The sequence below is a fragment of the Passer montanus genome, unplaced genomic scaffold (genome assembly GCF_014805655.1).
Source record: "Passer montanus isolate IOZ18808 unplaced genomic scaffold, ASM1480565v1 scaffold13, whole genome shotgun sequence".
Taxonomy (NCBI): domain Eukaryota; kingdom Metazoa; phylum Chordata; class Aves; order Passeriformes; family Passeridae; genus Passer; species Passer montanus.
The window spans coordinates 4,952,602-5,238,607 of NW_024359832.1; the positions used below are offsets into that span (position 1 = coordinate 4,952,602).

At 38.0% G+C, this 286,006-nt stretch overlaps 4 protein-coding genes and 2 long non-coding RNA genes across 10 annotated transcripts in view; 4 read left to right on the forward strand and 2 right to left on the reverse strand.

The window, feature by feature from the left end:
* Nucleotides 1–26,379: 26,379 nt before the first annotated feature.
* GRXCR1 (glutaredoxin and cysteine rich domain containing 1) lies at nt 26,380–65,334 on the reverse strand. The gene is made up of 6 exons (XM_039699064.1): nt 64,939–65,334; nt 62,192–62,205; nt 45,321–45,325; nt 36,345–36,568; nt 28,649–28,714; nt 26,380–26,578 (listed from the first exon to the last, which is right to left on the reverse strand). The coding sequence occupies exons 1-6, from the start codon at nt 65,332–65,334 to the stop codon at nt 26,399–26,401; spliced, it is 885 nt and encodes a 294-aa protein (XP_039554998.1). The 3' UTR covers nt 26,380–26,398.
* Nucleotides 65,335–126,362: 61,028 nt separating this feature from the next.
* Nucleotides 126,363–222,701, forward strand: ATP8A1 (ATPase phospholipid transporting 8A1). 5 transcript variants are annotated; one of them, XM_039698853.1, is made up of 37 exons: nt 126,363–126,559; nt 134,147–134,261; nt 135,472–135,571; nt 136,270–136,368; nt 139,306–139,351; nt 143,422–143,462; nt 144,279–144,352; nt 148,434–148,503; nt 149,108–149,235; nt 152,374–152,485; nt 153,308–153,473; nt 155,704–155,831; nt 158,602–158,679; nt 161,078–161,166; nt 161,697–161,741; nt 164,303–164,375; nt 166,367–166,472; nt 167,686–167,768; nt 167,953–168,002; nt 172,733–172,802; nt 173,808–173,892; nt 177,387–177,526; nt 179,355–179,493; nt 180,675–180,739; nt 182,199–182,371; nt 184,950–185,133; nt 185,243–185,353; nt 191,881–191,955; nt 192,072–192,194; nt 194,664–194,742; nt 198,117–198,178; nt 201,312–201,368; nt 201,822–201,929; nt 212,452–212,540; nt 212,970–213,062; nt 217,823–217,914; nt 218,253–222,701. In XM_039698853.1, the coding sequence occupies exons 1-37, from the start codon at nt 126,511–126,513 to the stop codon at nt 218,348–218,350; spliced, it is 3,495 nt and encodes a 1,164-aa protein (XP_039554787.1). In that variant the 5' UTR covers nt 126,363–126,510; the 3' UTR covers nt 218,351–222,701. The 5 variants fall into 5 exon arrangements, with proteins under 5 accessions (XP_039554787.1, XP_039554786.1, XP_039554788.1 ...); XM_039698852.1 differs by lacking the exon at nt 144,279–144,352 and adding an exon at nt 146,916–146,989; XM_039698854.1 differs by lacking the exon at nt 161,697–161,741.
* On the forward strand, nt 126,566–129,275 carry LOC120497406. Its single transcript, XR_005626494.1, has 2 exons — nt 126,566–127,087; nt 128,755–129,275. It is a non-coding gene; the product is annotated as an uncharacterized LOC120497406 (long non-coding RNA).
* A 3,372-nt stretch (nt 222,702–226,073) lies between the features above and the next one.
* On the reverse strand, nt 226,074–229,326 carry SHISA3 (shisa family member 3). The gene is made up of 2 exons (XM_039698961.1): nt 228,965–229,326; nt 226,074–228,122 (listed from the first exon to the last, which is right to left on the reverse strand). The coding sequence occupies exons 1-2, from the start codon at nt 229,257–229,259 to the stop codon at nt 227,671–227,673; spliced, it is 747 nt and encodes a 248-aa protein (XP_039554895.1). The 5' UTR covers nt 229,260–229,326; the 3' UTR covers nt 226,074–227,670.
* A 45,046-nt stretch (nt 229,327–274,372) lies between these two features.
* LOC120497488 lies at nt 274,373–278,549 on the forward strand. The gene is made up of 3 exons (XR_005626517.1): nt 274,373–274,777; nt 277,596–277,687; nt 278,448–278,549. It is a non-coding gene; the product is annotated as an uncharacterized LOC120497488 (long non-coding RNA).
* A 6,865-nt stretch (nt 278,550–285,414) lies between these two features.
* BEND4 (BEN domain containing 4) overlaps nt 285,415–286,006 on the forward strand; it is a 28,033-nt gene continuing 27,441 nt past the window's right edge. The window contains 2 exon segments of the mRNA XM_039699116.1: nt 285,415–285,733; nt 285,736–285,840. Coding sequence (XP_039555050.1) covers nt 285,469–285,733; nt 285,736–285,840 — 370 coding nt within the window. The 5' untranslated portion in view covers nt 285,415–285,468.

Consider the following 286,006-nt stretch of genomic DNA (forward strand, 5'->3'; position numbering starts at 1 on the left):
ACCTCATTTGGTTTTTACCATGTTTTGGGGAGTATTTTGAACCTCAGCATTTGTAATCCTGTGAGACCCCACTTTGCTCCTCTGGGATTAGGGTGGGTAGTAACAGCTAGATCCCAGAATACCCAGGACAGAGAAACATTTCCATTGTAACAATCAATTTCTTTCATTTAAAATTGTTGGAGTGTCTATTATTAGAAGACCTAAATAAGAGTAGATTCCTCATTAAAGAACCTAAACTATTTCAGCAGCTAAATCTCTTGCTTCCTCTGTCCCATTCCACACCTCCAGCATAAAGCTTTTAGAAAGGCCTCTCCAGTTACTGTGAATCTGTTCCTGGTATTTTACAGAACTATTTAAGAGCTCATTCATCACTGTGACTGTTCATGAACTTGTGTGCAGGAATAATTCAAAGGCATGATGTTCTAAGTTTTGCTCAATAATCAATTGATGTTCTCTAGGCATGGCCAATGCAATATCAAAGCTCTTTCCTTTCATGTATCCACTTCAGCCTCCAATCCTTGATGAGTGCATTACCAATACTGTCAAGAAGATAAGATTTCTTTGCCAGCACAGAATTCAGATCTCTTCTCTAGGTAGTCAGTCTTTACCAGTTGTTCCAAAAAACATTTCTACTTCCCTTTGCAGTAGATTTACAGCTTTTTTCTTTACTCTGATTGCTGCCAAGATCCTGACAGAAATCATTTATTAGCAAATTCTGCAATTCCTACATTAGTCCTTGTACAGCTCTGCCTTCCAAGTGCTGTTGTTAGCAATATATATATATGACCCCTTTTCTTTTAATGTTGTTTTTCTGCATACATCAGTTTTAGTGGGTCACATGGGTTTAAAACTGAGGCATCAGTAAGAAAATTATACTTCATTGCAGTAGTCCCATCAGTACTTAGTTTCATACTAATAAAGAACCAAAAGTACTTTTCATTTTAGTAAGTATTACCACTGCAAAAATAATATTGTAAGCTGCTTATTTAAGTGTTCCACTGGTAATACCTGGGATACTAGCAACTCCCAAGAGTAAATGTGGAGTCTTTTTGTCTCCAGGACCCTGAATCACTTTCTGGGAGTTTCTATAAAGACAGTGTTTTTGTTGTTAAGCTGTACATCACTTTGGCTTAACAACACAGAGAAGTTAGAGTGCTGTGAATTAGGGAGGGTGTGAATTCTGAGTTTCTTAATTCCACCTCCTTATCTGCTCATCACAAAGGTTAACTTTATGCTCAGAAGGACAGTAAGAGAGAGAGAGAAGCAGACATCTCTGTCATACATACGGCAGTCTCCTACTTTTATGCTCTCCTAAATAAACTTATCTTTTTTTATCCTGTAAGTGGTAGAAGGAGTCTGGGCCCCACGAGTATTCTCCCTAGAACATGTACAATTAATTCCAAAATAAATTATGGAAGAATTTGTCTCACAGATAATGATAAGAGGCAGAGCAGGTGAGTGGGAAAGGTATCACATCATTTGAAGGGTAAGCTGATCTCCCCAGATTCTGTAGTTAGGAGGGGAGAGAGAAGTTTCTGTAGAGTGGAAATCACAACATGTCTAACTTACATGCTCTGAGACTGTCTGTTCAGGAGGCTCTCCATTGGAAGTGCACAGGCCTGGGAGCAGCTGCAGCGTGAGATGGATGGTTATAGGGAGAATGCCCTCACCTGGAGCCAGTGCAGAGTAAATCACGGGCTGTAAATTCAGTCTCTAATTTATTGGGAAGCAGCTTTCCAAAGGACAAGTCATCCATAGCCGAAAAGGAAACAGTGCACCTGTAAACATGACAATGCTGCGATGTTAAACCAAACTTTTATGCTACACTTTTCATCCACTAATTTTAAGGAATTCACAAAAACAGATGAACACAAGTACTGTTTTAGAAACCAAGACAACACGTGGTACAAACACTAGTTATTCAGAAATTCTGTTGGAAACCTGGTACAACCCTCAAATCTCTGGGTTTCCAGCCAGGATTTATTGTCATTATTCAGCTGACTTATTGTAACAAGGAAAACTTAGCAACACTTTACAGCATTGACTCCTTTAGAGGAAATGACATTACAAATGTAATTAGGGATGGATGTATGCTCTACATAACAAGTACACATGAAAACCCAGAGGAGATTCTGATATATGATTAATTTCTCTGCCTACATTTTTATACTACATTGCTGGTATCTCAGAGGAGTAATCACTAGTAAGGGGTCAGGACTGGCCAATTTATGGAAAAAAGTTTTGAAATACTAAAAATGCGAACTTGCACAGGACAATCTCTTAAGGATAACTTAATTCCAATTAGAATTTCAGAATCTAACCAATGAGATTTCAAAACCCAAACCAAAAATTTAAAAATTTGCATGCAAACACCATAGCTCATTTGGTTGCTACAGCAGGCAACTTAGAGTAAAATAAAAGTGTCCTTTCCATATCAGACATGCATATAACAAATTAATACCTTACTTTATACCCACTGAAACTTTGTTCAAGATTTCAGTAGCCTATGGAGTCACTAAAGTGCTGAAGCTGAAGACCTAAATAGGCAGGAAGGAGCGAAGAGTGGAGCAATAAAACCTTTCTTTCCATCAGTTGCTTGTCAGTGCTATGCTGCTGTAACAATGACCAATGATGGCTTTGAAACTTTCACACACTGCTCTTACAATGTGCTACAATAAATCACAATGTAGGAACTGTAGAACTGCAGAGAAGGTACAATGTGATAGCACTGACACCATATATTAACTTCTGAAATAGCATATGACTCTCCTCTTATCAGGATGCCACCAGCATTTGCATACTCTCCTGTTGGAAAGTTAATGTCACAAAGAGAAAATCCTGGAGTTTCCTGAACTGTTTTGCTTTCTTGCCTTCCTTCCCTTTCCCAGACTGAAAGTGTGGATATGCATGTTGAATCCCAAGTCTCTCAGGTGCTCTTCTCATGGCAGGACCACTCCAAAAATTGGCTAAGAACTCCGAGCATTTTCTTTTCCCTGCTGTTAGCCTCTAGCACTGCATTGAAGCGGGGTTTGTGAGAAGCTCCCACCCTCTGTGCTTGCTAGTACATCAAATGAAAACCACTGACCTTGAAAACTGAACCCGGCAAAATTGTCAAAGTACAGGAAGTTCTGCTGATCTCTTTATGTCCCACAAAAGCACCCCTCAGTGTAGGTTATGCCTTCTGCATGTGCCAGACACAGCTCCACAGCTCTGCAAGGACTACAGGCACTCCAGACGTGCACACTATATCCAAGAGCCTGTCCTTTCCTTCCTTGTGACCTTCAGCTATGGGCCTTTGTGCAATAAAAACTCCTGTTGCAAGAAGAGCTCTGCAGGAGAGGCCCTGTTAACTAAGCTTGGAGGCCAAAAGGAGAAAACCTTCGTCTGAAAGGGAACTGTTGATGTGGTCCCACTGCAATCAGTACCCTGACTGCTGGGAAGGCTGGAAGTATCTCTGGAGCTAAGAGGCATAGACTGGAAATTAATGGTTTAAAAATGGAGAAGAATAGGCTTCATTTTTACTAAATGTCAGGCATCTCACGACCACTTTGCTGGGAAGATGGGTGTTTCCAGCATCTCCCTGCTTTAAAATCTCAGTGTCAGTGACTGCACAAGGCTCTTGTTAGAGAAAAGAGCTGAAGTACATTCTTCAGGTCAGTACAAGCTTGAATTAAGTGATAGCAGTTCCACAGACACATCTTCTTTCTTACTGTGGTTCAGTATGACTAACATATAGTTATGTTTACATCCCATAAGACATAAACAATTTGCCACAGGTTTTCTGAATACTTTATTTTATAGCACTTTATGAACGCAGTATATTACTGTGTGAGAGTAACTGAAAAAACAGCAAGATATCATAAAAGAATTTGGACACAAATGCAATAATTATTATTCTTCTCAATTTATTTTCCACATTATGGCACATCACTAGTTTCTGAATCACTAAGCTGCCCTCCTCTTATCTCCCAGCACTTGATAAATGATAGGTAATTCCCTCTTATGCTTGCTACTTTTCTGCTAAGCCAAAAGAAAATCTTCACCCCTGACCCTGACATATCCCCAGCCACAGTTCTATAAATGATTCTGCTCATCCTTTTCCACATTGAGCACAGGTGTCAAAGATTGGAAGCACACTAGCTCCATCTGCTGAAACTTCTTCTGCAGAGCTTTACACAGATAGCCAGGTTAAATAAGAGATTTATTCTCATCGTCCAGCTGATATAGAGAGATGAGTACTAAAGGAGATAAGATTGCAATGATGGTTCCTTTGTCAAAGTTGACTCAATAAAAACATAATATATTAATTGTCTCAAGATCTACTTTGTAGGAATGCAGTCTTTCAAGTGAGAATAAACAGCTTCATTACAAATAGTAATCACTAGTCTTTTAATTTCTTGATTTTGCTCTCCTCCCTTTATGTCAACACTCCTATAATTACTATGCATTTTTTTTAACCAGATTTAAAAGATTTTAATCATGAAAGTAACCTTTATGTTGTGATCATGTAGGGACAGGCTGAATTAAACTTTGATTCAGAAGATTGTTTCTTTTCTATGTAAAATGGGTTTCATGTTAAAATTATAACTTTTCTTGTTATTTATGAAAAATTTGTAAACCAACTGTAAAGAAAAAGTGATAATTTTTCACCTCTTATGCCCACCAGAGAAAATTATCTGAAGTACCCTTAGGATGAGGATTCTGCATAAAAATCACTAAAACCTCTATTTTTGCAGTTATATCAAGAAAAAATGAGGGGGAGGAACCACAAGAAAACACATAAAAATATAAAAAAGTAAACACAACAAAATAAAAAATTTCTTCTTAGGAGATCTCAGGTTGGTATGTAGCCAGTAATTAATGCGACACCGAATCCAGTTCAAGAACTAGAGCACCAGAGAGGAGGCAAACATTTTTCTTACTGATAAGTCCTTACAGTTTGCAGAAATCCTAAACAATAATCATTCCCTACTTTAAAGTAAACTTTGAAAGACCAGACAAAAACCCTGGATCATTTAAATCCTAAAGAAAGGCTTTCATGAGTCAACTGGAAGATACCTCAGCGAGGTAAAACAACCCTACTGACATATTGTTTTCACATGCCATTGTTAATGAAACAAGATCTGTGGTAGCCTTTCTGTGAAGAAGACCCCAAGATCCAGCTGAAGTATGGGAAAACTTAGAGCTGTCAAGAACAGGAGATTACTGGGCAGTGCAAATCAGTCCTGTGGTGTGGGTGTTCTGTACTCAGTCCTGGCTGGCTTCTGCCCACAAGGGCAGCAAGGAGGATGAAAAGGACTATAGACCTACAGTGGGGAGGAAAAAAAGTGACAACCACAAAGGCAAAGGAAACAGCACATACACAAAAACTGAATAGCAAAGTTTTGTATTATTTCTGAGCAATACACCCTTAACCACACTTTTGATGCAGATTTCCAAAGCTTTAGCCTTGCTAAGGTACATGAAGGGCTTTGTTCTGGCATCATTTCACTAGTGTGTCTGTGCACTCACAGAGGTTATTAATATTAAACACACCCCACACGTAGGATTGGCTTATTAGCTCCTACTGTACTTACACAGGCTTCTAATTATCAAGATCTGTGCTTAGTGTTTTTTCTGTTAGCTGGGAGGATTGTGTCCCACAAGAGGAGATGAGAAACTTCTTTCTGTGCTTGATCTTCTCCACCAAGTTTTAAGTAGCTGTTTGTAATTTTTAAATTTTTTTTAAAGTGTGTTCTACTGGAGTGTTTGCTATTCTGTGAAGAAAAGTCCAGAAGAAACTTCTTACAGATATTGAGTTTACTATCTCTGGGACTACATGCATACTTGTCACAGCGCAGGTGTTAATCTGGTGGAAAATCTAGGGCATTCAGTTACACAGTTACTTAGCATATTTTACTTAGCCATTGTGCTAATTCTAATACCAAGCAAGCTGTATGTAGGGTGGTGGTGAAGCTTCTCAGTAACCTCTGGGTGTTTCCTTTCATGAATATCTATTTAAGATAGAGCAAGATTTCACACAGTGGGAGAGGCAGCCACTCCTGAAAATCCAATGTGGGTCCCTTAAGCTGCAGTTGAGGAAAAGGGACAGAACACAAAAGGAAACTAAAAATACTATCTATCAGACATGTAAAAACACAGTAAGTGCTTTAACTATTCCTTCTACAACTGGACCTTTCTAAGGTTCACATGTGACATTCAAAGTATCTCCCATCTTTCATGATTTCAAAGGTGACAACAGTCTCACATCATTACTAAAGGGACTGATTTCACCCAGAAATGGTTTCTGAGCTGTAAGAAATATCCCAAATGTAATTACTCTGCCATATTCCACAGCCTGCAGAGGTTACATCTGTCCCACACACCAGCAGGACAACAAGTGAGGGTGACAAAGTAGTTTTGTTCCTTTGTCACTTATGGGAAGATGCACATGGGTTTAGCAGCTCTCAGCAGCAAGCCCTTTTTTGGGGCTTCCCCCCTTTTGGGGGAAATGGCCTTTCTGTGTCAGATTGTGAATAGGTACCTAATGAGTTAAATCAGCATTTTGGGCTTGGCAGCACCTTTGCTGGGAAATAAGTGGCTGAAGTTAAATATATTTAAGAACAAAACCTTTGTTAAATAAAAGTTTGTGATACACAAAGAAAAGAGAAAATTTTAAAAAAAATTAAAAAAAGAAAGAGAGAAAGGGAAAGGAGAGAAATTAGAGCATTATGTAATCTCTGTTAAGAGAAGCGATTTATTTTGTTTCTGCCTCTGCTTGTTTTTGACAGTGTTCAAGCTATATGTAGGTTACCAGGTGTAATGGGTTTGTTTGGTCTGCTTATTTAAGAACAAGAACAAGCTTTTTTTAAGAACAAGATTTTTGTCAGATAAAAATAAACCTATACAAGCATTGTGGTCCAGTTGTTCATTTTATGTTTTACCTTGAGCATTCTTTTATGTTTCTCTATTGTGCACATTTATATCTTAGGCCCTACCATGCATTTGTGTGGCCTTTATGTACTTAAAGTTTTCTGTATTATTGGTAGAATTTTTTCAGTAATGATATTTACAGACATAGCTTTTTAGGGAAGGGCAGGCAAGCTCTAACCAGTCTGCCTCTGTCTCTCCATCCTCATTATGACTAATATGTAAAAATTCTGCTGGAAATAAAATTATTTTGCTTTTCTTATAATATTGTTAAATAACAAAAAAAAACACATAAAACCGGGTCTGTTTTAAGACTCATATTTTCAAAATGGAGGAAAATCTTATTCAGAAGACTGCTTGGATCAACATTGAAGTCAAGGAGCAGTTTGGATAGTGTAGGAAATCAGTACCTGACAAATACATGTAGAACGGGAAAAAAGACATGGAATCAATAAAGCTTACAAGCAATCAATTTGCTGCAAATGAATAATCACAGCTAAGATCTTGATGAAAAAAAGAAATTTCACATCTATACTAAGGAGAACTAAGGTTTCTGAAAAGGAGTTTAAAATAATAATAAGGAAAAAAAAAAGCTAGAAACTTTAAAAAAGACAGCATAGTCAGTCAGGACATGGAAGGGCAAATGTATTTGCAAGGAATCTGGTTTTTTTTCTTTAATGTTTCTATTTTTCCTTGTGGTAGTATTTTCTGCTTCTACTTGAAGCATCATAGAATGTTTTTGTCCATTAACAACTAAAATGTTTACCATAATGAATAGATAAGTAAAACCATGGAAAAAAAAAATTTAAAAAAGAAAAATAGCTGAATAGCTTAGCAGGATGAGTGAACTAAATAGTATTTTAATAAATATGAAAATAAATATCTGAGCAAGGTTTTATTATTAGAAACCAAGAGCAGGCTTCAAAGAAATTAAGGACCTGGTACATACCCCTAATAAAAAAACAACTCCACATAAGAACTCATGTGATGCAGCACTAAGAAGAGCTGGCAGTCACTTGGTACTTAAATTAGAAATAGGTGTATGAGAAATGAATTTATTTTTATCTATGCCAAGACTGACATTAATATTACGAAACTGTGTATAGTTTAAATGTCTGCATAGTAAAAAGGTAGCTAGGAAATCTCTAGATGAAAGAAACATAAATGATTTAAAGGCTGGAGAAATTGCCTTGCAGTGAGAGTTGGAGAGGCCAATCTGTTCAGCCAAAGAAGAGGGGCTTGAGAAGTGGTTTGATTACAGCTTGCAAGTGCCTTCACAGTAATAAATTATGTATTAAGAAGATATTTAATATGGGGGGTCATAATAAGAACATATGGACAGAAAGTAATGCCAGACACTTCTGGCAAGATACTTTTCCAGCAATGAAGATGATTAATCATTATAGGGGATCTTAAGGGAAATGGTGAATTTTTAATTGTTTTATGTCTTTGTATGAAGATTAAATGTCTCTCCTAGAGATATAAATTTGTTAAATGCAACCTGTTTGGTGTCAGGTAGGTGAAAGAAAATTATTCAAGGTTCTGTAATATCTCTAAATCCTTGAGATCTATACACTAGGACAAGACCTGTGCAATGTCTCTAAGGCACAGAGTTCTTTCTGTATTGCAAATGTAACTGTTTTCTACCCTGAAACCTACATGGAAGTGTTTGGCTATACTTATCCTTCTTTGGGGAAGTCCAAGAACACCCAGTGATGATAACAGCTCATAACAGTATCAACGTAAGACTTTGTGCCACCTTTTTCATTTGTGATTCTCTAACTCTCCTTGTTTATCATAACAGAACAAGTTTTATTAGTTATTACGTACAAACTTTCAGTTTAGAGTTTTAGTAAGCCTTGAACATCAACAGATGGAGATAGATCATAAAAAATTAAATATCTTCATAGCTAGTTACATAAATTTTATGAAGAGTTAGGAATGCTCCCTTGTAACAGGCATGTTTGTGCTTTTTGTGTGTGTATGTGTGTTTCTTTATTTCATGGTGGAGGCCTGCTCTGGGTTTGCTGCAAATACCAAGAACTATTCTCCCTCAAGACCTCTGTATACTGAGGATGAAGAAGTTATCACTATTCATTTGTGTACTCAAGTCATCCAAACTGGCAGTATCTTGACTGATTGTGAGTTTATAATCAATCTTCAAATGCTGACCTTCACATCTTGTTACCATGGACTAAAGGTAATAAAATTCATTTCCTGCATGGATCCTGTGTTAGTGCACAATGTTCTTTAAAACCCTACAGTGAGTTTCATGAGAAGTATCTTCACAGTATCTTTGGCAATGCACAAGCTTACACAGACAAGAAATGCTGGTGGTTGAGCTCAATATAAGGTAATTGATACCAATTAAAGCAGTCAACTTACTTCAGAGCACCACTAGCAAAAATTCAAGTACGTGACTTGGAGAAAGGAAGGAGAAAACTAGAAGACTGTTTCTCTGACAATATGAGGAAGACTATAAACCTTCTACTGCCACATTTGTTCTTTAATTGATGCAATGTTCAACCCATTTCCATCCATGTGAAAGAGGCAGAATATCCAGGCCAGCTTGCAAAGGGCAGAGTGCCTCTGATATCTTCCCTGGACTCTGTGAAGAATTAAAAAATCTTCTACATATGGACTGGCCTGCAGTATATCCGATTTTGGTTGAGGTAAGTGGAACAGGAGAGTCTGGGGAAGAAAAGTAAACAGATTCATCTGGATGAGAGGATTAAGGCTCTGAAAATACTGGTCATAAAGCTGTACAGCTAAAGAAAAAGTGTGTTTTGGAAATGGCTTTGAGAATGGGAGATTGAGTCAGGTATAAAGATATGTGCTTCCCAGAAAAAGGGACAAAAAGTCCAGAGTGTGTAATTGTGAAAGGAAAACATTAGAGTGCTCAGGAGATGTGAGACATTGTGAATATACAGAACAGCCCCTTTTTAAAGGTTTGCTAGTATGAAATGCTGGTGCTGTGGCTCAGTTAACTGAAAAAGACGACTTTTTATTTTTCCTTGCATGCATAAAACAAGAAAGTAGCTGCTTGGGGGAAAACCAGCACATTCCTACTTCTGCCTGCTGCAAGCAAAGATTCAATGGCTAATTGGGCTTCCGAGGATGTGAAACACACCAGTGGGAAATTACACTATGACAATCATGCTGCAGGAACACAGCCAGCTCTGAAACATCTGTCTTTTCCCAAATTTCGCCAAAGCCAATTAAATTCCCTCATAAGCAGCTGGTCCCAATGTGACCACACACTGACTCCATCAATGCATGCTGACCTTTTTGTGCTGGGGCACGGCAGTTTTCATTTCCACCCCTCTCACACAACTTGCACAGCAATATCAGTCCTGCTCATGTGGAGTTCCTTCACTGAAACGCCATTGCCTCCAGTGTAACACCAAAGCCGTGCTCAGATTGTCTTCAGTCTTCCTTTGTGCTTTACTGTGTGATCCAGATAACTTACTGTGCACAGCCAAAACCACCTGGTTCTTCCCTGTGTGAGTTACAGTTGTTCTATTGCTGTCAGCGTCCCCAGGAAAATGTTTGATAGGAAGCACTTTCCTGGTGCTCAGCGCCAGCAAGGCCTTGGTTTTAAAATCAGTTCTGGGCACATGCACCCTTCTACTCACAAAAACAAGGGCTGAACTGACTGACCAAACCCCAATTAACACCATTTTCACTTCAGGTAACTTTCTGTGACTTTTTGGTGGATTTCTGCTGGTTAAGGTCACTTGCCCTTTGACTTGTTGTCTTTTCAAAGGCAGGTAAAAATCATTTGCAAAGGTGCTGCTGGTCATTTTATTTCCTAGAAGACAGCAAAATAGTCAGTATAATGGCTCTGTTGTCTTTCTGCTCCCATGCATCAATCAATTAAGATCACACAGTACAGAAAGTCTCATAGCATGGCAATATTCAATAAGGTCATAGTTGATGAAGTTGTTAACAAAAATGCAAGTGAATTTAGTCTGGCAAGGAATGAAGCTGTTTAAGGCAAAATGTCCTCAATTCATCCCTTAGGATCAGCAGGTTTGAAACCCAACAGGTTTGCTTTACTCAATGGTGTTTCAGTGGGAATTACAGGAGCCCAGTATGCCCAGTACTTTTTGTCTTTGAAGGGCTGTGCCTGGTCAGAGCAGAGTTTGGTGGTGAAGGGAGGAAAAAAAAGGAACATAAGTAACAGCGCTGATTTGAAATTATGGACAGAAACAACTTTTTCCTCCATATAGGAGAGACTAAAGTCATTGAATGCACCAATCTGATCAATTACTATTAAAACATTTATCTGATATGAATTTTTCTTCGTTGCCAAATGAAAACTGCAGCAGCAGGGTTTGTTTTTACAGGGGGAAAATAAAAATTATCATAAATATGTTATTCCATACAAGCACATTTTATTTTACCTTTTCATCTGTGGTCCATAATATCACCGGTGATGAATATATTTTCACGCTTTCTCTGTTTACAATAATTATTTTTTAAAGAGAGACAGTTCTACCTTGCTAACTTCCTACATAAACTCATCAACTTCTTTATAATCTACCACATCTTCCCAGAATACAGAGATGCCCCATGAGGATAAAATTTTAGTTCGGTTCTGTTTTCAGAGTCAAGTCTGGAGGCAAAATAATCTGTGTCTTACCATGTCATGATCAGTCATTTTTACTGGACTCTTAGAGACCACAGAAAAATTATAAGCTCATATAAATATAACATTATTTGTAAATATTCTGGTTATTTATTGCATTATCTCCAGTAAATATATTTAACATCAATTTTAAGGGATGATTCAGTGCCCTAAAGAGCATGCACTCTAAATATGAGAATGATGATGTATATCAAAGCATTAAAGGGAAGGCTTCAAGAGGCCCATATGGTTGCTCATGCTGTAATTTTTTTTGCTTATATCTGTATTCATACTTATAAATGCTATACCAATAGTATATCTGTTCATATATATATTTATGTACTTATCTATAATTAATATAACCATGTCCTACTTAAGATACCATGAGACATGATTTCATTTTGGAAAAAATTATATGCATATATTTGCAGTTGTCCAAACACCATAGATTCAGTCTTACATTTTCAAACCTGTTTACATCATCCAAATAATCATGAGCATTAAAAATTTATTTTAGTTCATTTTTGCTAGCCTAAATGCAGTAATATTTTCATGGGTCAGAAGAGAAAACACCACAACAACAATTTAGTTGTTTGTTTCTCTGGTTTGGAAAAGCTTGACTCACTGAAGAAGACTATTTCTTTGAAGCAGTCTCTTTTAAGCTATGATTTAAAAACACCAGAGAAAAAGAAGTAGTTCCCTTTTGAGTTTATTCATTATTTATCCCTTTAATCTCAGTCAAAGGTGCCTCTCTTTCTGTGTAACTGCTTGTGAATGAAGGTCCTCAGCTACTGCTGATGCTCACCAGATTTCTCCTTGTCCAGTGGTAATGTTGTCTGGATTGTCTCAGTGTAATATATTTCTTGTGAAAAAGATCAGTCCTTTTCCACAGGCAGCTAAATATTCTTGGGACAACATAAAACCACTGCTCCAGAGCTGTAGGCTTTGTCCTCCACTTTTAACCTTATGGTGTTCTGAAGATTTTTGGGGACAACATATTCTCTTTCTTATTCAAACAGAAATTGTTTCTCTTATATTGTTACTGTGCCTTTTTTCCTTATGATTCATTTTTGATCAAAGTGACACAAGCTTTCTAAGTAACAGAATAGGGAAGCAGGGAATTGTGCTGCCAGCGGAGAAAGCAGCAGGCAAGTAAACAGATCTTTCCCTCTTACATCATGGTACACAGATTTAGCCCTCAAGAAGCAAGAGCAGCTTTGGGAAAAGCAATGACAATTTTTCCATCACAATAAAAGAGAGTTTGAAGATAAGCTTACAGAGCTGAATTGCCTGGGACAGAAACTACTGGGAGTGCAGAAAACACTCTTAAACAACCAGCAAGTTCAGCCAGTTTCCTGCAGATGTTTTGCTCTTGTGCAAAACATCTTTGCTTTTTTTTTATTGTCAGAAAAGACAAAAATATGACAAAAGTGTACTGTAACACTGTGTAAGAACACATCCATGGTATCACGAGGTGTCTCAGTGTGACCACAATTTTGCCCAACATGTGAACAATATAGTCATTAAGAAGCTTTCTAACCATTTTAAATTGCTTCTGGTATCTGCAAAACTCCTGACAATAAAATGCTTTCAGGAAAGAAGATCAGTGATAATACACAACATTTCCCACATGGACATCTACCTACTCTGCTGGGTTCTCATTTACAGCAATATTAGGAAGAACATTTTCCTCTGCTGTCCTCCAGGTGCTGTTTTCATCAAACTTGTGGTATCACTGCTTTCTTGTATATTGTTGGCAATATTTCTTCTAATCCCTGTGGTTCACTGCCAGCACTACAAACCATGTATTTCTTACTTTCACAAATGGCAGTCCTGAAGTGAAAGTTTCTAGCACAAACCATACAAAGGAGTTTTTGACTCCGTCTCCACCTACACACAACTTTGTGCTTTTCAAGTGAGGAAAATCAAACATGAGGCGCTCATAAGAAATGGTGCAGATTTAAAAGAGGCATTAATCTCCATCCTGCCAAAGACAGGTTCTTTCCTACCTTTTCTCCACCTTAATAATTGAGGACAGTAATAAGAAAGCAAAGGGGAGCACTTCAGTTCTCTTACGTCCTCACTTTGGACTTTTCTGAAAGGGGCTTGGAAAAATCCTTCAAGATGTGCTCAAGCTAAAGATACTCAACAGCTCTGCCAATAAGCCTGGATTTGCCAAAAGACTAAAGTGAGAAGGGAAGGGCAACTTTGAGCTTTTAGAATTTATTAGAGGGGGGCTTATTATTTTTCACTTTCTTCAAGCCTCTAAACTTACATGATATATCCCAAATAATCATTTTAGTTCTGAAATGAAATCTCATCTTTTGTAATTAGGATACGATCTCCTTTTTATTGTGAGCAACCAATCAAGTGTATTGTCCTACTAGTAAATCCTATTTTTTGTAATTTTTTTTAGTTCAAGAGGATAAAAAGTAGACTTTGCTTGTAATACCTACTTATTTCACTATGTTTCAAGGATTTAGCAAATGACAAATTATTCATTTTCATTCCATGATTCTTACTGTGTTATCCCTGAGGATGGCAAACTAGCCAAATCCCCAGTATATTGTGAAACATTATTTTTGATTTCTAGGTCTGTAATAAATGTGTGCCAAAGCTGACAAGGTACCTTAAAAATTGAGACCAGTGTTAGTTTGTTGGGGTTTTTTGACAGTCAATATTTTATTTGCCCTACACAGACATCATGACTCGCTGACATAATGGCTCCAATGTGTGTCGTATTGCAGAGGCTACATAGTTCCCCTGTGTCATATTTCAGATTGATATACTGGGTAAAGTAACAGGCCAGAGCCTGCTGTAAATTCAGGTGCTATGGCCATGTGAGACAAGAGGTGTGAAAGATTTAAGCAGAAAGTATTTTCTTCCAAGAAAATACATATAAATATTTCGGGACAAGGATGCAAGGATTATTTGCATAGCTTTGGCATATGAGCTATGGTGCTGGGTCACCAGGAGCCCTCTCAAAGGGGATTTCTTCTGCTGCATCATTAAAATTCAGACAGCTCATCCAACTTGTGATCTCTTGTGATATATGATATGCACTTAAATCATGAGCTTAGAGCAGCTGAAATTAGAGAGAGCAACCCCTTAGATAAAGAGAGGTGGAACCAGCATCTACTTTTCATCAGGAACTTAAAATCCAAAGGAAATCATCATCTCTACAAACCAGGGATGGTTTCACTTCCTGTTCAGTCCTGCTCATCATACTTCTCATTTGCAGCAATCTCCATCTTACTTATGCGTATAGTTACATCATTTAGTGTGATTAGAGACATGCAGTGACAACCTTTGGCTAATCATTCTTCCTCAAAGATATCTCTACCTTCCCTAGAATCAAATAACACTTCTGGCCCTTTGGTTGTAATGCCAGTTACTTTAGGATTGTTTTAAAAGTCTTTCAACATCACTTGTGCTGTGCCAGAATATCTGTTGCATTTAATCCAGAAGAAGTGATCTTTGCATGATTACTGTGTGCAAGTTTGTTCCAGCAATATTTTTCAGGATTCCATGACCTTTCCCCATGAAGTAAAAATAGACCAACAAATTACTATCTCCAGATCAAATAACTTTGAAGGCATCTAGGCAACATTTCTGCCCAGTCTGTTTTATCTACAGCTATTACTAAGGTCTCAAATCCTTTCTCTTGTTAAAGAGCTCAGTGCTGCTGAAAATCTATTCTAAAACTGTATTTCCAAGTTTAGTTGCTGTAGATCTCCTATAGTAATACAAAGTTTGCAGCAGAAGGTACAGTGCTAAAAAATAGAAACTTGCTAGAAACTCAATAAAAGGCTGCATGGCATAACTTAAAGAAAATACAGTATCATGTATCCTATTTTTTTCCCATTACAAGTCTGGCAGTCTCTGTCTATTCTGGTTTGCCTAACAGACTACTTCTAGTTTAGGGCTACTCTACTCAATCCTTTCCTCCCCAGAAAAAGAAACTATGCATAAATTAAGTTATATTAAGGAGAAAGGAGATGGCTTCTGGTGTAGCTATTATGAATTTCTTTGCACTGGATGGTGATTTGTTCCAATATTTTAGGACAGAAAGACAAAACTAACCAAACAGCAACACCATATTTCTCAGCAAGAATATTCACAGTTAATATTAGAATGCAACTCCATTGTTTTTTATTACAGGCAACAAGACCACTGTGTCACCAAAGATGTGACTTTTTAGTGCAGTTGCACATCAAAGCTACTAAAATGCCTTTTTGGAGAATGCTCTTAGTTTCAATGAGCATTTCACATGATCACTGACTCTCAACTGAGGCAGCAATTTCCATTTGTTATAAGGTTGTGATAAATTTAATCAGGTTAATTTTCCCTGTTATTGAAAAAATGAATTCATTCTAATGGAAAGAAAAAAAAATTCATTCTCATTTACACAAGGAGACTGTGATGCCAATAATGCTTTGCACCAAAAGAACCTTTCACTGTTCAAACCATTAGGAATTTAACTGTTCTTTATGTAACTTTAATACAGGACACAAAAATTTTGCTTATATAATTATCTTAGGTGGATTACTGACACCATAGAAATTAGAAACAAATCAAGGTTACCTAAAGAAAACTGGTCAAAAAGCCAAAGCCAAAGCCAACTTCACTGTGTACTTCAGAGGGACACTATTCAGAGCAGCAAGATTGATTTAGATTGTCTCATAGTTGCCTTCCAGAACAAAAACCAACAAATTAGAGAAAATTTCATAATTTCGTATAATTCCCAATCCAAGGAATAATGAATCTGAGCCATTCTGCCCCAGCATAGACCAGAACAGCACTTCTTTGTGTGTTCTCTCAAAAAAGGCAAACACAGGTCTCCGTGAAAAACTCAAGGTTCTTTGTCATAAAAGAAAGAAAATTAGTGAAGAATATCCATAACATAAAGAAAACCTAAGAACCTGGCAGACACAGTAAAATGTAGCAAGGATCCTTCCAGAACTCTAGAGAGGAAGGTGTGAGGTCAGTGTAAAACACTGTTAGGTTGTGCCACTGAGAACATAGCGGGAGAGAAAGCATTCAGTTTGTTATTGAAATGAGATACATATAAGCAAGAGAAAAGAAAACTGTGAAGAACCTTGTGCAGTGACTAAAAGCCTGGAAAACTACCAGATAAATGTATGGAAAATATTTGAAATTGCATGATTTTTATTACTATGAAATGACTGATGTGAACTTATGCATTTGTGGGGAGACTTTTATTTGTGGTTATTTTAGAACTATGTTAAAAAAACTGAATATACAGCTTATGTTTCTTCTGGGCAAGCTTTTTTTTTTTTCTTAAATTTTACCTAACAGGTTAAATTTCACTAATTTAGGAGCTCAATTGGTATAGTCTCTTTCATCTGAAAGAATTGGCATTTAAACATTTCTAGATTGGCTGCTATTGGAGAGCACTAGAGGTACCTGGCAGAACATGGGACCTTGTGAGAAGGATCGTCCTACAGATGCATGTACTCCAGGATAAATCACTCTGACTGTTCTTACAGCTTATCAAGTAACTACAAGACATCTTTTACTTAGTATATATAAACACTGCTACTGATTAAATATAGATTTTTGTATAGGTAAAATGCTCCTCTGCACATTTCTTTCTGAATTGAAGTGGTTACTGAGAAAAAGGAACTGGAAACATACAAGCTCTCATTCTAAACAGAATACTGCAGATTGCATTTAATTTTCTCTTTATTTTCAGGTGTGAAGTTGTTTCTTATTTGAAGCTCTTTCATGAGCCGTAGGTCTATACACACCTACTAGTAGGAATGGCTAAGCTTAAAATAGATGGTATAAAGTAAAATGCTAAAAGAAGATACTTCAAAATTGTAACAAAATCAGGGTAATCATGTTTGGATTGGGTAACGTGATAGGTAGTTGTGTTTATTTTGTGAAACACAGAAACCTTACCCAAGACCTACCATGTGTTCCTAGTTATGGCACAGATTTTGGCCAATTCACAGAGACACATTAGGAGAGGTGCCAGTATCTGCTACAGCATCCAAAACTCACTCACAGTGGGCTGCACAAGGCATGGTTGCATTTAGGGCATGACACAATACCCAAAAAAAACACCTCACCTCTGACGAAATACTGCAGTCTTTCCCCAAGTCCCACACAGGACTAAAAGTGCTAATGGGGAATGTGAAGTAGTCTGCTCCAGTAGAGTCTAGAGCAACTCGGAAGTGTTGTGCCAGGAACAGGTTCTTCCACTCTGGGACCACTTCTGAGAATTTTGCAATAATAATGAGAAGGGCATGTGGCATTGTGAGAGCAGCAAAACAAATTGCTGAGTCAAATGACAGAAACATTCAACTCCTTTTCTGCATAAAAAAAGGAATAAAAATGAGGCTTTATTTTTCTAAGTTTTGGGTTTAAGTTTAATACTTAGGCCATAGCTGATGTCACTTGTGGTAAATATAATGGTTTCACTTATTCATAATCTTCCTTCAAATGTAAGCAAACATATGAGCAGATTGCACATATAACAAGTTCTAGGACAAAAGTGCAGGAGAGTAGGAAGCTAAAATGTAGTTAGTTAATAAATCTGTATTTGGTTGTTTTCATTTAATAGCAAAATGCATAAACTATTTCAACCCTGAAAGGTGGTAGATATTTTTCTTTCAACTAGATAAAGTATCCAGCTAATGTATGTGTCATCATTAAGTTCCTTCTCTTGCAATTTTTTCTGTAAAAAATTAATTAATGTAATAGTTGTCCTTCACAGATTAGATGCATTTCCTAGTATTTGGTCAATAGAAAAAGTACTGAAAAACATCTCAGGTTTCTGTGTGAAATGACAAAACATTGGCAGTCAGTCTCAATTGCAACTTACAGGAGAAAAAAGTCTATAACAAGGGCAATGCTCAAAATTTTTAAATTTTCCAAAAAACTGTGGCAGCCTTTATTATTATGAAATGTAAATCTCTGCTTCTACAGACATAGTCCAATCCTTTTGCACTATCACAAAAAAACCCACTCAGAAAGTAATGGCTGAAGATATTAATAGTTATTTCATGTCACAGAATCAAATGCTGATAAAGACAAATATTGCCAAACTTCCTACTAGCATGTCACTGTGGACATTTATCCCTAATAAGCAATGATGACATGGAGAACCTGCTGCTGTTAGGAACAAATTTATGACAAAATTATAATTTTTCATGTACTTTGCAACACATTTGATTTTTATACACAATTAGATTTTTAAAGTTAAAGCAGATTTTATATCTATGTTTAAGTTTTAATTATTTCTAGGTATCTAATAACATCAATAGAGGAAGGAAAGAAGGAAAGTTAGAAGCTTAGGTTCTCAGGTATAAAGTTTTTGGGAAAAACTTTATATTTAAGGAAGATAAATACTTCAAAGAATTTTTTTTTAGGTGTAGAAGATTTAGTGTATTCCAATTTCTGCCTGATAGAATCTACATGAATTCGGGCATCCATAAAAATTGTTTTTATCTGGAGATTTAGACTCTGTGCCTCAGAGGCAAGCTGGGATGTTAAAAAAGGTAAGTTAAATCTGATTTACTATTCAGAATTGTTGTGCTGGTCTTCTCTGTTTATGAAATATTTTCAGATTCACAGCCAAGTAGCCCTCTATCAGTTTGTATTTATTACTTTCATTGTCAATATGAAATGCCACGTTAGGAAAAAAGTGCTTCAGGGATTTAGTATAACTTGAAAAAAGCAAATCTCAAGTTAAGCTGAAACAATACTGTCTGCTTTGGCTTTATGCTGTTTCCTTTTAGGTGTATTGGATGAAGACTGTTGGTTACAGTAAGTTAACAGCCCCCTGAGGTGGCCCTCAGGAGATCTGAAGGACACAGGTGACACCAGCTGAGGATTTAGGAGAGAAGGGTAGGAAAAACAACCTCTATTAAGCAGGACAGATAAACAGTTTGAAGGAGAGGGGATGCAGCGAGTGACCTGGGATCAAATTCTAAAACCAAGTTATGGCATAGCAAGGTGTTGTGGACCATAATTCATATTACCGCAAAGACAGAAGACAGAAAATGTTCAAGAGAGGACAATAGGATTTGTGAATAGGCCCTGAGGCTATAAATCATACTGTAAGCAGATATACGAAGTCGTCTGAAGGCAAGCATAAAGTGTGGCATGACAAATTTGGCATTATTGAACATTAGATGCACTGCAAAAAGTATAAGCTGCAATAGGAAAGACTTATTGCCATCATAGACCTGATAAAGGAGTGGGGAATAAATGTGGAAAAACATTCCAGGGTTTTCAAACCATATTGCTCATGAAGTATGTCTTACAAGATTAGATTTGGTGGCTGTAAAGAAAGGAGATGTTTTAATTGTTAACTTTTCTTTGATAGAGGATGTGCACATTTAGTTAAGAACACAAGAAAAGACAGGGAAATTTAGGATCATTATGTTCCAAACTGGCAAAAGAACATGGGATGAGGAAAAAGGCAGCACAGCACCACCTGTCTCAGAGCACTGTGTGCACTGTTGGGGATATCACAAGAGTACAGCATCAAATAGCAAGGAGCCCTCACTGGGAAACTCTGCATCCCACAGAAAACACATTAATGCATCTCTCTAAAACACTGAGGAAGAGGATTACAGACTAAAGTTTCTGATAGGTTTGTCTGCTAATCTTGCTTTGGTTATTCTGGCATTTTCTGAGTAAGAGTCTAAGTAATGGAGACAATAATAATAATACTATTCTACTTATGTTTAAAATTTAGTCCTGATGCTTAATGATGTTCTAGGAAATTTTACTCAGTGATTATGTTGGAAAGGAAAACTTACTAGCATCAGCTATTACCATCAAGCTCTAATGAGAGGCAGCATGATTTTCTTATAACGTTAAAAGCAACAATTGCAATATCACAAATATAAGAGTAATGATGATGACTGTTAATTATCTTTGTGCTTATACTTTAAAAAATAAATTTTTACTGAGTCCTTTATTTTGTTGGCTGAAATATTGATCTGATGTTCACTCTGTCTGGTTGGATCCCTGAGGGGGTATAAAGCATTCATTACCTGTGCAGCTCTACTGATGCACAAGAATTAAATATATCATCCCACAGGTTTGGAGGATTTCTGCTGGAGTACAACAATCCTGTCCTACTGTATCCTAGTCCCATATGCAATATGATGAGGAAAGTTATTGTGCAAATGAAGTTGGAGGGCAAAACAGTGTATGGATGTTCTTCAAAGCCTCAGATATTGGCTCAAATAGGGGCAGAGTTCTAAAATAATAGTATAATGTTGGTACTGGGAGTTAGGTCAGAGAATATTCACATTTAGATGATGTTTTGTGTACTTGTCATCCTCACTCATTTATAATTTACCTGACTTGAAATCAGAGAGAAATTTGCCCATATCTGACAGACAAGAATGCATCCACTAGATTAAATATTTACAAAGTAAAATAGCCACTTTTAAGTGGTAAGTTGATGAGTGCTCACATTTGTATGGTTATGCTTGATGAATTTTTATTGATCATTATTTGCCTGCTTTGAACAGATCACAATCAATAATGAAAATAACAACTTGTAGTCAACTCTTCTGACTAGTCATATAACTGTTGCTTGTTTTGTGTTGTCACAACAGGCTTTTCTCCAGATCAAAATATAACTGTCAGCAGCCAAAAGGCATTACCCTGCAGCATACTTCTTTTATATAAACTTCAAAATTTCAGGCCACTAAAAGAAAATTATTTTTGTTGAAATAAACTTCTGATTATTGGGACAGAGAAGAGTCTTTTAAATAAAGCTTTGTTTGCAATAAGAGTTTTTTCCATCAGTAGAAAAATATGAGACCTCAAAGAGAAAAGAGCAGTATATGTCTTATTGCAGTGTGGTTTTTCTTGAATGGAAAACTTATTGGTTTTCAGAAACCTTTTAACTCATTTGAAACCAATTTTTCAAAGTAGAGCTGATAAGCTAGAAGAAGCTTAAACTGAAAGTGCTTTTTCACAGTCATTTCCTTCTAAAGCAATTATTTCCTGATTCACTGTCCCTAAGCAAATTAATGCTAGAAGAAATTGGATTAAACAAAGATTTAGTTCAAATAATTTTTACTTTTCAAGTTATTGTTGGATTACAATGTCCTTTACTATCATCTCTAAATTATTTAAAGTAAGCTAAGCAATCTTAATTCTCCTTACTAAATTATTTAAGGCATAAATATTTCCTGTTGAATGCTTTTGTGGTCAAATAATATATCTCAAGCTAAGAGAATAAAATTCATTTTAATGCATTTATACAATGGCAATAGCTAGGAACAATACCTGAAGTGTCTTCCATTAGATAGTCACTCGTGAAAATTGTGGAACTCATGTCAGTAAGAGTCATTCCTTATTTTCATTAATAAAACTCCAAAATTCTTAAGGAATTCTTTTTACTTTTTTCACAGGACTCTAAAGTCAAAAGCAGAAAGCTTTCTTACAATGCATGCTTTCTTACAGGTGAATTTACTTGTCTTATTTCAAGACGTATCAGATCCTTTTCATTCATTATTATGAGTTCACAAGCATAGGTGAAATAGACCACAGAGTGAGGGAACATCTTGGAGGGCTTCAAGACACCACATTCTTACTTTTAAAGGGGAATTTGTACTATACAGTATACATTTATACTGTGAAGCATTAATTACATAATTTTATATTTCACTGCGCTTCACTTGTAAAGGCTACAACCAGCTGACCATGAATTTAAATCAGTAGGATGGTTCCCATTGATTTGACAGGACCATGACTGATGTCAGAAAATTTCAGAATTAAGTGTGGAGGTCAGTAATAGCTATGCCTGATGTAGTTTTTAGCTCCAAATAAAAGGCTAAGCTTATTTTTGCACACATAAGACAGTCTGTCTGTTTAAGGTATCTTTAGAAAGAATATACCATGGAAACAGAGCTTGAATGGAAATCCACTCCCAGATGCATTGTCTCTTATTAAAATGCCCACATTTTTTCCCCACAAAAGTAACATCCATTGGTATGTTAAAAGAGCAGATTACTCCCCAACAGAAAAAAAATCAAGTGCAAAATTAAATAAAATTTACAATCCCTACTCTTTTAGTGCAAGTGAGAAGATAATTACTCTGAAATAACCCATTGTAAAGAAAGAAAACAGGAGGAGGATGAACACCACACTTTATGTGGTCCTCACTATTTAGAGTAAAAGAAAAATCTCTTACTCTCTGCTCTGTCACAGCATATGTCACAGTTAAGACAGCCACAACACATAGAGCCTCATCATACAATGACAGAAAGCTTTAACTCGTACAGAGCAGAAGGCTTCAAGCAGCTGCCTTTCCTTAGCCCAACCTTTTATCCCCCTCATTGTTCACACACTGCACCTGTGTGCCCTCTGCTCCCTTTGGTGGTTGGTCAGTGCCCCTGGGCACTCCATGGCTCACTGCTGTCAGTGCTGCTCACCTGCTGCTCACAGCTGCACCCACTGGGGGTGAGGCTCAGCCACAGCCCCACTGCCAATTACCACAAACTGTGTTCCTACACTGCTCCTATGACAGCAAATCTCTCTAGGGAGTAAAAAACAGTCTTATGCTCAGATATGTAGTCCACTGGAAAGAGTGCTTCAAGTTCCTGGATTGAAGACTCCAAACTATTCTCTTAAGTTCATAAAGACTTTTGCAAAGAAACAGCCCAAGGATTACCTTGCTCTCTCATACTAGCTCTCATATAGGCCAATATGTTGAGCTGTCAGGCAGAGAACATTTACTTGGATCCTTACTTCAGCCTTGCCATGAGGGCCAGAAACAAGAGAGGCAGAGCTGGATGCATTTAGAAATATAAAATTTCCTGTACAAAGATGCAGTTGGATGAGTCTTATTTGTTAGAGCAGAGGAGATGGCTGCTAGCTCCTTGGAAATAAAGATGCACTACTGGTGTAAATCAGAACAGACTTGCATACCTCATTTTATTAAAAGCTATATTGCTAGCTGCCTGATGAATCTCTTATACTAGAAACCATCATATCTCTCAACTGGCTCCTGGGCTTGCCTTTGTAATGCTGTCATTCTGCCCCACTTAGTGTTTCTAGGATGGCTGGAGAGATCTGAGAAGCCAGACCCAAACCCTAGCAGAGATTGTAAACAACACAGTAAAAAATATCTCCTAAAAAAAAAAAAAATAAAGAACTTTTGTTTTTCACACAGGCTTGTACAAGAAAAATATAGCTGGAGAGAATAAGCTAGCAATTCAGTTGATGAGAGAGGAGAGAAAAAATCCTTTTCTAGTCCATTGACAAATACTCAGTGCCTGCAGAATGCTATGTTTGTCAACATTAGGTGTCCTTTGTCTCTCATAAAGATCCTTGGGGGGAAAAAAAAGATTCTGCAATACTTGAAATTTTGCTTGCATAATTTTTTCCTTCTAAAGAGAAAACTAAGGATGTTTTGCCTTATCTTTGCTCATTGGCATTAGGTGCCTGTGAAGGGTGAGAGTCTTGGCTAGGACAGTCTCTCTAGATTTCTTTGACAGACCCTGGAGATAAATCAGGAAAGAAATGGGCTTTAGTGCATTTGTTTCTCTCTGAAAGGGAAGTAATTTCTGATTGCCTGAATGGCAAGAAAATCAGCTTCAAACCCTTTTTCCAGGTCAATGAAGAAATTTTGTTTTCAGTAAAACTGAAAATATTTAGCATATTTTCTCAATTCATAGTAATTTGGTCATACGGTGGGTGAATGGTGATATGAACCATCCCATCAAGCAATATGTCCTCTCAGGGGTGAGGGCTGTGGAATTACAGTATCACAAATGCACTGACATTTTCTTCACTAGTAATTTCCCTCAAGAATGTATTTGAGTATGCCATCTTGAGTTCAGTATTCACTACTGTGAATGTTCTCACTCTCCAGATCCATAACAAGTTAAAAACTAAGAAAGTTTGTTTTCATGCATCAGAAATGATGACTTTCTAATCATCAGTATTCTGCTTTATGCTGCCTTTCATTCTGTATCATACCTGTCTGAACTGCAATATTAGCCAGAAATAGATGGCTCGTATGACTATTAAATAAAAAAAGGAATAATGTATTTTCTTTCTTCTCTTCCTACCCATGCTGTAAAAAAGTAAGCACATCTGCAATTCAGAATTTTATAGCTGGGCTGCTGCTAAGAATCATGGATGGCCTTTGTATAAAATTTAGTCTCTCTCATGTCATGCTGAAGATCCAGATGCTCCCTCTGAGCATTAAGGTAGAATCTGTAGGAGCGGTAGGATTGTACAAGCACTTTCAAGCCTGCACATTCAACATGCAATAGAATATAAATCCCTTAGATTCAAATGTTCAAAGAGATAAGTAAGTTCAACTTTTCCAACTCTTCAGCACCAGCTACCACCTCTAGACACAGCAAGTGGAAGGGAGGTGGAGGAAAGATGGCTGTCTGATGATTCAGTGAGGAAAGTAAGGCTTCAGAAAAACAAAGGTCTTCAGAGGGTTTGGGTTTTTTTGCAAGCCGTGTTTTGTGCTGCTGTGGCTATCCTGGTTTATACCACAGCTGTGCTGTGCTCAAAAAAGAATACCTGAGTTTTTCATCACAGAGAAATTAAGGAAGATTATATGGGAAAGAGGGAAGGGAAATGGGGTACCCAACCAGAGTAAACAACATCTAGTAAAGCAAATTGCACCTACCTTAACCCCAGTCAGCACAACTTTACAAATAATGAGTGAAGAAGCATAAATTGCATGGCTCAATACTTGCTAATGCAGCTTGGGCAGGGTGAATGACTACCAGAGAAGCCTTTTCTAGCCAACACCAATCTCAGCAAGGTGCTTCCTACTACTTGTGCCAGTACAGACTGGCAGCAGGAACATGAGACAGATGTGCAGTGTCAGAATGAGCAATTGGTTGATGCTAAAGTTATCCTGTTAAAAAGTATTCTGTGGAAATGCATGAATGGTTATGCACTTCCAAACTGGAATGTATTCAGTGTGGAGAGCTCACAGTCCATTGAGACTAATTGATAACTAATTCTCTTGGGCTTGTGTTGGGGAAACCCACTAAAATTGGCAAAGGTTTTTACAGTACTGGAGTTGTCTGGCCATAGACCTGGGCCCTCCCGGGGAACAGATGCCCTGAAACAATCATGCCAGGCTAGTCATCAAACCTCAACAACTACTAAGCTCAAAAAAACCTGAAATCTCATCCTCAATTACTTTATATGCAATTTATAAAGTTGTCAGGTGTTCTCACTGAATCATTATAAGATCTACTGTGACATATAGAATCATAAAGCTCTGTGATACTACCACAGTTATGAACACCTACTACATTAAATGTTTACTTAACTTTGTCTAACAACAATAATTTTGTAACAAAGAGAAAGCAATACTAAAAGAGAAAGTTGATTCATGTTTCTATTCTTCTGTTGCCTCATAGAATTCTAGACAGAATTCAGCCCTAGTGGCTTTTCAGGGAAGTGCTGTGTGGAACAGTCTTGGACAAGTCCACATTACAAAATCTTTATTCTCACTGAATTTGAAAACAGCACTGCTCAATAATTTGAAGTTTAAGCTTCATTTTGCTGTAATTTTGAGTGCATTACTCAAAAACACATATGACTGCTGATGATTCCATATAGAAAAAGAAAGAATTAATATATGTGATAAGTTTTCCAGACTACAAATCCCTCTACAAGGAAACTAGAAAGATGTATTTTAGAGTTCATTATATGGTCAACAGTTAAAGATTAAAAAGCTCAAATGCTCAAACCAGAAGTATACAACAAATGGATTTTTATTGACTGTTTTGGATAAATTGATTAATAAAAAAAAAAAAAAGCATATTACAAACTGGTGCAGTACCATAAAATTTGTTTGAACGTGTGGAGATGCCATTTTTAGCCTGCACAGCTCCTGCAGCGCTGGAGCCCATTCTCATTGCAAGCAGTGCACTTGAGGGCTTTGAAGGAGTCCGTAAAGCAGTTCCGGAACACGGACATCTTGCTCCCATGGCACGCTGAGCACGGCAGGAAACCAAAGCCCCCGCAAGAGCGGCACTCTTCAGGATGCTGGACTCTCTGCTCAAAGAACGAAAGAAAGACAAAAATGTTATCTCATCAACCACCATAAGGTCTAGGACAATGAGGACTCCAGGACAAGTAAAAATACATGTCCTGGATCCCATTTTGGGCAAGACCCACCACCCCATCCCATGGCGAACCACCATGGAAGAGCAGTAAGTCTTCCTTTTCCTTTGGCCAGATCCACATGCAATGTGAGAGAGGCTCACTGCTGGTTCATTGGTCACTTAATACCTCCATCTAATACCTGCATTTATACTTGCCAAAATAGCAGGCTGAAGGATAGCTTGAATGCATTACTGGGATGTTGTTTAGGTCTAGATTAAATCTAGGACGTATTGCAATGCTTGAATCCAAACTCCAGGCAGTTTATGCTGATGTTATGTTCTCTATGCTGTACATTAAGACATTATGACTTTCAGCATTTGCATGCTCATGCTGAACACATGATACCTATTACAGTTAAAGCTGATGATATCAAAAAGCCATTCATAGCTTCTGACAAGCAGTAGTCAAGGAAATAAGTGGTGTATTCAAACTTATGGATGTAGAATGCTGAAGCTTTAAGAGTAAAGAAGAAAGATCATCAATGTCCAAGAGTTATACCCAGAGAAAATTTCTTCAAAGAAGGTTTGAGGCCTCTCAATTGTCCCGATTCCCAAGTAAAACAATAAATTTACTCTATTTTTTTATTAGATTAAAGACAGCGGTGCATAGAAAAAGAGATTTAAAAGACACTTTAAAGTTTCACTTGCTGAAAATTTGGCTAATTTATTTAACAATTTCCTTAAAGTTCAAATCAGAGAAAGGAAAGGTATGCCACTTTGGGTACTTACCACCACATCTTTTAGCACTGCACTGCTGAGTGAGGACTTTGCAGATTTATTCACAAAGAGCAAAAATCCATACAATTCCTGCTACTATTAGTCTGAGGAATTATGTACACTAAAAATTAGTGACAAATTATTACCAGAGCACAGTAAAATACCCACAGAAAATGTAGTACCTGGAGCACCATCAAGAAAAATGATAATATCTTTGCAAATCCATTAATAATAGCATTCACCTATTGAAAACTCAGATGAACATGGAAGAAGCATTTTTTTCTTTTTGTTCTGTAGCTCATAAACTTGCTCTTCTTCTTCACAAGGCAAACAGGTCCTATTACTATTAGCTCTTCCAGGAAATATTTAATCTAAAATTAACTTTCTTTTTATCTTAGTTGTGCTCCCTCTTTTTTATTTTTTTTTGGTGATTGTTTACTTTATAGAACATTATTGCAAATAATCTCAAAATTTTAGGAGAATAATATTTTTAATCTTTACATTCATTAGTGCTTGTTGGTCTTTTAAATATATAGATACCTTTAGATGTAGTTAAGAGAACTAAAAAAAGCTACAAAAACAAAGCAAAATTGCTTTAGCTCAGCTTTTTGAGCAATGGCCATCTCAGCTTTTCGAGCAATGGCCATTTCCTCCTTGAACAGATGGCAGTTTGTGGAACCACTTTTAGCATCTCCAGCAATGAAGAAAACAGACTGCCCCTTGAAACTGTAGTAAACCCATTTTTGAGGAACAAAATAAATGAGTGGAAAAAACACCAAAACCAACAAAACACACCCAAAAAACCCACCAAAAGGCAGTGAAGTAGTGGTTGTATTCAGTGAGAAGTTATCAGTTTCCTATAGTCTGACATTGTTGGTCCTATATATGTACTTTTTTGACCCAAGATTAGGACACACATTTGGCATGGTAATAACATTTTATGGCCTCCACCCCAAAGCAGGGTGTAGAAAAAGAGTAAAACAAAAAACAAACAAACAAACAAACAAAAAATAAACAACAACAACAAAAAAAAAGCATTTGGGTTCATCAGTTTATGGTAGAAGAAAAGGAAGTGGTAAAAAAGAAAATCTACTCAATTACAATTATTAAATGTGAAAAAACAACAACAAAAAAAAATTGGGTTCATCAGTTTATAGTAGAAGGAAGTGGTAAAAAAGAAAATCTACTCAATTACAATTAGTAAATGTATATTCCCTATATTTATTTGCAGAAATACAATTACCTCAATTTTAGTTAAGAGATCCTGCAGTTCCCCAGATTCATTCATTAGTAAAATTTTCTCAGCACCCTATTAGGAAAAGAAGATGAAAAATGTCAGGCATTTTACCATGCAACAACCAGAGATGATTAGAAGATTTGGACTTGAAATTTTAAACAGGCTGAGGACAAATTTGTCTCACATTAATTATATTGCAATTAGGTCAACCTTAGTAAAGCTAGAAGGAGAGGAGAATCTAATCACAGGTCTGATAGTAATGCCTGAAGTTCGTTAGCAATGTGACGTATCACATTGCCTTTTCTGTAAAAAGTGACACGGCTTGGAAATTCTGATTGTTTTCCCCTTATTTTACAGGGTATATTTCCTGACAGAATAAAAAATATTCCTAGCTATTATGTCAAAAAATTACAATTTTATAAATATACAACACATGAGAGAATGCAGCAAAATGAGAAGAGGAGATTGTATTTCAAATATTCTGGCAGCTGAGCATTGAATTAAGACATAATGTGCCTAATGAATGACAAAAGGAGAAAAAGCCTAATGAAAATACTCTAACAACATTAAAGTTAGGACAACAGTACTAATAATTTAGTAACAGTAATAATAATTTAGTCTGACTGCATTAAGCCTCTTAGGGTTTCTGTGTCCTGAGCCAAAGCTCTACTGAAGCGTTGGGGATTTTTTTTCCTCCTGAAAGTAAATGCTAAGAGACCTGCAGACAAAATTAAAGTGTTAGGGAGGATATGGAACTCTTTCTTCTCTTCTCTTTTAATTAGATAACTACATTTGAACACCTATACTTCACTTAGGGAATGAATTTCATTGAATATTAAATATTGTTAAATACTTGCAGACACTTTTAACCAGAAACCAACAAAAGGTGGGGAAACTGAGACACAGATACACAGGTCTTACTTGCTGCCGGGGCAATTGGCCACATCTTCACCCCATGGTGAGTTCATTTTGTAGTGCTGCCCCAGTTTGTTGCTCCCTGCATTTCCAAATTGTTAAATTTTGTCTTTGAGTTTTCTTCCAGCCTTAACTAGAAGGTGTGGGGGACACTGGCACAGGGCTGAGGTGCAGGGGGATGCTGGCACACATGGCTCAGAAATGCCATTAGTTTGAGATGGCATGGTCAGCCCCAGCTCCTCACCAGCACCTCTCCTGGTCTCTGGGAGGTACAGGAAAAGCTGCTGGTGAGCACAGGGAATACATGTGTGACTCTAATGCACCTCCAGGTGTCCAGCCGTTCACAGAACCTTGCTGGGGACTACTGAGGCTACAAGTGTGCAGCCCAAAAGGTATCTAAAGGCAACCAAATCTTTCAAAGCCCTTTTTATGACACCCTCCTAAAGGTTATTTTCCCTAGAGAAAGTCTTTTTGTTTAAGTTTGTATAAAACAGCAGCACTTTTGACTCTGTTTGATGATTTTAGTTTAAAAGGAAAATGTTTATATTTTAGTGGATGTAGAAAGCCACGTTTTCAGTGGACACTACTTTTACAGTGTTATACTTTCAAAGAGAGATATTTTAAAAAAAATATGTTTCACACAAGGTAATTAGTTGCAGTTAATTAGTCACAGAAGATGAGAGGGGATTGATGAGCTAGCCTTATTGTGGTGACTCTTCTACCGAAATCCACTACAGATCATGGGCATTGACTGCACCAGCCCATGATCTGAGAGGAGCAGGCAATGGGAGCAATTGGCACAACGTGGCCAAGGCAGCCCATGGATTTTTAGCTTGGGGTTTGAATGCACTGCAGCAGCTTAACAGGGGATTGATGAGCTAGCCTTATTGTGCTGACTCTTCTACCGAAATCCATTACAGATCATGGGCATTGAGTGCACCAGCCCCAACACGTGCATGAGGCTGTTTGTGTCCCCACTAGAGCAGGTTTTAGCAGTCTCTTGGCCCCTTTCATGCCTGTCCTCTCATCTTTGCTTTCACACAGAGGAGCAGGCAATGGGAGCAATTGGCACAACGTGGCCAAGGCAGCCCATGGATTTTTAGCTTGGGGTTTGAATGCACTGCAGCAGCTTAAGACAAAGCTTGTGCTGCTCATCTGAAGTAGAGACAGTAAGGATTTGCAATTTTATTACTGATGGTATTTCAGCACCCCAAATTCCTTAAGCTGGACAAGCATCAATTTGCCCCCTTCAGGAAAAGCTCTCTTCTCTGTTGCCACAGGGAAAAGCATTACTGTGACTTCTGCCCTATGTTTCTGTGATATTGTATAAAGCTAATTGGCTTTTACAACACAGTAATTAAAAGTTTGACAGGTTTCCCATTATAGACTTATATTTTAAGGGATTTATATTTCTGATGACATTCAGTCAGTCAGCTGTGTTTCTCACAAAGTAGAAAGCTATGGTTTTTAAATTAAAACCCAAACATCAGAATGGCTATCAACGTTTTTAAGTGCCACTCTATCTTCTCTGATTAATGGCTGCCCCAAGTGAAATATAAGCAAAAGTCTATAGAGGTTAACCTTCCTTCCCTCTAGATCTTTGAGTCTTAACACATGGAATCCACAACTAATAAAGTAATTAACATAGCTGTTTAGTCTAATAGGTGCTTTCTGACCAGAAAGTGATGCCTTTCTTTTTCTTCCTAGGCTGTGCTCAGTCCACAATTAGTCAGAAAGGTATGTGAATCCTTAAATAGTCTGTCCCTCCAGAGAGTAACATAAGGAGTATGAGGGACAATAGGCATAATCTTCAGTGAGAAGCAAGTTTTCAGGTTTTTTACCCTTTTTTTTATTATTATTTCAAAGCAGAAGCCTGTGAATCCTTTATCTACTAATTTTGCTGAATCTCTCTTTGCTGAATATTGCTGGAGGTGTCCAGGGGTCATAGCCAGATATTCCATTGGCAAGGAAATGCCACAAACTTGGCTAAATCTTTCAGCATTTTTAATTAATAAAATTATTTTCTTAATTTTCCCTTGAGGACATCCAGAAATTAAATATTAAATTCCCATTAACTTTAGAACCAGGACAAAGTCCACTAAGTTTTCTACTCCCCATCTCTGTCTGGTCAACAAACCTGCCTGTTGCCACCTATCTTGGATATAAACCATTACCATCTCCACAATGTAATTCTTCATCAAGGAATAAACACAGATATATGGCTCTGCATTTGGCTTTACTACAACACCTGCAGGTTTTGGGAAGTAGCCTCTCTTCCACATCATTCCTTATATACTGAGAACAATTAGCAGGGCCCCTCACCATCCCTCTTGTGGACACATTTGCAGTGCAGATAAATTGCCTATTTCCTATTTTGCTAAGCACATGAGCAAGGTCTCCTGTTAAGGCAGCAGGAATGCACTCACACCCTTCACCATCACTGACCACGTTCTTCACTGGGATGTTCCAAGGAGCTGGGCTATGTCCTGTCTTTACCCACAGCTCACGCTCCCTTCTGCCCACAACACCACACCTCTCACTGCCAGGGACCCCTTGGCAGCAGGGACACAGAGGGTACAAATAACTGCCTGGAAATCTGCCCATAAACTGAGAAAATTGGCACTGCAATATAGTACCAGCACCAGAAAGTCTGGATTTGGTATGCAAAGGGTGGGAAATATTGATGTGTAAAAAGCAATTGAACCCTATGTTTCCCGACATGTTAAACTGCAAAATGGAGGAAACAAGGGGGAAAAGGCTAGGTGACTGAATGCAATAATTAAATAAAAGGTTACTGACACATAGCCATTCATATCTTCCCATCAGGTGAACACCAGAAGAATATATTTAACAAAACACAGAGAACAATTAAATACGTACGGACTGGAAATCAGCTAAAGGAAACTGTTAATTCCTGTTTCACAAAAAAAAAAATTATACACATGTATTTTCTTAAAGTCAGTTACAAAAATCCTCATTATTCTTTGGAAAGAATCATAACCAAAGTTTCAAATAAAATAGTATTACTATAAATCTCATGCTGCTTTGGATTCATTCTAGCTGGGAAAGCTAAACAGGAGATATTTTCTTCAGCAAAAACAGTCTTAAATTTACGTATCTGATAAAACCAAGGAAGTATGTATGGCAAGTGAACGCTGGAATTCAATCACATATTTCCAGTGGAAAAAAAATGCATGTATTTTTAAAATATTATGCTGTGAGTTAAGATATTTACAAAGAACTACTTATTTGCCTGTTTTATTTGCATCCCTTTTCCAGGTATATGGCTCTTTGCATAACATAAACATTGAACTATTCTGAATGTGTTTATAAGAGTAAATGAATGCTCTAAGAATAAATAAATTATTCTTTTCTGTGTAGCTTTCTGTTTTCTGGAAGTAGTTTTTTATTCTGCATTGGTATCCCAGCAGATGGCATAATTCCATTTCAGATGGAGGCAACCTCAGGTGAAAAGGGATTAGATCAGCCAGTAAAGAGCATGCAGCAGAAAGAAACAGCAATTTCCTGACAGACTGATATTTAGACAGTGTGTGTCAAGAAATACAATGGTTCAATCCTGAAAAAAAAGAGAAGATTAAAAGCCTGCTGTACTGCAGCACCCAGTACTTTCTTTGACAGGGGCTAAATATGATTTTTTTTATTGCTTCTGCCCAAGTCATGGATTTGTTTCATTGTCCCTGTGCAGGCAATGATAAATTCCACAGCACTGTGAATATTTATCCCCACAGCCTGCAATGCTCAAACAACTTTGTCTGTGCTTCTGAATAGCTTGGGTACAATATACTCTATCAGATGTACATATGTTGGATTTTGGTGCTTTTGCTACCTTTATCTCATTAAGATTGGTCTTTTCCCTTTCAAAACTGTTCACGTTTTATTTCAGGCTTGGGGTTTTTTCTAGTTATGACTCATTGAAAGCTGCATAGCTCAATATAGATTCTCCTTTGTACTGCTCCATGCAATCTCCTTATCTCCTTCAGGGAGGGATTTCTCGGGAAACAAATACTCAAAATGAAAACAAAAGAAAAAAAAGAGGAAAATATTGCATGATTTATTTACTGACACACGAGGCTTTGGGATTTCTGTGTTTCATTTGCACATCAGAAGTTAATTATTATAAAAAGCATTATAGAAATATCCATGTTTCCAATGAGACCAAATTCTGTAATTAGTTCTCGATTGCATTTTAATGAAAGACAAGCCTGGCACAGGTTCCAGCCAACATCCAGCCTTTGGGCTCACGATGCACTGTCTTCTCAAGGTGAATTGACAGACCAGGGGGGAAATGCTTCATTGCCAAACCTTTTCAACACACACCCCTCCTTATTTCTCTAAATGAATGAATTTCAGATTCTCTTGTAAAGACATATTAAGACAGAGAAATAACTGCCTTAAAATAGTGGGGCTTGCCACATTTACCAAACAGAATGAGGGAACACAGGTCCCTTGAGCCTGTCCAAGTGTCAGGTTCGTCCTGGGGCTCTCCTTCCCACAGAGCACTGCCATGTGAGCCCTGCTCACACTGAACTTGTTTTTCTCATCATGCTGAAGCACATCTCCTCTCAGTTAAAGTACACCAGAGTGGTGCTGCAGCAAGCAGCAGTGCCTCCCATGATGATAATTAGCAGAGAGCGTGGAGGGCACAAACCTCATGCAGGAGGAGTGGTGAAGCACATGCTCCCATGAGCTCTCTGTGCACAGAGGAGCTGTCTCATGCATTGTCCCCTGCCTGCAAAGCTGCTTTTCCACAAATAATGTCACTCTTAAATGGCATAACTTTAATCAATTCAATCTTAAACTAAAGTTTTTTTCCAGCTAACTACAGTGTACCTCATCTAGTTAAGGAAAAAAAGTAAAAAAGAGAAATGAAAAGAAGCAGGAAATAAACCCCATATCTGGGGGTTTTCCTTGTTTTTAGCAGCCCAATGCTTTAAGTTTTCTTGTGTTAAACAATGTAAGTGTAGTTTCCCTGCTGCAATAAATGTGTCTAGATCAGAGCACTAAACTATTTCATTTTTCTTTAGCTGTAGGAGGTAGATCTGTCTCTTCCATAGTAACCTATCTTCCTAATTCACTTGCCTTCTTTTCTGCACCTCTCTAAAGAATCTCATAGAGTACTTAGAGAGTTTTAATGAGATTTTATTGGGTTTCACACTGTCACTCCTCTTCTAGAAAACAAGTTTCTCATAATCTTTGAAAACAAACAAACAAACAAACAAAAAATCCCCCAACTGGCAGTGACTTAACGGGCCATCCATCATACCAAAATGACCATATCCTGGCATTTCCTCCAGTTAAGCAAATAATTTATTTAATCAGTTTCAGTATCTCATCTGAATTCTTTTGACAAATTGGTCATATGTGGACTGAGATTTTCTTGGAGTCAACCATAACTCACTGCTTACACTTTTAACATAATTAGATTAACAATTCTTCATCTGAATCCTGTTGAATTTTAAACTGCTCTTGAATGTAACACTTTTTCTCATGGCTGCCTGGAAAACTCTCCAAACCAGAGTTTTGATAAAAGTGTATTCTACAGTGAAGTAAAAATCACTGTCTGCTAATATCCTGCACACAGTTGGTTTTACAGCTGCTCTAATGGTCTGCCAAGGCTTTTGACTGCAAATGCATTTGTTATAATGCTCAGGGAAGCCTAACTCATGCAGAACACATGGAAGTCTTGGAAGGGATGGGGAAAAGAGGAGGAAGTGTTCATACAGCCCCAGTATTTATTATCCCTGATTGTTGGTTACACTGCATTTTGTTACTTAAATGTTTTGTGAAAATGAAAGCTTTAAGTGATGCACAGTAACCTCACTGTGTTTAAATATAGTTTGCCTTCACAAATCACAGTCTCACAGTTGGTGCTAATTGCTAGCTTTTCACCACTCAAGACAAATACCTTCTCTGAGTTTTCAAACCATTTTCTTTGTGCCACTTTCCAGAATCTTTTTTTTTATTATTTTTTTTTTTCTGTTTATGAGAAATACATTTCAAATATACAGGTTCAGTGAAAAGATAATTTCAATTTTCTTTGTGCCACTTTCTAGAATCTTTTTTTATTATTTTTTTTTTCTGTTTATGAGAAATACATTTCAAATATACAGGTTCAATGAGAAGGTGATTTTGAACATCAGTAGGCTTCTAGACCTAGAGTACTAGTGTACAAACGGGGATTTTCCATTTGGAGTTTATGTCTTACAGTAGGAGAGTGTTGGGCCCTTCTTCTCTCTTCTATAGTTAGACTTTTTTAAAAGTAAGTATTAATCAATTTTGTATCTAAAATATGTTCAGTTGATTACGGATCCTGATACAGACTACATCATCTAAAATTCAATGTATATTTAACGTCTGACACGCCACATTGTTAGTCTCTTATTCAACACAGATATTAATAGATGACAGGTTTATGCTACGTGTATCCATCTTCCTGGGTCAATCATACATACAGGTTCTCATAAGGAAAAAAAAATCAGTTTCTCTAGATTTTCATGGTTTCAACTACAAAAAGATATTTTTTTAAGAAGCAGATGATATTTAGATGTATTATTGCCTCTTACTGCCTGGTTATCTTTTGCATCTTCACATCAAACTTATCAGTGAGGATCTGCGCAGTGCATTATACAAAAAGATTTCTGTGTTAGCTTGTTACCATCACTGCAGCACTGTAGGCAATTTTCTAAAAAGCCTGCTTCTCACTCATCAAGATTTTCATCTGCTCCTCCCATCTGTAAAATAAAATAAAGGTTCATGCTTTACTTACCCCAAGATAATGGCCATCAATAAACACAACAGGGAGTGAGGGAACTTCGCAGACACTTCTGCATCTTTCATCTAGTTCTTTTCCATAATCACTGTTCAGAGCAATGTTTTTTTCTTCGAACTTAACTCTGTGATTTTGAAATATCTTTCTAACCAGTTCACATCTTTCAAAAGTGTTTCTCACCACACGAAGACTGGTGGTATAAATTACTATGCGGCCAAACTCTGGGACTGTTGAGACCTGGAAAAAAAATAGTTCCTATTACATTAACCAAAGGGTGAATATCTTCCAAGTATTGAGTAAATTTATTTAAAATATTATTTTAAAAAATAAAATCAACATCATACAAACACAATCCAACATTCAACTTTTATTCAAATGTGAAGATGGAGTAGGAAGAAGGAAGTTCTTGAAAACAGCAATTTAAGGCAATTTAAGTTTTTTAACTAAGGTGCAACTTGACTTTTTTGGAATGTCTTAGAGATGATAAGCCAACATATATTTTCAAGAAACAGATATATTTTGGATCCTGATGGACTTCCAAATAAATTGACCCTGTTCTGCTGATGTCTGATTCTGTTAACACAGTCACTTGTGTTTTCCCAAACAGAGTTTGGCAGTACCTAGACTAAGACTAAACTTGCTAGCTTAGATGTTATTGACAATCTGCTTCAAGACAGGAGCCTAAGCTAAGCCTTAGCATGTCCATGACCAAAGATTAACTTAGAATACTTTAGGTCTCCATGCTGAGCTAGATTGTGACTGCAGAAGGTACAGATGTATCCCTAATTTTTGATTTAGCTCCTAACAAATTACTTTGACATCCAAACAAGAGCAAAAAATATATTTTGTGTGTATTCAATGTCCAGTCAAAAACCTACTGCATCTAGCTGGAAAAAAGTTTCACACTACAATTCAGATTTTATTTTTTACCCCACTTTTCAATATGTAAAAGTTTATGCTGTTTCTTTCCTTTCTAGGATGACATCAACTAGATAGTGTAAATACTACAGGGATTAATTTCCCCAAGAGAGTATGACAGATTTTCAAGAAGCTTGAGAATCATTCTTCTAAATAAAGATGTTATGCTCAAATATATAACTAAAATCCCAGCTTTTTTAAAGGGTGGTAATGCATTTCCAATCTTTCCAAATTATCCATTGTATTCAGCAAATTATATTTAATTATTTCATTAGTATTCCATGAGTCAAAACACAAGTTAGACAATAAAAAGAAGGATACCTCTACTATACTGTAGCACTGTATGGAAAATGAATCTTGATGGGTGAATAGATAATTTTTTACCTATCTCAGGAATTAACTATAAAAACATAGTTGTTAAATTGGGCAGATGCCATTGCAGATTTTGTGATAAAACCAATGATGATTTAACTTACTACTTGAATACCAAAACAAATCCTTGAAAAACTACATTCTGCTTAGAGAGGTGTTTACAAGCTTTCTCATATAGTAAAGTGTTCTCAGGAAAAATATTTGCATTTCACAGACCACTTACACAACACTGGATGTGTAATTGCCAACAAATGTAGGCACAGCTTTCATGTCCCATTCAGGAAATGAACCATGTTGTGATAGGTCAATATTTTTTCTCTTAGAATGGATGTCAGAAATTCAGTTTTAATAACAAGTTTTATAAAAATGGGCTACTTTCTGCAGCCCATTTTCTAGGTTGAAAATCTGTTACACTGCTACTGCAGTATGATTCTCCTCCAGCATATTGTTCACACATTCCAAGTGAGAGAATTAACTCATTCTCTCCATAAAAGACAAGTACTCTACATAAATACTGAAAAATATTTTAGTAACCACATATGGGTTGCTTGAAGGAAGAGGAGTTTGTTGTTTTCATAAGCAACCAAAAGTTCTTAAAATCTTACTTAAATAGAAAATTTCACGTATTCCTCATTTCTTCCTCTTTGGAGTGACATTTTGAAGTGTGAAACTATTCAACAGGAGGGAAGCTCTTGAGCCTCCATAGCTCTAATCTCTAATGCTGCCTGTTCCCAGACACCAGAGGCTGGCAGTGTAGGTACAGACAGTCATTATCTAGTGAAGCATCAGGACTGTGGTGTCCCTACAGCATACAAATAAGCAGCTGAAGAGATGGAAAAATGGAAAGTGGTAAAGTGATCTGGAAAGATATCAAGTGGAAGGGGGGTACAAAGAGTCACTTTTATGTTTATTCCTTTCTTTTTTCCTAATGTGGCAGTGAAGAAGTACCATTGTTTGCCCTGCAAAGAAGTATCAAGAACATTGATTAAACAATTCTTCAGGGAAACCCTTGTTTTCTGTGCTACAAATGTACACAACTTGTCCTTGCAGGGACTTTTGCCTTGGAAAATGGCAAAAATGGAAAATATCCTTCTTGCCACCTTTCTGAAAACCACAATGGTAATGAAAAACAGAAGGGTTATAATCTATACTAATTCTTATTTTTCTAAGCACTATAGAAGCTGAAAACTGTCATATTTAATTACCAGAATACACACTTGAAGTAAACCAGTAAACACTGTGCTTTTCCTTCCTAGGCTGGAACTGTGTCAAAACCATAATAAATAACAAGAAACGTAAACAAATTAAAAGAAAGACACTTTCAAAAATGAACTTTTACAATATTACTTTGCAAATTTGAAATTCAAATCACCTCATGTAACTCACAAATGCCCATAAAATTCTAGGTGAAATTAAACAGAAGGCTATTCTCTGGTTAATGGGCATGACAAAACTTTAATAAAGCTGTGGAAGTTGGACAGATGAATATACCAAATGATTTGGAGGAACTTATTTGCACTACTAGCAACTTATTTGCACTTCTTGTAGGTGGAATTCTCATTGAAGCAAGAAGCTTATGATCCCTAAGCTTTCTCTCTATTTTTCATATATTTGTAGATTTTTAAATAGCTAATGCATGGCTGTAGCTCCAGTACTTTTCCTACTCTTTTCCCCTAGATATTAGAACAATAAGCTAACCTTGCAATACATTCCTGAAATGCTGTTGACTCTTATTGTCAGGAAGATGGCCTACAAGAAGAATATTTTGTTTTCCAATCGGAATCTGCATCATAACAAGAAGTGGGGCAAAGAAGCCCTTGGATCAACTCCAAGGAGTTGACCCAGGGCTGGGTTACTGGGGCAACTGAATCTCCTATTGGGCATATGAATCAGATATCCCAATTAATCAACCTTGCAAAAATTGTAGAAATCCAGCCAGGTGTGCCCATCACCACTGGGACACCTGGAAGCTTCCAAATAAAGGTTTGCTTTTTATTTTACTATTCTAATACTGTTTCAAGGCTATTTCTCTTTTAATTACAAGCAACACTTATGGATACCATTTCACCTAAGGTGGCAACTACTGTGTCATATCCTGAAAAATCCTGTGCACATGGGCCAGGGTTGTGCTTCAGGGAAAGTGTATGCCTGTACGGAAAGATTGCCAAGGAAGAGATTTAAGTTTTCAGGAGGAAATAAAGTTGCTTTAGTAGTAGTCCTCTACATCATTTACAGCTTTTAGTTTAGCAGCCCAATGTTACCATATCCCCAAGAGTCTAAAAGCACATTCTGCTTTACTGCCTCAGCCTGAAGAGCTTTCATTTTCCTTGGAAGCACCAAGTAGCCAGCAACAGCAGCAGCATGACCTGCATCACTTCACAGCAGAGCTGCCACTTCCAGCCTAAGAAACAGCTGCCCTTTTCTTCTGTCTAGAGAGAAAAAGTAATTGCTTCAACAGTTCAATCCTGTTCACGATTGAACATGAAAAAACCACAATAGTACTTACTTTGTGCCTGACTCAGTCTTTTCCCAGACTTCTATACCAGGGCAATCAGGGCTTTTGAAAATCATTGAATCATAGCATCTTTGAAAGGTTTGGGTTGTAAGGAACCTTAAGGATTACCTACTTCCAACACCTCTGCCAGGAGCAGGGACACCTCCCACCAGACCAGTTTGTGCAAAGCCCTGTCCTGATGTACAGCTGGGGGAAATCCATCCCTCTGCCATCCCACTGGCATCCATCTGACATGGTTGACTAAATATAATCCTTAACTGGGCAAATCTTGAGGGATGTCATCCATGAGGCTAAATTTGTGAGCTCATTATCAAGTGGCACCACAAAAGTAAGGAAGAAATTGCTGATGAAAAAGAGAAGGCTTCATAGAGCAAGCAGGTGAGGAAAAAAATGAAGGTATTCTGGGGACTAAAAAAGGCTGAAAACACAGAACTAAAACCAGATGACAAACCAAAATCTAAAATGTCAGGACACTGAGATGGCAAGAGCAGTAGACGCTAAATGTAGAAATAAAAATATTAAAAATTTGACCAAAAAAATAAACAGACAATAAAACAACACAAAGTAAATGATAAAACAGCACAAAGTAAGTCATAAAACAAAGAGAAGGTCACTGAAATCCTCAACCTTTTTTAAAATAAATCCCAGTAGTTAATGTAACTGTACAACAAATACATGACAGAATATGTGAATCTCCCAAGTTGTTTAAAAATTTTGGAGTGTCTTTTTAAAAAAACTGGTTTATATTTCTAGAGCTTCAAAAATATGAAATATTTGAGAATCATACTCCTAAAACTTGTGTTTGAGAATTTACCTTTTCCCTATAACAGTTGCCTCAATAATAATAAGACTTCTCAGTAGCTCTGAAAAAACAGTACAATAGTCGGATGTTTCCATGGTGCTTCTGGAAGGCAAATAAATGCCATTCATCTCTCATGAATATTTTTGGGTTCAGACTTTCCCCACTATATCTTAGCCCTGATTTTTGGGTCTGGCTGCAACTGAAGCAGCAGCAAAAGTGTCCATGTTTTTCTATTGGTCTCATAGTTACCTTGGCCCTGACCAGTCCTGCCAGTCTGAGCAGATATTTCTCTTCTCTTTGGGAGGGGAATTTATAAAATTAATAATTGAATAGCAATACCAAATTAATTCTTCAGCATATTTGCCATGAATAACTCCTAAACACTATAGATTTTATTTAATATATTTTACAGCATTTTTGTCTGTTTGGTGACTTTGAGTGGTTTTTTATCTTTGGACCAAAACCCTTAACATGGATATTTTTGCAGCATGACTAATAGCTATTAGTGGTCCAAGCCAATGCTTTTCTCCTTGTAGTGTAAGTACTACTGCTATCCCTTGGGGCATAAAGTGATTGCTCCTAAAACAGCGGTGAAATTTGCTTTTTGAAAACCTTTGTATATGACCATGTCTGCCAACATTTAAACAGACAAGTCCATCAGTGAAAGGAACATTGTACTCATGATGTTAGCCTCATTTTTATTTGGTTGCAGATGAAAAACATGAGAGCAACACTACCAAAGTATTCGTTCAATTTTTTTAATCCTCTCTCTAGAAAGAAAATATAAACATGTGGTTTAACCTCATTGGTTGAAAAGGACGGCTACATACATAGATCATTAATTTCAATAGAAGCATCACCCACAAATTTACATTTGATTCTTTTAAAGAACAAAATAACAAATGAAAAAAAATAGCTGGTACTTTGATAAAAGCTGAAATACTTTATCACTTACGACATTTTTAAAGGTTTTTACTATGTTCAGGTATAACACTCAACATGTTATTTATGCAGTACTGAGTTGCTTGTGTGACCTAAATCAAGGGCTGATATACCCTTCTCTGTCTCACAATATCATCTTTCAACATCTCAGAGCGTTCTGCTGAATTATGCACCCCTTGGCTCTGTAATTAGATACTATCAGACTGGCAGAAGTATCTGCTTCACTAAGTAGGCTGAGGAAGGAATCTAGAGCACATTACAAAGCTTGTGCCAGAGATGCTTCAGTGAGTAAATGCAACACTCATGATCCAACAAAAATGTTGAGCAGAAGAAAACGAGTTATACATACATATACATACATGCATATTTTGTATGTATGCTTGCATATTTAAAATCTTTGAATTAAGCTGCTTACTTCATAATTGGCATTACATCACTTATAGCTTGAATTTGTATCAGTAACAGAGTGGCAAGAAGAATTGTGATTTAACAATAAACTGATCACAATCTGGTTTGAACTTTCTGGTTTTATTTTACACTCAGAAAATGAAGGGAAGCAAATAGCTATGAGTTTCTTGTTGAAGAAGTTCTGCAGGAAAAGAAGCAACAAAATTTAAGCATTTAATTTCTGCAATATTGAAAAGCTAACTTTTGCAGTTTAAAAGACTTCTAAAATACATACTAAAAGTAGTGAATACTTTCTGAAAGATAATTTGAAAGTCAAAAGCTATGACCAAAATGTTTCAATTTTTTTCTATGTGATACTCCATGAGAACATACATGTTTTCAAACATGTATAGCATTTTATGAAAAACATACTTTTCATCAATCGCTGTTTATATGAAAACATGCAACATTTGAATGAGATGGCTGAAGATTGAAGGGCTATATTAAAGTAAAAATCACAATATTTGCCATCATAACCACACAGACCAATGCTAATGGTGCTTTGAACCAGTCCATTCTGTTTGTTGGTTGCCTAGTTCAAATTAAAGTTTTAATGCCATTTTTCAGGAAAAATTGATTTGCTGGTCAGAAGACCTCTTCCAACACACAGACTTCATCTACCAAAGTAAAGTGTTTTTCTTTGGCAAGTAAGATTTGTTTACACATACTGAAGCTGTTGCAAGCAGTCCCCAACCAAGGTGTGAATTCTTCATATGAAACCACATTCCTTTCCACTTCACTGTTTGCAGTCCAGCCCTTTATGGGGTCTCACACAGCAAAGCAGAGTGCACATGTAAATTTGAATCTACACTGTCTCTTAAGTACTTTAATGCATTAAGGCTGCAGTCCAGTTTGCATTGCCTTCAAGGACCCAGCTCTATATCAATATTTAGTAAAATTCAGAACTTTATTAAATTCAGGAAACCATGCATATTACAAAAGCTCAAGAGAATTAAGTATGATTTCTGCAACACAGCGCTCGAACACTCAAGTGAAAGCATGTACCGGCCTTCTCTTAAAATAATGCTATACTTTTCCTTATGCAGTTTTGGCAGTTATAGGGACTATAAACGTAGGACTTGCCAGCTTTGACCCCTTAGGGCAGTGGAATGATATCACCAGTAGCCATCCTCATGACTACCAGCAAGCTGGGAAGGTCCACAGATACCAATCTACAAGTGAGGCCATCAAGAGCTGCACTCCTAAACAAGGTAGCTAGAGAGTCTGGGACATTCCCAAGAATATACTAGGTTGGCTTTCTCAAAAAAAAGGGGTCACATCACTTTTCTCAGCTTTTAAAATAGCACAAATACTTGTGTGGGTTTTGTCGGGCTGTGTGCTGTAACTCACCTCACCCACAAACAGCAGCCTCAGGAACACATCAGTTTCCAAAAGCTGTGTAGGAGCCCATGCTCCTCCTCCTGTTGTAAAAAGGACATGAAAGATGTCTTTTGTTCCTGTTTGCATTTCATAGGGCTAGATAATTCTGAGGGCTGGGCATAGTTACAGGGAAGGGCTGTGATCCAGCAACAGCTTGAATTCTTTGGTTTTCTAACTCCTGGGCTATTCTTGTCTCTCTTATCTACAAACACAAGATATTCTTCTGATTGTAAAATAGCACAGTTTTACCTCCTGAAGGCTGACATCCTCAAAATTGTTCAGCTGTAGTGTAAAATAGATACAGACTGCAATTATACCTCAGATATTGGTACAACATATTTATATATGTTTGTAACTAATTTGTACTTTTCAGACTGTACCTCAATGTTGGGGATGTCAGAGGAAGATATTTATACTGTTCCTTTTATCCTAAAATCACTTGGCAGTATACTAAAATATGAAAAACCAAAAGGAAGTGTTTCCATCTTCTGACATCATGTGTATTTGTGTTGTTACCCTTTCTGTTCCTCAAATAGTACAATATAACATCATATCTCTTTTCCTGCCACTGCAGGCTTTTCCACATATCTTCATCACAGACTGCTTTTCAGGGGATATCAAAGTGTTTTCATTTCAAAGCAGAAAAAATACTTATAATACCAGAGCAAAGGAGTACAGGGCATGACCTGGCCTCTCCCTGCTCTTTGTAGTGCTCCAGCTATCGGCAGGCTCAGAAGGTACAAAGACTACAGCTGAGCTCACCCTCAGTGTCCTTGCTGCTGCTCATCCAGCACACACTCACACCGCCAGGTTACAGCCTGCTCCCAGGTGACCTGAGCTCTGATAAGAGCATGTTATCTCCCCAGAGCTCATGGTCTCTGCTAGACCCTGTTGGCTCTGCCTCAGAGTCTCTAGAGTCACACCGTGTGATACACGTCGAGCTCTGACTCTGGGCTAAAAGCAGCTCCCGTTCAGCAGGGCACAGCAATTCTGAGCAGTCAGCCAGGGCAAAATTTATTTCAAATAAATGAAAAATATCTTCAAATTAGTTGAAAGATGATCACTATCTGTCCACATCTAATTGGATTTTATTTATCAAGAGCTGAAAGTTCTATCAGTAATTTCTTATTAATGTATTAATGCAATTCAGAGTATGATAGGACAAAATTAAACATTTGAAAATCAGAAGCAAATGTGATTAACTCTAACCTAGTCTACACTTTTCCTGGGAAGAAATACTGTAATATAATGCTTATTTCTCTTTTGCTTGCTCAGTCTTTATTTCTCTCTCACCTCATATTTTCCAATTTGACATCTCCCAGAAATTCTTCACAAATAAAATAAAGAGAGGGCCTCTGGGAAGACCCTTGGAAATGTTCCTGTGGTTGGTTAGAGAGAAGAAGCATTTCTTTGCTCTGCAAGGACACTCCTTACACAGACTGAAGGGGAAGAGGCAAGAGCTACTGAAAATAGTTTTGTTCTCAGCAGTTTACATGAGACACTAGAAGCCAAAACAAGGAGGGGCCAACAGCCACCTTTCACATTGTGCAGTTCTTTGAACCATTCCTGTATTCAGCAGAAGCCAGACAAGATGAACCTAGACTGTCCTGTGACATTTGTATGAAGCCCCTATAGGTAGAGCCTTCTGTGTAAGCCTACCCCTTAACTGTTGCAGAGATCTGTGTAATTCAGTGTACTAGCGTAAATCTGTAATTCAGTTTACTAGTGTACTAGTCATTACTAGTGTAATTCAATTTACTAGTGTCCTCTTCCTCTCACATTAGCCTTATAAAGGCACCAAGAAAAACACTATACTATGGAGCACAAAACAAATATCAGTACAATATTAGAGCCAGCCTCAAGGTCCAATGGCTAATCTTTTTGCTTGTAAAAAGGTAGACTGCCAATAACCTTGAAATTTCCACTACTAAAGAAAATCATAGAATTGTAAAACGGTTTGAGTCGGAAGTAGACCTTGAAGTCTACCCTCATATTATGGGCAGGGACACCTTCCACTAAACCAGGTCAAAGCCCCACCCAGCCTGGCCTTGAACATTTCCAGGGATGGGGCATCTACAACTTTTCTAGGCAACCTGTTCACCACCGCCAAAAGTAGGAATTTCTTCCTAATATCTAACCTAGACCTACTCTCCTTCTATTGGAAGTTATTCCCCATAATCCTATCATTACATCTTTATGACTGTTGCATCAGAAAAAATTCAACACAAAATTCAGCATAGTACAATTTTCTTAACAGCATTAACATGAGAAAATTATTTCAGAAAATTTTCATCAACCATCACAAACACCAGGCAAAAATAGCATGCAATAATTTTCTGAGGACAGACAGGTTCAGTTCCTTGCTATTTACAGCATGAACCATGAAACATTAAGGCAGCAGTCAGAAAATATCTAAGCCAAGTTTCAGCAAGGCTAAAATATGATAACGTTCTCTTTCATTTTCAACGTGTGCTGTGGGATCTCATGCCAAAATAGACACCTGAAATCTTGTATACATCCTTTCAGCCTCATTATGATCTCTCCCACAAAATATGTTCCTGTAGCCAAATATTTCCTGGATTAAGTAGCACTTCAAATCAGGAATTGGCTGTTGTCCCATTGCTTTGGTTCCTTTGAGTTTATCAATCATTGTAAACTATGGAAAGAATTACCCTAGGATGATTATTTTATATCTATTTGTTTGGCTAACAACACACATACATTTCAAGGCCTCTAACCAGTTCTAATTGGTAAACAAGGTTCAGCCTTGTAAAAGTAAATGTGACAGAGAGAATGCTCTGTCTTTCACAAGGCATTCTCTAAATAGAGTGAAATAGCAATATTTCCTAGAATACATGAGGTAAAGGGAATGTATTTGTCATTAAGGAGGTTGACTGGAGGCATATTTCATAAAATTAGTTTCTACCTCTTGAAGCAGAGCTCTGAGTACACATTAGTGACTATTCACCTGGATAAAGTTCCATGGGAGTTAGTGGTGGATGCATTTTACCAAATACAGTGGTTTCTTGTCAGGTGAGCAAAATGGGCTCAGACCACATGAGAAGTACACTTGCTTTGTCTGACATTGATCTTCATTTTCACTGAGAGCTTGAGTATTTCTCAGCCTTCAGTGACAGGCCCATAGCACATTCTTTCCTTGTTTTTTCATCTGTTAGTTTAGTAACTGTATTTTGTCATCTCTGAAACAAACTCACTGGGAAAGGAGAGAGTAAAGTTAGTTGCTGCTTGATGCTGTTGATCAAAGAGCCTGTTCTTATATTATCCTCTTCTTCTTTCATCAGTTCATTTAGGAGTAACAAGATTTTCTATCTAAGAGATAAGGTGCTGGGATTACTTTACTTATAAATACAGTACTTTCAAAATGGCCCCTTTGAGATAGAAAACAACACCAGACCATAAAACTTTGTATTTCCATCAAAACAAACTCAGTTTTTCAGTGGGAAAATGCTGCTGTTTCTGATAAGTGCTTTTTGCTTTTCATGGTTGTTTTACAGTATATTTAATATGAACGTGCTTAATATTTACCTTAACCTATACAAAACATGACACTGCCCAGAGAAGTTGTGAATATGGGACTCTGGGCAACCTTGTTCAGCATGCGGCATCCCTGCCCATGGGAAGGGGGTTGGAACGAGATAATAAGGTAACTTCCAATGCCAACCATTCTATGATTCTGTGATTCCACATTGTGCAAACTCCAGTCAGCACCTGTCCTAAAAATGAACTCTCTTTGGCACTGGCTTATGCCATATTTCCCCTCTGTGCCTACTCTGTATTGCAAGGCTGATTGTAGTGTGCTGTAACCTGGCATCCAACCAGGGAAACATTTGTTTTCCACAGGTGCAGGGCTAGTAGAAGATTTATAAGCTAGTGTTCCTGATGTTTGATTATCTGCTGTGTTTGATAAATGGCTTTCAGCTGAACAATCTGAGTGGCAATATAAACATTTTTTCTTTGTTTGATGTAATCATTGGATCAGGAAATTGAAACCCATACTTCTGCACAATTGTGTAACAGTGTTATAGGATATATTAGCCCTATGATTTTCTTCTTGGGTCTTTGCATAAAATAAATACTGATTGGAAGTGTTTATTAAATTTTATTACCACATCTTAAGAACTAGACTGTGCCGATCAGGTACAGATGAAGAGTGAAATTCAGGAAAATTAAATTGTAAAAACAGCAGAAATTTTGCAAAAGTTCAAATTACCTTGTGGTCAGAATGGAATTTCTGGTGAAAATTACACTACAGTTTGTTCTTTTAGCTAAAAAAGTTACAAAGAAAATTCACCATAAGATGCAGTTAAAATAAACTTATTTTTAAGCTGTAATCAAAAGAATGAACAAAAGGATTAAACTCGGTGTTGGTCACCAGCAAGCGTGGTTGAAGTACTGTGCTAAAAAAACCTCCTACATACCACCATTCATCTGTCATTGCCAAAACGTCTGAATTCAAGTTGTAATTGAAAACTCGTGTTTCCCTCATCCCTTTTTCTTTCTTTACTTCAAAGATCTGACCAGATTGCTGAGAAAGCTTCCCTTTCCCCCCCAGAAAGCCTGATTGCTCTTCATCTCTCTTCTATGTCAAAGTCATTAATTTTTAAATAACTTTTAAAATGAACACTCAATTTTGCCAGGCCTCCAGGAGTGATTTTAGTTCCTCTTACACTGCCAGCATGTGGAACCCTTTTTTCTGCTGCCTCTCACTTTTGGCTCCATTCTCTTAAGACAAAGTACTTCAGTGCCACAGTTGAGGTTTCTGACAGCTATTAAGGAACTGATTTAGGTGAGGGCCTTACATTTTCACGAGATTTACATAAGGTCAAAATTACAAGCCTGTGCTCGGTTGGGCTGTGGGGGTGACTGGGAGCTGATTTCCATGGTGCCAGCTCAGAAGTGGATGGCACCTCCTTGTTATGTTTCAATACGTAGGACTGAGTAAGGGATCAACCAAAATGGGACAGAAGCCCACCAGGGGCCTCACACCACTAAGCAGAAAGATGTGTCCAGATGGAACCTGGGCATTTGTGGTGAGCACAGCTTCCTGGTTTCTGCACAGCTATACTCACTGCAAGCATCACAAATACCTTGCCCTTTTGTATGAAGATCATCACCATGCATTGCCATGGAGCATGTACCATGCCATCATTTCAGATGAACTCTGCCCTTCTGGCATGTTCTGTTGGTCACAGTTTATGTATGAAATGTGTTGAATTCAAAGTATTTCTTCCCTCGCTGATAGTTTGGTGAGGAATTCTCTGAATCCAAGCTAACACATTTACCTAATCATATTAACAATGAAAATGCAGAGAACTTAAAATTATTTCAATCTCTCCACAGCCAACACATCAGCTTCTCAGGCTCATAAACAATATTACTAAAACCAGAATCACAGCTATTCCATTTCCCTCCAAGATATTGCTATGAATGCAGATACCAGAGAGCTTTCTCCAGCATCTCACAGGCAATCTCAGTTTTCTCCACAAGCATTTATCTCCTAAATTCCCTATACAATATCCATGTTCCTATTTTATTTCCCTCCAGCCAATTCCCTCTATTCACAGTCACAGACCTTGTGTAATTACCACTCAAGATTTTCTGAAAACTAATTACTTTAACTCAGTATCTACAACTCAGCCAGCATCATTTGCCATGACCTTGGTTTCCACTAGTTCTGGCTCTTGGTTAACTTTATCTTTTCAATTATGTCTACAGAATAACAAGGGGAGGGGAGGACCTTTGCTTATTAAAACACACCTATTGTCTTTTACCCATTAAATCCAATATCTACTCATCGTTTTCTATCTCATCTCCTGTACTGCTTGATGAAAGTGAATTCCTTTAAAAATCATCAGACACAAAATTTAAAAAAGTTGTGAAGTACTTGATTACAGGTAAATAATTTTCAATAAGATTCACACCCAGTCCAAAGAAACCTGCTATGAAGCATTGCATATCAGTGGTCAAACTGGAAGTTTCCTCTTCTGCAAGAAGAATATTATTTCTGCCAGATATGGCTGATGTTGTGACAAGATTGCACACAGTTGTGATGTCTACACAAATATTATGCTGTTGCATGAATCCTGTGAGCATTTGGAGATATGTTAATTTAGAACTAAATTTTGGCTTTCATTGCACATTAGACACATTTTGGCTATAGTAACATGTATGATCTGTGTGAAACTAAGGAGACACAGCTTTTAAATTATCCCAGGGAGGGTTTATGACTTTGTTACATCAGTGAGAAAGGACAAGGAAAGAGCTGAATTTCTGCTTTGATTATTTTCAGCTTTTTATCTGCAGACAGTTTACTGAAGACTTAGCTCACTGAACAGCAGCATAACAGTTCATGCAATGTGCCTCAAACATAAATAAGATACAGGCATTCTAAAATGTTTGGAAATTGGGAAGTCAAACTAAATGTGAAAGTAGAAATCATTCACAGTTTATCATTCCTATATGTTTTTTGTGGCTACTAACAGACAGCACATAGTTAGAGAACAGGCAAACTGGAAGGTCACTGTTATTTCAGTACAAGCAGAAACTAATCAATGTAAAAGAGGGGGAAAAAGTCTACAGCATGTCACCTAAGGAAATGCTCCTATCAGTAAATTAAAAATGTATGGCTTGAGCTGCATAGCATCTGCCTACCTGAAGCTGTGCCTGTAAAGAGTGTGCAAGACCAGAGAACTGAAACAATGGATCCCAGATGGGTCATGAGAAGAATGTTAGTATTAATTACACAATTCTAAAAAAAAAATACAGTCCCCAGAAATCTGAGAATGTCTCCGTTCTTAGAATATTTGTCCTAGATTACATAATTTAATTTCCTACTATCTAACAGTTATGTGTTACCACTTGGTGATAACAGTTATATGTAGGAATATGAAAATAATTATTATTCAATGACTAATCAGTGTTTATTTCACTTCTATATTTTATCACTAGTAACAGGAATAAATACAGAGTGAAATGAAAATTGAACTTGGATAAAATGGAACTTTTACTCTAGTTTAAAAAACATTGTTCAGTTTTGGTTGGGTTGTTGTTTTTTTTTTTCTTCTGGGCCTGTCTGTTTTGTGGTTCTACTCAAAACAAGAGGGGTTGGAAATAAAAGGAGGGAGCATGTAGGTCCACAAATGCTCTGTTTAGTACTTCATGTTTGGTCACCTGACTGAAAAGGACTTTTAAACACCTCTAGACTTGCTTATGTTTGGATGTATGTATGAAATATTTGAATAAATGACTAGTTATTTTTGTGGCATAGTTATTTTCCATACTGTAAGTTGATATTTTAAATTACTTTGGGGATTTGTCTCTAACAATATGAGTAAGATTTTTCAAATATGTTTACTTCTCTTGGGAGGGAATGTTTAATCCTACTACCTACTTAGACTTTGGTGGTAATTCTGCTGTTTACTCATGTACCATTTCCCACAATGACACTCTGAATTGTTAAAAAAAGGAACACAATACATTTGCCTGAAAGAGCAGTTTTGGAGCTCAAATCCTATTTTCCTCTGTCATGAGCAGCTTTTCATTTTGCTTGTTATTTATCACACTTTTCTAGGTGTTTGAACCTATATTGTGTATTTGGGGACAATCACTGGCCACCTCATACTCTCTCTGAGAATATTCTGTGAGTAAGGATGGCTTTATTCAGAAGTGAACTAGAACTTGCTGAGGATAGACAGATGAAGATGAAAGTGTTTGATATCTCAGATCATGTGGAAAAGTTAGCAAACAGCATGGTTCGGAGTGAGTCCTGGTTTGTGAACCCTGACCCCATCTGCCTGTAAGCACTGCTGCTCCACTCCGTAGAACATTTCATACTGCAGAGAAACAGACTTGTGTGATCAGCAGCAAATGGCTGTCGTGAAAAATGCAATGTCTGCTCTGGACCATTTATTTTTAACTTGGCAGTATCTTTGGAATACCCTGTATAGTGTTTTCTGGCAGGCCGATGAAATTCAAGAACAAGAAGATTTTCTATCCCTTCCCTCTTTCTCTTTGCTCCTCTCTTTCACTAATTCCTAACTCATTATTTCTAAAATAGACTTAGACTGCTGTAGAGACTGATAAATGCTAATAATAACATAATAGTAGCACATACACACAGGGATCTCTGACTCATATTACATTTAAACATTTCTAGGTGCAGTTCATGCATGAAGTGATCTCCTTTATAATTCCCAGATTTCAGTTAGTTTGGTTAATTAACAGGCATTAGAGGTCAATGAAAACTGTAGTCTAGTCTGCTGAGCTTCTTACCAATGCCATTCATCATATTTCTGAGTGGAGAATAAAACAGTTAGCTGGTGAGATCCTGCTCATGATATGACATGGCTCTGCCTTCTTTTGTCAGCTATGCTTTGTGTGGTAGGTGGGCCTACTTACTTACTTTCAGTATACCAGACTATCTTAGGAAACAACACAATAGTCTATTACTTCTTTATATTTGCAGCAGTGTTGCAACTGATTTTCATAGTGCTAGAGAGAATCAGCAAGTAAAAACTGGTATTCAGGAAAGCCCTAATCAGTCAGACTTAGCTAATTTTAATTGAAAAATTGCATTTTAATTGAAAAATAAAATAATTTTAATTGAAAATTAAAATTGCATTTTAATTGAAAAATATTTCAGATTTTCAGGGATTAATTATAGCCTAGAGTCAGTCTGTCACATAGAACTGTTCACTCAAAAACAACTGAAGAAGGTAATAGCATAAATGAAATAAAGTGTTATTCTCAACTGCAATCATCAGCAGAGAAAACTCAAAAATTGCTATCATTCTTCACAGTTTACCTTCATAAGGAATAAAACAAGAGAAAAGGGTTAAACAAATTCTGGTTTTGATTTGGGATACACCCTGGAATTTTCATCAGTGTGTATCCCAAATCAGACAGACAACAAGCTTTCAGCAAACTACAAGATTTCTGTCAAATATTATTATACCTCTTACTGTATTCCTACAAACAGAAGCTGAAATGACACGCACTGAAATCCTGAAACTCCCAGGGAATGGTGAGCAAACCAGGGAAACCACCACTCTCCCTCAGTTTTCAGTTCCAAACACCTGACATATTATGTACTTTTACTTTCTTGACACTTTATACAGCTTGAAGTCTAGCTGAAAATGTTACCCATGTGGGTGGAGATAAAAACAGGCTATTGTGTAAAGGTTGGAGTTGTCATTTGCACTACACTAAAGTTAAGGAAAAGGACAACCATTTCTCAGGTGGACACAGAGCATTGTCTCACCTGGGGTCACAAAGCCCTCTGGAACTGGTAATGAATTCTGCACAGGTCTGTGAACCAGGCAGAGATCAAAGTTATGGTGTGATTAGTGCACCAAAGTGCTGATTCACTCCTTAGCTCTCAGAGAGCCCTATCACTCAATACATGGAAGTGATGCAAAGGGATATCTTGTAGTTATAGCACTCCTTTGTCCTGCACTAGCACTGAGTGATGAACGACCTTGTTTCCCCACTATATTACTTAACTTAATTGGAACTACGCTCTCAGCTATCTCATTACTTAATAATACCTAGAAATTTGGTACCTTCATCTTCAAACCCTGAGTAGTTAATTATTACTTATATACTCAATATCCATTTTTAAAATTAAAGATCTGTCTACATTGCACACTTTAAGTGCTTCAGTTCCTTTTTTAAGCAATAGATTTTCAAAAAAGGCAGAGTGCTCAAGATTGTTATGCAGATACAACTCCTCGACAGCATACATAAACCAGCTCTGCCCTAGAATAGCCTGTACTGTGGCTGGTCTTGATGTATGAAAGGGGACAGATGACTCATCCACCAGTTCTTTATAAGTAAAATACAAGACAACTTCATGAAGCAGAATTACAGACTTCATTGCTGGAAAGACTCTAAGGTGTAAGCTTTTGTTTTGTTTTGTTTTTTAACCATATAGGTATAATGTCTGAAAATCAGAATGTAGCAGGTTGTATGCTTTATACCAGCTCCTAAACCTGTTGATCAAAAGAACTACCAAGTTAGTTATTCTGTATATATTACATCTGCAACTGGACTAATGTTTTACCAAGGCCAGTGCAAGCAGCTTTACGTTCTAGTCTGATTCAGGATTTTGCTCAGAGATGTGTATTTTTTTAAATGAAATATTCATATAATCATACTTTTCATATAATAATGTTCTTACAATGGGGATAGAATCTATATCATGTTATAGAGTTAAATGTGTTCTGTTCCAGGAACAAGACTACAAATGAAGAAGCTGAGATTATTAAATCATCTGTCTGCTTTTCTTTTCTAATAACATTTCAATGGCTTCTTTGCATAGATAATAATTAAATACTGTGCAGCAAGAAAAATCAATAACCTTTATTCTAATTTCATATCATGTCTTCAAACATGAAACTCCATACTTGATTGCATTTCTGCCAGCTGAATAACCTTCTTTTAAAATTACAATTGAGACAGCACAAAAAACAGGTCAGAAAATTCACTAGGCTGTTCTGTTTTGAAACCTTTTGACTTTATTTATTGTGTCTTTCCACAAGCTGCTGGAGTAGCTGATGATGAAACCACCTAACTGAAGGAACTACATGATTCAAGTCTGCTCCCAGTCAGCAGCAGCCAAAAAAAAAAAAAAGCCACCAAACAACCTATAGTATTAATGTATTAATTATCAGCATTCAGTTGTAAATATTGGCCAGGGAAACTGTCCTTCCACCCCACAATCTTCCACATGAGGATGCAAAATAATATCATCCACCAAGCAGACAGGTTTGCAAAAGGCTTGACCACCCAGCAGATACAACAACAGCTGCCATGGCAATATCTTCTAGATTTAAAGTAATCTGTTTCCTGAACAAGTCCTTTACAAATGGAGCTTTTTAAATCCTTATGACAGTTTGAACTTGAAGGCTCTGAGTAGGTGCTTATATTTTTGAATCATTGTGGCATTTGAAAGAACAACCAGATTTACCCACTGCATGTGAGTGAATCTGATTGAAAGCATCATAGAATCATAGAGTCCATGGGCAGGATAATTTCAGCTAGACCAGGTTACTCAGAGTCACATCCAGCCTGGCCTTGACCACTTCCAGGGGACAAGCATCCACAACTTTCTTGGACAAGATGTTCTAATGCCTCACTACCCATACAGTAAAGAATCTTTTCCTAATATCTAATCTAAATCTACTGTCTTTGAATTAGAAGAACTCCATTCCCCCTTCTCTGTCATTACTTGCTCTTGTAAAGAGTCTTCCTCATCTTTTCTCTAAGCTCCTTTCAGGTACAGGAAGTCCACAATTAGATTACTCCAAAGCTGTCTCTTTTCTGGGCTGAACAAACCAAATTCTCTCAACCTTTCCTCATAAGAGAATCTGATCAACTTGGTTGCCCTCCTCTGGACTTGCTCCAACAGGACAATTTCCCTCCTGAGTTGAGAATCCCCAAGCTGAATGCAGCATTGCAGGTGGGGTCTCACCAGAGACCTCATCAGCCAACACCTGGAAAGAAAAGCTCTCAAAGTATAGTGTGGCAGGTGGAAAGAAGCAATAATGCTTAAAGCTCTCATTTTTCACTGTGTCTATCAGTCTGCCTCTTAGATTCTCCACTTGAACAACAAGGAAATGTTTCATAGTTGCCTGCAGGGCTAGGAGGGAGAGTGCTTTGCATTTGGATGTAGTAAACAAATAGCAAGACATGAGCGGCTGGGCAGGAAAATATTGCATTTTCTTTAAAAAGCTGTAAGTTCTTTAGAAAATAAGTTCCTTCTTTGTTACAGAATTTTCAAAGAGAAATTTTCTTAAATAACAATGTATGTCTCCTTAAAATTCCTAACAGTTTTAAAGATTGTTAGATGATTAGCAATCAGTAGTATTCAAAACAAGGGTGAATGCCAAAGAAACTGTTCTTTGCCTTTGTACCAGCATTGGCTGATTTGTCAGAGCAGTTCATAACACTGCATGGTGTTATAAATGTGTGCAAATATTGGCCAGAAAGACTTTTTATATTTCTTTTTGAGAAATGGAGGAAGAATGAGTCTGTGTGGTTTTACTGCAATACAGAAGACATGCTCGTCTGACATTGATGGATGATGTCCCTAGATAAAGTTCCAAAGCAAAATGGTACTAAGGTTGTTAAAATGCTTTCCACAATTCCTACTAGCAATGAATGATGTTTTTTTCTGTCTTCTTTCTTGCCATGCGTGAAATGAGTCTCTACCTCAGTGACTCCAGCTGCTCATCTGTGACCATTTCTGTTGCTTTCTCTGATGGAGGCTATAAAGAGTCGTGCTGTGGCAGCCTCCCCACAATATAACTACTGCATCAAGCAAAACCACAAGATTGCCTGTTTGGATTGGGAGCTGCAACTTTACAGCTTCTTTTCAAAATCAACAGGCTGGGGATGCTGTCCTATTATTCCTCTTACAAGCTTTGGAAAAATTCATTGAGGTTTAATTTTCATGTTTTGTACTACCTTGCAATGGATGTTGCAGCAATTAGAAAAGTTTTCTTGCATGAAAGCCATACCTTTTTCCCTCTGGTTGCAAATTCCATTCTAAAGAATGTTTTATTATATTTCAGCTACAAAATTATGATGCCACCAAACATTACAGTTACAGGCTAAAGTCCCAGCCAAGAAAAAAAAATTGTATTTTTGACCATTTATTTCTGTCAAGCTGTTAATCATGTACCTTGTTTTGGTGCAGTATGTAATAAACTGTAGATAAATATCCAAACTGAGTAGATAAATATCACAGCAAGCTGTAGACAGACTGGAGCAGTCTAGCAACACCTGTGGCACATTTACATTTATATCTTCTAGATTAGTGTATTTGCAAATCCTAGTTCAGAACTGAAACAGTTTTGAGATCTGTACACTAAATAATGGGATTTTAATGCACTTAACATGTTAGATTTTTTTTTAAGTTTTAGTAAAGGGATTTTATCTTCATTATTGATTCTTATTTTTATTATTACCATATTTTTACAATTGCACAGCTGTGCACTTTGGTGACAAATTGGCCCAATGTAGCCAAATATTTGCTTTCATGTTTGCAAAGTTATAAGATATTAACCTAAGACATTCAAGTGTAGGGAGAACTCCAAAATATTTGGTTGCAGATTAATTTATTTGTACACAAAATTGTGGGTCAATTACCAAGTATGAGGCTAGGAATTAAGCATATAGGCAATTTATTTCATCTTTATGTGTTCTACAAAATGTATTTGCTGTGTTGAAGGCATGCAAAGGTTCAGGGTCAATGAACTAGCAGGCAGCTAGTACCATGTCAAAGAAAAGTGAATAGCCCCAAATTTTCTTAACAGTCTTCATTATAAGAATACTTCAAAACACATTTTCTCCTTATTTTCCTGCTGAGTTACAAAGTTGAGCTTCACAGATAGCAAAAGACAAGAGTTATTGCTACTAATTAATGATTATGGCTAATCAGTTAATCTTTTTTATCTCTGTTTTAATAGGCCAATTCAGGGGGAAAAAATCTACTCTTAGAATATGTAGAAAGTAATTCTGCACTAGCATCCTAAGATATTTTTGATAGGCTGCTTGTGTAACATGACCCTTTTTCAAGTTAGTTTGAAGTAAGATGAAGCATTTTCCATGTTAATTCAAAAGCTGAGCACCTTATTGAGCAGTCCCACAAAGGGCCATTATGCAAGAGTCCCAGAGCAGTACATAGGATCAGACCCAGTGCCCGTCTGGTATTCCAGGTCATCTACCAGACATATAATTAAAAGTAAGAGTCTGGAAAGCATTTATGGCAATTCCTACTAATACTGTTTCATTTTATAACTATTTTCAGCTCAGAATATTTCCAGAGGCCAATATGACTTAGGAATCCCACTTAGTACCACCAGGAAGCTTTTTCTTCCATTTGGCAGTTGCATTCATTCTTTCAAAAAGAAAGCAAATCTAATTTTAGATTTAAAGAGAGAGGATGAAACAAGGTAGCAGAACCTAATTATTTGCAGTCTCTCATGTCTTGAATACCTGATTCAGTCTCCTCTCTATCTCTTTTCTAACAAGCAAGTAACTGGCTACAAGTTTTTTCTAGGATACTTCCACTTTCTAGGATACTTCTGCAATACTGTGATCACTATTGTGCTAAGGAAGGAAGGAAAGTCAAGCATGATGATGAAGAACACAGAACTCTTTGGTATGGCAGGTTGAGAACCAGCACTCCTGTGTTCTACTCCACAACTCCAACAACTTATTCTCACTATCTCATGACTGTCTGTTTCAAAGTACATGTCTCACTACTGCCTTCTGCAGATGCAATTTGTAACAAAGCAGCATCTCCTTATGTGCAGTTTGTATAGGAGCTGATCCACCAGGAATGCTCATGGAGCACCTACTGCATGAAGCCATGTAGCTGGGACAGGCAATGGAACCCTCATTTTATGGATCCCATAGGACACAAGTAGGAAGTAACTGTCAGGTGCTGTCAATCCTGACATACTGAGGCACAAGCATTAGTGAAATTTTCAATAAGGAACAGCTTTTAGTGCCTTTGAAGCTAGATGGGACCAAGGAAGATTTGGAGAATTAGTTTTGGAGCTTGATGTCTGAGTCCTTCCTCAGAGGCATTTTTTTTTTGAATGGGTTTTTTGAATCTGTAATAAAGTCTTGATTCACTCTAGTGCTACATATTCTGTGTATGCATATTTACTGCAGTAACACCACTCCTTCCTTGCTATGCTCTTTCCCATGCAATGGACAAGGCCAGCATCTCAAGAGCACTGACCTCATTTATGGGTCCTTTACAAGGATCAAGACTCATCAGGGCAAGAATAATTTTGAGGCCATGCAGTGCACTGGAGCGTTAGACAGATGTCCAGTACATGCTGGACAGACTGTCAGCAGTAAAACCTATACTTTTTTTTACTCAGTTATTGATTCAGTCTTTAAAAAGTGATATACTTAACCATAGTTTTGTTGGTAAGCCATCCAATGTTGAGTGTGTTCAGAAGTTAAGACCTCTCCTATCTACACTTTCTGAAAATGAGACAGACGAGTCTTTGAGTCTTTTTTAACTCAAAACTTGTGTATCACTTTCAGAGGTTTATATAGTTAAAAATCTATTTACTGATCCTATCAAGTACATGTCAAATATATCTTTCAAGTCTAACAGAAGCAAATCCTAAAATGTACTGAATAGTCTAGTAATAGACTTATCTGACCTCAGTGCTTTGCAACTGATTTTTCCAACATGTGAACAATAAAATCCAATATCTTAAGTACTGACCAAATGCAGGTTCCAGTTAAAAGATCACAGACCTGACTATCTTCCTTTTTAATTCAGTGTGTCTGTTCAGACATCCACTCTAGAAACCACTTCTAATAACTGTGACATGATCAACAGCATCAGCAGAATCAGTATCCAATGCAGTTTGGTCACAGATCAAAGCCCTTCTGAAAGTACAAAGCAAGTGATGAACCAACTCTGTGCCCATTCAAGTAGTGATCTAGTTGTCTTTCTAACTCTGAATTTTCTGTAACAAGCAAAAACCTGCTTTTCATAATCACTTGGTCCTCCACATTATTACAATTTTTCCTGTTCTCCAGTGGATTTCAGTGCAACACTGTTCAATAATTAGTTTTTCAGACTTACTAGGAAAATACACTGGAAGTTTGTAGTTCAGATACCTGCAGCTCACTGGTATTTATCTCTATCCATATAAGAGACATTACTACATCAAACGCTCTTTACAAGCAATGCATTGTTTTCTTTTGTAAGCTATGTCCATTTGGGAGTCAGAGCAGTGTATATGGAGGAGAATATGAAGGCAAAGGTCAGGAGAGTTTTTGCAATCTTTGTCCAGTCCTAGAAGAGGATTTTGAATTCAAATAGTCCAGTGGTTTCTGGAGTGTCAGCACTGACCACCAGTTGATCAGCGAGAAAGAGACTTCTCTTTATCAAGAGAAGTCTCTTCAAGTCTTATCAAGACTTCTCCAATGAAAGTGCAGATCTCTATTTCTCATGTCCCCAGACTTTTGGGGATTGTGTGATATATGCTCCAGAGGCTGCAGCGGTATACAACATGCCACCCACCCTAAAAACCTCTGCTTTTACTACTACACAAGAACCTTTCCTTAATATCACTTTGCAGCCTCTGACTTCTTTGGAAGATGCTTGGTTTTTCTGCTGTATTTCACTTTATTTAGTCTGTGGTACTAGCTAGCCCTCTCAGTTTGTAAACTCTGCATGTCCTGCTGGATATTCACTTTTCCAGGTCACCTACAAGTAAAGAAAGATGAAAGTGCTCTTAACCACCCCAAAAGCTCTCCTCTTAACAAACTTCCATGTGATTCTTTATTCTTTCCCACCTTTCTCTCTAAACATTAATAAGCTCATTCTTCATCAGGCTGAATAGTCACTTGCACTTCACAACTTTACATGTGAGTTCTACCTGAGGAACTGTGCTGGGAAATTTTGTGAGGACTGTGTGCATTATGTCTGACTCCTCACCCGTATCCTCTCTGACGCAACGCTCACAAAGACATTCATCGGGTTTGTTAACCAGACCTGCCCTTTTGCAATAGATGTCAGGAAGCCCTGCCTGAGAATGAGTTCTGTGGCTAATTTAGCAGAACCTGACCTTTCAGAAGAGGCTGGAAGGCCAGTGGAGTGTGCAATTATGGGAATGGAGGAAAAATAACCATGCTGAAACATGGAAAATGAGGAGAGACCTGTGTAAAACCTTTGGCTGAGCTACATTAAATTGCACATTGGGATGGAAACCCAGTTTGGCATAAAATGATCGCTGCACTACCTAGTAATATATTAGACAACCTAAGGATTTTTACTCTATGTGGCTCAGCCATAGCCGTTGGAATGGCTTAATCATAAAAATTGGTTGTGAAGAGAATTATATTTATTTCAAAGAAAAAAGAACTATTTCTCTACTGCTTTTTACAGAGGGTTACAGGAAATATTCATATCCATTTGTATTTAAACAATATTGTAATATTTGAATACAGAATTTTTTGGTAGTATACTGAAATAAAACTACAATTACTTCAGATATGCACAGAAGGGGCTTATGCTTCTGACACAATTGGCAAGTCATGTCCCCAGCTTCAGAGCTGCCAATGCTGTCAGCTTTAGAGTCTCAGCAGGGGAAAATTGATACTGAGGTGCATGAACAGGGAGAGTGGGAGCTCCAGCTCCCTCCTGCTTTTCAGGATTTTCAGTAGTGTGTATTTCTCACAAATAAACCGTTCCCAGCTGTCTGCTGCCTGTATTTCCAGCATTGTGGGAGGCTCTCCCCAGGCCCGGATTTGGTGCTAGTGGAGGCTGGGTGACACATGTGACTGTCCCTGCCTGCCACAGATGACCAGCAGTGACCTCCCTCCCACCTTCCCGACCCAGAGTGGTTGTTATGTCAGCACCCATCACCACCCCACCCACCACTGCCTCACCCTGCCAGGATGTGGTTGCCATGTCAACAGTCTGTTTGTGGCATCCACCCCAAGGAGGAAAAGGCTGGAGGTGTTGCCATGGAAACCATGCTGTCCGGAAGCATCAATAGAGCTGGTCTCTTCCCCACCTTTCTTCCCCCAGAATATCCTGCCTTGAAGCTGAGGCAAGCCCTGGACGTGTCCTGCTCTGTCCCACATCCCTTCCCCACGGATGTGTTGCCCCCAGCTCCCACAGCTGCTCCCACTCACCTGGCAGCAGCTTCACATGGGGATGACCTGGTGTGCAAGGGTGACCTAGAGGGAGACCTTTCCTCTAGGACCTCACAGCACTGGAGCAGCTCCCATCTGGGGACACAGACATTCTGGGGACACAGAGTAATGTGAAGCACTCAGCTTCCCTGAGAACAGTGGAAATGAGAGGTCATGGATTGAACGGGTGGGGGAAGTGCTGAGTGCGTGACTGTGGGAAGATGTAGCAGGGGACACACATCTAGATATACATTCTCAGACCAGGCTTGTGTCATATTGCAACAACAACCAAAAAGACCTTTTCATCTGAAAATGCTTCCTGCCTTACATCACTGTCTCAAAATTGAAAAAAGCTCCAGAAGGTGTGATTTTTTTTCAGATAAGTTTGTTGTGGGAAGAAAGTGTCTGAACCAATTCTGCAGAAAGCTGTAGTAAGAAAGTGTGAAAAAAATATTCACAAATCCAAACATTTCCATAGAGCATTAAAATACACAAGTGCTTTCAGCACAGGTATTGAACAGAAATCAAAATCAAAGATCTTGACTGCACAACATAATGAAGGCCAGTTAATGAGTCCCTGCTTATCCCTAGAATAACTGAACAAAGTTATTTGCTTTAAAGGATCTCTCCTCTATCACAGGGAGCCTCTAGGGATTTGGAGAAATTGTATATTAAAGGAGTTTTCAGATAATCTGAAAAATCAGAATGCTGATATTGCAGAAAAAAATCCACACCCTAGTTTCAGGGTCACAGGACACCCACACACACTCAGTATTTGGCTTCTCACATGCACATTTTAGTTAGGCAGTGGTGTAGTAAATACTAAATAAGAAGCAGTTGCATACAAAAATTTATCAGTGCTTAGAATACAAGATTGCCAAGAGTTCATGTGCATACTCTGAGATTAAAAATACTGACTTGACACTAACGCTGAGAGTGTACAATGTATTCACCTCATAGAGTTCCTGCTGTTGAATCATCCAAGGGGCAGAGATGGACTCTCCTCAGGGAGGGGCACTCTCCTATTAACTGCTGTTATACATTTGCTGCAGCATATCTAAGAGAAACATGTAGCTGGAGATGACCTCACATAATCAAGGGGGTAACTTAGAAAATGCCCAGATAGAGAGATTTTGTGTTGTACCTGCTAACAAAGACATCTTCCTCTCTTACTAAGTCTTTGAAACAAGAACTCTTGTTCTCTAACTGGTATTACAGCTCAATTAATTGTCTGGAACATGCTTACAGAAAACTAGAAATCATCCTCTAATCTCATTCTAAAGGCCATTATTTCATTTGTAATTGGATGGATTTCAATCATACTTCTCATTAGGATCAAGCAGTTTCAAATCCATCTCAAAGCTAAACTTTGTGCTTTGTTCTCCCTGTGCTCAGCATGTGGCATACAAAATGGGCTCAGAGTATGACATAAAAGATAAATAAATGACCATAAATGAGACCATAAATGACAAACCATCATTCTTTTTCACTAGACTTAGGGCTTTATCTCTGGGCAAATCTGAATTTGTGTAGAAACCTCAAATCATTGTCCTCTCTATATTGTTGTATATATGTCTTAATGTAAGTATATACTGTTTTTTCTGGGCATCACTCATCTAGACCTGCCTAGGAAGAAGCTTCTCTGTTCCACATGTATTTTCCTCATTCAGTTTGAAAACCTGCCTTTTCTTTTGGACTTCACAATGCCTGTAGCAGAGTTCTTCATTGCAATTACCTGCTGTATGAAAAACTATTTTCATCTGATAATTTAATTTTTCCCCTTTCTTCCACAGTAAAATATTGTCAATTAAAAAATCCTTACCACCTTTTAAACTAAAGGTTTTAATGAAGGAATTCTGTGGCAGACTTGGATACATGTACTTTTCTGAAGCTATAAGAGGGATATTCCTCCTTTCAAGATAATACTTTCTTCTGGCAAAACACCTCTTGAAAATAGCACTGGTCCTACCATTAACTCTGCTAGGAATACGAGTTTTGCAATCAAAGTACATTGATCTCAGTCCATGGGCCTTTCCTGAAGAACTTCCAATCTAAAACTGGGGATAGAAAAAGCAATAAGGCAGGGACACTAATTAGGGTGCATATGTCTTCAAATGGGTCTGTTTATTTAGTTGATTCAATTTCTTAGCTTAGTGTTATGTTACTGATTTAGTACAAGACAACTTTTAGAAGGAATGAGGCTAGTGGGATGAAATTGGGTACTGTGTAGTGAAATAACATGGAACAATGGAATTGAAGTTGGAGAAGAACCCAAACATGGCTCAGTTAATACTTACTAATTCAAATCTACCTTTAAAAAGTGAGTTTGTTGCAAATTTTATCAGAATAAGGAATTAAAGACAAACTCTTCCATGAGCAGCTTGAAAGAAGGCAAATCACCTGAGTGCTATGTGATGTGATGTAAAGAACAGAAATGAACATGAAATTCTTCTCTGAAACTTCAACTTCTACAGGAACATTCATATTGACAAAAAGACTGTTAATTGAGGTACAACACAGAGAATAAATTAGTATCCAGAAGCAAGAGAATGCTAATCTATTGACATTTATTAATGTAATATGAAATTACCTCATTTCAAAGTAATTTCAAAATGCAAAAAGAGTCATTATTAATATCAAATTCCCCATTATTTAAAACTGCACAAAAAGTTGTAAAATAATGCCCTGAAACCATAACAAGATAATTTAATTGAAAAGTACAATTCTGGATTTTAAGAACTTCAGAAACAGTCTGGTTGCACACTTGTTTCTGTCTGTTGTGAATATTAATGATTGAAAGGCTTGAATAGCATATAGAGATAAATTATATATATGAGATAAATATTTTAAAAGTTTTATCTTGATTTTTCTGAAGGCCTCTGTTTCTCTGACTAAGGCATTAGTGTGGCATGGACTGTTTCAAATACAGATATTCTGCTCCTTCTACAAAATAGATAGAAAACAGACATTAATAAAAGAGAACTCTGACTAAGATTTCATTCCCCTGAAATTTTCATGTGGGAAAATCATCATTGCTGCCACCTTGTACCTAGTTTGACCTACTTTGCAGATTAAACAGAATGGAATTTGCAAGTATACATATTTACATGTAGGGGACAGAAGATAACATCGTAAACTCATTAGAATTAATATAGTAGGAGTGGAAACATGACACGTCCCTGTACAGGAGACCTGCATAGATCTCCAGCAAAGCCCCAGTTAAATCCTCTGATACATTTCTTTCCTCATCCAGACATGGGAAGCACAACATACATATTTCTACTCTGCAAATATTAGGTCAATTTTGAAAAGCAAAGTTCACAGCCAATATGGAGTGTGGAGCTGTTTGATACTAGAAGGACTAATGAGCCCCTCTTGTGCAAGTGGATAGCAATGGGAATGAGACAGAATATTGAGAAATCCTAGATGAGAGAGTTTGAACAAAGGGAAGAATAATGTGTGGAGTTAAAAGGGACAGAGAGAGAGCTTACAGCCAGCAGATCTGCACCACCTACCTGAAACACTTTTGCCAAATTGTCAAACAGAGCTTGACCAGCGCTGACTTTGTGCTTGACTCCCCTGACTGTGCCATTTTTGCTGAGGATGTTGACTCGCTTTGTACCAAACCCCTTCTCTTTGGTGGCTCTGACTAAGATGAGCAAGTCGTCCTGCTCGTTATCATTCTCATCGCACTCGGACCCTACGTGTCCGTTCTGCTGCCCGTCCAGCTCGCTCAGCCGGCTGGTCTGGTCAGTCTCGGAGCTGCTGGCATACTCGGAGTCCAGCGAGTCGGCGGCCTCGCCGTCGGCATACACCTCCTTCAGCACCCGCCCGCTGTGCGAGGACGCGACGCGGAACCGAACCTTCCTCAGCAGCCTCTCGCTGTCCGCCTTCACCTCGCCCTTAAACATCGCCTCTTCCACTGACAGCAGCAGTTTGCATTGTTCCAGCGTGGTCCCCATCGCATTTGCCAGTTTGTCACACTTAACAACAATATCGGCGCTGTTTTCTGCTGACAGGGGTTCTCATATTAAACTAAAGAGGGTTCCCAAGAAGCCACTGCCGTTCTGCAGTTAATAATGGATGCATTTGTGCTATGGTTACCTTTAAACTAAAACCTGTAAAGTGATCTCATTAATTAAATATTAAAAAGACATTGTGTACTTTTTAGCACTAAGGAAGAAAGCAAGAAAGAGAGGAATTATATGCATTGATTAAAAGGGAAGGGAAGGGAAGGGAAGGGAAGGCATTTGGACAATGCTCTCAGGCCCAAGATGTGACCTTTGGGGCGTCCTGCACAGGGGCAGGAGTTGGACTTTGATGATCCTTATAAGTCCCTTTCAATTAATAACATTCTCTGATTCTGTGATTCTGTAATACACCAAATAACAGCAATTACACAAGTTTATATGAAAGCAGTTTGATTTGCTAAAAAGCACAAAGAGGAAGAGTTTATCACAGGATATACAAAGTCCAAACTGTTTATGTTCATTGCACCTGGAAGAAAAATGAAAAAAATTCAGCACCTAAATCAATGATGAGTACATTTCTTTCATCAAAACACTTGACTTCCCTACCAGTCAAACCTCATTCATCAAAGTCTGCTTTTTTACACAACCTTACAGAGATTTGGCAGGGAGCTGCCACTTGATGGTTTTCAGTGCTGACCTTTCCACAGACTGGCAGAGCAGTGGAGAAGCAATTAGTCAGAATTTGTTGCACATTTATTTAATAGCACAATGTTATTAAATAAAGCTAGCACCACACAGCAACCACAGCGTATGTTCTGCTTTGTCAGGGACTGGGCAAGGGAATCTGAACAAGGAGTAGGAGAAAGCTAATTAATTGAGGTAACAGGGATCAACAATAAGAAGTAGGGTAACATGGATTCATCCACAGGGAATCACATTGCCCTATCCTAGCAAATCACAAGTAGTGGTTGCCACAGTGTTCAGCACCCAGCTCTAGATGTAAAAATAACCAACCCACACTTGAGGTTTCTAGCTATTTCTACTCAATATCATGTAGTAGCACCTTAAACCTCCAAGCTGCTTCTGAATTTGCATGATGATTCCTACTTACAGTGCTATTTCTGTGTTTTCTTCATTTAAAGAAAAATGCAGCACTGAGACCTCAATCCCCTTCTCACTTTCCTGACAAACATTCCCTGGACACTCTCTACAGCTCCATTTTCTCTCCAGACTCATGAATACTGAATTGCTTCCTGAAGGCTGTGACCCCGCAAGAGGTGTAGGCATGAAATGAGTCCCTGGATGGTCAGCCAACCCAGAATGGTAATGCCTGCACTCACAAGCAGCTGCAGAGCTTCAAGCATCTGGTCAAGATTTTAAAAATGCAGGTTCAGATCTTTCAACAATTATGTGGAGGTTATTTTGACTTTATTTAGAATAAGAGGCATGAAAATACTGCTCTTCAGCCCAAATAAAATCATGATTTTTCAAGGCTGAAATCTAAAATTACTTATTTCCCATCCACAAAATGGAAACACAATGATTAGTGGCATTTCATAGCACTCGTGTTTGCCACACTTCTTTCTACATAAGATGATTCACTGTATTATTAACTACTATAACTAATGCAGAAAAAATAGGTAAAAATAATATGTTACAAGAGTTAAAATACATTGTTACTTATCTTTCAAAGAGAAACACCTAGTATCAAAGTCTGTACTAATATTGAATACAGTTATAAGAATATTTGTGAAATTCTTTTGAGGAGGAGGATGCTGAATCACACTGACTGTGTCATAGCCACTTGCCCACAGGAGTTTTGACAAGAAATATATTTCATTGTTACTAAAATATGACTCAGAACAAGGAACATTCTGTAGAAGAATAAATAGTTCAAAGTATCTTTTATGGAATTATCCAAACAGGGCTGCAAGATGCTTGGAGAAATTACTTAGCCTGGTACCTATGCTGAAGTTAACTGTATCATAGTATTTCCATGATTATCTGAGTGGCTTGGAAACTACTCTTGCAGTAATTAACTTTGTTCATATTCATTTTTATTTAAACAATACAAACCAACTGTCTTTCAATTAATTGCCACACATTTTAAAAATCTGAGCCTCTATAACACACATATTTCGCACAAAAATGTTGTAATATTTTTATCTTCTCCAGTTGACACTATATATCCTTTAACAGAAACCATTTTACTGCTGTTGCAAGCAATGAGTAAACTTGTATTGTCTGGAACACAAACAACTTGATGCTACCTGAGTGACTTAGAAAGTTAATGTAGCATTGAATAAATGCAGAATTAATCAGTACCACATTTTAAAAACACTCCAAATACTGTTTGCATCTTGTACTCTGTTGGTAGGAAATTAGCTCATTGTTTAGTTTCATGGCAATTCCATTATCCATTGGGAAATATTTTTATGTCTGGCTATGACAGATAAGAAACTGTATGCACAATTTTCTCTGCAAAAAAAAAAATTAAGCAAAATGGAGTGTACCTCTTGACAGAAGCATTTACATGTGTAAGATTTCATCCTGGTGTTCCAGCTGTGGACCTTCTGTGAGCAAATTTGTGACTTTGGGGCTAAGTGCACATATCTAGTAGTAAACAGATTGAGGCTCTAAACAGGTTGTGTATGTGACATAAGATATTTGAGAGTTCAAAAACCTGAGATGCACATATTTGTACCATCTGCCTGGGTGTATGTTCTCAGCAACAACAGAAAAGATAAAACTTGGCTAAGCATCCCTGTTCCTCCTGTAGACTAAAACTGTATTAAATGCCTAAACTCACTCCATTTGCACAATTTGATGCTGCACTCTGCCAACTCTTTTATGTCTGTTTATCATTTTTAGCTTTCCTACACATATTTCTGTTCATTCAAAGGCTTATCTCATTTAATGAGCAGTATCTGTTAAAAACTCTGGGGTTTTGCAGTAGGGAGATATTCCTTGTCCGTAATTATTACTCTTCCTGAATCATTTGGCTATTGCTAGATTTTGTTTCTGCTTAGTTTGGTTCTAATGTTCTGCCACTGATTAATTTGAGGACAGGGGTTCCAACAACCATAAAGTCAAAGCACACAGGAAATAAAGTGTCCAGAGAGATCTCGCCTGAATAGAGAAACACTGTAAAAAAAAGAGCAAACACTTGTAAATAAGCTATTTCATCCATTCCTTTTTATGTGACTGTTTCATTTCAGAAGGAACTGGACCAACACATTACCCTGATACTGTGATGACTGTCAATAAAATCCACAGATTTATCATGTTTAATATACCACTAAGTTGAAAGAAACAAAGAAGATGATGCTTCTGCTAGTTGTTGACTTCTACTGCTTCTGCTTGACATGGAACTAAATACCAGTACTAGATGAAGGCCAGGGGACAGATGCTGTACTTGGCAAACTGAAAGACAAACATCTAGTCTGAGATTGACATCTGAGAATTCATGCTCCATGAAAGAAAGTACCTGCAGAAGCAACTCATTGCATCTTTCATCCATGACAAAGTAGGGAAGTCTAGATAATAAACTTAGTCTCAATATTTACCTTTTAAATCACTCATATTAGGTCAAGGGAGGCAAAGCCTTTAATACTTCTGTAATGAAAAATTAAGCTAAAGTAGCAATCACATTATGCCAAGTGAGATCATTATAGATGTACCAGGAAGGAAAAAAAAAAGGAAGAGTATAGAAGGAAACTGTAATCTCATTCATAATTCTGATGTATTTTCTTATTTTATTTAATATATCAGTAAATCTTGCTGTCAGAGTTCATCATACATATACATAGTTCAATTTCTACAGCTTACACAAGTAAAGAATCTCCCCTAGGTGTTCCATTTCACTAAGTTTGGAGCACTACCAGCTTCAACTATGGGAAGAACCACAAATCAATAACATTAAACTGTAGCAAAATGTTCCAAAGAGATCTAGACATGTATTAAGAAGCTAAGATTGTTTGCACTTTGCTGAAGTGTAGAGTGTGCTGTTTGAAATTACTATAAAAAAATCTACCTTGTGACGTTCCCATAGATCAGAGAATAAAAGATATTAAAAAATAATAGAATTTCTGGCATTCAAATAGCAGAAAAATGGAACCTGAATCATGAAATGAGAGTTCAGGAGATAATATGTCAAAAAAAAAAAAAAGGGCTGAAATCAGCAACTGCCTGCTTCATTTCTGACCATGTGACCATTCTAATAGACCAGTTTACCCTGTGACAAAGCATTATATACTGTGTTTTGATGCACAGTGTGTGCAGGGCCATTCTGTGTGATGTATTTGCAGGTTACTAAGTATATATAACCAATCTGTAGGCTGACTTGATACCAACCACACTGGTGTCATTCATCATTAGACAGATGGTATGAACACAGTGACATGTCTTGTGATGCTAATTTTTTTTTTTCACCCTACAAAGGACTGTTTGCAACTGTCTCCAATTTTATTTCACTGGCAGTAATCAGAATCATATTCTGTAGTCTCTAATTCTTAATAGAAAATTAGCATAGTAAACATCAGGACACAGATATTCAAAAGACCTGGATTTCCCTCCTGTTGGTGGGGAGCAGGTGTTTTGGTTTGTAAAAGCATGTATGGTAAGCTGAGTTTGTTAATTTTGCTACAAGTAATTAAAGTTTGTGAACAACATGCCTTATGCCTTAGAGATTACAAAAGCAGATAATTAGAACTGTAAATGCTAACTAAACTGTTTCTATCTGATACAGATTTAGTGCATTTCCCACTTGTTCAGAGAAGGAATATTCCTATTTGCTAAGCCAGCAAAACATCTGTCTACTTTTCTACAGGTCCAGAATCACTTTTTGATTGTAGTAAAGTTCATGAGGACAGTCAGAGCACATTCAGGTCCCCATCAGGGAACTCTTGCATCTGGCAATTGTTTGTCAGGTGGAGCAGCTGCTAAATGGAAATAATACAGACAAGAACAAACCAAACATATTGTTGCTATTGTAATGCCTGATTATTCATATGTAAGTGCTTTACACTCTCATTTCATTTTATTTGTAGATTTCATTTAAATTCTGTTTAACAATTGTTAGACAGAATGTCAAGGGTTTTGTGCCTTTATTTCTGTTTGCATTAGTGAATGGGGTGCAATTTTTGTTCAATTTGTATAATGAAGGAATTAAATGAATGAGGAAATCAAGACTTCTCTCTAGGCCATGCACACAAGTACACAAGGACTTAGAGACACAGGGAAACTTTCTGCTATCCTTTTAGCTAGGGTGAGCAGAAAGCACCAATTTCCAAAATCTTTAGAGATGAATGCTCTACATTGCATTTGGAAATGCAATCAGTTGGTATCCTGAAGTTGAAATTCACAGCCATTCACAGCCACAGTACATTCATTTCTATATTTCCCTCAGTAAGTTTTCATAGAATTCAAGCTGCTGAGCTAAACACAGAAGCAGCAGTGCGTTAAAAGATTCTGTCTTTACGTGATACTTCCAGATTTAATTTGCTTATTTACTCTGGACAAAGTAAAAGGTCAACTCTTAAATATGTTATATTTTATCTAAGTCATGCAAGGCAAAGAAGAGGTGGGTCTGGAGGGTCTGGAAAACACTTATAGCCTACTAACAATAGTAGTAAGAATAGTGGCTGGAAATTTTGATCGATGTCAGATAGCTAATAACAAGCATTATTTTTTATTACTTCCCTTACCCAGATGGTATAAAAATTCATGGTTTGTAGCTCTTTCTTTTACTAGTCATGTAAGTAGTCACCATAAGAGATGTGTAAATGTTAGCTGTTTCTCCAGAAGCTCTAGCCTACAGCTAGATGCCAAACTAGTTTTTGGTGGACACAAATTTTACAGTCTAGATTGGAACTGAATTCCTATGCTGATCTCCATTAAGAGCTCTGTTATTTCTCTGTGGTGGAAGCTTTGTGGGGGGCTCCCAAGACAAGTGGAGAGACGAGAATCTGGACTCCATGTTTCAAAAGGCTGGTTTACTATATTATGATATATATTATATTAAAATGATACATTAAAACTATACTAAAAGAATAGAGAGAAAAGGATCCATCAGAAGGCTAAAAAGAACAAGAATAGAATGTGATAACAAAGAGGTTGTGACTCTCAGAGTCCGATGCAGCTGCATCTGTGATTGGCTCCTAATCAGAAGCAACCAATATGCAATAATCACAGATGCACCTGTTGCACTCCACAGCAGCAGATAATTACTGTTTACATCTCTTTCCTGAGGCTCCTCTGGTCCTCAGGAGGGAAAAATCCTAGCAAAGGATTTTTCATAAAATATCATGGTGACATTTCTCCTGTGTTCTATTTGAACAGGAAAAAAATAATAACAGAAAAATATTTCCATTAGAGCAGCAATTTGTAGGGGAAAGAAAAACTTTGTTGTGAAAAAAATTGTTGTGTAGATAAGAAGCATCTGGGAGAAAAAACCTCAATTCAGCAGAGAACAAAAAATGCATGTCATAAGCTAGACTCAGCTCCTTCACGTGATGCATGGGCAAGATATTAAAACAGACATTTAGTTCCACCCACCCAAGTAACACCACCAGTTTCTGGGGCCACATATGCAAACAAGACATCCTACTTGGGGGTAGGATTAAGTACAGAGAGAGAATATCTCCACCAATTCACCTCCTTAGTGACAAGCAAGTCTCAGGGAAGGAGATCTGGATGCCAGAATCCAGCACAGAACACATCTGAGGGTCAGCTAAAGGTTTGCTGGGCTGTGGAGCAACCACTGAAAAAAAAAATATGTTGTTTTCTGTCTGATGGTTCCAATGGCTCTGCTTGATCCCTGCTGAGCTTGGATTCACTGTCATCTACACTGGAAACTATAGGTAAGGCTGTGTTGAGAAAGAAAAAAAATGAGGTTAGAAGACAATAGCAGAGCAAAATATTTGTACACAGTCCTTGTAAGTTCTGCTTAAATTTCCTAAATGTGAAAGTATCTTCCTGTATTTTTTGCTTGAAATCTGACCTAAAATCTGATACCACTTCTCCATCACATGTCCCAATCCAAATACCAAAGCTTTGGAAGAAGAATGTACTACAGGAAGCCCTGATTCACTGGAAAGAATATCCCCTCCTGTAGCCATAATGCATTTATCATTGTTTCAATGACTAAGGAACAGTCAGGAACTTTAAACAGAGATGCTCTCTTTGCTTGTAAAGAAAAATGACTAATGACAATTTTCAAGGTTCGTTTTCAAGTATTGCAATTAATCCTTCTTCAAACAAAGCAAACAAACATGGAAAAAGTCAGCATGAAAGTTTCAGAGAGACATTTCCATTCTCAGAGCTCCACATGAATCAGTTTCAGCAGCAGTAGCAGAGATTCCTTAACCCTGTCCTGAAATTCCTCATACATCTACTTCTGCTAGCTCCCGCCAGAGATAGAGGCCATCTTTCTGCGTTTGGCTGGTTGAAAAATATAAATAAGACAAGTATAAGGAATAAAAGGACCTGGCATTCTGTTACATTGAAAAGAACTAACAGTCTAGTGAAATTCAGTTTAGTCCTGCTCTTTCTCATGTGATTCATAACCATTTATTAAGTACCACAAGTACACTTTCCAGGTTTGCCATGTTTACGGATAGCTTGTCTGAGTAGTGTCATCTAAATAAAATTTCAAATTCTGTCAAACTTCTGTCATCTTGTGACTCATAAATATATCACATGTCAATACATCTCATAAATATATAGCACATATCAGGCACAAAATCCTTATAGCTCTTTTTATAAGATAGGTATGTTAGGCCTACATGTTTCTTTCAGCATTTTGGACAAAGTCCAAGTAGATCATTGAATGCTGCACTGTTAAATTTTGAAGGTGGTAATCTTCCCCACACACATTGTTTTGTTCTGTTAAACAGCTTCTGAGTCCTATTGCTGAGCTCTAAACTTCATTGTTGAGTAGCCTTATATAACTATATGTCTCAAATATTCCTTGGATGCAGGAAAAGTTTAATTATACAGTTTTAATTTAATTAGAGAAACTGAGTTATATTACTTATAGAGAAATTAAAAGGACTTATAAATACTGTGATTAGGCTTATGTTTTATTAAATTTTATTCTTAGGTTATAGAAATGTTTTGGATTGGTTTATATCCAAACAGATTTTTTGGATGGGCAAAAGTTATTTTGGGGCTCTCACGTTGAGGGAATCAATGCAAACAACATGTAAACAGCCCTTTTTTGGGTCAGATTTATTCTTTTGTGGTAGTTACTGCTTTCAGACTTGGAGACTGGACTGTTAATGTTTAATGACTCAAACAATCAACCATTTAACAACTCAGATGCAGAGGGAGTGCACACCTTGGCTGGAGGCTGCAGCTGATTTTGAACAGGGTAAGGGAAAAGTGTAGCAAGAGGCAAAGCCTATGAGGTGGGATAGTGCTTTTCATCATGCCAGTGTACTCCTTTACATAATGAGTGAAAACTCCCATAGATAGATAGATAGATAGATAGATAGATAGATACATACATACATACATACATACATATATACATACATACAAACATATATGCATACATACACACAAACATATATGCATACATACACATGTACTGTGTGAAAACTCCCCTTCAGGAAAGTGCGAGGACATTCATGCATAGCCCAAAGTATTCATCCCTGCTGATCTGCCAAAATGGGCAACAACTGACTTAGTTTCACTGATGGGAGAGGTGGCTGTAATGTTTTAGAAGGTGTCCTAAATCACCAAAGGCTCCTGAAGCCTCCCGTGATCCAAAGTAACATCCAGTGTGAAACTCCCCACCTCAGGGGATGTACCTGGGCATTCCCACCTGAACCTGAGTGAATATAAACACAGAGGACTCTGTGTTTCTTCAGCTTCCCCCACCCCATCAAGACAGAGACCAGCATTTTGACAATACTGAGATAACTCACCACTAAGACCAGAAGAAGGGGACAAACAGGACAGGATCCTGTTTCTTTCTCCTTCTCCCTCTCTACCTCACATTTACTGTTAAATTAAAATCCATGTTATTGACTTTAGTATATGGTCTCATTTGCACCTTAATTTGGGCAGAGACATCCCTCTAATAATTTAAATAACTACTTCTTAACAAGATGGAAAATTCTGCTGCTGAGCATGCAAATATCTACCATGGCCCTCAATCTGACTTGAAGCACATATCTTGCAAGCCTCCCTCAAGCATTCCACTATGTACTACTTCTGACATTTTTTTTGAGCCAAAAACCAGACTACTAGTCATTTATGGGTTTCATGGGAGAAAAAAATACATTCAGTGCTTTCTTCTTATCATTTTCTTCTCCCCAGAAGACCACATCATTATTGTGATAGTAGACAGCAGATACTCTAGCAATAATAATATATAATAATATAGTTTAAGTCTCATTTCATACCCAAAAATAAAAGTGATGAAAATAAGATAAAGGACTTTCATTTATTTCTATTGTTACTAGCAGATGTCACCTCTAGTGTTCTTGCTGCAGGTTTCTTTCATTCAAATCTTGATAAATCTCTATATATTTTTTCTACGTCTTCAGTTTTTTCAGCTGAGACAAGAAAAAATTTTGTGAAGTTCAGTTTTTTCCAAATGCTGTTGTTGAACATGACATCACACTGACTCTTATATAAAGAAGATGATTTGCATACAGCATGATTCCCCATAGAGCCATCAGCTTATAAGAAATGTCATCCAATCCCTGAATTGCTATGCTGTTTTTAATTTAAGGTGGATATCAATTTTTGTGACAGAAATATTTCTGTATATACAAATATATTCAATCCTAGATGGTATTTTATACAGCCTTCAGGATATCAGAAACATAGCAACCTTCTCTTATGTGCCTCTGGGGAGATTTTAATAGCCACAAATTCCCAAAGGTAAATCATTATGACACCTGGAGGCAGGAGAACCATCCATGGACACAGAAAAGGTGAGACTGGTTTGACTTTTCCACCTGAAAGTGAAGTGTAACTGAGTCTAGAGGCAAACAGAGGAAGACCAGATAGAGGGTATTGGTCTGTTCAGTGGCTGAGGTAATTGCAGGAGGGATGAATCATTAAGTCACTTAGGCTCTGTTTTCTCAGCAAAAAAATGGGGAATCACCTCAGTCTGAATCAGAGAAACCCTTACTGTGAGCGGGGAAACAATGTCAGGGAATGCAAATGCTTGTTTGAACTGACTGATGAAACCACTCTGAAGCTGGGTGAAATCACTGCCTTATACCAACAGAAATTCAGAGCCTAGTCAGTGCAAATGAGCAGCCTGGGCAGTGATTCACCCACTGGCACAGGGATGTCAGGTTCTGTCAGAGCCAGGCTCTGGGTGACGCTGGCACACAGCAGCCCCAGGCAGGGGCAGGGGGCTGCAGAGGCACCGCAGTGGGGGAGAGAGGCCCTTTTCTGTCTGCCAGCAGAGAAACAGGTATTTTTTGATCTAGAGGAAGGAAAAGCTTGGAAGGACAGATTAAGTTTTTTTTCTTCTGGCACTGATTGTTTCAAAACCATTGGGAACAAATGATATAATGAGAGGCAGCTTTTCCCCTACACTTGAGTGCACTGTTGCTGTCATAAATCTAGTTATTTATGATTCCAATTTGCAGACACTTCCCTGGGCCATTCATTTGCTATTTAAAAAAAGAGATGACAAACATTGTCCAAAATGATATGCACATACCATAGCACTGGGGAAAAACTTAAAATATGAAGCTTTCCCCCTTAGCTACTCTTAATCTCTTTAGAGACTGCTCTTTAGAAGCAGGAAACACCGATGCACTGACTGAGTACCCAGCACTCTGATATTTAAACACTGTTTAATGGGTTGATTTGTACAATATAATGAATCATATCTCTTCAGTCATATAGTCTTTTGTAGTTGTTATTATTATTATTGTTACTACTACTATTATTATTTCAGTCTCACCAAGTATAGCCGCCATACTCCACTCTTGTTTTCTTTTCATTGCAGCTTGGATTTTGAGCACTCTGGCTGAGTTAATTCAATTTACAGGCTCATTAACCAGACTGCAAATTGAAGAGGAAGACAGTGTATCTCCATAGGAATGCTCAGTGTCAGAATGGTCTCTGAGTCTTAAAATCTCAGGAGCTTCTGGTGCAGCATCAGTCTGATTTCTTATACTTGCAACCAGAAATAGGACCCAATAGGTGAAAAAAGTGGCAAAGAAACTGAAAAAAAAAATGTAATTATTTTTCCTCCACTAAATACAAGGTTCTCGTTTTCTCTATAGGCATCCTGGTCAAATCTTCATAAAAAAAAGATTGACTTGCCAAAAAGACATGTATGCTAAATCTCTCCTTTTTTTCAGACATATCTTAAAGCTGTTTCAAAGCAAAACAAATCATTTTTCTCTCTCTGAATCATTGTATTTCTAGCTCTACCTTAATTTGTCACTGCTGAGAGCCAGTGACAGCATTCAATGCTGTTTCCTGAAGGTTTGTCTGAGAACTGTATCCTGAGCCTGTCTGTACAAGCTTTTTCAATGCAGCCAGCCCCACAGCATTATTCTGATCACATTGCTATTCCACCGTTTAGTTATGAGATTCTTTCTGTGACTGTCATATTCCTTCATTTATAAATGGCTTTCTGGTTAGAATACCTTTTGGAGAGGCTTTTTGTTTTGTATTGAATTGTTTTGGTTTATTAGTTTTACTCTGTTAACTTGCTATTTCTTATTTCTTTGCTCCATGAAGCTGAATTATATCAGTTCCCAAATCATTCAGCCTTCAGCAGAACATACATATAAAAATGACTATTTCTTTTGTCATGTGTATTCATCAGAGACAAATTCAAATGCACACTCTCATTTTACTGGGTTTTTATATTTTAAGTAAGTATTCTCAAAGGCACACAATTTCAAACCAAATTTTTATGAGGTTTTGTGGCAGTCCTAATTCTAAGTAAGCTTAGCAGGAACTCAAACTGCCTCCTTACCCACCCCCCCCCCCCCCCCCCCCCCCCCTAATGTTGAGCTCAAGATATTGACTGAGCTGCAGCACATTTAATTTTAAAGTTTACCCTTAGTCTCCAGTTAACCACACACACCTCAAACAAACCCTGTTCACAGGCAGTGGCCTTTATGCCTGGCAGTTAAATGCCTGGTGACTAAATGTCACCTCTTTAAATGCAAAAGCTATTTCATTGTCCAGAACTGTCCCTGGAACACTGAGCAGCATAATGACTCGTGATGAAATAGGCACCTGAGATGTCTGATACTGCAGTGAATTTTCATGGACATGCTCTGTCACTAGAATGCCTTTACTGTGGTCTCCAAAGGCATTTATTGGATCCAAAAATCTCCTTTCACTGGGAGTTCAATTCCAGGACAAGTAATTTGTAAGATTTACCCTCACAAATCTTTCTGTATCTTACACTTTGAGGGAGAGTTTTTCATTTTTCTGCAGCAGGCTTTGTTTATTTCAACAAAAATAAGCCAGATGAAAGCAAAATCAACTGGGCAGGCAAAGACTCCTTTTCAAAAAGTGAAACATTTTGGTGGTTTATCTATAGTGCAGAGATCAGATTTAAGGGTGACCCACTGACTGACACAAATTAATCTTAGTTATCAGTGGCACTTCCTAAATGTTCAAAACTACTGAGTCACGTCCCCTAAAATCTGAAGACTGGGTAAATATTGTGCAATTTTAAAACGTGCATATTTCTTTTCTCTTTGATCTTGAACTCATTTGTTATTTTCAAACCTTTCCTTGCAAACACATGGAGAACCATGACATTTTTTCAGAGAAGCTAAGATCTCCATGCAATCATTTTATTTCAGCAGTTATACAGTTGCCCATGACCATGTCCAGTCAGGTTTTGAGTAATGGCATTTTCAATCTTGTGCTGAAGACCACCAGTCATTGCGATACAACAAAATTGCAAGAATTGCCAAAGCTACTATCTTAGGGCGAGTTGCAAAAGGGTGCATACAGCATATTGCATCTCTCTTGGACCTCTTTCATACAGTCTATTGTGTAAGGATAGGCCAGCAAAAGATATAGCCATTAGCTCATACAGCAAAAGTTATTCCCTTCAGTGAGATCTCAACACTTGGCATCTAATCCACCTGCTTACATGGATTTCTACAGTCAGTTCTTGCCAGGTCCACATTACCACAGTGGATGAGTACCTAACCTTTTACTAAAATTTTAGAATATCTTCACAATGTGCAAAAGCATTCATCAGCTATCCACAATGTTTAATCAGGGAACAGCTGGATAGCAAGTTGCCACCCCTCGCTGTGGGAGGGCTCCAGACGTGGAGGGACCTCAGGGGTGAAGTTCTTTACCGAAGATGGATACAAAACTATAGTTCACATGTCCTTAATTGTCCCACCTGGCATTTTAGTGATAGCATTTTAATATTTAATTACAGCTCAGGTCAACATAGACCTTTCTCAGAGGGATGCTGTGATTGCCTACTACAGGGCTAAGGGAGACTTGTGAAGGTTGTGTGAATCCAGTAGTCATGCCAGAATCTAATGGAGGAAGCACTCTGATCTTTGAAGTAGACATAGATTCTGTGCCATTTCCCAGGCCCTCAGTGATACTCAGGCACTTCAGTTTTCCTGGACAGACCTAAATCTCATAACAGGAGATGGAGTTTCTGAGCAGCTCAAATACTACACAGTAACTGTGGTACTGTATGGCATTTACCTGAACTGGCCCACTATTAGTGCTCAGATGGCTGGACCAGTCTTTCTTGATGAAAAAGTTGAACTCTAGACCATCTGTCAAATTTTATTTTTGTTGTTTCAGTCCCTCTTCATTTCAGAAATGTCACAAGCACCCAGTAAGGCACAGGGTTAAAGCCTCATTGAGTCAAGAGAGGGTCAAGTGCTTGAAGTGGGGGCTTTTTTGTGCCCTCTCCCTTCAGCAGCTTGACAGTGGAGGGCAACACAGAGTACAGCGGGGAATCAAGTTATAATTTGCATGAGAAAATGGGATAAAGTTCCTGTCAGAAACACTGACAGGAACTAAGGGCATGGTTCTTCAGTTTTGGAATCTCAGCTACAGTTTTAACAATGTATTTGCCTAAAGATTTTTTTTTTAAATACTGCTTTTTAAAAAAATACTATTTGTCAAATCTGGAGGGAAAAAAACCTCACAGAATGCCTTTCCAAGCTTTTATGAGCTCTGTATCACCATTATTTGTTCATGTAATATTGATTTCTTTCCTGATAGACAAGGATGTCAATTTTTATACACCTTATGCCCCCAGTTATACAAGGAATGCTTTAATCAAACACTGTATCTGAACACCTTATAAATTTTTTGGCACTTTTGACACTACATATATTTCTGTTTCTTAGGGCTTATTACCTATCATTTGATATCATTCAGGCCTAAAAAATGGTTCATTCTGGGATAAAAGTCAGCATATATTGTGATGATATAACTTACAAGAATATTATGATTGTATTACTGAAAATACATGTGTGCTGCAAAATGCTGCTTTACATAAATAATTTATTTGAATAAACATGAAGTTTAAATCCTAGTTTTGGTTTTATGTGACTATGGCTGGAGTAGATGTACATACATGCACATCCACTGGAATGAAATGCATGAATGTGTCTTGTTATTTTCCTTTTTGCAAGGAAACTAAGATTGTTTCCTCTCTGCTAATGCATTGTTGCAGTGCTTACTTCATAAGACTACACTAGCCAGCACATGAGATGACAGATTTCAAGAGCTAATAGGTTTCCTTGGTGCACAGTAATTGAATTTGGTGCCATCAGCTGGAGTCAAGAGTCTCACTTCACCTTACAGTAAATTAAAAATGCTGATGTTCTTTCATTTTAACAAACACATATTGATGTATTTCACATGTATATCACAACCTCTTTCCCAAGTGTTGTTCAATACAACAAACTATTTGCATGTGTGTTTCAGTGTCAAATTTGAAGTCTTTCTACCTCCCTTCCTCTGTCCAAACTTCTCTCAGCTTGAAACATTTTTCTCTAACTTTCAGGCATTATTAACAAGAAAATAAAGCAGAGTGAGAAAGACAGTAATTGGTATAATAATTTCCATTAGTTTCATATAGAAGCATTTTTATTAGAAGCATTTTATATGGAAAATTCTCTGAAAGCCTTTTAATCAAATTCAAAAATCCTGGCAAATGAAGTAGTCAAGAAAAGCAGAAAAAAAATGCATATTAAGCAAAGTTTTCACAGTCCTTTTTTTCTCTACTGCTGTGATCTGCCTCCCTACCACTCGAGCCTTGCCACTTTGCCTCTTTCTTTCTGATCTCTTTTGTTGATCCTTCCTTGGAATCTCTACACTACTTTTTACAGTAAAATAAAATTATTGTTTAGAATGTCTAGCTTGTAAACTTTCAGCAATATACATACTAATTTTCAGAAAGTCCTGATTTATCAGCTATATAAAAGAAATGCATAGTTCCTCTGACTGGAACAAGATAGATCACAGCCAAGTCATTTCCCACCAAATTTTCAAACTATGCAACTAATCAATAGTTGGTGTAATGCAAGAAGTGATTTCATACCTCTCTGGGTCCTGTAATAAAATAGTTTTATTACACCAGAATTATATGTATTATCCTCAAACTAACTGTAGAGCTTCATGTGCTGTCCTGGGAAACATACATATTCCTATTGAATTGGCCAATACTTTAACAGTGGTTTTTTTTACAGTTTGACCTAAGAAAGTTATCTGTCTTCAGCATTCCTAAGAACCTAGTATTTTAAGAGGAAAAGTGTAGTATTTCATTTGATCTGGGTATTTCAATTATTGTTTCCTTTGTTGAAATCAAGAACAAAACAAAAGTTATGCAGGAATAAGAAATTAAATTACATTTACAAATGTAGCTTGAAGTGAGGCAATGATTGCAATGGCCATTGATTAAACTAATTTCTTGTTTAAATATTCAAACAATCTGACAAGGCAGAGAGTAATTTTGTACTTGAAGTCCAATACTGCAAAGTAAGAGTTGATATTTACATCTTTGCTGGTTTACATATGTTCTCCTTTGGACACTGCTACTTTATGGATCTAACTCACACTCTCTAAAATGCAGGATTGAAATAAATAATATTGAAATAATGATTAAGCATTTACTATTTAGCAATACACTGCTAAGTAACTGCCTAATAATATAATTAAATAATAGGCATATCACTATTACTGATTTAGCTGCATAATTTTGAATAATTATTGCATACAATTTTAAAGCTATCATCACTTACGTATGGCTGCACTTTACCACACTCCACAACAAGACTTTCAGACAAAAACATGATGGAAATCTCTGTGGGTTTTCTAGGAGAGCTCTCTCCAGCACCCCAGAAGATGGGCCAAGATCTCAGTTTACAAGTCAGCTTCACTGTTTGTAGACAGCTTTGTCCTGGCATCAGAAGGTTGACCCCCTCCTGTGTTCCTTACCTGATATCACTCCCTATTCCAATTTACTCTATTTCCAGAACCACCTTTTTGCCACTATTGCATCTCCTTTCCTTTGACCAAACTCTTCCTTGTGAGCCAGAGGTGGACCAGATTTTTGCTTGAAGGCATATCTGCCCCCTCTTCACCTTTGAGTGACCTATCTTGTAATCCCCCAGAGAGTGTAGGATCCTTCCTCTTGGTGCTAGAAGTTACCAGCTTCCATCCTTTCACTTCTCCAGAGGTTGCACTTACCTTAGGACTAGGTGTGGACACTGTGCACCCTTTTATCTCCTCTTACCTCATCCTCACCTGACAGCAGCAGGCACCCTTAAGTCTCTCAGAGGTTTCACAGCCATTATCATCGATCCTGGATCTTCTCCCAAGAAAGCCCAGAAGCTCCCTAAGCAGAACTTCCACATCTGCAGCTGCCTCTGTTGGCTGTGCTCGTGAGAGTCCCCATAGCAGGAACCACTGAAACCCTGCAGAGTAGCTAAAAGAACACAGAGTCCCAACAGCTTGGACCAGCTCAGAGAAAACCAAGCCCCATGAAGCTTTGTAAAAGTGAAATATCAGTTAGATAACTGGAAGTATCTGGAAAAACCTAAGCAATCTCTGTATAGCTCTCAATGCTGTTATGTTTTTCTATGGCTGTTTTCCTAGACCAACCAAACTGTAAATCTGAATTTAAACTCTGAAGATATACTAAATATACTAAATTAAAAGGCTGTTTCTTTTGGACATGTGTTTGCAATCCTATGATACTGGTAACAGAAGTAGGGGACAAAAGGCTTTCCCCAGAGCCTGACTATTTATTGCATTGACCTGATGCTTCAGGTTATACACAATGACATTATGGACAGCCAGAAATTTTGGACTATGGCATGTGTCACTCTGACACCATCCCAAAGACCTCCTTGTGACCTTATATTTTGTTGCATCCCTTGATGGCAAAGTTATAGTTTGATACTTACTACATGTGCAGGCCTGGAGCTCAACGATCTGCCTCTCAGGTTGTATAATGGAAGGTTTTGCAGACACCAAATTAAACTGTGATCACTGAAAGATTAAAGCTGTCATGAGATCAGACATATACCTTCAAAAAATCTTGTCTGTAAGACTGAGCAGCCTCAAATGTCAATGCCCTTAAGCTTTGTAATGCTTTTGATTCCCAATGACTGCATGCGCAGTGCTGTGTGGAGCACTCCACAGGCTTGCAGTCCAAGTGATGCTCATCTGCATTGCTGTAGTGCAGCATGTCCTCATGGTCTGAAAAGCTTTTAGGCTAAATGGAAAGCCTGGGAATGGACTGTGCTTAAAGTGTCTCTTAGAGCTTACTTGCCCTGTAGACAGGATAAAGTACCTTTCTACCTGACCTATTCTTGGCATAGATGTGACAGACAATACTGAAGCTGCAGGTATAGTGCAGATGGAACATTTCAAGTCAAGATGTCCAGCAGCAGAGTTTTCTTACATGATATTTTTTCCTGTTCATTCATTAGAATATTTGCACAGATGGGAGAAATTTAAACAATATAGTCTGAAGAATGTAAATATGCTTAGGGCAAACACAAACCTGTGGAGACCTATAAAGGGAAATCACTACATTCTCAGCCTCCATTTTATTCATGTTTTGTTTACTATACAAACATGGAGAGGCAGAGGTGATGAGGCATTTGCTCAGGAATTATTCAGCACCATCTGGCATCTTGAGGTAATTAGTCTCCACTGTATCTCCTTCGGAAACCATAGCAACTCTACAATAACTTAATTGTGTTCTCTGATGATGGCAAAATAAATAATAAGTGTCACTGCTATAATATACTAATTAATACATTTTCAACTGCCCAGCTGCTGTATACAAATGTCCTGACCATTATGGGTTTCTTTACTATGGTAAAAGTGTTCACAAAACAGAAAAAGAAAAGTATTCAAAAAGAGCATAATTTTGCATGACCTCACTCCAAGATAAATTCAAGGAGGAAATGGTACATGATTTAATTGATTAAGTATTGCAGGAATCAGTCAGTCAGTAAACATGGTATATGGGAAATACATCAGCTTTGTCAAACAAATCTAATTGCATTTCTTAAGAGCCTAAGCTTTGATGATTAAAAATAACTAAGCAGATGTAATCCACACAGCTCTATAAGGTACTTGATGTACTGCAACATGACAAAATATGACTAGACATCAGTATTACACAGTATCAATAAGGTGCATATTAAAAAGATCAAGAAAGGGCTAACAAATGAGCAAGGGGGCATGACTGGGTTTGTGTGGAAGCCAAACCTCAAAATTACAGATCAGCTTTGCAAAATGTAGTCTTTTACATGTAGAAACAATGAATACAACCTATTCAGCCAAAACATATGAATCAGAAAAGTAGTGAATCTGAAAAATATCTCTGAGTAACACTAGATTCAGAAATTCATCTAGATTTTTGGGAAATGAATTCAGGCTAGTGGATCCAGTAGCAATAAACCTGGTGTTAGAATATGGTTAACAAAGTTCAGGTGCATGCTTGTATGCATTGCATGCTTGTTTCCAATGCAGGCAAGAGTGAAAGAAATTATTCATGATTGGAGAAAATACTCAAGCAGAAAAATGTGGCCATGCTGCAGCTCTGGCCATGGCACTAGCCAGTGTTTGTTTTCAAGCTAGCAGTGGGAAGTCATACAACTGCAGCAGCACAGTGCAAACGTGCCCAGATGAAAGACAAGGGTTATTTGCTCCATATGTCAACTCCTCCTCGATTGCTTCCAAATCCTGTGCTCGTCCTGCAGCATAAGGCTGCCCTACAGACTGAGCATGGGCTAGCTTGCTCAAAACTAGCCCAGGGATCTCTAACCAGGCCCAGTGTCATGTTATTTAGACATGACAGTTTTGTGTCCAGCTCCATTAAGGCACCATGAAATATGGGAAACTGAAGCCAAATGCATATTAATGTTCTAAAACCAAGTTGAATACTTTTCAAGATCACCCAAATTACTGGGCTTAGTCCAGAAAATAGTAGTAATATAATAGCCTATGATATAAAGAGGATGTGACAAGAAATGAACACATGGACCCAACCAATGAGCACTGACCTATGATTTAAAAAAAATACACAGTCACCTCATTCCCAGACTGGGTTTACCACCATTACACTGTCACATTGTGAAAAAAACAGCAGGGTGATCCTCCAGTCCTGGAACAGCACAAAATTTGGAAATATTGTGTTTTCATTAAGACTCAATTCAACTAGTCAGATAAAATCAGATATTTGTCAGTATAAATGAAATTCCTTAATAAAGGAAATTTCTAGAGGAAAAAAAAGTGGAATTTATCCAACTGAATGTTACTTTACTGAGAGTTAACTGAGTGACATTGTCATGCATTCAGAACGTCAACACCGAGGTCTCCTTAGTGACAATGGTATTCATTTAATTTCACAGGGTTTGGACAAGGAGTAATAGGTGAAATTTGAAAGGTAAATTTAGGTTAGATATGAGGAGGAAATTCTTTACTGTGAAGATGATGAAGCACTAGAACAGGTTGCCCAGGGAGGCTGCTGACATTCCAACCCTGGCCATGTTCAAGGACATGTTGGATAAGCCCTTGAGCTTCCTGGTCTAGTGGGAGGTGTCCCTGTCCATGGTGGCAGATGGGGCTGGGGCTGGATGTTCTTTAAGGTCCTGCCCAACCCCTTAACATTCTATGAATTCTATGATTAGGTAAAACACTGGTATAAAACAGTATTTATCCCCCAGGCCTGTTGGTCATGTTGGCTTTGACCCACCTTCCTTTCCTAACACAGATATGACTGTGTTGATTTTCCAGCTCCTTAAGAAGGAACGTACACAGTGAAATCCAGCGCAGGTAAATACACTTGTGTTCAAAGTGGTAACTGAAATATTTCATAATCATATTATTGCAATACTCAGCCCCATCCTAGCTTAGGCCAAAACTGTACCTTGATCCCTCACAACACACCTAGCTTGTTTTATGGCAGTATAAATTGTGAGTTATGAGTAGTTGTAGAACAAAGGTACTGAAGATAATATTGCATACAGTAAAAACAGAACAAAACAAAAAAGTGGATAATTATAGGTTAAAATATATTGATACACTAGGGAAAAGAAGTTGTCAAGAATATACACACGACTTTCAAAAAGAGCAAATAATCACAAGACAATTGTGAATTATGATTATAATATTCATCATGACTCATATTTGACTCATGGTAAGTGAAATCAATTTCAGTCACAGGCATAAGCACACAATACTTTTTCTGTGTGAAGAGTTGTTTTGACTGGTTATTAGCTCTGCCTCAGGCGACCATTCCCAAATACCTAGGGAGAACAAAATCCCACATGATCAAATTCTGCTGAACTCAGCCCCATTCCAGCGCACAGAAAGAAACACGGAAATGATTATGCAGTTTCTTCCCTTTCTCTGGCAGCCAACTCCTCCCTTAGAGACAGATCACACCATCTTCTCAGGCTGAATCTGGTCTCAGTAGAGGGGAGCGGTGCTGAGGCTTCCCGGGCTGCCCTCCCGGCGCGGTGCAGTGTCCGCAGCCCGCCGCACGAGGGTTCGCATCCCAGCGAGCGCAATTCCCGGGACAGCTCCAGCCACCCGCACGAGGGTTCGCATCCCAGGGAGCGCAATTCCCGGGACAGCTCCAGCCACCCGCACGAGGGTTCGCATCCCAGGGAGCGCAATTCCCGGGACAGCTCCAGCCACCCGCACGAGGGTTCGCATCCCAGGGAGCGCACATTCTCGGGGCCGCTCCAGCCCCCCGCTAAAAGGAACATGCTGTAGACCTGTGCAACTGAAGCAGAATTCAATATTGTATGCGGTTTTTTTCCTAAGTCTCTTACACGAGCTTCATTGTTCATTTTCAGATATACGGGGAGTTAAGCATAAAAATAACAGTAACTGTTGTCTATCTAATGTGTGGAGTGGGAGGAAAAGAGGGACTTTGAAACAATTTCAGAATTAATAATGGTGTGCTACTCTAAGCACTGCTATTTTATACTAACTTCACCGAAAACTTGGAAATTGTTTAAATGTTTTCCTTAGATGAACAAAGCTAACTGCACAAAGTATCATATGTTCTTTTCAGAACAAGGGAAGGGGGTTGATCCATTCCCCCTCCTTTCCTCTCCTTTCCCAAGTCTCTCCTTTTCTTCCTCCATCCCCACATTACTGTGACATGCATTTTCATGTGACAGTAACTCTTACCTTCACATCCCAGTAGCACTAAGCTTATAGGCAGTGATCTAGCAATCACCATCACAGCCAGCTGGAGCTTTGTCCTTAGAAGACATTTATGGATATGTGCCAGAGACATAACATTAGTTCCAGATGAAACCCAGCCTGAACAGTCAATGGATCTCACCCCTAATATAAGTCTAAGTGAGATACTTCAGCAGCTTGACTTGACAGCCATCATCAATCTCAATGCAGAAAGCAGTTCAGATCATTTACTGCTTAGACAGGTTAAGATCTTTCTCCATGATTCTAGTTAATCCACAGAATCACTCAGGTAAACTTAGCTTCATTTCTAAGAATAGATGGAGAGATGCTGGTTTTCCTGCCTCAGATGTTGTAACATCAAAAAGGAAAAATGTTCTGGGCTGACTAAGGTAGTGGTGCTCTAACAAATTCAACATCTCATCTGGATGTGCAAGAAAAGTGTGCAACACCAGGAATTTTCATGGCTTTCACTATGAGGATTCTCACACTCCATGAAACAGCCTTGGCTCTCCAGCTCCCTCAAAGAGCCTGCTACCCTTGCTGTCATCCTCCTGCCTCCCACAAGAGAACATCTGCTAGCATGAGTTAATGCCATTTAGCAATACCTGACATTCTCTATCTTCCTGGAAAGTTTCAGCCTGACACCCCAGGCAGTCTGCAGAGGTCTGCCTGAGGACAGAGCTGTCACTTACCTGCTCCCATTCTCCCAGGTCTCAGTCCTGCATTCTGCTTCCTGGAGTCCTGCCACAGCCTCCCTAGGAACAGAGCAACTGTCACAGCCTCCTTGGGCAGCAGCATGTCCTCACCCCAGGCTCCTCCTGAGGGGCTGCTCTGGGCTGTGCAATCTGCTGCACTGCCTTGATCAGTGTTAGTATTGGATTAGGGTTAGGGTTAGGGTTACGCCTAGGGTTAGGGTTTTGAAAACCACAAAGCCCAGAGATCCAGGCACACTGCAGCTGCAAAAGGCATGCCAAGGGGAACACAAAACTGCCAAAATGTTCCTCCCTCCACAGCTTTTTCCTTGGAGCCAGCCTTAGCCCAAGGCTACTTTTACAGCCTTGGGTTAGTGTTAGGGTTAACCCTAGGGTTAGGGTTACGCCTAGGGTTAGGGTTTTGAAAACCACAAAGCCCAGAGATCTAGGCACACTGCAGCTGCAAAAGGCATGCCAAAGGGAACACAAAACTGCCAAAATGTTGTCCCCTCCACAGCTTTTTCCTTGGAGCAATAGGAAAATTCTTCCATACCACATTTCTGGGCTTCTTTCAAATCTTTATTTTTCCTAGACTAAAATCACAAGCAATTTCCACAGCCTCATTAGGCAAGGTATTTCACAAAACACTGACAACCTACATGATATGATTATTGCAATAATGAGGTCTTTCATCGGGCAAGTCTATGAATAATTACTTCTAATTAAGTAACTCACAGATGCTGTAAACCATTCATCAGTGTTCCAGTCCTGCATTACAGACTGCAATATTTTTTCTGTTAGTGTAAATGCTGAGCAAGAAAGTGTAATCAATGAAAACATTATTAAAGATTTGTGTCTCTGCTAGGAAACAAATTGAATTTTTTTTCTTGGTTTTGTTTTCCTTATTTGCTCTTGCAGTATTGTAGTTGTCCTTGGCCAATGACTCATTCTGACTGCTGCACTATTTGAAAAACAGGAGTGAAGCAATAAGTACAATAGGAAGAATAAGGAGAAGAAGAAGAAAGATGGGCTACATACAGAAAGTCATTGACTTTCTCTATTAAGAAAACAGGAAATCTTTTCAGAAAGTTCTGAGCCAAAGATAATAGACACAAAAAGCTTATTTTAGACAGTTTTACAATCTGTGGACTATTGTTACACCTACCACATATAACTGAACCTTTCAGATTTATAAAGTTGGTATCTTATGTCTTATTCTGGGACCAGATACCCCTAAACTGTTTAGGGCATATCTGATAGCAAAATCATTGTAACAAATATGGTTGTGATTACATGTAGAACCATAATACAAGAAATGATAAACATTAGCATAGAATTCATAGTAACTGAAAGACTGAATACTCATATATAAATAGACAAAGTTCTTCTTGGACCCAAGTGCTCACACACTGCACAAGAAAGAGAACCAGAGCACACAAAGGATTCTGGCAACATTACAGGCAAGAAAATGCATGGACAAGCGGTGACTGGATCATTATTTATTTGTCAAATGCTGAGCAATAAGACAATCTGGCTTAAAAATTTAGGAGATAAAATGCTGTTAAAGGTTTTGCAGTGGACTTGTGAATTTTTGTGTTTTCAACTTTTACTTTTCTTTTTTTCCCCGGAAAGAGAATTTTTATCTTGTTAATAATACCAGAAAGTTGTATATGGAATAACCCCAAGAAAGAAATCTTTGTTGAGATTCTCCAAATATATGTTGAGATGCCATATAAAGCCATAAGAGACAGAAACTTCTGTGGTAGCTTAGATATTTAGAATTCAATTAAGAATCTGGGCCTTAATATGCTTGGGATATGAGATAATAAAAGCAGGTCTTCACTGCTACATCCACAGTGAGCAAAATGGAAAAAATGTAAGTATACTCTACATACTATATTTCTTAGAGAAAAATCATAATTAGAAAAGGCAATACCAGCAAAGGTAAGAAGTAGTTATTAAAATGCATCAACAATATTAAGGATCATTCAAAAGGATCGAAGTTCACAACTTTGTGAAGAAAAATATAAAAATCAATTGTTTGCCCAGAAACAAAAACAAACAAACAAAAAACTGGTAATGCAACCATAGTAGTATTTCCTGGAAAAGTTCATATTTTTAATGAGGTTTTGAAATTTTATGATAACAACAATTATAAATATAGGATTTTGAGTAGACGCCTACCAAGAAACCAGAACTTAAAAAAGGGAAGAGACATAAAACAAATAACAAAAATTAAAATTAAAAAAAACAAACAAAAACAAAAAGATAGAGTAAACAGAAGTCTCAGACTTTATGACAATATTCCTCCAACAATATATCCGCCTATTTTGTACTTTGACAGCATTCCAGTACCCACTGCCATAGGAGATCCTGAACACCCCACATTATTTTTTTCCCTCCTATGAACTGACAGAACCATAGCTGTTTATCTGAAGCAGAAACTAAATACCTCAACAGTATGCAAGTGCCTACTTGCTCAGAACGTGCAGCACAAGCATAATGTTGGTCATTGTGGGAGTCCCTCCAACTCTAAGAAAACAAATCATAATTGTATCTGTCTTTGTAGAATAAAGGCTGCAAGTTGCCATTGATGTAGAAGAAAAAAACACTTATATGGCAGGTGGAAGAAATGATAAATTGTACCCCACAGCTTTCAGACATGATTGCAAGAAATATTGCACATTTCTTTCCTTCCTTTTCCTTGAGTATCTTTGCCATCTGTAGTCATACACAAACACCAACTTGGAGACAGGTTTTTAGTTTCAAATACATTCACACATCTCTGAAGCTATCAGTCATCTGCAATGCCTGGGCATAGCTCAAGGTGGAACACAGGATATGAGACTGAGATAGTTCTCATAGGATATGAGGCTGAGACCCACATGAGACTACAGCTCTCACTGCTGAAAGAGACACAGAGGAAGGTCTAGCAGACAAATGAATAAAAACTTCTCTGTATCCACAGTTACAAAAATAAGGTGTTTAACAGTTGAACTAATGGAGACACAATGCTGAGCAGCAGTCACCCATGGCACAGTCTCCTCCTTTTTTAACAGTAAGAAGGACCCCCACTTCTGGCAAGCAAACCCCATTACCACAAGGTCTGGGAGTCATTTCTAATGCAAAGCTCTCTGGCAATATTAATGTGATCGTCAGTGTTCCATTGACAGAGCTGGCATAATGGAAACTGGTGTACAGAGGCTGCCTCTGGTTTTATAAGCAAGACCTTTATAGGCTGCAAAGGTTGTAATTATTTTCAAAAATTTTTACTATGTGTCCTTCAGTATTTATTCAGCTCCATAAGTCCACAAGTGACTGAGTATCTTTTCTGGGTTTAATTCATATTCTAGGTATTGAAACAGCCAACCTAAAGTTAAAAATCTGTCTCTAAGTGACAAGTTCTAAATCCCATCCTCAGGCAAACAATGATTAGTAATTCCTGTTTACCACTTTCACATTTTCAGCCAGTCAAATGTAATGAAAACTGCAGAAGCAGGCTATTTGTTGTAAATCCCAGTATGGCAAATACATCAACACCACTGTAAAAAATAAATAACTCAATGCTACTTTTACTTAACCAAGTTTTCAAGCACATCATGCATGATTTTTTTACCTTAATCTTTTAAGTCCTCCAGAGATTAAAATAATATTTTAGGATACTTGCAGTCAGGAAAAAGAAATACAGTGGTAACACACATGAGAAAATGTTTCATTCCTTCTGCAGTCAAATTTACAGCATAATAATAGAGTAGATTTTGAATGCTCAAGTTCAAAAATGAATGCATTTCAGATGCACTGAGAATAGGGCCTCCATTATCTTTATTGTATAATAGCAGCTAGATTATCTTTATTGTATAAGAGCAAAAGCCATTCTATAAAACGAGTCCAGGTATTTACAACATAAATTTATAACTCACTCTTCTTTATACTAGAGCATTATTATACCTCCCAAGTGTTTCTATACTGAAAGAGTGGCTACTTCCTTGCAAAGTGAAATTGATTTAGTATTTCATAAAAGAGAACAAAAAATCAATTTTTTGAAGCTGCTTTTTTTAAAACCTTATAAGGTATGTATCAAGTCAAGGGACCAGAAGCCCTTCTCATCTGATATTCAGGCTCAAGCAGTGACCAATAATGGAAGCCTAGGATGTCCCTCTTTACTTTTCAAATTCCCACAAAATCTGAAAAAAAAAATTAGAGGTTAAGAATTTATTTCACTGCATTCCTAACTGCTATGACTAAATGCATCTAGTTTTAAACTACAGTTATGAATTTTTTTCTGCAAATCATCCATTTATAGTAAATATCCCCCATTAATTATGTTATCCAAAACCACAAAATGTTTTAATATAATGAATGTAAAGCTAGCTGTGTTAGTCTCTTACTACATTACCTTTTTCATATTTATGAAAAAACTTATCAAAGACCAGATTATATGGGGTGTATATGGAATAATTCTGCCTGTCTATACAAAGTGCTCTGTGTCATTTACTCACCCTTAAAAGAACCCACAGAAATTTCAGATTTCTATTTATGGGACTTTTAACACAATGCAGATGCCTGTTTCTCATATACATCATAAGATTTCTGTGTATGTCCAACTTAAATCTACTTCTACCATATCTCCAGCTAAAACTTCAGTACAAAATTGACACTTGAAAATAAGGTAATACCCTAAGGTTGCCCAACAGGACAGCAAACAATCTTAGGTTATTTCTAGACAAGTGACAGAAGCAAATTTTTCAGGGTGGTGGGTTTTTTTTTTAGTTTTGGGGGTTGGGGGGGGGTGGTTGTTCTTTGTTTGGGTGTTTTTTTAATTCAAAGTAGAGTTCTAAGTAAAGTCCTTTGAATTCTTCAAAATGGACTCATTTGGCTTCTACTGAGAATAAGATGAAGATGTAAGAAACAGCAGCTGCTTGGAGATGAGAGCATTAAGACATGCTGTACATCTCCCACCTGAGTGGTTTTCTTAAAGTTGTTGATTTAACCACAATAAAAATGAAAGCATAACAACAATGATTTGAAGAAAAGAATGATTTGTACAAGGGTCACTTGGTCATGTCCACAAGGATGCAGTGATTGCTATACCATTTCTTGGTACATAATTTAAGTTTGAAAACTAGTTAAACAGAAATTGTATTTTTAAAAAAATACTTGCACTGTGACCTCAAACAGAATGCAATTTTGATTTGATTTTAAATGTATGATATCTGTAGTGTCTGATATCCTTTCATTCTTGTAGTGAGACTTTAGTGCCTGAAATCACTGCTTATATTCCCTCTACTGAAGTGAAAATAAGCAATGTGAAGAGGGAAGTGATGCTTGCCTGTTGAACTACAAGTTATTTGCAAGAAACTGTTCACAGAAAAAGAGGATCTCCCACACGGAAGCTCAAAGTGAAAGGTAATCCTCCATCTGGAATGCTTATTTGATCTTGTTCTCCTGTCACTGTTTGGAGGGTGTTCTGGAGATGAATATTGAGTTCAAAATTAATTGGGACAATGATAATTTTTTCAAGCCCTTGATGTAAAGCTTCTGCTTGCCACCAAATTAATGACAATATTTTATGGTAATAATCAAAGTAAGCAAGGACAACTCAAAGACCCACATTTAGACAAAAGATTACTTCTCACAGTAATAACTCACCAGGTCCTTAACCACTGCTTCCCCCAGCAAGCACTATAGAGAGGGATCTACAGAGTTTTCTCCAAGTATAGGAGGAAGTCCTCCTAGTCAGGACTTTCTAGTCATTCAACTTATTGTCCCTACTGCTGCTCTTCCTCTGGTCATTGAACTACAAAAACTCGTTTTCAAAGAGTTAATCTAAGTCCTTAAGTTTAGAGTGGGGCACATTGCAACACTGCAACAACAGCCTCTTGCAGCTTATATATATATTTAATCTCTTTTTTATATCAGGTACTCCATGAAAGATTAATAGTGCTTTGAGACTGGCTTTGTTTTCTTTACCAACAGCTTTATTGCTCATTTTCCACTTAAGCACTGTATTCAGCCTCCTGTTAGAAGCTCAAGGGAAGGGAAATGCCACATTAAAGATCAACTTGTTCAGACACAATGATCTATCTAGACACCAGAACTGGCCATAGGCTGTGTATATATTGAATTTTGGTAGGATCGCACAACTTTCTGCCAGTTCCCAGGCTCAGTGATGCTCCTCCACCCACCCCGGTTGCATCTTCATTGAAGATGCCTCAGGTGTTTCCATACCATACTTTTGCAAGGAGACACACAAGGTTTGCCTTCTCTTGTTCACGCTGTCCTGCACACATTTTTGGCATGACAGACACCTGCTAAGCCAGGGCTGAGGTCCTACCAGAACAAAATGAAAGCCTATCCTTGGATTTTCAGTTGCCTCATGGCTTCAAGACCCTGCCTTTTAGGCTACCAAAGTAAAAGACCTGTACAAGCAGAGGTCTCATGCAAGACATGGCACTACATGAACACATTGGCTACTCTAGAAAGCATTTCAGTTAACTTTTACTCACTAAGGTAAGTGTCCTACAGCAGTGAATAATGCCAGCAGTACTGTTTATAACTTTCCCTTTAAAACATGGCTGTTCTGCTCATAGGTGTGCCAGGAAATATTGTCCATGAAGGCCCCCTATTTGTTCTAAAAATCCACATACACAAGGGAAAAAGAAAGTATAGCAAGGAGCAGGAACAACATAGAAATGGACAGAGACATGCTTTAGGATAAGGCAGGCTTTTTAAGATCACATCATCTGGCACTTGCACCTTGTAAAGATTTGTTAATATGTCTCTTATGAAAGCTGAAAATTGCAAGGATGTCTTGCCATTCTAATCAGCTCTAATTAAGTAATCTCTATCCTCCTTCAGATTTGAAAGCCATGGTAAATAAATACCACCAGGGTAGGTGGTATGAAAATCCTGCTTGTTATTTTTTATGGACAGTCATTTGTATTTTAATGCTACATGGAGAATAAGAGAATAATTTATGAAATACACCAGAGGACAGATGCCTATTAGACCCTTAAACTTAGATCTGCTGTTGCCATCAATAACCATTCACCAGTTCACCAGTTCTGTTCTCTATTTTAAAAGTATTAATCTGATGTTTTAACTAAATGACCAACTTCACTAAATCCCTTTCCAGTTCCAGTTTTCACTTGACATTCATTTCACAGGGCATGTCTCAGCATTACAAGTCAGGGACATTTCCTTCACTGAATTACCTGTCTCACTGAAAGCTGCTGCTTTAAAACCTGAAGGGATTGTTGCCATCCAGCTCTCACTTCCTCTCAGCAGCCCTTCAGTTCCATGGGGCTCCCTGCTTGGACACAGGACACACTTGTCATTCCTCACGCAGGGCATCATTTGCAGGGATTGAGAGACACAGACCATGCTATGCAAGCACGGCCAGTTTATTACACCAGTCACCAGTATTTATAGTTCTCTAAGTTCCATACAAAACTTTCTACTTGGACCCCTTTGCCCCTGTTTCCATAGCAACACAATCTTTTCAGGTTATTAAGTCCCTGTTACATTCTTGTGCCAGCGATGTCCTTGTTACATCTTCTCTCATCAGAGTGGTCAGAGTGACCAGACATGATGTCTTCACTTTTGTTCTTGCCTTGAGTTTATCTCTCCCACGGCTTCCACTGTACCAGGGCTAAGAGGTCAGCAGTGCCACCCAGCTCAGCTTCTGTAGCTGTCTGATGTTTCAAACTCCCCCTCTTTTTATAAAAACAGTAAAAGGTCACCACCATAAAATACCAGTTTTGCTTCAGGCCAAATAAGCACCATGCCTGTCTCTAGCCTTACTTTCACTACTACCATCTTCTTAGAGCACTTCACTAACTACCTCACTTCAGTGCCTTCCTGACTGTCTCCTTGCAGCTCAGCTGGGGTAATCCAGTGTCACCTTCTGTTGGACCTCAAGGCTGATTTTGATATCATCACTTGCCCTTCTTCACTATCTACAAACATGCTGGAAGAAAACTGTAAAAGTCTAACTATTGCACACAAGATACAAGCTGTAAAGAGCACCAACAAACAGAAACAATACTTTAAAAACAAAACAAAACAGTTGGATATTCTGCAAGAATATGTTTTTGTCTTGAAGTGAAAAAGAGAAACAGCAGGTTTCTCTCATGTTTTTCAATTGCTCATCTTTATATCTTTACCTAGTAGGAGATTGCCTTAGAGTGGGAATTAAAGTCATTCTCCATATGATTTCATCCCCTGTTACAACATTGTTTTGGTGGTTTCATGAGCAGTGGATCTTCTCAGTCTTGCCATGTTTACAGATCCATGTCTTGTCTTTCCTCATCCCTGTGGCTTTTTCAAACCAGCATCAGCTCTGCCATTTTATGATAAACATTCTTTCTTTTCTTAGACTTTCACATCAGCAGATCTCATCTCAGGCCAACAAGAGAGAAACTGCCCAATAGAAAAGACTAGTCAAGGGTGAAATGGGTGTAGCAAAGAGATCAACTAAGACTACAAAAATTATTAATCAAAATAAGGCACATTAAGGAGAAAATTGTTCAGATTAAGGGAAATAAGGAAAAAAAATGTAAAGAGAGTAAAAAAACCAAATAACCAAAAAAGAGAAAACTCAGCACCAAAGTTAAAACAGACAATGGGAATCAACTTGCATCCCCAAAAGCTCATACACATATGCTAACATGATTCCTCTGGGAACATCTTGGGAATTGTGTGAGAAAAATATTTTACTGTACAAAGATCTCAAGATGACAGCAGGTCAGTGGCAAAACCACAAGGATAATTTGCTCAGAGGGTGACAAGTCCTAGAAAAACAAGTGAGATAATCCCTTCTTATTCAGAGAAACAAAGCTTATGATTCACTGTATGAAATATAAAACCAGTGGGTCAGAGCTCAACATTAAATCATCTATCTGTAAGTACTATGCCAACAAATGGAAAAGCAGACCAGAGGAAAGAAGATAATGAATTATACATAAGCATTTCTGTGAAATTATAAGCATTTTTAAAAAGTAAGCATAGGAATGAATGTGCAAGCAGCCTGGTGTAACTGAAGCCCTGCCTATTACTCCTCCATGTCCCCAGGGCTTGTGCAGAGACTGGAGACCAGCTCTTAGGAAGAGACATGCTGCACCATGGAAGAGTAAATGCGAGCAGGAAATTGATTGGAAGAATCCATGAAACACCCCCACTTTTCTTCCCCGTAGCCAGTATCCTGCTAGTGCATTACTGAAATCTTCAAAAGGCAGGATTTTGGAACTTACATATATATATTTACACATACCAAGAGCATACATATATTTAATTATCTTGCAAACTATTGCCATTACCAAACAAAACCATGGAGCACAGAGTTACCCAGGCAGTGGAGATTGTGACAAATTTGAAATCAGTGGGAGGTCTGTTCAAAGAGGTACTTAAAGTAACAGAGGTGGAAGAGAAAGATTTGTAGGAGCTGGTGTGCCCAGGTAAGTATGCAATTTCAATTACCTAAGTTCAGGGACGTTTTCTCCCTTGAAACAATACCCTTTTGTTTGCTTCTGTGTTCCTACATAGCACATACCTAATGTGTCTTACTTTAATGCATCTTTCAGAAATGGCCAGAAATGGCCTATGTATACTGGGCAAAGAAAGCAAAGTGACTCCCTACTAGAAATGACACAAAAAACATGGGAACTGGAGCCACAAATATTACAAAAAGAATACATGCCCTGCAGGTGCATGGGCTTTCACCATGAAACACAGTATTTTTATGGGAATCTCTTCTCTTTCATGTGAACACGTCCTGCTGAGAGTTACAGATGTTGTATTACATACGCTACAGTATAAAGGACATACAAGATCAATATCTCCTGTGTAAATTATGCATATTTTTGGTTAGACTTTAATCTGTTCCATTTAAGTTTGTGACTCATTTCTTATGTGTAGCTGAGATTTAAGGATCTACATTTAAGTTAAAGACTGTGAAGTTACAATATTTTGACAAATCAAAATGGTTAGTGTTCAAAGTCTTCTACTTCAATAGCACATAGACTTTTAATATGTTAAAATTAGTTACCAAGTATTATTAGAAATTAGTCAGTGGTTTTAATTAACTAGTCTTTTCCTCATTAAACAAAAAGAGAGAAATTTGAACAGAAATTTACATCAAATAAGAAACTCTCTAAAACCCTTACTGTATGTTTCATTCTCAATCAACTTCTTGAAAATTTCAGCCTGATGACCTGGATTGAACTCTCCACAGCAGATCTTCCAGCCACACCTACATTCCCATAGCAGTATGTGCCTCTTTTTCTCACTGTCTCAGAACTGGCCAACATTTGGCAATTCCGCCCCAAATATGAACTATCTGAGGTGTTTATTCTTATGATCATATGGATGTAAACAGACGTACCCTATAATTTCTCTCCTGTAATGCTGTCTCCAAGCCAGAATAATGGTCCTAGTATCCATATTATGCTAGATTACTGTTCCTGGGGTGACACACATAGTTATGGCACAGACTTATGGCTTATTCCCAGTATCTAAAAACCCACAGACAGTCTACCCCCAAGTAGGATTGCAGATACTGGTTTCCAAAACAGTTTATTTCCATGACAGTAAGAAGTGGGGGTGATAGAGACAGGTCAACAAACTACCTATTTGTGAGCAAGCTGAGCCTTCTGGAAGACTAGGCTTTGGAAACCCTAACTCTACCACATCAGAAAAAGGAGTGCAACCTCCCAGCTGCATGTTCCTGTGTGGATTCCAAGAGGCTTGTGGAAAAAAAGACTTCAGTGACAGCTGATATGATCAGTAAACACCAGTCCAGCAAGTATTCACCATGTAAGAAAAACCCCAGCCACCAGCTTACACCTGCATCTGGCGACAGGATATGGCTGGGTTGCATGGCAGTTTCTGCATGGAGTCCAGGAAGCTGTGAAGTGCTGATTGTTTTATTTTCTCATCTATACAGCTTTGCAAAAGACTTCCAGATATGCAAGGCAAAGATATTGTCTCCAGTTTTGACCCCACTCTCTATGTGCTTAAAGGTGCTGGAAAATTGCTAAACCTACAATGCAGGAGTTGCAAAGTCAGGAGATGCAGATGCTGGTCCAGCAGAGAAGGGAGCTGACTCAGCAGGCCTGGCACCAGTAACAGAGAGATTAGATTAATCTAGAGCCAGAAGGGGGAAATAGCTCTTTCTCAGCAGCCACCCTGCAACAGTGATTTCTGGTTTATGAGCCCTCAGGGAGAGCTGGATGGAGAGCAGCTGTGAGAGCTATTTGTCAGGAGTATTCAGTCTGATCCTGAGCCTTCCCTTACTTTGTGCCATTTACAGTGAAAGCTAAATGACATAAATTCTGGGTATACCTAGGTGTCTTGGGGGAAATGGGGCTGGAGTGACCTCTCTGGCAAATCTGTCACCTCTCAGGTTCCAAGAGAGAGCCTGAATTACATTGGAAACTCCTCTAGGGCAGGTGAGTGAGCAGGATTCAGCTGAGCATCCTGCAGTTGCTGGGATTTGGCACACTAAGGTTCTCAAGGTATAGTCCTAAACATTCCTGGGAGGTGCTGAGGTTAATGGTGGATGCGTGATTCTTCTGATGGGAAAAGGAGGCACCTTTTTATGTGTTTTTATGTCTTGCAAAAAATAAGGCTTTTCTTAGATATGTCTTCATCAAGGCATCACCAGCTTGGATGGCAGGCTCAGCTCCTCCTCAGAGGCCACTCTGCATCCCAACCCACTATGAGCACCTTTCCATGAACACCCAATACATTTGGGCTTTACCAATTCTAAGAATGGCACCAGACAGTCAGAGCTGCCTCATATGGCAAGTATTTGTCAAAACTATGTTCTATGTAGGACTTCAGACAAGTCAGCACTTAAAGCATGGAAAAAACAAGAATTAATTAATTTAAAGATTTTTCCAAAATATCTGTTCATGCAGTACACAACAGGACATAACGTGACAGGACACTGTGAGGGCAAGAGATTTTTGCTTCCACAGACAGTCTACACATGGATATTGAAAAGAGTAGATGCAGACAGTCTTAGGAAACAAACTAAGAGAACTCTCACCACTGCACAGAAGTCTGCATAGTAGATCAGAGAAGTGAAATTATTAGGATGTAACAGGATCTCCAGAGGGATGCCTGCATCTAAGGAGATACCTATAGCACTGTCTTCCCTGAATATAGTGAGATGTCTTGCAGATCTTTGTCTTGTACCTCCAGTGGCTGCCTAGAGACATCACTTACAGCTTTTTTTCTCATGCCTTCAAAAAACCCACACAAAGTTTCTCTCAGGCAGCCAGAGAAACCCTTGTAATCGTGACCACAGAGGCTGGTATGCAAAACATCTCAAGTTAAAATTATGCTGTAGAACATTACTTCATAGTCTAGACTTATCACTTCTGCAACAATTTAATTGAGGTTACATAAGCTACATAAAGCTCTTCACTATAAGAAGATAAGCCTTACCAGAGTTTTGTAATAAAGCATAATAGCATATACTGATGGGTGGGAAAAAAACCAAAAACATTTAGTTTCCATAGCAATAGGAAAATTGTGACTAGTTTTCAAGGCCTTTGCTTTCTTTCTTTTATTGTTATTGCTGGTTGTAAAATATCTGACGGAACATCAGCTAAAGTGCCTCTACTCTAGAAGATACAAGAATCCATCATTCAAATTACATCATCCATCAAAGATTGGTTTCCAGGAGTCCAGCACAGTGTTACTTGAAAAATTTAAGCAGTCCACAGGTGGGAACGGACATATAGAGCAAGAAGAGCAAAGCAAATGCCAATCTTCATCCAACCAGCAGCAGTGAAACAATAATATTAGATTGCCAGCTAAATATCATCTTTAAATTGAAATGTTCTCAGGACTCATTTTATTGTACAGATCAATTGCACAGAGTCTCCTCCAGACAATGTTATAAAAAGTCCACCTTGAAATTTATCTGAGACTCTTTCAGCTAAGCCTGTTCTGTGTTTGCTGAAATTGGCATGGGACCTTTCACCCCCTGTGTACTGATATGCAAGGAAGATTGATCAGGGGCCAGGCAGCCCAGGAAAGGTGAAGGGACACAGCTGCAGAAGAGCATCTCCCACTGTCTCCACCAAGCAGGGAAGCCTTACTCTTATTCTCCCTTTAGGACTCTGGCATCAGTCCAGCTGTTGTATGAAATTGGTAAGTTCCTGAGACTTCTGTTGCTACCTGGCCTCTCTGAGAGCTGTTTTGGGGTCTGCCAGCCTTAGGTCACTGGGAAAGGTTTATGGAGCCCCAGGTCATTTCTAGATAGTCCCAATCATCTTTCAGGATGTTCTTATGAACATGCAACCTATGTGAAGAACAGTGGTAGTATAAGACAAGACCAGCTGTAGTTCTCATTGTTGCAACTATTGTTACATCCTTTAACTGCATTTGGATTTTGTGATGGAACTGGTTTCCATCTCCCTTCACCACTGTCAAACAGTGAAGGGTAAAAAGCACTCATTCTTACAGCAATGCACTACTTAGTTTTACATTCTTATGTAAACTTAGTACATTTAATCTACTTTGTCTGACATGACAAAGACTCACATGGGTGGTAGAGGGCAAGATGGCAGTTCTGCTTCAGTCTCAAGTCCATAAGTATAATTTTCCTCAGTACTTTGTAGGAGGGAAAAAGCTGTTCCAGGATAAAACTCCCCTCTAAAGAGGAAGAAAGGCTGAGCTGGTACAATGGAGTCGATTAAAATTTGTATTTGTTTGATTAAAATGTTCAAGAGATTATTTGCCACTTGGTCTGTAAAGACGGGCACTTTTACTTAAAACTTGGCCATGACAATTTATGTGATTAAACTCTGAAATACTTGTGTAATACATTTGGAAGAATTTGTGTACCACTCAAATATTAGAATTTTCTTTTTGGTTTAAACTAAAAGGATAGTAATTTTTTTCATATCAGATACTGATAAATTTTAGGTTACATTACATCAGTATTTTCAAAGACTAAGCTTTTGCAAGTCATTGGTATGAGTTTTTTCTTGTCTTCTTGGGAATTGTCTGTCTTTCTCTACTTTCATTTAAGCATTTTACATTGGTTCTTTGGCTGTTTGAAATGGCACATAATTACACTACTGTCTAAGACCCAGCAGAACACTCAATCACTTCCTAATGCATGAGTGTTACAGGTTTACTAGAGGGTAATAAAAAATCCAAAAATATCACCTGGCAAATTGTTTAATAATACTCATGCATTCATTATGCTACATCCTGCCACAGATGCTGATAAAATGGAACACAGATGAATAGCTGTAGGCAACTTGCAGAGAAAAACTTCAACCCCTTGTTCAAGCCTTCCTGTCCTCGGAGTTTGCCCTGTGAGCACAGGGTGCACTGGAGAGCTGGATATACACAGCAGTAGACAAAGCTGGTAATATCACCTATTGTCAGTCTGCTGACATTTTCATTGAAAGACCCTGTTTTGGTTGTCTGCCTAACTATTTGGACTAAAATGTTCTATGCCAGGTTCTCTGCCTGAGGCTGAGTTTTATTGGAAGCATTGCAGGGAAAAAAATACTCTGCTGTGTCAGAAAGCAGAGTCGGAGGAGGGGAATGAGTTGCTTTTTCCACATTACCAAAACAGTCTAATTAACTAAACTGGAATCTGCTTTACCACTGTTCTCAGCCCTTGCAAGGTGTTGCAGCTGATCAAGTGGCTGGGTCTGTGTCACTATGGAACAAAAACACCTGGATGACAAAAATTGCTGTGGAACAGATGTGTGAGTAAAACAGGTTTCAGATCTCCATTTTTGTTTCAGTGAGACTATTCCCAGCCAGAAAAAGAGGCTAGTTCTAACCATTTAGAGAAATTAGTATCTCACAGTGGAGAAGGAGGACACAGTATTGGGATGAGACAGAAAGGATATGCACTTGAGGGAGGAAAGGAGAAAGGGAGAAAGAGAGGGAGAAGGCAAAGGGGAGGTGAATAACCCAGCCTTGGGCTTGCATGAGACAGCAGTCTCTATTTCAGACCCTGATGGAGGCAGACATCACCAGGTTCCCTATCCTTTCCCTGCTAGCAGAAGTTTATATTCTCCTCAAGTTATCTCACCCATTGATGGAGATTTGTGTATTGGAACAAAAATACAAAACAATATTGATACTGTTGATTGACCCTGCCATGTTAATATAGTCAATATGATTCCTCTATAGCAGCATTGGTTTCCTCAGTTCTTGGAGTGGTTAGATCTAAAAAATATGCAGGAAAAAAACCATAAAGATAAATTGCAAAGTCAGATATATAAAATTACATTAAAGACTGATTCTGTATTTCTCATCACATGCTACATGGGACTGATCCATTTAATTTCTCACAGCAGCTGGCTGCCAAATTCTGCTTACATGCTTGGAGCAGAGACAAACAGGACTAATGGTCTACAATGGGCTGAGGGAAAGAGCCTGGGCATTTCTCAGCTTGCCTGACCCTTGCTCCCTCTCAAAAGTGTGGAGAGAATTGTTTTTGCATCTATGATTTAAAACCAAACAGTTGGTAAAATCCCTGTTAAATTCATGTGTATATATAATTTACCATTTGTCTTAATTCCAAATCTCCATTCTAAGCTCTTTCAATAAAGAACAAATTTCTTTGGACAGACTTTTTTTATTTCTACTTCCCTACTTATCAGTGCAGCAGGCAGTGAATGCTGGAGTCCTCTCTCCCACCTTCCTTTCTTTCACCCTCCTTCACATGGAGGATGTATTTACAAATCGTGTTTTACAGGAGACTTCCAGACTCTAAACAACCATAAGCAATGCAATGAATCACAAGCAGAGACATAATGCATACACAGGAAGCTACTGAAATCACTCAAAAAAGCAACTGAAAAAATAAGCATCTTCTGTGGTGGTGTTGGAAGTGATGGAGAGGCAGGAAATGCTCATTTCTGAACCTGTTCTTTCTGAGTTCTTTGAGGAATTGCAAGGAAAACACCTAGCAATTGTACCTTCCACGTGATGTTTTTCACCAAATGAAGGATGCTAGCCAGAGACTAACCACTTCATCAGGTGTCAGGCTCAATGTGCTCTTCCCCAGCTCTCAAGGAAATGGGCTCTGCAGTCACACTGGTTAGGGGGAATTTTTAAAAAGGCTTATTTTTAGTGATAGACATTTGAATCGCTCAGACTGCTGGCAGTTCAGAGGCCAGCAGCCAGCCCTCAGGCCGAGCACAGCAGGTGGGGACTCTGAGGTGACACAGTGCTGGGCAGCACGAAGGAGCCAGATGGCTGCCTCAAAGCCCAGCTCTGGGGGAGCTGCCTCAGGAGAGGAGCAGCCACTGCTTCAGTACCAGGGACGAGGACTGGGGGAGGGGAAAGAGCACTCTCAGAGCATGGACCAGCCTGCCTGCTCCTGTTCCCTTTCATTACATAGATAATCAGATTCGAAGTCAAAAGCAGTTGTGTTGGATATTTTTATTTCATAACCCGCCCCAAATTGTAGATTTCATGATAGCCTGAAGAGATGAAATTTAACAAATCAAACAGGAATGTCCTTTTAGGCAGTATTAGTTTCAGCTGTGTATGCATCTTTGCATCTTTGGGACCCACTCCACCCATTCCTGCAGCTCCTCACGGGCAGCCAGACCTGCTCTACTGAAGTGCAGTGTCATTTGCTCAGTGCAGCCTGTGAGGTGACTCAGGTCTAGTATGCTCATCAAAAACAACATGAATACATTAATAGGACACAGATTTCAGGCATATCAACAATTACCTGGAGCACAGTACAAGTCTTGACAGAAATTATGTCCCCACGCATTAAAAAGATTGAGAGCTAAAAATCAGTTAATGGTAAAATGGAAAAATATAAAAGAATACCACAAATAAAACCCATCTCTGCTGTGGGCATATTTCTCTTTAGAGCAGAGATCATTTCCAGAAGCTGCAGGAGGAAATAATTGTGAGTCTGCCAGACAATCTGTGACACAAAAGCCTGGAGTGGAATGATAACCAGAGAAAAGCACTTTATTCCCTTTACGTGATATATTTGTTTTCCCATCAGAAACCACAGAGCCATGATAAGCTGATGTTAGAATTCTGCAGCTCTTTCCCTATGATGGATAGTTAAGGAATAGAATATAGCTGTATTAAAAACTTGTGGTGGTGAAGATTAGCCATCCCTGTCCAGGAAGGGCTCTTTTTAACACACAGGGAGCATCTCTTGGGTGCGAGACAGTAAATGGCACACACAGGTTTTGCAGTAGACTAGTGTAGGAAGGTGAGCAATTCTGGTAACTAAGAAAGGGCTTCATGGAGCTTATTGCTATTCTGGGGCTGCAGTTGTTTTCTAGTTTTATAGGAACATTTCTTCCTCTAATGCAATTTCCAGCAGTTTCCCTGCAAACAGCTCATTTCCTTGAGCCATGGGTGAGAGAGACATTTCTGACCTAAAAACAATATCTGACCTAAAAACATCTCAGAAGAGCATGGGGAAGTGAATTGGGAAAGGTATTTTTTTGTAGAAAATGGTCTAATCAATCTTTCTTTCTTTCCATGATGTGTATGAGTGTCTTCCAGACATTGAAAACCCACAGAAAAAGACAGCCCTCAATGAAGCAACACACAGCAGAAGGTGCTGCTCTGAAGTGTTACTGCATGCTTAGCAGAAGCAGAGAAGTGGTTTATCATGTAATGCAGCACATAAAGCTCTCATTTGAATTAGCCATATAAGTGACAAATAGGGTTAGCAGCCCAAATGAACCCAGAGAAATTTGAGCAGAATTTAATTAATTACTTAAATCAATAATGAAATTACCTATGTTAATCTTTCAAAAACAGTCATTAATTTTTTCCTAAGCTCAATCAGTACATGGATAAACCGGCTAAGTCAAAACAACATTTTTTTTCTTGAAGTTCTTACCACAGAGATTTTCAAGCTGCAGTGAACTAGCTAGTGAGATATTAATTCCTTTTTCTTTTAGCTAAGCATAAGGGGATACAGCAGAGGAAAAGTGAGATGGAAATTAATATGTGTGTATCAGTGTAAGTAAACTGAGCAATTTCAATCTCCCCCTCCCCCTAAATAAATTTTAAGTAAACACAAGGATTTATTTTTTTTTCTAATGCTATTGCACCTAATTCGATCTTGTGGTTATTAAGGGAATGCACTCAATTGCAAATAAAAGAAAAGTCATTCACTTGAGTCTGGAAATAGAAGAGATTTGAAGTTTCTTTGAATGTAGTCCACTCTTTGAAATTGCAAAACTTCTTTCTATGTGAATAATCTTTGTCAGTACTGAATTAATTGTATCCATATTAATATGGGTAGACACCATAAATTCACTTTGAAAGTCAGTGACCAGATTTTTTCTGTGCAGCTACTGAATATAAATACCACAAAGCATTTTTTTTCTTTTCCCACTCCTTTTTTTAGCATATATATTACAGAAAATTTTAGAGGGGGAATAAAATCTCTATTAACATTTTCCCTATCTCCAAAGTAGTGCACACTACATAAGAGGTCTGTTTGACACTTTTGCAAACACTTAAGTAGCATTACAATGTAATATCCTCCTCATTGTCATTTTTTGGTATACAGCTTTTACCAACAGTAAAAGTACTCTTTTATTTTGTCCATCAAGGAGTTCACAACTCTTCACAGTACTCTTTTATTTTGTCCATCAAGGAGTTCACAACTCTTCACAGTACTCTTTTATTTTGTCCATCAAGGAGTTCACAACCCTCAGTGTTCAAGGATGCTGGGTTTGCACAATTCCCAGTGTGCCATTTGCTCTGAGCTGTGCCAGGAAGTTTGTACTCAATGCTGAAGCTCAATTCTTTAGGATACATTCTGAGAAATTCTTCTCTTCAAAGGATTTTGGGGGAAAAGACCACCAAAATTTATGACTAACTTCTCAAAAGACATTCATAACTGAAACTGAAGAGTTAAATCTTTCACTAAGCTACCTCCTGTGCATGTTTATGAACACCAGCAGAGCAAAAGGACCCTGCCTTGCACAGCCTCCACGTTAAACAAGCATGGCTAGAAATTGCAGAAGCTGATTTGTCAAGAAGCAAACTCAGTTTACAGCAATGCAGTTGTTCGATCTGCTGCAGACTAACAGAATATTTGACTGAGATCAGGTTTCCAGAGTACAGCAAATGCAGACCTGTAGACCTGGCTCATCAGAAAGTCTTGGAATTGTTTATATCTCATAGTTTTTTCATATTACTTCTGTTGATCTAGTAAACATAAGAAAAAGAAAAAGCGTGATGATTTAAAGTAGACAGCTTTCTGTTATTGATTAATCTATTTAGACACCTAAAGGAGTTTACATTCTGAAGATGCAAAAATTCCCAGACCTGGGTTTTTTGTAGACCCCTGAAAACACAGGTTGCCTCTGTATGGTTAGAGGTATAGAAATAAACTGAGGCAAAAGTGAAAATGTAAGTTATAAGTTAAACAGCACACTATAAACATGGAGCTATGTTTAAAGGTCTGAAATCAATTGTTTACAGTCTAGAATAATCTTTAGTCTAAAACCAGACAATTAACCGGGAAATAAAAATCTTATCAATCTAGAGCAGTTCTTATCATTGCACATTACCTTATCAAAATTCCTTCACAGTGACACTCATTGACTGGTACAATTTCTTTTCACTTGGCATGCAGGGTACTCAGTTTTCCTCTGGGAAAAATGAGCTGTAGCTCTGTGCTGCCAAACACAAATGAAGAATTGCTATCCTAAACAGCTAAAATAGACAACAATCTAACTGAAGGAAAGCATGCCACCTCCTCTGCTCAGGTGTTCCTGCCAGGTTTCATGAAGGGCCACACTTTAAATGTGGGTCAGGTCATGGGTGGTTCTTTACCCTGCTCTTTGCCTGGATCAAACCCTCTCCCTACACTCAAAGCCATAACAGTGCTTTATTAATCATAAATCATAAATTCTCCTTCCAGACAAATACAGGAGGAGAAACACTAAGAGTATCCTAAATCTTTACTTTACTGTTACTTTTTTGATACACAAAGGTAAAACAAAGTGAGGTTTTAACAGCAGCCACTCTGAAAAAGTACACACATATTTACATGAAACAGTGGAGTAATTCTCCAGGAAGGAAAAGTTATATCTGATTAATGAAATTAAGGTTAGTATGGTGATGACACTGCTATAATACAATAACATATAACACAGCCTTTGCACTAACACAAGGCTTGCTAGATTCTATCCCTCCCTTCCCCTGTTATGGGAAGCTTTGTTTCATATTTAATCTTTTCCCCACAAATCAGATCTACAGGTATGAAGTTCACAGTGTGTGTGAGTAAAACAACTGCATAAAACTAAACAATATTAGGCCTAAGATTGCATGCTGACTGTAAATGGGGAGAAAAGAGGCAGCTGGAGTACCATAGACAGTAACAGAAGACTGACCACAGACTCATTTTAGTCTGCTTTCCTGCAGTGTGGAGTGCAGTCCCTGTGTCATACTGGCTGGGGAGCTGACAGATGAGAAAAGCACTAAGGGGCATTATTGTCTCTCCCATCATCCTGTCTTTAATGATCACACATTCAAACCAGTAATCTGTGGTGGTGCATGATGTGCGATGGCACAGAATTGCTTCAAGTAATGTGGGTAATGTCTGACATAGAGGGAATAGCTTAGATCAGTGTTTAAAATTTAATTTCCTAGACATTTCAAATTATTCTTCACTTAACACTAATTTAATATTTAGATATAAGTCTCCTGAGGGAAGGGGAGAGGGAGGAAGTGTGACTGTGATGCCAGTGACTGGGTGGTTAGAATGAAACAGCTAATCTAGAAAGTCAAAGCAATATAAAAGAATTTATAGCAAATGTTCTTATTGGCTTGAGTGGAAAAATTACACAGATGATTCTAGTGTTTTGAAATACAATTGTTGAATTGAATGTCATAAACCTTATTGCTGGCTCAGAAGACAGAGGGGTATCATTCTGCACCCAAGCTGTATAATCCTAAATTTCTTAGCTACTGAGATCCCACTCCTAGAACATCATGCCTCTGTTCTTACTACTTTGTAGCAAAACCAGGAGGCAAACAGCAGAGAAAAGGCTCTTCTAAAAAAAAGAAAAAAGAGGGGCACAAACCCAAAAATTCTTCCAGTCTTTCTAGATATTTTTGCAACAGAGATTTATTGTCTCCTCAAGAACCAATTGAAGCAGAGTGCCATCTTCCAGATGTAAAGAACTACTTAAATGAACCAGCATATATTTAAATTATTTTGAAGGTAAAAAAAAATCTGTAACCATGTTGCTGCAGGTGGGATACTGAAGAGAAAAGCCTGAAAGGAAGTGGAAGTACAACAGCTTGTACCAGTTTTTCCCCTGCTCCCTGTGCAAGACCCATCAGAGAAACAGACTGCAGTGAGAGGAGTGATGGGCTGGTCACTAGAGATTGTACATCTGTAGTAGTCCCTTCATCTGGAATATGGATACAAAGGCTTAAATAAAATTTCTCTGTGGATAGTCTCACCTCTGCTGGTTCTTTTAAGAGAACTGAGTGATTACAATTATCTCCACAGCAGAGATGTCCAGCATTGCATGTGATAGACAGACCCTGGAGGAAGTTTGGACACCAAAGCCAAATTCTACCACTCTCCCTGAAAACAAAATAAGCCCAAAATAATGAAGAAGGCTCAAACCTTCTATAGTCAAGCCACAGGAATGTGCTGCTGTGACATTTAGTGAAATGTTTCTCTTCTATTCTCAGGGGAGCCTGTGCAATGTACAATGTCTGCTTCTGCTTTCTTCCTGTTCTGCTGGGCAACACAACCCCACCAGAACACCTCCTGTATCTCACATGCTTACCATGCACCTGTGAAAGCAGTACTTCATAGCAAGACCTTTCCTCATGCAAGAAAGTTTAAAAAAAAAAAAAATTTAAGTCACCACAAAATCAACCCACATATTTTCAAGGGTGGTATTTAAATGTAACAGCAATTCTTTGTCATATTGTCAAGAGAGTTTTCTGTATTTTTAGAAACTAGGCAGCCAAAAATAGAAGAGTAAGTCTAATATTATTCTGCTCTCTTGACATGTAAGCCATTACAAATCCACTTTAATCCGAATTTTTTAACTTATCTATCTTTTATCTATCTTTTTTCTTTTCTTGTTTTATACTGTCATTCACCAAATTTAACTATAAGTTGGAATTTGTCTTGATAGAACAATGTACAATAGAATTCAGATTATATCCTATTCCCTTATGAAATTCAAGAAAGTGAAATAATCATTTGCTGCACACTCAAAACAGCAGGAGTGCAAAAAAATTATTTTTTAAAAAGAAAGGGGAGGAGAAAATCTCAGATATAATTCCTGCAATCTCTATGCATAATTGTTTATGTCAGATGCTCTGTGGTTTTGAATTGCTAAAATAAGTTCAAGAGAGGGTAAATCAGGGGCAGGAGGGGTGAAGGAGATAGAAAGAAGAATCAAATGTTTCAAACTGGAACTCTTGAGTGCAGTTAATTTGGTCAGTTAATTTGACACAGCCAGATTCCCAGTGCTCCCTGGATATTGCTTTTCTAAGTTCATTTAGCAGCTGGTTTAAAAGAAGAAGTTTGGATTACAACAGAATGCCATTGCTATGGCTATTCCATTATGTTTGAGTGACAAACACATGCTGTTCTACTGTCTTAGCTTCTTGGGTCAAAAAAGAGCAAAACAGGCAAAGCCAGGAGATAAGGCAAAGTCACTACCTGAATTCAGGTTGATCCTGAATTTCTAGACTGAGGCTCACATTTTTCACTTACTACTGTCTCTTTCCTTCCCTTGTGATATAGTGTGTAATATCTTTCAAGAAAGCAGAAACTTAAAAACAATAAAATACTTTTTCAGAGCAAAGAAAAGTTCCCACATAAAATACAGGAAATGAGTGAAAAAATTATCCAATAGTATATAAATTTCAAATGTGTCCTCCAAAGGAAGTAGAATCAATAGCCCAAGCAAAACAACTGGTTAGTTTGACCAGCTTTTTCTCTGTGTTCTAGAACGGATTAAAAAAAAAGTTTTATTAAGAAAAGAAAACACAGATAAATAAAAAATTGGCAAGGTTAGAAAAATGCAGGGTCAAAATCTTATTAAAAATATTTAACACAAGGAAAGTATCCAATATTGCTCAGGGATGGCAGGCAAAAAAACCAAAGAAAGGTAACTGTTGCAATGCCTTTTTGTAAAAATCACACATTCATCAAGATGTTGTTCTGATGGGGAAAAATTAAACAAGTAGGAAAGAACCTAATATTTCAGTCCTTCTATAAAAAGTATAGTTTGACCTATATGGATGCTGGGCAGTTTTTGCATTCTTACATTTTTAAAGCAGCTTTGTTAATGTGTCACATAACTTGTAACTCAGATTTCTTTCCAGCCAGGTCCTACACTGTTCACCAGCATGCCTCACAGTGGAGAGTTGATCAATTAACAAAAAGGAACCTATTAGGACTTCTGTGGTTACTTTTTTTGCTTTCTAGTCCATGTCTCATTTTGTGAACACAACACAGACTGGAAAAGTAATTAGGATGAAAGTAATTCCATTGCCAAATAAACTTAATGGTGTCATAAAATCAAAGTATGCAAGGAAAATTCAGGTCAAGTAGAATTCTAATGATGTAAATCCCAGAAGTAGAATTCAATGCCTACTCATAAACACAAAATGGAAAACTATCACTGTATTAAAGCATCTATCATTCTCTTCCTCTTCTCCACAGAAATGTGAATTTCCAGAGAATGGCATATGAATATATGGCATCACAGCAATTCCTACAAAATATATGTCAGATAACAGTACTTTACTTGAAGATGTATTTCTGGGTTTTTACCTCTAATAATCAATATATCTGGGACCTGGGCACACAAAATCATCTGAAATTATTCCCTTCTTGTTATGATGAAAAAAGAGGGGCCTGTTTTTCCCATGTGTCCTCCACACATATGCATGTATGCATACACACAAAAGCCATTTTATACCACATTTTGAGCATTCAGGATTTGCCCTTTCTCTCCTAGAGAGACAGAGGAAGCTCTCGAGAAGAATGATGTGAGTTTGGAAGTGGGGCTGGGGAGGCCTGGCAGGGCAGGGATTGCTGGGTTGTATGTTCAGTGGTTCTCTGGGTGGAAGCTTAGCTGTCCTGTGAGTGCACCAAGCAAAGGATTGTGGAGAAACCGTGTTGGTCTGCTGTTAATGCAATAGTTATCTCTATGATTGCTAAAATTCATTCATACACATATACTATTTTACCACTTATGTGATTTTTAGGTGGATTTTCTGTTAGATACTGATACTCCTATATAGTTACATCTGTGGCAGAATTATCAAGCACTTTCCTGATATGCATGCTCTCCCTTATATTTTCAGAATAATCAGGTGCATTCACATTGTGATGCTATCAAAAAACTCTTCTTGACAGGGATTCTTTCAGCCAATTCGCCTTGCTGTTCCAGAGACAGGATTTGTGTCAGGTCAAACAACTCTCACTTTTTCTTTGACAAGAGGACGATGACAGATTAAGCACACACTGAAAATGAGCACTGAGAATAAGAGATGTTTCTAGTGGGGAGTAAAGGCCAGCTTTCTTCTTGGAAGGCAAGTGCTTAGGAAAACTACTGGGCTTTTTGTCAGCAGGCTAGCTCTTGATCCCAGCACGCAGCTGGCAGCGGTGGCTGCTTGGCTGCTGTGGCTGCAGAGGCAGCGCAGTCGCGGCGCTGCGGTGGAGCAGGGGAGCTCCCAGCATGGCAGCATTGCTCTTCAGCCACTCAGCTGTCTGCCGCAGAATACAGGGCTGCAAAAGAAAAAAAAAAACACATCGGGTGAAGGGTATCTCATATTACAATTGTGTAATAAAAGTTCTTCACTGCAACCCTGTGGTCCCCACTGTAATCAAGGCACCCAAGAGAACAGTGAGACCTTCACTTTAACCATATAAATAGTGGTTTTGAATCAATATATTATACACTTCATGGTGAAATAAGAACTGAAATGAGTATTCTGTAAAATAATTGGACAGTTTTAAAAGGATCCTCAATGTATTTGCATCTCAAGACTGCAGCCCTGAGACAAAGCACCTGTGCCATAAACCACTGCATGATAATCCAGCAAGCACCTTAAAATCAGCCAAGCTTTCTTTACTCAAATAAATGAGTATTTATTCAGTATTTTGACAGACTGCTCATCAAATTTTATTGATTTTTATTAAGTTCATAAACATATCTCAGTTTGAACTTTACTACACTCTTGAAAAAACACCTAGATTAAAAATGTTTAAAAACTAATGAAAGTGTTTCAAGGCCTGGAAAAAAGTCCAAATAAGCTGTCTTTATTTGGTGGCTGACAAATACTCTTAATATTTGAGACAGAATGTCTACAGTAGCTTTTTAAAGTATCAAACCTTTTTTAATTTATTCATTTCAGAAATCTTGTCAAGTAGAAACACATATGGGGGTTCTTGTAAACTCAGTGGTAAGAAGCAAAATACAGGAACTAAACCAATAATATTTGGCATTCGGGAAAAGCAAATTTGAAGTCTGACAAATATCAAAATAAATTAAAAAATATCATAGCATATGCTCCTATAACATCCAACATTTATCTTCTCAAACAGGATTAACTGAATAATTCATAAGTGCTGCAGATGGGGAATGAATGAGTTTGTATACTAATCTTTGTGAAAGTGATTACCAGCATTGCATGGGGTTCCCAGTACCTCCTTTTACACTATGAATGGATGTTTTACTTCAATTTTTATAAATGACCACTCACCAGGACTTTTTTCCTTCTGTGCCATCATTATGTATGGAACATACGCTGTTGCTGGCTATTTTTTTTCTTTTGATAATTCTTGCAGTTTGTATTATTTTCAAAAATAGTGCAACTTTATAATTGGGCATTTGCCTTCCATGGAAGCAGAAGATTTCATGCATAAGACTGAAACCAAATTCTTGTTTTACAGAAAAAAATAGCATGCTAAAGCTGTTGATTGGGTTAGAGATTGTATTTAAACTCAGGACTGCTTCTTTTACTTTCAACTGTGTGTACAAAGCAGGGACTTCAACTGATAATATCAATTTTATTACCTGTCAAATGTAGTTTATAGCAGGTTCTTTTTCCGTGACAGCATCTCTATCCCCAGAATGATTTAATCTCAAAGCCAAGTAAAGATAATGTTCTTGTGCAATCAACAAGAATCCAATTAGTGCATGTGTCTCCTTGGCTTTATCTCCACTCTTCAGGCATTACTAGGGGATCCAGCTCTCACAGCCTCTCTCAGCCTTGTGCAAGCAAACATTTCTTGGAGCAGAGGAGCTTTGCACTGGCCAACACACTTGTGCCATGCAGTGCTTTTGCACACCTCTTCTGCTTCCCCTTAGATGGGTCCTGCTTCTATCTTTGACTGTGGTCATACTACCCAAATATATCTGACATCTTCTGTGGCCATTGTTAGTAGAGACTCCAGTTTTCTTTCCAGGTGGGAACAGGCAGTTCCCATGGGGAAGAGGAAGGCACTAAGAGCAAAAGTTCTGGGAATGAAACTGCTGGCCACCCATACAAGAACTGAGAACTCAGAAGAACACCTGCAGAAACCTGAACAGGTTTCTGTTCCTCTTTTTTCCTTCCCTATAAGAGAAAGGAATAAATTTTTCTTCGTTGCCACATTTCCTTTAGGAAACTAAGGTAAAGGTCATGTGCTGAATGCTGAGTCACTGCTTTGATTTATGCACCCATTGCAGTTTGTGTTTTATCTCTGCATGTTGAGTAACCATGTGACATTGCCAACCATTAGAGTCAACTTATCTCCAGAATTAAAATAATTCTCCATAAATATACAGGAAACACTTAGCATGACTGTAAAATAACATATAATTTTATGGACTTTTATTTTTAAAGTTGTTCTACTTAGTTTTCTATATTTGATCCTTTACAAGAGAAGAATGAAAAGTAAGCAATACTATTCACTTTTTTCTAAACTAAGTATTTTATAATTGTTTCCAAAAGCTATTATCAGCTACAGTTTACTGGTAAAGAGACAATTGTGGAAATCACTGCAGGAAACAAAAGGTGCTATCTGGAGCTATATTAATGTTTGCCTTCTAGCTCACTGAAGGAAACAATTCATAAAACAAGGATCCTATCAATTGGACACATGCTGCTCTTCCACAATGGAGGATGAAGCACCTTTACTTTTCTCCATTTCATGACCCAGAAAGGCATCTGGTTTAGCAAAACCACCATTTTTCCCCCTGTTTTTCTTGTATTTTGCTTTGGCAAACTGTACCTTCCCCTTAAATCAGCTCTGCATAGAGTTCCATTAGGGTTCAAGACCACTCAGTTCTCTTGGTCCTAAGTACACTGCAGCTGTGTGCAGTACTGCTGAGATATAAATAGATCACCATCTCAGCACGTTTAAAGCTACAAATAAGCTTATTAAAATTGAGACATTGCATAAACTGCATTCAGTTCTATTAATGATTATCCTTCCATTCAGGAACACTGAATTCAGTTATTCCATAGTATCGCACAGAAAGGTGACAGACAAAGTGATGTGACTGGATCTAAGTTTACAGTACCTATTTCTCTGAGTAGGAACAGCTACTTTTCAACAGCCTAATGTTTGAGAATTAAAGAATGTATAAAGCAAATTTTTTTTGGCTTAGAGGAAGTTTATATCCTCACACCAAATTCAGCTTGGTAAGAGAGGTCAAATGCACAACAGGTATTGCTGGTGCTGGTGGAGGTTTAGCAACTAGATGAACTAGTTAAACTCCCACCATGGTAAATACTGTTCTGTGTTTCAAAACCCAAATAATCATCTGTTTTAATTTCCAAACATCTGATGTAATACTGATTTCACTTGGTAGTCTACCTTTTATGATCCTTTTCTCTTAGACAAACATTAGATTCGTCTCCTGGTGTCTAAATAAGTGCTAGTATCTCTAAAGGTCTAGAAGATAAATGGAAATAGACTTGGAGAAAACTTTCTTTTAATTTCTCCTTCAATTTCCCCTTTTTGGGATGATAGACCTTTTTGACTTTGCAATCTTACCAACCTTCCCCTACATTTGCATTTTATAACAGATTTATTTATATTTAGCATTTTTCTTTGGCTAGCAGAAGAGGTTATGATGCTGGATTAGTGCTTAATTCATAGTAGGATTTCAGATGAGTCACGGATATATCTCTGCAGCAGCTGTTGCAGACCTTGTAATGCCATTATGCCTTGACTCTGAGTGAGGTGTTGCACTAAGGTTCTATGGCTACCCTCTTAGGAATTTCTACAACACAGAAGCCCTCCAATGTAGATCATGGGAGATTATCAAAGAAATTTTGATGTGGAGCATATCCTGCAGGCATAATGCACACAACATGCACTTTACAAGTTTTGTGACCTTTTCAGATCTTACATGGAAAAACACTGCAGAAGACGAGGAACCTGTACTTGCAGAAGTTTGTAGCTGTGACCTGTCAACAAAGATTCACTTCCTGAATAGTAAAAAAAACAAAACAAAATATTTCCTAACTCAGCAAAAGAAAAATTGAAACCCAAAACTCCCAACTAGACAGTGAAATATGCAAGGGAAAAAAACCCCACAAACTCAACAACAAAAAATAACCAAACAAAATGCTTCCTTGCTCATAGCAAGAAAAAAAATCTACAAATCAAAAAAGTAAAATAAATACCTCTTTCCTGCTGATTTTTAAAAGTCTTATTACCTTGCTCACCTCTGAAGCCTCACTAAAGACTATTAATATCTATAAGAGCTTTTAGAGGTCCTGATGAAAAAGTACGCAATTGTACTACAGAAGGAAATAGCTCTCATTTGATACCAGAAATTTGGTCAGGAATTTAGCTGAATGTCTGCAGAAGATTAGAAAGCATCTTATACATTCCCAACACCATTATAAAATTCTGAGTTCTGGGGAAGAGTTATCATAAGCATAGACCCAGATAATGCTTGAAATTTTAAGCTTCAATCCCAAGAACTCTGCTTAGCTTCCACCCTTGAGTGATGCCATCTGCACAGGAATATTAATCCCGTATTTACCTCTAAGGTCTCTTATGTTAAAATTGTCACTCTCAGCTAAATTCAGATTTAGAGCAGATAACCTGCTACACCTGGGGAGAGGTACATAAAGTACAGCCACTTGTCCTAAGGACTCAGCAAATAACAGCTGTGATCACTTTTTTCTGTCAAGTCATCCACCCAGGTAACAGGAACTGCACTGGACTAATGGAAGATATTATACCTGGCTTATTGCATACATTTCTAACATTATACTTGCTACTCAGTGCTCATCTAATTTGATTTCATTCCACTGCCTTTATTTGAGTATATCTGGAGTTAATCTGGTTTGTGAAGATATAAATAAAGTAATAGAGGACACGTACACAGAGATTTAATAGTAGCACATTATATTTCTGAAAATTAGAAATAGAATGGTGCAAAATTCCTATGGTGTGAAGATACACAAATAAAAAGAGGTAAAAGAATTAGCTAAATAATTTTTTTACTATGCTGATTACCCAAAAAGATGGATATTTTTGACATGTCAAACATCTCAATGATAAAACATGAATTCTCACTGCCTAAAACAAAGGAACGGGCATCTGTCATGTTACACATTCACTCACTCTGTATCAGAACCTCTTTCAAAGCTTTTCAGAGACTCCCATCATGCTGCATGTTTTGATTTTGCAATGAACCCAGCACAAGAACATTATTTTGTTTAAAGGTCATGCAAATGTTGGCTGAGTACACTCTTGACCAAAACTATTTCATAAATACACATGGTTAGAATATTTCATAAGGGCCCAGTATTGCAAGGTTTTGAGTATATGAGCAATGACCTTATTCCCCAGATTAGTCTGTATTTATCATCTACATCATGAGTATTCTGACACTCCTGAGTTTCAAATCTGATCTGTCATAAGAGTTATTACCCACGGCCCAAGAGCTGAAGCTCTTAAGCAAGGACTAGGACAAGTACCAACCCCAGTGTCAAATACCAGACATTTGCCCATGAGTGTGTAGAAAGCATGAGTTTCTTTATGTCCTAAAAGAGGTGTACTTGGGTAGCTTAAGACACTTTGTCCGTTATTTTAACTCCTCTCTCTTCCTTTGCCTTGTACAATGTTTCATTACTCCTATTCCTTCCCTATCTGCAACTATTTCCTGACTCCAGTCCTCAGTGCTGCAATCACAACTTATCCTCCTTGCATGCAATTTTCTTCAAAAGTGACACTGAAAAACACAGGAAGTTTAGTTTAATTTTTATTAATCTGGTATACTCCCTCCTGATCTGGGAAAGACACTGGGAAAAGCTAGTACAGAGGGGAATCCTGCTCTGTCCTTAAAGTCCCAGCAAACAGTGTAACCTTCAGAGATTTGGCTGTCAAATACTGCCTGCACTGAGAATCTGCAAGCTCAGATGTTTGGAGTCATGACTCGCCCAATTTCAAGTTGACTTTATTCTCAGCTTTTTTTGAGAAATGTCATAAACCATTCCTCTGACAATTAGGCAGATCAGCTGCACGTCTGCAAAGGTTTTGCAGTTTCTCAACTAAACAATCAGTAAATATTTAAAATAGGAATCGCTCGCCACACCATTTTCTCTCTCCCAAAGTCTGGCTGCTCGTATTTGGATGCAGTGAAATCAGGAAAAGACAAGAAGGCACAGGGATCAGCTTCCAACCTCAAATCTGCTACTCTGCAGGAGGGCACTACAGGCAGTACCCATTATACTTCTCTACTGCTACAGAGAGCGACACCTGCTCACTCTCCTCAAACCATGGAGCTGACTCATGCACTATATTGCTTTGTTTAACAGATTTTTTTTATGAGTGGATTTCAGACTGATAATGAGTTTTTGATTTATGATTTTCTTCTCTTTATTCATATTTGAATATGCCTGCTATCACAGTTCTTAGCTATGTCTACCTAGATACTAGGAGAGATGCTTAAATCTCTTATCAGTTCTTTCTGTAACTGACTGCCTCTAAAACTGAAAGCATTTATTTTGGTAAAGGTCCTCCTTATTCCCCCTCCTCGTTCTCCCAAAAACATATATCTAATTTGATTCAAGTATTTTAACAATGTTTTTTGGAAAAGTATCCCAGCTGTTTTCAATTTAAACTTCAGCAGCCTTCCCCACCACCCAGTTACTCCATACACAGTGTCATAATATCTTTAAAATAGGAAGTGTTAAAGCCAGCATAAAATGAAGGAAACAGAAGTGAATTCTACTATTTTTATCAATGTAAAATTATATAACTTTAATTTGCACTGATTTCTTAAAGCGAAAGTAATCACTGAACAGCAGAATTAAATGGTCATGCTGTGTAATTAAGACCTGTGTGCGCCACCAGTCATTACCCTTTTAGCATATTCTTATAAGATTTGCCCTGACAGAAGAAACCAGTCTAGTATAAACATCTGCATTTTGTTTCTCTTCTGTGGTTTTAATCTAGTATTTGCATAAGCATGTGATCAGCCACAAAGAGGCCATCTGGCTGGCCACACTCTCCCTGATCCATTTTCTTTATGCACCAACAGTGCTTGCTCCTGTGCCATCTTCCTTGTGGATAAATCCACTCACCACAACACTATACCCAAACTATCAGCATGACTGTTTCAGTTTCTGTCTGCTGAGCAATGAATACTTGTGTGTTTGCCACAGCTTTACAAACATCAAGGAATGCCTGCAGAATGCTCCAATAGCCTTGAACCCACTGTGCAGGCTAAGTAGTCTGGCAAGAGTTCAAATCTTTGCCTTGCTGGTTTGTTTGGTTTTTTTCAGACATGATGAATTTCCTCTTATTTTCTACAGCTGTGACTGACTAGCAAGAGAGTCACATGCAGACCTTGCTTTCATGTTCCCCTTTAACTGTCTGCTCTTGTATGACTGCTCTTTCTGTTTACCCAGCTTACTGCTTATATCATTACAAGGTCCTGTGAGGTCCAGCAGGTAGGTACTGTAAGAAACTGCCTCTACTGTGGACCTACATTTATGACTTAACACCATGGAAACCCAAGCTGATGATCATTTCAGCCCAGCCTTGCATGGTCTTGAACACCTGCAGAGAGATTTTGACAAACAGGGCAATCACCAGTTTGAAGTTTTGAAGTATTGACTGGGCTATCACCAGAAAAATGAAATTCAACATGAAAAGTGTTGAAGTGTTACAGACTCTGCAACTGGAATGGGGCAACCCTGGATGTACAGACAGACTGGAGAACGAGATGCTGGAAAGCAGTGCCACAGAAAGGGACCTTGGGTCCTGGTCAACAGAAGGCTGAATGTGACTCAGCAGTGCCCTGGCAGCCAGGAGGGACAACCCTGTCCTGGGAGCATCAGGCACAGCATCACCAGCCAGGCAAGGGAGGGGATTGTCCTGCTCTGCTCTGCACCAGGGTGGTCTGACCTCAAGTCCTGTGTGCAGTATTGGTCAATATAAGAAAGATATTAAAATACTAGGGAGTATCCAAAGGAGGGCAACAAAGATGGTAAAGGACCTTGAGCAGAAGCCACATGAAGAGCAGCTGAGGTCACTTGGTCTGTTCAGCCTGGAGAAGAGGGGTCTGATAGGAAACCTCACTGCAGTTACAACTTCCTTTTGAAGGGAAGAGGCAGGGCAGACATTGATCTCTTCCCTGCAGTGCCCAGTGACAGGACCCAAGGGAATGCCTGGAGTTGTGTTAGGGGAGATTTAGGTTGGATATTAGAAAAAGGGTTTTAAGTTGGACACTGGAATGTGTTTCCCAGAAAAGCAGTCACAGCACCAAGCCTGACAGAGTTCAAGAAGCATTTGGACAACACTCTCAGGTCCATGGCATCACTCTTGGGAGGGAGGGCCAGAAATTGAAGTCAATGATCCTTCCAACTTATTCTCTGATTCTCTGATTCTGTGACTTCCTCTGAAAGGCTAAGCACTGCTCTTAGCATTATTGAGGCCAGGATCTCACTGTAATAGGGCTGGCATTATTCATGTCAATATCAAAAGAGAATAGCAAAGGCCCTTAAGGATATTCTTGTTCCAAACCCCCTGCAATGGGCAGGGAACCTTCCACTAAACCAGGTTGCTCAGAGCCGAATCCAGTCTGGTCTTGACCACCTCCACACCCTGGGCAACCTATTCCAGTGCCCTACCATCCTTACAGAAAATAATTTCTTCCTCATATCTAATCTAAAACTCCCTTCTTGATTAAGGCCATTTCCCCTCAGCCTAACACTACATGCCTTTGGAAAAAAAAAATAAACCTGTTCAAGAGATAAATAAAAGCTTCCAAAGCTGAGAATTTGAAGTCAGGTGTGACAACTCCTAAAAAAGTATATGGTACAATGGACAGAAGACAGCAGAGGTCTCCAAAGATCTCTTTCTACATAGCCTCTGTCTATATCCATCCCTCATTCTTGCAAATTGACTTCTAGCAAGGACTATTTTGGGAAAAGAGAAACAGTAAATTCCCTTCCCTCCAAGTGTAAAAAAGAAATTATGAAAGAAAAGGAATATGACGTAGATTTAAAGAAGAACTGATACACTGACTTTATTGACCAAAAGAAATGCTCCTGATGGCACATTTAATAGTATCTGTACTGTCTTTTCAAGGCCAAGCTACAAAACAGACCAAGAACTGACCATAAATGTGTTGCACCATTGCAGATATCTAGGTTTGCTGCTTCCAACTTCCCCAATTCCTTTTAGCATGTGAGATCATAACCTTCCAGAAACTTGCATGTCTGATGTGGGCCAAATGATGCTGCCACACAGTGTTACAGGATGCACACCAGAGATGTTCTTGCAGACTTCCATTCCAAGCAACCATGAGTTTGGTTTTATTCTATGGAATTACATATCCGTAAGTATTTTGGTCCTTCAGTGCCATGAATGTGGACCTGTAAGAGTATAAAGAAAATTTGAGTAAAAGATCTTTAGGCTCAGGTATAGAGTTTGATCTACAAAGAACAGGATATACAGATGTAGCATCTGTTGCACTCTGGATCTGCTTTGTTTCTGTTTGTCTGGGATTTTCATGCTTTCCGGTGATTTGTTTATGCAGTCAGGTACTGTTACAGCAGCTGAGGGAAAACTAAAAGGAATGCCTTCACAGGTTTCTATAAATCAGCCTAGAGACTGAATTATTTAATGTGATTTGTGGCATGTTCTATATGTCTAAACATCCACTTCAGGGGGTTGAGGTTTCTTTTATTAACATGTTTTGCCTCAGAAAAGGAGCAGTTTTGTATTTCATAATCATAAAGGATATCAACATAAATTTACACTGGCTTGTATGAAACGAGCACATTCTATAATAAAAATTTCACAGATGTAATATGTGGGCAAACAGAAGATTTGCTGTTTTCTGTTAAACTACCAAAATAACTGTCAAGAATTTCACTAGAAATATTTGAAATATCAGCAAATTCAAATATTTTTAAAAACTTGCTTTGGAGATGTGTTTATCTGAGAATATAAAACCTAACATGAGAAATTCCAAAGTTTAGAAAATAATGAGTTAAGATGTAATTTTGTAAATAAAACTAATTACCATTTTAATGGTTTCGGGAAGAATTTTAAAGCACTTAATCTGATCTACTTATAGAATAGATAGCAGAAGCTTATGCTATGGTTGATTCCCCATATCTGTTTGAGTTTTAGATGTAGTTATTTATAAAATTTCATTAGACACTTCCCATGATATGGGAGTATCCTGTATATTCAATTACAAAAGTAACAGGTCAGAATTATGAGAGTTTGAGATTAACTGCACAGCCAACAGTTGCTGCACTATCCTATGAAGCAGAAAAAGACATATACCAGAAATCCTTTCCACAAAGCTCTGGAAAAGCAGCAAAAATTACAGTATTAATTTTCCCTTCCATTATTGTATGAAACCTGACCACTTATCAATATATCACAAAGGGAAACTGCACCCTGAAAATTCACATGAATTAATAGCATTACTGGGGAAATCTAGACTAAAACTTTATGTATGTCAAGTTTGTGAAAACTTCAAGCCTGCAGGCCTCATTTATCCTGCTTTATATGTGCAGTCATTTTATATAGCATATTTTTTACCCTGGTAGGCTACTATAGTACACAGTTAGTATACCAGAAAGAATGGAAAGTTCTATATTTGCTAATAAACTAAGTGTTTATACTATTTGCAAGGACAGATTTGAGTTGGGTTAAGTAGTCTATATCCCTGAAAGCCATTACAGATGAAATGGTGATGTAAGACTGGATCATCATAGCTCAGTCAAATCATCAAACTATGCCATAGTGAAGGTGATATTTTTGACATATGTATAAACGTGTATTCTTTCACAATTTTCTTTTACTAGCTCAACATTTCAGCTGTCATTGCGAGACATTTTATGTCTGAAATAACTTATTCCTCTCAATGAATATGCAATTTTTCTGCATATATTTTAAAAACAAGGTTTCTGTCATCTTTTGTTCCAAAAGGTAGGGTGTGCTAACAAATTAATGCTAATAAATTTCTATCTGTTCCACCAGAGCTTCCACATATTTCAAAATACACATTGAAATTGAAGAGAAAACTCAATTAAGAGTGTCATCTAATCTTTAAAGCAGAATATAGGCATATTGTTTAATTTATAGCTATGTTGGAAAGCAGACTGGCTTGCTTCTGTTTTGCAGTCCTGTCATGTACACTCCAAACAAGTGATGATCCAAAGCAAAATATTGGATTCCTTAAATATAGAGCACATTTTCAAGTGCATAAACTAAGCATAGTCTCAGCTTAAAAAGCTGCAGAAGCCTTTTCTGACCTGTTTGTATCAAAACAGGCAGGGTGGCATGTGCAGATGGAAACTTCTTGAGTAACACAGGTTCAATTTCCACATAAGAGGTGAAAGGATGGAGCTCATACAGTTGTCTTCCAAAGGAAAGAAATAAATACAAGGGCCAGCTGGTCTTGCTGGCAGATCATGTTGGGAGAAATGAAGAAATAGACACTACTGTTCTTCTCCTGGAGTAATGTTGCAAGTGGACGGGGAATGTTAGGAAATATAGAGCTGAGTTGCATTCTTTGGATGACATCTGGATGAACTGCCTGTTGTGTAACTAAATGGTTAAACATGTTTGTCTTACCATTGAGACTTTGTAGAATAAAAACTGGAAAAATTGAGAATTTCTTAACTGATGGCAAGAATCTTACTTATTCTTTCAAATATTACTCATACTATAACTTAAAAAAAGGCCTTTTCTTAAAAAAAATTAAAAGGACTTTTAAGCTTCCATAGTTCCTCAGAGTACACAAAAGTATACCAAGATTAAGGCTAATAATTTTTTTGCTGCACTGTTTTGTGAGGTAGATAGTGGCCTTATTTGTAAAATAACTATTCACAATTTTAAATAACACTTGGCAGCATTGCTATAGTATCTTTTGTTCTCAAGAGGGTACACTTCCAGCTGCCCACAGGTATCAGTAATAAGCACTACTTGCCAGGGATATTACAGCCAAAAAACCCAGTTTAGACATAAAATAGCATCCAAATGTGGATTTAAGTGACAATCCTATTTGTCACCAGCACTGCAGTAATTTGGGAGGAAATGCATGTTGACTGGCATGTATATTGCTTTATAGCGAATTTCACAATTCCGTTGCAGCCTTTTAACAATAATGAAGCTGCTAGAAATTGCAAACCACCACTCCCACCCTCCTCAAGATTCTCTTCCACAAAAGGGCTCAACTGATGCTGGGAGATTTATATATATATATATATATATATGTATGTATATACATGAGACCCCAAAATAACTGCTTCAGTCAGGCTTCAATGGAATGTCACGAAAACTAGAAGCTGTTTCTTGCTGAAAGTAATTTGCACCAGCCAAGACTGCCCACAGCTGACTGACCCACACTGATTATTTCTTTAAACTGGATGAGCAATGCATGCTATTTCCAGGCACTTTTGTTTTACCAGAAAAATGCATGAAGAGACATCTTTCTACAATCTTTGTTTCTGGTTCAGAAAAGAAAGAACGCACAAAAACACAAACAACCCACACAGACTGCTGCATAGGATGATGCAGAAGAGCATTCCCTTTTGAAGGATACCCTCCAGCAGATTTTCTGACCTGGCGACTTGAAAGAAATCCACAGTATTTATTTCCTAATGCAGTCTTCTCTGAAGCAAAGTGTTCCTCTTCCTTGACACGTGAGCTCAGCATTTAAGAAAAACAAATTCTTGGTTCACTTTCCTCCATGAATGATGCACTGCTTCATAGAATCATACAATCATTAATGCTGAGAAAGACCTCTAAGACCATTGAGTCCAACCACTAGCATAATACTGCCAGGTCCATCACTAAACCCTAAATACCAACAACATCAACATGTTTTGCTTGGTCCATTTACAGAGATTAAATTTATACATTTTTATCAAATATTCACTCTCTTGCTGTCAAGAAAGACTATATATCTCTTATTTTCTTATAGGGGGTGTATATGCTCTCTAGTGAAAACAGCAGCAATCCCACATCTGTAAGCTGTGTCATGTACTTTCTTGAGGACACAATGGTGGCCTTTAGGGGACACGTCAGCCTCAAAACCACTCAAGATTCATGAGACAATAGTAGCTTTATTCCATTCCATCATCATCTAGGCAGCCATAGTATGCTTTATGCCTGAAACAGATACAAGACGTAATTACGCCAAGCAGACCTGCCTCCAAATCCCACCACCTTTCCTATTTTCTTCTGCATCCCGTTTTTGCCGAGGCTGCTTTCCACCGAGGCATGGGCACGGCGTGCGGCACCGCTCAGCCTGTTGCCGTCAGCCCGGAGTCACGGTCTGGAAGCGAAAGCGCTGCTGCTGCTTCCGCCCGAGGCATCTGCGGCTGGGACCTCCTTCCCAACAGCCCACACGGGAGCAGCGCTCGGCTTCACACTGACTCACGGCTGTCAAGCTGCGGCATCCTGACTGAGATTAAAAATAAAAAGTCGGGCGAGAGTTCGAAGGCTGCCTGTCAAACAGAGCGTGGCACAAACACTCTCCTCGCCTGAATGAAGGCTATGGAACACCGTTTCAATTCCCTCTCCGGATGAACGCCTCCCGGCCCCCACCGCGCCCGAGACCGAGGGAGGGAGGGAGTCGGGGGCTCCGCTCTGCACATAACCACGGCTGAGCGGCTCTGCCGGCTCGCCGCCAGGCGCTGCCCCCCGCCCCTGCCCCCCGGCAAGGCCACCGGGGTGCACACGCTCGGCGGGGGGAGCCACCGGGCGACCTTGCCCGGGGCTTCCCCCGCCCGCCCCCAGCGCCGGGCAGCGGCCCAGGGCTCGGCGCGTTCCATTCCCCCGCGTCACGGGGTGGGGGGCGCGTCGGAAGCCCTTCGCTCGCTCCAGAGGCGGGACACACACCGCCGTAGTGCCGGTGCCCGGTTAGGCGCGGTGACCCGACAAGCCCGAGCACGGGGAACAGGGAGATAGCGGCGGGACGCCTCGGGACGGGGAGGCGCGGGGGGAGGGCGGAGTTGGTAGGTTCCGGAGGGGGCCGGCGAGTGCGGAGCGCGGGCGCCGCGGCTGTCAGTGAGCAGCGGCGGCGCCAGCGGGGACGGGCGCAGCCGGAGAGAGGCGCTGCCTCGGGTTGCCGGAGCCGCCGCCTCGGGCTGCCGGAGGAGCCGCCGCCGTCGGGACCCGCCGCCCTCGCCCCGGGCCTCGCAGCGGCGCAGGGCGCGCCCCGGCGCGCGGCAGGTGCAGGGCGCGCCGTCGGAGGGAGGCGGCCGCGCCACCGCCCCGGCGATGCCGGCGGTGCAGAAAACGGTGTCCGAGATCCGCTCCCGCGCAGAGGGTAAGAGCCGCCCGCCTCCCCGCGCCGGCAGGGAGCGACGGGGGAGCCCGGCTGGCGTTCCGGCGCGGAGCCGCGGCGGGGTGTCCGCCGCCTGGCCGGGAGGGGGCGGTGGAGCCGGTGTCGCGCCGCCGCCGCGCTCCTCAGCCCCGGCTCCTGTCGTGCCGTGCGCCCACCGTGGGGCTGAGGCGGCAGCGACCCCAGCCTGGGGCGTGAGCGGGGGCGGTGTTTCGGGGAGGCCTCGCATTTATGGCTGTCTGTATCCGGTGAGCCCCGCGCAGCGCTGTGCCCCTCAGCGATGGCAGCGGTGCTTTCGCTTTCCCTGCGGTGTGTGGCTGCTCGGCCCCAAGCGGCAGCGGGGGCTCATGGCCTGGGATCCTCGGCCCGGGAATAAGCCGGAATCCCGCTTTTGTGTGTAACATGTACGTGTGCGCTGATCATCACAAATAAGCGTGTCTGATACACGGCTTGTGCCAGGAAGCTTCGGACAGTGCTGAAGTCTCGTGCCTAAGTGGATTTGTTTAACCTCAGGTAACGTGTCAGCAGCTGCCTTGTGAAAAGAGCCATTGGAGTGGAATTACATTGCTGTAAGGTTTATTTTATGCAGAAGTAACATTTGATATCTTGGACCCCAAAGCAGCAGTATGTTGGGGCTGCCTGTGATTTTTGTTTGGTGTAGGTAACAATAACAAATGTCCCGGTAATGGCATAAGAAGTATTGAGGCAGTTATGCTGTATTTATCCCCTTTTCTGAAAGTTTCTTGCTTAAACCATATATCCAGTTGATGATTTTTTATTTTTTTTTTTAGCTTTGTTGTTGTTTGTTTGGTATAGGGAGGCAGAAACTTCCTCCCTGTATCTTTTTTCCTTCTTCCAAAGAAAGAATATTTTATTTAACTTTTGTGCAAGAAAAAGCACAAAGAAACATAGGTTAGAAGTGGGCTGTTAGATTGATGTTCTTTTCCAGTTCTACCATGTTATATGCCTTCCTCCCCCAAAAGTAGGTTGGTAGGAGGTCTGTCTCTGCCTAGGAAATGTTACTGACAAAGACATAGAAGGATGCATCTTTCTAAGAAGACAGAGAGAAGGTGCATCCTTTCAGGAACACTTCTAATATGTGTTTACAACCAGAGCAACAGTCTATATAATCATAGTGATTAGTAGATGTATATAATGAGACTAGTTAAATGTCCAGTTTTTCAGTGCTTAATTTCAATTCCTTTTCACTTACCCTTTTTCCAGACAATTGGTTTTCACTGCAAGCTGAGCATTGCATAAATAAATTGGGAAAATTGATGCTGTCTTTAAAATTATCTAATTCCAGAACTCTTAATGGTTATTAACAGAATAAATGTGGTGCTCCCTAAAGGTAACTGGCTGAGATTTAAAATTGCAATAAAAGGGAAAAAAAAAAAGTCTGGTTTATTTTTCAAGGTTGAAGGCTGTGAAGCAGTTAAATACTGGGTTTAAGAAGCTTACCAAAACCACTTTCTTTAGGACTGACAGCAGGTATAAAGCATCTTTTAAGAAACTTAACTTTTAAGTTGATTCTATATGACTCATATTGTACTGTGTATATGTAGTACTACTCAAAAAAAATTGAAATCTGTTACTGTTTTCTTAATCTTATATTAATGTGACACTAATTAATTGGATCTATAGTTAGTCTTTGTTTAGATATAATTCGCAATGAAACCAACATAAATTAGTTTCCTTTTTTTTGTTTGTTTGTTTTTGAGATGAGTGCTTCCAAGTCCAGATACTCCATACAGTTAGACTACATAGTTGCCATTTCTAAACAGCTCTTTATAAATGCTACTGTTTTCTAAAACAGAGAACTCCAGCACTCTGCTGTGTATTGACCGGGACATAAAGGAACTGTCAAACCCTAGTTCTGGCAACAACCCAAGTCTCTTAGATAAGCACTATGCCAAGTGATGATGAAGCTGCTTTCAGAGAGCTCCACCAAAGTCTTACTCCCAATGCAGAGTTGTTACTGGCAGGGTCCCTCTGTGTTCTTGGAACACTGGTGATACTGTAATCACAAACAACAGCTTCCATGACTTCTGTCGTGGTGTGGACCATTCCTTAGTCTAAGACTTTTGGGGGTCTGACAGATGGTATTACTTGCCTTATTGTAGAATTTTGGTATTGTATCTATGGGCTTAGTATCTCACTTTTCTCTCCTGTCCCTGCAGCAACTCATTCCTGCTTCAGAAACCTTTTCCATGGATCATGAACTACCTTACCAGGCTGGACTGTCTTGAACACCATCTCAGAGAGAACTAAGCTCTCTCTCACATGGAGAGATAGTGATACTGTTATTAGAAAAAATGAAATGTGCTCAGATGAAAATAACCAAATCAGAACTGTCAGAATGATGTGCGCATGTAGCATTCTCAAGAAGTGGTCAGCAGTTGCACAGAAGAATTGACACTACAGTCTGTAATTTATTGCAAAATAAAATTTGTATGTGTTTAAGGGTTTGTAAGTCAACATGTTACCTGCATAGAGAAAGGAATTTGAGCAAAAAGGAGCTACTGATTTTGTGCCATTCTTCCAAACCTCTGCAAATTCTTCGTGGCTGATAAAGGATAACCAAGCATGCTTATAACCATGTTTTAATAGGGTTTTGTGTCTGTTATCCTGTTGCAAGAAATAGGTGCTGCTTACCATTGTGAAGTGGTATGTGTATCAATAAAATCTCGCTCAAGGCACACAAGATCTGGACCTCTCAAATAAATATAGGAAATTGGTGTCATGTATTCTGCAATTGCAAAACACAAGGGGAATCTTTGAGTAGTGTGGCCTACATAAAGCTTTATTAAATACAGTAACTAACTGTGGTTATTTTAGCTATATATAGCTTCCAGTTAATATATGCATCTATTAAATAATATGAAATTGAATCATTCAAGTAATTCTTTTGATGAGATTCTGGGTAAGTGGAATTGTTCTTCTCAAGCCTTATTAGGGTTCTCTGAAGATTGAAGCATTAATCCTTTTCCTCTGTGTGTTGGTGGAGTTCAGTGAACTATATTAGGTCTTTGAGAAAGGGTAGAGAGTTGAGATGCCATAATGCTGCCTACTAACACTAGCAGGTAATAACTAGTTCTTGTTGGTGTTCTTGTACAAAATCTAGTCAACAGAAGCTGAACTGGGGTAAGGTAAGATGACTTGCACATGAAGAAAGAATGTATTTTGAAATTCTGTAGTGGTCATCAGATTGTCTTCAGTAAACTATTGGTTTTTGTAGTGCCTAATGTATCCTTAGATATTTCTGCTTTTGGTCTTTAGGACTATATAACAGTTTACCAGGTTTAGTGATCTGGTTTATTTCTGCCAAGTGTGTTTTGATCGCAGTGTTTCACAACAGTGAAAAATCTTTGTTTAGTTCTATACAGGCTTGGCCATCTCAGTAGTACCAGCAGGTTCAAGAAGGTCATTTAAATGTCCTTCTGTGCTCTGACTCTTCAGAAGGACAGACTGATGGGTCAGGTTCCCAGTGCCTGTTCTGCAACTGAAGGTCTGTCATGGCTTTGCAACAAATAATTCTGAAGACACTTTCTTTTTCATAACGATTCCGTCTTTGAACTATGCCACGTGCTTCAGAAATATGAGCTAGCAACCAGACTGTTCTGGAATTGGCTGGGATAGACTTAGTTTTCTTCCTAGCAGCAGATACAATGCTGTGTTTTGGATTTAGGATGAGAATAATGTTGATAACCCACTGATGTTTCAATTGTTTCAGCAAAGCACTTACACTAAATCAAGGACTTGTCAGCTTATGCTGCCCTGCTGGGGACGAGGCTGGGAATTCAAAAGGTAAAGAAGGGGACACAGCCAGAGCAGCTGCCTCCTAGCTGACCAAAGGGATATCCCAGACCTTTTGGTATTATGCTGAAAAAAGAGAGAGTTGGCAGGGGGCTGGCAGCCTGCTGCTCAGTGGCTGGATGGGCGTTGGTCAGTGGTTGGTGAGCAATTGTGCATTACTTGTTTTGTGTGCTCTTTTATCATTATTTTCCCTTCTTTTTCTCTCCTATTAAGCCGTTTTTATCTCAGCCCATGAGTTTTATCTTTTTTCTGGTTGTCTGCCGCAGCACTTGGGGTAGGCAAGTGAGTGACTATGTGGTGTTTAGCTGCCTGCCAGGTTAAACCACAGCACTTAGTTGTGTAAGAGGTTCTTGGCTGCAGCATCATCATTCAAAGGTTTTGAAAGCTCTACTTAGAGAATAAAAAAGAATTTTTTTGTGATGAAGAGGAGTGTATTAAAATCCTTTTGGCAATTTGTTTGGGTTCTTCTTTCCTTCCCTTTATTTCCATATTGTAGTATATTTGTATATAGCATTACAATCTTGTTGTGAAAATGAGACTCTTTTAAGGAATGAAAGCCAAAAGTCTAAACTGCCCTACCTAAAGTTAAAATTAGGGGTATGGAATATAGTGTTGGTGTTTTACTAATGTAGAAACTTCGTAATCAGGACTGGTTTAGGAAGAGTCCCTGCAAATACCGAGTGTTTGAAGAGAGATCTTCAAAAATTTATTCCAAATTTATTATTGGGTCAAAATATGGTCTTCAATGGGTGCTCTTGTTGAAAGAAGCTCTAATTGGTTTGGGGGCTGTGTTTGTTTGTGTCATTAGTTACTGATTTATTTGCAATTTGTTGTTAGGGAAGATATTATGGTTTTTTCTCTGAGTTAGGCTGCCAATTGAATCTGTGTGGTTCCTTGAATATATTGTTGGCACCTGTTAAGGTGGGCCAGTCTGTTAGGTTGGCTTTCCTTCCTCTGGAGAGACTTCTTGAGATAAATACTGATGTTTGAATGTGTGTGCCTTTCATTAGGAGAGGAAGGAAATCGAGAAATTGCAGAGGGTGGATGTAGTAGTGGGGTTTTCCTGTACCGTAATAGAGCCTGTGAATTATGAATAGGAAATGGGATGAAATAAAAAGTTTCTGCTGAGCCTTTTCTCAATGTGTGGAGACTTGATCTTGCAAAATAGTGTCTGAAATGCATTTTGAATAGGTAAGAGGCAATATACTGGGCCCGTGGACTGGTGAATGGCTTGGGTTTTGCCTAACGTGTTTGCAAGCATTTATGGAATATGATAGAAATAAGCATTAAGTTTTCATGTACAGCCCTAATTATCCTTTATATGCTATACATTCTGATGTATTCAGTTGCGTTATAACATAGGAGTTTTCAGTGTCTTTTCCTCATTCTCATACAGAATGGACAGTGTATTTTTAACGAGCAACTATATACACACATTACTGGTAGCATGTTAAAACTTTATGGTGATTGATTTATACTATACCTGTTGATACTGTACAAGCTCCAGCCTGAAGACTGCTTAGGCCTGTTGTCAGCAAGGTGGTGGCTGACTGGTTGACAAAATATTAATGAATATTCTTGGGAGAGAAGAATAAATTTTTACAGTTGAAAGTTGGGATGCAGGCTGGCACAAGATTCCTCATAGTCCATAGAAGAACATACAGAAAGCTCTACTTTCACTGGCTAGTGGAGGCAGGTGCTGGGAATGTCAGTGAGTCTAATAAAACTATTTCAAATTAAGCACACACAAAATTAAGAATATTCTGATGCCACTTCTCTGGGAATAATCTGGCTAGTGTCACAAAGAAAATCTGGACCAAGCGAAGGAATCTCATTAACCAATGAGACCAACCAATTAAGATTAACCAGCTTAATGGCTTTGGCTTCCAATGATCACATCCTTCCAGCTCAAGATTGGTCCATCACAATGAGCACAAAATCAAGCCAAGGTGGCAGAAGGACTGGATGAAGCAAGGCATTTGACACTGTTCCCCGCAATATCCTTGTTTCTAGAGACACATGGATTTGATGGATGGACCACCCAGTGGATAAAGAAATGGCTGAATGTTTGCATTCCAAGAATTGCAATCAACAGCTCAGTGGAAAGCAGTGACAATTGGCATTCCTTAGGGGTCAGTATGGGAGCTGACCTTTTTGTTCACATTTTGTCAGTGATTTGGACAGTGAGATTGAGCAAGTCTGCTAACAATGCCAGGCTGTGTGATGTGGCTGACATGCTGGAGGGAAGGGATGTCATCCAGAGGCACCTTGACAGCCTGTGTGAACTCATGAAGTTCAACGAGGCCACATGCAAGGTCCTGCACCTGGGTCAGGGAAATCCCAAGCACAAATACAGGTTGTGTGGAGAATAGACTGACAGCAGCCCTGAGGAGAAGGACTTGGGGTGTTGGTGGAAGAGAGGCTCCACAGGATTTGAGTGTGCATTTGGAACCCTGACAGCCAACCACATCCTGGGCTGCATCAAAAGAGGCGTGACCAGCAGGTCCAGCTGTCAGCACCTCGATGGGCAGATGGGTGCCTCTGCCCATCTTCTCTGCTCTTGTGAGACCCCACCTGGAGTACTGAATCCACCTCTGGGGCCCCCAGCATAAGAAAGACAGACCTACAGAAGCATGTCCAGAGGAAGGCCACTGAGTTAATCACAGGGCTGGAACACGTGTGAAGACAGGCTGAGAGAGTTCAGCCTGAAGGAGAGCGGGCTCAGAGGAGACCTCCTAGCAGCCTTCCAGTGTCTAAAGGAGGCCTGCAAGAAGGTTATAGAGGAACATTTAACGAGGGCATTTATTGATAGGACAAGGGGGATTGACCTTAAGCTGAAAGAGATTAGCTATTAGAAAGAAGATCTTTACTATAAGCATGGTAAGCATTGAACAAGTTGCCTGGAGAGGTTGCAGACTCCCTATCCCTGGAAGTTTCAAGACCAGGCTGGATGGTGTTCTGAGTAACCTGATTGATTGGAAGGTTCCCTGCCCATGACAGGAGGGTTGGAACTACATGATCTCTAAGGTTCCTTCCAAACCAAAGCATTCTATGAATTAGCAAGGAGTCCTTGACAAAGCTCACATATAGAAAAGGTGAACCTACAAGAGGTCAAAGCAGCAACAGGTGGCTGTAGGGGAGTAGAGAGAGATGGACTTAGGTGGCATAGTCACAGCCTACCTGGGGTTATAGATACCATTCTTGTTCTCCTTGAGACGTAACAGCAGGAAGATGATGACTGGGCAAGGTGGTGCCTCTAGGCTGCGTGCTGCAGGGAACCCAGGAACAAAAGGCAGAATAGCATGCAGTAAACAGCGTCTTCTTCCCTGTGGTGTCTACTGATAAAATCAGCTTTCAGGAACCCCAGGATCCTGATACCAGTTGGAAAGTCCAAAACAAAAAAGACTTCCCTTGGTGGAGAGTGATCAGTTCAGGGAACAGTTAAACTGGCAATACAAGAATCCATGGATCTAATAAGATGCAGTCATGAATGCAGAGGGAGCTGGTAGGTCTCACAGATATGCCACTCTCAGTGATCTTTGCAATGTAAGGCTGGTCAGTGGCGAGTGCAGGTTTTTACTGAGCTTCTTGAATATATAAAAAAGACTTTTCTGTTTTTTCAGGGGTCATTACCTGTGAGAAATGGAAATACATTGAGTTCACGTCCACAATAAATGTCCTTTTTGTCTCATGAAGTGCCTTGACTCTTGTGTAAGTAAATCTATTTATGTGGAAAATCATGCTGTGTTTTTACAGGCTATGAGAAGACAGAGGATGTTTCAGAGAAAACTTCCCTAGCTGATCAAGAGGAAGTGAGAACTATATTCATCAATCAGCCCCAGCTAACCAAATTCTGCAATAATCATGTCAGGTATTTACAAAAACACTAGAACACTGCATGCTGAATAGTAAAATTGAAAAGGTTTCATTTATTCTACTGTCATTTCTACTGGCCACCAATGACAGTCTCAGAAACTGGAGGGAGGAATGAAGTGAAATGAGGAGACAAGTAAGCTGTTTCAGTTACAAACCCAACCTTCTGAATTTTTAAGAATGGAGTGGGGAAGATACAGCTGCTTTACAGCTGTATCGTCAGTGTGTCTCTAAAGGATGGATTTGTTCTTCAAGTTTCAGTTCAGTTCCTCTTTGAACCTATTCCTGGCAGCTGAATGCTGATGCAGATGTACTGCACTTGAGCACAGCATTGTTTGTGCTTTGGAAACACTTGGCTTTTTCAGTCAGCCACTTACAAAGATGCTGTAGTTGCCTGTGAGGCTAGTTTTCAGTTTCAGGTTCAGGCTTTAGGGACTTTGTTGATGGTTTATGTTTATGCTGGGTTTTTTGTTTGCTTTTAATGAATTTTAAGTCATACAGTAAATACTTGTAAGTAATGTGTGTTTAGATCTGGTAACATCCTCACTGCTGTTGTTAAAACTCAAAGGAAATGAACAGCAAAGATACCTCTGTCCCAAGTAGGTGTATTTTCTGATGGTACCTTTGATAATGTGCAGAAATTTTGTAGGCATTGAGAATAATGGGGGGGGGGGGGGGAGGGTTTCCATGACTTTGAGAAACTTAATATGCTATTTCTTGGTGTATACAACTTCTCCTTCTGTCTTTTGCTTGGTTACAGAGTAGAGGGCTTCTGCAGTATACAGTCATTCCCCCCTTGTATTGACAGTTTTATGCAAGGTCAAAGTAAATATGACTGACTTAAAAAGAAGTTGAAATATTCTTAGAAGTCTTTTGCGTAAAAGTTTTTGGCATGATTGATTTTGCATATATTGTTTTAGAACCTTAGATGGTTGGTGGTCTGTTCTTTAACATTTGTAAAAGGCTGACAGAGAGATGGGAGCTCAAACGTTTTGTGAGGATGGCTTAGCAGAGATTGTTTTGCTAGGATAAATTTTATTCACTTCTTCCAACCTAGCAAAAGCACACTTAATATCCAGTATTTATCAGTTTAGAATCAAAAAGCAAACTGTTTTGTTTGAAAGCTTGTATAGCTGAGAGGGAAAGAATACATTTGAAGAAATTTTTGTTCAGTAATAATAGCATGTGTTTTTGTCTCTTCCTTTCAGCACCGCAAAGTACAACATAATCACATTCCTGCCAAGGTTCCTTTATTCCCAGTTCAGAAGAGCTGCTAATGCATTTTTTCTTTTTATTGCATTGCTTCAGGTAAGATCAACAATAAGATTCTAATGTTTTAAACTTGCTAAGAGAGCATTTATATTACAGACAGAGATACTGAGATACTTGAGGTTGCTGTACTGTTCTTTCCAAGCTAGCTGGCCTATCAGAACAGCTGTATCATGTAGACATATCTTCAATAAAATGCTTGGGTTTGTGGCTTTCTTGCTCCTTGGAGATAACAAAATGCACACAAATATTTTTCTATAAAACAGGTTAAGTATAGCTGAAATTCTATTGGGTCAAAAATACTTGTGAGAAGAAAATTCCATTTAAAAATATCTGGCATATACAGAAAACTGTTACCTGTTGTTGTCATTTCTTCTAGAGGGTAATGTCTAAAAACATACTGAGCTATATGAGCAAAAATTTAAATTGGAAAGTTTAGTTATATTTTATAAATGCATATTTTATTTCAGTTTGAAACACAGAAAAGGAAAGTGAATATTCTGCAAACACTGAAACTTTGGAAATAGTACCATTGAACGCCATACTGCTTAAAGTGCAGATGTTCTTTTATTGTGTCAGCTGCTTTTGAATTGAAGACTGTAAAGCTCTCTTGGAAATAATTAACACCATGTCTAAAAAGTGAATTCACGTGTCTTTATTTGCACAGAAAGTACTGTTTCTTATATTAAAAATGTTTTCAACCAATGCAAAATATTTTTTCTTTTTTTTTTTAATAGCAAATACCAGATGTATCACCAACAGGCCGCTACACAACATTGGTTCCTCTCTTATTTATTTTAGCTGTAGCTGCGGTGAAGGAGATAATAGAGGATATTGTAAGTATTTAGTAGCAATATTTTGTAAATACCTATCATATTTTTCATTTATAGTATTGCAAAAATGGTTCCCAGTTGTCAAATCCATGTCCAAGCATTTGATGCACCTCTTTGTTTCTAATGTTCCCATGCATGAAATCCTTAGTTTCACTGTTGTGACTTTTCTTGGTTTTTGTAAACAGACCGGAAATAGGCCTTTTCAGTTTTTTTCCTGTTCCTCCAGTCTAGTGCATTTAGGAAATTTGCATTTCCTAATTGCAAATTTTCCTGGTGCTAGATGTGATCTTCTGACTCCTCATGTCCAGAAACAGACATAGAATTGGTCCTTGTTAGGCACCTATGCTAGGCTTTCCTAGGCTCTTTCTAGTCACTGTCTGTGGTAGTGGTTGTTTTGCTTTCTTCATGCATTAGAAGAAAACTTTTTTTAAAAGAGGTGGGACATTGTCAACATAGAAGCATCCATTCTGATTTATTTTATTTATTTTATTTTGAGGGAGAGAAAGGAATTTCAGTTTCTGTTTTACTTCACACAAAAGATGTTGGAGTTTTCTGAGTACCTTCTTGTCCTTTCTTCACTAAAACTGTATGATAGAAACCTGTCTCTCTAACTTGCTTAAAATAATTGAGTCTTTTAATTGATGTCTTTTGTATCTAAGGAATTAAAATTATCTTCATTATTTACCAAATCATTCTATATACCAAAAATTTCTTTATCTGCTTTTGTTTTATTTTAGTTCTGCAGGTATGTTAGGAGGACAAGACATTAGATATGTTATGATACAGAAATGTCTTGTCCACTAGAGAAATAGTGTTCCCATTTGTGGGCTCTTCTCTGAGTTTTGTAAAGGGTTGCAGGTAGTGTAGTCTTTCCTTGCACACAAACAGTAAGCTGCCTGGGAACACCAGATTTATTGTCTTTGAGTAGAATTACAATGTATATGCAGAAACATGACCAAGAGGAAGAGTGTTGAGCTGCAAAGGAAGTTTGGGATGGAGAGTGGTTGGTCCCATGCTGCCTTTATTAATCGGTTTTCTCCTCAGTTACCTCTGTGAATGGATGGTAGGCAAGATATAGGCTCCCTAGGTTGCTGAAGCTCCTGGATCACAGAGTTATGTGGTCCTGCAAGACACAATGAGGTTTACATTAAATATTTTTCTTCTATTTGTCATTTCTAGTTTTTGCTGCCTTACAGTCAGCTTCTCCTTAAATGCCTTTGTTGCTTTCGCTTTACATAAACAAAATCCCTTTTTAAAAAAAAGCCATAAAATCAATTCATGTTCTTTTAGATATTTTTAACCATTCTGCTGTTAATGCTTACAGACTTACACCATCTGTCAGTGTCTAGGCAAATATAAAACTGAGGATGCTGCTACTGTACAAAGTGTCCTTTTTAAAATATCTCATCCACTCGCTTTTCTTTTGTTATTTATTTCTACCATTTGCTCTTTGTAACTTGAAGTGTACAGTTTGGTGTGGCAGGGGAGAAAGGCAGGGATCAGATATAGTGGGTTTTGCATATACTAGCTAAATAAAGTTCTCATTACCAAGTGCTACAGAGACACCTAAAACAAATACAGCTGTACCATTGTTTTGCTGAGAAAGCTGACCACTTTCTGCATAGTAAAATATTCAAAGGGTTTTCTCTTAACCATTAACTTTCATTATGTCTCAGTTTTTTTACACAGTGAAACATCTAGGATCTCCATGAATTGTAATCTTCATCTATATTAAAGCTTTTGGATGGGAACCTTGTATACTGATAACAACAAATACACTTGTCAAAATAATACTTTTAGTTCAAGAACCAAATGTTTCTCATTCTGGAATGAAATACCAAGAGAAAGACTTTAGCAGAAGATACTATTCATGAACTGCATGTGTTTTCCATATATGCTTCAAAGGAGCTAGCAGGATTTGTGACATGCAGTGTTAGTTTGTCAAGTGTTTCCAATAATTTCCACCTGTCACACCTCAGAAAGCAATGGATATTAACCTTATCAAAATGGAGGAGATTCACCCTGTGGGCAAAAAGACATCTGCTGTGGTCAAGTTAGGTTTTCCCTTTGATCAAAAGTTATTTATCTGTACAGTCAGCCATCTTTTTGAAAGGAATATCTTCTGGTTATCTATGAAAATCTAGTAAAAAATAATATTTCAATTTTACAAAGTTACAAGGTGGCCTTTTAAGAGCTGCTGCTTCAGAGTCAAATCAGCATTTTATTGGCAATAAATCACTGACGTATCTTGACCCATTTTTCTTCCATTTTACAAGATTGCTTCTATTGTGTTTGTATCACAAGGCATGAATTCTGAACATCTGTTTTAAAATCCTAAATAGCATGTTCAACTAGTACTCTCCTAAGCTTTTTGTGTCTGAGTTTGGTCATACCTTGAAAATGCTGGCTGTTAATAGGTGTTTCAGAGCTATATTAAAACTGAGGAGCATCATCACCTCTTTGTGGGGGTGTGCTGTTGATTTTTTATTTGTTTGTCTGTTACTGTTGTTGAAGTCTGCAGGCAGCTTTGTAGAAATGGAGTCATGATGTTTACACAGTCATTGCCTGACTTCAGATGTCTGCATGAGACCCTCAGATGGAGATAGTGTTCCATGATCTTTGCTGTGGTAGAGTCATCTCCAAGTTCCAGGAAAGGGCAAAGTTAGGTATTGAAATGCACCAGTTCCTTACGTAAGGAACATGTCCAGATAGAGATTGCCCACATGAAAGGATATTTTAATACAGTACAATTAGCCTGGAACTGGATGTGACTTTCCTGGTGTTCATAACTATGCAAGTAATGAATAGTCCTGTTTAAATACTTACGTGGTTTATTGAATAGATGAGGAGGAGGGGGTAATAGATGGGTTTTTTGTTAGAAGTACAAAAGCTTTATCTTATCAACAAAAGTCTTTAACCACTCTGCATTTTTTAATTTAGAAAAGACATAAAGCTGATAATGCGGTGAACAAGAAACAGACTCAAGGTAGGAAATTTTTTAAGCCTTTTTGGGGGGGATGTTGAACTTTTGCACATGGTAGTAATACATCTTGAACTGCTGACATCGAGTGGGAAATCACATGTGCAGATTACATGAAAATTTCTAACGTAAACAGTTGAACTAATAATTTGCAGTGATGTTAGCCCCACAAAATAGAATGTGTTCTAGATTAAGGTTGTGAGGTTGCTAAGAAACTTGAGCATTTATTCATTTAGCACAGGTGATGCTGTCACTATTAGAAGATTGTAATCACCTGTATATTTAATAGACCTACATTATAATTAAAAGTCTGCATATCTGAGTACAAATATAATTTTTTTTTCAGCATCAATAGGAAGGAAGCATCAAAAAAATAGAGCCATCTTTCTATGCTGCTTCAAAGCTGTGGATAAAGACTAATGGAATTTTTTTGGGGTTGATTTGTTGGGGGTTTTTTATTAAATCAATGTACCAGTTTGATTAGAAATTATGAGATACTTAGCCAGTGTACCCTAACCAAAATATTGGCATGTGTTTTTTTTAATAGATTTTGGTAAAGTGGTATAAAACTGGGATTATTTTAGCTCAGAAAGTGAGGTAGATACTAGTATACTAAACGTGCTTTTCAGGTAGTATGTCAAAATTTAGGTTCCTGCTTTGCTGCTCTTCAGCCTTTAATGTTACTTGTTCTGAGGTAGACCTCTCTTGATGGAATTAGTCCTGTTTTTATAAACAGAAGGAGGAATGAGTGTCATGTGAATTTGATTCCAGAAAATATGAAAAATACCACAAAGAGAAACATCTTCCATGGAATCCTTTTAAATATATAATAAAAATAACCATTATTTTTTTAGTGAGAAATGTACTCATCACTTAAAGATAAAAAATTTTGTAGGACTGCTAAATACTGGAAACATAAATTTTAAAGCCTACCTAAATTGTATGTAAATCTTTACTTTAAAATATAGTGGGGCTGAGAGGGCAAGATAGGTTAGGAAACTATTGAGCATGTAGAAACTACTGAGCTCCATAGCAGGTATGGAGAGATTAGGATGGGTAAACAAAACTATTGACTGAAATAACAGAAATAGAAATCTCCAGAGGCCTGGAGAAACAGATAACCTATTAGCAATACATAAAAAAACAAAGGAAGACTTAATATCAACATCCAAAATTCTTTCATCAGCCACTCATAGTTTTTGAGATTACAAACAACAGTTTTGGTTGCAGTGAAATCTTAAAATGCCTTTTCAATTTTTCTTTTTGTCCAGAGAGTACAAAGTTTTAATAAAAGGTTTTTTTTTACTCTATTTTCTGACTCTTCTTGGTTATCTCTTATCAGGGTCTTTGATAACTGTTCCTAGGATTCCTGAACGTTCATGCATGCAGGAGAGTATCTGGGAAGTTAAAGGTGTGATGAGGAAAATAAAATACTGCTTGCACTGAGAAACACATTTCTTAAGCTAATGCAAGATTCACATATGTGCAGCATTGTGAATAATCTAAAATGATGTAGATTTAGATCTAAATATGTGTAGATTTAGATCTAAATATGATCTAAAAATCAATTTTAGATGTATTGTCAAGTACAATCTATTGTCAAAGCAATAATTAAAAAGTTAATCAGTATGGTACTCTCTAACTTTGTTTTCATGTATTCAGCAGTTCTGTGACCCTGAAAAGCAGTGATGTGCATAGTACATTGGGTATGCAGCTCCACCTTTGGCTGCCTTTTAAACACACAGAATTGTTAGTGAAATGACGTGAGCGTGCATAGATTCTGTATATGGGTCCCCATTCAACTTTCTGTTACTTAATGATGATCTGTATCTCAGTAAGCTATAAGTAATTAACTTTCTAAAAGTTAAAAGTTTACTATAAAAAACCTTTTGCAAAGGATTTGGATGTATTAGGCTACATTGGGGGTATTTTTTTGTTGCCTCAGGCTGCATACATGTATGATACAGGAGGACACCATCAGACATTCTGACAGGATGAAATCTGCATTTCTGTGGTCTGGTGAAGTAGCCTTCTGTAGGGCAGATGGAAAATGCTTTTGAAAATTAGTTGTTAGAGACAGCTGAAAAGGGGAAGATACAAATGAGAAAGGCTGCAGAAGGCTTTATGGTGCAAGTTCTCTAACCATTATGTAAAAGGTGCATAACACCACTTCTTTTCTTGTTCTCATAAGAAAATGGATTTAAGTGTATGTTAGTGTGTGTTAATTGTCCTTAATAGCTTACCAGATCAAGCTAGGGTTAGAGTTCTCTTGAGCTTTCAGGTGGCTCAGCATGTTTTCATGAGTCTAACTCATCTGTTTTTGAGCTGATTTTAACCAGTTAAACCAGCAAGAAACAAATCCAGAAAGAGAAAATTATGGTATCCTTTAATGGCTCATCAAAGGGCTCACCAAACCCTGCAGGCAGTGTGCAGAAAGCAGTGAGTGAACACCTTGGCATGGGGGTGACAGCAGGACAGGACCTTCCCTTTGCAGCCAGAAGCCCCCTCTTACAAAGCCCCTGGCCACATCTGGTGGCATATTTCAGGCATGCAGAACTCCTGTTACAGTTATTATACTGTAACTTTTTGTGAAAGATGTTATCCTTTAATGGAGTGGATTAAACTGGCTCATCAAAGGGCTCACCAAACCCTGCAGGCAGTGTGCAGAAAGCAGTGAGTGAACACCTTGGCATGGGGGTGACAGCAGGACAGGACCTTCCCTTTGCAGCCAGAAGCCCCCTCTTACAAAGCCCCTGGCCACATCTGGTGGCATATTTCAGGCATGCAGAACTTCTGTTACAGTTATTATACTGTAACTTTTTGTGAAATGTAGTTGACTGGACTGCTGCAAGGTATATTTTTAATTCCTGTCAGTTTTTTCGTCTGATTGGTGCCATGGCTCCATCAGTATTGCTGTATTATAAGCTGTGTTGCTGGCACAAGGGGATGGAAATAGGTAGTTGGCAGCACAATTATCAAATGTCTTGGGGTCCTTAGGACAGTGTTACAACCAGTCATCATGCTGAATCTGTAGTTTTACCAGTGGAGAGAAATGGTTTGTCAAAATAGATTTTGTGTAATGATCAGCTGGTTGGTGAGGCAGTCATTAAACATCTTGCTTACTGTCAGAAAGGGAGACTGTCCCATCTACCATTGGCCTGAGCATATCAACACTGATAAATCTGGGGGAAAGACAGGGAGGACTTAATAAACAGGTTTGTGTTAATAATGATTGCAAATATCATTGAGGTACCCAAGAAGAGGAGTCAGTCTGGACAGAATCTCCAAGAAGACTTAAATGTAAAAGCCATGTGTAGTCCTAGATTTTGATCCACTTTTTTGAAGTCAGCACACTCTTGTGTAAGAATTTGGTCCTAATTGGGAACAGAAGCTTCCTGATGGTTTGAAAGCTGGAAAACACAGTGAAAGGGAGCAGTCTCTTAAAGTTATCTGAGTATTGATACATAGCAACATGTTTCTTTTTCTTTTTGCACATCCATCTTCAGTAACTGGGGCTAAAAAACCCTTACCTTTGTTATTCTCTGAAAATACAATCTTGGTAATTAACTGACGACAAAGCATGTTTTTTGTATCACAATAGTAATGCATAAAACCAGAATAGTGGAATGTGGTTACAATATTAATTGTTACTATCAGGGGAAAAAACTATACTAAATACTACTCTGAATAGCATGGGGTATTTTCAGGATATTTTCGGAGGAGGTGACTATAATTTTGAAACTTTTTAACTTCAGAACTTTTTATTCCAATCACTGATTTATTTTGGAAAACATATTATCATAAAATCTATATCAGATTTATTTGATTCTCAAGCCCTGTAAAATGTTCTCATTGACTTTGTAATAAGATTCAATGGCACAAAAAACTGTTATAAAGAATATGTGCTGTGTATTTGAAATGCTTGATCTGAATTCATAGAAACAAGGCATGCTCTAAAGTATTATGTAAATGAGATGTGTCTGTATGGCTTTTCATAAGGAATCCAGCATATACCTGTATACTGCAGTTAGATTGTATGACTGGAAAATTCTTTTTTTTTCTCTTTTTTTTTTTAGTACTACGAAATGGTGCATGGGAGATTGTCCACTGGGAAAAGGTGTGTGTCTTTATTGGTCATTTTTAGAACATACTGCATATTTAATATTTGGTTTATTTCTCCATGTAATTGTTAATTATAAAAGTAACTGGTATTATGGGAAATGTATAATCTCTTGTATTTTATTTTTTCTTTTTTTGATATTTGTCTCAAAACGTACTTTGAGGTCAAGTCAGTTTTGATGGCATGAGTTCAAACTGGTCAAGGTCAGTGGGAATAAGATGAATAATATAATGGCTGTTGCAAAATTACTCACTTCCTTAGTATAATGTGGCTTGCCAAGGCAGAAACTTCTTTAGGGAAACTAGTTACTTCCTGTATTTGTTGAACTTCATCGGCTTAAATCATGAGAACTTTAAAGGCATATATGCAGTGGTTAGGAAGGGACTTTAAAGGTATCTTTCAAGAACTAAATGTTATGCTATCATCTAGTCACTTAGTTTTAATGGTTGCCATATGAAATTGGCTTATACCTTTTAAGAAGCAAGGATATAGTGTGATGCAACAAAACTGTGGTCTTAGGTGAGATTAATTTCTTCTTTAACTCAACTTCAGTCTTTCAGTAAAGTATTTTACAAAATCAGCAAAATTAAAGAACTGCATAGAGAAGGCTATTAAAGGCTTATTAAAGATTAGATTTCCAAAGGATTGCAGTAACTTTTGACAGAACTCCAGCTGTACAATCTAACTTCTCGAAGTGAGTGAGTTTCTAACAGTCTTGCTAGCAAATTCAGCAGGTAAATATTTACTGTGCTTAAAACAAGGGTATAATACATTTTGTTTGAGACCATTAACCAATTCCCAGTTTTCTTTCAGGTAGATGTTGGAGATATAGTTATAATAAAAGGCAAAGAGTATATACCTGCTGACACTGTACTGCTCTCATCAAGGTAGAGATGCCCACTGATACTTATAGTGTAGAGGCTGGTTTCTCTACCCTGCATTTATTTATTTATTTGTGATTGCTCCAAGGAAATAAAGAATAAACAAAAGTGCTGCTGTTCTGAAGTGTAGTCTTGTGTTCATTTGGTCATTTATCATTTAAAGCAATGTTGATTTTTTTAAAAAACTGTGATGATTGCAGTTTTGAAATTACACTGGCAATCAATTTACTCCTAAGAAAAATGTAGTATGTTAATTTTGTTGTTGGATATAATACAAAAAAGGCTGGTTCTCTGTCTAAAAATTGGACCTCAACTGCCATATTTAGCCATGTTGGCTTTTTGATATATACCCAACAAATTTCATCCCTTAAGTAAATCAAAATTGATGTATTGCAGGGAACAGAAATGCTTTCTAAATTATATAGTCTCCAGTTTGATAATTGAATCAGGGAAAAAAGTGAACATGAGATGTGAATCATCAAATTAGTACTGTCTGAACACTCACTTTATTATCTAATATATATATTATGAATAATTTCATCAGTTGGAAGCAAGACTTAATTTTCAGCATGTCATGCTGTGACCCTTTTTACATAGACAATCAGAGATTGTTTATCATCATTTCCTTGGACAGTTTTATTTAAGAAATCCACATCTTAAGTGGGAGATGCACGTTTTTCAACATCTATTTGATCAGGTCAACAGACAACATATTCTAAGAATCCTTTTTAATGGATTTTACCTCAATGTGAATGTATTTTTTTTCTGGCACAAGCAGAAGTGTTATGTGTATGACTGTGAATTAAGTATAAACCCTTTATGACCTCACTGAAGTTAATTAATCTACTCATGCCTACAATTAATAAAGTTAGGATCCTGTGCATTTCTGTTGACACACTTTGATATAGCGTAGTACATTGTTTCTCTGTCTTCCATTATATCTCAAAAGTGCAGCTGTTTCTAAAACACTTCTAATAAATTATTATCAAGTGTAAGTAGTTCCCAGAAAATACTGTAAATTTCCCTCATAGTCTCTCTTCAGTACAAGTGTTAGTCATAATTTGTGTTGATTGTCCTTTGTAAACCTTTTACTTCTGCACTTTGAGAAGCATTTACAAATTCTCCACCAAGATCTTTGCTTCTCCACCAAGAACTTTGCAGGCCATACACCAAGCAGCAAGGACACTTTTTCTATTGGCCTGATAATAGCTTCTTTCATGCTAACCATAGTGCCCTGCAGGTGGAAGAGGTTTCATCCTCTCAGAGCAACTTCTTCATAAAAATCTTCCTGAGTAATCCCCTAAATTTTAATCATTCCTAGATGTCTTCACAGTTTTGCCCTTTCAGATTTGGAGGACATTGCATCATAGTTGTGGTTTACACACAGGAAAATACCAACTACCTGAATAGCCTACTTTGCAATCCTTGTACCCCTAAAAGAATCTTGTATCACGATTTGACAGTGAAAATAATAGTTAGCTGCTACTGGACTTGGTCAGGACGATTTCCACTTTGTTTAACCCCTCTTTAGTGCCCTTATTAGAACACACTATGTGTGACCTGCTATGTTTGTCCAGCTATGACCATTACTCACACTGAATTTTCCTGGCAGCTTTTTTTCTAGGATCCAGTTTGAAGTGGGGACTCTTTGAATCACAATTGCTTTTCTAGGCCCAGTTCAGGCATTTCTTCCAGCTAAAACTTATTCCCTAGTTAAATTACTAGGATCCTGTTCCAGCCTTGTTCCCAGGAGAGAGCCCTGTACTACTACATGACCTCTAATTCTGCCTGCATACTGGCACGTGCTCTCCTCCATCTCTCATCTCCATGTGGCCATGTTTCTTCTGGAAGACTCTCATCAATTTTGCTTTCAGGTCCTTATTGATGCTCAGCTACATTTTAGGTTCCAAAAGCAATGTGAGTCTGTGGGCCTGGTTTTAATTCAAACTAATAATACTGGATTTTTTTTTTTTTACCAGCAATAGCAGTTTCTGAAGAAAAAGAGGATCTTATTTATTTTAGGAAACTAATCTCTTACAGTGAAGGACATAAACCTCTGAGATTTAATTCTGTATGGTTCTTTCTAGTTCAGTGTGCACTGAAATTTGCGAAACTGGAAAAAAATACAGAATAATTTTCAGCATGTCTGCATAGAAAAGGTACTTGTTACCTGGCTCTTCAGAAAAGCTGGTGAAAAATTGGTTGGTTTAGCTTTTATTTTCTTAATTGATATATGGAGTGGCTGGAAACTTGATGAGTTGAGAAATAAGCATAACACTTTTTTTATGTTTACATACAATGTCAGTGTGTTTTGCAGCTTTAAGTTTGTGCCTTACTGTAAAATAAACCACTTGAGTAAAAATGAAAGTGTTCTAGCTCTTTTCTTTCTGACCTGATTAAAATAGATTTTGAAAAAATTGTCATCAGACATTTTAATTAACATGTATTGTTTGAATAATAATTTCAAACTCTGTCTTTTTGTCTTTGTTCATTTGTTTTGTTTTGTTGTTGATTTTTTTTCCCCGTCACTTATTTTTCTGTTCTAATCATTTCAAACTGGGATGTGTAGGTGGCAGTAGGGGAAGTAGTGAAAGTGACCAATGGGGAACATCTCCCAGCTGATCTCATCAGTCTGTCATCAAGGTTAGAATAAAGTAGTTGCACAGGATATGTGTATGTGGGTCCTCAAATACCAAATATGAATAACACTGCCATGTTGATAATCTTTGCTTTGCTATTCATCTTTCTCCAAGAAAACCTACATATTTATAAAATTAGAAAGGGTTCTTTTATTAAATGCAGATCGTTAAAGTAAAAATACACAATAAAACTTCAAGAAGTTAAAACTGTTTCACTCCTCTTGGTTTTTACGCCACCCCTATGAAATTTTATCAAACAAGTTGTCATTGAATGAGCGCAGTTAAACACCAGGTTAACTGTATGTTTAAGAGGAATATGCATGTTGCTACCAACTTGCTGTTTTCAGCAAAGAATATAGTTTAACATTGGTAGGACTGGTAGAGGACCCTCTGCACAAACTTGGATGTTGCACAATCTCTGCTGCATGTGGTGGCAAAAGCAGCATTGTTCTTGTGTATTGTGACAAAATGCATGTTTCTTAGACATGTCAGCTTTATGCTATTGTCTGCACTCTTACCACACTTTGTTTTTTCCCTAACAAATCAATGGGCCTGCCTTGATCTAACTGTAACTTACATTGGAGGTCACTGTAATCTGCTGCAGTTCTTGCAATTAAGCATGTGTCTCACTTGAAATATCTTTGCTGCCTTAGTTTGTTTTAAAAGTGCTTTACAAAAATGCTGTTTGGTTTTTATTGTTAACTAATAAAAATGTTAGAATTGTGAAAAATGTTAGAATTGTGAAAATGTCTTACACAGGTGGTTCCATCCAAGCAAGCTAAATAAAAGTTATTTATATTTTTAGAGAAGTTAGTCAAGAATAAAACAGTAGCCTGAATGCACCTTATTATAATTTTTCACATTTTAATGCTTATACTTTACCAAATTGTGTTACAATATCCTACTTAACATTATCCTGCAAATAATGTAAAGTCACTTATCTGTAGCCACTTTTCCATTAATAAATAAAATTTTAAAAATAATTAATGCTCAAATTTCATGCTAGAATGAAGGAAAACACTAGAAGCATTAAAATGGTGTAGGGAGTAAACCTTTGTTCTGTAAGTGTTAAGGTGTTATGACTTATTTGATCCTTTTCAGAATCAAAACTGTCTTTCTGTCTTGTTTCTGTCTTAAGCTCCTGCTGCCTGCTCTAGTAAGCACTACAAATGCACTACACTGTGCCCATGTGTATCTCATGTGTAAAGATAGAACACTTTTGCCGTGTACAGTGATTTTATCAATGTTTTGTTTAAGAAAATAGGCTTTGGCAAACTTCTCTGAAAATATAAAGTACTGTTAGTTTTTATAGATTTGGCTGTAAATTATTCTGGTTTTGAATATTGGTAAGACAAACCTGTTTGCATAAATAAATATTACAAGATTGCAGGAAGTTTATGGATTCTGCCATTATAATTTTGAATTCAGGACCTTTTTTCTCTTGATAGTGAACCACAAGCCATGTGCTACATTGAAACATCTAACTTAGATGGTGAGACTAACTTAAAAATTCGACAGGTAGGATTTTCATTTTTGGAAATATTGCTAATATTATTTTTGTCTATTAATGATTATAAAAATATCTTATTACATTGATGGATGTTCTAGAAGACCGAAATTTTAGTGTTTTGAATAAAAAACTATGGATTATTGGCATCATAAAAGTGGAGGAATGAGTGGTTACTCCTAAGTCATTCTTTTGCTTTGTTTTAGGGCTTTTCTTTGGGAGAGTAGGTAGACACATCAGTGGTTTGGTATTGACTTTGTTTGTAGAGAGCAGATGATGGGGCAGAAGCCCTCCAGAAAGCAGCTGATGGGGCCAGTACTATCCTTCAGGGACAGGTGGGGAATAGCAGATTTTGACTGAATGTACTGTCACTATGCAGGGACATTCTTGCAAAGTTCTGTGATGGATGATGACCCTGTCTTGGTCATAGTATTTTCAGATGCCAAGGTGACATTTTCACTGCAGCACCCAATTGCGACAGTAAAGTGTAGCTGGTGCATTTTGCTCCCATAGTTTTCTGGTCTTGCTATTAGATCATACAAAGATTTGTTATTAGATAGTGTTTGTTACTGGATAGTGTTTTTTAATGCCATGACAAATGAATTTTGTTTGCAGGGTTTGCCACTAACATCAGACATCAAGGATGCAGAAAGTTTGATGCAACTCTCCGGCAGAATTGAGTGTGAGAGCCCGAACAGACATCTCTATGACTTTGTTGGAAACATCAGACTGGATGGGCATGGGTATGTAAATATGAGGAAGACCTTGGGAGATTCAGTCTAACAGTAGACAGCTATGTGTTCTTAAACTACTGAAGTAAAAATATGAATACTAAATCTTTTTTTACATATTCTCTGCTAGACTTCACTCTTTTGAAAAACTAGAAGTATAAAACCTTACTTCTGACATCTACAACTTGAGTTGTTTTATTAGTTGTCCTTCAGAAAGTGTTAAGTATTAATAATAGGAGAGATTGCTAATCAAATTCTGACAGTTTTGGAATATGTGCCTGGTAGCTCACTTCTTAGGCATGTCATTTGTTACAGAAGCTGAAAAGAAATAATTTCTTGTCTTTTTTATTTTTTTAATTATTCTTTTCTTCTACCTGTCTAAGTGTAGAATGGAACAGAATCCATTGCAATGTACCTCAAATTCTTCTAATTTGGTAGCTGAAAAATGTTTAATACCTTAGTTTACTGAAAGTATGTTCCTTTAAAAATAGAAAATGTGCACTTACAGCACAACTGTTAGAAAATTCTTTAAATACTGAAATGCTTACCAAATACTGATATTCAGGGTCCTCTGTGGATTCACAGAAGATTTATTGCTAGATCCAAAATTGCTAGATCCTTCATTCCGAAAGATTTACAGCATTTCTTATTTATTTGGTGTTTATTTCTCCATATCCAGTATTGTTCATTTTTATGGTTTTAGACTAATACATATAGTGCTACTTACTAAATACCTCTCTTTTTTTCCCCCTTAATATTCCATTTTTTTATTTACTGATTTCTTACAGATGCACTCTAGGATTTTTCAGTCACAAGAGTGTGGATATATAACAATTCCACTGTACTTGTCATTAAGAAGAGAAAAACATTTCCCTGTAATTCTTCTCTGAAGGTAATAGTTATAATAGACCCGCACATTCATTCTTCCTCCCTGGCTAGAAGGAAAAACAGCCTTTCCTTTTTAATCTAATAATTTAATTTTTTAATTTGATTTTAAAAATAAATATTGAATGTACTGACGATTATTATGCCTCAAGAATGGGTAACAGGCCGCCCTCTACTGGTCAAGAAATTTTTCATTTGAGATATTACGTTTTCGAATATTTTGCCTATAGTTCCTCTGTAGTAGAATAGTTCCAAAAGTGTGGGTCTAATATAATATTTACCTTCAGTGAAAAAGAATTACAGGTAAGTAACTCTTTTTGGATCTTGGCCTTACTTTAACCTGAAAAATCAAGGATCTGTTCTTTTTCTGCCCGTCATAGAGGCAGTGCAAATTCATCTAATTGATATTTATTTGTCCAGATCTTTAGACCTTCCTACCACATTATGTAGGTCCAGCAGTTGTGATTTACACTTTATTCATTCTCATCTTAACGTATTTGCAAAAGCAAGAGAGGTAGAGGATACTGAAAATGTGTCTCACTCTTCTTTCACATAATGTAAGTCACTGGAGTGCCATAAGTGTTGTATCTTGTTTTCAGGCTTTTCTTTTTCCCTTCATGGGAGGGCAACTCAAAAATAAAAAAAGTTTTCTTTGTTTTCCAGTATTCAAGGAGACAAAAGACCATTAGAGGTATTTTGCCTTTTGGCTAAATCTGTGAACTAAAAGATGCAAAAGTTTTCTGACTATCCTCAGCCTTTGAGTGAGCTAACCCTTATCCCCAAAGTGTGCAACTCTTTATTATGAGTATACAGAAGCATGTCAGCTTGGTTTTAGTCCATGAAGACCATTAGCTAGAGAAAGGACAAAAGTTTTGTAGCCTGATTTATATGAACCTATGACTTGACAGTGGCTTGGTGAGTGGTGAGGGGATTGTGCAAAGCAAGGTTGAATTCTGGTTATCCAGGCCTTAAGTATATGTCTTCCTGAAGACATTCTTAAAATTTTGGATAAGAGTGAAGTATACTTGTTAACAAAAACATTTTGTTGTGTAAGTTTTCACATGTATCTCAGAAATTACTACCTCTTAATATACCCTCTGCCAGGAAAGCATTTTAAAAGCATCTTCCCCCATTGAGAATATCCTTTACTGAATACAGCCCAAGCATGTTGGTGACAGTCAGTAGTTATGTAAAATGCAAGAGAAATGAGATGTGTTCAATCAGTTTTAAGAAGGCTGAGGTTGGGAAATAAGACACTTGAGATCTCTGTCAAACCATCACTTTATTAGAGTGATCACAATATTGAGTATTTGTAACATGACACCTGGCAGACCTGGGCTTTCTATACCCTAACTATACTCTTTGAGCTACCCAAAATGTTACTAATATCATTACTTTTTCAGATGCTTTATATTTTATATAGCAGAGATACAGCTGCTGTCCTTAATCAGTTAATTTGTGAACTTAATAATGTATTTCTTTCAAACAAATGCAGGTAGTAGTTTTAGGTAAGAATTACAAACACTAGAGGAATTTTGACAAGTGTGAACTGCCAGCTGGTATTTATAAAAAGAAAAGTATCAAAGCAGGGCATGTTTATCCATGGAAAAGTGTAATAATTATCTAAAATTTTTGTATTTTAAGAAAAACTTGACATACATTATATGTATAAAGACTCTGTCTGAATTTAAGACAATTAGATGTTTCCTATGTCTTTTGAGGGTGTGTTTCTCCTTAACTGTACATGGTTTTAAAGGAATAACAGAACAAAATATACATGATTTTGCAGTTTAAAGAAGTTGCATGAAATATTATTGTGAATGTTAAATAACTGTGTTCATAAAGGATGGTTATTTCATTAGAAGAATGGACTAAGCTGAGAGTCCACAAAATTATTTCATTTGAAAATTACTTTGAAAATCAATTTTTTAAGAGATAATTTAAGAGAAAAATTGATAATCATAAATCACAGGAGAATTAGATATTTTTACTTTCAGTATACTTGGCACAATCTCAAAATTAGTAGTTCCTAATAAAAATTAGGTGGTAATTAATATTTTTGAAACCTTAGATTTTTGGCCTGGTGTTTCTCTCTCAAGTTTTCTCTAAGTCAAAACTCCCTAAAACTGAATTGTGAAATTAAGGTTTCTAACCTATTAACAATAATCATGCAAATTTTGAGAAATTCATTTTAACAAATGTTGATTCATTTAATCATTGACATTGGCTGGTTTAGTGTTAAAATGTAAAACTTCTTACTTCTAGTACTGTTCCATTGGGATCTGATCAGATTCTTCTACGAGGAGCTCAGTTGAGAAATACTCAGTGGGTTCATGGGATAGTTGTCTATACTGGACATGACACAAAACTTATGCAGGTTTGTCACTTCGATTTTGTCCAACCTGTCTGTTTTATTACCTTAATTTACCATTTTGTGGTGCAGAAATATGGCTTGATTCAATATAGTACTGAAATGTCAGTAATAGAGCATCTTTTATATCAATTAAAAGCAATAGAAATAAAGCAATTTCTTGTTATTTTAGTCACTTAGTCCCAAAGTAGTTTTTCCACTCATAAGTATATTCATTGATTTTATCTTGTAACTTGTGCTTTGAAAACTCTTTATTAGGAAGTTCTGTTATCATACTTTGTCATTTTTATTTTTGATTGCTCCTAAAACTGTTCTGTTGGGCGGCTTTCTTTCCAGTACAAAGATAAGCATTCTTGTCAGAAAACAAAATGAGGAGGAAAGAGACTGAAATTACTTTGCCTGATGTGTTTTGAAGTATCAGAATTGAGATGCACCTGTTGAGAAAAAAAAAATTTGATTGATCATTCATGCATTATTTATTGTTTTTCTAATTTGTGAAATAGTTACTTGAAGTGTGTCTGTATTAGGAGCTATCTTCTATTGCACTGACAAGGTGTATTCACATTCATTTTTAATGTTTACTGTTAACTATTGGTGTTACCAGTGTTCTGTGTGATTGTTTAAACTTCTTGTGTCACAATTCTAAATCTCCAATTCACAGATTTCTAAGCTGCTGGGTTCTGGGTTTTTTTAAGTTAAGGCATTTTTGGTGATGGTGTATTTGGGAGAATATTTAGAAAAGGATACAGTAGCATGTAATTTGAAAAGCAAGAACCATGTTACCTCATCTAATATTTATTAACCACTGTTGGTTTTTGTCTTTTGCAGAATTCAACAAGTCCACCTCTTAAAATGTCTAATGTGGAACGAATTACAAATATTCAGATTTTGATTTTGTTCTGCATCCTTATTGCCATGTCTTTGATCTGCTCTATTGGTTCAGCTATATGGAACCGAAGGCATACTGGAAGAGACTGGTATCTTGATCTAAATTGTAAGATCTAAAATATTATATTAATATTTTAGTATTTGCTTGCCTTTCATATTTGGAAAGGAGGATAATTACCTTCACTTGCGCAGTGTGTCTTTTTGTCAATCTCTCTTTGTTTGTTGACTAAAGTCATTAGGCTAGGTATATCACAGCAAGTATAAAATTTGACTTATTGTGCTTGCTGTCTGAGCTCTTGCTAAATTCAGGAAGGGCAAGATGATTTGTTTGTCTCTACTTTTTTCAGGCATTCCATCTCTGCAGCTCAGCAAGGTCTGCATTAGCATTCCACTGGCATAAACAGTCAGCTTCCTAGACATCAGTCTTTGAGCTGTTACTAATAGATTACATTTAAAGCTGCAGTGACTTTTCTGAATTTTTAAATTTGTCTTTGGAAGTGATGCTGTGGCTTTATCATTTTTACAGGGCTTTAACTAATCAATATCAGAACTTAATAGTAGAACTTAATCAATATCAGAACTTAATAGACTCCTCCTAAAGAAGATAAAAGAGACACCACAGGTGTGTTTTAACATATTATACTGGGCAGCTATAGGTAAACTGGATGTAGGGCAGTGTGATGTTGAACAGACCATCACAGCAGCATGCAACATACTGACAGAGTCTGACCCTCTGTGAGGAAACAAGATTTAAAAGAAGTTTTCATGAATATACTTAGCAGTCAATTATTCATGTTTTCAGAATTTCTTAGGGCCCTTTTTACTTAGGCAGAACCAGAACTGAAACAAAGCTCCTGAGTACAAGGTTTCTGAATGTAGTCACAAGAGGGCTTTTTTGGGGTTTTGGTAAAAACCCTTAAACCCTTAAAGAAAAATCTTAAAGTTCTGATTTGAAGGCACTCCTAAAGTTTCCGTCTCTGCATTTATGATGAACTTTGCTTCCCGTCTTTTTGATGCTGAGAAAGAAAATTTTTTTCTAATTAATTAAGAAACTTAACTTTCATGTTTTTCTAGTGAGGTAAGAAAAAGTGAACTGGTTCATAGAATATTGACAATTTCAGGTTATATCAAAGAAGGGCATTAGATGCACTTCATCTGTGCATTTTTTTTCTTTTCTGGGAAATATAAAAGTTTTAAGGATATATGTGGTTAGCACAGAATTGAAGCAGTTCATAAGTTGTTGTTATTCCTAAAAAAAGAAACATTAAATAGTAGCCACTGATATTTTGGTTTGTGTGTTCTAAACTGAGTATCCATGACAGTTTCTTTTCTGATGTATGTCCCATGATTGCATGAAATTGTTTTGGGTTTTGTAAGGTATGTCCTTTAAGGCTGTATTCACGATACAGTTGTTCTGATACCAGATATGTAAGAAGCCTTATAATGTATATGTAAATGCATTTTATCCCCCTTTCCCCTTAGTTATTTAATTTTTTAGCTGTCTGATCCTTTAGGCATTTACATCATTTCATGCTGGAATTGATATTAATGAAAGTCTCCAAAACTTTAATTCCTGGATCTTACAGTAACAACCAAATCCACATTGGACAGACAGTGGAAACCTATCTGAGGCTGATTTTCTTTGAGATACCTTAAATACAGCTAGGCAGGCTCCATCTTTTACCTTTTTGCTGTACTTCACAGCAGACTTTCCCGTTCTCATCCTCTCTGAGGTGCTACTGCTAGAGTTATCTTTAAAAGAAAAACTTAAAACTTTAAAGGAAAAAGTAGTATAAAACTACTTGTTTTGTATGTCAATATTCACATTTCCACTTGTTCAGAACTTTCATTAAACTCTCTAATTTCATATCTTCATTTCATGGGGTATGAATTTACCTCTTTTGCAGTATTTTGCTCTGTTGAGGGAGACCATATGATTGTGTGAAGGTGGGTGGAGAAAAAAATTCATTCCACTTTATATTTCCCCTTTCAAAATATTAAACTATAATATTTTGAGTTTAGAACTTGGTTGCTTATATAGATATTCCCAGATTTTGATATTAAAATGTGGAAAAAGAGAGAATGGCTGGTAAGTTTGCTTTTCACAAATTGGAGATGATTGCACATTGCAGAATTTGAACTCTGCTATTATAACTGAGATCCTTAACTCTGAGGAATGTCTTATCTATAGGCAAGTGATACTGTAATTAATTCCAAACATTCTTCTTAGAACACTAATAAAAATCAGCTGTTAATGCAATATTTTGAATACAGTACATATATATACTTCTAACTACAGTCTCAAATATTTATTTGATTACTTTGTTTTTTGGCAGATGGTGGAGCAAGCAACTTTGGATTGAATTTCTTGACTTTTATCATTCTCTTCAATAATCTTATTCCAATCAGCTTGTTGGTTACACTTGAAGTCGTTAAATTTATCCAGGCATATTTCATAAATTGGGTAAATATTATTTTATGATATTTATTTCAAAAATCAAGTGGTTCACAAGTAATTGAAATGATGGATTGCTTTTCTATGTATACCATTTTTTTCAGGCTTTTTCTAAATGCTATTTATTTATTATTGGTGGAATCTGAGGAGATAAGCATAAATCATTTCATTTAGTGCGCTTTATAGATTTATAGCTACACCAGATTGGTTTTTGAAGCATGTTTGTTGTGAGGAGCAGAGTGAGCCTTCTGTGGATTGCAGATAGAAACTTAAGGTTCAAATATTCTCCAAAACATGGTTAAAGCCAAACAAGTTTAAATGTTGATACCAAAAAATAGATACATTTTATTTAACAGTAAATGAGAAAGAAGGAAGTACAAAAAGGGGGTGGGGAGAGAGGAAGAGTGAGAGGGACAGATTAAATAGAAATATATCACCCCTCTCTGGGTTCCAACATTGTGTCATTGGTCCTCTCCATCTGGTCTTCTTGTGGTGAGGGTCCTCCTCCAAAAGGCGTAGAATTCAATGGATTCATATCTAATTTCCCAACCTGATTTGGGCCATGTGGAAACATCCAGGGCAACTTTGACACTGTCTCTGGCAAGACTCTGGATCAGTTGCATCATTTTGTATCATGTGCAGTGCTCTGATGCAAGGCCTCAGGAATGAGTCTGGGGAGCACTTTGGGGGTCTTTGATGATTGTGACACCCCTAAGGTTGCCCCTCACATGAATGTCCTGTGGATGTGGCTTTGCTGGGGTGGTGGGGGGTTGTTTTACAGCTGAGCCAGTTTGTGGGACAGAGGGTGGGTGTTCACTACCTCTGACCAGAGGTTGCACCACACACCCAAGGCCCTCCTCCTCCTCCACCCTTGGACGGGAAGGAGTCTGTGCAAACCTGGCAGCAGGAGATAAGACTGGGAGCTGTGGCCTCCCCTAGCCCAAAGCTAGGGAGGGATGATTTTCAGGGCAGCTGCTGGGCTTAGCCCTTCCATGGATGCTCCCCCAGCCTTATCTGTTTCTTCCCAGACCTGAGATGATTGAACAAAAGTGTCCTTTTATCTTATCTCAAGTTCTCTTAGGCGGCTTAACTCACAGTCCAAGGTTTCATTCAGGGGGCCCATTCAAGGTGGGCTTTGGTGATGCAGCTTTTCACATCGATGTTTAAGCCATGAACTATAACATTTCAGTCTCTTGACAGTGTTTTTCTGCTTTTTACTTTCTCCTTATTGGTATTCAGGTATCAGTTTCATTCAGAATGATCAGAAAAATGTGGTTTGCAGTGTTGGGGACTTTTGTCCAGTTTCATATTTTATTTCCAGACTTTGGCATTTTGCTTTGGTATTTTGCTTTTTTTTTTTTTCTGCACACAACCCTAGTTTAATGGAGTGGGGTTCATTGTACAAAGGCAGTGTCTGCTAGTATTATCCCTTATGAAATATAAAAATATCATTTGACATTCGGGTTTTTTTCTTAACGAATTAGTGGGGAAAATGAAGGGTTTACCCTGAGTGGGAGTGAGCTGTTTTCCTTAAAGCCGTGTAAACATGCCTTCCATTTTTCCATTTTTTTTCTGAATGTAAATTTATCATAGCATTCTGAACACTTTAATCTGATTCCTTGATCAAAACTTTCGTTTTTTTTTCTTAACGAATTAGTGGAGAAAATGAAGGGTTTACCCTGAGTGGGAGTGAGCTGTTTTCCTTAAAGCCGTGTAAACATGCCTTCCATTTTTCCATTTTTTTTCTGAATGTAAATTTATCATAGCATTCTGAACACTTTAATCTGATTCCTTGATCAAATGTGTGAAATAGATTTGTATATGTGAGATATGTTATGGAGATACAGATAAGAATGCATGTGACGTAGCAGGTAAAGCATATGCTTTATTTTAAAAGTTAAATACTTTTGTGAGTAGTCAGCTGGTTTCGATTTCTTGAGGGTTTTTTTGTGCTGTAAAACAAACTGTTCACAAGTTGGAGAATGCAGTGAAATTCTTTCTTAATTTTCTCTATCTTAAAATAAATATTCAACAAAGACCCATCTTGAATGTGTAGATTGCCACTGTTTATACAAGAAATCAGAAAGGCAGTTTTACCTTCTCTTCCTGCCCCAGTTTCTCATTACTAGGGATTAGTTGCCTTTAATTTATCCTAATCTGGGACTCTGGACATTTATCTTAAATAATATTTCTCTTTGAGTGTAGATTATATTTGTAGGGAGAAGTTGGTCATCTGCAATTTGTTGCACTACGTTACTATGTTTGACAATTCTTTAATCTTTTACTGTATTTAAAAACAAACTCTGATGTTTATTTAACAAGTAAGAGAAAAAGAACTCACACCATATGAATTATATCTTATGTTTATTGTGTAATCCCAAATTTATCTTCATGTTTTTATCTTGAGATATACTTATCTTGCTATTTAGAAATGACTGGTTGTGCATACAACAAAAGTAGGTAATACTAACTTCTCCCTAAGAGTCATTTCTGCTTGTTGCTAATGTCATTTTATATGTGTGGGTAAACAGTTTTTCAATAATACTGATCACTAGCAATAATCTGAGCAAAATCACCCATGAGAAAATCTTACTTCTTCTGGGGACTCTTGGAAGTGATCTGATACTGTCTGTGGCTTCCCGTGTTGAAACAACCTAAGGTAGATCTATTCATGTATGGTCTTTTCTTCTACACTTAACTGTTCTATTTATGTGCTAGACTTTTTGTGAAAAGTTCTGCAAGACTGATTTTTAAATATATGTGCTTTTTTTATCTTTAGGACATAGACATGCACTATGAACCTACGGACACTGCTGCAATGGCTCGTACTTCCAATCTCAATGAAGAACTTGGACAGGTAGGTAAAAGAATTATTGATTCTGGCTCGGTAATGAAATTATTAATATGAGGGTTTATTTAAAAAATATGTACTCTTGCCTTAGTATTTGCTTATTTCTATTCTCTTTGTTTTGTCAGATATTTTTAAAAATACTTTGCAGTATCAGTGAATTAAAACCAGCATTACATGAACAATCTCTGTATCAATGTGCATGTGGTAATCACAGAAGATTGAAGTGTATCAAAAAAATTACAAAATGAAAGGAATTTTGAGCATTAAGACTGTCTGTGGCACAAAACTTAGTATATACCTTTAGGATAATGTGTGTCTTCAGGATGTCATTTTTTTGTCACATGCTCTGCATTCCTCAGAAGTGACAGCAAGTATCTTAGGGTTGAATCAGTTCTATACATGTCCTCTTTTCTTGCCATTAAAGACTGGAAGCCATGAATGGAATGGGGGCTGAGTTAAACCGTGGAAATTTGGGCTTAATTCTTTGTGCTTTGGAGTTCTCTTTTAATACTGTAAAATCAGTTTGACTTTTCACAAGGCATCACTTGTTATATGTTGTTCATAATTAGCAAGTATGACTTAGTACAAGTGTGCCTGGGGCAGAGGGTGTGCTTCTAGAAGAACTACACGTGGTATTTGCTCTTCCAGTCAATTGCATTTGCAGTCTGGCTTTAAAAACATGCTGAACTTTCTGGTACACTGGTGGTGAGCAACTCTTGCTGTGGAAAATAAATTACAAGCTCATTTAATTGAATTGTATTATGAACACAACTATGTATGTTCTTGCATTTCCTAACCTAGAAGTTCTCATAACTAATTATTTACTTTATTGCATGAGCAAGTAAAAGTTGTCTCTAGCTTTCCAAATCCAATAAATAATTGCTTAGTTTTAGCCATATAGTAAAGCAGTCCTAGGGAGCAATACATAAGACAAGCCTTTTGGAAAAACTGGTTGAAGGTTAACATGTTCTGTGACTGGTCTACATAGAGGAGTACACAGCCTTTGCCTGCTGGGTTTAACATGTATATGCAGAAAATTTTGTTCTTTTCCTGGCTTTGAAGGGGAGTACAAGCTACTCTAGTGGGGAAGAGTCTTTGTTGAATCTTAACTTTCCTTCTGTTTCGTTTTACACAACCTGTTTTTTCTGTCTCTGCAGCTAGTTGGTTATTCACATTCCTAGACACATTCTTTCCTTTTGACTTGAGTAGTTTTTGTCTTAATTTCTTAGGATTCTCATCAAATTCTCCTTCACCATCAAGAGCTAGTCAGGCTTCTTGGGATCTCCAGTTTCATTTTCTCAACAGATTCTTAATTTGAGCAGATTTTTGTACGGAGACCAAAGGACTCTACTAAAAAGAGTAGGTTTCTTCTTTGAAATACATGAGGGATGCACATAATGAAGAGATTTCCCCCAAGAGATCTTCAGGTTTTATGAAAGGCAAAACTTTTGTGTTGGGAAAAAAAGGTTGACTTTTTTTAGCTGCAGTTCCTATATTCCCATTGTGCCCACACGCAAGAAAAATTATACAATTTGCAGCATAAACCTGACACAGAAAGATTCCTTCTTACTGCTGATTTGACTAAGGCATAGTTCCTCAGAAACATTTTTACTAATGCATAGCTTTATTAGTCCCAGCTATAATGTAGTTAATTCCTAATTGAGAATCCTTGGATTTTTTTCTTAGTTAGAAGTAAATTTTAATGAATTGAAGTTTACCTGTGACTCATATAAATTTTGGTTCATCACAGACGACCTAATTTCTTCATACATTAACTTTTTTCATAAGATTAGGTTTAAACAAAACTTTAAAATATCACAGGTTCATGTATTTAAGCTTTGAATTTTAAAATGCTTTATTTGTAGTTTCTGGAACGGAAGGGTTTATAATGCCAGGGGAATAGAAGATGTAGAGTAGGTATAAAGGAATGTACTTCTCCTTTTCCTGTAATTTGGCATTTCTAAACTGTTGTGCTTTTACTAACATTTTGGTTTTAAGAAGATATTTCTGTGTCAAAAGATCAGTTTAGAAATGCATATAGATACTTTTCTTAGCATATTGCTTTCTTCCCAAAGTTTAATGTTTTACTGGCAAATTCATTGGTCTTCACAAGTTTGTTTCACTTCAGCAATATGTAGAGTGAAAGATGGTTAATTACACCACTGTGCACTGAAGACAGCTTAAGTTTCCTGACATCTCAGTTGATTGATTTCTTTGGAAATGGGTATGAAGGCTGTGTATCTGCCATGTTTATGTATTGATTTTGTTGTTGGTTTTTTTCCTATAAACAAGTGAAAATTGTAGAACAGGTAAAAGTATTTCATATGTTGATAGTCATGAATTGTACTAGATATGTCACTAACTGCTGAATGTTGATGTATAATGGATTTTATAATTCATTTAGGTCAAATACATATTTTCTGACAAAACGGGTACCCTGACATGCAATGTCATGCAATTTAAGAAGTGTACAGTAGCAGGAATTGCATATGGGTAGGTATTTTTATATATTTCTTCATCTGTGTGCCTCTGCCTGTCCATATGTACTCATGCATTAATACTGTAGTTAAAATAAACTTAAACCTGAAAATATCTACAACTCAGTCAGCTTTTTGTGACTATAAAATGTTACTTATAAGAAACAGGATCACTTCTGTCATGGCATCTTTTTTTTTCCGACGAGGAACAAAAATTAAGTTGAGATACCACAGGCTTTCTGCTGCTAGGCAACTTCACTATGCATGGTTTTGCCATCATTTACCATGTTTAATGTTGTTAAAAACAAAAGCCTTGCAAGGAGACTTGCAAAAACTTGGTTTGTTATAGTTTATGAAGTCTCAATAGAAAGACGATATTTTTGCAGTTATCATTGCAATCTAGGCACTAGCAAAACAGTTGCAAAGCAGGGTTTTTTGGTAATTTGTTTTATTAACTAACTACTTTTTTAACACGCAATCCAGTTTTTTAGCATTTGTGATTCTTTCTCCTCTCCCTGTTCTGTTTTTTCCTTGCTTCTTGTGCAGCCATTGCCCTGAGCCTGAGGATTATAGTGTTCCTTCAGATGATTGGTAAGCTCTAAAAATCACTTAGCTTCTGCTGTTTCTTGAAGATTCAGGTTTAAAAATACTGAGCAATATATTTAGATATGGAGCTACATGTGAAATAGTTCACTGCTCAGAAATTAATTCAGCATTGAATTCATGCAGATTGAGCATCTTACACAAAGTTATGCCATCCAAATTCTATGGCATTAGGTTACATACTCTGGAATAGAATCTCTAAGTGGGTCCCTGAAATATAGTGCAGTCATTATACTGACAATCCTGGTGCAATTGGAAACTACTTATTGGACGGAAAGTTTTGTCTTTTATTATATATCTGGTACTTTGGTAACTTTAATCACACTTTTGTACTGGTAGTCAGTAATATGTTAGTAATAATCATAATAATATGTTTAGGAAAAAAATTCCATGTTTGAGAGTGAAAAATTTGTAATGTTATTGTTACTCTTTTATTTCCTCCAGATAGTTTTAGAATATTAGCACTACATAGTTCTTAACTGGAACTGATATTAGAGCACCCAAATACACTTGGGACTAACATTAATGTCTTAATGGGGACTTCAGGAAAGAAAAGTCCTGGCTTCCTTTCTGCTGTCATCTACGTGAACCCCTGTGCTTCTTCATCATACTTTCTTACACTAAATATTTGCAATACCATTCAAAGTAAACTCAGCTACATCAGAGAAGAAAAATGTCATTACAGTCTTTAAATTATCTTTTACTTTTTGAACTGACAACAGGACAATGTCACACAAAATTGGAATGTGTTGTCATCTTTTGTTGAAAACATTTGAAGGAAAAAGAATCTTGACGAAATTAGAATTAATAATTCTTTGTTTAGATAGAAAAAAAACTAAAGTCAGAAAAATTCCTCCTGCAACACATAAAATGTAGTACAGCACACATACCTCAGAACTTACGTGACCTGAATATCATTTGATGTAGAAGGAAAATGTTTCCTAAAGATGCATAAGTTTGCTTAACTGCATACAAGTAATTTCACAGTGCAGTGCTTACGTGAAATTAAGCATGCTTGGTTATAACCGTTAATGAAAAAGGACTAGTTTGGAATAAATATTTATTCACATAAATATCTTTATGAACACATCTGAAATGGATAAACTGATATCTGAACAGTAGTTTAAAAAAACCCAACCCAAACCTTATAGGCAAAGAATATATTAGAAAATACTTAGAAAACTGTGATACTTGAAATTTCTTGGTGTGTATATCTATTGCAATTAATAAAATCTCTTTGTGCCAGTAACATTTCTAGCACTAACATGACTAATATACTAAATCCCAAATGGGTTTTTTTTTTGTATTAGAAAGAATTGTTTTCCAATTTGTTAACACTTACTCTGCAAATATTGTTCTTTATTTTAGCACTGAGAATCTGGAAAATTTATATCAGAAAGCTTTAAGTAAACAAAGCTTAAAGCTTAGACTCTAAACAAATATAATGTGTCTGAAGGTGTTAATATTGGCACTTCAAGATCTATTTGCTTTGCATTCAAAAAAGAAGTCTTGCTGAAGAAGAATGCTTCAAATTTTTCACTGTAATTAGAAAGTTAGAAAAAGTAGTCTTTGCATGGCTGTACAGAGGAGATTCTGCATTACTGCAGGACTAAAACAGTTCACTTTCAGTTTTCATAGAGAATCTTTAGGCTGCCTTTGCTTATTCTTCAACTTAAATCACCAAATGTATTTATTCTTTTGTAAGATTATGTAATCCAAAGCAAGACCCAAAGTAAATGAAAAAAAAATTCCTTCAACTAGATTCACTTTTCAGCACTGTTTTGTTTTACTCAAATTCAGTCATCAGATTGTCTTAATACTTAGCTGTAGTATTGAGACTGTAGCTGTAGTCAGCTGCAGTAACAAAATTTCCTAGAAGTATCTACATATCTGAGCTCTCAAATTCAGCCAAAATATTTGTGCAATTTTCAAGATGTTAGTGTATGACTTTATTTCTACAGAACCATTTCCTCCTTGCATCTCTTAAGTCCATACTTGACCACTGGTTCTTTGTCTTCTTTGTCTTTCAATTTCCTATATTCCTTTTTGATCATAAGCAATAGAAAGCAAACCCTCTGCATGCAGACATCTCTGATGTCTGAACTATTTTGTTTATCTCTTTCAAATATCAGACTTGCTTTTTTTGCAGACAATTAGAAACCTATCCCAAAACTGCTTATTTCTTTATGAACTGTGATTTCTTTGGGCATATATATTTTTTGTGTCCCTTCTATAATCTCATTCTAGACATCAGAAGACAAGAAGCCTCAGTTTTATGTTGTGGATATATTTTTTACTTCATCCTTCAATACCTGAATTCAGCAGAAAGACTTTGCTGGATTTAAGTGTATTTATATAAACCAAGGTTTCTTTAAATTAAATAAACTTTGGAAATGTGAAACAAGTACCTTTTCAGTTCTTTTTCTCACAGTACATGATTGTGGCCTTTATTGTAGCAGCTATAGCCCAAAACTTGTGTTTGGGTGATTTGTATATAAACTGTTAAAATCATGCTAAGAGTGATCTCTTTTTTACTCAATTATTTCTAGGCAAGGCCCACAAAATGGAGAAGAAAAAACATTTAGTGACGTATCATTACTGGAGAATCTTCAAAACAACCATGTAAGTTATGTTATATTATCATTGTTTTGTGACATGAAGCCATTGCTTCCAAATTCAAAATAATTCAGAAGATTATGTCCTTTGAGAGAAAACAAATAAATTGTGTATTTATACAAAATCAGCGTGACCTCATAAATACTTTTGTAATTGTTGCTGGTATATGTTAATTAAATCCAACCCTTATTTTCTCCCCTCCTTTTTTGTTTTGATGCTATGGTTCAGATGTTACGACTTTGAAGCGGTCTTGTGTTCTTGTTTCTCTGAGTGTTTTTCTGGTACTCCTGCAGTTCAGATGATGTCATGACATCCATTAAAGCTTTCAGGATAAGCCAAGTTACCTTACATTCTGACATGACTTACCTGGGCTTGGACAGGAATCAGGAGTTAACTGTATGCATTGGGTTTATGTGCATGCTTCCATAAGGTTAGATCTTCAGATGATGAAATGAAGGAGGCATTTTGGAGACTTATATTTGCCCCAAAGAGACAATACATTTCTCAGAAAAATAACAAGTTATTTATTATCTGATTAAGAAACAGTACCATCATTACAACTTTCTGCTTTTTGTTTGTACAAGAGACTTTTTTACCTAGTCATAACCAACACCTTCTTTAAACAGTGTAACTGTTTGTTCTCTTTTTGAAGAGTTAAAGTAAATTGTGCTTTTCTTTTCTGAAATTTTGTCCTTGCAGGAGGCTAGTTCCAGTTTAACTGACAGACAGTGAAGCATCTTTTTCTTACCAATGGGGCAGTCTTTAATGGTAGACATCTGAGAACAATTCTCAAGTGTAACTAAACAAAGGGGACTCTTATGCTTACCTGCACAGGGCATTTATATTTCCTGTGCTAGTAACAGGGAGAGTGACATAGTTGGAAAGAGGCATCAGCTATTACTGCTTTTGTTGAAGTGTCCTTGGTGTGCAATTTTTGAATCTTCAAAATTTTCTGGTAGACATGTAGTATTAAGTATATATAATATGAGCATGCTATAAAAATGTGTTGGTATGCATCTTAAAAATTCAGGCACACATTCAAAGAAGGTTTCAACACTGTATTTTGAATGTATTCTGAAGTGCTTTGGAAACAAATTTGTAATTCAGGTTTGTGCATACATCTTAGAGGATCTGGGGGCTGTCAGTGGAAGAGAATAAGAACCTGCTCCCATTAGTGATTCTGCACTACAGAATTAAATTAGGTTTTCAGAGATTATTGTATTTTATAGTGTAATTGTAATGTTATTCTTAGTCTGAAATACAAAACTGAAATAGCATAAGTATGCCACAAGAAACCCTGAGCTTAGGTGGCAGCTGCTTTGGGGTCACTTACAGGGAGTGTTGGGGTTTCTTTTAAACCAGTCAGTTCATTCATTTTGCAAATGCCAGCTGTAGTAATAAGGTTCTTAGCTGTATTTGTCAAGTCCAATCAGCTATTCTACTTATAGGTTTCTTTACAGCTCTTTTGGCTAAATAATTGTAAATTGTTTCCACTTTTTATACTTTGAAGTGCCTGATATATTCATCTTTAAAAGCAGTCTGATCTTGCAACATTTTCCATGTGATTTTTGTTTGCTACATCTTTCTAAACATTCTCAAAAAGTGTTGTCAAATACAGTACTAGACAAAAGTAAAAGAGAGTATTTTTTAGTAAAAAAGACAACATACAAAAAGACTTCTGTGAATAAAGTAAAATTCTTGCAATACATCATTCATACTTACCTTCCCTAAAAAATTATTATTTGAACTGTTCCATGTTATCTAATTTTGATTGTTATGATAGCAAATATCACTAAATTCTATTTATATAACCAGTATGTAAGTACAGCAGAAAGAAGTTATCCTGCATGCTGAAATTAGTTTACAGATAGTTTTTAAAGAAAAGAGGTAGGTTTCATTAAATTATTGTGGGCTATTATTTGTCTATATCTATTATTTCATTTTGGTTGTTTATTGCTTAAATGATTAATCACACTCTGATCTCTTTTTTTTCTTAGCCAACTGCACCTATAGTATGTGAGTTCTTGACAATGATGGCAATGTGTCACACAGCAGTTCCAGAAAGAGAAGGTGATAAAATTATATATCAAGCAGCATCTCCAGGTGAGACTCAAATAACTCAGCGAACCTATTTCTATTAATTCAACAAGCAAATTTTATTCAGTTTATTGTTTTTGAAGAATCTTCCAAAATTTAAAAAAAAACCAAACTTATCCCTCAAAACCTAAAAAAATAATTGGTGTCAGCTAAAATCAGTTTTTTAAAAAAGTATTTAGACTTTTTAAAGTTTTGTTAGAAAATACATTTGAATGTCACGTGGATTATGTAAGGGCAAAGAATTAGAAACCATAAAGCACTGCTAAGGTGTTGTCAGATTTCTGTGGAGTTCTAAAGGAGGTGCTCAGAAATAAATAAAAATCATATCAGGACAAAAAATTGATGTCCTTGCTTATTCTATAAGCCTATTCTCTACTTGATAACCATGATACTGATTTAAAACAGAGACTGTGTAATCAAAACACAAATGTTTTTAATAGGATTGAAGTTGTGATAAATTCTGTTAAGGATTGAGAAAAATATTATTGTGCAAAAGGTCTCTTTCAAGCCTATTGTGGTTCATAGACAATTCAGGAAATTATGAAGCAAGGCAGAATGATTAAAATATGCTCAGCTCTGCTGAGCTAATATGTTGCAGTTTATGGTGAGAAAAATTACTTCAAGTGCAGAGATTCTTCCTTGGCTCCCCAGTTTCTTCAGCTGCCTCTCTGAATCCTGTCCTTCAACAGCTGAAAGACAAGGGCAGAGGTAGTGCCATAAATAAACTGGGTCATGGCAGTGTTTTACTGGGAATTGCAAGCAAATTCCTTTCTGACATCCTGAGCCACTTGGAGACAACTGATGACTGCTGGAGATGTGGTTGCTGGTTTCCTGAATGCAGACGTTGAAGTTACCTGTTATTTACAGGAATGACTTACCACTCTTCTCTTCCAAGCCAGAACTTAAGCAAAAAGCATTGTACATTGTCCAGTGACCTGAGGAAGGTGCTAACCTAGGTTGTTTGGAAAGGGTGCTCTCATTACTGAACTGAGAGGTCTGTTGCTTTCAGGGCTCATTTTCTCTGGACTGTTAACTCACTTCATCAGTTTTCACAGGAGAAACTAAGAGTTCTTTCCAGCAACACATTTAATCATAAAATCTATAAAGGAAAAAGGAAGTGAAAAGTAGAAAAGCCTGTGTTGATTAAATCATGTGTTGATTAAATGATGATTAACAGTTTTCTGGTACATTTGTAAAATAACTATTGAACTTGCTGCAGATGAAGGAGCATTGGTCAGAGCAGCCAGGAATCTTCGTTTTGTATTCACTGGAAGGACACCTGACTCAGTAATCATTGAGTCTGTAAGTACACTGGAATAACATTATAATTTACTGTATTTGCTTATGCTTTAGTTTAAATGATCTGAATAATTGCATTATGATACATTTTTAGTGACATGTTGTTTGGTTGATTTTGGTTCTTTTGCTTGAGATGTTTGTTTCTTTTTAATTCTTACCCTTCTGGTTTGTTTTTTTTATTCTTCAGTTGGGACAGGAAGAGAGATATGAACTGCTAAATGTCCTGGAATTTACAAGGTAAATTTGTAGTTGATGTCTTTTTGTGAAAATACTTAGACACTCCTCTCATGGTTAAAAATGCTTGCATTTTTTCTACTTTTACAGGTAAAGTATGCAGGTTGTGTAGCTTATATCTGTGTAATATGTAAACACACTATAGACAGAGCAGAGTACATGATTAAGATCACACTGCTTGGTTTATTGTAAAACATTTCTGGAGGCTTATTTTTTCTTGTTGTCTACGATATGACTAATACTTTTCACTTTTGCCTTTGCTCAAAGATTAAAAAAACCTTTGATCTCAAAACTTTTTAAAAATCTTTGGAAAATAATGTAGGAAGGTGCTCAAACTTCTAAATGTATTTCTGAAAGCCCTGACACCATATGATTTATTTAAAAGTAAGTGTATTTATCATGACTGAGAAATTAAATTCTGCATTTGACCTTAAATACACTTGTATAATTATGGCTTGTTTAAATACTCTAGACTGAGACTCATTGTCTTCTGAGCAGCATCACTACAGTAGTTGACTAGTTGGTTTACTTGGGATATGAATTTATCACATCTTTTACTTTCAGTAAAAATTTTATGTTAAAGTTCTTGGAGTTATAAATGTACCCATAAGAAATATGGATGCAGTTTCAATTCCTATGTAGAGCTGTTTGTATTGTATGCTGTCTGTGTTCTAAATGTTTGTGTAGCCCTATTGCTTACTTTGGCACAGGATAAGGAAGAGATTTGCATGTAGAGGAAGTCCTGTTTTTTCTTAAAATGATTACTCATAATTGTGCCTGTGGAAAGTGATTGTTGTTTTCCTTCCTGTTGTATTATATTTCCCTTAAGCTTAGCTAAAAATAAAACAAAACATAACAAATTTTAAAAAGAGAAAAAATAAAACAATCCAATGCATGGGAGACAGACTGAAGATGTATAAGTTGTGTGAAATCAGAGTAGTTGCCTATAGTTACAGTAATAGCAATAATAATATGGAATAGTGAAAGATTCAACAGAAAATAATTTTACTCGTTTTCAATATATTTTAATGTCTGTTTGCAATTACTGGTTTTTTTATATATTGTAGAGGACATATGTGAATTTAGATTTATGTCATGATTTCATTTTTTTGCAGGCATTGCTTGCATTTTATTTTTCTTGTAAGTTAGCAAATACATAGTGCAAAGTGCATTGCTGTTAATTTGACTTCTGTGAAAGTTCGTACTGTATTTCTGGAGTAGCAGTGAATTGCTACTTTGTTTCTGGTTTTGATCTTTGTCTTTATTTTATAGATTTTTTTAAACTTCTGTGTAAGTATAAAATTGTAATTTAAACACTGATACTTTATGGAGGTGGGAGAATTGCTTTTAAATCTCAGCCTTTGGAGGTGTAAGTTTTTTGATGGATACTGATCCCAGAATTGTGTTAAGTATTCAGTTTTTATAGATGTTTTTGTTCTTATTCTGCAATATTTAGCTGTGCTTGAAATTGACTTGTTGGAAGCACTAGAGGTCGCCCGTGTTCCACAGCAAGAGAACTTTTGGCTCCAAAATGCTATTTGTATGGGTAGGAGCATGTACCTTCAGAGAAGTAATCTGTTTTGAATAAACCGTTGAGTTAAGAGTTTGCAGGTGTTACAGGTTTTTCCCAGAAAAAATGCCAATGAATTCCTTGCCGCTTTCCAGTACAGAAAGATTAAGACTAGATTAAGACTCTTCTGTGAGTGCAACAGCATCAAGATTTGATAGGACAGCCTTACAGAGAAGCATGTTGCAGAAGTAAAATTTGTAGGAATATTTGGTAGACTTGTCACTTCTGATATTCTCTTTTTTCAGTGATTACAGTTGTGCCTGTGAAAAGAGAAGTATTTACCTTTAGTTACAGTATTCACCTGTAATTCGTACCTTGATTAGTCTCTCCTGTGTGATTGGTTTCATGAGTAATCCATATTGTCTTAGCTGTTCTACTGGGCAGACAGAAGGCATCCTAGAGCATTTGGGGCCTTACCTCCTCTCATCCATTCAGAGAGCTCCAGATTACACTGATTTTGTGACTGAAGACCTGATACTTCTAAAAGTAAAAAAGAGCGAGTGGCTGAAAGAAGAGGCACCAAAACCTCTGTAGCAGTGTTTGTTTTCTGTGGTTGTTTAATCCTAAGTGAAGTCAGGTTGTAGAGTAATTGGTCCTACCAAGAGCTGCTTAGCAAATCTTGTGACTGAAGGAAGTATTTCTGTCTCTTTAAGATGCTTCTGTCTATAATTCCACTGCAACTCCTTGGGAATTATCAGCTATTCTGCCTCTTAGTTACAGCCCAAGGGGTTACCCAGCCTGCAGGTACATAGAGTTCACAACAGTGGGTTTGCAGGATTCTATAGGACACAAGGACATGGGGGCTTTTTTATCTACTTTTTTCTTTTTTTAATTGCAGATTGTTAAAAATTACTTTTAGCAAAGAATGTATACAAGCACACCCTTGAGGGTGTGCTTGGGGGTGAGGATGAGAATGAATTTCTTGGGTCTGGCTCTTAGAGAGGCTCCGTGTTGGGTACAAGTCATTTGTGTGGGGCACAGACATAAGGAAATGTAGGATACAACCACATTCTGCAATCAGTGAATGCTGCTAATTTCTGTATTTCACTTGGAACCACCAATAGATCATGGTGTGTTTTTTTCTCCAAGACCAAGTTTTATATTTCCACATTCCTAATTTCTTATGATATTTTCTCCATTTTCCAGACAAAAAGTTCTAGTTTCAGTTTTGTGCATATTGATGGTATCTCAAGATGTCTCAAATTTCTGGACTTGCAGACATTTTCTCTGTCACAGTTTCAGCAAACATCTTCTGTTCACTATTTTTCCCATTGTAACCAGGTCATCTTTATGGCTGCTCACATTGCTTCTATGGAGAACAAGCAGAACAAATCAGTGGTCTCACAATGACAGTTATTTGTAGTAGTGAAATATAGTGGCTTACTGTAGTTCACCAGGAAAAGGAAATAAAACTGTCACTGCCATAAAAAGGTTTTTAAGAAGTTAGAAGTCCTTGACAGTAACTCTTGGTCATTAGCTTTATTGTAGTTTTACTAAGAAAGTTTATGTCAGTCAAGTTTCAATATCTGTCTGTATAGCTAAAATTTCAGAATGCTGCAGGGAGTCATTGGTTATTCTTTTATACATCTTCAGTAGAATAATATGCAGCTCCATACAAGACTTCAAGGTTGCACTCTTCTGGTATTGCAAGACAAGTACAAAACTGCTGAGTTTTTATATGTCAAGGGTAAATAGATCAAATTACTGTTTATACACCCCGTAACCTACTGTAATTCCTTCACTATTTCTGAATTGAACATTCAGGCAAGTGTAATGAATTCAAGTAGCAGAAGCTAGATAGTCTTGGATGGAATCAATGTGGATCTGAGACTTGATTTTATTTTAGGCAGTTTAACTGTAGTTTAGCTGATCCTAATTTCTCCAGTGTCTAAGTAGATTCACAACAGGGCACTGTCTAAAGCTTTTTGGAATTCTACTTATATGAGGTTTAGAGGTGAAATGGAAAAGAAGGTGCAGTAGTTAATGGCTTTGTATGCGTTTTTGTGCAGTATTCGCAGTAACAATGTTATATAATATTGCTGTTCAGAAATTTCTGCTTGAAGCAGAGTGCACCCCCAGGTGGAATTAGAAAATGTTTTCCTGAAGATACTCTTCAGCCCGTTACTTCACCTATAATTATAAATTTCTTTCCTTCACCTATGTCCACATTCCATTTGCAGGATGTTTTCTTTCCAGGGAGTCTGAACTTCAGGAACCATTCATACAATAATGCTCCTTGATGATGTATAAGCAGGATCCAGTTCCAACAGGAACCAAAATTGTTAAAGAATCATTAATTTCCATCACTGTTTTACTCTGAACTGTTCTCTGAGAAGTGTTTTGTTCCCTGAATAGTTTCTGTAAATTTATTTATAAAGTTGAAATTTGAAAGACTTATGATATAAATACACATCTTGACAGGACATGATCTTGCACCTAAAGAATGCTTGTTGGCAAACCTCAAAGGGAAGAAGACAGAAAGCAGACCGTGACAGTCTTCTCCATGTTTTCTTCCAATTTCTATCTCAGTTATGAGGACAAAAAGAAAAAATAACTTGGATTTTATTAACAACTAAGAGCCAGAGAGTAGTTAAAATTAATCCAGCCCCTTTCCAGCTCTTAGCATACTGAAAACTTTGTGTGATAAACAAAATTCTGGGATAAGAGTAATAGCACTGTACAGTGTATGAGTGACTCTGGCTGGCAGGAAAGGAAGAAAAAACTGAAACAGTCCATGATACACTACCTCTTTATGATATTGATGACAAGTGCTTTGTGCTTTAACGTGCTTTTTTGTCATACAGTATTTAGATGAAGGTGAAAATTCTTAATACCATTTTAATGGGAGAAAAGCCTACAGAAGTATGCACAGAAAGATAGCATTCGTTTTAATTGGTAGACACTGAAACTGTTTTCCATCCCAGACAGCTGAGAACATAATTCAGAATAGATAGCACTGACTTGTTATTCTGTGTGTAATATAAGATATATATTGATATTATTGATATATATTGATATTGATATATTGATATTATTTTTATTCTGTGTGTAATATAAGATATATATTGCTACTGAATTATTATATATATTGATATTAGGTAAAATATTAGTAAATGCTTATATTTATGAGCCACCTTATATAGAGAATTTATTTCTCTTTCAGCACTAGGAAGAGAATGTCAGTGATAGTTCGCACACCATCAGGGAAGTTAAGACTCTACTGCAAAGGAGCTGTGAGTTTTATTCTTTTTTCACTGTAACAAAGAGTACATGCTACCAATAAAAATATGAAAGCAAAAGATTGTAGTAACTGTAGTCAAAACTGTTCCCCCCCCATTGAAGATATGGGGGAAGGTGTGTTGATGTACCTATTTCAATTTACGTTGTTTTGCTATGTAGCTGTTCAATGTGATGAACTGGTTAATGTGTTTTTTTACAAACTGCCTATGAAGTTATAAAAGACCTGTTCATCCTATTATTTCTACTGGGCTAATACCTTTATGTTTCCTAAAAATTGCTTCCTTCTGTACTCCCAAGAAAATGGATGAACATGTATTAATGACTTGCTGGAGTAGCTGGGCACGGATCACTGGATAGAGATAGTAATCTAGCATAACTGACTAGGTGGGAGTGTTAACCAACCATTGACATTACACAGAGGTAAATTTTCCCAAAAGCAGGACCTGTGAGAAGGTATCCTTATCATAATGCATATGGGAATGGCAGAGCTGCTCATTAATTCTCAGTCTGTATGTCAAGTTTGAGGGGGAAGGAGATGAAATCCAATTCCAGAATGGTTTATGGAAAGGAAGTTTGTTGAATATAAATGTCCATTTTTTGTCATCTCCTGTAAAAAAAAAATCAAACCTGTTGTTAATATTCCAAGTATTAAGCTGGCTACAAAAAAATCTGAGAATAGCAGTTATGAAGCACTAATTTTACTTTGTGTGCATTAAAAGAGGAGGACAGCATTATGGCATTTTCAAAGTAAGGGGAAATAGCATCAAGAAGTGTAGAAGAACAAGACTACATTATAGCAGAATTTGTAAATTTAGAAAGTCTAAAGATTAAGAAGTCCTTCTTTACTTTATGAAATAAGATTATGTTTATTAATTTTTGATGCTTAGATAATACAGTTCTATTTTTCAGCCATTTTCCTACATGATTTGTATTGTCTACCCAAAACAGAAATTATTTTTCTGTTAAAGTGTTCTGAGCTATATTTATTTGTTTTGTAGGATACTGTAATTTATGACCGTCTTGCTGAAAGTTCAAAATACAAAGAAATCACCTTAAAACATCTAGAGCAGTTTGCTACAGAAGGTGGGTGATATTATCCAGTATAAAAATAAATATGAAATTCAGTTTTTGATCAACTTTCCATTTTTTAAATTTTGTCTTGCTGTAGTGTTTTACGCGTTATGTTTGAAAATTACATTTTAGCAATGTCTCCTTAAGAAAAGTCTTCCTCTTCCTAAGAAATTTCAGTAATAACTTAATACTTAAAAAACACCTAAAAAACAACCCACACACCCACAGAGTATACAGTAGAATCTTTTAACCAAAACATATTTTTCCAGAGAGCAAACACATAGCACATTGTTTCTGTGAAGATCTCATTTCCCATGGTTGCTTTCATGTCCCATACCCAGTGATGCTGTAGGGATGGGCACACAGGAAGAAGTAGCCAAAGTAAAGACGGTTGGAAATGATTAGTGTAGTGCTTTTAAGGTAGCTTTTGGCTGTATTGTTTCTGTCACCAGTCCCAATAAGGGGGATTGCCAGCGCCCATATGGTTTGTTTTGGTGTCTGCAGTTTTAATAATCCCTTTCACAAAACAGTTGCCAGAGGTGGGAAACTTCTCTGTGAGGGTTTGTGAAGTAGGAACAGTAAGTAAAATTTAAAAGACTGTGAAATTAAGATGATTGATACAAGCAGCCAGTTAGTCATTTAATTATATTGGATTTCACAGTACAGTTGTGATGAGAAAAGCAGACTGTAGAAACGTTTCTGCACAGCTCCTAGATGTTCCATGCCATACCCCCTTAGTATCTCAGGAGGATTATAGTGTTGTACTGTGCAGTATCATAGAGTAACAATTTATCAATGAGTTGGTAGAGGGGAGTTCGAAGCAGAATTATAAGAGGTATGGGAATGTGAACTACAGAGTTTCTGCCTCTAGTTTTCTAATACACTGCTACTAGAACATTAAAACATCTTTAACGTCTCTTAAAAATAATCTTACACTGGGAAGAAAACTAAAAAGCAATGCTTATGCTTTATTTACTGGTCTCTGGCCAGATATTCTTGTTATCATGAAAGGTCATTTTTTGTCATGCATAAGACTTCTCTAGTTTTTGTCTTCCGGTTTATCATGGAATTGAGAGTTTTGGCTAGTGTATTAAGCAGCTTCAGTCTCTTGGTTCTATCAGTGACAGCAGAAACAAGTCACAGATCTGTTTCTTTTGTTGGTTTTTAATATCAAGATCTCTGCAGGAAGCATTTGGTTAGTCTTAAAGAATCTTAAAGTAATAAAGTTAGAATGAATTTTACAATAAAGTTGAATGCAGAACCACACCTGAAAAAATTTGACTGGTGGTATAGCCCGAAGCCTCAGCTACACACTGGGGTTCTAGAAAGGCTTAACAGAATTAGTCAAGAGAAAGTTACTTAGGTGTGACTTTAGTTTGGGCCATAAGGTATATATTTGGTTACAGAAAAGACCAAATTAGATCACTGTCTTCTGTCCCGTGTGAATTGATGTGAAAATTTCAACCCAGTTCTTAATTACCATTCTCATTAGATCAGTAGTACGACTCCTTAGCAGTCAGGTTGCACTAAATAAATCAACATAAAAAGTGAAAAAATTCCATCTGTCTTTAGAACCACTGTACATACAGTAGGATTAAGAAGTTCAGATTTTTTTTGTATCCTTCTTTTAAACAGATTAAAAGATTAACTGTTCAGAAGAGTGAATTTCTCACTTTTTAAAAAGCATAAAATTCAATCTTTTAAAAAAATCACATATCTCTGGAATTTATTAAAAATTGGTATTTATTTTTACTTCAGATTTAAATTGCAGCCAACTATGTTGCAAAGTTTCTCATGAGTATCCTTTCATGTGGCAGGACAGTATGTCCTTGGCATTTGCTGCCTGCTCTTGGTGTGTTGTTCAAAAATGAAGTGGTTAGCATGGCTGGCATTTATATGTAAGCATTTATTAAACTGGAGTGTTAATGCCTGCTTGGATAAAATAGAAAAATTCTCTGTAATTTTCCTGTGTTGTTCCAGTCTGTTAATAACCAGGCTTAATGATATTTTGTTTTCCACATTTTGTTTGGAAGATTCTTTTAAATCACAGTGAAAAGAAGCATTTTTTTTTTTTAAATATAATCAGGCAGTGATTTAAAAAGAGAAAGCAAATACCTTGAAAAAACTATTTGCTGACATTCCATACACTTGGATTTCTTTTCTTCATTTTATTGTCTGCAGAAAATATGTTGAAAGCATTGTGGAAATAGTATCACTGTTAGTCAGACATAAATTCCTTTCTCCCCTTCACCTGTATTCATTGCTTTTTACCTTGTAAGCATATCCTTACCATGAAGAGAAAAAAAATCTGTTGGGTTGTCAGCCTTGAGTTTATTCTTCTAAGACTAGATGGTGAGACACTGTGTTCCTAATGCTGTTTTGTTGTCAGAATACCCACATTACACATGGTTTTTATCCTGAAGATACTAAATTACTCTTACATCTAAGACACATGTATTATTTCATGCCCAACCTCTTCTAATTTCAAAATTGCCACTGCTGCTGAGCTGTATGCTCCAGAAACCTGTGATCAAATAAAGGTTACATTTAACCATCTCTGATTGTGGTGCTGTTTGTCTCCTAGGGCAGAGTGGGCAAGTGACCAAAGGGTAACTACATTAATCCTCCTAAATCTACTGGCCTGCAAACTGTTCCTAGTATATAAAGAGTTATGTCAACTTCATTCTCTAGAAATCTGGTAATATGTGAAAATGAGCTGTTAGAAAATTCACACCTAGATACTTAAATTGTGTGTAAAATGTGTGTTGTCACAAAATAGATATTTCTTAAAATCATGCTGTCTCAAATTTATACTGTAATGCTCAATTCAAATGTTTGCTGAAGGAAAAAATCTGTTAATAATATCAACCAGCTCAAAGGTTGGTAAGTAAAATTGCCAAATGGTACATAATGATTTTATTTTAAGAATTTGGAAAGCTGAAACAATCTGTGAGATGGGAGAGTTAAATGAGGGGATTCAAAATTGGCTTCTAGATGATAGATTTCTAACTAAAATTCCTTGAGAATATTGAGGAGGGGTGAAGAGGGCAGTTGTAACATTGTACTGATATGTTTTAACTTCACTTATTTCCAGCATGGCAACTATTAAGTTTATAAATCTTTTTCTCAAAATACGATTCAATTTTACACTTTAACTATTTCAATGTACATACTTGTTCAGCAAGTGTTGAGATTTCTTCATATCTTTTTACAGTTTAAGTCAAATCTTGCATAAAATTTACTATTTTTTTCCAGTAAAATACATCACCTGTATTAAGTGCAACTTCTTTGAAACTGTTACTCCGTTGAATAAATTTCTATTTATAGTTCATTTTTACTTTATGTATAGTTAAAAAGTACTTCAAGATGTGCAGCAGTAATTTGAAATCAGGTATAAATATACATAAAATATAGAATAATTTCAGCTTTCAAAAGGTACTCATTGCAGGTATATCAGGAAAGGGACTAACAAATACTGAATCATTCATTATCTGTTTTCTCTCTAGGCTTAAGAACTCTGTGTTTTGCTGTGGCTGAGATTTCAGAAAGTGATTATCAAGAATGGTTGGATGTCTATCACCGTGCTTCTACAGCTATACAAAACAGAGTACTCAAACTGGAGGAGAGCTATGAGCTAATTGAAAAAGTATGTGTAGCTTGTTGTAGCTTTCTGGGGTTTGGGTTGGTTGGGGTGAGGATGGGATGGGCAGAGGGATGAGCAGAAAAGTGGGTTTTTAATTATTGTCCTTATTTTCTATTCCATGAAAAGTGGATCACTGTTGAGAAATAACGCTTAGATAGAAATAGGAAATTAGCAATATACTGACAGTTGTGTCAGGTAGTCCTTGCAGTTTAAATAATGAAAATGAAGGAACAATTAATCTGACAAAGTTTTTGCTGCAAGTAGCTACTTTGCTGGAAAGTGTCATTTATGGGTTGAACTACTGGAAAGTTTTTTTCAGAGTTCTTCTAGTGTGTAAAAAACTGTAATAACAGATAAACAACATCTGCTTCATTATATAATGATCTTGGAACAATGGAGTAGTCAAGATTGGAAGGGACTTCAGGAAGTCATATAGACACAAATCCCTGTTTAAAGCAGGGCTAGTTTTGCTTGCCCAACACTTTGATGAAGTTTAGAGTATTCACAAGGAGGGAGTTTTCCCAGCTGCAGCAGGCAATTTTTCTTGATGCTCAACTCAACTCTTTTTCCTTCTTCTGAATTAAAATTTTTGTTGCTGCAGGATGTGGCTGATGCCTCTTGCTCTTTCACTGTGCAGTATACATTTTGGAGAAGGATGGCTGCTCTGCAAGCTTCAGATAGCAAAAGGAATCTCTCCTTTTTCCCATGTCATCCTACTTCTTCAGGTGTGCTCTGGGCCCTAAGACATTTTTGTGTCCCTCTGTTGGACTTGTTCCACTTTGTCGGACTGTTTTACTGAAGGCCCATAAAGCAACCTTATACCTAGAAACAGCATCACAAGAGCAGAGCCTTAAGCTTCTGGCAGCACTGCTTCTGGAGTAGCCAAACATGAGGTTAAGACTTCCCTGCCTCAGCAATAAAAGGTCTCATGAATATTAAATTTATAAGAAAAGGGAGTGCACGAGACCAATAGTGCTTGAAGTTTTGATACTTCAATTTTTTGGGGTTATTTTTGGATTTTCTTCCTATGAAAGTATAAGAGAGATTACATTGATGAAACTGCTTAAAATTCAGAGCATTGCGAATCTGTGGTGTTTAATTCATGAAAAAGACAGGCGAGAGTATATAGCTTCAGTCACTAATAAACATTGCTGAGCACTTTATCTGGATGTAACAAAACAGTCTTGAAACTATATTGCTTTTTAATGCCACGACAACCCTGCTGCCTTTACAAATTTGTGTATAAGCTGCAAAGGTGCTTCCTCAGGATGTAGTATGCAGGCCATGCTGCTACCAGGATTGCACACTATTAGATGTATAATGGTGTCTTTAACATTTAGCTAGTTTGAAAGTTATAGAAATAGGAAATATAAAAATTACTGCATTCAGAAAAACTGTATAGATTTGCTCCATAGGAAGATAAAATCAAACAGAAAATACTAAGATAAATTTACAGGTGTTTCAGATTTTTCTACAAAGTGAAATCATTAAAAGAGAGAAGGTGTAGTATTAGCATTTCTGAAACCTTGAAATCAGAGAGGTACTCCTCAGGAAAAGGTAGCTGTTGCTGAACAAGCTGCTGAGCTTCTGAGAGAATAATTGGTTAACGTTTGAGTTATCATGCTGAGCAGTTTTTTCAAGCCACACAGATATCTAAGTTAAAGCTCATGGAATAAAGTGGAAGTTCTTTATTTGTTGATACCAAATTTGATTAATGAGTTTAGAGTGCATTAATCTTGTAAATACAGAGAGTTAGGTAAAATAAATGGAACATTGAAATTGAATTTAAATCAGAAAAAAACTGTATGTGTGAAATATTTTATGTTCACAGAATCTTCAGCTGCTCGGAGCAACAGCAATTGAAGATAAACTACAAGACAAAGTGCCTGAAACCATAGAGACACTCATGAAAGCAGACATAAAAATCTGGATACTTACTGGGGACAAACAAGAGACTGCCATTAATATTGGTATTATACTTATATTTATTTGATGTCTTTGTTATGGGTTTAAAAATAATAGGAGTTGATGCAGTAAAATTTCTTTCAGAATGGGAAGTTGTCTTGTAAAAATAATGTTACATATCACTCCAGAATTTGAATATGAACTTACTTTTTAGTCAGTGATAGGGGGAGGATTGGAAATGGTGGATTCTGCCTCCATTAAAATACTAAGAGCAAGAAAAAGTTACGTTAGAGAGGAGGCAAAAAATTAGGAAATTGTACTTTTTTCTAGCATATGACATGAATTAAAAAGAATATATTGACTTCAGAGAGTGAGAGGGAATAATACTAAGAGAATGGAAGTATTCTTAATTTCCCTTCTCTATTTTTCCTTCTTTCCAAGAAAGGTGAACTAGAGTACTATAACATTTTTTAAAAAAGGTTTATTTTTATTCTTTCCTTTTAGTATGAAGGATGGTAAAAAAAGACTGATTTCAACAATGATTAATCTGTATCTTTAAATAGCCATCCATTAAAGCTGTTTTTAACATTTAATATTCTTTGCATGTGACCACATCAGCACTTAGTGCTGCAGTGTAGATACATGTCCATAACAAAGCCTTGCTTTAGTCATATATATCCTTTTTATTGGATATTATTATTTCTAATTTTAAAGAACTCTCCATATGCACGTGATACAGTTGATCTAAGGTTATTTTCCTTAGTACCTTCAGGTTTGAGGCAATACACATAATACCAATATTCCCCTTTATTAAGAATGGTGATACATATTTTTGACTAGGCAGCCTACATCATTAGCACAGAAAATGCATCCTCTTCAATGCATCAAAGAATAAAAGAAAATAATGAAAAGGTGTATATATGGAAATTTTCAAGAAAATGCAAGTTGCATTCTAAAAATTTACAAGGCTCAGGGAGATCTGTTTGTTGTTTTCTGTAACTCTCTTTAATAAACCTCTGAATAAGGCAGAGCAGTTGCAAGTTGCAGCAAGGGAAATTCTAACTGTTCTAGCTTAGTACCTGTATGTACTTAAATAAAATGCAGTAGAATTTTTTTATTATTTATTTCAGCTAGGGAAATCTTATTTTTAATTCTGTTTGTAGTTCTCTTACAACGAAAAAATATCTTGTTATCTTATAATGGATTTTTTTAAACCAATTTTTAAAAACAAAATCTTTTCTAACAGGTCACTCTTGTAAACTTTTGAGAAAGAACATGGGACTAATTGTTATAAATGAAGGCTCTCTTGACGTAAGTGAAATCTTCAAAGTTCTCAGTTAATAAAATACTATTTTATTGCTTAAAATATCCAGACATCATGATGAAGGTGGTATAAAAAACAAGTTGGAGTGTCTATTTATCTGGAGAAACAACAAATTCTGCCAAAACTGTGGTTTGGGGGGATGTTGTTTATGTTTGTCTTGGGGAGTTGATTTCATAATTTTAGTATTCCATGCTTGGAAGACTGTATAGTCTTGGTGACAGAATGTTACTGAATAAATGGAAAACAGGCTTGTCTCATTTTAGATAAACCAATGAATCTTTAGAAGACCAGTAGAAGCAAAATAGTCAAAAACCATTAACAACAATGTGTGGAACTGGGAGGAGTAAGTTGAGTTGAAAAGGCAAAGAGAAGTAAAGGCAAAAGCAAACCCCATTTCAGGGGGGTTTGAGAGTTTTAATTAGTTCAGTGTTCTGTTTTTAGGTGGTTACACCAAATTTGGTTTATGTATGCCTGACATCACTGAAGTAGCACAGTTATTTGGTTGGTAAACTTGTAAAAAAATATCGCTACATGTTGTCATAGGATGTCACCAGCTTCCAAAGTCAATATTTTACTAGCAGAAGAGTTTTTTTAAATTTTCCTTTCTCCTCTAAAACACTTTTTACTTCTGGGCTGTGAAGCAGGAAACAGAAGAAAAGTATGTTGTAGCTCTGTAAAGGTCTTTCAAAAAGAAAGAAGGGCAACAAGCAGTATTTTTTGTCCCTCATGACACTCCATGGGAGAACTGCACTATAGCAAACTAGATGTCATTGACCTTCCCAAAGCAGGCTGCTGCATAAATAAATACATATGAATGTATTGTCTACTGAATGTAATCTGAAGTTCAGTACTAGTCAAAAAATAGTGACTTCTGTAGGTGTGATTCAAACTGTCATTAGCAATAGAAAAATACAAAATATGTTCCTTTGTATAACATGTACTTTTTGTTATAATTGTTAAATTATGTTAAAATATTAATTTAGTGTCATAAGATCATCAGTTATAATGCCTGTATTTATATCACTAATTATCTGTGTTTCCTTTTTTCTAAACGTTTAGGAACATTTTTTAAAATAGCAAATTCTAGTATCTCTATATATGTGAATCATCTTTTGTATTATCATATTTGTTTTCTGTATACCTGTGTTCTTCTGGCAGATATTTATGCAACTATTGTTGCTGTTCAAAGAGCATTAAAAGTTCCACCATAACTTATACACTTCTTTTTTGGCAGAGTGAAAGAGTAATCCTACACAACATTTCTACTGTGTTTCTAGTACTGCAACTATTGCAAATATTCTTTTCGCTTTATAATATTTGATAGCAGAATCAAAAAGTACCTTCCTTAAAAAACCAACGTGCCAGTGTTTCTGATCACACTGAAAAATTTGGATTTAAGAATATTAAGAACTAAAAATAATGGACACCTTTTTTTTTGTGCAACAGGGAACAAGAGAGACACTTAGCCATCATTGCAGTACTCTTGGTGATGCTTTAAGGAAGGAAAATGATTTTGCTCTCATAATTGATGGTAAATCTCTGAAGTATGCTTTGACATTTGGAGTAAGACAGTATTTCCTGGATTTGGCTTTGTCATGTAAAGCTGTTATTTGTTGCAGGTAAGATTTACATTATTCTCTCTCCATGCTATTTTTATTGACATAAAAAATAAACTGAAGTAATGAAATACAGTCATTCAAGTGAAATATCACTGTAGAGCAGTCTGCAACAAAGTGTACTTGTCAGAGTCACTCACATTGCATATTTCTAGAAACATCATTTGTAATCCATTGAGAGTAGTCTCAGTAAGGTTGAGACACTAATTTTGACCTTGGTATTACAGTTAACCACAGGTTTTAGCATATCTAGAGTCATCTGTAGATCTTTCTCCACAGGCTACTTTTCTGTAAGATGTGGATTACACTGTATAAGAATTGCTCAAAAATGTTGAAGGTACTATTCAGGGGGCTTTTTATTACCTGGAGCAGGGGGAAATGCCTTTATTAAGCATTATTATGCCCGATTATTATAGGGTTTGTTTATACAACAAACCCTTTTATCCTTTTCTATAAATATCAACTATTACAGCTAGAAACTTCCATTGTTCCATTAAAATGAGTCAGATTCATCTGAAAAATCTGTTCAAAATGGAACTATTTTTCTGCTTTGCAAAAGGACACAGAAAAAGAAGTAATATTAAAATATCCAAATACTGACTGTGTTTCTAGTCTTTCCATCCCTTCTGAAAAGCTATGTCATGCTACCACAGGATTTTTTAATTAATGTTTTTGTGGTTAAGCTTCAGCCTGAAACAGTTTGAATTTCAAACTAAGTTTTTACTGTCTTCTAAACTGAGCAGTTACTCTGATGAACAGTTTATACTGTGCATAAATGCCTTCCAAATGGCAGTAGTCTTTCTGACAGATAAGTTGGAGTATTGTGCTTGTTCTCCTAGGTTGAGTTTGTTCAGTACAGTAACAAGCAGGAGATGCATGTAGAATTGATCTTTTAAAGCTTCATTTATTTTTCTTCTCTTTCCTTGATTACAAAATACGTTTTATGCCATTTAAAGAGATAATTTTTCTGGTTTTGTTGTAATGGGGATCCATTGAGGAATATTCTGTACATAAAGCTGTCTTTTAGTGTTGGCATTCTCGTAAAGAAACAACAAAGAGCAAAATGAAAGTTTCTGCTCTAGTAGTATTCCCTCTGTCATTTCTTCATTTTACACTCCCATAATTTACCTAGGTCAATTGGTTTCAATGCATATCTAGATATATGTCTGACATATTTTGTGGTTGCTTAAAAATTGGCTAGAGGTTTAAAACTAAAATACTTGCTTGTAACAGTCACTGTTTTAATGTGAACATATTTAATACCCCATGTTTCCCAAAAGTCAAATTTCAGCCAAAATATTTGTTTCTATTAAATACTTTGTCTTTAGTACCCAAAAACTTCATTTCCTTGTTTATGAGCTTGAAAATATAAAGTTCTAAGTGGTCATTTTTGATTAAGGTAAATCACTTTTAAAAATTTGAATATATATATATATATATATATATATATATATACACATATAAAACCAGACTTAACAAGAATGTAAGCTCTTTCTTCATCCATATAATGACAGTAAACATCTAAAATTCTTCTTTGTTCTAAAAGTACAAATTACACTACTTTCTTTTAAGTTTGAAGGCTGCATTGACTTGTGCAGAAGTATTTATTACCAATGGATTCTCCTAAGACTAGCTGTAGCACAGATTATGCTGACAAATATTCAGTAGACATTTCTCTTCAAAAAAAAATCTGTATATGTTATTAATTCCAAGCAGATGTTTGGCTTTAAGACTTTAGCAAACTGAATTCCAGCTCCATATTAGCTTCAGAGTAATATATGCAAGAAGAATGTTAAATCCGTTATTCTGGAGTAAAAATGTACAGCTAAGAGTGAGCAAAATGAATGAAAAATATTTTTTACTGGTTTCACCATGAACTTGAGGCAGTGACAATGCCACTTTCCAGCCGGCCCTATAACATTGTCTGAAAAGGAATAAAGGCACTGTTCCTGAGAAGTTAAAAAGATGAAGAAGAAGTACTCAGGTCAGGAATCTTCTGTAGAAGCTGGCTGTAGCAACTCTTGGTACAATTCTCAACAGCAGAGTTCAAATAAAACATGTACCAAAAGATCATAGACAGATTTTTTCATATAGGTGGACCACAAAATTTTTCAGAAGGGCTGTTGCCCGGAAACTTTCAACCCAGGTTTTCCACAAGGCTATGGACTCATCCCACACAGCTTTTTCAGAAGTTCAATAGTTGTGCATGTGTTGGGCTGACCACTGAATAATGTGATTGCACAGCCTCCTTCAATTTGAAGGCTGTATTATTTTCATTCCTTTATTTTTTAAAATACGTTTTCAAACAGTTCTCTCTAACTCACTTGGTAAGGTGACTTCCTCAACACAGAATCCTTTTTCAGCTTTTAAGTCAAAATTTCATAAATGTTGTTTTTTTATGAAGGCTTCTGTGAATGTGCTTTTAGCATATACCCTTGAAGGGCAATAACAAGACCATGTCACTCACCAGGATGTTAATTGGCCTGAGTTTATTAGCTTTTCACAGAATATAAAGTATGTTTTAAAAATTCATCCATTTGAAAGTCCTGTATTAAACCTGTTTGGCTTTTTTATACCTTAGGGTATCACCGCTTCAAAAATCTGAAGTTGTAGAAATGGTTAAAAAACAAGTTAAGGTAGTAACTCTAGCAATTGGTGATGGAGCAAATGATGTTAGTATGATACAAACAGCACATGTTGGTGTTGGTATCAGTGGGAATGAAGGTCTACAGGCTGCTAATTCTTCAGACTACTCAATTGCTCAGGTAAGTCATTACACTGCAAAATACAACAATAAAATATTTTAAAATATTATTCATATTCATGTATATATATTTTAATTGTATGTTTGTTCATTTTTCATGTTTTTTGCAGTTCAAGTATTTGAAGAACTTGCTGTTGGTTCATGGAGCCTGGAATTATAACAGAGTTGCTAAATGCATCTTATATTGTTTCTACAAGAATATAGTCCTTTATATTATTGAGGTAATTTTACAGCACATGAAATGTTACTTCTTGAAAGTACAACCTTAATTTTGAGCTTTTGGTTATTATATATTATTTTTTAAGTATTTTAATTTTAAATAAATACCTACTAGTGCTTGAAATTTTTAATAAATTGATTCATATATTTGTTTTTTTACTTTAAAAAACTACAGTTGTTTAAAAATGCATGATAAATATTAGTACTAAATGTGTTCCTAATATTGCTAGCTTATTAAAATGCTGCACCTGTAACATCATTGCAGTAATTAAGGAATGCAGTTACACGTTTGCCGTACATTTACCCAGAGATGTGTGTGCTGGAGCGCTTTGCGCTGGTGGCAGGGCCTGTGGGGTTCGCAATCTGCAGCCCTTCCAGAGGTCTCTGCTGCACTGCAGGGCTGTTGCTGTTCAGAGCAGTGCCCAGGGCTTTTACAGACAGGTTTAGTTCCACTCCTGGGCACCTTTCACTTGCTGCATCCTCAGGCTTCTGTTCAAGAACAGGATACTTTCCTGAAAGCTGACCTAGTTTTTTCATCTGGGATCTTAAGGAGTGAAATCTTGTGAAAAATATGGTGGTGTGAAAGGATTGTGTTGTAATAAATGTACATTTATTGGTAGGTATGGTTAGAACAGAATGTATAATTGTCGTTTTCACTCCCTTCATGACAGCACAGCAACCATAAAATTTTGAACATAATTTTAAATAATTTTTTAAGCTCCTCTCTCCCTTCCCTTCCTTTTCTTTTGCCAGCTGCTGCATCTTTTATAATCAAATATATATATATATATATAGTAATTGCATTTCTAATTGATTCAAACTTTATATTCACAGTGCAACTTCGGGTTAAAAATGTGGAAAAAATATTTAATTTTTTTAAATCTTGACCATAAAATAAATTTTATTGATAGTCTTATGTATTTTTACGTTAATAGGGTTAACACATATTCTTTAAATTTTCATCATTTCTTTAAATATATTTTCAATTTAGTATCTTAAACTTGCAAAGTAAGTATTCAGTTTTACTGGAAGAAAATGGCTTATGTCTGCTAAACCTGATGTAAACATTAGATTCATATTTCCAATTTTCATACTTACATATATGACTTTATTCATAATATTTGAAAATACTTTAATAATTTTTTCATGTACAAAAGTTGTAGCCAAAGGAGTGCATTTTTCTTACCGTATTTTTTACATTTTCTGAATTTCCTCTTTTTTCTCTCCTTACTGTGTTATTACTGCAAATAGATTTCTGACTAAGTAGCAGCAACTTTGTAGCCTGTTTAGGAAAATATAAAGAGGGAAGCTATAGAAAAAGCAAGTTCACTAAAGGTCCATTTATGTGTAGAAGTGGCAGACTTTAGATGCTGTATTTCAAAGGTTGAATATCTACTTCCAGAAGTACTGATTAGCAGTAGTCTAGAAAAAAACAATATTAATGTATACTTTGCTTATAGAAAGCGTACAAAGGTTGGCTTTAGAATATATCAACTTATTTTTCTTCAATGATTTCTGTCATTGTCACCTGCAAGCATATTGTAAATTTATAACAAATCAGATATAAGTATCCCACTATTTATACTTTTCAAGAAAGAAAGTTAAATGCAGGGTACAGAGATCACAGTCTAAAGATCAAAAGGCTTTGATTTTATGAACAGGTAGTCTCTTCCTCCTGAGCAGATTGAAGGGCAAAGAGATCATTTTGATATGGGTTGCTATGACCCTTAATATAGAATGCATGCAATTATTTTGCCATATACACCTTCTCTGGTCTAGACAAAATAAATTCTACTTGAATTCCTGTATACCCAACGTTTGTCAGCTCAGAAAACTTTTCAGAAATGTTAATAGCTCATGTCAATACTGTGAGTGAATGGGCAGAAATTCATCATTGAATGTCTCCAGAAAGGACAACTGCCAGTCTTGAGTTTCTCTTTTCAGTGTTTTTGTACAGATCAGGCGTGGGAGCAGGGAGCTCAATGAGTATTTGTAAGCTGCTGCTTAATATGCAGAAATGCTACATCAGGAAAACTTCTGTGAGGCTTTTGTGGCCACACCTCCTCTGTCTTGGAGTTTAGAAAATAGTACTGTGAAAGGCATGTCTGGAAGTTACTTTAAACAAGTTTCCTTTTATTCTGACAATAACTGAAAATACCTACCTTTACTTAATAGATGTGTATCCTATTTTTTTAATATCTGCTCAGGAATAAGTAAGAAAGTAATGGCAAATATTCAGTTTAATCTAAAGTACACCCTTTATCCTAGGCATTCATGGGCTGATATGAAATTGATGTCAATTGCTTTCTTAATACAGAAAATGGCAAAGGTCTATAATAATACTCAAGCACAGTGATCAGTGCTTATTGACATTTAAACTCCTATTCATAAGAAACTAGAAGTGGTCTGTAATAATGTTTTTCTACTCTGTGTCTTGATGCAATAGCTATTTAAATGTGGGCCTCATTTTTTGTAAAGGACTAGTCACAATGACATGAGAGGTTATATTCTGATGTATCAGTCTAAATTGTGAGTGAAAACTCTGAATCTCTAATAGACCACTAATGTGCTTTATTAAGCACAGATCATCACACTCATGTAGGGTAAGCCTATGCAAAGTCTCATACTTATTTTGGAGGAGCTGTCATTACTTTATAAAGGTGGTTGAGATTGAGATTGGTCTCATAATTGAGAACTCCTTTGTGGATTGGTTTTATTTTTATAATTACCATCACTGTATACACTCTGTCATTAAACTACTCATTTTCTGAAGTTATGAAAATCACCCTTTGACATCAGAGGAACAAAACTTTCCTATTCCTACTTCTCATTTTGCTATCTAGTAATTATTAGAAATAATGCAAAATAAATGGTTCATATTAAGTGAAAAGGATTTTCCAGTTCTAAAAAATAAGAAGATATGATTTTTACCCAACATGAAACATCAAATGAAAGTGTAAAAGACCAAGACAAGCATAAAAAACAGATGCGTGGAGTTGAGATTTAAAGTTCGGTCACAAATGTTTAAACATGGCTGTTTAGAGCAATTTAAGTATTTTCATATACTATGAAAACAATTAATTTATTAAGTAATTAGAGCTGTTATGACTTTTTTATTACATAAACTTTTGATGATGGGGAGGTTATTTTCCCCCTTCCCTAAGCTCTTTTCTTCCCACTACTGAGTTACCCACTTTCTACTGTTCCTGTCATAACTGGAATTTACCACTGTGTTCCTATTTCCTTTGCCTGACATATCAGAGGAATAGCCATTATTGAGCCCCATATAATGCATAACCCCAAACATGAACGGGCTTCTTGGGCATACTCACCCTGGGTCTGAGCTGCACAGTTCAGCTGCTGTGGTTCACTATGCCATGGCTTACTTGTGGGGTGCAAACTGCACCGAGTTCAGTTTGAAACACACGCAGCAGAAAGTAATTGTGCTCGTGCCCACATTTTGGCGTTACTTGATTGGAAAACTTAGAAATACAAGGATCTTTGTTGAGGTCATCTCATTTTTAGACAGGCTGGGATCCTAATTCTTTTCAGTAAAAAATTTTGTAGGAATTGAACTACAAAATAGTCCAGTTTTCACTGCATGTTCACATATATAATCTAAAATACATTTTTAAGAGCACCAATCACTTGTCCTTCTGTAAAAGGGAGCTGGATTAGTAATTTGAGTTGTTAGAGTAGGACCTATACCCTAAGAGAGAAGTGTTTGAGCCTGCTTTAAGTTAGTTTCATGTCCAGCATCCTAAAAACATATTTTGCAGATACAGCTGCCTTCATTGTCCATCATAACTAGGATGAAACGCACTTGTATCTGAATAAATTGCCCACTGCAGAGCAAGTGTTTCTTGTCACTATTAATAATGTAGTAAGCTCCATATTACTTTTTTCATATAGGGTTATGAATGTCATTTTCTAGGGAAATTCAGAAGTTAAGGCAAGTAGGTGGGTTATTTTCTTCTCTTACAGTTTGAGGTGAGGGCTGTACTTGTCCTTTGTCTTTTCTTTTTCCACCTTTTACGTCTTTTAATTTTGAGCAATTATGGCATGCATGAGCCATTTGTTCTTAATGTGAACATTCAAATACTATCTTGTAAATAATATAAAAGTAATGTTTCTGCTTAGATACTAATGATGTTTTGTCTCTTGAAGTGAAATATGTGGTATTCCACTAAACAGTAGTGTTTCTACTACAGACCACTGCTTTTAGCCACATTGAAAGATTTCTTCTTCATTGACTTTTTTTTAATATATTCCAGAAGAATTTCAGAACTTAGAAATGCTACCAAATTTAATCTCTAGTTTGCATCTAGGCCTCTGACCAAGATATATTCTAGTCCCTTATTACACTAAAATGAACTAAAATTCCTATAACTTGTGTGCTTTCTTTAGAAAAAAGTAAATGCTAATATTTCAGGAAGTCAATACTATGCGTTAAAGGATTTCTTTACAATTTTATACTAAAACCATTTTCAGCTTAAATACCTTGAAAATTCTTACTTAAATTCTGTACAAAATAAACTGAAAGCAACATTCCATTGCAAATTTAATTTAAAAATTTATTCTAAATTTTCATTGAATTAAAATTTTATTCTAAATACTTGCCTTGTTTTTTAAAAGTCACTCCAAAACATTTCCAAGTGTTGCTTAACATCGTTTACCTATAAGAGCAGTCAACATGTGGAATAGATTCAGTGTATGTATTTAGGCCTTTCATTTAAAATTAGAGTTTTATAACACTTTCCTGCTAGTTAAATCACAGTGGAAAGTTAATGTCTTTTCCATATACTCCTTGGTTATAAAGGGTCAAGTCTTGCATTTGTGGTTTTCTATTTTCTTCCTAGAGAGTGATACATTTCTTAACTCTATCTGAAATTACTAGCAATGAGATGTACACATATTTGTGACCAGCTACTGAGTCACATATCTTCCACCACCCTAACCCTTTCAAATCAATATTTCTAAAATTTACTCCAGTATTTGATACAAACAAGGGGGGAAAAAAAGCATCAATTGTACTGATGTTGAGTGCATAATTAATTATTCTGTAATGCACAATTGATTAGGTACTCATCTTGCACCCTTACACTCAGCTACTGCCAAAAAAATTCATCACAATTAAATCATAATTCATGTTTTGAAAGTCAAAAATAAAAATACAAAAGATCTGCTAAAAATCTGATTCAGCTGAAATAAAGTAATTCCACTGTCTTTTCGGTTTATAGTCTGAAAGGTTAGAAAATTGTGCTTGCTGCACTTAAATCTGCCAAAGTAAACAAATTTAGCCTTATAAGATTTTGGAAAATTCAGGCTATTTTTCTTTCTGTATTGCAGCCTTGAGCAGTCATGACTTTTTATTCAATCTTGTTTATATACGTGGCCACCAAAAAAAAATTATCTGTTGAACAAACAGCAATTTTGGCTGGATTTTACCTGCAAATTTTTGTGTTAATAGTTACCAAATTCAGGAGGTTTTCCATCTCAAAGTAGTCACAGACATGTTCAGACACTGCACCACATCATTTAAAAAAAAAATCTGAGTTTGGTCATAGAATTCAGTCACCTGGAGGCCAAGTTGGGTACATACTGATGAACATACATATTGATTATAGGAATTCATGGTTTCTTAATGAAGTTTAATGAAATGTGAACTGTAAGAAAGCAGCATTTAAAAATTCACTTGAAAAACTTGAGTGTTAAGTGGAGTAGAATGTTCAGATGATTTTGACTTGTCTTAGCTGAGAGCTTATGTTTTTACTTATGTTTTCCATATAGTTTCAGTGTAATTTATTAATAAAGATTCATCAGACGTGCTGCTTCTCCACTTTCTCATTGAACCAATTCAAGGATGAGAATAATAGGAGAAAATAGATATGTTGCATGCTGTGCTGAAAAACATTAGAAAATATATTATCACATGTTTCAAATTAAATCTGCTTCCTTTTAACCTTGTAGCAAAAAATGATAAAAATTATGGAATTAAAGAGATGTCCACTTCCCTCTCTACAGTACCTTGTAGCTGAGTTAGTGCCTCTTAACTAAGTCATTCTACTTTAGTGCTCTGGTAAAGCTTAATCCTTTCATGATTAAGGATTATTGGTAGTTTTAAGTTCCAAACAGCAGGTTAATTTATGAATTCTGTTAGTCACATTTGCTAACAATGGGAGGGCCATGACTACTAATCTGTAGGTTCCCTTCCAGCAGTCCATATTTCTCAGAATTTTTATTTCATTAAGATTTGAGCTTAAATCACTCTTAAAACCTTAAAGAACCTGACATTTCATCTGAAAATAGTTACCTCCTTTGAATGTTTTCCTATTTACATGGGATTGCTCACGAATCTGACTAGCGTGCCCACTATCTCTTCTTGATTGAAAGTTGGGTTTAAACCAAAATATTTTCAACTGTGTTGTAAATGTGTTGTAGGGGTCTCCCTTTTTGTGAAGCTGAGGAAAAATCTGTTCATTGTACCTTGCAAAACATTTGAGTAATACACAGTTCTAATCTTTTGCAGGTCTGGTTTGCATTTGTCAATGGCTTTTCTGGACAAATTCTTTTTGAAAGATGGTGTATAGGTCTTTACAATGTGGTAAGATAATTTGCGTGCCTTTAGTTACATTTAACCATGAATGTTTCTTGAGTAAGCAATCTTTAAGCAAATCCTCACCTCTAAAGTTTTGCAATTTTTCTTTTTAAACCACCTAGATGTTTACAGCAATGCCTCCTCTAACTCTTGGAATATTTGAGAGATCCTGCCGAAAAGAAAACATGCTGAAATACCCTGAATTATACAAGACTTCCCAAAATGCACTGGACTTTAATACTAAGGTACATCTTTGTAAAAATCAAACATAAAGCAAAAATTCATAGGAATTCAGTATACTTACCCTTTTTGTTCTATGCTGCTATAATTAAAAATGGAGGGGATGTTTATTACTACTATTTCCAGGTGTACACTTTTCAGTGAATGGTATAAATCTCATATACATATATATATATATTCAATTTTACCAAGTATGGACCACAAGGATTTCATTTTTTCAATCCTTTTTTTTTCTTTTTTTTTTCTTGCTGGTAATAAAGCTGTCTTCTGTAGGCAGAAGTGATTAGACCTCGCTGTTGCTGGGCTGTATGTATTTGTACTGTTATATGGAAATGGATTACTGAAGCCTGTGGAGAAGTGTTGCAGTAGACAATAAGAACTGTCACTAGATTTGTAGAGGGAGGGACATGGTACTATTCTTTGTCAATTTGGAGTTGTGATTTTATGGTTTAATTTTGAGTTTTGGGAAAAAATACTTGGAGTCAAGAATGTGTCAGTGTGGATCAAAAGGAATCTGAAGCTACTTTTGGTGGGAAATGTGTGATGTTCATCTTAGAGAGACCAGCATAAGTAGTAGTAAAAGAATGTAGGACTTTTTAATACAGAAAATACAGAAAATTTCTACAGCATTGCCCATAAAAAATCTCTTTTAAAAAACTAACTTAAACTTGTGCCTGAATCTGTGATTTCATGAGTATTTGACTTTTGTAAAAGATTCTTCTGATTTTATTTTTTTTGTAAATATAATTGTGACTTTTCAAGTAATGCCATTTGATGTTGAACTTGGGGACATTTTCAATATATCCTGGAATTACCAATGCCTATGTGTGATGATCTGCAGTAAATATGCAGAGCTGATACAGCATACTTAACTCTTATATCTGCACCACTTGTGCTGTGAAACTGGAGTTACCTCAATATATACATAATTATTTGTCTAAACGATATTTGTTTACTGAAACAGATGAGATTTTTCTCCTTCTTCCTCACTTCATCCCTTCACAAACAAAAGCCAGCCCGAAAGTTGTAAGTAACACAGTCTCTTGTGTCCCTGTGAATGCTTTCCAAATATGAGACTGTTCATGGTCCCATAAATACAGACACTTTCGTGTTGTGATAGTTTTAATAAACAGTGTGAGTTATAATAGTACTTTTTCTGTCTTAAAATAAGCTTTAATCTTTTTTTTTTGATTGTGCATATGTATTAATTGTAAATTCTGTGACTGTTCCCATACATTTGCTATGAGTAAATGTCTACAAACTCACCAGCTACAAAATTCCCACCTATATAAGTTGAATAGTTGGTGTTAAAGATTTGGAAACATTACTGCCTTGAATATTGATGCAGATATTTGTTATGGTAAAAGGGATCAAAGGTTATGAGGTCATGACAGAGGTTAAAGGATTAGCATGGGACAAAAAGAATTGGTCAGGAAAATGGAAAAGTAGAACTAATTTTTCTTGCACCCACCTGTGCTTTCTGTCAAATAAAAAGTTCTGGTAATGACACAGCAAGAAGGATGGACAAAGGTTAATGAGTAGCACAAGTTTAAATGTGCAAAGTATTAGAGTGTAAATTGGACCATGCAACCAAGTGTAGCTGCATAATCTAACAAAAGATGTTGAGACATTGTGGAAAATGTGAGACAGGCAACTTAATTTCAATTGTTTGAACACCTTAACACTCAAGATACACATCAGTCAGTTACAATAAAAGCCATAACAGTCAAAAGCATTGTTAGTGAAGAAACCAATATTGCCATTGAAAGAAATGGGCTACATATTAAGTCTTGTTATGTCATTATGCAATATATTATGGAAAGGGTTAGTAGAGTGGTTTTTCTTGAACTTAATGCAATCCTTTGCAGAAGGCATCTTCTACAAATGAAAATAAGTTCGAAAGTAAAACTTCAATTGTTTAGCAAATACATTAAAGGAATTTTAATATGATCAAATTGTACTCCTCAAGAATGGAGTATGTAAGGAGAACTTCAAGGAAAAAACTGATATTTGTCCTTTTCTAATTCCTTTGTGTGTGGGAATGTATAGGTTAGGCATATGTGTAACTCAGGTTTTAATTTTTCTACTATCTAAATTTATTCTTATACTAAATGCAAATTATAAAAGCTAGAGTCCTTTTTAATTGCCCGCTTAGAATGTAGCAATTGTTCCAGATGCCTAGTTTAGTTTAATTTTTCTGATTATATTCCCATATTTTTATATTTTAATTTCCCTTCTGAATTGAAATTAAAAGGAGGAGATAATACAAACTTTTTTCCAAAGTATAAAAATAAACAAATGACCCATGAAGAGCTAAGAGGCAGAAAGTGCCTGTCAGTTATATTACTTCACAGTGGTGGCCTAACAAAAACACATTTTGTGAATCTAACACATGGATAAAAAGAAAGGTCAGGGTTCACAGAGCTAGTTTATTGCAAATGGTTCTCATGGATTTTCTGTTTTCTCTTTCTTAGGTTTTCTGGGTTCATTGTTTAAATGGCCTCTTCCACTCATTCATTCTGTTTTGGTTTCCACTAAAAGCCCTCCAGCATGGTAAGTATTATGAAAAATAAAAATATAAATGTTGAAAAGTACAGAATTTCTAAATATTGTCTTTTTTCTAAGGGAAGCTTTATAAATAATAGCAGTTCAGTGTGATTAAATTTCAAGATGCCATTTCTAGAACTAAACCAGATGCCATATACATAATATGTTTTATTTAAGATCTGTGTAAAAGCAGGAATAATAATATGTACATATACATTTAACTATCTCAATAGTGTTGAAAAAGAGATTGCTATTTAATTATACTAATTTCTGTAAAAGACACTGCCACAGTAAATACCTACACAATCCTAAAATGCTACAATTGCTTGTATTGTTTCTTACATTTTGTCAACATTTAGTTTTATTGTGTATACATTCTGTCCTGTTAGTTCAAGGCCATACTAATCTGCTAGTTTATATTTCTAAGAGTGGGATTGTGGCAGAGGAACAGTGGCACCTTGGACTGCTCAGTCCTGTCCATCTTCTATTTCAGCTGTTCTATATGCTGGAGCTGCAGTGCATACTCTAAAACCATAATCTCAAATTCAAACTGAAATCCCTGTTCAGAGCTGTAGCCAGTCCATGTGAGATTTGTGCATTACATCATGGATAAGTGTTCAGTGAGTGTCTGTGGTGATGCAGAGTAGAGTTCATTTGTGAATGGCAGAGATGCCTGTACTTGTGAGAGCTCAGCCTTCTTAGCCTGCAAACCCTGGGCTCCAACTGTCTTGCTGGCAAGTGGCCTCTGTGAGTCTGAACAAATTGCCTGCTGCCTTCCCCTTTCATTGCTAGAGACAGGATGGGTAAGGGAGAAGAACTGGGATTTGGGGGAATTGTGTACATTGTGAGGAGATACAATCAGTACCTAGCATAGGTCTGGTGGTGCTCAGAGTTTTACATAACGGCGATACAAGTGCAAAAAAAGATATGCTATTAATTAAATCACTGGTGTCTGCATGTGTGGAGAGGAAAGGGAAATAATGCTATTAGTTTCCTAAGGAGTACCAGAGCCACGAACTTCTGAGAACCAGTCCCTGCTTCCACCTTCTCTTAACAAAGATGAGGTGCAGGTAGATCCTGAAATATGAAAGGTGTAGCTTAGCTTTGTGCATTAGGGTGCTCAGTCCCAGCACTCTGACTGGTGGAAATAGGTTTAGCTGCCTGCCTATTCCTCTGTCTTATTCTCACTATGCTCTTTACTGCTAGGTATATATTGTAAAGAAGTGCAGTGCTATATTAGCAGGTAGTTATTAGAATGTTGAAAACCAAACCTTGAAGATGATTAAAATCTCTTGGTGCCCTTCTCTTGATCAAATTCTCATGTTTAGTCATAGTCTTGGTTTCCACCTGTTTCTTATCTGTAAGCAGAAAATTTCAAACTGCACATGTCATAGTAGAGTCTATCAAGAAATATGTGATCAGAGAGTAAGTATGGATTTGTAAGAATTGTTGGTCAGAATTGGCTCCATGGGACCTTACCATTGCACAATACACAAAATTTACACTCTGTACTGTCATGTGGATACAAAAAGTGACACATAAATCTTCACAGAAGCTTCTTCAGATGCAACTTTGTCAACATGAATGGGAGAAGCCAAACTTGAATATACTAGTAAATTCATTGGTGCTCCCTCTTTTGTGTAGTCTTCAAAATTAGCTACAGTCTCAGCTTTTTTTTTTTCAGGCTTCAGCTGTTCTTCCTGGTGTGTTAGTCTGTCCAGGTGTGTTAGTCTGTCCAGGAAGAAAGTTAAATAGGGGAAGTGTCAGAAATGCAGCCAGTGTCACTAGAGCTAAGTATGCAGCCATTGTGAACTCCTCATCATGGAATGGGAGACAGCTAGGTTAAGGAGGACTCCTATCCTAATATTGTTGTGTGAAGTTGTCCCCTGCTGTCTCTTCCAGAATATCAGGAATACATCAGTGTTGTCTGTGTTAAACTGTCTTCACAGGTCCTGAAAAGCTTTTAGAGAGGAGAATTCTTCATCCACAACCAAAATGGGTTTAATTTCAAGCATATATAAAGATGATATGAAGGCTGGAAAATCATTCAACACAAATATGAAAGCATACTTCATTAGCAGTGTTTAATATACCACGTGCCAGCTGAGATAGTGGAAAATAAGTGTTTCCAACTGTTTTTATCAGAATTTATCACCATTTTTGTCACCTTCCTTTGTCCAGCCTAATCAGAGGAGTTACAAATTCATCCCTTAATTCCCCCCACATAGAAATACCTTTTTTCTTCTCTTTCCCCCAGTACAGCTTTTTTTAAAATCCTCCTTTATTATTATTTTCTTCTTTTTTTTGTGTGAGTGTTTTACTTTTATCCTTACTTTCTACATATACAGCATTTTGATTACTCCATATAATGCAGTAAAAAGCAATATCCAGTGGTTAGAACCTCTACAGCAGTGTTATAATTTTGTTGGTTTAGTTGCAGTACATGAACAGCCTTCAACGATAAAAGCATTTCAAAACTGAACATGGGAAAATGTAGCCACCTCAGTACTTTTAATTGAGAATAAGGAATTTCCTCATAATAATTATCCCATGTCTAAAAATAAATGTCCCATGTTCATTATCCCACGTCTAAAAATAACTTTGATAGAACTGGGATCAGAAAAGCCTATGCTGTAAAAATAGTCGTGAACTTCTGATAAATAATGGAAAATTCACTGCTTTAGAATTGTAAGCTTAAGAAACATGTTTTTTTATGAAAATATGATTTTTTTATGAAAATGGGTCTCTTGAGAGCTCTGACTCTGCATAACTGATGTGTGCGTGTGTTTCCATATGTGCCAAATGGATATGGACTTCTATGAATCCACATATTTGAGTTGGGTACACTTTGAACATTTTATGAATGACAAGCATCTCAAGAATTTAAACTGAGTATATTTTGCATTTTTACTGAAATTGAATTCAGGAATATGGATAAGAGCAAAGATAAGTTTCCTTACCAAAAGTAACAGAATTCATGAAAATCTGACTCCAAGTTTTCTGCTTACTTACATGTTATAATCAATATATACTATAACCATTATATTTCACATCTTTCTGAAGATAAGATTTTATATCTCTGATACTAAAAGAAATTCTAATTGCACTACTACTTAATACAAAGTTGGTCTTATTATTATATGGTGTCACAAAATGTTCCTATTTCCTGCATAATCCCTGAAGTCACTGAAAGTTTTAGAGCACCAAACATGATACAAGTCATAGTTCTATACTGCAGTTCATAGTTCAGTGCAGTTCAAGATGAAATCTCTTAGTACCCTGTAGAAAGTGCTGCCTCTTTTATATCAAAATTAAGATCGTATATAGTCCTGTTGTGAATGTTTAAATGTTTTTATTTTTGTCCCTGTTTTCTTTTCCAGGCACTGTATTTGGCAATGGCAAAACTTCTGATTACCTTCTCCTGGGTAACACTGTATACACTGTAAGTCTACATTGGCTCTTAACTATTTTAAAGAGATGCTGCTACTATTACTATTAATTCTATTCATAAAAGATTCAGTGCACTGCCTTAAGAAGTGCCTTAAGAATAAGAAATGGCTCTTGAATGACTCTTTGAGAAGATTTGGAGTGCACTTTGTGTTCTAATTCCAGTTTTTAAAACAAAGCAGTTTAATAAAGATGCCGAAGATAGATTTGTTCTTTACTGTTAACTGTCTGGGGTTTTTAATAATGGGAATTATAATTCCCTAATTAGCATGCTTATTAATTTAGTTTAAGTTCTTGAATTGGAGAAATCTGAGGTTGTTGATTATAGAAATGGTTTGTGGACTTCTGATGATAGAATCCTGTTCTCTCTCTCTTAATTTATCCTGAGGCCTTAAAAGAGGCATTGAGCCATATTGAATAAAGGTTGTGGGATGGCTTTTCAGAGGCAATCAAACCACCAGAAATACACCTGATCCACACCTAACAGTAAACTTCTGTTGCTCTCATAGATAGTCATAATTAGGGTTTTTTTTCCTTTTTATCTTTTATCTCCTAGAATAAATTAGTAAAGCTAAACATGTGCTTTTCACTTACTAGATATGAATGTTTCTCAATATTGGGTTTTCTAAGATCTCTCTTAGAAGTTATGCTTACTGTCCTCTGTTCTTCAATGTTAAAAGTTTAATTAATTTTTCAAGTTGCTCACTGTTGGCAGGTACAAAAAAGAAATTAATTCTTCTATTAAAGTAAGGGGACTGTAATATAAATTCACATCAAAATCACTTCTTTGGGGAATAAGGAAACACCATCACTGAAATAAAAGGAAAATATTTTAGACACATGCTAAAACAGAGGTCACAAGGCTGCTCATATGTCACATTCTGCAACTGCTTCTCAACTTGGAGAGCTGAAACTTCACCATCTTGAGAGGTTAATTTCTTGCTACTAACCTGCAGAGTGGTCAAGAATTTCCCAAAAAAACTATTTTCTTTCACTTCAGGTTAAAAGTCTGGGGAAATATAGAAGTTGCAATTGAAGTTTTCCTGCTCTTGCACAGGAATTCAAGGAAATTTGAAGCGTACATGCAAAATTACGGTGGAGAGATTTTTTGGTTTTTTAAAATCATTTCATGTAAAGTGTATGAGTAGTAACAGTTGTCAGTCATATCAAAATTCTGAGGCTAAAGTAATTCTCATTCCTCATACTGTTTACAGTGTGATTTTCAGACATCTGAAGTCATCAATTCTGCAAAACTCTATATGAAAAGAATTCGGAAGTTGATATAATTTAGTATCTTGGGATCCACAAATAAAATTCAGAAATATGCAATGATTTATAATATGTCCTGGAATTATTTCTTTAAACATAAATTCCAAATAGCAATAGAGTGCTGTGAAAATGTCTGTATGACCATTTCAGAGAGTCTTTTTTTTTAAAAAAGCTCAGTCTTTATACAGAATACCAGTTTGAGTTCTTGCTCCCTGGGTAAGATTTAGTACACTATTGAAGCAGAGGAGGGAGCAGTAAACCCCATATTCTTGAGGGAGTGGCTGTGTGTAGTTGGTGATTTTGTTAGGGGTATCAGATCTGATCCCATCACAGGTCAGTAAAGGCTCTTTGCTCACACTGTGTATCTCCTTTTGTAGAGATCTGCAGTGTTTATTTTGTGTATACATTTTGTCTGTGCAGCAGCAATGTTTGATCTTACACTGAAGAATGTTTACTCTTATGACTGAACTAAGTAGCAAACAAGTGTACCAAAGGAGTTTGTTTGGGTTATTTTTCCATAAATTTTTTATTCATCCAAATACAGAACCCAAACTGGATAGACCAAGCAAATTATAATACTCATAATGGTCCTCAATTTTCTTCTAATTAGATTTCACACATGTTTTAAATAATGAAATTGTGGTGGTGTGACTTTTTTTTTTGTCCTTAATAGCACAGTTGAAATAGGAGATTTCAGGATTTCAGAATTGAAAGTATAAGCTTATAGGTGAAAGCTTTCTGGCAGTACTTGTATCCTTCTGTGCCCAGACAGAGTGAAAAATTTGTCATACATATTTAACTATTTGCTTCAGCTTCTGATTGAAGTATATTTCTTCTGAATTTCTGAGTCTGCTTGAAGCTTGATACAAAGAAACTCACTGACAACCAGTGCTACCAGGTTGTCCAACAAGCTAGAATTTAAACTACAGCTGTTAGAGTTGGAGCTTGGTCTTTGTGACTCCTTTTATCAGCCTCATATTCTTCAGATTACATGTAAAGCAAAACTTGTGATACACATTCACAAGTGGGTTACAGAATGTCATAACTATTTCTTTGGTAAACAGAAAACTTCTTGAGTGAATTTCAAAGGAAGGAGATAAACAATTTACCTGGATCAACTAGTCCTTGTTGTGGGATTATAAACTTTCTCCTGTTGCTCATCTGTAAGCTAAAATGGAGCATGTCCTACAAAGGTGATGTTTTCAGAGAATGCTCTATAAAAGTATAAAGATAAGAAAAGAGTAAAGATCAGAGGGAATAATGAAAATTACATAACAGACTTACTCAACTTGTTATTGTATGCAGAACATAAGTCTTATATTACCAACAGGTAACTCTTGGGCTTTTCAGGGTTTGGTGCAGATGACTCATTTACTAATGATATGAACAAAACTTTTGGTTGTTTTTTAAATTCAGATTAATGTAATCTTGAACAATTGCAAGGTTTCTTCAATCCAGCATCTATCTATAAAGTTGTAGTCATCCTGTCTGTAACTGGAGGGTCTTCAGTGTCTACAGAAGAGGACTACTACACTTTTCACAAACCTTTCTGTGTAACCTAAATATTGTCAATAAAGATGCTAACACCTTTGTAAGAGCCAGACTTACAGAGTTCTAAGAAGCAATGATAAGATTTCTAATGCAAAAGAAGAGTTTTCCAAATCAAGGGAGTGGCCATTATTAATGGAAGCTAGTAATTCTTAATGTTCTATTATTAGCTTATTACTGGGTTGTATCTTTAAATCTTCCAGTAGCAATTTATTTCTCATGTCTTCTCCTGAAAGTTTAACCAAACTAATAATTTCTGTATGTTAAGATTTCTGTATTAAGAATCCTCTCTCTGTCTTTCTCTCCTGAAGTTTGTGGTTCTGACTGTGTGTTTGAAGGCTGGCTTAGAGACCTCATATTGGACTTTGGTAAGCAAATGTCTTTACCATATTCTCAAATGTTCTGTGAAATATGATGGATGAATAATTGTATTGTTTTCTTCTTACTTGTTATATTGCACCCTTTAAGAGTTTGTCAGTAGCAAACTGGTTACTGTGGGGAAGGACAGAATATCCACATATAAAAAAATAATGCTCAATATTGAAAATTACGACAGATGTAATACTTAAACTAGAAAAATCAAATTGCTCTGGACTTACTGTAACTGAATTTAAATTGGCTTAAAATGCAGTAATATTGCTGCTGATAGTATCATTTCCCTTTAAGAAATAGCTAAGTGAAGTAATAGGGTTAAATTAATACAAGGCCTGGAAATTTAATCCAATATATCAAAATAGCATTGTAAACACTAGGTACCAAAGATCTTATTTTATGTTATAATGCATCTGTGATAACTGTTCTTTTTTGGTTTGTTTTAACAGTTCAGCCATATAGCAATCTGGGGAAGCATTGCACTTTGGGTAGTGTTTTTTGGAATCTACTCTTCTTTGTGGCCAGTCATTCCTATGGCACCAGACATGTCAGGAGAGGTAAAAATATATTTTAACTAACATCCAGATGTGTGAAAAAATATTGTTTCAGTCTGTAGTAGAGACCTAATCTTTACTGGATCCTTCTGCTAACTAGAGGTGCATATGTCATTCTGTCTTTTATACCTTCAATATGGCAGCCATGTTTATTTAAAATATAATAAATTTTTACCCGTGTCAAAATGGAGCTCAGCTAACAGGCTGTGAGTATATGGTCTAGTGAGAAAGAATAGACAGGTAAGCTGCTTTGCAGTTCTTAGGTAAGCTTTAATTTTCTGAAGTCTCACCAAATGTAGTTCTCAGAATTACAGTGCATATTTTTCTGGAGCATTTTTTTATAATGAAGTAACCAGTAGTAGTCTGGTTAAGGCTGTTTTTAATCTTGAATTTTACACATTTTCCGAGTACTTTGGTAAAATGCCTCAAAAAAAATTTGAGGTGCCATAACATTGCGTGAACTGCTTGTCATGCAGACTTCCTTTTCAATCAATGTGCTGCTTGGAATGCATTATTGTAATGTGTCTTTAACCTTTTGACAGTAATTAGTGGTTTCTCATTCATTTTTAATTGCATTTGTGTAAACCTGATCTGAATATTCCAGATTGGATTGAATCTGTAAAAGATGCTTATTTGCTGCCTTATCTGATTTAATTGGAACTGCAGTCCCAAGTTCTCAATACCATCCAGTTCCAGAAACATCTCAAGTGTTCATTTCCCAGACACTAATGTCTGCTTCTGGGCATGACCAGTACCTCCTGAGCTGAGAAGTCTGATGTGCATTCTCAGTGGGAATCAAAAACTGAGAATACTTCCTTGTGTCTGAAAGATATTCTTCTAATGGTTCTCAAAGTATATCAACTAAATCAAGCCTTACACCAGTAAAAGAGTGAGTCCCTTTAGCTCCACCACCACTGTGATATAATTCAGCAATTTAAAAATGTATGTAGGATGTGGGAAATGTAGGTGCATATCTCTCCCTCTCTTGAAAGTAATTAAGACTCATAAATCCAACAACTATTTAAACAGTTAAAGGAAAAAATAGTATATAGTCATTTCTGTAACTACTACATTTTAATGGAAAGCACAAGGTGTTACCTTAAATACATGGACACCTAAGGAAAATAGTTTGAAATTACACAATTTCTAGCTGGTTTTCCTCTGTATCATAATGTCTTATCTGTGTATATATGTAGATCTTGTACATTACCACATTGCCTCCACTACTCAAAACTAAATCTTTATATTATTTTAAATTAAAGTAATTGAAACTATGGTACTTCAGTGTTTTTCTTTATATATGCTGTATTTTATAGAAGAAAGAGTATTTTTGAAATTTGGTGGTTTTAGAGATTTTGTAAAAACTTTATAACTTGTAAGACAGCAGAATTTTCATGGTGATAAGCACAGTGGAAACGAAATGGTGTGTTATACCTGGTGTGACATAAGAGTGGATACTTCACTATTGAAATAACAATGTTATAGTTAGTACATTTTCAGACCCTGAAGTTACTGTGAAAACACCTGTTTTTGAGGGAGTATAATTCCTGTGATCTTCTAGAAACAGTTCTTCATTAAAGAGATCTAGCTGGCAACAAAAATAATGCTCTCAGGGTTTGAATTCAACATTGTGCCAAAGTAGTCTGACTTATGAACCTAAAATCATTTATTTGTTGTGATAAAACTTTATCTGTACTTGAAATGGGTAATCTTATTTTGTTCCTATGTTTGCTTATGCATGTATGTGTATATAGCAGTTTTGATGTGCGTGAAGTTGTTCGAAGGGGGGGTGTTGTTGACTGAGGTTGGTTTTGTTTTCTTTCTAGGAATTTATTTCAATGTCTGTGATGTCAGAATAAAGTCTCCTAAAAGTATCATAGGCCATTAAAGCTTATGTTCAAAACTCTGGTCCAGCTTTTTGCGCTGCACTGTGTGGCTAAAAGTCCTGTTGATGCATACTACAGCTCAGACTGCAAGCAGGATTTTTGTGAGCTTTCCTGGAAGCCCCTCTACTGACTGAGTGGTCTCTGGCAGGACAGAATTCACTACGTTTCTCTGTAGCAAATCAGGCCTTGCAAAAGTATTGAAATTAAAAGATTCAGGGATTTATCTGTGCAAGGGATTGTGATGTGACAGAAACAAATCTATATAAGCAACTCTGCTTGCATATGCAAATACTACTTGCCTGATTTCTTCAAATGTCAGACTTGCAAAATTCATCAACTATACTTGGCAAAAGTCAGTCTGTCAAAAGCTGATGTCTGCTTCTTAGCTTTTTGTCCATTTTAGCTGGTATGATCTGAGAAATTATGCTGAAGGAGACTTTCATGCATTTTTTTTCCAAATGTGTTCATTAAAAATTCCCCCTTTTAAATAAACTTCAGATTTATAAGAATATATATAGTTGTAGGCTATATAACTATAGTCCTTTGAAAGTTTATAGGTATTCTTTTTCTTCTTCTTAGAGCTGGTAACAATTCTGTCTTAGTAGGTTTATAGTCTTTTCAGTCTGTATTCTTGACATAATATTCATCCAGCAATTAAGTTCCAGCTAGATGGTATCTTCTGCAAACATATTTTTCATGTCTTCTTTGAGATAGAAAATGAAACATTAATGAAACATTCTGGTAAGGATTCAGTCTTCCTTCATATTCATATCATGAAAATAGTAAGATTCTTCCTGCTTATTCCTGGTTCTATTCCAAGAAGATAAAATTCTAGTGCTCTTGAAGGGGACAGAAAAATATGGAGGTGATGGAAAACTCATTCACTGGATGCAGAGGAAGGTTTTAACCTAAATATTTTGAAACTAATTTTTTTTTTATCCATTCCTATAAAATATTCAACTCCGATAAATATATTTCAATGGAGAACACAGCAAGGTAATGACTCAAGAAAAAACTGAGTTGTAATAGGAGAAAAGTCAGTTCATGCTGCTAATACTCTTATATTTAAGCACTAATGTGGCCCAAAGTTAAAGCATAAGAGTTGTTGGTTTGTGTTCATCTTTTACTATCCAAGCATCATTCAGTCACTTACTGAACAAAGAAACAAATATATCACATATTTTTGCATGTTTTTCTGACTTTTTACACTAATTGTTTCCATCATTTTGTGTGTTTCTCCAATTATACAGAAGATAATTAAAGTTGGCTTTTACATATAGGTTGCTCTATGTTGGTATCACAGAAGAAAAGATGGTAGAATGCCATGCTCTAAAAGAAAATATAGTGAAATGAAAAATTATGACAGTTCCAGCATTTTTCTCTGTTGTCCAGGCCACTATACCCCTTTCCTTGACATGATCCTCATAGTGTAATCAAGTGTATTTTTCTGTCTCTCTCTTCTGCTCAGAGTTTTCCTGGAAGAAAAACACACAGGGTCCCCCTTGATCCAAAATGTCCCGTTCATCTATCATGCTGAGACAATTCTGGCATCAAGACCTTTGTTTTCTGGTTTTTCAAGACTGGTAGATCTGCACTAGGCCAACTCGTCCACCTATACAGGGCTATTTCTCAGAGTGGTACAGCAGTCCTGCATCCTACAGGTAGTGATAACTTGTTGCCAAACAGGTAGTGCACCAGAAGAGTTGCAATTTGATTTTTGACTCACATAAGTAAGGTATCCTAGCACAAGTGTTCTCCTGATATGAATAGCTCGTAATTCTGTATCTGGTTATCTGTTAGAGATTGATAGTAGGTCTGGGTTAGAGTAGCTTTCCATATTAAAATTCTGAAACCAGTTATATCATTCCAACCTTAAAAGAGTTTCTATTCTAGTTGTGGGGTTTTTTTCTTAAAGAAATGAAGTTCCAAGTGAAGAAAGCTTCATTCATTTCCACTGATTGATGATGTTCAGATGAAAACTGTCAGTTCACCATTGTCTTTTGGCAGACACAGGCTAGAAGGAAAATGGATGAAAACTACAAGAGAAGCAATGGGCTTTATGAAGCTGAAGAAAGTAGAAAAATTGGCCATAAAAATGAAGGATATGTAATAAAAAGGGGTAGTAACCTAAGTAATTAATTATGTAGTGTAGTATATGTAGCTAGTTCAGGTACTGTAGCATGTTTTTATATTTGTGTAGTCCTTTTGCAATAATTAGTTTAACTAATGAAATTTCTGTAACTTACCTCACCTAATAAGAGCAGCCTCTATTCATGTGTCAGTAGGCTGTAAAGCTACAAGAACCCTCCATTAGTGCTTCCATCCTTGCAGTTAATGGGTCTACTTTTCCTTTAAGTCCTCTTAAAAAACACAGACTAATTCTTAAATTATAAAAATAGATACATTTCTAAACGAATATGATTATCTCTTTCTTGAAAATATCTGGTTGTGGTCTGAGTTGCAAACCTGTAATTGAGGACGGGTGAAAAACAAATGAATCTGCTGTATATTTCACACTAGTAATGCTCCTTGTTACTGTCTTGTGCTCTGAATTGTTAGGCCTCTTTTTTTTACAACTATATGATTAATAAGATAGCTTAGAATTACTTGAATAAGAAGTATGACATGGATACTAAAGCAAAAGTTCAGTATCCACAGAAATTTTTAATTTATTATCGCACTGTAGACAATGCACTGTAAAGTTCTCTAGAGCACCATCTGTTTCTGCTCTGTCTGACCCAGGGGATTTATAAAACTACTAGCGGAAATTGGAGTTAAGGTAGAAGCATGTATTTTACAGAATTTAAGATCATTTGATTGAGGTTTTCAGAAGTCTTGTGAAAAATAGTCATATTTCTTTTGGGAAGATTTAGCTGCACTGTGTAGAAAAGGTGTATTAGAATATACTGTATTGACAGCACTGGTTTCTTAAACATTGCTTCTCTCTATATTATGCCAAGTATCCTGCTTATATGAAATCATGCTTATTAAAATGTTAGATATGCATCCTTTAATGCCTTTATTACACTGGGTTTTTTTACACAAAAAACACCAAATAATTTTTTTGAAAATGTACATACTTTGGTCTCTAATGAAAAGGTCTTCTCTAGTAAGATGTTTGTCTAAAGTTTGATCCAAAAGTGGAAATTGGTTTTAGTCTAATGTAGAGCAGAGTCTACAAAGCAAAGTATTTAGGATAGAATACAGTCATAGAACAGTTGAACAGGTCTCTGGAGGTCATCTGGTCTAATGCTTCCAACACTGCACCGAGTTGCCCAGGACTGTGTCCAGACAGCTTTTGAGTGTTACCAAGGATGGAGACCCTACAACATTTCTGAGCAACCTGTGTCCCTGTTCAGTCACCCTCACAGTAAGAAAGGTTCTCTTGATGTTCAGATTCAAGTTTTAGTTTGCCCTCCTTGCCTCTTGTGCTGTGACAGGGATGGAAATAGCCTGGCTCTGTCTTCGCACCCTCCAGTCAGAGCGGGAGATCCTCCTAAGCCTTCTCTTAGGCTATAGTCCCAGCTATCTCAGGTTTCTCTCCTGTATGAGAGACTCTTCAGGACATTGGACTAATTTCAGTATGTCTGTGTTTCTTGTACTGGGGAGCCCAGAACTGGAGACTTTCCTAGGTGTAACCTCACCAGTGCTGAGTAGAGGGGACCTGCCTTCCCCTCTGCTGGCAATATTTTCGTCTAATGAAGCCAAAAGATACCATTCACTTCCTTTGTCACAAGGGCCCATGGCTGGCTCATTATCAACTTGGTGTCCATTGGGACCAAGTCCTTTTCTGCCAAGCTGCTTTCCAGCTGGGTGGCCCCCAGGATATATTACTGCCTGGGGTTGTTCCTTCCCATGTGCAGGATTTTGCATTCCATCTTGTTCAACTGCATGAGATTCCTGTCAGCCCATTTCTTCAGCCCTTTGAGGTTTCTCTGGATGGCAACACTATCTTCTACTGCATTTGCCACTTCTCTCCCCATTTTGTGTCATTAGCAAACTTCCTGAGAGTATGCTTTGCCTCTCATCCAGATCTTTAATGAAGATGTTAAATGAAACTGGACCCAGTATTGACCCCGGGGGTACACTTTCAGTTACTGGCCTCCAGCCAGCCTGACACTGATCACCAGCTGCCATTTAGCCCATTTTCAGTGTATCTCACAGTCCTTCATCCAGCCCATACATCAACAGCTTCTCTGTGAGGATCTTAGAGCTTTTTAACCCTGCTGTGTTGTCCCTCCAGCTGTAAAAGGTGCTGTTAATGGATACTTGTCTCTGGCACTTTTAAAAAACAGCTGAATATTTTTAATAACTTCTGCAGAATACAGCATAAAAAATAAGTTTTAATGGCTGTATATTTAAGAAAAATTGCTGTGGTGCTTTTCCTCAGTGTTAGCATCTAAATTCCTCCAGAAAGAGAATTACTGTGCCATGCTTTTAAGGGAACATGGCAGATAACTGAGTTGGCAATAGGTATTTCAAAAAATAGCTTTGAGCTCTGCATGGTAAGCAAATACCAAAGTCTATCAATTCTCACTTCATTATTACAAAACTTATGGAATATGGTCATTCTTCAATAATATCTAGGGTAGTGGGGGTTTTTGTTTTGATTTTGTTTGTTTGGTTTGGTTTTTTGCTGTTGCACTGCTTTTTAACCAGTCTGGATTAAAATATTATCCAAAATCTGTGTCTCCATTTCACGGTGTACTAAATTTTCAAAAATATTGAAATAATTCAACAATAAAAGCTAGGCTTTTCCTTCATAGTCCAAAATATTTCTCAAGTCCATCCTCAGCAGAAGGCCCCTGTAGGCATTATCCTACAGTTTTAGCACATTTTCATCCCCCTTCCAAGTTTTCCCAGCTTGTCTTTTAAGACCTGTGAGTCTTTACAAAACAAAAATCAGTAATCTGTATGTCTTTCTTTCTATACCTATGTGAACATCTTGTTTCAGTGTACATTTGTGGAGAATATTATTACTTTTTTAAAAAGTGATTTATTGACGATTTTTTTAAGTTAATAAGATTTCGTCACATATCCATTTTAGTCATCAGTCCTCACCTGAGGGCCTAAAATTATGTTACCATTCTGATACTAACATATTTTAACTATTTAATAATTTATGTTTAAAGTCTGCTTTTTGTCTTTCATTCAGGAATCAAAAGTATTTTGTCTAAGGGGTTTTTATTTTTCTATTTAATTCCCAATAGGTAGCTTCCATTTTTACTCCTCAAACCTTCATGTTTAATTGTACTTGGTCTAGCAGCAGACATTTATTCATGATCCAGAATCTGCTATTCCCAGTTATGCTTCAAAGATCCTTCTCCATATTCAGTAATTACATTCTCATTCTCTCAAACAGGAACAGCAGAGCTGATCTTTGAACTGCCCAATTTATCTTCTCTGCTTCCAGTGGTCTGTCTTGGTTAATATACCTAATAACCAGAGATCCTAATAGAGAGGAACTTAATTCTTGGCAATTCTAAGTAGCACAGTTCATAATTAAAAGGAGCTAAAAGATGTTGTTTAAATTCTACATAGCAAAGAAAGACTAGAGGCAATACACAAACTTTCTTGTAGGAACTTCATTGCACTGGAAGTTAATGCAGATCTGTTTTAGTACTACAACAGTAAGTACTTTGGCATATATGAGGCAAACACATGCACATAACTACTACTAATGAAGTTTTTTCAGTAGGTTGAAATTATAAACTTTTGCTGGTTTGTTGCTGTTTTGATATTTTATAGCTTTGTCGTTTATAGGAAGGAGATGTGTACCTTGATGATACTTGAAATAGATAAACTGAAAAGGGTAAGCTTTTCTGCAGCAAGAATTTTACCACTGTTTTTTTCTTTCTCTTCTTATTTTTAAAGGCTTTTTAAAATCTGAGCCAGCTGTTTTGGCAGATCATTTCATAATGAGGAAAAAGCAAATATTCTCTGTTCATTCTGACATGTAATTTCCTAACACTACATCTTCAGCAGTGGTTTAAAAATGTTTTGCAGCCAGGATTTCTATCTGCCACTAAATCATGAAAAGGAGTATTTCTCAGCAATTTTTTCTTTTTTGAAAAATGAGAACCTACATAAAAATCTAAACTTTAAAAAAATGTTAATTTATCTTAGAAAGTCTTAATATTGAGCATGAACTACACATACAGCAAATTATTTCTCTTCCCTGCAGGATTTGTAAGTTCTACAATAAACTGAGCTTCCCAGCTCTCATTTTGGATTACTTCTGAATTCCCCTGGGAGCCACTTTTGTGGCAGATTCCATTTGGTTTCACAAGGCCTAAAGGGGGAAGACTTGGCATGGACCACAAATCTCTCACATTAGGAACAATTTGTAAACCACAAACAGAGGCAGCCAGAGTCCGTCCCCAGAACAGGCTGCTCCTGTTAGTGCCATTGTCTGAAAGGGATTGGTTTGCCATTTCCCAGATGACCTGCCTATGTGTAGAGAGATGTGAAAAGTTAGAGACAAAAATGTTTTCTACAGAGTGAGGGGGGAGCTTTCTTGTACAGAAAGGAAGGAAATACCTCTGTGGGATTTTATTTTTTCCCCTCTTCATCCAAAAAATACAAAGAGGGCCTCTGTCTTTAATGCGAATGTCGGCTTTAAATCTTTTAGGTTTGGATTAACTCTGTAAAAGAAAAAAAATCTGACAGGCTTTCAAATATGACGCAGAAAAACTTTTTTTTTTTTACCTCAATTCATGTTGTTCATTTGTAAAGCCAAAGGCTGGATGGAGTGAATAGTAGGCGCCAGTTGTTCCTCCATTCATAGTTAGCATTACAATGGTCAGAATTAACATCCTAAGACCTACATTATCACTTTTGCTGTTTCACCAGCAAACATTTAATACCGGGTGGCTAATACAAGGACAGCTCTTTGCTATGCTCTTAAAAATAAAAAAAAATGTTGTTAATAATAGGAAGTAATAATCGTAATTAGTTCAAAATGTATTTTTATGCTTTTTTCTTGTTTTTAAGGCAACTGTCTATCTAATTGCTAGTTAATTATAAAATGACTTGCAAAATGCATTTATGATAGACATTTCCCATTAGCTCCTGTTCTAGAAAATGAGTATTTCATCAAATATGTCAAAAGTCAGGTTTTGCTTTTAAAGTGACTGCTAATACATTTTTTTCTCTAATACATTTCCTCGTGATAGAAAATTTTCTCCCTTTTTCCCCTTTTGAAAATATGAATTGTTTTATTTTGAACCTGCTACTGCTCAGTGTTTACACCTTTGCTGGCAATGTTGTCAGAAGTAGTTAGTAGAATCTCAGGGTGATATCTATGTCCTTTTTACATAGCCATGGGAAGGTTACCACATTTTTAAAGTACATTCTAATGCTTTCCAAAGAATCAATGTCATTAGGAATTTGGATACAAAAACAAGGTAAATTGAACTTTTTGTTTATATGGGTTTTTTTTCTGAAAATAATTCGCTTCTATTTTCATATATCAACATTTTTTAGTATAATTCTTAAATGTTTATGTATGCATGTTGAGAAAATAGACTTCAGCTACTGCAACCTACCTATTTGTCTGCTAATTAAAACTAGTAAAATTTCGGCTTATTTATTTTACATACTGAGACTTAACCTGTGAAAGAAATTAGTCTCCAAGTAATGAAACAAAGGATTTGAAACTACGCTACACTACTGTTGTGTAGTGATGTTACTTTCAGCCTCTCTACAATCAAATTACATTATAAAAGCATTTCTAATACTGACTGCAATTCAAACCTGTAGTAACATGCTGCAGTAAGTATCATATTCTTTGCATCCATAATATTATTACTGTAGGCATTTGAGCATGAATTACAAGAGTAAAGACATGTTTTTTTCTTTGATGTCCATATATTGTGATGTTTGTTTTGGCCATTCAATATGTTTTAGTTTTTAGTATTTCTACAGACCAAGTTAAGAACAGAAGAAATTCCTATGTATTACATATAGTGGTGTACAGAAAAAACAAATACGCAGATAAAAACAATTATGTAGTTTTCAAATATTTCACCATGTGTTAGATCTTCATTTAACAATATGTTGCATATTTTAATAATTACATAAAGAGTTGTTTTCTTATTTCTCATTTTTAAGCAATCTGTTTCACAGGAGTCTGTGGCAGTGTGGGAACTGTGGTACAGAGAATTCTGTGGGAGAAAACTTTGATCCAAGTTATATTTCAGGATTATTGTAACAGTGTCCAGTATCCAAAGGAAGGGTCAGAAACTTTTATGTCCTATTGGAGTAGTTTGCAAATTGAAAAACTATGCTCCTAATTTATGAGAAAGTTGGAAAAGGGTGGATTTTTGCTAAATCTGATTTTAATGGAAAAGCCTGTAATCAACGTAGAGCAGCACTGTGGCGGGGTGATTCCCCCATGCAAAGAGCTAAGCAGTGTATCTTTCTACCAGCTTCCTGACACGAAATAGTGCTTACTATTTACTGGATTTATGTTGCAGCTCAGGGGATTTTAGAAAAGAGTTCAAGTTCTATTTCACATTAGTCAGACTAGAATAATTCATTTAAATTTTCTTTTGATAGCCTCCAAAAACTACTTGCTATTTCTTTTTTTTTTGCTAGTTCTTGTCATGACATCGCATTTTGTGCATTTTTCTCTTCAGGCAGCTATGATGTTCAGCTCTGGAGTGTTTTGGATGGGACTTCTGTGTATTCCTATGACAGCTTTACTTCTTGATATAGTATACAAAGTGTAAGTACGGAAATGCCAGTGTTTACAGAAGACAGTACTGACTTTTAAATGTGTGTTCTAATTACTAATATAATAAAAAACTAATTACTAATATAATAAAAAACAAATTGAGATCAATTCTGATGATTATACAGAATTATTTTTTACCGTCTTTGTTTTTTAAAAACTTCATTACAAGAATTATTACTATTTTAAATGTTCCAATAATTGTAGTGTTTTATTAATAAATATTTTTTGCTTCTAATTTGCAAGAACAGATGATAAAATACATTCTTTAGATTTGGGGTTTTTTATATTTCTCCTTGTAAATCTTAGTTTTAAGTCGGGGGAAATGAATTTATAAATTGAATATTTATATAAGCATTAAAACTATGTGTTGTTCTACTTTCAAGAAGAGTAAGTCTGACAGTGTTTTGTATGTACTTACAGAGTAAAGAGAGCTACTTACAAGACACTGGTAGACGAAGTTCAGGAGTTGGAAGCAAAGTCTGAGGATCCTGGGGCAGTTGTGCATGGCAAGAGGTACAGTAAAAATCCGTAGAACATTGTCTTGAAAAACAAAGCTAAATATTTTAGCTTCGTACATGTATAAAAGACAAAAGGTTTTTTTTGAAAATCCATGTAAATGAAAAGCATCTGTGAAGGACCTTCAGGTCTACTGAGCCTCTGTGTTTTTTCATAGGCTTACACAGAGATTTTTACCAAAAGCTTTAACTGATGTGTTTCTTTGTAGCTGACTGGTTCTTGTGTATAGAACAAGCTTGAGGTGCAATTTTAATTCTGTGACTTTTTCCCGTGTTAACAATTAATTCACAAACAAAATAAGAAGAAAATGGGTTAGAACAAAAATAGTTTAAATCTGTGTCATTTTCTAGTATACCTGTAAACAGGGCCTAAGCACAAAAAACCAAAAATTAAATTTTATAAAAGCTGCTCAGTAGCATAAGAAAAAACAAAAAATGTGTCTAGTATTTTCTGAAATTGAATATAACAAATATAACAAGCTGGTTTTGTATTTAATTCCAGTCCAGAGCAAACTGATTTGATCAATCTATATGAAGTGAGTAAAATTTTTAACTTTAGACTCCACAAGAATTCCCTTGTTACATCCTCCTTCATGGACCAGAACAATAACTTGAAAAGGGAGAAGGTAAAACTTAAAAATTGGACATTTTTCTACATGTAAACTCAGCATAAAGGTGTACACTCACTAAAATATTTCAGACTTTTTAACCCCAAGCTGAACTTGTAGCAAGCACTTGCTGAATGTATGAGATGACAAAATCCCCCTCTCCCTCCCTTCCAATTCATTAGTGCCATCTGGCTGAACTAGAGCTTTCTTTTCTTGTCTTCATTTTCATGAGTTTTGTGAAGTCTAAAAAAAGCCAAAACTGCTGATACTTGATTTTCCTGTTCTTTCTTTTATTTGGCCTGCCGTTCTTTTAGTATCTTCATGGCAAAAAGCATAGCCAAGAAGGCTTTTTTCCTACCAAGCTATGCACAGAAAGAGACCAGAAAAAACACAGCCACTTCTTTTACTATAGGTTCAATTTTCATAAAGTACCTTTTGTCCATAAAGATACTTTAGCAATCTTATTGTATCCCTCTTCCAGTTCAGTGGGATTCAGTTTACAAGGATTTACCAGGTTGAGATCAAGTTACATCAGATACCAAGGTGATAACCATCATTTTTAATGGGGCAGTATCCAGCTTGTATGAGCACCTTCACAATAATTTTTTGTCTCTAGTTGGGTTCATCTTTCCCGGTAGCAAGGAACTGGGCTTCCAAGAGGCCTGGAAGCTCATTCTGCCACCCATGGAACACCTAGTCTAGTGTGGTGGGTTATAGAAGAGGACATACCTGCATGCAGTTTCCTGCAGCTGTAGAAGAATGAGTTGCAGAAAAGAAAGCATACATTAGTACTGGATGGTGCTAAAAGGGGAACACCTTGTGGGTATAGAAAAAAGTAAGGTAACCTACTTTTTTAATATCTCTTACTTGCATTCCCAAGACTTTTCTGTATTCCCAATTCAGCTACTTTAACTTCAGTTGTCTAGGTAGGATGCTTTTCCCTCATTCTACACACAGCAAGTCTTCCAAATCCCTTCTTATGTAGGTAAGATGAACTTGGTGTTTTCACCACCGCTTTTGTGATTATCTTTTTATCCCACAGTTAAATAGTTATGAGTCCTCCATGACAGCTGTTTAGTTACCTGCCAGAATAGTTTTCTTAGGTCTTCTTCTTATCCACAGTTACTTTTAGACCAGTATCACTGAAGGATACAAGCATCCACCTTATACGCAAATCACTGGATGTTGTGCAACTCAATATCTCTCAAGATTTTATTCCCTCCATTATTTTTTTAATGTATTAAAATTCAGGTGATAGAGCCAAAACTTTACCTTTTATGGAGAAAGTATTCATTGTTAAAGAAATCTAGTGGCAAAAGGAATGGTAAGACCAACCTTTGTTCTCTATTGGATGAGGGAGGGAACTCAGGAACTGCAGATGAGGAGAAGGCAGAAGTGCTTAATGCCTTCTTTGCCTCAGTCTTTAGTGGGAAGACAGCTTGTCCTCAGGACAATTGTCCTCTTGGGTTGGTAGATGGTGTCAAGGAGCAGAATGGTCCACTGTTATCCAGGAGGAGGCTGTCAGAGAACTGCTGAGCCACTTGCGTGTTCACAAAACTATGGGTCAGATGGCATCCATCCTGGGGTGATGAGGGAACTGGCAGATCAGCTTGCAAAGCTGCTCTCCATCATTTACCAACAGTCCTGGCTCACTGGTGAGGTTCCAGGAAGCTTGGAAGCTGGCCAATGTGACACCAGGCAGCAGCTGATAGAAAGAGAGGATACAATCTTAACCTGCACCAAGGGAAATATAGGTTGATGTTAGGAAAAATATTTTTACAGAAAAGGTGATAAAGTACTGGAATGGTCTGCCTGGGGATGTGGTGGAGTCACCATCCCTGGGTGTGTTTAAACAGAATGGATGTGGCACTCAGTGCCATGGTTTAGTTCAGGTGTCAGGGCATGAGTTGGACTCAAGGATCTTGAAGGTCTCTTCCAACCTAGTGATTCTGTGATTCAATCTGAACATTCCATTTGGGAATACAAGCAAGGAATTATGGTACCAAGAATGGTATAATAGGCATGCTAATGTTTTAAATAAAATGGTTTTTATTAGAAAATAACACCTGTCAGACATTTAATAGAAATTTTCTGATTTCAACTCGCATTAATAAGGATTTCACAGATGTGTTGCAAAGGAGATGCAACTGACAACTGTAACTAAGTGTACCCATAGCCTTCCATCCTCCAATTTTACATTAAAATACTGATTTATTTATTCATTCTCTGTATTCTTGCAGTTTAGATTTCAGTCCCTAATTTTTTATTAATGTCACTTAAACAGTTTACAGCTCTGAACTAAAAAAGAAGGCTCCTACACAGCATAGAGGAGCAAGCAGGATGAAAAAAAATCCCCAGAGAGTTAGCTTAGGAAAGCATTGAGAGTAAAATGTGTTTCAGTACTTCAGCCTCTCCATTCTTGGTTCAGTTGGCAGATGCAAACTACCTTCCTGGAATTGGTACCTAGTTTTTGTTCTTACAAGGAAGTCTCATTCCATCTTTTCATTCAAAACATGGCCACAGAAGCAGTTTCTGCCTATCACCTTACCCTGTGGATTTCCCAGTTAGCATTCCTCTATGGATGTAGAAATAGTAGGTTTATTTTCATTTTCCAAGGAAGCTTTTCGAAGTCAAGCTTTCACCATATGCTTTAACTACCAGATTAGAGGGTAACAGAAAGATGAGATAATAAACCATTAGTCTCCCCATCTCTAACAGTGGTTCAGCTTCATATGTAAGTATAGAGTCACTTAAGAAAGAAAGAACATTTCTAATTTAATGGCTTGAATGGTAATCTAGTAAGGAAAGCAGTCTAGTTCCCTTCCTTGCACCACTTAGTCTGGTTGATAGCCTGGGAAGGTAAGTCTGTTGAGCTAATTGACAATAATATTAAAAAGTAATTTGAGTAATCAAAACTTGGTAACATAAGGTGTGTGAAATCTGTTTTTCTTACTACATCATTGCACAAGAGACAACTTTGCTACTCTAGCAAAACTGTAGCAATATCAAATCACTATATACTCATATTAAACATAAGATACATCTCTTTTTTAATTGAACTAATTTTAGACCAGTTTACATTGAGAGGAGGCTGGATTTTTCAGCACTGGAAGTGTTTAAGTGATAGGTTGATATTTCTTGAAACACAGGCTGTAATTCACAGTGAATATCAAATCAAGAGGACACTGAAGAGTTTATTTGGGTCCCTTGCACATATTTAATATTATATTAAAACTGTCAGATTTTGCAGTTTTTCTGAGCTATGGCTCATCTACCTGGTATTTATTTAGTAACATATGGTCCTATTAGAGAGGATTTCAGCATAAGACAGAAAGAAAACCCATTACCTTTGCTACTCATTTCACTAAAGTTTGCAGCATTTGGCTGATGCTTGAATCTCAATTTAAAAAATGTTTAGTGCTCCTGTTTTCCACTTGGGCTGAAATGGGGATACCTTGGGTCACACTAAAGGTACCCAAGTGTGTGTACACAACAACACAACAAACTCAGTAGTGCTGGGAAGAGAGATGGGCTGAAGTGGCTAACCTTAGCAGCAATAGTGGCTTGTTATTTGGGTATGATCTCCAGAAAAACACCTTCTATTGTTTCCTGGGGAAAGCTTCTTTCTAGAACACTTTTCATGGAAGTAATGTTTCTGTACACACAGCTGATGACCATGAACGTGGCTTTCCCTCCACTCACTTCCCATCCCTTTGGGGTACTGTGTTAAGAGAGGCTGGGAACACTTTCTATGTAAGATAAAAAGACTAGTTCAGCCTGGCACTCACTATTCAAGCTGTGCTACATCAAAGAAGCTTCCCTTTACATTGTGTGTTTCTAAAGGAGTCACACTCAGAAGTTCACAATATTATTCATTTGTTTGTGTTGTCAGCACACAGCAGTGTTTCAAACCAATATTTTGCCTGTACTGTGACAAGGAAAATCATTAGCAGGGGTCAGAACTTAATAATCTGTCCTCATACAAGCTTTTAATCATCATCTTAATAATTCATCAGGCACAATATAAAAAGAAAAAGGAGGATGGACACTTCTCATTTAACAATTAATTCCCACTGAGCAGACTCAAACATAAAGGGATAGGATAATTAGTAAGTAAATATTTTTATTTACATGTCTACTTTCTCTCTAGCTTAACTGAAAGAGCCCAACTACTGAAGAATGTTTTTAAGAAGAACCATGTGAACTTGTATCGCTCTGACTCCTTGCAACAAAACTTGCTTCGTAAGTGTTCACTGACAAAAATTAATATCCATTAATAACAGCAGCAAAATTCTGCCTTTCACTGCCTTTATTTATAGTAAAAGTACAGTATCCTAAACCCATTAGACTATATTCTTTGCCTGTGGTTAAGTCGTCTTTCATTCCTAAGGTACTGTGCAGAGCTCTTTCTGCTGTTTCATAATGACAAAATTCTGTAAGAAATGGCACAGGATTTTACTTACTGTTGAAAAGAGGTTTATTCCCCTCTATTCACCTTTGTTAAGTTGCTTTTATTAAATCTTAAAAAAAATAAAAACTATCAAAACTTAATTTGTTTCTATTTCATTTTGTATCTACAGATGGCTATGCCTTCTCTCAAGATGAAAATGGAATTGTTTCCCAGTCTGAAGTCATAAGAGCTTATGATACCACAAAGCAAAGGCCTGAGGAATGGTGAAGGAACACAGCTGGACATCTAGGCCTTAGTTGTTACTTTTGTGAGACAGGCTGCTAGATCTTTGCTGGGAGCTGTGACCATGGTCCAGTTATCAGACATTGAAAGATCTATGATGGTCTTGTTCCATAAAGTTTGGATTTGTGTATTCAGTAGACATAAGCACTGTGCAACTATACTGTAACACACCATCTCTAAATTTTTAACAAGTATTTGCTTAGCTTTTGTAAACAGATTGGAATTTACCTTGTATCTTGCCAGCTTGCTTATTTTACAATGAAATTGGATCAATACTGGTCATATACTAGAAGGGCAGTGGTCAGATTGCTAAATGTACTTTACATTGACAGATCAACTAGCATCTGTGAAGGTTTTTAAGTGTTAATATATTTAAATACATTTGATAACAAGCCTTTGATTTCAACAAGTGCTGAAAAAAACCCAGTATCTTAATGGTGTTAATTCACCTTCTTTAAGAAAGATTTTGAGTCAAGATGCTCATAGATGTTTGTGTCAAACTAATCTAAAAACATTTGCCAAAGAAGTTCCATAAATGTTTTCTGTTAGAAACAATTTGAAAGGAAACTATCTCCAGTCCTGATCTCAGAACTGCATGCTTGAGTCTCCACACGTGAGGAGAAAGTATAGTGAGTCTAATTTGAGTGGCCTTTTTGGCATTTGCTTTCAAAACTGCAAGTCTTTGCACCTTTGGCCTTATACAAGCTTTCCCCTTATTTTCATTTAGTATTGTGTATGTTGAATATGGCTGCCAACTTGTATAATGGAGTACACGTAATACTTTATTCAATTTTTAAGAATTGCTCTGCCTTACTTCCCTTTAGCAAACTTAATTATTTTTGTGATGCTTAGTTGTATCTGCTTATACTGTAGGTTCAAAAGAAAGTTTGTTTAAACTTATTTTTTAAAATTAATCAAATTTTCAACATTTTTATACTAGGATTATTTGAAATGCATACATTGAAATACAGAGCAAAGCATGCCCTTCGCTAGTCTGTGGTATGTACTGGTTTATTTGCACTAAAGTCACTTCCTATAAAGGTGTGAAATACATTGCAGCAGTCTCTTTACAACTTACACGTCATGCAGAATCCCTATATACTCTCACATTGAATTAAAATGGAGAGGAAATGACTGCAGAAAAAGATACACACCTGGTATGAGGGGAAAAAAAAGAGGGTGGTATTAAATGAGAACATTGTGATACATTCTTTAAGTAGCTATACTTGGTATTTCTCAACTTACCATCCAATAACGTCAGGCTTCAAACTAAGAAAGGCTACTTGAACTTTAAAATTTAGTTAATTCTTGCCACTCTTTAGTCCATGTTTCATTATGGGTTTAAAAGCCACCACAATTACATTAAAAATACAATTTTATATAGTAGCAGTTGGTTTTACTGTTAAGTAAATTGTTGTGCATTGCATAGGAATGATCTCTTTTTTCCTTTCAATGGAGATCAACCAGATGGAAAAGCAGAACAATATCCCCAGTGATCTGTTAAATTAACTATTTCCTCTTTGCTCTCCAGATCATAACAAGTCATCCAATCCCATCTTTTCTCTGCCCTCCTTCATTTGTCACATACTAAAGGTGACTTTACCTCCTTGACTTTCATCTAGCTAAATGCTTAACATGTAATTAATCTCACTACCCAAGTTTCTTATCCTCCATTCTAAGAGAAACTTAAAAATACACAGAGAAAGCCCAGCAGAAGGCACTATATGAAAGTACCTGTTTAGGAAGGTGTATCAGTGGGAAGGCAGTCTGCATTTCATATGCATGTTATGCAGCGTCTTCCTCTCACTAGCCCAGAGTGATCTTTAAACAGCAGGCACAAGGAGAAAGGGAACTAGAAACAGTACTGCCAGTTAGTCATGCAGACAAGAACTGCCTTCAGAAAAGCCATAGATAAATAGATGGATCAATATGGGAGGGCCAAATCACTTGACCTAAGGCAAGAAAAAATTCAGGGGCATGCCCCTTTCCTAAAAAGGGGATCCCTATTTTCTGTCATCCAAGGGACAATGACCACCTTCAAAACATTTCTGAAATTAACCATGACACTCTTGCTCCTTTATAATCTTTCTGTGTACTTAATTCATATAAAATTAAATCTATATGTAGTCCATTCTTTGGCAATATTTTTCTGTTCTAATTGGTTGATGTGGATTAGAAATACACTGTGATATACATACGGTGAGATATTTACATGATCTCTTATTCCTCCTATGAAATAAAATTCTGTCTTACCATTGTAATACAGTTTGAAGAAAACAATACACAGTACATTTCAAATTAACTACCTTAAAAAGGAAGAAAATTACTGAAACAACTCTAAGATCCTAAATTCAGACTAATTTAAAGGTTTGTAAGATAATCTTATGACAGCATTTCATGCTTACATCTTTCCAGAATTTGAAGGAGTATTTCACAAAGTGCATTTTTTTACTACTTTTGATTAATTTTTCCCGTGTCTGTACTTTTTCTGATAATGAGTGTTTGAAAGATACCACTTCTTAAAAATATAAAAAAATACAAACGTGGCAAAAATGGTGGGTTTTGATTGCTCATACAATTCCACTTTAAAATACAAGATTATCTTATCTCTATGTGCCCATTTTTAAATCAGGCCAAGTATACAATATGCATTTATTTTCATGTTAAGTACACAGTAATATAATCTAGTTCCATCCTGTTAATATGTCATACCTTTGTTAAAATAAGGGGATTCTGCTGATGTTTGTTTAAAGGAAAAAAGAACAGTTGAGGCGGAAATGCCCATAACAATGCCTCTGTTCTTACTGTTTGAAAATTCAGAAGTGTATTAAATTGAGAGTTCACGTGGACTTTTCCATCTCTTCATGGGCACTGCAAGTTAGTATTAAAAATTTCCATCTAGAAGATGAACCTGTGCCACTAAAAAATCGGGTATCTTATATAAATACTTTTGCTTGATTATTTTTAAATATATACATACATATATATAGAAATTATTCAAAAGAGTAACTGGAAACAAATTTTAACAAACCTATTGACAATTTGTATCTGGAATTTTTTCTTGCCATTTCCTAATTTTACACATATTTTTGCAAAGCTGTTTCAACAGATTTATACTTAGTCATCATTCTATTTGTATAAAATGATAAATAAAATATTTTGAAACACTAAGAGATAGCTGAAGATTCTTATATGTCCACATGCATCCATCAAATTCACCTTGTTACAAAGATGAGCATTAAGTGTCTTAAGATGTGTATCATGACATTTGAACCATCTTGAATGATGAGTAATTTGGAATACGTGTTAAATTTAAGGAGAAAAGTTTTTCCCTTTTTTTTCTTGTGTATTGTGTAAAAGCAGTTGTAGTTCTGATGAATTTCTCATTCTGTCTGCATGAGGCACTATTTCTAAGTGTTCTGAGGCGATGCATGGTGGTTGTTGATCCCTGTTTTTTAATGCCTTCGTTAAAAGTCTGCTCATAATATATCGAGAAGCTAGTGCTGTGTAAGCAAATGAGTTTGTCAGTTCAGCTTCCTTGGTACTGGATGTTTTCACTGGTTACAAAACTCAACAAATGAGTTTCTCCTTCCCCCTCTCTGCCCTCTCTCCCCCAGTTTCCTCGCTGTTAACCAATAGATCTTTATTAAACAAAGGAATATTTTAGCATTCCAAACCTGGTTCCTGCTTACGCAAACCACGACTCTTATAGGGTTCAACTGGACTGCTTGTGAGTGTAAGGACTACTCATCTGAGCAATGTGCAAAGTTGGGCACTTTTGAGGGTTGATACTGAAATAAAGTATTTCCGTGTAGAGTGTGATTTGTAATTGCAAAGCTGTGACCAGAACAAGTTTTTGTTTTGTTTTGTTTTTAAAGTCATATTTTATGGTGGTGTTTTTTTATGTAACGTAGAAGCCATAAATGCATTAATATTGTTTTTCTACTTCAACATAATTTTTCATAATGATTTTCAGTGTTTGATATGTATTAACCGCTGCAGAAAGCGGTCAGTCTGAAACAGCAAAATTTGCATTCAAGATGAAATGAGGTTTTACAGCTCCACTAAGCCATTACTGCTGAAACTGTTGTGGAAATTATGAAGCTGCATGAATGAAGATTTTTTGACTCGGTGTTTATGGTAGTTTCTCAGGTTTAGTTTTAACTGGATGTTAAATGCACTGTGTTTTTTAAATAGTTCTTTTAGTAACACATTCAGTTCTATGCAGTGTTAAATGTCATTTGGCATTTGGTGAATGTGCATGTTTTGAACTGCAAATTTTAAATGTTTTGTCATTTAATTGTTAAAAAATGAATAAACTTTGCCATTAAATTAAGAAGCTTTGTTGACTTTATTGGTTGGAAAAGCTAGGGATTATTTTCAGAGGAAAACATATCTCATCATTCTTGGATTTGAATTCTTTAATGAGACATACCAGAAATATTAGTTCACAAATATCATTGAGTTCTTGCATTTTTTAAGGTAAACTGAAAAAGTAGAAAATTGGTTTAAGGTTTGTTGGGGTTGGTTTGGGGTTTTTTTAACACCTGTTGGAGATGTCTTTTTTAGTTCTCATGTGAAGTCTAGAAAAGTTTAAAAAAAAAAAAACCCTACCAAAAAAGAAAAAAAAATTTAAAAAATTAAAAACCACAACTGAAAAACACCAAGGAGCGCAGAAGTCTGCAATTTAGTGACTTCCAGCCAAGCCCTAACATACTCTGGTGGTGATACCCTATTTTGAAAGAGAAGTACAAGAATGGTAAGAGTTAGGAGTAAGGAAACATCACCTCCTTTTTCAGACAACAGTGGTAAATACTGTATCCTTTGGCTTTGAATGTAGCTGGTAATTCTTTCCTCTAACAGAGCCCACCACTGAAAAAAATCAATATATCCAAACCTTAACTGAGTTTTGGTAGTAGCTGGATGACTGATTTATATATATTTTTATATATATATATATATATATATATATATATATCTATATATACACCAGACAATTAATTTATTTTGTATTCTGTCCAAGCATCTTAGATGGTGCTAGTTTCACAAGATCCAGTCTCTAGTAGCAGATCTGGTTTAAGATATTCCACCTCATAATATTTTACCATCTCTATTATACTGGTAGTCATGGGCCATTGAAATTATTAATTTTGTAATCCAGTTTATAATGATTCAGGCTCCCTCTCACATCTTTTCCCTTCTTACCTTATTTTTAAGCTAAAATCATTTCAGTAACCTGATGTACAGTACAGCCTCCTGAATTTGCACAAGCCATAGATGGAAAGAATAAAAAGAACAGAAAGGCATTTCCTTGTCTGCCTTTGCTAATGAAAACAGGAGAGCATGGAATTATAGCCTTGGTGTAACTGTGAGTCAAAAATTTTATGTGATATTGTGGGGCAGTGGCTCCCTCAAAAGCAGACTCATTGTTCAGAGTTCAAGTCCAGACAGCACATTGCAATGGCAGCAAAACAGCACTGAAAACCAACTTCAATTCCTTAATGTTGTTCAGAGGAGTTCAAGTCCAGACAGCACATTGCAATAGGCAGCAAAACAGCACTGAAAACCAACTTCAATTCCTTAATACTCCTTAATGTTCCTTAATGTTCCTCACTATCCTTATGTCAAGCTATAACTGAGCAGTAATGACAAAATACTTTCAAAATTGTCACTTTTTTTTATTCCAGTGAGATTAGTATTACAAATAATCCGTGAGTTTACATAGCCACATACTGTACTGCTTACCTAGTTTCAAACAGAATCCTGCAGACATTCTTGCAAGTACTTGTAATGTTTTTTCTAGCACTGGAAAGTCTTGATGCATTTTGGAGATACACACTTCAGAATCCCAAATTGTGGAAACACAAAACAAAGGGCATGCCACTGTTCCTCATTACCCACAGAAGGCTTGGGTTTCATCTAAGTCATTACCAGTTAATGGCAATCAAAGTATTTGTTGCGTCATGTGTGAATGACAGTAATCAATTTAATGAGTGTGAATATTCTTTCATTTTGATTTTAGATTGTTGTAGTGCTAGTAAAAAGGAATATGAACTGCGTTCAGAATTCCAAAAGAAATAGTTAAATCTACTTTGTTAACATGGCAGTAAAGAAAGTACTGCCTGTAAATGTTACTTCTGATAGTTAGCAATTGCTTTCAGTTCAAGCATACATCCAGCCCTTCAAACATTCCATTAGTCATTAAAGTGCTATCACAATGTCATTTTTGTTCTGTCTGCAAGTTTTAGGAAAATTTCCTGTTCCTATAAATCATAGGAGTATCTAGTGCCAAAAGGCTCTTTCCATTAGGAAGAAAATTCAGCATTCTCGCCTGCACAGCAAATCCATCTGGGTCGGAAACTACTGGCACAGGCAGAGTTGTTTCTATGCATGGGTTTTGTTGTGGCCACCTCCTTTCCTCTCCCTTCAGCTATATGGGTCACTGCTACTGTAACTACATGAACAATAATAGATTTTTTTATTTATTTATAGTTTCTTCTTTGTTTTCAGATGGTGCATAATCCCCACCTCAACTGTTTTACAGGTAGCACAGTACAGCTATTTTCAGTACAACTGATCTTTCCCACCCTAAGAGCCACATCTGCAGGACTTGTTGCAGTCTGGCTGCTGATCTGTGAAGTACTTAGCACTCTGTAAACTTACTGACTTATCTGATTCAATGAACTTATTCCTGTGTGTCAAGTTCTTCAACCATTCTATGCAGACTAACCCATTATGCAGCATCAGGGGAAGAAAGGAAGTGGCTCAGATGGGTCTTCCCTGCCAGACTGAGTTTTTTGCTACATGGCAAACTTCACAGCTCCCCTTAGGCTGAACAGTCATTAAATTTAGGGCTGTATGCAAGTGTAGAAAAAATTTGTCCCTCTGTTAAAACATGGATAACTGACTGCAGAGCCCTCTGAGACCGTCACACTGCAGCAGCCTGGCCTGTAGAGCACCAAATGGTACCGGGCAGTGACTGAGCCGAGCTCACAACTTTGCTGTGTAGAGTCTTTCTTTGAGGAAAACACTGAATTTCAGCCACTCACCACCTGTGTCAGTGGCTCTGATGACAAATCGCTCCTCAAAGGTACCTAAATTGCCCCTTCTTAGCTAAAAGTGATCAAGTTTCTGCTTCCAGAATGGGTCTGTGTAGCTTTGGTTTACTACATAAAGATTTCTTCTAATTGGAGACTAACTATAATTTGTAAAGAAATACATTTGAGTTGGTTTGCTGTTTCTGCTGTATACAGGAGTGATCAGTACATCTCACAGTATGCTTCTGAACAAGACAGCTGATACATCTTTAAATATTCAATGATTTTTCAAAAAAGTTACTTGAACAGTCCCATTCATAGCCATTCAAAATATGTAGTGAAGAGTCCTATGAAACCTCATCAAAGGCAAGCAAAAATTTTCTTCCTTGAAGATTGTTTCTACAATAAAATTACAGGCCAGAACACTTAAATTTCAATTCATTTCTTGAATACTTAAAATCTAATTTTTAGTATCTTACAAAATATATACACAACTGTGTATCATGATTTGTGTTGTAATTAACGATTACAGCATTCAAGCTAGAGCCTATTACTTAAAACATCACTGTAGAAAACTTGTCTTTCTGCATTTCTAGCAGTAATGTTGGCTGGATTATAAAAGTTACTTGTTCAGTAAAAAACTTATTAAAAGGGTTATTTTGAAAAATTTTTGTCATAACTACTGATCGCTAGATATTTGCTAGGAAAAAATTATTCAACTCTTGAGAAAGAACCAATGAAACTTTTCTAAACTACTTGTTAAATACGTCAGATATAATGTACTTCAACAGATCCTACACACAGGGAGCTTGAGGCTGATAAAATAGGAAAGCTCAGCCTCTGATATTGTAGATTCTGACCCACAGAATGACTTCAGTTTTTCACAAAAAACAAGTATACAGAGAAGCCCTTTAATGACTGCATTTTTTTACTTGTGTATTTTCCATTTGCTTACTGCATGTATTTGGTTTAGATGCTTTTTTTTCTCCTTCCATTTGGTTTGTTGGTTTACTTAGGTGAAGGAATGTAGAAGGGCAAACAGAATTTATTCCTAGTGCAGGATGTTTAATCTAAAATACCCAACTAATCAGTGTCGTTTTCAACACTTTTTCACTGCAGCTGCATGTAAAAGACATAAATGAATCTATTAGTCTGCTATATAGTCAGAATTTTGTATTATATTAAATCTGCACAACAGGTGCAGTTAAAGTTGTAAATAATAAAGTTGTAAATTTCAAAAAGCAGAATAAACTATTTTAACAGGAAAAAAAATGCAAGAGTTACACCAACCAAATTCAACAAACACTACCTGTACAGAGTCATACTGATGACACAACATTTCAGTCACATAGTTTATTGGTAATTTTTTTGCGTGTCACTACTAAATAATTAGTGATGTCAATGGTGTAAATGCATTTTAAATTACAAACTTGTCTTTACATTTTATACATGGCTAATTTTACAAACAGAACTTCATTATCAGTTTGTCCAACTTATACTTGCTGAGCAAAAAGCTGACAATAAATACTTCCTTCTGAAGAATGCTTTAGTAGAGTGCTATTTTTAGAATTTTATGTGGAGAAGTTATTTGTGATGTTGCTGAATACATTCTGCTTTCCTCACAGATAACTTGGCTTTGTGAGACTGTCTGATCTTCAACTAGCCTAATTACTACTAGTTTTATCTACCATCGTTAAAGTTTACTAATACAAATATGCAGTGTAAGTTCAGGTAGATTATGGGTATTTTTAAAAAACTCTGCATTTTGATATCTAATAAAATTCTTCCTCTTACTTTCATTGCTTATGGAAGTGGTAAGCAGTCAGATGTTTTCAAGGATCCTCTTTAGTAAGTATTACTCCTCCCTTACTTCTCAGGTTTATTGGTGCTTTATAGAACTCGTCTGATTATTATCAGTGGAAAGCAGCCACTGTTTGTTAACTGAGTTAACTGCATTAGGGTAAAATATCATTTATAACACTGAGTACCTTCGTCCCAAAATGGTCTTTACTTGTCTCTGAACACATTCTGCACAAATTAGGCAGAGGAGTCCAGTTTTAGAGCAACTGTTTGGAGTGTTTTACAATTCCTTTGTGAGTGTGATCCAAGTTTGGGAAATGCAGTCTCAAGTGAGACCCCTCACTTTTCAAGGGCAACTCACCCACAGGAACAGTTCTGGCTTCTGCAGCCACAGAGCACATCAGTGTGACACCCAACAGCAGCAGTCCCTGTGGTTGCAAAGGCTGCATTGCTTCTTCACGAGTTCTTTCAGCTCTGAGTAAAATCAGAGCAGCTCTTCCCAACCAGGGCAGGCTCTGGCTGGAGAGGATACCCAAAGTATGGCGGAGACACCAGAAATCCCGACGGCTGGCTCAGGTGGACTGTGTGGGCTGTCTGGAAGCAGCCGGATGTGTACGGGGGAGGTGAGGACGCCACAAGGCAGCCTGGCTCTGCCCGGGGGAAGGAGAACCTGCGAACCGAGCTGCTGGTGGAACTGGAACTTGTCGCGGTGCTGGACTGCCTGGACGGGGTCCTGAAGCTTGTGGAGGCCAAGATCATGGGCAGAGTCTCGGTCTGATAGCTCCGCAGAGAAAAGCGGATTGGCTGTGACGGTTGTTTAGGTCTTAAACATGTGCAACAATAAACTGCTACCAGCGAGCCCACGATAATGAAGGCAATAAATATTGATCCAACAATGAGGAATGGAACGTAGATTGGTTCTGGGAGAAGAAAGAAGAAAAGTCATGCAAATTAGACCACTTAATATCAGGTCTTCTGTGTAGAAATAAACTCCACAGTGTTTATGAAGCCCCACATTATTTCAGTCCCAATAACACAGCAATCTGCTCAGAAGACAGAGCACCATTAGTATTGAAGCAAAATCAGAGTTTAAACCCTCTAGGTTCCAGTAAAAATTTATTTCTGTTACAGTTTTAATAGCTACCAAAGCTAAAAGCTGTCTACATCGTGTCCCCTTCACTGGTTCTTGTTAGGTATAGCTCAAGAATCTCACTCCTCTCCCCCTCCCTCATCCCCCAAATCGCCGGGACTGTCCAGTGTAACAGCTTGAATCTTGCAGGTGAAGCTCAAATGCTGCAGATGCTATCAAATCCCTTCCTTTCCTAATGTGGAAGATAAGCGCAGAGCGTGTGACCTGGGACATCAGTCTCCGTATGCGCTGCCGGATTTCTTTTGTTTGGGAAACTGACGGCCACTAACACGGCGGGCTGTACGTGTAGAGCCCCGGGGCCCACTCACAACTCCGGGAGCAGTAAAGTTACACAGACACAGCAGAATTTGCCGATGCGAACTTAAAACACGAGTGCACCGTGCCGTCAGGAGGGATCCTGCTGCCGGCGCCCTCGGGAGCGCGGAGCTGCGGCCCCCGCGCTGCCGGTCTGTCCCGGCGCTCCGCAGCCGCCACCGCCCGAGCGCACCTGGAGCCGCGCCCGCCTCCAGCCCACCCGCCGGCACGGGACAGGGGGACAGGGACCCCTCGGCCCGGGGATGCTCCGCGGGGACCGTCTCCCGCCCGCCTCGGGACCCGCGGCCGGGCACTCACGGGCGGTGACTCCCGGCTCCGAGGGTTCCCGGTCGTTGGTGCAGCCGCCCTGCTCCAGGCGAGCCTCGGCGGCGGCGCAGCAGTAGCGCAGGGCGCAGGAGCCGCAGCAGATGGTGGCGGCCGCCGTGTCGAAGCCCTCGGGGCACTGGAAGCCCTCGTGGTAGCCCCCCTGCCCGTCCACCCAGCCGTGGCAGTACTCGCCGCCGCCGGGCTGGCCCCCGCCGCCGCCGCCCAGCAGCCCCAGCAGGAGGCAGCGCAGCAGCAGCCGCGGCAGCGCCCGCCGCCGCCCCGCCATCTCCCCGGCACCGCCGCCCCGACGGGGCGCGCAGGGGGCGGCCCCGGGTGCCGTGCGGGGCCTCCTGCGCCGCGTCCGGGGGCTGGCAGGCAGCTCCCACAACACACACAGCCTCACACACCCCCACACACCCCCACCGCACACCCTCACATACCCCCACACACCCCCACTCACACAGCCTCACACACCCCCACCGCACACCCTCACACACCCCCACTCACACACACCCACCGCACACCTTCACAGCCCCTCACACAACCCTCACACACCCACCCTCAGACACCCTCACACACCCTCACATCCCCTCATACACTCTCACACACTGTCTCACACTCTCACACACTCACGGCTCGCCCCCGCCGCTCCCCTGCCGCCCCCGGCCCCCGCGGCCTCCTGCGCCCCGCAGCATGGCCCCGCACCTCGCTGGCCCGGCGCTCCCGCTCTGTACCTGCCGCTCGGACGGGGCCGGGCGAGGAGGGAGGGAGGGAGGGAAGGAGGGAGGCTGCGGCCAGATCAGGGTTTGCTCTCCGCGGGCCTCTTCCTCTCGGCAGGCTGTGCCCGGCCTCTGCGAGAAAAGCCGAGCGGGAGTGCGGGCATCTCCCGTCCCGCACAGCCGATCCCGGACGCCTCGAGGCAGAAGGGTCTCTGCGCTGGCAATTTATTAAAGCAGCCCTGTGCTTCTAAGGGTTAAAAAGCAAGTACAGCGAATGATTTATTACAAAGACTTTTTGCTTTTTAACCTGTTTCCCTTCCTCAATAGTTTTTATGTGCAAAGATATAACAGCATATCCCCAGAAGATTTACAGCCACTCTTGGTCAAACACCAGGCTCATCACCTCTATTTTCCGAAGGGAGAGAATGGGTGTGGGGCTAGGGAGGAGGAACACATCTGTTCATATAAGAATCCAATCCTTTTTCTGCTAGAAGAATAATAGCAAGTCACCAAGCAAAAACCACAAAAGGAACTGCTTATTCATTTATTCTAGAGGAAAAACACATTTGAAATGAACTGAGCAGATTTGGACTTCTGGTTCAAGCAAAGAAACATTTCTTTAAATGATGTCTCCCCTGTGTGCTATCTAAGAGGCACTCTTGCTCGAACGGTGAAAGTACTTATGAAACTTATATTAAAGCTGTGCTGAACGAAAGAATGCATTTTTCCTGCATCTGACACTTCCTGACATCATTTACTGCTGGGGTATGAATATGTATATCAGAGTCTGACCACTTGTCTAACATTTTGAATGCCCATGTCACTAATTTCCAAAGTTGGCAAGTTTAGTCAAACAAAAGGAACAAAGTGTGCTGTGTACCAGCAATAAAACTGTGCACTCAGAACCATCTATCAAGACATTAGACTTCTGGCCAACTCCTAAATACAGTCCACAAGCAATATATTTGTGGGGTTTTTTTCTTTTAACTAATCTATTCTATTTTTTTTCCTCTCTGACCATTTTTTCCTGTTTTGATTTCTGTATGTATAACCAAATCAGAAAAGCAAATTTTAAAAATTTCATAAACAAAAAATATTTTTCATGACTATTTAACAGATATGGCTATAGAAATAACAAAACTGGATATAAAAGAAAAACAAATAGATTCTGAAAGTGAAAATTTTGTCCTCCTCTGCATTTTCATTTTGAAATTATGATGTGGATTAAACTTTTACCAGCTGTCCTGACTACAAGTTCCTAGTTTTTATAAGCCAATGTTAAATATTAATACAGTTTTGCATTTACTTCACCGTGGTTTTAAAGCAAACATAACCTTCATGGAATGTTTTAAAATGTATGACTTTTAAAGGCCTAATCCAACTTCCAGGAAGGTCAAAAGGAATCTCTGTGTTGACCAGGATGAGGCTTGGAGCAGGAACTCAGTAAGGTCTTCATGGTGTCTTTTAGCTGTCTCAGGTGCAGAGGAAAGAGGGACAACAGAGCCGCCCTCTCAAGTTTGCAGGAAAGCCTCATTTGGTAGGAGTCAGTGAGTAAATATCTCACTGCTCATATGATGATTTTGTTAATTAATTCATCAGCTTCCAAAAAAAAACGTGGTCTGAAAAAAATCCTTCTGAGATACAGAGATACTTCAGATCCTAAACTATCCTAGGAACTGCAGTGATAGAGTTCTGGGTGGGGGCACTGAGGCTCCCAGCTCACAGACATTGGGAAGACTTTGGCCTGGGTTTATTTCTCCTTGTTTGTTCCATCTCTAGTGCCTGGATTGTTAATAAAAATGTTTGTGTTTCTTCAGGCAGAGGCTATTTGCTGCTCCCGTCTGTTGATGGCACCTGTACAGGATCTCCTGCAAATGGGCAAAGTTAACCTTCTCTTTATTTGAATCCTCAATTTCTCCACCCTGCAAGAAAATTCTTTTAAGGGCTTCTTAGGTATGGGTCTGCAAGTGTGTGTGGTTGGTGTACTTTTGTGTGACTAAATGGCATTTCAATCACACAAGTGGATTTATCTCCCTTTTGCCAAATAAGTCAGTGGCAGATTTCAGGACTGATCCTGAAACGCTGCAAACACTGCCAGCCTGGAAACCTTTGAAGATACATGAGTTTTCCTATAAACTGCTGAGGTCTTAAGTTACTTCTTTGGTCTTTTTCCTTTCTCTGAAATATTGATACATGCTGCAGAATGTGATGTGACCGTAGTGGAGGTGAACTGGATTGTTCTGACCTAGACAGTAAAAACCTTTGTTCTGCTCCCTTTTCTGTAAAGGTACCTTTTGATGTGCTAGAAGATTCATTTGCATTGATTTTTTTTCCATTTGCTTTAAACTAAATCCACAAATAATTAAGAATACAGAAAAAAACTATCATGTTGACTGTTGCTGAGCATCCTTATCTACATCTACATCCTCATCCTACATCTGCAGTTTGAGAAGATTGGATGGCTCCAAGTAGCTCGCTTTTAGACTTTTTTGTTGGGTGATGTTCCTGCAAAGTACCAGTGTTGACTTTGCTTATTATTTATTCCCAGCCAAAACCTTCCAGCTTCCAGGTGATGTGTCATAAGCTTAAGCTTATATCCTAATAATTTTCAATGAGAAACATTGTTTATAAAGGCTCGTATAGTTCTGATTGTTGTTGTTCATAAAGCTTAGTATGAAAACTAATGAAGGTGAGATCAGTCATGTAATAAGATACTTAGTTGTATTTTCAGGTGTTATTATCTACCAGGCTTTTTTTACTGTCTCCACAGCAAACCTACAGGGAGAACACATTATAGCTCTCCTCATCTGCTTCTGTGCAAGATCAAACAATTTTTCTTAAATGACTTCTGAAATCATTGGCTCGCTGCACACAGTAATTACCTTACTACTGCCAAATAGATCAATTGTAAAAACAGATATTAAAATCTTCTTAAACATATTCATATTTCCTAATAATTACTTTGCTACATTCCATTTTCTGGATTTGGGCTTTTTTTTCTTGTTTTTTCCCCCTGATTTCACTACTATACTTTTGGAATTCTTTCAAACTATAAAGCAAGCCAGTGACCCATGAAGCTCTAGCATGAGAGTAAATCCTAATATCACTTCAGGCAGTTACCACCAATTTAAGGTAAAGTCCCAGAACTTTGGATTAGCTACTAGAGTCCAAGCAGAGATGAAATCTCCCAAACATTCCTAAATAATGTCAGAGTTCTGTCTTGACTAGGGCAATGACAGATAGGGTCAGCTCATATTTTTCCTGATAGTCATATCTTGCAGGATAAGTAATTTCAACCCAGCTCTTCATGAAATTTTGTCTTGGATTTCAAAGAGTAAAACAGTTCAAATTGAGGTACCAGCTTCTTAAAACAGCCTGGTGCAAGCACATTTCCCTTTAAAAATAAAACCAAAAGATTTTGCCACCTAAATTGCAAGCCCTTGAGCTACATGCTTTGCTTCATTGTGCATATAAAGACTGTGCTAAATAAAATCCTGTATGCTGATCTCTCAAGTGATATCTTTAGTCTTGGCTGGTTGTGAGAATGTCCTTCCTGCAGCTCTCTTGCTGGGAGAGCCACCTGCCAGGCCACCAGCATCCCTGTCACCTGCCAGGCCACACGTGTCCCAGACTGGAAGGGCTGGCAGGAGTGCTGCAAGATGCCCCAGAATCAGCCCCATGTCCCAAGGAGGCTCCAGCTGCATCTCCGCTCCTCCTCTGGCTGCAGAGCCTCATCCCATTGCCTACATCAGCAAAGTAAAACAGGTCCATGGAGCCCATAAAGTGCATTTTGGTTGACTGAATCAAGGGGAAATGTGGTGCTTTTCTTCTTTCTTTTCCCGTACTCCTTTTCCAGTATTCTTTTGTACTTTTCTGGTCTGGGTTGGAGCTCTGACAGCCAACATTTTTTATGATTTATTCCTGGGATTTGATCAGCACTGCGTGGTTTTCCACCTCAGTCAGGAATATCGCCATGTTTTCTGAAGTCTCTCAGAAATATTTGAGGCGTAAGGCTACATAAGCCAGCTGTTAAAGGCAGCACCACTTACTCTTGCCCACAGGTAACCATTGAGAAAGCTGGTTACAGTTTGTGGAGAAAAACGTAGAAGTCAGGTTATCTCAGCCTCATGACTGTCAAATTAAGTAAGATTAATTATAAGTGCCTTGGAGCTCACTCAAGAAGCAGAACGTTTGATTACTGGTATCTTGATCCATGTGTACACATGTCACCATAATGGCTCCTTATCTGGAGTCTGTAGCCCTGCTAGGTAGAGGAGTTAGGATCAAACCTCAGGAGTCATCATTCTCCTCCTAAGGCAGCAGGAGGGGAAGATATTTTTAAGCCAGCAATGCAGCCATCCCTTTTTCAGGAACATTTTATCCCAGCCATCCCCATCTACCCTTTAGAAGATCACTCTTGCCATTCTTTTGAGCTCTACAGAGACAGTGTCCTGAAAGATGATTTGGTTGTGGTTACATCCAGTAACTCACATGTGCTGAATGTATCCCCTCTATACAACCACATCAATGCTCTCCATCTCCTCATCCAGGGGGGCAGAAAAGCAGGGACAGATGTCTAGAATAGATAGGAATTTCTGATCTTACATGATGTGCAATTATCCTTTCTTCACACCTGCTGTGGCTAAAAATAGCCTGTTTTTCTTGCTTTCTTTACTTTTAAACCAGAAAGTCCTGTGCTTTGGAACTCAAAAAAAAAAAAATTCTCCAAGCAACAATTCTTGATTCTAAAAAAAAGTTCAGTACGGTTACACCAACCACTAGTAGAGCAAGATAATAAAGCCCAAAATAAAAAATAAAAAATGAAGTGCAAAAATTACTGGTTGGTTTTTTGTATTTCTAACAGCTGTTTTCAAAGCACTGAACATGGGAAATGTTTTGACAGCTAAAAAATTTGAAAAATGACCACATTTTGACCACTGTTTCACCTGAAAACTGTTACTCAATCATGATTTGGCAAAGAGCTCCTTCTCTGTAACTTGCTGAGAAAAAATGAGTTATTGCAAGTAAATAACCATACTTCCTAATAATCTTAACTGCTGCAGTCATTTTTAAACAGTACCAAGCTTACCAGCTAGAGGTGGAAGGCTCAGTATACTATTGCCAGGCAATTCCCTAATCCCCCAAACAGTCATATTAATGAATATTGCAACAGAAAGGTCAGAGGAGAAAGATAGCATCAGACCTGCTTTGCTCCGTAGCAGAGTGTGCATTTCTTTTTCCTTGAAACAGAATTAATGACCAAAAAAAGGTAAAAGAATATGAGAGAACATGACATTTGAGTGTAGAAAAGTGTAGAAAGAAAATGTGTTTACCAGGGAATGAAGACAACTGAGTTAGGGTTTTTTTCACTCACACCAGGAAAAAAAAAAAAGAAACATTCAAAAAGAAAAAATGGATACATACCAATGCTTTTTTTCTTTATCTCCAAAATAAATAGTGCTGCATATGAGGGCAGTGTTTCAATCCTTAACTCAATGCCTAATAAACATATGTCTATGTTTAAAAATATGCATTTACCTTTTTTTTTTGTTATGAAATTAAAGCCTGAGAATAACTGACAAAAAATGCACAAAGAAATTCCAAATGAACACATTATGGAGTACCTTTAGCCTTAAGTAGGATACATCCTTTAAAGAACTAAGGGAGAGCTTGTTTTGTAGGAAATATTAACATCTAGCACTACTTGTTTGCTTATTACACATGAAAGTTGCACACAAGTAACTCACAGGCAATGGAGCCTCTGGATTTAAAAGAGTAATTCCTTTGTATCACTAAACCTGGTAAACTAAGCTGGTCCCTTTAACTTGAATCAGCAACCAAAGAGATAATTTTATTAAATATTTTAATAGTACAAACAGAAATTTTTAAAAATCCTTATATTACTGATGCTAAAAATTTATTGTGGTTCTTAAATATCAGCTCTCCAATGCTAAAAACAGAGGGAAATTCTGCATCTTTAACATGGCAGTATATCCCTCAGTTCCCCTGGCTCAGGTCCTCAACACCATCATCCTCAGGCTACATTTCACCCAGCTGAGGACCACCCATCCAGGTTTGTGTTGATATCATTGCATGTTTATAACAGATTGTTGTGGGGTTTTCCATTCATTGAATTTATCCTGTCTGTGGAACGGCCTCTTAACTTCCCACAAACAGCAGACTTCCCAAAGAATTTAACACATTTCAGGTCTGAAGAAATCAGCATTTGGTGATATAAATTAGTTCTATATTTATGATAATCTAATCAGTGAATGACAGATTAGGTGAGATTAAAGACTGAGAGCCGGTTTTTTTTTTCTGGCTGCAGGTGGGTATGATTTAAGGAAGAGCTCTACCTCATCTCCCACAGCCTAGGGCAAGTCAGGGACTGGGTCACCTTGGCACCCTTTTGAGTAGCTGCAGAGTTCCTGTGCTCAAGTGCTTGTTGCTCCTGCTATGCTGCATTTCCAGATGCTGAGCAAGATGGGTCCTGCCACTCACCTTATCCAGCCTCATGGTCTCTGTGGCCATCCAGAACTGCTTCAGGGGAGGTAAGAAGCCCTGCAGGAGTGTCATCTCCACCTCTCCACACATTGAGCAGGCTGTTAGGAACGGGCTATCTGGCAGAGCAGGATGTGCACAGAGGAAATATTTGGTGATCCTGTGCTGAAGTGCACTGACTGCCCTAAATTTTATCCAAACCAGATTTGTGTGCCAGAAAGAGGTCTCATCTAGCAAGACCAATATATAGTCATTTTAAACTTTGGATCAGTAATAACTGGGGACTGGCTCTAACTCAAAGCCTAGAGCAGACACACTGATACACTTCTGAAAATATTTTGCTGGTAATTTTTTGATGGCAGCTGAACATTGAGCAGATGTCTTCATTGGGCTGTCCTTTTCTCTGGAATAATGCTGTGGGCTGAAAGTCTTGTTGAGTGTCTAAATAGAAGTCTGAATGTGCCTCTCTCAATGGTATTACCCTGCATTTGCAGGCACAGCATTTCTTTGCCTTCGTGTTGCTGTGATGGTTTGACCCCAGCTGCAGTTCAGCGCCTTGCCACCAGTCCCTCAAACTGTTCTCAGCCCAAATCCAAAACACAGTCCTTTACTGTCTACTCTGAAGAAATTAACTCTACACCAGCCAAAACAGCATGGTTACCCACTCACCTGATTCACGCAGGTCTCATCACGAATCTCCAAACATGGCTTCTCTGTTTGAAGATGAAAGATCCCATGAGACAGCCAAACAAGCTGGTGACTTATGAACTGGCTGCTGCCGTCACCACAGCCGTGAGGCAGTGCTGCCAGGCAGAGTCTGCATTTGTGTCTCACCACAGTTCTACATGGAGCCACCTCTTCAGTCAGCCACCTCTTCACCTCTCCTTGCCTTAGCTGGAGAGATGACATGGCAGGCTCCTGTGTGTGCCTCCCATGGTACCTCCCTCACATGAACAGCTGCCAGGCATGAGCCCTTCCCCTGCTGAAGGTGCCTGCAAGATGGGCTGCCTCCCAGTGTCCCCTGGCACAATGTCTGTGAGCAATTCTTCTGTCACTGCTGTTTAGTGAGTAGTGGCTTTCAAACACTGTCTGCTCCCTGAGGGGTCTGGACCTCCATCTTTGTAAGCAAATGCAGTAACTATGAGTGAATGGTAACTCAGGATCACCAACACAAACCTGCTGCTGCTCAGGACTCAGCTTGAGAAGGATTGAGTTTGTTTGCAGTGGTCAACCAACCAGAGAAGATTTTAACTGGAGAACTTTTAACAGGCAGCCACTATTGGGATGTATATCCATCCCATCTGATACCCACTCTGCTTATCCCTCTGCTGCAATGAAGAGCAAAGCACTTGCACAGCAATATTGGACCTAGTGACTTGTTGGGGGCTCCTGGATGAGCTTGGGAGTGACTTCTGCTCAAGCCAGACTGCCCCATGCACACTTTATCATTTCCTATCTTGCTCTCCACACTAATTTTCCTTCTTGGGAGATAAAACTTTTGGGAAGGAACAAAGCTGTATCTCATGCTCACCTACATGCTTAGTTTTAGTTATTAGGTGCAAATCCTAAAGCCCAGCTTTTAGGAGCAAAATTCAGCTCAAACCCTCCTGGCTGGCATCAACTGGACTTCAGTGACATTTGGAAAAAGGTAGATAATGTGATGTGTTCTTGTAGCCCAAAAGGCCATAAACATCCTGGGCTGCATCAAAAGCAGCATGGCCAGCAGGGCAAGGGAGGTGATTCTGCCCCTCTGCTCTGCTCTTGTGAGACAACAGCAGCAGTGCTGTGTCCAGCTCTCAGCCCCCCAGCATAAGAAAGACATGGACCTGTTGGAACAAGTCAAGAGGAGAGCCACAAAGATGATCAGAGGGATGGAGCTCCATGAGGACAGGCTGGGAGAGCTGGGATTGTTCAGCCTGGAGAAGAGTAGACTCCAGGGACACCTTATATCCTCTTCCAGTACCTAAAGGGGACCTTGAAGAAAGCTGGAGAGGGACTTTTCACAAGCAAATAGTGACAGGACAGAGGGCAAAAGTTTTAACCTAAACAAGGAGAGGTTTAGATTAGCTATTTGGAAGAAATTCTTTACTGTAAGGATGGTGAGGCATTGGAACAGTTTGCCAAGAGGAGCGGTGGATGCCCCATTCCTGGAAGAGTTCAAGGCCAGGTTGGACAGGGTTTTAAGCAACCTGGTCTAAAGAAAAGTGTCCCTGCCTATGGCAGGGGGTTTGGAATGAGATGAGCTTTAAAGTCCTTTCCAACCCAACTCACTTTATGATTCTCTGACACAAACAGCAGGGTTTGTACAAACCCATTTCACCCTTTGCAGTTTAGAGCATTACCACCATGTAGGAATCAATGCAATTTTCCTTGATTGTTACTCAAGGAAAAATTGTGTAGGAAAACATGTACAGGCTATACTCTGCCATGTAGGACACTGAAAAAGTAGTAAAAGTTTAAGGAACTATGAGGAGATTCATAAAATGTTTTGGTGAACACATTAGTTATTTTGGAGACCGGTAATGTTGACTTAAAATATTTAGCTTTTGAATTTGACTTAAAGTATTCATGTAGACTGAATGTAGTAATGTGTTTGGGGAATTAATAACTTTATTTCTAAGTATTACTTATTATTCTTATACACAACAGCCTGAGGAAATTTTGTTTTGCTTATCTACTTTTCAGTCTCTGCTTAGATTTCTTCTGGGATCTGACCTATAAAAACAACTGGATTTATGATACTCTAAAGTTTACAGCAAACACTTAACAAATACTCCTGTTTCAGATATGAAATTTACAATGTTTAAATATAGTCTTCGATGTTATTATTTTCGGTGTTTACTGAGTGAAGTAGTTTTCCAGCAAATGTCAAGAAAGCAGCTAGTATGTAAATATAGCAGAGAAAGTAACTGCACACTGCCATCTACAGAGCAGGCCAGGGATATGGCAGGAGCAGTTTATCGCCAGGAGACATGAGAGAGGGTATTCATAACCAAAAAATGTCATGGCTTTTCCTCTTCTGGCAGCAGTTTCTGTTAGTGCAGAGCATGTGTTGCAAAATAGGCATCGTGATACAGAGTGTACATGACTGTTGTGAGAAATGAGAAGTGGCACAGTGTGTGGTGAGTAATTATTTCTCTGAATGGTGTTGTTTGTAATACCAAGACTGCATTCAGAACAGTCAGGTGAAGCCATGCCAGAGTTCAGGAGAAGTACATGTCCCATTCCCGGTGGGAGAGCTGCAGTGGGGATGCCAGGCTGCAGACATCGCTGCAGCCCAGTTTGTGCAGTGTGTTGCAAGAGCACCATGTCAGATCCCAGCTCTGGCAAAAGTGGATGTTTCATCCAGCAGTCCCTCCCTCCCCACTCCTGACCTGTACCTGTCTCTCTCCAGCTGCTTCTCACCTCTCCTCCCTGCCAGCTGCTGTTAGTGCCCCGTGCTTGTGTTTCCCAAGAGCTGCAAGGATCACTAATGAGCACAGGACACTCTTGGTCCCACCCTCCAGCTCTATTCATCCACCCAGCAGGGCTGCAAGAAGCACCTGCTCAGGCCCAGCCAGCAGTTCTCTCCACAGTCTGGAAGAGAGAAGGAGGGTGTACCAGTGTACCACGCACAGAGATTATATTGGTAACACATCAGCAATATTTTACTCTCTCTCAAGGACTCCTTTTTGCAAGTGAAAAAAAAAAAGAAAAACCAAGGGAAAATACATCACTGAAGAGTCCTCCTTCAGCTCCCCTCCTACATCTTCTATCCCGTGCACAACTGTCCTTTTCAAGATGCTTTTGAAGGACACTAGGTGGACAAAACAAAGTGGGAACCATTGTGTAAGGCAAAAGCAGCCATAGAGGAAGAACCACTTTGCTTTTACCACCCACTTCTGTGGGTCTTGCAGACCTCCACCAGCCACAGGCTGTCCCTTGAAAATCCCCAGTGCCCAACAGAGCATGCTTTGCTCCTAGCCTGGTTTTGAGCCCTTTGCTGCTGGGTGGCTGTGAACAAGAGCATCCTGCTTGTGTTTATCACTTTATAGCTGAGGCTGTTTGTACATCTCCTGTAGTAATAAACCACTGGGGTTTGGATTGAGGTCAGTGGAGCAAGTGCTGGCATTGATATGTGCAAATACACAACTGGTCCAACAGCTGGGTTTGATAGCTGGCATCTCTATATAAATCTTTGACAACAATAATAGTCAGTAGCCTCAGCCCTAAATCACTGTTAATACTGTTCTAAAAAACCAGTCCTAAATTAGCTGAACCATTAGCCTCCCTCTCAGAAGAAAAGTTAACGTTTATTGTACAGACTGCCTGTAGTCCCCTGTATTACCCATGTTTGGCTTCCTTCAAAGAGCTTATCTCATCCTGAATTGATGATGAATTATTACAAACTTAATCTTACTTCAGACTTTTGGCTCAGGGGCCTAGAAATTTCTTCAGTGCCAGATTGTTGACTTCAGCCTCAATTAATGATCACTTTTTATCAGCTTAGTTCAAATGTTTGGTTTCTAACTTTTGTTTGCATAGTCTAAAAATTTCCAAAGTCCAGATAGACAGCTTTAAATTAAAATGTTGTGATTTTGATACTGACTTGGTGCCTTCCTGGCTAAGTGGGAATATTTTATTCTTCCATCACTTTGATTAATAGACCTGTTACAAACCCTATGCTTTAGAGTACCATGCAGTGAAACAAACAAATGCCATGTAGATTAACCCAGTTAAGACCTAATCTTACACTTCCATGAGAAGTTTTTTTTAATTGTTCAGAAGCTAATGCACACTCTAGTAAAATTTTCATAGTTTTGCAATTATGAATAATTGTACTTCTCTGCAGTCACCTATTTTTCTCTTTCTCAGCCAAAACTTTTGTTCTGCAGATCACATACTGTATGATTAAACATCACTCCATTACACAAACACTTCAGAGTTGAACTTAAGTATCAGCAAATTATTCTGCAAGAGTCTCTGCTAGCAGGTTGCAGATCTTTACCACCAATAGTTAAGACAGGATAAAAATTCATGTCTTCACATGAAACACTGGTAGTTCTGCTGTGAAGAACTCACTCAGGCACTCTCTTCAGACACTCTCAGCTGTGGATGCTAGACCAGTCACAGATTTTGTAACAGCCTGTTCTCACACCCTCCATCAAATACCCCTTAGGAATTAAAAACACACTACAGGAAATCACAGTCTTTACCACAGTAAGAACAAAAATACTCAGGTTCACTGTTACTAATAATGAAACTCATCTTGTGATATTGGTTTGTAATCAAAGATGCATCTGTATTTTGTAGACTCACTTTAGTACCTTCTTATAAACTAACCAAGCAGTTTTAAACATTTTTTACCTGAAAGATAATTAAGTCAACTTCTGGTAAACAGGAGATATGTTTGGAATTGAATACACCTTTTATATTCTGAAGTTTATTGTACCAGATAGGGTTTTTTATTTAGTTAGAGAAGTTGAACTGAGACAGAGATACTAAAACAATTGTCATTCTTGAAAATCATAAAAAAGCACTTTATATTGTTTTGTTTTGAGTAATTTGAGATTCTTAAAATGCTCATTAAGTTTATTAATGCATGTTCTGGTATGAATACATGTGTATCCCTGTCTTGCATCTGCCAGCCATCATAAAAAGGAATTAACATATTGTCCTAGTGCATAATTCAGATTTATGCAAAGAATCCTGCCAAATATCCCCATCACTTAGGGATGAAAGGTTAGATACATTAGTTCCTTGCACAGCCTTATGGACACTCAGCACAAAAAAGGATCTGTAAATATGCTGAGACTTATTTGAGCCCTAAAAGAGCTAAATAAAATGGAAGCATCCATGAGATCAAAGCTGTGCATCCCACTGGTGAATTAATGGCACATGAGCAGCAGGGAACTGGTGACACAAGAAACTCTATGGCAAACATGTAGGTGCCCAGAGCAGCAGCTCCTTACTGTGATAGAGCCAAGACGTCTTTAAAGCAATGGCCTCTTGTGACCATTCTCCTTCACAAGGCAACTTAATCACACATAAAATTTATTTGGTTTATTCCATTCTCATCTCTAATAAGTTTATACAAACCTTTGACTTCTGTCCCACTATACAGGGGGAGAGACATCAGATACTATGTTTTTATGTGTGCAAAAATCATGCCTAATTATCTGCCTGTTAAATGCCTGCCTAACCATCATTTGTCCTGATTAATTCCATGATGACAAGTGAGATGCCTGTTAAATTCTGCCTTTATTAGAGTGCTTAGACCTCTGTGCATAGGCAAGTCATAAATGGAGGATTATTTTGCACCCAGGCTATAAGAATGATTGCTCTGGCAATCACAGTTTTTGTTTGAGTGATGTGCTCAGAAGCAGATGTGTAAATGAAGCTCTGGGCAAGAAGTTAAAAATGTTGTCACTCAACAAAAAGTGTAAAGTTACAGCAAGGTAAATTTAGAAATCATTTTCCGTCCGTATTTATATATTTTTATTGGATAGTTGAAGAGGTAAGAGACATAAGTAATAGACTTGTAATGAAATATAAGTTATGATACTTACCTGTGTTCTTTTTTACTCATTCATATGTCAGTTTGAATATTATAGAACTCAGGAGGTCTCCTCTGAGATAACTTCAGAGTCATACTGTTCTTGGTCAGATAATCTGTCCTGAAACAGCTGATAAATTTTCATGGCTATTGGATTATTTTTCTCCTGGCTAGCTGCACCTGAGGTTATAATAATACCACTGGGGGTAGTTATCAAACAGGCTTTGGTATTGATAGCTGAACACTTTCTAAATCTCATTGACTAGCTCAGCGGTATAATGAAATATCTGATGCCTATGAAGTTTTTCATACAAAGAGCTTTTTCTGTCCTACTGGGATGTCTTTAGAACAGAACAAGTTCTCTAAAATCTATGTGATTTGCAAACTTTCCCTTCTTTTCTGCAATTCTTCCTGATGATTCCATGTCCATTCCTTAAATATCATCACTCTCTGTCTGATATTTACCACTGTGAATTCAGTTTCACACCAATAACATCATTAAAATAATCATAGTTTGCAAAAGATGGGTAGCTCTGACCACATGTATGCCTCTGGTGCTGTACTGATGACAGTCCTGCCTCTCCCTCTGTGTCATGGGCAGCCTGGCCAAGTGCCCACTGTCTGCTCAGGACATCAGACAACTGATGTTTGCTAATGTGCAACCAAACAATGACCAGTCCTGGGGAATGTGAGTCTTCTTTCCCCAGTCACACACCTTAGGTGAAGTCCATTCACCCTCTAGGAATGAGAGTTAGGTCTCTCAAAATATATCTGTGTGTTACACCACCTCCTCTCTCCCTCACTCCACCAAGACACTTAGAACAGATCCTTTCTTTGCAAAGCAGCCAGAGTCCCTCTCACATGGAGGAGCACAAGGCATTTCAGTGGGGACAGGCTGGTTAACCAAGCCTGCTGCTTTCAGGATGAGCTTCTTGGTGCTGCGTGTTCTTCTAAGGTGATTGTGAGGGGGGAAAATCTAAGGTGATTTTGGGGAGAAATCATATAGTTCACACTCTATCATTAACAATGTTCTTTGGACCAACTGTGTCATATCTGTCTGGAACACTGAGAGAAAATTGAGAGAGACTTCTGAGTAATTTGGCTCAGTTTCAGTGTGACAGAACCAATGTGATTACAGGGAAGTATTCTGCCACACTTCAGAGTGTATGTTCCCTGCAAACTTTAGTTAAATTTATAGCTTCTCTTAGACAAATAGCTGTGAACAAGATAGCTGCTTTCTGACTATATACAGAAAGAAAAAAACTTGTTCTCAAAAAAATAATTGCTGCTGTCCATCATCTGTATCTCATCTCAAGAGTGGTCTGCTGCAAGTGTTGTCCTTGGGGTAGCTGTGGGAAATACTATTTGAGTCTTCCAGAACCTGACAATACAAAAAACTGTCATGACACAACTTGGTGCTGGACACCATCATTTTTGGCCAAAGGGTCTTCTTGAATTTCTGGGTAGAAGAAGGAAGGATTTTTTTTTTCTTACTTAAATTTGTCTCTCTTCTGATTCAGCTCCAGCTCCTGAGACAGTCTTATCCCACTTATCTTGGAGCTCTCCAAGAGGAAGAGGAGAAGAAGGGAGAGAAGAAGAAAGATCCTGGCCAGGGCCGTGGGGAAGCAGGGTGCTCTAGGCATCATGCCTGCACTGCTGGAGCATCATCCCTACATGAGCAGGGCAGAAATACAGCCCAGCCAGGCAAAATGGTGCAAGGCCCAGGACAACGGATGCTGCCACTTCGTGGGATTTTGGTATCAAGAAGTTTCATGTTCACTTGAAATCACAATGCTCCCAGAGCGTCTTTGCAGCCAGAGCACTTTAAACTGCATTGTCCAGGTGCTCAGGGGGCTGTTACTGATGGCACGGGGGCTGGCCAGGGGTGTGACCACACCCCAGCTGTGATCCAGCCTGGCTGCCTCTCCCAAGGTCCCTGACAGCACCATGGCTTGGGGAAGCTTCCCACAGGCTTGAGTAGGCTTTATATCAAATACCCAGGGTAGATGTGGCTTGGGAAGAGACCGTCCTCTGACTGACTACAGAGTCACTGTCCTCTGGTGACAGCTAGAAAGATGAGAAGTGGGAAAGAATAATTAATTTTGCTATATTTTTGGCATAAGTTTGGGCACCATAATAGCTGATACCTTTTACCATTCTCTTGTCTGCTTTTACTAATTTGGATTTTTTTTTAATGCACTGGCAAGTACACTAACCTTTAGTTTAAAATGTTGTTCCTTTTGAAATTAAGATCTTATATAAATTACCAAATTAAATCCAAAATATTCTTCAGGCAGTTCAGTATTTACTTATTTTATTTTTTTAATTACACTAGCTAGAGGCATGCTATTGGATTTATAGGTGTTTGGATAACTTAATTTAAAAGAGCAAAACAGACTAAACCAGATAAGAGAAACTTAGGCCAAATTATACTGGTTTTGACATACGTGATACATAATGCTGTGTAATTAGATATTAAAATGGTTTCTGTACAGCAGGATGTTTTATGAAAATGGGACAAATGTTTTTTAAATGTACCACTGGAAACCAGACAGATGGTAACCTATATCCCCAAGGAGGATAGCTGAATTTCACCAAGTTTTTTATATGAATTTGAACTGTAGTGAACAGGAAAGGAGGGAATTTGTGATTATAGACTAGTTTGCCATTAGTCAATGTTTGGCTGAATGTGCAGAGGATGCTTATATGGTGCTTAGTCTGGACAGTAATATTTTCTGGGGATTTGTTCTTTCTTGAGCAATAGCAGAGCAGATGGTGACAAAGCAGATCTAGCAATAAATCATGGAGACAGGATACTTGAAGGAAGCAAGATGATCTAGATGAACAAAATAGAAACTGAGGGATAATTGTAACACAAATGCAGAGTGTATTCCCAGTAATTTTATTAATGCTGGAGATAGTACTTAAAGGCTGAGCATTTCATGTAGCTTGGCTGTTAAAACCCCTATTAAAATTTTTAATCAACATCCTTTGGGAGCAAAACTTTTCAGGATGCATACAAAAGAAGATCTATGCTATCAAAACTCCTGGTGACCACACAATTTACAAATGCCTGACAATCACAAATTGCAAGATGCCTTTTACGACTCACTGGGTTTGTGGCTACATGGATTTAGCTCTGAAACCCTGACAGCCTTCAGGCCAACCTGATACACATAATAGTAATGGGAAAGATGCCTACAAATACAAAAGAAACAGCCAGGGAGCAACATCTCAGTGGAAAAATTTTAGCCCACTAGCAGCTGGAGGATAGTGCTCTCTCTGCTCCCTACTTGGGAGGCAGCACAAAGCCACATCTCTGCCAGAAAATGACACCTCTTTGTCAGCCAGGCTGCAGTGTGACCCTAAGAATGGTGCTTCCTCATAATTCCCTCCTGTTTGCTCTCTTGCTGTCACACCAGCACCTGCATCAGTGCTGACAGTGCCTGTCTCTGTCAGATCTGTTCTCACACTTAATATTTCATTGGAGTGTTTACAGTTCCATTCCCCAGGTTGGAGGCTGCTGATACTGAGGAAGGCAGTGGTGAGCAGTTCAAGGCCCTGGATAGCAAAGGGTCCCTTGGCCCCCCTTCTAGCACTAAAGCGAGGCAGAACCTTGGCTTCCAAGACTTGCATTAAGATGAGGAACTGTCAATTCCCAGCTTGTCAAGCTCAGGCATAGAATTACTGTTGAATTTGGTAATTGGATAATCTAAAAGACAATCTATTGCTTCAACCCACAGATCTCCATATCAGATCATTCTTGGTGCCTTTCAGGATGGAGCAGGCACAGGCAGCATCATACAGCCCTGACATGCAGTCAAGCCCAACTTATCCTGCAGTGATTATCAAGTGGTTGGTACTCATGCAACCACTTGGATCACTTGTTGCTCACTTTAAGTTATCATTTCTTCTAATCTGCCTCATCTCAGTGACCTCTGAGACAGTCCTACTACAAATAATAGCAGAACGAGGTGTGTTTGTGTGCTGCACAAAGGAGTGTCACACAAAGGAGACTCTTTTTAGCAGATGAAGGGCTAGGCAAACTAAAGGCAGAACTACTAAGAAGGAAGATTGGCATTTTTAATGAAAAATTTATCATGAAAACATCTTTCAACAGCTTGCAGAGACTAATTTTCAATCAATAATTATAAAACTTAAACTCAGATGAGCAGTTTTTTGGTATGTAATATCTTCTTTTTCTGGTCTCATATTGGAATGATTTGTTGAAATGTGAAAACAGTTTGAAAAGCAAAACAAGCCATTAATGGAAAGAGCTAAAGGCATAGTATTTTGTTTGGTTTTTCAGTAGTTTTTGGTAACAAAGAGAGTAACAAAGCTTACATCCCCTGTCTGCACATATTCTTGCATAGTGGCTGGAATTCAGCATTTCATCGTAGATTTTCAAGAAGAAGCAGCCTGATTTCTCGTGTTCCCATATGTATCAAACTCTATATAATCCACGCTGACATCCATTTGGGATGTGGTAGCTGCTTTGTCTGTTTCTGATTATCACCAGGTCACTAGGACATTTATGTATTAGCTAGACACTGCAGAAGTATCATTCTTTGAATACTAGACTGTGTGTAAGGAGGCAGAACTTCTGCTAAGTGATACAAGCAAAATTAGTTTGATTGTAAACTATGTGGTGCAGACACAGAAATAGCTAGAAAATGAGCTGATTTCAGCACAGTTGTTGTGTTGGCTCTTCTTGTCCATTATCCTCTCTCCCAGCTTTGTTTACCTCCCCCTTGGTCTGAGGCAACACCTGGACAAGAGTACTGCCTTTATTTTACTTCAAGTTCTCTCTGTGGTGCTTTAACTTACAGTCCAAGCTCCAGGTATCCATGGAGGCTTATTCAGGGGGAGGGGTTTTGGTGGCCAGAGATTCTGTCTGTCCCATAACTTGGGCTGATCTTTGTTTCACCAGTGATAGGACTATGAGCAGTTGCTTCTTTATACAGTTTGCCAAAGCAGGAATTTTAGTTGGTATGAGTGACCCAGGATGATCTCCCTTTTTTTCTCCTCCTTCCTATCAAGGAAGGGATGAGAAGATAATGTGAAACAGAATTTACTTATGTCTCTTCAATTGTGGAAACCATTTATAAGAAACAGAGTTAGAACAATAAGTTTTAAAGAGTCACATTTCAGATGCCTTACATAATGTTTCCTTCCTGACAAGACTAAAAGATCATCAGAGTAACGAGGCTGAAGTTCTTGCATGTGCAACCTTGTATGTTGGTTATCCTTTCATGCTGTAAAAAGCCAGGGTCATACTAACACCTTTGATCCTCTAGAGTAATTAATTCTGTCAAAACCAAGCCAGACCTATTAAACCTTAATCTTGACAATAGCAAAAAAACTACCAAACCGGGAGGTAAATGCATTGTAACATGGTGGTGCAACTTTTTCTGTTGTGACGAGAACTATACTTCAAGGGCAGAGATGTTTTTACTCTTCCTAAATTTTAATTCTCATCAAAGTCAATATAAGGAGAGAAGCACAGTATCTGGATCTATATTCAGTAATATCTGTTAGAGATAGCCCTTTGTGACAGGGCTCCTTCCATCTTAAAGCAAAGGAGGAAAGTCCCAGGGACTCCAGACTTGGGAGCCCACCTGCCCTGTTCACCAGAGGGGTTTGGGTGGTGCCTGCTCCAGCAACAGAGAGAACATCCTCATGTTATTCATGAACAACTCTACCATCTTGCTCCTTATAGTAATTTCACAGTGTTGTGAAGTGCAGCATAAAAATTTTGAGAGGCCATATAACTCCTAAGTTTAAAAATACTCTTTTCATTTAAGAAAATTTTTTTGTTAGTCTGAGACATAATGATGACAGAGAAGCCAGTTGTGCACAAACAATTTTACTAAATAATTAAACTTATTTCATCTTACTGTTAGCAGATGAAAGCGTGATGGCTTCTTTTGCCTGGAGTTAGTATTAAGGTTTGATTTGAAAGGTGTTGCTTCAGTGGATGAGTAGTACAATTACAAAACACACTCAAATATCCAATGACAACTGTTCTTAAGGTATGATTCAGTAAGATAATAGTTACTGGTATAAAATTTTCAGTGCTATCTTGTGCACAGCTGTTATTTTTAAGGAGAAAAACCCCTTCTGGTGCTAAAACTGTGGAAATGAGGCCCATTTCATGTCAAGAATGATGTATGGACTGATAGCTCCTGAAAGGTGAAGACTTACTTATCAGACGTCTACCTTTAGAGTTATGGCTGGCTGAAGTAATTTGACCAATTACTTTTACTGATGTCCTGAGCAGTCTCTGAGCTTGTTTTTGTTACCAGTGACAGTATGGTCCGATTTGATGCCCTCAGACCAACATGACTAAACAAATTAGCTTTCCATTCCAAAGAAAATATAACCTAAAGCAAGCTGTGACTTATGTGAAACAAATGCTGGCTCCAGCCCTTGGGGTCTGTAGTCTTACCTCCAGCCAAATTACCTTTAAAACCACACAGGAAAACTCTGAAATTCAATTAATGGGTACTTACTACCAAAAAATAAATTGCTAGGGCCTGTGTGGATACTGGAAAAAATATCAAACCTTCCAGAAGTGCAGCTTTTTATGGAATGTTCAAATGACTTGAGAGGTTGGGGCACTGGCTGAGCAGCTCTGCTCCATAAGAGCAGTGGAGGGAGCAGCAGCACAGAACGTGCTGCTCTGGCTTGACTTTCCTGTGACACCACATATCCTGCAATTAAAGCCACAAAATACGTGTACCTAACTGAAAATGCGTCTGTTTTGTTTGCCTCTGATACAGAAGCAGAAATCACTTTGCACTTTACACAGTCCAAATCTCTTTCCCTTTCCTGTTTTCTCATTTACAAGAGTTGGTGTTCTTCTGCCCCTCAGAAAGCAGAAGGTTGGAGGGTGTTGTAGGATAAAGGTTAAGAAATAATAAACCATTACAATTACAATTGAGTTTATTTCCTCTATTCCACATTACCAGCTCTCTGTGGTTCTGAGGTCTGATCTCAGTAACACCAGAAAACACAAGGACATCAATCCCTGTTGTTATTTTTCACATTTTGTATAAACTAAACCAAAATAAAGAGAAATAAAATAAAAATGTTTGGAATGTCTCTATAACATAGGAAATGTTTAGGCAATGTAAAAATAAAATGCATTTCCTGACAGTATGAAACACTGGAGCTTTTTTTCTGGCCTCTCAGGAGAAAGACAAGGAGAAAGAGTATGGACAATGCCTTTTTTAGAGCTCCAGCCCCTGGAATCAAAGCACTTTGAAAATGACATATTTTATTTTATTTTCAAGATAGTTGTCTATCCTTGCAGAACTAGACAACTCTTAACGTAGTTTGTTTAGGGGAAAAAACAACAGTCTGAGTAATTATTTTAGAAGAGGTGACACAGATAAGACTCCAGTACCTATTTTCCCCATCTTTCTTTGACTCCTGAGCATCTCCCTAGAATTTATACTTTTCTTCACTAGCAGAAACAAGAACTGTTTTAAGCTACATGTCCAAGACCAGACAGATGTGCACTCATCTCTCTTAAGCTTGTTTAGCTTTACACAAATGTCAAAAATGTTTACTTTTGCTACTACAGTTACTAGAAAGAATCTCATAATGCTAGTTGTTTGTCCTGTTTATTCTCATTATCCTGGGCTTGACATCAAGATTATCTGGGTATATTTGTGGATCAGAGGACTCTTGCCAATACCTGTGTGGAATTAGATGTCAGACTGCACTTCATGATAATGAAAATACCCAGTTGTATCTTCTGGGACTCTTGTGACTGCCATCCTTACTTTGGGCCAACTATTTAGCAACTGCAGTCACATGGGTTTACTCAAATATGGGATGCAGACCGGAGTGTACAGCAGGAGTAATTCAGAAATTACTCTGATGAAAAGTGTTTGGACTGTTTGGGTGTCCTGCCCTGTACAAAGTGTTTTGGACTGTTTTGGACTTTGGGTGCCCTCCAGAAATTTTCCTTTTAGAGGGACACTGAACTTCAGCTGCAGCAGTCTTACAGAATAAAGAATCGATTTTTCATATATGCCTATGTTCTCCAGAAATATCGTGTGGCATTTACCAAACATACACTTTTAAGCACAAAGTATAAGTTTATAGTTCCAATTTCTAAGTGTAAACATGCTTGAGATTTTGCTTTTGACAAGTGCCATTGATGGATTTACACTTGTGAAAACTGGAACTGGATTCCTGCAGGATGCAAGTCTGATTTTATTGCATATAAGAATACAAATGTATTTCCAAAAATCACATAACCAAAGCTCTAACTCAGAAAGAACTGCAGACTGTATTTTCACACTTTAAGTTGAAGTTACACTTTTGAAAAATTCCTTGTTGTTTTATTTCATCACTCTTCTAAATATGGCAGCCCAGGTTGAGACTCAAAAGGGAATCTGGGATCCCAGCTGATTTCTTTCTATTCACATATTCATCCCAGCTGTAAAGGTCTGTTGGTTAAATCAGGCCTTTAAAATTACTCCTCTATAATGCTGTGTCTTACAATTCAGCCTTTCCCAATCATCTTTGTAACTCAACTGCCCTCCAAGGATTCACAGAGGAGTGACTGACTGGCATTGAGACTAGATAAATTATTCTGTTGATGGTGCCTAGGAGGTAATAAAATTCACTTGAGTCCCTCAGATCTGGAAAGCCAATGAAGTCAGAAGAAGGAAATAGCAATAAAAGCTGTGTTTTGTCAAAAAGTCAGTGAGTGTGTGACTGTGAATACCTACAAGGGGTAGTCTCTAGAAAAAGAGGTTACCATTCCTGCAGACACCTTTGACACAGACAAAACCTAGAAATAATGGATGATATCTCCATTACCTAGGACTGTACCTCATTCATTTTCTTTGTGACCAGAAGAATATTTATATAGCAGTTTCCAGCCAGGGAGCAGTTTCCAGCCAGGGAGCTCAAGAAGCTTTAAAAACTACAATTAGTCTCACCTCTGAGTTTGGGCAGTGCTATCTCTATTGCACAGATGGAGCAACATTAACACAGGGAAGCTGTTTATCAAATGAGCTAAACCAGCATGTAGAGAAGGTAAAGCATAAGCCCCCAAATGCCTGCCCCCTGTTCCTGCACTTTGTCCATTTTTCTGTCAAAGAGCCTTAATGAGCTTTATATATGTATAGAAATATCAATGCATAATAATCTGCCTTAGCATTCCGAGGGAGGGCTAAAAAATGTAAGAATAAGACATAAATCATTGATTAAAATGTCAGAAGTGATAAGAATAAAAGATTGCTTCTGCCTTTGCTGAATTACATATGCAAATTTGCATACACTACAAAATGAACATCTCTAAATGAATGAATTAGAATCTCATGTAGAAATGACTGAACCACATTTGCATACAACATTTATTAGGAGGAGACATTCTTATTTTTGGAATAAACAGTGAGAACAAATCCCTGGAATCTGCTGAAGCAGCATGTGCCTGCAGCTTGTCAGAGCACACCGTCCGCCCTGCCAGTGTCTGCAAACAAATATTAAATGTGCCCTGAAAATCCTTAGCTAGAAGAATCAGGAAAACATTAATGCATCCCAAATGTTTGCAGGAGTTTATCACATTGTTTGTAGCCTGAAAAAACTAAAACCACTGAGTTTTTCTTGATATTATTTTCTTTTCAGACAGCCATATTAGTACTTTGGCAGGTTCAACGTCACCATTAGGACAGGTATTTATTGAAACAAACTTTATATTCTACTAGCTAAAAGACAGGCAACTTTTCAGTAAGACCAACCCAAAGGTATTGATGCAATTAAAAAGTACTGGAATTGGAAAGTACAGTATACCCTACTGTATATACAAGACCCCAAATTATCTGGCATAGAGAATCATGAAACAAAAATCCTATCTGAAGTCTATGTCCTTATTCTATGTATGAATTGAAAACATGGTAGTTTTCACAAGATTTCATGAAGGGCTGAATCTTCTTTGAGGCTTTATTTCACTCAGAGTTTCTTTTATTTGAAGTAAAGGTGAGTATGCTCGGCATCTGCATTTTCAGCCACCATAAAAACTATTCCAAGCAAAAGAAATTCCTTTCAGTTAGTTATGGTTAAAGCACCAGGGGAGAGAGGAGAACAGGAGGAAATCCATCCTGACTCCCACCCACAGGCATCCCACAAGAGACTCAGACCACCTCTTCTTCCTTTGTTGCTAGTTACTTCTTAAAATGAAGAGCTTATGGAAAAACACATGAGCCTCTTTTCCCTGGGCGCCGCATTTGCAGAGTGACCCTACAACTCTTTCAAACGCTTTGCGTGTTCACGTCGTGGTTTAACCCCGGCCGGCAGCTCACTCCCTTCGGTGGGATAAGGGAAATCGGAAGGGTAAAACCCCCATGCTAACCACTAGGAAGAAAATTCACTCTACCCCAGCCAAAACCAGCACAATTTATCAAAACAATGGAATGTAATGAAGGGAAAGAAAAAAAGGAAAAAAGAAAAAAGAAAAAAGAAAAAAGAAAAAAGAAAAAAGAAAAAAAGAAAAAAGAAAAAAAAAGAAAAAAGAAAAAAGAAAAAAGAAAAAAGAAAAAAGAAAAAAGAAAAGAAAAAAAAAAGGCGAAGCAAACCACTTTTTCTATACACGCCGCTGCTTTTCTCCGGCAGGCCTGTGGCCTGTGCTGCGGTCTTTCCCCGGCAGGCCCGCTGGGCTCGGGGCACCGCGCTCGGTCCCGCTCAGCCGGGGGCCGGGAGCGCCCTCTGCAGGCGCTGCGGAGCCCGCGGGCCCCGCCTCAGGGAGCCCGGCCTGGCGGCACCGCGGCCCGCGGCGCGTCCTAAACCTCAAACTGGGACGCCTCGGCTGGTCCCAGCGCGCCCCCCGGCAGCACCCCCGGCAGGTGCTCAGGTGCTCACCTGTTTGCTCGCTGCCCGGGCAGTCGGGTGCGCCCCCAGCAATTCGCAGGTCGCGCCTGAGGCTGACGTGCCTGAGGCGCAGGATGCCATCCACAGGGACCTGGACAAGCTCAACGGATGGGAACCTCGGGAGGGTCAACAGAGACAAATCCCCTCGCCTGGGTGGGGACAGCCCCAGTATGGACACAGGCTGGGGGATGGATGGCTGGAGGGAGCCCTGCGAGAGCAGCTTGGGAATGCTGGTGGATGAGAGAGAGGCTGGACATGGCCTGGCAATGTGTTAAGCATGGAGAAAAGGCTTCAGGGAGACCCAATGCAGCCTTTCAGGGGACTTAAAGGAGGCTTACAAGAAAGATGGGGACAAACTTTTCATCAGGGTCTATTGCAATAGGACAAGGGGCAATGGTTATGGAAGTTATAGAAGTAGGATTTAAAATAAACCTGGATTCTGCTTGACAAAAGACATTTTCCTGTGACATTCCCAGTTCTCAGAGACATAAAACAACACAACAAATAAACAGTAATATTTGGTACAAATAAATCTTGGACAGCTGACTACATTATCAGTAACACTAGGTACCAGATACCTCTTGAGGGAAACTGTGTGAAAAGGAAGGTGGTGGCATTGTGAGCATTGTAACATTCCTGTTTCTCTGTCGCTCTGAAGTGTAGGATACAGGACATCATTCTGTGTAAAGCAGGGTCTCAAAACATGCCCAAAAATCAGAACAACTGTCAGTCTACATGTCCTGACTTCAGATTCCTCAGAGTTTCTTCCAAAGATGTGAAGACATATCGTCACACACACAGCAACCTTTCCCTTCTTGGCAATTCTCTCTCACTTTTGGAAAGCTTCAGTATGTCAGTCCCTCTAAGCCCATAGCTATAATTTGGAAGGACTATGTTTTTTTCTTTATTAGACCAAAGCGCAAGTTTGAGCAAGGAACATGGCATTTCTTTTCATCTCTTTAGCACTTCAGTGCTTTCAGTGGCTTGGTCATAACCTGGACCCCTCTGAGCAAGCCACAGAGCAAGCAGAGAGCAATAGGGTGGCTCCTACTCTGGAGACAAGAGAGACAATTTTAAAATAATTAAAGTCAATAAACCTTGGGGGGTTCACTTGTAAACAAGTGTATTTGATTTTATTTGAGTGAGAGGATATCTTCTAGGTTTGATCTTAGCAATGTCACCAAGATATCTACTGGAATTTCTAAATTGTTTCTTTATGCAGGGTGAAGCCTGAGGAAATTCTCTTGATTCCTTGTAGTGACCAGATTTTACATTTTACTTTATGATAATTGAACACCTAAAGACTCCATCCTTCTCATTATAAACAAGAAAGGCTTCCTAGAACAGACAAACAAAAATTTCTCCACCGAGGAGAGTCTCCCTCAACTTACAAATCCAAAATGAAGAAGAATAAAAAAACATATCCAAGAAAATGATCTTTTAAAGATAATCATATTGTTGAAAACACAATATGCATTGCTCTGTGTATATTTTGAGGGAAAAACAATATGTGCTAAATGTATTTTCTCCATCTTTGGATATAATCTTTTATTGTTGGAGACATGCCAGTCATCCAGCTCTCCCTGCTCCATAATGGACTGAACATGTCCCCAGAGTCATTCCTCTCAAGTTATACCCTGGATGGGTTTATCCCTTTGTGTCCTTTCATCAGGTTTCACCAGACAGCTGCTAACAGGAGGCCAGAAGGAAATATTGGCAAATGTGTCAAAAAGTGGTCATAGCTGTTTGACCATTCTGAGTCTGAATATAATAAGTATTGATTTTTTTTCCTCTTTCTTTTGTATTTGGTACCATTAGTTTAGCATTTTGTTACCATCATTATTAGAAAAAAAACCAGAATCAATATAAATACAGGCTTTCAGTTCTTAATTTTCCGAGTTATCTACACTCATTTTCACTTGGATTTGGATTCCTTTTTTTTTAAATGCTCTATTATAATTTAAACAAAAAAAATAAGGAAAAAAAGTCCAATCCTGTGATTCCAGAAATTTCTTTTAAGTTCAGTAGGGGGGGTACTAAGCATTTACAGTGAAAATCAGATTTGTGTTTCAGGAGCTTCCTTCCCAGTCTAGAAATAGCAAAACTGCTGCTTATTCTATGGATTTGTACAAGATAGATCCAAACTGATGGGATTCTAACCCAGCAGTCATCCAGGAGGTGCTTTAGAAACAGTTATCTCATAGCAGAAGGATCTTTTGTTAGAAACCTGTGTAGAAATAAGTGAAAATTTTATGCGGTTCTGTTGTCATGGCTGTCTCTGTCCAAATCACAAAACTTTTTAAAAAGTCCCAGTACCAGGTACTGTGTTACCACTGCCAGGTAGAAGCACAGAAAAGTCCTCAGGACAAGAAAAGATGAACCACTCTCAGAGGGAGATTATGGAAGATACTATGACCTCAAGGTGACAAACTTCTTCACATTATTCAATTTTGCACTTGCCTTTTAATGCACTTTGAGCATTAGGAGCACTGATGATCAAAAAGAAGCTTTGAGGTCTTGGTTTTCCCAAACCAATCCAAATCTGTCATTTTTACAGTATATATTCTTAAATACCATGAGTGTCCTAAAATCCAAAGGCACCCACCCAGTATCCAGCTAGCCTGGTGCAATCTTGTTCTTGGGGGAGCTCTGATGAACCTCCAGCTTGGCACACACTGGCCCTCTCTGTAAGAACAATGATCCACCAAAAACGGGTCACTCTACAAGCAAAGATCTCCTGCCCACTAGTCTGTGAACCTGCCTAAACCACACCACGAGAGTCAGCAGCTCAGCTCAGCCAAGAGTGGGTGTTCTGTACCATGGTCAGAAGCAGGGTAGCTCCTACCCAGTGGCCTCATGGGACACTCCTGCTGGGCTGGAGCTGTGGGTTTAAGCTGAATGGGGCTCTTGGCCCAGACCTCCCACGTCTCACGTGTGGACTCTCACAGACTATTGCTCAATACAAAGCCCTCTGGCTGTATGTCATGCTCTGGGGGACATGAAACTCACAATGAGAAACAATGGCCTCTGCTTTACCTTTTCAAGGAGCTGGTGCAAATTCTTAGCAGAAGGAAAGACTCTGATATAGAAGTAAAAACCAACAGCCCTGAATGGATGAGCTGGTGATCTGGCAGGAGGGGGCATCACTTTTTGAGTGACCATTAAATAGCATTTGGAATCATCTGTTGGTCAATACATCCCCCCTGAATATTCAGGGGTTTAAAAAAAAATATTCACTTTATTTAGTTGCTGAACAGTTAGTGTCTGAATTCCCAACATCTGCAACAAATCTACCAAACCTAACAAGTAATTACAAGAGTTTCCCAAAGCCTGAACACCTTGTCCCTCTGTCAGCAACAGCTGTTCCATTAGTCTGCATAGTGCCCTCAAGATCCTCAAATTGCTGCTTTATATCTCTGCCTTGGCAGCACTGATGTATTTTGAGAGCCTTTTTGTCACCAACCCACTCTACTCCTAAAGAGAAATACAAGAAAACAGGAAACTTTCTTCTATGGTTACAAGCAAATGGTACCAGTGGTCCATGAGATGTGAAACATCCCAGGAAATCTCTCCCTCCTGTGTACTTCTGGAGGGGTGTTTTAGAATGTTGCCAGCATAAATTAATGAAGCACTGTAATATCTGAGCATTATATAAAAGAAGGGTGGTAGTTTTCAAAAGCAATTACTTTTCAGAGTGAAACAGTAAGAGCATTCAGGCCATTTTAAAAATACTTTGTTTGGGTTTGTGTTGCCCATTATTGCTAAATATTCCCAATCCCAGAAAGAGTTTGTTTTATCTTTATTGTTCTTTTTTCATTTTCTTTGAAATTATAAAAGTGCATTAAAACCCCTTAAAGAGAGCATTCAAAACAAAGTGCACTTAAAGCATTCTGTCAGAATATGTTTCATCTAGAAAAATTCCCCAACTCAATACTGAAATGTCTCACAGGAAGATTTTCTATAACATTCCGCTTCAGTCAGTAAAAAAATTTTCAAAACTTTTAAGATCTGTTGCAACATATTTGATCTAGATTAACTTGATTTCATCCTCAAGTTATTTAGTTCAGAAATTTTAAATAAAAAATAAAATTGTAATTCTTGCCAATCAGAACACTCAGCTATCTTTCTCCACAGGATTTTTTTTTCTGTTTCTTCCACAGAATGGAACTGCCACTAGAATTTCCCACAGCAACAGAACTCTGTGCACAGCTCTCATTAAAACAGCAGTTCTACTGTCAACTCTGTGGGGATTTGCTGTCCCAAGCTCCTTAGCATCACTTCTCTGCTCCCTTCAGTAGCAGTATTAATGAAGATGTGGTGTCTCCAAGATGGATAGATTTGAATTTAGGGCAGCAGTTTGTCAGAAAGTTTCCAGGTTTCACAGTTTCAGGACAAGGTTGGCTCCAAGGCTGGCTCCAGCCCTCCACACAGAGACACCTGAAAGAAGATGTCTTTGGATGCCAGCTCAGCTGAGTCCATCAGCTCAGCCAGGCAGAGCCCGTGAGCAAATGCAGGAGGGCTCTGGAGCCCATCCCAGCTGAGTCAGTGTGGATGGAGATGAAGAAACATTTAGACCAGCCCTCAGAAAGCCTGTCAGAAGGGTGCCCTGCCTCTCCTTTGGACTGATATCCATGAGCTCTTTCCCAAAACAGAGTACTGAAAATAAGTCTTTTCCACGTAATCAGATTTTCTGTGAGCCCATTCACCTCTCTCCAGGTTCTCTCCACATGAGTGCTGTGAAGTGGAATGTGCCTTTCTAAAGTGCTCCAAGTACAAGTGCTCAGAGAGCTGGGATCCGTGGCATGGCCAAAGGCACAGCAAGAGTAGCCAGCCCCTGGGTCCTCCCCAGCTTCTGTCACCCAGTGGAGACCCTCCCTCTGTGAGACTGAAATCGCCCCTGCAAGACACTAAGCCAGGAGAAAGGGAGTCAAGGAAATGGAGCAGATTTTAGACATTGCTGCTCTCCTGCAGGGATGTGCCAACATGTCTTGCTCACCAGGTTACAATAAGGATCACCAGTTCTGTCCACTGGTGATCCTCTTGACGAGCTGCCTTGACGTACCTACAGCTCCACAGCTCACCTATGCCTAAAAACCACTCTAAGTCATTGTGGTTAAATCTCTGTATTTCTCTATTAATACATTAATTAAAGCTGGCCTAGGTTTAGATTGTCACTCTTCAAAAATAAGGCTCTGTAGTTGTCTTAGGAATGCAATATATAGAAAGAAACAATGACGAAGGGCTGAGAATAAACAGAAACATATTTTACCACAGTACAGTAGTACAAACCGTGATATACACAAATTTGGAAGACTATTCAGTTCAAGCCTAAGTAAGAAGATGAATGGAAAGGTAATATGATAAAACTGTCTTCATTTACAGGCAATCCATAAGAGTTACCTGCATGGTGACCCAAAACTTCATTGATAATGTACATCATACAATAAATCATTGTTCTGACATTCTCATATTGTCACATAATTAATCTCTCTAAGTGCAAATCCTGCAAGAACTGAGGAATTACTGCTATTCCATTTTGGCAGTCATAACCTTCAGTTGCTCAGGCCTTTGGCATTGCACATTTCAGTGTTCACCCTCACACTTCAATCTGTCTGAGCAGCTTCGTGACTTCCCTTCTCCATGTTAAAAGCCTGCTTAATTGCCATCTATGCTCATTTACAACCAACACGCCCAGATCTACAAGAGAAAGTCTAATTAAATTGTGCTGTTTAATGCCAGAGGATGTTACAAAGGCCAAGTAAAGTTGAGCTCAGAAGAGACCAGATACATTCATGGACAGTGGTGCTACTGCTGCCTACTAAACATGGGTTCAGCCTCTAGCTTAGAAAGTCCTTCAGTATCTAAGAGGAAAGCTCATGCTACATGTGCACTGTTATTTGTGTTTCTTGGGCTGCCACTTCTGCTACTTTCAGAGCGCAAATACTGGCCCAAATGCAGGTGCTCTCTTCCCAGCCTGGTGTCTCTGATATCATTCATTTCCAGAGCAGGATGGACACACTTGTCCATGAGCCACCAGACCAGAAGGGTTCCTCCTCCTTGAGTGAAGGGAGACATGGTTCAAATCTGGAATAGAATTGCCTTAGCAGTGCCCACTCTCAAAGCCCACAGAGATGCACAGAACTAGTACTCAACACATTTCCCTGCTTTGCTTCTCTACTCAGGGAAGGTAGAGTGTGTGGCAGGAGCAGGAATTGAGAAACACAGATCAATAGGAGAAAATCCAACCAAGATGCACATACAGACATCTGCAGTCTTCAGCTGCTAATCACGGTATGACCAATGCAGATTGGGTCCCTAATCTACAGACTCCTGTGTAGATAACTGAATATAACTGGTTTCAAGAAAGGAACAGGGCCTAGAGGGGATTCTGCCTCAGGACCAAGATCCTCATCTTGGTGACACCTTGCCCCACTTCACCTGCTTAGTAAAAGTCCTATAGTGCAACCCAATCCCCAGCACAGAGGAGAGCCAGCCCAGACTTTTTAAAATAGCCACCCATTTGCATTTTGACATCATTAATCATCTTGACATCATCAATCTACAAAAATATCCTATCTTCTCAATATGTCACTGTGTGACCATTTCACCTTCAACTTTTTCTACATTGGCAAAAGCTGTGTATTTTAGCCTTAAAATCTTGGTATGTTATAAGCTCAGCCTTCCTATACAGAAAATATGTCACCCTCTTTTAATCTCAAGTATCTCTAGCTGCAGCCCTAAACCCTACTTATAGTAATGAATAATAATAATCAATATATACTGTATGCTTTCTTTCATATTTTCATGTATAAATTGCCCATATCCCTTAAGAATTGGTGTGGGAAAATACATTCTGTAGCATTCTTCATAACAAAATAGTTACAGCCTATGCTACATACTAGAAATTCAGTGAGACACAGCAAGAAATCAATAAAAACACAAATTGCTCCATCAATACGTACATTCATTTATACTCTTCAAGGTTATCTTTGCTATGCCAGCACACAGACACATTTTCTCCATATATAGCCTTGCATATTAAACCAGGCAAGAGAGAAGGGAACGGAAACAAAAGCTATCAGTACAAATCTAATCTAGCTAGCATGCACATTCACAGACTTTAGAGTTGGTTTTCCTTTCTGCTCGGGAAGCAGTCTGTAATCTGGGCACACCAGCTGACACTGACTCTCCATTCCCTGTAAAATTATCTTCCTCCAAGGCAGATATGTTTAGTCATAGAAAATAACCCCAAATTTATCTTAGGTACATATCACTCTATCCACTGGTATAACATTTATGAACAGGACTTTTTTTGCATTGTGAAAGATGAATGTGTTATGATCCATGAATTGATGGGTTAAATTCTGGTTGGTGGTCATCCATGTCAAAGGAGCACAAAGAGAACCCACATTAATGTCTTTGGGGAGGGGGGGGCATTTCATGTGCATGGACTTGAGCTGGAGCCCACTGCTCCAGGAAGACCACACAATGCTTACATTTTTACTCACGTTCCCATTTATGGATTATGATGGTGGTATTTTCAAGGCAGACCTAGGTCTGTTATGCAGAAAAACACATCCTGCAAATATTGGAGTTTAGGGACAGAACAGGCTTTGTTCCTAGCAAGAAAATGGAAAAATACTAGGAAAGATGTGAGGTAGGATCTGTCAGAGGTCTCTATTTAATAGAGTCTAAACAAGCATAGCAGTGACAGGGAAAGGTTTCTTTGCATGAGGTCTGTGATGCAGACTAGCTGCACTGGGAGATGTCTTTCTTCCTGTAGCAGTCAGTCATTGTAGAAAACAGCATTTCAAGAGACCACCACGGTGAATACATGCACTGCTATTTTGGCATGTTATTAATATTGCACAGCATAATACATTGCTCAGTTGCAGAATTCTAATTGCACCATTTATTATTTGTACTAATCAATCAAAGCCTGACTTGCCATGACTGTATCATTGGTGTTTTCCCATTCTGTCCAGTTCTGATACAATCTCTTGCCTCTTATTTCTATGGTGTTTACTATTAGAAACAAAAATTCTGCAAGGTTAAGCTGAACATGCACTTCCTGCTAGGAACTGACCATTACCTTGCTTATGGTGGAGAGCCATTATTTTTGTAGGCAGATCTTCATGGTGTTCCCAAGAAGAGAAAGTGAGCCTTGAAAAAGCACTGAAAGAGCTGCTTCTTTCATGCCACCTTCCTGATGCTGAGTGTATGGCAACAGTTAGTTTTTTTTACTCTTATCCACCACTAGTGAGAACATCAAGGTAGAGACGTGAATTAATGTGATATGTTCTGAACATCTCAAATCTTAGTGTAGGATCAGCCATGTGTTTCTGCAGAGTGTGTCATGGATTAGTTCTTTTGTTGCTGATCAGATTTCTATGCCTAGAACTTAAATGTCTGATCCAACTAATTTTCTGAAAACCTGTATGACTTTTAACTAACATGGATTTTTCTTTTTTCATCAGATAGTATTGTCAGATGAAACCTTTTTAAAAGGCCATAACAACACCAATGCAATAAAGTAAGATGGACGTCTGTATTCCTGGAAAGCATCTTGCTGCTCTGGAGACATCTGAATACATCTCTTTGCCCATGCAATTCTTAATATGACTTCATGCCTCTGCATGTGAGGTGCATTTTTATTACCCCTTGCTTCAAACACAGGTACAGGGAGACATTTCTCTGAGTTTTCCCTGATGAAACCTCAGTGAATCTTACAGGCAGTAGCAGAAGTCTGTGCCAAAGAACCCAAACATCCAGATACCGTAGGAGCTGCATAGCAGCACAAGCTTAAAACTGCAGAAACTTTGTGTGTTGGAGACGTTAAACAGAACAGTTAGCAAACTTGTTTGTTTCCCTCTCTGGAGGCAGCTGCAAGCAAGCTTCCTAAATGTTTTCCCCTGCATGTGGTGTCTCAGCAATACACGTGTTACGATTTTTTGCCCTGTCCATGTTCAATATGGAAATGACAGTCTTGCAATTTTTGTAATCATCTCACCATCTATCTCTGGATTTCAGCATTTAGGCAGACAGGGGCACTGCAATGCCCCATGATTAGCTCTGATTGTGAAACTCCTTCCATAACCAAAATGATAAAAGTGATCAATCACCTTAACAATAGTTAATAGCTCTTTTCCAAAGCCATAATAATCCCGTGCTGCAGTCTGACTATAGCAAGCTATTACCCTATGAGCCCAGCCTTGTGTCTAAAACAGCACTGCTCTCTCTCATCTAACAGCCTGAAAGGACACCATATATCATGGTTCTACAGGCTTCTTTCCACCTTCCTCCATCCCTGCATGGTAACTCCTGCTTGTCTCTGACTCTCAGTCATCATCATAAAATCTCAGTTAGCTCCCTGGGAGGCTCTCATAGGAAGTCTCCAGTCCCTGAAGCCACTTCTTGCTGTCTGGCTGTCTTTTACCTCACCATAACTCATGTCAGTACCAGAGCATTTGTTTTCACACCCATACTTGTCCCTAGAAAAACAGAAAAATATTGTGAATTTTTAAGCACATTAACACTAGGCATTTGAATGCTAAAAAAGAGAGGAAAATGAGCTTGTGTCATAAAAACTGTGATCTCTCTGGCCTCCATGTCTGGCCTGCAGTAGGGCTTACACTGTAGCATCTCTCTGAAGGGTGGTGCAAGGATGCAGTGACTCTACCTTTTCCAGTTCAGCTACTGTCTCTCTTCAGAAGTAATCAATTACCAAAGATGTCACAACTTTAGGGCCATTCCACTGAAAGTCTCTGCCTCTCCAGTTTGCCTCAAACCAATTTTTTCTAATTTCTAATTAAGCTCAGATGAATATATTGAATGTTAAAGGACTTTTGACTTTTATAGGTTATGAGATAAAACCTTCTGAGAAAGTCAAGACAAAATTTGTGAGACTGACGGAACATGAACACATGACAAGTTTTTGTGCCAAAGCAAAGTCAGCTGGGCATCACACAGGAAGGATCATAGAATTGGAGAAAAGTTTAGCTTGGAAAGAACCTTTAAAGGTCATCTAGTCCAATGCCCTCTCCAATAGATGCTCATCACCATTTGTGTTTCAGGAAAAAATCATCTTCCTTATGCTGGACTCAGAAAGCAGCAGGATCTTCAGCATCCTGTAACTGAGTGCTCATTATTGTCATCTGCATATGTACTGCCTGATACTTGCTGCTCTTTTTCACACCAGTCTGTCATTTCATTCATAAAGCCAGGCAGGGTACTTGTGATGTTGATTTAGGGGCAGGGTGAGTTTTCAGTTAATATTACTCAATCATTTTCTGCAGATTTGTCACTAAGAGCCAGTGCAGCCCATCACCAATCCTGAAGGGGTGAACACACGAATGGAAAAATTAATTGCTGATGAGATAAGACTTCTCTATAATCTTTGGAGAGCCACACAGACCTCTGTCCTGAGACAAGCAAATACCACCATGGAGTTGGGAGAGATCTGTAACCCAGACTGCAACATGAACCATGAGCATCCACAGCCTCCCAAAGCTTGAAGAGTAGCACAGCTTCAAAGTATTCTTACATTAATTACCTTTTAATTAGGTAATTATTGAATAGTGGACAGAAAGAGAAAAAAAATCAACTCAGCAGTACTGTAAGAGAGGTAGTATCATAAACAAGGCAGAGATAAGATTAAATGCTTGAGAAAATGGACACAGATTTCTCAACCAAGACAAGGGAAAACCTGGCTGCAGAATGGTGAGGGTTTTGCTGAACTCTCCCAGGAACACATCTTGAACCTGTGGGCACTTGTAATGATCTACTACAGTCAGCAGCTCCTCAGGAAGGCACAATGTCGGGAGAGGAAACACTTTTTCACAAAGGCTGGACAGCACTGGCACATCACAGTATCTTTGGCAAGGTCCGTGTTTCCAGAGCCTCTCTCTCTGAGTAGCAGAATTCAGCTCCCACATCCTTATTTAATACACCAATAAATAACCACAAGTTTTCTCTTCCCCTGCAATGACCAGAAATAACACCCACTCTAGAGGGACACTTCACTTAGCCTGTGGTTCAGTAGCAACAACTTCACTAGTTGAGCTTTTGCCTTCTGGTTTAGGATGAGAGAGAAACCTGGTTTGGAAGTGTTAGATGGAGAATAAAGGGTTTATTCAGATTTAGTCTGGAGGTTTTTTCCTCCTTGCCTGTCCTCCAAAAGATCCCCTCAAATTCGTATCAAATATATTTAGTATTTTTTTCACTGTAATAACCATAGTTTCTTTATTACATTGGAGTTTAAAGTCAAAAATAGATCCCCTCCTCTTTGGCACATCTGCAGGTCCTTTTTTATTAATTTAGTATTTGCTTATACATTTAGTTCACACACCCTCTTAGTAGAGATACGTTTCCCACTGTAAGCCCCAATATTTCCAGTTCCCACTGTCTGCAGCTGCTATATACATGAGAATATCTGTGTTTCAGGCTTCACACCAGCTTGTCTACCTGTGTCCAACTTAAAATTCATAGAAGTTCCATTTGATTTCAATCTAATATTCAATTCATCTTCTGTAGCACTGTCCATTGGTCAGAGGGAATTTTTCTCAGCTGGTAATGTTGTTGTCATCTTTGTCCCTGCTTTGTCTGTGCACACTCTGCTGGCATATACACTCTTGCAAAGTAACATAATCCATTTCAACTTAGCATTTCTTCCCAAATATTAGGTATTATTATTGCTTACATTGGTTTTCACTGCATATCCATACATTATTTTTGTTGACCAGGACTTTCTGTCACTTTCTTTTCCTCTGACATTCTGTACTTCCCTTAGTAGCCAAAGTGTCACCTCATGTAGCCCCCATGAGAAAAAAATGCACCTTCAGTTGCCACTTTCAGAAATATTCTTTTTTGTCACAGATTAATTCTAACTTCTCAAACACTCCTGTGGGTATTTTGCCCCAGATTCTTGTCCCTGATATTGGAATTTGGACCTCAGGATTGTTGGCCTTAAATTAGACACACACTATGTTCCTCTTAAATGAGTCATGGACTATGTTCCTCTTGGATTTCTAGATATAGATATAGATAGGTATACATACATATGCTTGCCTTTTTATATACATGTGAGCATACATATACCACATATGTTCATATATAATGTATCATGCAATGTTAGCAACAAGTGTTTCTTCTGTGATATTTTTCATCTCTTCCCAGTCATGTCTCCAGTCCTCTTACCAACTTCGTGGTCTCCTCTGAACTTGCTCCAACTATTCCATGTCCCTCTTATGTTGGGGACACCAGAGCTGTACCCAGTGCTCCAGGTGGGGTCTCATAGAACAGAGTAGAAGAGTAGAATCACCTCCTTTAACCTTCTGGCTATGCTGGTTTTGGTGCAGCCCAGGATCCACAGGCTTTCTGACACTGTGTTCATGTTAAGTTTTTCATCAACCATCACCCCCAAACCCTTCCCACAGGGCTGCTCTCATTCTTGCACTGTTTTTTAAAACCATTATTTTATCCTTCAATAAGAAAGGCCACATGAGACAATGGGCCTTGAATGATTGTGCTGGGACTAGTTCTTTCTTTTTTTTTTTTTTCCCCATGATTATTTTAAAGATATCTGAGTTAATATGGGTTTTAGCCTGAGCAGATCTTATTTAATCAGACTTCTCTACAATGTCATTCATAATGATCACAGTCCAGTGGGAACTTGCAGCATCCTGAATTAAATCAAGCAGAATATAAATATAACCAGGGTATTCTCAAAGTAAATACAACTAACCAGTTTAAAAATGGCAACTGGCTTTTGCTTTTTTAATTGGGGTGACATTTTGCAAGGCCATTTCTGGGTGAGCTTCATATCCTTTCATTCTCTTTGGCTTTTCTTATTTGTATAATGTTACCAAGGCATATATGAAATACATTTCAAAGTACAGATATCAGCTCATTTACAGCTAATTATAATAGGCAAGTGGTGCAGTAAATGGAACACCCGATTCTCTCCCCTCTTTTTTTCCTTTTGGTTGAAGCTTTTGTGATGTTCTCCAGGTGACTCCCATGCATAATGTAACACAAGCAATGCTGTTTGCATAATAAGCTATTTTCTACCACAGAAGCAGAAACATTTTATCACTATAGAGAAGGCTTGGATTATGAATACATTTTCATATAAGTTGATTTATGTGAAAATTACCAATAAATGCATTCTAGCCATAAGTAAAATGTTTGTTCCTACTTTAAGGAGTAGTATTATTTGAAACTTACAGGGAGGAGGAATGCACATCCCACCAAGGGAAACTACTTCATTAGTGTGATTCAAATGTCAGAGCTTGCAGTCACCTTCTGAGGTATGGAGCTCCCTGAGTTTCCTCCAATGAAGTCAAATGAGAGTGGAAAATGCTCAGCACTAGATAGAAGTATTCTGCATCTCACTACACTGAATTCCCAGCTCTGTGGCATTTAATGCAGTATAAACACTAAACCAAACCTGCCTCTAACCCATTGCAGTTTTCACAGCAGTTGTTTTTTGCCCTCTTGTTTCAAAGGCAGCTGCATTTTAATATTTTGAGGTTTCCTTATTAGCCTTTCTTTAAACATTTTTATTTAAATTGGAGCAACGCTGTCAGTAAGATCAGCTCTGGAGCCTCGCCTCCCTGCGAGTGCTCTAGGAGCAGAACTATGAAGGCTGAGCCCAGCCCAGCAGAGCCAGACAGGCACCAGCACCTCCATGTGCTCACAGAGACCCTCACCACTCTCACTGCAGCAAGTGGAGCAGTGGCCTTACAAAAGCCCCCTCATGGCCCTACAGCCATTTCAAGATCGGCACAGGACCACTGTTCACGTGTTTGGTCACAGATGAAATCTGACCTAGATGCATATAAAGTACCAGTCTCAAAACTGACACCCTTGAGACTGAGCTGGTGCCCTTTGAAGGCAGCAAAATAGAGGGCTTTGGATGTGGCCATTTGCATTGGAGGGTGTCCCAGAACCAATTAATTGCCATTGCAAGTGCGTTTTTGATGAGCTAGGGTAAAGAGGCATTCCTCAGGGAGTGCTGGACTTGCTCCTACTCATTGAGGAACTGTTCCTGCAAAGTACAGTCTGGGAGCAAACCCTGGTCCTCCTGAGCCTGTGGAGACCTCAGCATAGCTGTCTGGCACAGCAAGGTTATGTCTCAGCAGAGCAGATCAAGCCTCCACCTTTGAAATAATGAATAAACCTACACCTCAATTTTTCAAAGCTGTACACTGCTCAGATCTTCTGCTACTGTAAATCAAGGTGGTTTTATCGACACCAGAGGAGTTCTGCTGGGTTACATGAGCTGAATGCCTGACCCAATGCTGGCAATCAAGACTATTTCTGCTTAGTAGATAACTCACAGAAGAGAACTTTTCATACAATATGTCAATTGTTTTCAACTCTACAAAATTAAAAGGCTAACTCTGTAGTTGGAGGGGTTTGACTACTGCAAATGAACAACATATAACATTTTTTGCCTGAAACACTACTCTGTAGTTGTAAACATTGCTTAATGTCATAATTTCCCTGTAGACTTTGTAAACTTCTGCAAAGCCACTCTTTGTAGAAATCCATTGATTTCACCTGCATTATACCAAATAGGTTGGTGTAAATTTTCTTCCAAATACATACTTATTTTTCTAAATGCCTTCCAGTTTTACTAATTAACTTCTCTCCCTTTCCCCTGCAGATTTGCCTGTGAGGAAAAGCACTGTTCAGCAAACAGCCTTGAGCAATACACGCCACTCCAGCTCAGCAGCTGAGAAAATGCTGTGACTCTTTAGCAGGTATCACTGAACCTCGGTGGGAAGCTGGGCCCTCCCCAGCAGGCTCACCTGTGCTCAGGCCCACATTGCTTGTGGTCCAGCCCTTGCTGATGGCACGATACACAGTGCATTGTCTTTGTTCGAGATCTGACTACGCTTCTGCCCTGAGTTGCCTCCAGGCAAAATCCTGCATCATTCGCTCCCACACTGCTGCTGAGAAGTGTCTGTACCTACCTCTGCTTCTCATTTACATTTGCTGTTAGGGTCACCTTATAGAGCACAGCTCACTGTATTTCTCACCAGAGAGAAGAACATTTTGTATAAAAAGGTAAATTAAACTCTTCTCCTAAAAGGAACACATCCAGATTTCCTACATGACCCAGGCAGCACTCCTGTGCCCTGAAGTCTGCTACTTAGGTGTCCAGCTCCACACCATTAGCCCAGAGGCACAAGTCAGCCAGCTCCTGAAACTTGTGATCTGTGTTATGTTTTCACCTTCTCAGGTGAGCATTGCAATCTGCGCATTTTGGCTCAGAATCCCTTTTAATGGGTACCAGAAATCCTTGCAAGCCTCTCCAGCACGATGTCCTCTTTGTGCTGTGCCTGCCTTGTAGCCTGCTTGGAGCCCTCCCTCACATCCAGGAGACTGGCTAATAGCTGTAAAGATGCCTTCACAAAGTTCCTTTCCCTATGAGGTTCCTGAATGTTCTCTCTGCTCTGACACTTGCTGCTGGCACTGGTGCTGTGGCAGCTCCACTGGCCCCAGCTTGGTTCTCTGAGCCAAAATCTCTGACATAATGAAGGAGAGGCCCAGGTTACCCTACTGTGGGCATGCCAGGCTCTCCTAAGTAGAAGGGACCACAAAGAAGTCCTGGATATGCTCCCTCACTTATCACTGAATCTGGGGATCCCAGCATGAGCAGTCTGGTTCAGCTTCCCCTGTCCTGCTCTTGTGCATAACAAAACTGGTGCTAATTCACAAAGTAGCACTGACCCCTATATTTTAATATTTTCAATTTTAAAACATTTTAAACTCTATCTATTTTACTACCATTAAATACATTGGTTTATCTTAAGATAGTAACTAGAGTAACTGCTAGAGCATGGATTCAAGAAACTAAACTAATTCATGTTCAGATGAGATGGTGTGGAGACTAAAGGTAGAAAGCAAGATACAGAATAGGAGTATTAGACCTTGCATTCTTAGTTACACATTTACTATATCTATAACAGCTCACTTTTCCATTTTAAACCCTACTAAGTGGAGTCTATTTAAATGTACTGCTGTAGTAATAAAGAAAAGGTCAACTCAATGTCTGCCTTGGCCATTAATCAATCTTCCCCATACTTCCTAATTATCTTGATTGCCTGATTGAATGAAGCATGGGACACTGATCATCTATATGTTCCTCAGTTATATCTGCTCTTGGCTTTTTTTTTTTTTGAGACAAGAGAGGATTTTTTCATGTAGTGACTATTTTTCAAAAAAGATCACCAACTTCTTGCTCTGATAACCATCTCCTTTGCTGCCTTATCTCCCACCATTTTCTGTAGCAGTTTTGCAGGCTGTTCCCTATAAAATGTTGAAGTGTCTTTAATCATCTCAGGCAGCAATTTTGTGTTAGTTTTTTCCTCTTCTTTTCAGCAATCTGGGATTCCCAGCATTAGTCTTTCTCTCTGTCTCTCTCTCTCTTTGTCTCTCCCCCCTCTCTGGTTATGAATTGCAGTTTTTTGTTTTTAGAGAGAGCTTAATGCAATGCAGTAAAACACAAGCACACAAACAAATTATAGACATGAAAAGATCAGATTTTTTTATAGTGATAATTCTCTTTTACTCCTGGGTGTCACATATCCATGAGGGACCCCAGAACTTCACCAAGAGCGGCCAGATATCTTGTTACCAAGACACTCGGGACTGCACAGCACATCTCCATCCCCAGGTGACAGGGAGGCCTTGTGGAAAGAGTGTGGCAAGGGACAGGCAGCAGGTCACATGCAGCCTGCAGAGATCTACCCCAGGGACTGAAAATACATGTGACTAATGGCATACAGAAAGGGGCAATTGTGCTGCTCCTATATGAGCTCTGGGAGATAGTTTGGTCTCAGTTCAGCTGCACAGGGTGACAGGAGACCTGCAAGGATGTAAGTCTCATCTTAATTTTTCTGTACTGAATTCATTGGGAGTTTGAGAGAATGTTTGAAGAATGCAAAAGGGGATCCTTTGGAAGCATGTCTCACCCCTTTGATTATCTCTACAGCTTGACTGAATGACTCATAGAACCCAGCTCCTTCAGATATCCATTAATGCCAGGCAAACAAAGCATATTCAACACATCACTGTCTTACTGTGAGGTTTGTTTTCTTCCTGTTCATAAATAGTTTGAGAACAAATGTGTTCACTGTTTGAAATCTTTGGCCAGTAATTTGTGCAACTTACACAGAGCCTACAATTTTCTGAAGTAGCTTATGGTAAGCCCTGTCTTCCTTCAGAGCTGCATCAGCAGGCAGGCAGCCTCCACGAGCTTCCAGTGACAGGCACCAGCAACTTCTCCAAACCTCTGCACAGCCTGGCCCTTGCTAGAACCAGTGTGCGCTGGTGCTGTGATGCTTAGGTGCTCCAGCCACATCCCAAAAGCCTGCATCAGACTGAACTTCTCCATTATGATATAAAAATGGAACAGGATTATAGCTGGGCAAGTGTTTTCCTATGTTTCCTGGTGTGAATGCTGTAACTGAGAGACAACTCAAACTCTTAACATCCCCATTCTCTATACAGTGACACCCCCAAATCAGGGTAATTTCCCCAGCAGCTCTGGGGCAGTGGGCTGAGGCTGGTGGAACCTAAGCCACTGCATTCCCCAGTGCAGCACCAGGACCCCCAAAGCGGGGTTGAGCCAGCTGGCACCTTTCCAAAGCAGATATCCCCTTGGTTCTTGAAAGAGGTCAGCTGAGATTGCTGGGGTGTCACCCTTATATCTTCTCCACTCAACTGTACTTCAATGGCAGCAACCACTCACAATGGTGTCTGAGAACTTCCTGCTGCCCAGCATCTCCTGAGCCTTGGTGCTTGCCTGCTCTGCACATTAACCACACAGCAGATGTACATGTCTCTGCATTAAAGATCTAGAGAGCCTGGTATTATGACTTTCTTTCTTTTCTTCCTTTTCTTGGGAGTATTTTGTAGGAGCCAGATGCTGATTTTATACGGTGCAGAGCCACACTTGCAGTACCTTGGTGGATGCCACCCCTGGCAAATAAACAGTGCAGCAAGGTTAGCACAGGTTAAGGGAGATTACTGTTGTATGACTGTCTCATTTCCTAGTCTTCTAAAGACAACCTAGCAGTGATAAATGAAACAGTACTCCTAATGGAAAATTACTAGCTGCAAAATTACAAACTTTAGATTCAGTAATAGTACATTCAGGCAATATTTACATGACAAATAAGAAAAACCTCTGACAGAAGAATCTTTCATGTACTTGTCTGGCTTTATCACTCAGCTCACAGTTTTATCTTGCATTTAATCATATTGCCCTTCATGTGCCATCCAGTAGCCAAAGTACTAAAATATCCTTAATCTCTCTGTATCTCATTACAATGTGAGACAATGGTTTTGGAAAACTTTCTGTTAAGTATGATATATCTCAGATGCATAAAGTATATGCTCAAAATTCATACAGTACATGGAATAGCACTAAAAATTCTAGGACCATCTTAAAAGCAGAAGAACTGGATAAAATGATGCAGAAAATACAGAGTGATAGGTAGGTAAAGTGTTATTAATAGATCATAAAGACAAATGAAAAATATCAAATGCAATTTCATTTAATAAAGAACACAGAGCAATACATATCAGTAGGTCTGATGGCATAAGACTTGCTTTGAAGGTTGTATCCTTCCATCCTCCGAGGATGACATCTGTTTAGGGCAAGTACAATTAAAGAGAAACCACTTTGTTTTGTTTTTGGTACCTAAATCTGTAGTTAGTATGGCATAACATATTTTCAGGCCAGAAGAACATGATACAATAAGCCAACAATGTTTATAAAGATTGTTATTTACTCCATTAAATCCTTATCAGCTGTAGATCATAGATATTCAGGACTGTATAACACTGGGTCCTTAATTGCATGTGATTGTTGTCACACCTTGGTGTTAGAATTACTCATCATCTACCTGCATTTAAAAGTGGAAATCCCTTTGAAGAAAAGTAAGTAAGTGAATAACATTGTTGTTGTTGTTGTCACTATGATTATTATTATTGCTATTATTTTAGCCTCATCTTGATGGGGTTTTAAATTCTGAAGAGTATCAAATGGCATTGTAGAAGTTGAAGTCTCTGGAATGACTGAATTTGGGATGCTGTATTATACTGCAAATAGCTGGCAATTTATTAGTTACACATTCCATTTAATACACCAGTTTCTGTGTATTTTAAGATCTCTGTTTTTAAGTCTCTCTAAGACCCCTGTTGTTTCAATTACTTATCACTGTGGCCTGAGGTATCATTACTGTGCTGAGGATAATAAACAACTCCTCCTATTTCTGCTGCTGGAGCTGTGACTAACTTAGCATGATCAAGAAGCAGCATAGGATGGAGAAGTAAGTACCATATGGCAGGTGGTTGATCCTAAATCATATTCCACTCTGCCAGCTTTATTTTGTGGTCTGGGGCAAACCTCTAAACCTTACTTTTTGGAAGATCTGAGCACCATATAAGCCCACAACATTTATTGACTATACAAGATCAGATAGTGGTTTTGAAATCATGTATGTTCTGCTGTTTTTCTGTTATAATAGGGTTGAGGTCTGTTGTTAGGAATAGCAGGAGTCTATTTAACACAGCAAATTTAGAAATGCAACATTGAAGGACTAAGCATCAGAGCCATTCCATTTGCATTGCAGCATGGAGCTGGATGTCAGTGTATGTTCTGATGGGGATCTTTAGCACTTAGGGCCTGAGATGTTTGTCTTCTCACATGAAGTCACAATGCTTTACTCAGTGTCAGTTTTGACAACTATCCCACAACCCTAATGTTCCCTTTAAAGTTTGGATATGGTTTCACCTGGTTCTTCCTGTGAATGTCTTATTAATATTCTCTCCACAGCATATTTTTATATTCTCTTACCAACATTTGACCAATTTAAATCAGAATTTAGATCATGTAACCTCTGCTGGCTTGTTATAACCAGGTTCATTCTGTTGATTTAAAAAGTCTTAGTTTACAAAAATTTTGTCAGCCCTGAAGAATGTCGTATTTCAGAGTTATCTCATCTGCGTCTGTGCATCATCTGACTTATGTCAGTTTTAATGGCAAAGAATTATGTCACCTTTTATTTGCTTACCTCAGAAGTTATATATTAAGAGATTTTTCCTTTGTGGAAGAGTAGAAAAAACACTCCCTAAACTCAAAGTTCATACAGAATCCTGCTGTTACCATTCTTGCAATCATGTATTTCAGCTGATTTATTCCCATTAAATCTAATGTTACAGAAGAAAACTGCTTTGCACATATTTAATGGGTTCTATGAGTCTGAAAAAGTGAATCCATAAGTTTGTGCCTCTTTAAATATCTTATTTTTCCCCCTCAGATATTCAAAAGAAGCAGTGTCTGGTTGCTTTTTTCTACACGTGGGAGATTGTGAGGTCTCAGGCATTTTAATGTCTTCTTTTTAAGGGTTTTTTTGGACAGACTAACTTGCAGACTTGCTGACCTGAAAGTGGATTTACCATCCAAAAAACCCCTGACACTTCAATAAGAAGGTTCAGAACACATTTCCAATGCTCTTCTATCTGTGCCCAAGCATAGCCAAGGTTTCATTACATTGCCTGTATCCCATCTTCCACCAGCAACTGAAAAGAAACTGCCTTGCCCCATCAGACTGCTGGCTCAGGTGTGTAGACTTTTCAGAGTGCTGGGAAGTCACACAGCTGTGAAAGATTCCCTGTTGCAGGCACCTTTAAACTTGCTGCACCCATGGGTTTGCCATCACAGCAACTCTTCTAGCTCAAATGTCTTTGTGCTGTATTCCTGTGATATTGTCATCTGCAAGGCAGGTGCAAAATCCTGCCCATAGCAAGGCACAAGTGTAATGGGAACAGGCACTGGAGACACATCTTGGTAAACAGAGCTGCTTGCAACCTTGTTAGCCCTTCCGGACAGCTGTCCTCCACAGACCTGGCCCTGGATGGAATATCAGCCAGCAGAGATGAGTTTTTAGTACCTCCAGGATTATTTTGGAAAGAAATTCTCTTTACAAGATGGGAAGAGTCCACAGAGAACTCATACAGGTCCCCACGGATGGACTGTGAGCAGAGCAAGGCTGCCATGCTCTCCAGAGACAGTAGCTGCTGGTAGCTGGGTCTCTCACAGAATTAAAAGATTGATGGCTTCTTCTCTATCCATTCAGTGGAATGGTGAGTCCACAGTTTGAAAGAAAAAAAAGAGAAATATTGTAGAAAATTAAACAGAGACACAAGGATTGTTTACAATCTCTGCATTAAAGATGTGCAATGGGATGAAGAGATACCTTTCTCAGTGCTGAGGGTGTTGTGCAGAGACTTGTTGCAGTGCAGAGTGTTTATACAATGCTTGTATTTTATACCCCACACATAAATGGCAAAACAACACCCTCCCCAAATAAGTAATGACCTTTTTTTTCAGAATACAGGTAAGTAAGGGGACAGATGTATATGGTCAACCCTTTATTTTATGTCCTAAAAATGAGATTGTAATTCCTCTCACACTTACTTTTCCTCTCTGCTTGAAAATCCTATTGTATGAGTCACTGTCACATGGCAGATGTAAACATCAGGCTTGGCTTTCCTCACATACAGAAAGCTCCTCCCTCAATAAAAACTGAACAGCTTTCTTTATTTTGCCTCACCCAGATATAATCTTGAGGTGTTACATATCGATCTAGATTACAGAAAGTTACAGACGTTTTACAAAATACAAAAATGAAGAATTCAGGTCTTTTGAAGTGAAAACTGACACTGTTTTTATGTTGCTTTATCTGCAAAGGCATGGAAAGCCTTAGACTTCAGAGGGTGTAAAAATCATCACTCACATGTTTGGTAAAGTATCTTTAATTTCCTAAAAATAACATTTGTATATGCTAAATCTTCTAATTGTAGATTGTTTGGTGTTAATTATACATAATACCTTGCTATCTGTCAAGATTTCATCAAAATCTAATTCCCAGAACTAATAATTCATGATCTTCAATTATGTAAAATACTGACTTCTAGTCCAACGAAGAGTGAAATAACAAACCTTAAACCTTCAGTGGAGCAACACTCTCACTTCAGGCCTGTCAGGGAGTAAAGGAAGGACTGCTCTGCACTTTGGGAAGAGAAAGGACTATTTCTTTTGTAACCTAGTGAGTTTTTAGCAACAATTGTTTAAAGAACCTCATTAGCATAAGAAAAAGGCTCTTGGTAAAAATGAATTAGCAGTCACAGTGCAGGTGAAGGAGGCAGATAATATATGCAAGGTAAATGGAATAAATAGTGAATGTGGTCGATCACATGGCTGTCATCTCCACCTGATTTCTGTCTGACACACACTTCCATGTCACAGGAAAACAGCCCCATTTCAGTTTTGTGCTTCATGCGGGAGCACAGCCTGTACCTGGAGAGTGTGTCAACTCCTGTGTCCCTTTGGGCATCTCTGCTCCAGAGCTCCCAGGGTTGCTCACTATCACTGGCTGGCCCAAGAGCACTCCATCCCATCCAGCAGAGGGTTGTAACAATCCCACAATCAGTACCTGTCACTAGAGTCAGGGAGAGGAGGCTCTGAGGTGCAGATATGTATGCCTCAAACTGAGAAACATCGTGGAAGATTCAGCTGTCCTCTGCCAAAACACCCAGTTCTACAGTTCTAAGGTAAGATCCTGCTTGAGTTTGGAGTAGTGAACAGGAATGGAGTCTTACAGGGACAGTCCTGCAAAAATTTTAGGCTAGGTTATTGGTGTGTACAGAAGCATCACAGAAGAAAGAGCAGCTCTGAGGATGGGGTTTGCAGCTGGTAAACAGACCAAGGAGTCACATTCACCTCTCCTTTCCTTGTGGCAGGGATCCCAAACGTTGGGTGTTACTGTCATCATTGTCCTTATTAGTCTGTATGGAAACACTGGTCACTGTGGTGCTTTCAAAGTGTGGCTAGCACTGGTTGTTTGGAGAAAGAACAGATTAAATGAGCCCTTCACAGGTAGATCCTCCCAGCCCCTGGTCACCCACAATTAATGACTTCTTGGCATGGGCAGTGTACCTCTAGCTCACATGTAACAGTCAGCAACAGCCCTATGGTCTATACATTTCTCTTTTGGATTCATTGTAGTTTGGATCTTCTCCGAGTCTACGGTGCTGAGTCCATGTGTATGGCATGTAAAATAAATGTGTTCTAAACTTGCTAGTTGAATGAATGTTCCCCAGCTTTCACAGTTAAGGAGTACTGAATCATCACTCTTCCCTCACCCTCCCTACACCACGCATCCTTTTATAATCCCTTGTTATAACTCTTTCCAGGTGTCCCTTCTCCAGACTGACAAGTCCATGTTTATTTGAAGTCTTTTTGTATGAAGGTGAAGCTGAAGCCTCCCTAATGCACCTCACACTTTGAAAAATGAAAAAAATGTAGATATTATACTGTATAATCTGAGAAATAATATTTGATCATGTAATTAGACTGTATCATAGGCAAATGCTCTAGGGAACAGAGTTAATGTTGCATGTACAACCTTAATTTTATTTCTTGACTTTTAAATGCCGAACTAGGCAACTTTAACATTTTCTTAATGCAATTTTTGTATGGAATATTATATAGGCTATTACATATGCATGCATCTTGAAATCTGGAATACATTAGGCTGTAGCACACAGACTGTGGCACGCACATCTGTGTACTAGATGTCAGCACAAGTCTTGAGTGGCACCAGCTCAAAATTACACAGGTCATTTCAGAGTGGTGGTCTCAGTGTTTTTGAGTGTCACTGTCCTGTTGTTTATTTGGTATTTCTGTAAGTCTTACACAGGAGCGTTACAGAGAATTAGCTTGAGTAGTACTTTTTTAAATGGATTGATGATACTTTTCACAACCTCCTTTTTACAAAGCTAGCCTTATCTGAATATTTAGGCTTCAGCAGCTTAAGAGAAAAAGTATGTCCTCAGAAGCTTTAATAATTATGAAAATGTCAGAGAATACTATAAAAACATGAAATAATTTTCCAAACAGAATGACACCATGGCTTTACTTCCTGATCTCTGCAGACCTCCCTGGGTATGAAGACAGTACAATCGAAAGCTAAGAATTTCCCCTTTCAAGTGGTAAGTGTAAGAAGTCCTTTTCTAGCTACAAAGGGCTATAAGATGACTGACTTCAAGGCTGACTTGTAAAGGATTAGACACTGTCCTTTCTCCATCTTGTTCCACACTGTAATGTCAGGGTATCTCTGAAGCTATATGACAATTTTAGAGGTTAGAAGAAACCTTTTGCAAAGACAGAGTACTGAAAAAACTGCAGGGTAGACACTTGGATAAACCAGAATATAGGAATGATTGATGTATCTCATCTAAATAATTCAATATTCAATCATCAAATAAAAAATAAAACATACCATACATGTATTGTCATGAATTTGTGACACAAAGTGTACCGTTGGAAATGGGGTTTTATTTCCCTGGTCAAAGACACATAATACATGTCAGCATTACAAAAGTTTAATATCATATGACAAGAGCAAGATATCTACTGTCTTTGGAGGTTACTCTTGAAGAATGTCACCATGGACTGGATGGAATATACCACTAATAAATCACAGCAATGTTCTTCCAATAGACTAAGTGATTTTTGAAAAGGGCAAAAAAAAATCAAATAACATATTCAGCTAACAGGATTTGATCAGCCGATCATCTAGTGAATATTAAAAGAGCTGATCTGATGAATAAATTATTCAGTGGAAGAAGGCAAAATTAACAAATTATGTATTTGCTGAACAACAGCTAAACCATTCAGCATATATATAATTAAATATTTATTCATACATATTTATAAATAGTTCTTACACTTTTTTTTTGTTTCATCCAGGTGAATAAAAACTCTCAGCTCTTTTTTTTCTTTCTTCTGAAGAAAGTGGAAAAGCCTGTCTTCAGAAGGCTTGATCTCAGGTCAGCATCTCATTGAAGCCAGCTTCATTTGCATTTTTAATCTATGTAAGTGAACATGTGAAATCTTAAATGTGTGTCAGGTTTTTAATATTTAGCTTTCCAGTTTTCTGGAGGCAAGTGTATATGTTTGCAAATCTGCAATTGTAAAGAAAGAAAGGCTATGTCAGTGTTCATGCTTTGGTTAGATGTACTGGGGCAGTACAGCTGCCTTTTTTGATACTTGGGTTTTCCAGGAGCCACAGTATCTTGCTTTCATACCTATATCTGACTAGGAAACTACAATTTCTTTGGAAATCATGGTGTACTCCACCATTAATAGAGCTGACCAGAGAGGATTTTTTCCTAGCAAAAGAAAATTACAGTAACCATAGTATTAAAAAGTAAAAGTGATTGAAGAAGTACAGAGACAAAAAAAAAAAAAAAGAAACAAAAACCCACCAGCTTTTTTTTTCTTAACAAGCTAAATTCTACATAAGTGAAATGGTTGTTTGTAGAGGGACAGCAAGAAATGCTTCCTTGAAGAGACACTCATCTATCAGCTTGGAAGATTTTAATAAGTTGTTAAATATTATTCCAAATTAAAATAATGTAAATTATCTAAATTCTGATCTCATCTAGTCTACCTAAGGATGGCAGAACCAGCATCAAACCCAGTAGATACTTTCAAGGAGAGAGGCTGATAGAAGGCTTCCTCAATTTTAAATTAAGATTCAGAGAAAGAGCATTAGCTAAAGTTAATTCTCACCTCTCTGTTGGTATCAATGGGCAAGTTCTTCTGTTGTAGGCCACAAACTCACTGCTACATAGCAAAGAAACAAGAATATAATAATGAGGATGCTCAGGATATAAAGAGATTCTCATGACAGTATAATCACAAAAGTAAAGTTGATGGACACTCAGGGTATTCTCATATTATTTTCTGAGACAACCTCACACATCTCATCTTTTTTTTTTCCCAGATCCTTTATATTTAAACAAGTAAAAGCATACACTTTCACAGAACATTACTTATTTGAAGGGCTGTTCTGAGATCATCTCTGGATGACTTTTGGTAGCAACTGCTCTGTGTCTGGAGAGCCAGAGGTGGGTGATGCATCAGAAGAACTCCAGCCTCTGCAAACACAGCATCTGTGCGTTTACCCTTCAGCAAACGTGGTTTCACCTATTTTTTTTCCTAAGCAAATGTAGCTTGTTGTGGACACATTCCCACACATAAAGATTTACATGGCAATGGAACTCCTTCTCACATGAAACTGCAGTAGTCTCCTGACCCTACTTCCAGAAAATTTTGCCTGTATTTGCTGTTGTTTTTTTTTTTTTTTCTATTTCTTTTAATATGGAATTCAATTCAATTTATGGATCAAAGTTTTCGGAACCTCTCACAACTGAGCCATTTTGTGATGCACTAGTCAGGGTGCAACTGAGGTCTCAGGAAACTCCAGGTTTTGCCCATCACTTTCTTCTTTTCTAAGAAATTATTTTGCCCCCAGCTTTTTAGGACCTCCCACGGGATTACTAGTGCTGCTTCTACATGATTACTAATGTAGAGGAAGTCCTTCATTTCAGTTCCATGAAGTGGTTGAACTCTGAATTTAAGGATGCAGAGAAGCTGTTGTCATCGTTTCAAGTAAGTCTTAGGGGCTGCCTGAAAATGGGATAGCGATGAAGGGAAATGCAGGGAAGAATTTGTATCCTTCTGTTCCTAGGCTCTCTTTAAAGTTGGGAAAGACATCTAATACAAGCTGAAGGCTTATTTCAGCAAAGAATCATGCCTTTCCCATGTCTCCATCACTGTTGGTATCTTCAGGCCCATGTTTTTTGTCAGATTAAGCTGAGTTGACTCTCTGCTCAGTAGGCACCACAAGGATGATCATGTGTATCCTGTTGTGCTTAAACCACAGTCAGGTTCCCCATCTTGATCAGTTTAAGGAAGATTCTACTTCCAGCTGTTTTCCTCTGTCCATCCCATCAGTGTTTTCATTGTAACTGATGTGCACAGCTTGCTTGACAAAATTTGACTATATTTTTTGTACAGCCACCAAGCTGTGTGAGTGCTGGGCCCAAGTGTAACACTTCAGTGCAAAATATCAGTGAAGTCTCTGCTTGGGGAAATCAGCCTTTTCTACTCTACTCAGCCTTTCTAACTGGGTTCTAGCTCAGTGACTTCTGACCTGTAAGGATCACCTTTTTGCAGGCCTGGGCAACAGTGCCTGAGGGGCAGGGACCAGCGAGAGTCGCTCAGGTTTAGTCAGGAAGCTGGGTCCCAGCCTGTGGAGCAGCAGCTCTGCCTTTAGGTGTGCAGCCAGCAGACCTCCCAATATGCTGGTCTCAAAATGCCAAGTGTGCAAAATGAGCACTAAGCATTGCAAAGAGCAGCTATGCAATATAGAGCAACTCTACATTATACGGTGATGGCCAAGACCAAGAGAAAGCACCAGCAAGCTTGGGCAAGGGCTAGGGAAAGAGCTAATGTTCCAGAGAGGCGAAGCTGTTCTAGAATGCTCCAACACAGACAGTGAAGATTTTTTAGGGCAGATGGAAGTTTGGACTGTGTTGTGTCATTCCTTTTATTCATGATGTATTTCTAAAAAACGCTCAGCAACAAGTATCCTATACTGTTTCTCCCTGCTTGAAACTGCTTTATGTAAGCTATCTTTAATTAAAACAAGCTTTTTCATGTGTCCACAATTGATTCCTTAAAATATTAATATTTTTCCCTACATTGGGTATCAGAGCCATTACTTTTTCCTGTGTATCCTTTAACTATATTTAAATAATTCATTTATCCATTTTCCAGCCCTCAGGGAGACTTGGGGTTTCTTTTACACCATGTGATCCCATTTAAAACAGAGGTTATTTCGTCTTCCTAAAGTTATAGGATATTTTCTATCTTTCCAGTGTTTACTAAGCATAAGAAACCAGTTAGCAACCATTTTATTAAGACACAAATGTAGCGTGGAAATATGTGTCTGCCTGTGTATAAATGCCCTTTCCACTGCTCATCAATTTTTTACTAATTAGAAAGACAAAAATATTTTAAAACCAATTAATGTCACTGAGAAACATTCCAGTAATTCTCAAAATACAATGTAACCATGATAGATACATTTCAATTATTTCAAAGCGTGTTTGCAGAGCAATGAGTAAGCGTAAGGGAAAAGAAGAGGCTAAAAGCTGCACTGCTTGGCTCATGAATCTCTGACATAGGATGTGGATTAAGGTTTAAGTGAGACCAGCAGTTCACATTCTCCCTCAAAAAGCCCCTGAGTCACCTGATTAAAGTGCAACCTTGACAAATATGCACAGCGTTGTCTCTCACAGTTGGAATCACCAAAGAGGCTAAAAACAGCACCGTGCACTGCATAATCTCTAACCTCAGGGGACAACAAAAACAGAGAATTGCTGTGTCAATCTCATTTCCTTGTTAGGCTCATTATCATAAATGCGGGCCTTTGGTTTTGAATGCTACACTTCAATAAGATTTACCTATCAACTGCTGCCGAAATATTGAATTCCACAGTCATCTTTTCCTTTTGATGCTTTCCCTTTTGTTTCTTTATCCATAAACATGAGCAACTGAGCTAAGCTTAAATTAACTAGCCGGGGTTAAATGTTTAGGGCAGCAAATTATGGCTAGCCTGCCTGCAGAGTGGTTTAGATTACAGAGGAGAGTTGCCAATCTCAGCTCTCATCATACACTCCAAACGTGCAGAGCAATATTGGCAGTTCATGGCCAAATCCTGCATGCTTTAGCTATCACAGGAGCACTGCTCCCATGAATAAGTGGAGCAAGATTTAGCCCCTGCTCGGAAGATAGGGATGAATCACACTTTTATTCTTTGAGTACCTCACAGTACCTTCAACACAGATGTGTTCAGTGATTGATGGCCTGTGTCTAGATTGGGTATTTTTCTATATACTGACAAATATTCTCTTTGCTATGATTTCTAGGAGCAGAGGAGTGTATACTGCAGCTATGTTGGGTTTCTTGCTTTTCATTGTGCCTGTTGTCTTTGTTTTGATTAGGTTTTTTACCGAGGGTCAGCTACTTCCCATAATTTTTCCACTTAGAGTGCTCTGCAATAATCCTGTTACAGATCTCCAGCCCTTAGTGTCAGTGAAACAGTGAAAACTTGAATCAGTAAACAGGTAGGGAAAGACACAACCTTCTTTTCAGGGTCAACTCCCAAGTCATGCCACAGTCTAAGGGAAATGAAGGTGTTTGGCTTTCTGAAAATGAGCTGCTGATATCAGCTAAGAGTTTCGGGCTTTTTTAGTTTATCAAGGTAAAGGCTATGTGTTAACTGTTTTCATCCAGTGTGCAACCAATCTGGGTCTGTAATTCAGAGTTAAATGTTTGGTTAATAATAATTTCATGACTACATGCTGAGACCACAGGGGAGCAGTAGGCTGTGCCACAGGGAGCAGCCATGGAAAAGGGCAGCCCAAAATGCTCACAGCAGGTACAGCAGCATTTTCCCCTACTTGGAGATCATCACTTCACCAGCCTGCCTCTTTGCCAGTCCAAAGGCACGTAGTCCTCCTGCAAGAATGGCTGCATGCCTGTACAGAGCTCAGGAGCAAAATGGGGTTTCCTTATAAAAGGGCATTCCACAAAGGAAAAGGTGGGACCACCAGGGTTAAACACTTTTATATCACAGGACTGAGCTGCAGGAACCCATCAGATTAGCCACAACACCAGAGTCCCTCATCTGAAACTCAGGGAAAAACATAAAAGGAAAGGTGGGGAGACAGCCACAGATTTTTTAGGTATACATACCCAAAAGAATCGCTGAGAGCAAACCAGGGGGAAAGCCAAGCTTTCCTAAAAGCAGCTAAAGTGATATTTTGATAGTGATGGGCACTGTCAAAAACCTCAGCAGAACGAAATTCAGTGCATATTCCATTTTCCTCACAGATGAGGTCCCCATATCATTTCAGTGGCTTTGAGCCCCATTGACTCCAAACTTGCTGCTCTCTTCCTGTCCCTGGAGAGCCAGCATCTGCCCAGTGACCTGCCTGGACCCTGGCAGAGGTAGCTGGTAGAGAGGGCAGCTTGGAGGACATGACCTGTCACTCCAGGTTTTCTCTGTCTGTACGAGGCTCCTGTTAGGCAAGGATTGTCCCTTCCACAAGGAGCTCAGGGGTAGGCATCTACACCAAAGAGTAGTGAACTCTATGAATGTAGTTGACACCTGAGAAAGTAATTTTGGGCTGTTTATTTGAATCTAACTTTTAGGAGCCTAATACTAACCTTATACAATTTTAGTACTGACCTCCAATAGCTGCTGAGGCAGAGGCCAGTTAGATGAGACAAGGTAGAGGACATATTTAATTTCTGAGTAGGAACAGTTTTTCTCACACATTTTTCCAGTCTTTGTTTTGCATTACAGTACAATTTTCTTTTTTCTTTTTTTTTTTTTTTAAAGCACAAGTGAGCAGACTCAAGCAGGAAACAAAGAGACTTATGATTGATTTTGCTTAGGTAAAACAGCGATTTCTATCACACTAGCCTTTACTTGATGCTTTTGGCTGCTACAAGGAATTGATTTACTCTGCTTGTCATAAAAATCAAAACCAAAGCCAGCCCAGCTCCTGGTACACCCTGCATGAAAAGAATGCCTGGCCGGCAGAACTTAACTCCACTCTTCTGCAGTAGATGGGCAGGAGTTAATTACCATCAGCAAAGGGTTGCATTTCGTTACCAGTAAGACCAACTCTGACTGAATTAAAAAAGCTGAAATGGGAGAGCGATGACCACAATAAGTGGCCAAAATTCCACGTGATGAGAGGAATGATTTCCCACTGCCGACATTTAAATACAGCTAAGGTGTTCTGCAATTTTACTTCCACAAGCCAGAGGGTTTATTGTAATCCTGATAAATTATAGCAACAGAAGCAGGCGAGAAGTGGGACAGAAGAAGGGAAATGGTAATGCAAAATATAAAATTGCTTGGCAGAAAAGAATGGAGAGAGCAAGCGAGCAGTTTGTTATCGTTTATTTTTCTTCAACATATCATTCGGTTTCAGCTGTCTCCCATCTCACCCAGATCTCCACCATTTCTCAGAAACGTCTTTCGATGGCATCTCATTCTCCTCCTGTCTTTCACCATCGCTTCATTATTTCTTAACTGTCCCTGAAAGGGCCCGGGCAGGCGACAGGGGGAAAGTGAGCCGGGGACGCGGGACCAGCCTGCGCCCCACGCGTCCGCCGCATTTAAGCGGTTTGCAAAAAGCGGGCGGGGGGCGTTGCAAATAATGTTAAATGTGATTAATCTCCCGGATTCCTGGAAATCTGACATGCATGAGTTACAGCGAAACCTCTTTTATTTCGCCATGAAATGCTTTTGCATAATGAGAAAGAAAATGTCCTCTGTGCCCTAATCAACTCTGACAGGTCCTGGACTCCCAAATACTTTTATTTATGGCATTATTTATTTCACCCCCGATAACCGGGGAGGCGGGCCCGCGGCTCGCTCCGTGCGGGGAGAGGAGGGGAGGGAGGGAGGGAGAGCGGGAGGGATGCCCGGCGGGCGGCGGGGCTCCGCGCCCGCCCGAGGGGACACAAAGTTTTCGCGGGGCCGTCGCTCGGCGGGGCGGGCCGGTCTCGCAGCCCGCGGCCCCCTCGGGCCCGGCGGGGGCAGGGGGGTCCCGGAGCCGCTCGGACCCTCGGGCAGCTCACCTGCCCCGCGGGGGGGGCCGGGGGCGGCGGCGGCCCCGCCAGCGCCCGCCTCCGCGCCCCGCTGCCATTAGCAGAGATTACCCTAAACACTTGCCGGTCGCCGCCCGTCTCCCTCCAGGCATTGGCGCGGCCGCCTGTCAATCAGGCCGGCCCCCCGCCGCGCCGGGGCTCCGCCGTGCCACAGAGACGAGCCGCGGCGGCGGCAGACACAGCCCCGGAGCGGGGCCGCGCCGCGCCGCGCCGGGGGAGGCGGCGGAGGATGGAGGAGGAGATGCAGCCGGCGGAGGAGGGGCCCAGCACCCCCAAAATCTACAAGCAGCGGGGTCCCTACAGCGTCCTGAAGACCTTCCCCGGGAAGCGGGCGGCGCTGGCCAAGCGCTATGAGAGACCCACCATGGTGGAGGTGCCCCGCGGGCGCGGAGCGGGGCAGCCCTTCCCGCACGCCGCCGAGCCGCTGCCCTACGCGCCGCACGGCCCCTTCCCCAACGGGCCCGCCCGCCCCGGCGCTGCCCCCGGCGCTGCCCAGGCGCCCAGGGCCACCCCCGCCCGCCGCCGCCAGCCCCGAGCTCCTCGGGCCGCTACGGCCCCTGCCCGGCGGTGGCGGGGGGCGGCGGCGCGGAGCTGAGCGCAGGTACCCGCAACTCCTCTCTCTCCTCCGCGCAACTTCGCGGGGCACTTTGCAGCAGGCGGCGGCGGGATGGGGGCTGCGGGCTCCGCCGCCGACGCGCGCAGCCCTCTCCGGGGCGGCTGGCGGGGTGCCCCCCTCGGGGCCGGGTGCGGCGGGGACGGGCCGGGCT

Coding starts and splice junctions, on each gene's coding strand:
- SHISA3 (XM_039698961.1), bottom strand. CDS start 229,259: ATGGCGGGGCGGCGGCGGGCGCTGCCGCGGCTGCTGCTGCGCTGCCTC. Junction 228,123..228,964: donor GGAGCCGGGAGTCACCGCCC/GTGAGTGCCCGG, acceptor TTCTTCTCCCAG/AACCAATCTACGTTCCATTC.
- ATP8A1 (XM_039698853.1), top strand. CDS start 126,511: ATGCCGGCGGTGCAGAAAACGGTGTCCGAGATCCGCTCCCGCGCAGAG. Junction 182,372..184,949: donor AAAGCTGTTATTTGTTGCAG/GTAAGATTTACA, acceptor TTTATACCTTAG/GGTATCACCGCTTCAAAAAT. Junction 194,743..198,116: donor ACTAAAAGCCCTCCAGCATG/GTAAGTATTATG, acceptor TTTCTTTTCCAG/GCACTGTATTTGGCAATGGC.
- GRXCR1 (XM_039699064.1), bottom strand. CDS start 65,334: ATGTTTAAGGGCGAGGTGAAGGCGGACAGCGAGAGGCTGCTGAGGAAG. Junction 28,715..36,344: donor TTGATGGCCATTATCTTGGG/GTAAGTAAAGCA, acceptor TTTTCCTAATAG/GGTGCTGAGAAAATTTTACT. Junction 26,579..28,648: donor ATCTCTTAACTAAAATTGAG/GTAATTGTATTT, acceptor TTCTTTGAGCAG/AGAGTCCAGCATCCTGAAGA.